Source organism: Homo sapiens, chromosome 1 (genome assembly GCF_000001405.40).
Source record: "Homo sapiens chromosome 1, GRCh38.p14 Primary Assembly".
Classification (NCBI taxonomy): domain Eukaryota; kingdom Metazoa; phylum Chordata; class Mammalia; order Primates; family Hominidae; genus Homo; species Homo sapiens.
In genome coordinates this window covers 100,854,180-101,142,537 of record NC_000001.11, presented here as the reverse complement: position 1 = coordinate 101,142,537, position 288,358 = coordinate 100,854,180, and the positions used below count along the sequence as shown (strand labels likewise).

The following is a 288,358-nucleotide window of genomic DNA, read 5'->3' as shown; positions in this document are numbered from 1 at the left end:
CAGTCCTTCAGCCACATGGAACTGGATTCTGTTAACAACTGAATGAGCAAGGAAGTGATTTTCTTCTAGAGCCAACAGGAAGGAACCCATACCAGACTTCTGGCCTGTAGAACTGTGAGATAAGACATCCGCATTATTTTAAGCCACTAAATTTGTGATAATTTTTATTTATTTATTTATTTTAGAGACAGGGTCTGGCTGTGTCACCCAGGCTGGAGTGCAGTAGCACAATGATAGCTTACTGCAGCTTCAAACTCCTGGGCTCAAGTGAAGTTTCTGTCTCAGCCTCCTGAGAAGCTAGGACTACAGGTGTACACCTCCACATCTGGCTAATTTTTTAATTTTTTTGTAGAAACAGGGTCTTGCTATTGTTACTCAGGCTGCAACTCGAATTCCTGGCCTCAAGTGATCCTAGATTACAGGTGTGAGCCACTGAATCCGGCCTGTGAATTTTTTTTTTTTTTCCTTTTGAGATAGAGGCTCACTCCATCACCCAGGATGGAGTGCAGTGGTGCAATCTTGGCTCACTGCAACCTCTACTTCCCAGGTTCAAGCAATTCTCAAGCCTCAGCTTCCCGTGTAGCTGGGATTACAGGTGTGTACCACCACGCCCGGCTAATTTTTGTACTTTTAGTAGAGAAAGGGTTTTGCCATGTTGTGAACTCCGGACCTCAAGTGATTGACCCACCTCAGCCTCCCAAAGTGCTGGGATTACAGGCATGAGACCCTGCACCTGACCCAGTTCATGATAATTATTTTACAGCAGAAATAGAAAAGCTAACATTTTATGTTACTCAAATTTGATATAAAAAATGATTCTAACGAACTGTGGAAAACACACAAAAATGTAATTTAAAACTAGTTATTTTAAATTAAATATTAATTTTCTGTTGCTATTAAGCATGACTCTAATTTACTTTAATTAGCTTGTGGGACCATGGGGAGCTTTTAACCATCATGAAATAGATTTCTCTTGTCTCATGGAAGATAGTCATACAGTGCAGGCATGTGCTCTTCCCCAGACTGTTTGATTAACTAAAGTTAACTAAATTTAGCCAAACAAATATCCAAATGTTTGCAAAATAGGATGTAATTAAAAGGATTCATTAGCATGGGGATCCTTACGGTATTGAACAACTACAAAATGCACAAGCTTAGGTAACAACACTAATAAGTTGCTGTTCTTGTTCAAAATGGTGATATGACTAGGAACATCAAACACACGGGGACACGAAGCAAAGTTGAGGAAAATTTTTTAAAAAAATAATATATATGATGCTATGGTCTGAATGTCTGTATCCCTTCAAAATTCATATGTTGAAACCTAACCATCTAGGGGATGGTATTAAGAGGCGGGGCCTTAGAGGAGACTCACCCTTATGAATGGGATTAGTACCCCTATAAAGGGCTTGAGGCAGCCTGTTTACTCCCTCTGTCTCCTCTGCCATGTGAGGACACAACAACAAGTTGTCATCCGTAAAGCCCTCACCAGACACTGAATCTGCTGGTGCCTTGATTTTGAACTTCACAGTTTTCAGAACCATGAGCAATAAATTTCTTTTGTTTATAAATTACCCTGTTTAAGGCATTTTGTTATAGTAGTCTAAATAGACTAAGACACATGGGAAATGTTATTTTAAAAGCCATGCTTGGGCATTTCAGAGGACTGTAATTTTTTACTTTAAGTATTGCCATTTCCTATTATCTTCCTCACTAGCATCTCACACACATATGGGGTATGCCTTATAAAATGAACTCTATAATCATTTCCATTATTGACTGATAAAATATAACAAATATGATTTTAAAAAAATTGACTATCATTCCGAGATTAAGCTTAGAAATGATGTCTTTCTATAGAGGAGTTTCTTGTAATAACATTTGTTGAAACTAAATTTGAACTATAACAGTCCTTAAGTTTCATAATATCCAGCATCTGATTACAATTCCCATGTTTAAAACAGTTGACATTCCAAAGAGAATTCTGTCCATTTTTTATAAATATCCTACCATGGATTAGATCTCTGCTTATGTTTATTATCTGATCATCGTTTCCATGATGATTTGTCAAAGCATGGCCCCACAAGACAGCTATGCCTAGCTCTTTCTTGCTTGTTCTCAGATGAAGATGAACCATGAAGAACCATGAATAAATTGTATAATTAGTAAGGCCATCTTTCCTGCCTCCAGATTGCTCTGTCCCCTTCCAGGGACCCAGGGCTTCTAACTGTCCTCCTCCATCAAAACAGGAAAGAGTTTGATAACATCATTTTTAGCTAAAATGAAGTCTGGTATTTGCTTTCAGAAGGTCCTTATCTCTAATTGTGGAATGAGAGGATTTATCTACAAAGTAAGGTTTTTTTCCTTTTAGGCAAACAGAGTTAGTGGGAGGGAAATGTGGGGTTACATGCTAACCCTGAAGACAAAACTGTTCAGTTATATTAGTGTGCTGTGTGTTGGAGAAGGGGAAAGTTGTGGTGAGAGATGTCTGTGTGAAGAGGAATGATCATAAAGAACACCAGGCTACATAAGGATCTCTTCTTATTCCATATCTTCTCTTATCTTAAGCCTAATGTCTCTCCTATCATTCTTTGGCTCAACAGTCTCAAATTTTGGAGCTCCAGAGTCCATTTGACTTGATCCTCTTCCCTCACTGCATTTTTTTTTTTAACTTTTTAAATAGAGACTGGGTTTCACCATGTTTCCTAGGCTGGTCTTAAACTCCTAGACCCAAAGGATCAGTCCACTTCAGCCTCCTGAAGTGCTGGGATTATAGGCGTGAGCCACCAAGCCCGGCCCCTCACTGCATTTTGCATAACATTTTCAAAGATTAGCAATTAAGAGCATTGGCTTTATGGTAAAATTTGAATCCTAACTTCTACTAGTAAGCTGTATGACCTGGAGTAAGTTATTTAACTTTGCTATGCTTTGGTTTACTCATATGTAAAATGAGGAAAATCATAATACATGCGAAGCTCATTAGATAGCGACTGGCATTTAGCAAGTGGTAAATATTAACCATTCTTTGTATTAAACTCCAGCTAAATTAATCTTCTCTTCCTCCTCCAGGTTCCCAAAGTGCTTCTAGAAACCCTATTAGGGAGGTTATCAGAATGTGCCTAATAGTTCTACTCTTGTTTTTCTTAGCCTGAGTTCCCTAGGAAACAGACCCTGAGGCATGGATTAAATGATTAAACTTTGTATGGAAGGTGCAATCCCAGGGCAGTGAGAGTGAGGGAAAAGGAAGTGAGTTTGGGAAGGATGAGAAGGAATAGAAGGTTATCATGCTAGCTACTGCTTCAAAATAAGCCACAGAGAGACTGAATCGCTTGCTATGCATATTGCTCAGCCACTCTGGAAAACTGTGGTTGGAAGGAAGAGAGGAGAGAGAACTATTATTTGTTTCCCTTCTTTGGCTCAAATTGATCCCACAGGGAGTTAATTTTCCTGTACTTCCAGATGTAATATCTGGCTGATCAGGAAGCCAAAAACCATGCCCTGTGGTGAAATGTTTCATCTGAACCCATAAATGGCAGAAGCAGCCAGAGACTCTGGGCATATGGCTGGCTACCTGGTTGCACAGTGGCAACCACCGTGGAGGGCTGATATTCTTGGAGAAGTAATTAGTTGGCTCCATTCAGCAGAACTACATGAGTAATAGAGAAAGTGTACCGCAGAGGCCTCCAAGGAGAAGCTAATGGCCTGAGAGGCAGGCAGGGCAAGGCCACTGGGATCCAAGGAGATGTATAAGTTATGTCTGATATGATATTTTCTATTTTTTAAAGATTATAAGTTGTTTTAGGACAGGACTATTTCTTTTCACCTTTGATTCCTCTGTAGCTATAATGATGCATGCCCTACCTTAGGTGAGATGTTAGGCAGAAGTGGGTGATGTGCAGCAACCCAGCCAGAGGCTGAGCAGCGGTTAGGGACAAGATCCAGTCCCCTGGAATAAAACAGACGGCTAACAATCCGGAAAATTGGACTGGGGATCAAAATAGGGTTTCACACAGGGAACTGAAATTAAAAAAAAAATAGTTATAAAAAATAAGCCAAGGTAAAATTCTTCATAGCTGGACAGTACGAACACGGCAGGGATTTTACCAATGGATGAAACTATTAATAGTATTTTTATTAATAGTGATGACAACTTATAGCTAATATTTATCAGGTATGCTAGCCATTTCTTTAAATTACATTATGTATTTTTCTCCAAACTTCTCTTAGATATTTTTATTATTTTCATTTTTACAAGTGAGGAAATCAAAAGTCCAGAAAGTTAAACAACTTGCCCATGGCCACACAGCTAATGAATAAAGAGGCTAGCACCTAACCCCAGAAAAGTCTATTTCCAGCGCATGCATCTCCAACTACTACTGAAAGTGTTACATGAAATAAGGCTTACAAAATCCTTAGCAATCACTTCTTGGGCTTTTGGCTAAGATCAAGTGCAAAATTCTTTTCAGAGTTCCATCCATACAGTAAGTACTCAATGAATTTTATCAATTCTCATTGTTAGTAACAGTAACATTGTAATAGAACTAGTGCTATTAACTGTAGCAATAGTAGTTGTAGTAGCAGCAACACAGGTATATGGAACTTAGGGTCAATGAGTAAGACCTGTTGAATGTCTTGGTTCGTAGAAGAGGACTGAGGAAAGGGAAACTGTATTGGGGAAGACTGATCCAGGTGTTATGGGGGGAGTCCAGATAGAGGAACATATAATGCAGAACCTTGCCCTTTTAACAAATGTAATTGAGCACTAACATAGAATAGAGGTTAAAAACATGGACTTTAGAATTACAAACGCCTATGTTCTGTTATTTATTAGCAATGAGACCTTGGGGGAAATTACTCAACACTTGTGAGCTTTAAGTAACTCACAACTGTACCTAGCATAGTGTCCCACATACAGTAATCATTCCTTAAATGCTTGTAGAATTAACATACTGCTTCATTTCCATACTTTTCCACCCCTCTGCAAAACAAAACAAAACGCTATCCTCAGTACCCAGTTGCTGAGTAAATGTAAATACCTAGGCAAATTCATCCCACTGAGTGTAGCTACTTTTTCAACCAATATAATTTGTCACCCATATCAACCTAACATTTCAGCAGCTTCCTGATCTGTACTAAAAAGCTGTCTTGCACAACTAAAGAAAAATGTGTGATTTGCTATTTCTGGCATCCTGATTCTATGTGGCTACAGTGAGTATTCTTGTGGTCTTCGCTGATCTGAAGCAATTTTAATTTGACGAGGAGGAGGCCATTTCTAAGAGAGTGCCTATTTTTTCCCCAAAGCAGGTCAATTTAAAAGGACAAAGTTCTCATTTTAACTTTGGTGCAATATGCATGAAAATAAACAGATATTAAAAGGAACAGGTCATCTCTTTCATTGGCAAATTTCACTGTAATATTGAATTCTATTTGTGGGGGCACAAAGAAAATAATGGTTTAATTTACAATTGAGAGAGAGAGGGAGGGAGGGGGAGACAGAGAGAGAGAGAGAAAGACCATTACTGCCACCTCTCGCTCACTTCTTCAGAACTGAGAAAATGTTGAAGAAAGTTGGCATTTGCTTGCCAAAGTTTCACACAGACAGTCTGACTTTTGTTTTTACTTCCATGACCTTTAATGGCTTTCAGTGCAGTCAGACCAACTCTGCATATATATTGACACTATGAAAACCACACAGATAAGCAGTTTTGGGTTTTCATGCTTTATTTACTTTGGAGCTTAACAATCATACACATATTTCCCTGTTAGAGGTCCCAAAAGCTTTGTTCTGATCTTGAGTTGCTTTTGTCTGTTATTCAGCGTTTGGATTGCTTTATAATTACTCTATGAATGTATGTATTTTAAACATTTTTTTTTTCTAGGAATAGTTCTATTTTGTTATTGGGTGCACTGTATTTATGTTTCCATTAACAGAAGTATGAAGAGTCCAGTTCAAGCTGAGAAACTCACACTCCACTGCCATACATCTGGGGAGATGCAAACAGACAAGGAAGGAAGGAATTTCTGCAATCACTAGAGGGACAGGTTTTGCAGCAGATCACCCTCACATCTACAGATGCTCTCTATTTCTTTTCACCCAGAGGCTTCAAATTGCCCGTTGACATCTCTGATTTTGCCAAGAGATCACGTGCTTCAGTTAGTTCCCATTCCCTTGTATCATTTAGGACAGAGTAAATTCTTCCAGAACACTAAAGAAATGAAAGTTTTGAAAAATTCGATTTTTTTTTAATGTTTTTAATTGTAGGAAAAGGTACATAAAATTTACCATTTTAACCATTTTTATGTGTACAATTCAACAGCGTTACATACATTCATGTCGTTGTGCAAATATCACCAGTATTCATCTCCAAAACCTTTGTTATCATCCCAAATAGAAACTTTGTATTCAGTAAAAAATAGCTCCTTGTTATCCCTTCCCCACACCTCCTGGAAGCCACTATTCTACTTTCTGTTTCTATGAATTTGACTATTCCAGGTACCTCAGATAAGAGGAATCACATTTGTCCTTTGTGTCTGGCTTATTTCACTTAGCATAATGTCCTCAAGGTTCATCCATGTTGTAGTAGGTATCAGAATTTTAATTTTTTGAAAGCCAAAAATATTGCATTGTATGTATGTATATACCACATTTTGCTGATTCATTTATCCATTGATTGTTCTTTGGGTCATTTCCATTTTTGGCTATTGTGAATGATACTCTTATAAACATTGGTGTACAAATATCTGTTCAGTCTTTACTTTTAATTTTTTTGTGTATAGACATACAAGTGGAATCGCTGAATAGTATGAGAATTCCATGTTAAATTTTTTGATGAATCGCCATTTTGCATTCCACAATGGCAGCACCATTTTACATTTCCAATGGCAGTGCACAAGAGTTCCTATGTCTCCACATCCTTGTCAACACTTGTTATTTTCTTTGTTTTTTAGTAGCCTTCCTAATAGATGTGAAATGCTATTTCATTGCTATATTTTAATTATTAATAAATCAAATTTCTGGCCTAAATTTCCAGATGTTCTTAAAAAAGATTTGGAAGTTACTACAGACAGTTTTATAGTAAATAAAGAATATTTTATAAGATTCTTAATGTGGTGCCATCTTATTTGAGGAAGTGAATAGTTAAACAACTATTAGCTAAATAGCTAAAGAGCCATGCAGGATACACAAATAAGGGAAATAGTCTTAAAGACATACTTTATTGAAATGCACACAACACACAATCCTAATTGGATTAGGTATTTAGAAAACGAAGACAATAGAATCTTTTCCATGTTTCTACATGGGCACTTGATAGCCAGGTACCAAGCTATGGGAAACAGGGGTTGGGGGGTAGCTCAGGGGAAAGGGAATTATACTGCACATCCAGGTGGCCATGTTCAGTTTGCAACTGAGTTTAGAAAACGGGAGAATGCTGAGGCTGAGGGAGACATTTTGGAGTCATTAGCCTATGGTGATGCCATTGGCCTGGAATTGTCAACTCTGTGCAGGCTGAGAAGGGACTCCAAAGGGCAAAATAGGATGCACAATAGTTGAGGGTAGACAGAGGAAAAGGGACAAGGAACAATTATAGAATTAAGAGAAGTGGTTCCCTGGAATCCAGGGAAAGAAAGATTTTAAAAACCAACTTGTCAAAACTGCAGACAGATTGGATAAATAAATAATGAAAACTGCCTACTGGATGTGGCACCTAAGCAGCCATGGGTAACATTCATAGAGCACTTTCAGTTGAGGGGTGGCAGGAGCCTGTAGGAGTGGGAAGAAAGTGGAGAAAGTGAACAGACCTCAGTCTTTCAAGAGGTTTAAGAATGAATAGAAGGAGAAATTCAGGATGGTGAGAAAAGCACTGTTTGTTTTGCAAACTGCAAAAGACTGGAGCTTGTTTATAGGCTAGAGGGAAGGAGCTGAAAGAGAGGAAGAAGCTAAAGACACAGGAAAGAAAAGAGGCAGCTGATAGCTGTAGGTCTTGGAGAAGGTGGGAGGGAATGAAAGCCGGAGCACAGGTGGCTGGATTAGCCTTAGCTAGGAAGTAGGAGTGTGAAACTCTCCTTCTGGAACAGGGAAAGCAGGCAAGGTCACAGCATGCAGAGATGTTTATAGAAGTATCTAGAAGTAGGGGAAGGGCAGGAAGTTAAGAGCACCCATGCTTGATATAACCTTTGTGAAATCGGAAATAAAGTCATCTATTAGGAAAAGGTTATGTTTCAGAAAATCAATATGGTTGAATAGTGCAGTATACATTGAATGAGCTAACTGTTAAAAGTAGAACACTAATATAATTGTCCAGGCATGAAGTTATATGAGACTTAATGGAGTGATTAGAAATGAGGTTGGAGAAAGAGAGGTGGACATCATGCTTTTTTCTCATATTCTTCTGAAAGTCAGAAGCAGTACTTCCGATAAACAAATCCCAATAGACAATATCCATGCAATGGGAATTGCCACATGACATCAGTATTTAAAGCTGTCTAAAATTAGGCCAGCCGCAGTGGCTCACGCCTGTAATCCCAGCACTTAGGGAGGCCCAAACAGGCAAATCACCTGAGGCCAGGAGTTCGAGACCAGCCTGGGCAACATGGTGAAACCCTGTCTCTACTAAAAACACAAAAAGTAGCCAGATGTGATGGTACATGCCTGTAATCGCAGCTACTTGGGAGGCTGAAGCATGAGAATCGCTTGAACCCAGTAGGCAGAGGCTGCAGTGAGCAGAGATAGAGCCACTGCACTCCAGCCTGGGCAACAGAGCAAGACTCTGTCTCAAAAAACAAACAAAAAAAAGCAAAAAATAAAAATAAAAAAAAAATAATGAACTAGAACGAAGCATATTTGGAGAAATAAGACTCTCTAAAGACCAAGTTGTGAAATTGCAAAGAGATTAATGTATACTTTTCCTACCTATTTCAGTCTCTGGATTATCTAAGTGCCTACACACACACACACACACACATACATACACACACACACACACGCCATTTTTATGTGTGTACAAATATACAGGGGATATACAAATTAATTTGGGTGGAAGTAGGGTAAAGGCAAAAGGAGCCTGACCAAAAACCCCATATAAACCAGAAATGCAGATCACAATTATGAATAATTCACTTCTTTATTATGGCAAAATATACATTACATACAATTTACCATTTTAACCATTTTATTTATTGTTTGTTTGTTTGTTTTTGTCCTGTTTGCAGTTTCATACATGATCATCAAACTGCTGCTAGGATGCACACACCTATTACTGCAAATTCACAACCTAGGAAAGACTTTTCCTGGGAATTTACTTTAGGTCAGGGTTGGGCTGCCTGGTACAAGGCTGCACCCACAACTGAGCAGGTTCAACAACACAGGAGCCTTTCCCAAGACCATCATTTTAACCACTTTTAAGTGTAAAATTCAGTAGGATTAAGTATGTCACATTTGTGTTCATGCATCACCACTATCCATCACTAGACAGTTCTCGTCTTCCCAAACTGAAACTCTACCCATTAAACAACTCCCCGTTACCGACACTCCCACCCCCTGGTAATTGCCATTCTATTTTTTGTTTCTATAAATGTGGTTATTCTAGGTACTTTATGTAAGTGAAATCATACAATATTTGTCCTTCTGTGTTTGATTTATTTCACTTAGCATACTGTCTTCACTATACCTGGTAAGGCTCTTTTGATTAGGGAAAATTTGCACAGAAAAAAATACTGAATTCTTTTCCAAAAATTTCCAAAAATACAGAACAATATATTTGTTCATTCATTCATTCATGCATTCAACAAGTATTTATTGAGCCCATATTGTGCCAGGCTCTTCTTCTAATAAGCCATTGGCAGGAGATAATAAAGGAATCATACTAATCTCCTTACTAGATCACAGTTATTCTTCAATCAACATAACTCAAATTATCTGTCTCAGATTACTAATGCCACCAGTGGCTCACTTCCTGGATCTTCTTACATTGGCATATCATCGGCTGAAGAGAACAGTGGCAGAGTATCAAAAGAATCAAGCCGGTTTCTATCATGATAACTCCTGTGCATGGAATTTTTGCTGCTGTCCCTTCTTTCCAGAAATACTGACACTCAGCTAGCACTAAAAATCACAGAGGGAGAACTGGCCTATATGTTATACCCTTGTTAATATCTGACTTAACCGCATGTTAATCTGCTTTATCCTGTACAGGTGCACTGGACATGAACCATGCTTCTTCCAGCCAAAATATCAAAAAATTCACAGAAAAATCTGAGTGTTCAGTTTTTCTTGAAAAGGTAGAAAATCTGGTATTCCTGGGCCCATGTTCTCATGTGTCGAGAAATGACTAGGGCCAAGGAATAGCTGTCTCCTGTAAACAAGGTTTTCACCACAGTTCTCATTACTTCATATATATATATATATGTGTGTGTGTGTGTGTGTGTGTGTGTGTGTGTGTATTTCATATATATAGTTCATATATATGCTTATATATATAAATACATATATACGCTTATATAAAAATACATATATACTTCATATATATACACATATGTGTATATATATGAATATATAATTTTAAACATCCAGTTCTATATATACATAACTGGATTTTCATTTGTCCATTCGCTCATGTTAAGTATCTACTATGATAAATCATTGTGTTAAGCATTATGGATTGTTAAACACTGTGACTGTACAATTAGCTCCAGGCACTTTGGGGGAAGAACAGAGCAGAAAACAGACATAGCTGACCTTGGTCAGAAAAACTACCCTGGCTGTAAGGTCATTCTTCCTTAACATAGTGGTAAGCAGTTCAGTCTGCAATATTAGGCAATATCTGGTTGAGCACTGATTTCTAAGGTGGGGTAGAAATACTAAGAGCAGAAAGATAGAATGTAATGATTCCTGCAAAATCCTCTCATATGGAATAGGCCTCCCAGATAAGGGCTATACAGTTTCAGTTTCTAGAGAGAGAAGGCTGGCAGGTAAAGATAGGAGAGCTCTGAAAAAATGAAGGAGTTGTTATTGGTGGTGGTGGTGGTGTTGAGGGGGGTATGGTAAGACACTCACTGGTGGGTCTGAAATCACTGCTGCAATTGCTTCCTTTGTCAGGATTAAGCCAAGGCACTGAGCAGGGCTGAGCCTGCAAACTGAAGTCCCTCAGTTCTACGCCTGAGCAAGGTAAGAAACTGGGTATAACTGATGCAGTAGACTTGTGTGTGAACTACTGTGTTATAGAGGAGAGAGTAGCCCCTGACCTGGGGGAGTCAAGAGGTTTTTCAGAAGTGGCATTTTACCCAGATCTTCAAAGAAAGTCCAAGTTTCACATATGGAAGTGGGGATAGACGAGCAACCATCTAACAAATGTATATTAAGTGTCAACTAAAAACAATATGCTAGGCATATAAAGATGAATAAATTAGAGATCTTACTTTCAAGCAGCATAAAGTCTAGTGGGGAGAAACATATTAAGCTCATTAGAATGAGTAGAAATTAATGAAATTAATGTTGAATGAAGTGGCAACATGAAAACAAGAGCAATGAATTCTTCTGGGAGGAGTAAGAGGAGGTTTTATAGAGAAGCGGAGTTTAAGGTGGGTGCTGACCGATATGGAGGAGTTCACCAGGCAGATTGTAAGAGCATTCCAAGCTGATGATAGCATATGACAGGGCATTGACCCTTGAAAATGATTTCAGAGAACTGGCAACGATTCATCACTGCTGAAGCTTAAGGTAAGAAATAGGACGCTACGGAGATAACGCTGCAGAAGGATAAGGGCTGAAGAACCTCTGTAAGTTGAAAAGAATGCCAAGTAGCCTGCAGTGACTGGAATGCAAGATGCATGGGGAAAAAAATGGTTATTGCTGAGGTTATGCAGATAGTATAGAACCGCTTAAAACCAACGTGTACTGTGGATCTGTTTTTAACTTTTTAACAGGTATAGTCCCCTCAAGAATAGATAATTCCTATGGATCCACTCCCCAGAAACCTATGGAGTATCTCAAATATCTTAACGCCCATACATTGCTCTCCTGGGAGTTCTCAGGTCTCAGCTAAGAACCGTTGCTTTACAGCAGTGCTTTTGGAGCTTTTATGTAGTGACCTAAATAAAAATAGTAATATTTGTATAATATGCTGGGTTACCGACAGAAGCTGCTTCAGGTCGGAGGCAATTAACTGGGGTTCTAGCTGCTTTCTCCCACCCAGGTGCCTCAGAGGCTAAAGTGATTAAATATCATGTCACTCTTGTAACCTATTTTGTTTTCACTCTTCTGAAGGTTCTTAAGAAGAAGAGTGAAACTATCAGTGCCACTTTTAAAAGGACGATTCCATCATCAATGTAAAGAGTAGACAGGAGGCAATCAGATGAGTTAGAAGCTTTCCTAGAAGTGACTTCAAAGGCTTGTCATGTGTCATTAGTGGTGAGGATAAAAAAGAGGGTATTCTAGAGCTTTTTAAGGCTAGAATCAAAAGATCTGATGACAGTGGTAGCTTCCAAATTTCTATATACTAGGAATTTAAGGGCTTCAGTTGGGTTAGAAAAAGGACTTTGGTTTATAGCAGCAAAATTCACAATTGCAAATACATGAAATCAGTCTAAAAGCCCATCAAATGAGTGGATAAAGAAAATGTGACACACACACACAAACACACACACACACACACACACACACACACACACACACCATGGAATGCTACTCAGCCATAAAAAGGAATGAAATAATGGCATTTGCAGCAACCTGGATGGAATTGGAGATCATCATTCTAAGTGAAGTAACTCACGATTGGAAAACCAAACACCAAACATCATATGTTCTCAATTATAAGTGGGAGCTAAGCTATGAGGATACAAAGATGTAAGAATGATATAATGGACTTTGGGGACTGAGGGGGAAGGGTGGGAGGGGATGAGGGATAAAAGAATACACATTGGGTACAGTGTACACTGCTCAAGTGATAGGTGTACTAAAATCTCAGAAATCACCACTAAAGAACTTTTCCATGCAACCAAACACCACCCGTTCCCCAAAAACTATGGAAATAAAAAAAGTTTTTTTAAAGAAAAGAAAAAGGACTTTGGGAATTTGGAGGACCATCAAATATGTTAATGTAGATTGTCCACTGCACAAGTGAAGTTTTATTGGTGTATGCAAAATAACTGTCAAAGTAATTTACCTGAAGAGGTGCTGTTTTAAAAACTCAAATGTAAGCATGAATCAGTGAAGACTTCTTTCAGCTTAGATGCTGCAGGAGGTTTTAGCCCAATAAAAGGTGACTTGATAAGCAATATTACTGTTTAAAGTGTTGCCACAAACTTAATGAAAAGTCTAATAAATAGATTTTCATCTCAGATATCTGATGTCTTGTATATTTTTATAAGCACTGGCTAATGAACATAGGGCTTTTTCTCCCCTCATCATCACATTTTAGTTTTATCTGATGAAAAAGGTGTGGTTCATGATCCACAATAACCACTAAGCTGCCTGAGAAGGAGCAGCACAGTGTGTGAAATTCTTTTAAGTATGCAGTAATGAGTATAAATCAAGTAGACTATGTCCAGTGCTCTTGTACCTGATCCTGTGAACATCAGTGATCTAATTAAAAATGTGTTCACCAAGTCCTTCTTCTGCATTATTTTTGTCAGCATGGAGGTGGCATAGACATAATTTTATTTTTTCTAAATAAAACTGTTGAGGGGATTTCCTTCCTGCTTCTTTCCCTCTTTAAACTCTCTGAAACAGACTTTTAAAGGTTTCTTTTTTTCATAAATGATTACATTAATACTCTGAATTTTAAACTGATTTTTTTCTCTCTCTCCTGGAATCAAACCATGATCAGATTTTCTTGAACTCTGGCAGTTGAGAATTCAGGTAATCCTCAAAGAAGCAGACTGCAGCTTAGGAAGGGGCGGCTGACCACACTGGTCTATGACCTGGGTGCTTTGCTGTTATCTGTTACAGACAGCTGCTCTGTTTCATACAAAGTTCATTTGAAGACTATGAAAAACATTGAAGTCAGATGCATGAGAAGGCAAAGCTGAGCGTGTCAACAAAGAGAATGAGCTTGATCTAGTGCATAGCTCACAGGGAGTTAAAAAACAAGGCAGGGAAATAGAGTGGTTTCAGAGAGATTCCCACCCCACTTTACAGCAGGAAGGAAGCCCAACCCTCAGAGACTCAGGGAGGAAAGCAACGCTAGATGGATTCTCCTGCATAAAGTGCCCCCACACAGAGTCATGTGAATTTGCATAGATGCACAATGCATGCAGCACTTCCTCCTCTTCTAAAACCTGTTGTGAAGATGTGTTTCTACACCAGGCTTACTGTGGCTATTCTTTATGTGATTCAAGAATCAGAGAAGGTTCCCCAAACAAAAAATAGTGTGACTTTGTGCTTCCCCAGCCAGATAGATATGCAAACAGTTGTAATCGCAGTCTCCAGAAGCCCAAGTCTTGTCAAAAAGGGGTTCTGAAAAATCTATAATCTTTAATATTAACATAATTGTTAACCCACCCCAGGATTTTTCAAATTTTTCAATATTATGCCATGGTAGAAAACAACTTTGTATTAAATGTATCAAAACTTCTAGTACTAAAATAATCTCATCCATGTCTCAGGATGCGATTCATTTCCATCAGAAACCCTTGAGATTGCTAATAAATATAAATTTCCCATACGGATTCCTTTAGAAGCAGTGGGATATTAGACCTACATTCATAAACAGTGAGGATGTAACTAAACATGATACAAACTGGACTGGGCACAGTGGCTCACACCTGTAATCCCAGCACTTTGTGAGGCTGAGGCATGCGGATCACGAGGTCAGGAGTTCGAGACAAGCCTGGCCAGCATAGTGAAACCTCATCTCTACTAAAAATACAAAAATTAGCCAGGTGTGGTGGCACGCGCCTGTAGTCCCAGCTACTCTGGAGGCTGAGGCAGGAGAATCGCTTGAACCTGGGAGGCGGTGGTTGCAGTGAGCTAAGACCATGCCATTGCACTCCAGCCTGGGTGAAAGAGGAAAAAAAAACAGATGACACAAATTGTCAGTGTATCATAACCAAATCATAATTTCATTGCAATGGAAACTCAAGCTTGATTTCCATCCCCGCCCCCCCCCATTTTCTGGCCCTGTTTACAGCATGGCCCAAAAGCAGATCAGACATTATAAACAGTAATACAAATAATGATTTGATTTTTTTGAAGGAGAGGTAAGATTTAATTTCCTTCAGTTGTGCATCTTTAAATTCTTCATATTAGAGCTTTATTTATTAAAATATTGAAAACAATATTAGAAATGTAATTTTTATTATGAAAATAAAGACCTAGAAGTATAGGATGCGATCTATACAATTCCAGTGGTACCTTTTCCCTGAGTAAAAATGTACATTTCACTCCAAAAATGAGTATTCTACTTTTGTTTTGATATAACAAATATGATAATAAATTAAACTTGATTAAAATTATGATACGTTAGGTAACTCCACAGTATATTACTGTGAAGAGGGTTAAGAAAAAGATGACCCAGAGGGAATCTGAAATCTTTTTGTTGTTGTTGTTGAGACAGAGTCTCGCTCTGTTACCTGGGCTGGAGTGCAGTGGTACAATCTCAGCTCACTGCAACCTCTGCCTCCTGGGTTCAAGCGATTCTCTTGCCTCAGCCTCCCGAGTAGCTGGGACTACAGGTGTGTGCCACTACACCCAGCTAAATTTTTGTATTTTTAGTAGAGACGGGGTTTCACCATGTTGGTTGGCCAGGATGGTCTCGATCTCCTGACCTCGTGATCTGCCCGCCTCGGCCTCCCAAAGTACTGGGATTACAGACGTGAGCCACCGCGCTGGGCCGGGAATCTGAAATCTTAATGTAGACTGGGATAATTCTAATATTTATAATTTACAAATAAGCTCAAAACTTCCATTTCAACCAACTTTGTCGATCTTCTTTCTCAATGTGGCCAAATCTATAGTTAAATATAAATACAAGTATATGTTAAACTTCAATAGAAACTTTAAAAACTAGGCTAATATGCATATTTTACCAGTATATTTGGGAAATAAGTTGTTTTGATTGAATGAATTGTCTAGTTTAGCAAGGATAAGAACACTCTTCTTTTGTTGTTTTGACCTACATAGTGAAAAACCTAGCTAAAATATATTCATTTACTATCTTCCCTTCATAGGAAGAATATGACAACCATAAATAAGAAAATTATCCTGGATCTTAAATTGCTGAGGCTTTTGCTTTTCTCATTCCTTAATTTATTCATTTATTCACATATTTACTGAGCACCTACTATGTGCCAGGCACTATTCTGATACAAGCTCTATTTAATATTATTATACATGCCATAGAAGACAATATAAACCATGGAGCTCAATGTGTAAAAATTCAAAGTTATACCTTGGAAACATCTCTTAAAAATCCTTTGTGGGCTGGGTATGGTGGGTCATGCCTGTAATCCCAGCATTTTTGCGAGGCTGAGTCAGGAAGATGGCTTGAGGCCAGGAGTTTGAGACCAGCCTGGGCAACATGGTGAGACCCCATCTCTACAAAAAATTTAAAAAGTAGCCAGGTGTGGTGGTACATGCCTGTAGTTCCAGCTACTCAGGAGACTGAGACAGGAGGTTTGCTTGAGCCTGGGAAGTCAAGGCTGCAGTGAGCTGTGTTTGTACCATTGTGCTCCAGCCTGGGCAACAGAGTGAGACCTTGTCTCAAAAAAAAAAAAATCCCATCAGCTTGTGTTTGGTGGTAATATGGCTATTTTGCCTTAAACTTTGCAATGTCTTTCCTCCGAATGCTCTTAAAACAAACTCTGTTTAATTGAAGATTCTGGTTAATTACAGTTTTGCTGCAGTGCAAGATAATTTTGTAAAGCAATTGCTACAACATTATTGGAATCAGAGATTATTTACTTCTGCATGACTGACAGAAATCCACTATGCAATCAGCAGTCTTTCTTCACCGTCTGCATGAAAAGGCCATCTTTGAATAGAAAAGACAGGCAGTGTGACATAGAAAGGGTACAGCTTCAGAAGTCAGACAAACCTGGCCATTTAACTGTGGGGTAAGTTCTTAAAGCTCTTTTAGCCTTAGTGCCCTTACCTGAAAAATGGAATAATGTCCAACCTTAAAGTTATTCTGATGATTTGAAAAGATAAATGTTGTTCATTCACTCTGCAAATATTCACCAACTGCTTTATCCTGAGGGTAATAGGCAATCACTGTAGGTCTTAAACAGGAGTAGTAACGTAATTGAACTTTGGAAATATCACCCTGGCTGCAGTATGGCGAATGAATGAGGGTGAGGTAAGATTGAAGGGAAACCAGTTAGGACCTGTTATTGTTAGGACCTGTTACAGTTAGGACCTGTTATTGCTCAGAGACAAGTGTAGCTTTCACGTAAAAGTAGAGGCAGTGAGGATGAAGAGAAGTAAATGGATTTGAGAAATTTTAAAAGTCACGTCAAGAGGAGAGGGTAAAAGGTTGGATGCGGATGGTAAGATGGAAGGTATAATGAATATCTCGGTTTCTTGCTTGGTTGTTTGTGGATGGTGGTGCCATAACTAGGAGAGGGAAAATAGGAAAAGGTCTTGTGGCAAAGATGACAAATTCTGTTCTACACAGGTTGTTTTTGAGGTGCTTGTGGGACCCCCCCACCCAAGAAGTACTATGCAACATGCAACCCATGACTAGAAATACAGGTCTGGAGATAACTCAGGGGAACATGACAGAGTAGAAGCTAAGCATTGGGGGCTATTACTGTGCAGACTTCCCAGTTGGTTAAGAACACCTCTGCTCCTTCCACTGGTCTGGGAACATCCCCAGCTCAGTGAACATGAGCAAGTTATTATAGTGTAGTATAAGCAATTCATTATTTGGAATTGTTTTGCAACTATTAGCACTACCTGAAAAACCTGTCTGCGTTCTGGCTCAGCCCCTTAGTTTTCTCAATGCTACTGAAAAAAGAGTCTCTCTATTGTCTCGTTTCTAGTAGTCTGTTTATTAGTTCTCCACTACAGTTTCTTAGAAGTTCAAATTTTTTGCAAATCACAACCACAATGAGATACCATCTCACACCAGTTAGAATGGTGATCATTAAAAAGTCAGGAAACAACAGGTGCTGGAGAGGATGTGGAGAAATAGGAACACTTTTACACTGTTGGTGGGACTGTAAACTAGTTCAACCATTGTGGAAGTCAGTGTGGCGATTCCTCAGGGATCTAGAACTAGAAGTACCATTTGACCCAGCAATCCCATTACTGGGTATATATCCAAAGGATTATAAAACATGCTACTATAAAGACACATGCACACGTATGTTTATTGTGGCACTATTCACAATAGTAAAGACTTGGAACCAACCCAAATGTCCATCAATGATAGACTGGATTAAGAAAATGTGGCACATATACACCATGGAATACTATGCAGCCGTAAAAAAGGATGAGTTCATGCCCTTTGTTGGGACATGGATGAAGCTGGAAACCATCATTCTGAGCAAACTATTGCAAGGACAAAAAACCAAATACCAAACTCCGCATGTTCTCACTCATAGGTGGGAATTGAACAAAGAGAACACATGGACACAAGAAGGGAAACATCACACACCGGGGCCTGTTGTGGGGTGGGGGGAGGGGGGAGGGATAGCATTAGGAGATATACTTAAAGTAAATGACGAGTTAATGGGTGCAGCACACCAGCATGGCACATGTATACATATGTAACAAACCTGCACGTTGTGCACATGTACCCTAAAACTTAAAGTATAATAAAAAAAAGTTCAAAATTTTTAATCTGTTTTCAGGATAGGATTAAAGTGTATGTTCTTCCTCATTTAGGTTTTTCCATACAGCTGTTGAGAGTAACATGTTGGAGTCAAAGTAATGAAGTATAGCTATACTTCATAACTGGGGTTGGGGGGGCGCATTTGAGTTAGAGAAGATACAATTAGCCCCAAGACGGAACACATCTAATGCATTCAGGACCTATGTGGAGTGATGCTCCAGTGAGGAGATGCTGAGATGACGCTGGGGAGGCAAGAGGGAAATGTGCAAAAACTCAGAGGTAAGAACATCACTTATTCAAGGAATTGAAGTTTCAGTAAATAAGAGGGTAAACGAGTGAGTCTGGTGTGTGGTATTTGTTGAGGGAGGTTGAGATCTTGGAGGGCCTTATAAGCCACATAAGGAAGAATGGACTTCATGACAGCAGCTGCAAATTATTGAAGAGTTTTACATGAGGGAGATTTGCAGTTTAGAAAAATCACTTTGCCACAAGGAGAATGAACTGGATGAGGCCAGAGTGGCTGCGGTCAGGAGGCTATTACAAAATTTCAGGTGAGATGCAATGGTGGCCTAATTTATGTTAGAGAGACAGGGAGAAAGAAAAGTGGATACACTCAAGAGATACTGAATAGGCATCATTTGCAGAGCGGTGAATATCTGGATGTGGGGAATGAAGGAGAAGAGAAAGGTAAAGCATCACTGTTATCCATGTTTTCGGGTGTGGGCGACATATGGTGTCAGGGTTCTACTCTGTCCCCTCCTTGATAATAATGGTCCCTGTGTCGTCTCACTTTTAGGGAAATAACACCAAGAGACGCAAACCTTGTTCAATGTAAGTTCCCTATTGCTTCTGCCAAAGTATAAAGCATAGATTCATAATTTTGTTAAAGTTATCAGAAAGTACATTCCTTTTAGCACAAACTGTAATATTCTATAAATTGAGTTACCATGTAGAGAAAAATACCTGTGATCGCCAATTCTGAGATTTGATTCTTGAAACCCTGAGCATTTTGAATTTCTCACACGCTGACCACTAGTATGAGCCACTCTTTCTGTTTAACAGGTATTTAAAAACGACTGTGGCTTACCACAGCCCTCAAAGGGTTTTTTTTCTATTATTACACCAAAGACTTTCCTCTGGTATGTTCAGAGCTACTTTTTAAAATGTAATATATTTTTTAATCCAGTTACCCTGAAGTGCTTGCTTTTAGTTTGTTAGTAATTCTGCTTCAGACAGGATGTACTTCATTTGAAAAGAAAAAGATAGTAAAGGAACATTCAAGAGTTTCTCTGAAACCATTTTAAGAAGCAATAAAGCTTCATTACTTTTTTCCTAAAAACACAGAATTGTTTTTAGTAAATACTATAAAGAAAATGTGCATAATTTTAAGAAAACAGTATTTTAGGATGTATTTGGTAATAACTGATTGTATTTGAAATTTTTTGTAGAGGAAGGAAAATAAGAGAATTGTATGTGAGTCTTTTGTTTGCCAATTTAGTTGTGGGAGACAGACAATGAAAATTCATTACAGTTAAATGTGCTGCTTATTTATCGTAGGAGGAATGATGATAGTGATGTTGAAAACAGAAAAAGGAAGTTTTTCTACAGCTTTACCTATGTATGTCATGCTTTCCAGTTTTTATTCAATTGTTTTTATAATGAAAATAGTATATGTTCCGTGCTCTCATTTAACTGATAGAAGTGGTTGATAGATAATAGATTAGCTGGGCCATTATTAATGTTTTTGTTACTTTAAGCACTTTTTTTGTGACTACTTTAAATGTGGCTTTGTTTTGTTTTTTCACTTTGGGAATACAAAGCAAAAACTTCAGCACATTTTACTTACACTGATAGCAAATATTTTGCTTTCAGAATCTTACTACATTTTATATTTAATGAGTTACACTGGAGTAGAAAATGTTACATTTGTTAAACATAACCCATAATTATCCCAAATTTTAAATATTAATACATCAAAGCTCTTTCTTTTTGTGGAAATGAAACCCTTCTAAGTGTACAGTGGATAGAACCAGGTTTACATCTATTATGTTACTTACATTTTCCATATCACTTGGCATTGTCTCCAGACAGTCTTACATGAGATAATTCCATGCGCCCTTAGAATATTTTTTATAAAGAAATACTGATACTCAAGATGATTTTCCTCATTTTAGCCCTAGCCTCTAGAGGATATGTTAAAGTGATTTATATTAATAACCATCCTTTTTTTAGATAGAAGACTTTATAACCTTTGATTTCTGTAATACACAAGGAGAGCCCTGCTATCTATCTACTTGTTAGGGAGACAACAGATGGGATTCTTTGCACTGAAAAGAAGGCTTAACTAGGTGACCTTTCCTAGGATTCATCAATAACAAGGAGATCATAAGGTCTTCATGTATTATTTTATTTATTCTTTTAACCTTCCTCTGCAGTAGAGGAGCAAGTACTTACTATATACTTAATCTCATCTTATAGCTAAAGAAAAGAGCTATAACTTCTTCCAAATCACCTAACTATTCCCTATAGATCTGGATCCTAAATCTTAGTTTTCTGACTTTCTTTTCTTACAGAATAACCATAGTAGCTTATAATCAGCTTCCTGCACACTTTTTTTTCTCAGTAATTATACTAGTTCTATAATATTCTGACAGAGGTATGAAGATGAGCTAATCTGACTTTAGATGACTCATCAAAGCAAGCCAATGGAAAAATGTAAAAAATAAATTTTAATCTTCAACTTAAAATCTGCTTGGTTAACCATGCAAGTAAAGGATTTAACACATTTATTTGGGATCACTGGTTTAAATCTTCATGACAGTTAACACCATATATTCTTTTGGTAAGACAACCTTACATTTTGAAGTTCCTTACCATGATGTAAAATTGAAACATGTAAAAATACGTTTCTAAGATCAAAAGAGTGATAGGGACATCAAAACGCATTGCAAGATAATGGTTCAATGTCATTTTGGCATATTTTTATAAATACAAACTATTTGAAAAACTGTAAGTTCTCTGTTATCTAATGTTTTATCTTTCAAAACTTACCATCATAATAACAAAGGAGCAGTGCTATTCTAAGTAGAACTTTATTTGTTAGGAGTTAGTTGTTTTTCTCTCCCAAGAGATATATCTAGAACAGGGTCTAGTACACAGCCAGGGCCCAGCAAATATTTGCTGGAGGAATAATAAAAGAATACATGAGTCTCAAGTTCTGGAGAGAAGTCTGGAATGCAAAATAGGTTTGAGGATCACAGCTAAAAAGAAGGATTCTTGACAAATGGAAGAAGAGTGTGTAGAATGAGAAGTACTCAAGAATGCATATAGATAAGAGATACGAACTTGGAAGAAGGATATATCACATCATCTGTAAGTAGAGTTCAATAAGGCAATTAGTACAAAAGAAATATATAAAAATCAGTGATTCTCAGACACAAAATTAGTTTGAAAATGTGAAATAAAATGTGTCATTGATAATAGCATACATATATAAAAAATTTCAGAAACATATTCAGGACTTACTGGAAAAAACTACAAATCTCCACTAAAAGACATAAAAGAAGATTTGGATAATGGAGAGCTAACCTCAAATTAGATGATAAATTTTGAAATCAAGGTTTCAATGGCCCATTACACATCTTATTAGAATAGCCAGAACCCAAACACTGACACCACCAATGCTGGCAAGAATGTGGAGTAACAGGAACTCTCATTCATACAAAATGGCACAGCCACTTTGGAAGACAGTTTGGCAATTTCTTACAAAATTAAACATACTCCTAACCATACAATCCAGCAATCGTGGTCCTCAAATGAATGAATTGAAAACTTATGTCCACACAAAAACCCACACACAAATATTTACAACAGCTTTATTAATAATTGCCAAGGCTTGCAAGCAACCAAGATGTCCTTCATTAGGTTAATAGATAAATAAATTGTGGTACATCCAGACCATGGAATATTTCAGTATTAAAAAGAAATGAGTGATCAAGGAAAGGAAATAGAGGAAACTTAAATGCATATTACCAAGTGAAAGAAGTCAGTCTGAAAAGATTCCTCAGTGTCTGATTCCAACTATGTGATATTCTAGAAAAGGCAAAACTGTGGAGACAGTAAAAAGATCAGTAGCTGCCAGGGATTCGAGGTCAGGGAGAAATGAATAGGCAGAGCACAGATAATTTTAGGGCTGTTAAACTGTTTCGTGTGATAAGACAATGCCGGATACATGTCATTTTACATTTGTCCAAATCCACAGAATGTACAGCACCAAAAGTGAGCCCTAACATAACATAAACAATAAATACCTGGTGATAATGATGTGTCAGTGTAGGTTCATTGATTGTAAGAAATGTGTCACTGTGGTGCTGGCTCTTGATAATGGAGGAAACCGTACATGTGCAGGGCAGGGGATATATAGGAAATCTCTGTACCTTCTGCTCAGTTTTGCTATGAACCTAAAGCTACTCTAAAAAATAAAGTCTGTGTAAAAAAAATAAAAAGCCTTAACAAGGAACTTGAATAAGAGATTATAATATTTATCTTGTATAATAAACATAGAAGAATTTCCAGGAAAATTCTGAAGAGGAAGAGTTCTGGGAGTGAAGAATTGATCAGGGAAACTGGCCCTACAAAATGTCAAAGTATGATATAAACCTACCTTGCATAAAATGGTATGGTGTTGGAATATGGTGTTGGAATAGGGAGAGGCAGATGGAACTCTGGGCTAGAAAAGAATGTCTAGAGAAAGATTCAAGTGAATATAAGAACATATAATATTATTAAAAGAGACATTTCAAATAAGTAGGTCAAAACAGGTTAATCATTTAGACAGTGGGGTGATAGAATAGTCAGCTGGTAAAAAAAAACAACTGAAAGCTCATTCCTACCTGATTTCTTCAACTAATTGTAAATGGACCAAGGATTCTTTATACAGTGTGATTAAATAGACATAACATAATACTTAGCATTTTAAGGTATACAGTTTACTGTGTTGTATAATCATCACAACCAGAAACTTTTCATCATCCCAAAGAGAAACTCCATACCGAATAAGCAGTCACTCCCCTCCCAACAGCCCCTGGCAATGACTTATCTGCTTTCTGTCTGTATGGATTTACCTACTCTGTATATGTCATATAAATGGAATCACATAATATGTGCCTTATATATTTTTGTATACATATTATACAAATGTATAAATGTATGTGTGTATACATGTGGGAAGAGGGAAAGCTAGCTAATGTTTTACGGAATAGTCACTGTATTCTTTGTATTGTTATAACAGAGACTCATCACTTGTGTGTTTTGTTTGCCTTTTTTCACTTAGCATAACGTTTTCAGTGTTCACCCATGTTACAGTACGTATCAGTACCTCATTCCTTTTTGTGGCTGAATAATATTCTTTTATACAAAGATACCGCATTTTGTTTATTGATCATCAGTTAATGAATCAAAGATCTTTCAAAATGCACTATTACAAGAACTAGAAAAAAAATTGAATATTTTTTATAATCGGAGTAGATAAGATCTTTGAGGCATGAAATTTACATCTGTGAAATAAAACATGTAAATGAGGCACATTCTATGAAAGGGTGGAGGGAAGTTATATTCTTCAAAAATATTAATGTTTTGAAAGACAAAATGGTAGAAAAGCTATAGATTACAAGAGACTAAAGAAACATGACAATTAAATACAATTTTATGACCTTAGGCTGGAATCTGTGCTGGAGAGGAAAAAGTGCTATAAAGAACATTATTGGATCAATTGACAAAACTGGAATACAGACCGAGTGCAGTGGCTCATGCCTGTAATCCCAGCCCTTTGAGAGGCCAAGGCAGGAGGATCTCTTGAGTCCAGGAGTTCAAGACTAACTAGGCAACGTAGTGAGACCTAGTCTTTACAAAATAAAAAAATTGGAATACAAATGGTAGATTAAAGTATTACATGAAGATCAAATTTACAGAAGCATATAACTGCCATGTTCGTGTAAGAGAACATCCCAATTTCTAAGAATATATGCATTCAAGAATATAAGGGCTAGAGGCTACTTACCTTCAAATAAAATTTATATATATATATAACATATAGAAAGAGAAAAGGAATGCTGCCAAGAGTTGTGCTAGATGCTTTACATATTTTATCTGATTTAATCCTCACAACAATCCTTTAAAGATTTATAAATGAAGAAGCTGAAGTAAAGTGAATATAAGTACCTTGCCCAAAGCCACATTTGATTATCTGACTCTAAAATCCATGCTCCTTTTCCTACAACAGCCAAATTGCGTCTCAATAAAATGTAGAAATAAAATATTTTAATAAAATATGTATCTTATAAGAAAATTTAATTCTAACACTAAGAAATATAGTATATTCAGATAAATACTATTTAATTTTAACTGTAATATACATGGAAAACTAATCTCTATTATGCAGTTCTTCCGTGGCTGCCCATGTTTCTGCTTGCATTTCACCACAGCTCTTTCCAGTAATCTGCCCTCCAGCCCAATGTATCAAATAAAGATCTAAAAGCAACATAAAATCACTTTTACATCAGTAAAGGGCTCTCAACTGGGGAGAAAAATAAATTATCCTACCTTGCATGTGTATGCAAAGATTACATATTTGGACTCCTCATTCTTCCATAAGAGCAAATTCAAGTTTCATTACTTTATTGTCAAGCTTCTGAACATTTACATAAATGATAGGTTTGTTATCACTTATTACTGGATTCAGGAGATTATATGCAAAATGTGCAAAGACCTGATTAAAAAGTCTTTGATCTTTTAATCAAAAGGGTAAGCAGTATTAATTCATTTGGCAAGTATAATATATATACCAATTGTAGCACTACTTTGCATTTGAGATTACCACAGTAAAATAATTACTCTTCATTAATGAAGGCTCGTTGCTATGTAATTCCACTGTGGCTCTAGGCAATAAAATCCTTTCTAAAGAATTAAGTTATATTTGGTGAGAAGTTATTTTGTAAAATAATCATATTCTTTATAAATAAAATAAATTTTACCATCATGGTGTTTGATTGTATAAAGCTCATAGACAGAAATGTCATTGAGAACTATATAATATAAAAATAGAATAACCTTTACATGGAATAACACATGAGCTTCAAATTCAAAGCCCCCTATATCTCTGTTAGTACTCATTTTGTGATGTCAAAAAAAAACCCTCTCAAATCCTTTTCTTGTCCCAATTTATAATGAAGATAGATACATACATAAATAATTATAACAAAAGCAGGATGCACATTAATGTTGTCACAAAAGAAGTGACAGGCTTATTATTCCTAGAAGGATCCTGGAAGACTTCATGAAAAAGGTATTATCTTAATTAATCTTTGACAAATGGGCAAGAAATCAGGAAGTAGAGGAGGAAGGGAAAGCGGAGAAATAGGATATAAAAGGCATAGAGTCCTGACTGCCAGTCTAAATGGTGAGTTTTTTTCTGCAATAAATAGGAAGCTATAGGATTTTGAGCAAAAAAAAAAAAAAAAATGTGATCACATGAAGATTACTCTCTGAGGGAAGCTAGGCATAGAGGCACATGCCTGTAATCCCAGCTATTCAAAAGGCTGAGGCGGGAGGATCATGCAAGCCCAGGAGTTTAAGACCAGCTTGGGCAACATGTTAAGACCCTTGTCTAAGCGTGCTGTGAAGGAGTCCTAAGATTAGGGGAAAACCATGGGATGGAAAATCAGTGAAGTTACTTGAATGATTGTTTGTCTATCTGTCCCCTCAGTGAATCATCATGGGCTTCTCCAGGCCAGGTGACATGTTTCCCACAACTTTATATCCCCCAAATCACACATATTTCACAAATACCACTGGATGCATAAATAAAAGAGAATAAGCTCTTGTATTATGCTAACAGTGGTGGAGAGGAAAAGAAATAAAAGAGAAATACTACTATTGAGGAGGTAGCATTGTAAAGAGATGTTAGCTGGTTGGATATAGCTGCTGAGGAAGACAAAGGAATAAAAATGCTGTGCAATTTATCACAATAAAACCAAACACCGCATATTCTCACTCATAGGTGGGAATTGAACAATGAGATCACATGGACACAGGAAGGGGAATATCACACTCTGGGGACTGTGGTGGGGTGGGGGGAGGGGGGAGGGATAGCATTGGGAGATATACCTAATGCTAGATGACGAGTTAGTGGGTGCAGCGCACCAGCATGGCACATGTATACATATGTAACTAACCTGCACAATGTGCACATGTACCCTAGAACTTAAAGTATAATAAAAAAAAAAAAAGAAAAAAAAAATTTATGGAGCACTTACTTTGTGCCAGAAGTTTGGTAGGTGCTAAATATCAAAAGATGAATTAATATCTGACCCTATCAAACAGCTAGGGGTGTCACAGAGTGGATAGAACAAAACCAAGAGATAGGTGGCAAAACTGGATACACTCAGGGACATGGAATGTGAAACAGCTGATTTCCAGATTTTTGGCTTGAACTACTAGGCTGAGAGTGGTGCCACCAAATGAAGACCCAATTTGGGAAATGCAGAGCCTGAAGCGTCTGTGGCACACCCAAGGGAACATTTCTAATAGAGAAATTCATGCTCATGACTTAGGGAAAATTTTAATGCTCATTTTCAAGTTACATACATCAAAGGATAGTGATACTATTAACTAAATATATAATACAGTTTAGAGATATGCAACAGTTTAGAATGAAAATTATAACTTGGGGTTTTGTTTGTTGAGTGTGATTAGCTAGTGGAATAACCACGCAGAGATGTGCATAAAGAATTTAGAAGTATAGTACTATGCAGCCTTTTAAAGAATTAGGTGTCTTCATATGCGTTGATTAGGAAAGATATTCATGATTTTCTTTAAAGGAAAAAATAAGTTGTAAAACAATGTTTAGTATGACCCAACTTTTGTAACAAAATATACATGTATATACATATATGTAAATACAAATATATAAATGTATGTGTGTATACATATAGGAAGAAGGAAAGATAGCTAATTTTGTACTGGATAGTTTACTGTACTCTTTATATTGTTACAACAGACATTCATTACTTTTGTGTGTTTTTTTCTTGATAACAATGGTATTTATTTTTATTTTTATTTATTTTATTTTTTTAAATTATACTTTAAGTTCCAGGGCACATGTGCACAATGTGTTGGTTGGTTACATATGTATACATGTGCCATGTTGGTGTGCTACACCCATTAACTTGTCATTTACATTAGTTATTTCTCTTAATGCTATCCCTCCCCACCCCCCACCCCACAACAGGCCCTGGTGTGTGATGTTCCCTGCCCTGTGTCCAAGTGTTCTCATTGTTCAATTCCCACCTATGAGTGAGAACATGCGGTGTTTGGTTTTCTGTTCTTGCAATAGTTTGCTCAAAATGATGGTTTCCAGCTTCATCCATGTCCCTACAAAGGACATGAACTCATCCTTTTTAGGGCTGCATAGTATTCCATGGTGTATATGTGCCACATTTTCTTAATCCAGTCCATCACTGATGGACATTTGGGTTGGTTCCAAGTCTTTGCTATTGTGAATAGTGCCACAATAAACATACGTGTGCATGTGTCTTTATAGTAGCATGATTTATAATTCTTTGGGTATATACCCAGTAATGGTATCCCTAGGTCAAATGGTATTTCTAGTTCTAGATCCTTGAGGAATCGCTACACTGTCTTCCACAATGGTTGAACTAGTTTACACTCCCACCAACAGTGCAAAAGTGTTCCTATTTCTCTACATCCTCTCCAGCACCTGTTGTTTCCTGACTTTTTATGATTGCCATTCTAACTTGTGTGAGATGATATCTCATTGTGGTTGTGATTTGCATTTCTCTGATGACCAGTGATGATGAGCATTTGTTCATGTGTCTGGTGGCTGCATAAATGTCTTCTTTTGAGAAGTGTCTGTTCATATCCTTCGCCCACTTTTTGATGGGGTTATTTGATTTTTTTTTCTTGTAAATTTGTTTAAGTTCTTTGTAGATTCTGGATATTAGCCCTTTGTCAGATGGGTAGGTTGCAAAAATTTTCTCCCATTCTGTAGGTTGGCTGTTCACTCTGATGGTAGTTTCTTTTGCTGTGCAGAAGGTCTTTAGTTTAATTAGATCCCATTTGTCAATTTTGGCTTTTGTTGCCATTGCTTTTGGTGTTTTAGTCATGAAGTCCTTGCCCATGCCTATGTCCTGAATGGTATTGCCAAGGTTTTCTTCTAGGGTTTTTATGGTTTTAGGTCTGACATTGAAGTCTTTAATCCATCTCAAATTAATTTTTGTATAAGGTGTAAGGAAGGGATGCAATTTCAGCTTTCTACATATAGCTAACCAGTTTTCCCAGCACCGTTTATTAAATAGGGAATCCTTTCCCCATTTCTTGTTTTTGTCAGGTTTGTCAAAGATCAGATAGTTGTAGATGTGTGGTGTTATTTCTGAGGCCTCTGTTCTGTTCCATTGGTCTATAGCTCTGCTTTGGTACCAGTACCATGCTGTTTTGGTTACTCTAGCCTTTTAGTATAGTTTGAAGTCAGGTAGCATGAAGCCTCCAGCTTTGTTCTTTTTGCTTAGGATTGTCTTGGCAATGTGAGCTCTTTTTTGGTTCCATATGAACTTTAAAGTAGTTTTTTTCCAATTCTGTGAAGAAAGTCATTGGTAAATACATATATGTATGAATATATGATATACATATATGTAAATACAAATATATAAATGTATGTGTGTATACATATGGGAAGAAGGAAAGACAGCTAATTTGTTACTGGATAGTTCACTGTACTCTTTGTATTGTTACAACAGACATTCATTACTTTTGTGTTTTTAAGTTCATTTTAGCATTTAAAAAAAAAAGCTGTGGAAGAAAATAAGTGAGAGAGGAAAGAAAAGGTCCAAAGACATTCAGCACAAATCTAAGAGTTAGAGTGGAAAAGAGGACTGAAAGATATTTGCGAGTTAACAACAGTAAAGAGAAGAGTGCATAGATAGTTGGTGTTGAAGACTTTAAAAAAGACTGATAAAATGATTACCTGAAAGTGGCCAATGAGGTTGGGAGATGGGCAAGCTTTGATTAAGCAGTTTGTTGAGAGCAGGGCCAGATTGCATTTGCTGAAGCATGAAATTAAAATGAGGCCACAGAAGCAGCAGTGCAGTTAGTTACCAAGGAAAGAGTTTGAGGCAAAGGGAAACAGAGCACACTTGTAATCTAAGTCTGGAGAGCTAGTGTTCTGATAAAGATTAAAAATGCAGAAGGAAAAGGGTGTAACTGTGCTGCTTCATCAGATATATTTAAATTTATTTTAAAAAGGAATCAATACTGTATGCACATTTATATTTGATTTCAAAAACAAATGTGCTTTTGCCAACAGTTACATTTGATTACAAAGAATTACATTTGGGGGCTCTTACAACTAATTTTTAATTCCCAACTTTGCCATTTTCAGACAAAAACAGGAACCGGAAAGAAGTGGCTGGGCAGGCTGTCTGTGGTGTGACGCACGCTGCTGGCCCAGACAGCTGTAGTAGATGTTGTCTTGGTTCTCATGAAATGCAGTCTTCTAACGTTGGATCAAACACCCTTGATTGTTCAAAGTGACCGAAAGTGTTAGAATAAACCACAACAACTAAATCCGTTGGCAGTAGTGTAACTCCACCCAAAGGTGGGTTCTAACATACTACAAGTGAACACTATAGTTACATGTATTGTACACCTCTTTGGTACAGAAGTTAGACTATTTTTATGCAAGTTGTTTGCACACACACACACAAGAGAAAAATGTGTCATTTTAACATATATCTGATTATGCATTTAGGGATAATGCAAGACAATGTTTAGTTGTTAAACAGTTTCCTTCCTCATTATCCATCAGAAACATATCAACAGTGGCATGTGGTTAGAAAATGTTTGTTAACATTAAATTGTGATTGTTAACATTAGCCTAAAAAGGGCAAAACTATGGGATATCCTTCCTAGGAGAGATGGCAGAGCAGGAAGGCAGAAAATACATTGTAAACCTGCACGTGACTTTAGATTATCTGTGAAACTACATTTAGATTATTTGTCATTATACATAATGCTAGCAGAAGGCTGACTATATTTAACACAAAGTTACCCTATCAAAATACCTTCCCAAAATAGATCAACCTTACTTTGCCATGTTGAATTACAAGACTATAGAAATTACAAGCTGTTGCCATAGCCCTTTTGGTATTCATGGAACTATAAGAAAATGTATCCCCAAAATAAACTGTCTAAATTTCATAATGGGCATCTTCTATGGTAGTCTTACCTTTGGTTGGAGTTTAGAGTATGTAACAGTATAAAGAAATAAGGTTGGAAAAGATAGGATAGGGCGGGTTACGGAGAGCCTCGGATGAAGTATTTAATATTCTTGGTTTGTCAGGCACTCGGTGTTACCTTTATGACTGCATTTCCCTTTGCTTTGTTACTATTGGGCCAGTGTTCAATTGACATATTTATTTTATTATCCTGTAATTATCACTCATGGAACTATCTTTCCTTCCCAGATTATAAGCAATTGGAAGAGCAGGGGAAACTTCTTTATTCTGAAATATTTTATTCTAGAGCCTAGCATAGTGATTGGTGATCAGAAAGAGCTCAATAAAGGCCAAAAGAAATAAATGAAAGGAAGAAGGCATGCATGTGTGGACTCATGTGGTATGTGTATACTAGGCTATGAAAAGCGGCATTAAAACAAAGAGATGTTTTCAGATAAAATTGTCAGGGTGGTACTCTGGACTCTCTCCCGTGACTCTTTTATTTCTCTCGTGAAATTAGGCTGATATTTATCATGGCACTGCCTTATACATCTCTCCCTACCTTTAGGCCTGACCCCTCAAAGCAGTGTGGGACATAAGAACCAACACTGAAGCATAGTCTGGGGGGTCAAAGGCTGGCTCAGAATGTAGTCACTTGAGATAAAATGGCAAGAAGAAGACGGAATAAACTGTGTGTAAGGAGGAACACTGAGGCTCACAGGTGAATGGACCAAATCCACGGTGAGGTGTTTCCGAGGCAAGTTCTAGGCTAGAAATGGGAGCAGAAGGCAGAGTTTGTAGTCTAGGTATGCAATGAGGAAATAATAATTGGGGAAAACAAGGGAGAAGAGGTTTTAGAATCTGGGATTGATAAGGGCTACTTTCCTGAAGTTCCTCCATTTTGAGTGCAGCTTGGGTAAAAGGCAGGACACAGTCAGGGTACAAAGGCACTCCCTCAGCTTGACTTCTGGAGTTTTCTACAGTCTCATCTTTGTCTACATGCTCTATTCAATGATGCATGCTTCATTCATTTATTAAACAATCATGTTTCATTGCCTATGGTGAACCAGGCACTAAATGCATGTGTTAAGGGGAGAAAACACAACTGTAAACGAGCAACAGTCCCAGCACTCAAGAAGCTTCCAGTCCAAAAGGAAAAACAGACATATAAACAAATAATGAGTATGGAAGCGATCTAGGGAAGTATGTACAGGTGCTATGGGAGCTCAGAGGAAATCTTTGCTTGAGTCTACTTGGGAAGGTGGTGGTTGATATGGGAAGGTCTTCAGGGAAAATTCAGTAAAACTGAAACTGGAAGTTTGGAGTAGAAGTTTACCAAGCAAACAAGAAGGACAGCAGTGATTGAAGCAGGTAGAAAGATTAACTAAACAGCAACATATTAAAAGCTAAGTTACATGAAAATGGAGGATATATTCAGAATTTAGGTAGCCCAGATAAAATGGGAATAAGTCGTGAGATATATGGCTGACACTGCAATTAATGGCCTACACTTGATATCCTATGGTGAGGCAGGGTGAGGGTAGAAGGCCATACAGATTTGTCCCCTTTTGTGAAGCCTAGCAGGCATCTTTCACCAGTGGGTCCTTTTCACCTGCACCTTTGTGCATCAGCACCTAACTCTTTTGCAAGATAGGTGATCCTACATTATATGAGCAGACCACCAGATGGTTACAAGTTTCTGATACCCAGGATGGCCCGGGAAAGAGAACAGAAGCCCCATATTCCTGATGTAGCTTCCCCCATCTCCAGCCAATCAGCACCAAAAGCCCAAGAAGCTATTAGCTACAAATTCCTGCCTGGAGGTTGGGGGACAGGGACTTCTCCAGGATCCCACATATGCAACAAGTGTCAAGTTTTAGCTTATATTAATAGTAACATTTTCCTCATTTTAATAGTAAAAAAGACAGCCCTAGGTGGAGATTTTATTTGCTAATGTTACATGTGATACCTGTTAAAGCATGTAGATACTGAGTACATGTGCCAGCTGCAGGTCTACCTTTACATACTTGACCTCACCAGTATTTTATGAATATGTATGTACCACTCCCATAAAAGAAATTCCTCCTAAGGCACTAACTGCTGTCTCTCCCTTGGAGTAACCCATTCTGCCTCTCAAAGTGCACTTTTGCTTTGCAATAAACTTCTTTGCTTACTCTTACTTTGGACTCATTCTCAAATTATTTTGTGAAGCAAAAACAAGAACCTGAACTGGCTTACTGGCAACAATGGGACCTACTAAAATTAAACTAAACTGCAAGATAAGTTGGGTGGTGAGAAATACAGATACCATGAATTTGAACCAAGATATTAGCAAAAGGGAAGGGAGGAAGGCACACATTCAAAAAGCAAGATGGAGGAAGAATTGACAGAATGTAGTGGTATGACAGCATGTGTAGGGTAAGATATGGAATGATCATCTATGAATCCTGAGTTTCTGGATTATGTGACTAGATTGGATAGTGGTGCATTTATCAATATTGGGAAAACAGGAGAAGTAGCAGGTGTGGAAGAGATGAGTTCAGTTTTATACATATTGAGCTTGAGCTCAACCTCAGAACGCCCCAAACTGAATGCATTGATGTAGGAAACCATGTGAAGAGGCTAGTTAGGTAATTGAAAATACGGCGGGGTCATGACCTGAATGCAACACTCTTCTCTAGTTCTGCAAAGAATGTGGAATGCACTCTTACCTTTTGATTCCGACAAGGCTGTTTCACACATGACTTATTCACAAAGGTTCATCATATATTAATATTTCACTCTTCAATGCCAATACTCACTTTTATTTCTTGTTTAATGCCTAATTCAACATAAGAGTTTTGGCTAAAGGAAGAGTAAAGTCCCTTCTAATGTTGTGATATGTATGCTTGAGTAAAACCTATGCCATTAACAAAATTCAAAATTATTTTTAAAAGACGAAAACATATGTTTCTGCTTCTTGCTATGTAAAAGACACTTAGCCAGTTTCTTCTTGGGGAATTAACTGTGTAGTCTTAAAGTGAGAACTAAGACTTGGGCAGCCCAGCACATGAGTGAGGTGAGTCAGATGGTTGCTCATGGCACTTCGTAGGTATGAGTGATGCCAGGACTGGAGGACGGTGGCAGCAGTGGTGGTGGCACCCTGATCAGACCATCCAGCGTGGATGCAATAACTCCCAGCTGCTTCATGCTTTTTGGCTCTGGTGACCTTTTGGTTCCTGCCTATTTACAAGCCTCCCATGCCCCAGTCTCCTCTAAGTTCTGTGACCCTGAAGCCTTCTCTAGAAATTCCCTTCACTTCAGTTAGCCAATTAGTTTCTGCCACTTTTGATAAGAAACCTGGCTGAACATCAGAATAAATTAAGTCATTCAATCAATAAGAAAATACTATTTATTTCCTAAGTAAATCTACAATTGAAATAAAGTAATGATTACTACTAAACCCATGGAACATAGCCCATAATCAGAAAAGACCTTAACAGTGAGTTAGTTCTTTTTAAAAGATGATTTTATTCGCTTATCTTTAATTCACTGCAAGACACATTGCTTCCTGTCTGGTTTATACTCTCTACAGTGAGTCAGGCATAGGTAGGATGTTTCTAGTAAAACCTGTTAAGCTGATTAAGGAGTAATTTCAATAGCATTTTTTATTTTGTTTTAAATTATAAAAGATTTATTTTTCTGCAGGTCAATATCTGAATAGGAAAGGGATATCACTCTTATAAATTTAGTGTGTGTTAGAACATGTGACCTATGAGTGAGAACAGCATGTTCTCACCCATAGGTGGGAACTGAGCAATGAGAACACATGGACACAGGAAGGGGAACATCACACACCAGGGCCTGTGGTGGGGTGGGGGGAGTGGGGAGGGATAGCATTAGGAAATATACCTAATGTTAAATGACGAGTTAATGGGTGCAGCACACCAACATGTCACATATGTAACAAACCTGCACATTGTGCACATGTACCTTAAAACTTAAAGTATAATAAAAAAAAAATTTTTAGTGTATGTTTTTTTCACCCTACTGCACTTGCTCAGGCCTCTAGAACAAGGCTGAATATAAGTGGTGATAGTGATTATCCTTGCCTTCCTCCAGATATTAAAGATAAAGCTTTTGGCATATCTCCAGTAGGTATTATATTTGCTAATTGTTTCTTTGTAGAGACCCTTATCAGATTAATGAAGTTCCTTTATATTCCTAGTTACAATTTTTCGGTTTATCAAAAAAGGATGTTATATTTTATCAAATGCTTTTTCTGCATCATTGAGATAATAAAATGTTTCCCTCGTAATTTTCTCTTCTCATAATGTCCTTGAATTTGGGTGACAAGGTTATGCTGGTCTTCTGAAACAGAAAGAAAGTTGCTTACTTTCTATTTTATGGAAGAGTTTGTGTTAGAACAGATCCTAATCTATCAGAATAGATTCTAACAGAAGAGATTCATCTTTTCCTTAAATTTTTGATGCAATTCACTGGTAAAGTTATCTGGACCTGGACTTTTCTTTGTGGAAAGGATTTTGAACATGAATTCATTTTCTGTAACAGTTATTAGAATGGTTACTATTCAGTTTTTTGTCTTTTTTCTTTGCCTTTAGTATAGTATGTTTTCCTAGGAACTTGTCCATTTGAAATTTTCATCTAAATTTTCAAATTTATTGACAAAGTTGTTTATGATAATATAATAAAAATATACTCTTATTATCTCTTTCAAGTCTGCATTTGTTATTTGTGTTTTTTCTCTTATTTTCTTGGTCAGTCTAGTCAGTGGCTTATCAATTTTGCCAATTATTCCAAAGAACCACCTTTGGGGAGTAACTGCTAATGGCATAGGGCTTGTTTTTGGATTGATAAAAATATTCCGAAATTAAATAGTGATGATGGTTGTATAACTCTGTAAATATACTAAAAACCACTGAATTGTACATGTTAAAAGGATGAATTTTATGTATGTGACTAAAACTGTTATTTAAATATGTATCTATCAACAATGTAACGCGATCTGTGTAACCTACATAGGTAGCAGTGAAGTTTATAATACTTGATTACATCAAGTCTTCCAGTAACATTGCTTGTCTTTATTTTTGTACATTATAATGTTCTTTACATCATATAGTTCAAACAAATTAACCATATCGATAATATCGCTGCGTAGGCTAGAATAATTAATATGACTTCTTTAAAACCTTTAAATTTTGAATAATAACTGTTAATAGTCTCCAGAGAATACTGCTGCATGTTCTATCCATAGAGAGCAAACTGATCTAAGGAAAGTAGGTCACAGAACACAATCCCATTCAAACTTGGCACTAGATAACCCAATGTTTCTTTCTTCACATAATCATGATGTCCTAATCAGTCTGTGGTTCTGACCTTTGAGGCAGTGGGTAGTCTATTATTACTTAGTGGCTGCTAAATCCAGAGTCAACATTTTGGAAGCTAAAGAATGCCCGTCTTCTTTCAAAATTTTTTGGCTTGCTAAAAGCTGAGCCCAGCTAAAAGCTCTTGCCAGCATTCAGTTACTTCATGCATATAAACTAAACAACAAGCGGGATACAATTAGCAGAGAATGAAAAAATAGAGAGAATATATTTATTTGCTAACATACTAAAAACACATTAAATGTACTAAACATATTTAGAGAGAAATTATGTTGTGAAGATTGTTACAGTCTTTAGAAAGTATAGATCAGATGTTCCTGTTTCTCAAAATAGGTTATTCTTTCATTTTTTTCTATAGATACTAAACCAAAAAATTTTAAATCAAATTAGAAAACAGCAAATTTTAAAAATTCAAGTGACAGAATATCTGTACTATTTACAGGCTGTCAATAAGACACATTCCTTACTTCTCAGAGGTATATAACCCATTAAAACATTGGCTATGATTTTTAATTTAATAACTTTTGAAAAAGTGTGTTCTTTTTCTTGTACACATAATGTTAAGCATAGTTTTCTCTATATAGAGAGCAATTATTCTTTTATATTAGCAATATATAAAGAATCCAAGCTATTATTTAATAGATTATCAGTTTTTCTAGGATTTTCTCACCTTTCTATCAATCACATTCAAAGTTTCTTTCATAACAAATTCTAGAAATAAAACAAATACTAGAAACAAAAAACTTCTAGAAATATGCCAAGAGACACACTAGAGGTACATATAAGAACCTTTGTTAATGCCGGGCATGGTGGCTCACGCCGGTAACCCTAGCACTTTGGGAGGCCAAGGCAGGCAGGTCACCTGAGGTCGGGAGTTAAGACCAGCCTGGCCAACATGGTGAAACCCCATCTCTACTAAAAATACAAAAAAAAAAAAAAAATTAGCCAGGTGTGGTGGCACTCTCCTGTAATCCTACCTACTCAGGAGGCTGAGGCACAAGAATCGCTTGAACCCAGAAGGCGGAGGTTGCAGTGAACCAAGATCGCGCCACTGCACTCCCGCCTGGGCGATAGAGTGAGACACTGTCTCAAAAACAAACAAACGAAAAAAAACGTTTGTTAAGAAAGGTGATTTGAAGTCTTGAGAATTAATTTAACTCTAAACTAGTGTAATTGCACTTTTACTGAAGAATAGATAGCTTTTATATAAAGATTCATTTGATATAGAAATAAATTGCCTCTTTGGAAAACTAGATACACACCTCTAAAATGGTCCTCTAAGACTACAGGGTTCTTAGCAATTTAACACCCTCTGTCCATGAGAATGAAAAAAATTAAGCACAAATTAGTTGATTTGTAGGTGCATATCCACAAATGGAAACCAAAATGGCAAATGCAGTTTTACATTCAGTAATCCAACCGCTTTAAATAACCTTTCTGTAAGAGGTTAAAATACTGTGAGGAAATATGTGTGAAAAAAATAGCTTATTAAATATTAATTCTTGAACCTTACAGTATCTGTACCTTCAAGCATTCAGTGATACATAAAAAACTTTAAAATAATACCCGGAAGAAAATCCATGTGACATATAACAAAGGACTTATATATCTGTTTTATAAAGAATTACTACAAATTAGTAAGGAAGCATAAACAAATCCAGTAGTATCAATGGGTTTTGTACATGAAAGGGCAATTCTCCAAAGAAATACAAGTACATAATAAATATATAAAATTGTGCTAAACTTCACCAGCTAAGAAATAGAAATTAAAATAAATATAAATTTTTTCTAATCAGATTAGAAAAATTAAAAATATTGAAAACAACAACTGTTGGATATGTGCTGGGTCTGGGGAAACGAACTCTATTATACTGTTGGTAGAAGTACAAATCTACACAAACTTTTGGAGGATAATTTAGTTTTTTCTGTTCAAATATGAAAAGTATACATCCTATTACCTACGAATCTCACTTCTAAGAATTCATCATGTAGGCACAGCTACATGAGAATGTAAAAGTAAAATAGAAGATGTTCATTACAGCATTATTAGTAACTGCAAAATATTAGGGGCAACTTAAATATCTATTGATAAGTGAATGTGAAATGAATTAAGATATAGACATAAACTGGAACACTATTGTAGCTATTAGATAGAGTTTCTGATATACTGGCAATGTTCTTCTTAACCTGAGTAATGGATGTATGGATGTTCACTATATAGCTACATATATCATTGTACATATGTTTTTACATGCTTCTGAATTTTCAAAAGAAATTAGAAAAGAATAAGGTGATGTCTATATGTATTAATCAAGTAAGAAGTACGTGATATGAAAAAACACAATAGAAGATCATTATGAGTGGCAAATCCCAATTTTATGAGAAAAAGCATCCTGTGTATGCATATATATAAACACATAGCTATGCTTACATGGCATATAAAAAACTAGGGGGAATATGAAGCAAACCTCTGGAAAATGGGATTATAAGGATACTTATCAGAGGAATAGAGTAGCATTGGAGAGATTTATACTCTTTATAAAATATGTTTTTTGTCATATATAGAAGACTAAAGAAGATATATATATATGTGTGTGTGTGTAATATATATATATATATATATATATAACTTCTGTGTGTATATTTCAATTATCCAAAAAAGCCTGCCACTTAAGCAAGCAAAATAAATTTAAAGAGACTAAATTTTAACACTTATCCAGCAATAGAAAGTCAGCTATGCAGTTAATTGACAACAAGCAGGTATCTATTGAGCACATAATAATGAATTGTCTGATGTACTTGGTGGAGCATAGCTTACAGGAAAGTTTAACACACTCTGGTTATACCTATGTTTCTTGCATCACAATTAGAGAAATAAAACTATTTTATCAACTCCAGTAGATCCATTTTTATATTATATTTTAGATAATAAATCTGAATACAACAAAAAATCATGATACATTGAAAATTTTCCCCAAATAATAATATAAGCAGAAACTTACCCAGTGCTAATTAAGTTCCAGGCCTGACTTTAAATGCATGATATGTATTAATATATTACAACCAATTATTGTAATCATTCCTGTTTTACAGATGAAGAAAATGAGACACAGAGAGGTTAAGTAACTTGACAAAGTTCACACAGCTTGCAAGTGATGGGGTCAAGATTCAAACTTAGGCATTCTGATTCTAATATTTCCACCATGCCTTATTGTTTCTCAAATAACTCCAAGTAAAACCTAATATTCGTTATTAAACGATGTTATAACATTAAAATGTGTTTTGTTTTTACCTTCAAAAGGCACATAAAAACATTTTTGTAAAACATAGAACACAGTAAAATGTAAAATATGTTTATTGCAAAACTTTAGTTATTGCTTCCCTTTCCATAACACAAAGATTTTTGTTTTGATACTACAGTGGATTACAGTGAATGTTACACATGTCAAAACAAAGTTCTTTTCTTGAAGGAAATAGTATATAAGTTTGAGAAATTGATCATAATTAACTGTTTCTTGTTTACTTAAGTAGACTAATATGAATTGAGCCTACAGTAATGTTTATACATTCCAATGCAAAAGAACTGCAGACAAAGCTAAATCTTGAATAATTTCTTAAGACTTATTCTGCATTAGTAGATAAAACTTTGAGAGTAAATGAGACTATGCAATCATTTTTTTCGAGTAAATTAAAATTCAGTTTAGAAGATGGAGGACATTTCTTAAAATTCTAGAGAATAACAATAACATTGTGTAAAAGAAAGTATTAGAATAAATGTAATAAGTTATATGAAATATATAAAGAACAGTTCAGAGGTAGAAACTGTTGGGATATGAAATAATTACAGGAATTTTTATGCCTAATATGGAACTTGGACCTAATATGGAACTTGGAACAAGAGAAGGAATGAATTGAGGAGGCATAAAAGAGAGTACTTTACTCTTTTAAAAAAACAAAACATATAATATTATTTTACTTACACTCTTAGGACTGCTGAAAAATTATTATTATTATTGAGGTATATTTTGAAAAAATATCTTACACTATTCAGCAGGAAGGTCTTTTTAAGCTAATCATGTTATAATGTTTGAAAAAACTGTTTTTTCTTTAATTCAAGCCAATTAAATAACAAGAATCCCTTTCTTTGCAATTCTTTTATGCACTATTTACCCAGCACTGTTTCTCTAACTTTACTTACACTTATTTGTCAAAGCAAATGTATAGATCAGTTGATTTCTAGTTATTATACATGTGTTTCACCAATAAGAAGTAAAGAGGTTATTGACTAATCAAAGTCAATCTAGTAACATTCAGACCTTCTAACTTGCATTTCAAAGCTTCACCATACTCAGAATATTATGGCATGAGAATATGAAAGTGCAAACTCTAAGAATTAGGATCCTTAAATGAATAGTGGGATGTAGAAAAGAGAGAAGAGTCTACCGTGAGCTGCATCTTCCAACTCCTTAAAATACAAATGTTTATACCAGGAAAACTCATGTGAATAAAATGCTTCATGCTGTCAAAGGGAAAAAGGAAGTTGCGCAAGAATTGACTATTAAGGAAAGTTTCAAGGTAGAAGCAAATTTAATGATAGAATGGCTCAGAAGTGGTTTAAGAATATTTTATTTAAAAAAAGTAAAGCAACTAGTTTTATTATCCTTAATAAACTCCCTAGGCCTTATCTATGTCTACCCAGAAATTTTCTATAAATACTTAAGTTTATAGAGATTGTCAGAAGAACTCCCACTCTTCCCAGTACATAAGGGAGAAAGGGTAGATGTATGTCGGTCATACTGTGGGGAGGAGAGGGCAGGACGGGGGTGGCAGGTAGGTATTTGTGCCAAGAGACTGAGAACTTGTCCCAAAATAAATGCCTGGAAAAGATCCAAACTTTCAGTCATCAACATTCAGTGCCTTTGCCACACAAGCAAAAAGGAATAAAATACACAAGAAAAGCAGACAAATTAAAAAAGAGAATCCATCAGAGACCCACCAAAAATTGTTTATTTTTAAAGTTGGTTGAAGAAGATGTCAAGGTCAGCTCATTACATATACCAATTATCCTTTTGATGATCTCAGGCTACAGCAAAAGCAATATAGAGCAATAACCTTAAACGCTCATATAGGAAGTGGAGGAAAATATTGTTTATTAAGGTTGTTCATATTTGGGATCCTCAAGAAACTGAATAATACTGAAATTTGAGTGCACTGGGGCATGAAAGCAAATGCAAACCGCATATTAAAAATTTCAGCTTGAACTAACTAGAGCATGCAAAGCAGCCATTGGGATTTTTTGCATGTGGATTTTTCAGTCAGGCTTTATTATTTTAGTCAATGAATAGACTGCTTGATTTTTTACAGGATCGAAATGATATATTATTTGTTATCTATGTCCAACAGTATCAGTAACAATTAAAAGGATTGTTTCCTTGAACTCAGAGAGTGTTTTAAGTCATATATATTCCTTGTCTATTCTTCCTTTCAAAATCTCCTCCCTCCCAGATGTGGAAGTAAACATTACCTTATTGAATAAACAATAACATCTTCTTGATTCTCATGCTCTTCTCTCAGTTTCACAGATTTAAGTGTGAAAAGGACAGCCTGTAGTCTACAATGGGGATGGAAAATATTAGTGATCAAACTTGGTGAATAAAATGTTAAATAATATACTTTATGATGGATGAGGCTTTAAAAGATTGGTGAAGAATATGACACAAATCATAAAAAAACTGGAAACCAGGAAACTAGTTCACTGTCCAGTTGTGTTACCTTGTACAGATGACACTTTCTGGGCCTCAGTCTTGTCATTTAAGAACCTGCTTTAAGGGTGGTTGTGAATAACTAGATGAGGTTAATATCTTGAAACAAATACAGAACTGTATACAAAAGGCTGACATTGACTCTGTATTCTAATTTATTATTCATTAGTTAGCATGCAAAACAGTTTCTTATGAAGAGCATTAGATTCAGAATCTGAATGGAAACTTCTCTGGCCCTTATTTTCTTTATCTATAAATAAGGGATAATGCCACATACGGTTTTTTTTTAGTAGAATGCTACTGGTAGAAGCCAGTTATTTGTGGCAAGCAACAGGTTTACAGGGATTTTCCTGGGAATTTCAGATTCAATGTCTGTATTAGTTAAGATTAGGTTTTGCAGCAAATAACAGAAAACCCTCCAAAATGATAAATTAAAGAACATGGAAGTTTATTTTTTCTCATAGGGATGTCTCGGAAGTGGTTCATGGCTGGCATGATGCTCCATGTTGTCAGGAACTCAGACTCCATTCATCTTGGTATTCTTTCCTGAAGGCTTCAACCTCACAGTCTCAACATGGCAGCATTACATTCCAGAGGAGCAGAACAGGGAAAGGGTCAGAAGACAAGAGAGGAGAGGAACATACCTCGCTCTCCTGCTATTTTCTGTGCCTGGCTGCAAGCTAGAAATGCCGTGTCCGTTGCAAATGGCCACACATCTGAGGCCCTACCACCATGGGAACAGCCACTGGGAGATAACTAGCAGGTTTTACCATTTGTCATTTAATTATTTTAAAGTTAGAAACTTTTTCTTTTTGAATGTCTGAAAGAGAATGGCCTGAGAAATATTTTGGAAAAGTTAAATGAAGCTGCTTTGTGACTGTTTATCACTGTGTTTTTAATTTTGAAAAAGTAAGCTCCAAGACTTCCAGTTTCCAATTTCACATGTAAGGAGCTGGGAATTTGCCACTCTGTTCTAACAAGTAAAAGCTGAGCTAACTGAAAAATCAACAACTCTTCTTGAGTCCATAAGAGAAGTGAGGTCACAGGGCAAACCGTTGCCCCCAAAATTAGCAAGATGGACAGGCAGATATAGAGAATCACAATATACTGGAGCAGAAACCTCCATGGGAGCCACTGCTGGGGTAGGAAAACCTAAACTGTAATTGGTGAATTGCTGGAGGCTATGTGTACACAAGTCTGAGAGATAAAAACTCTGGAAGACCTAGTCACAAGGGGGCCACCATGCTTTTGTAAGTTTTACCATCAGCAGCATGACCAGATTATCAGACTAACTATTGAAGAAAACTACATTGTGCTTCTGGCAGTAGGAAGGAAAGAAAAATCATTTTGATATATGCCAGAGCGCTCTGTTCTTAACAAGGTCTGCTCTTAGGAGAAACTGTTTAACCAAAGCCTAACCTGCTGGGGTTTTATCAGAGCCTAACTCACCTAAGGGAATTGAAATAAACAACTCCAGCCTATTCTAGCTGTCCTATTCCACTTAGAAAGGGAAGGCCTAAGAAACAATTGTGATGTTCAGAGTCCAGAGGAATAGGCTTGCTAAAAGATGGAGACCTAATCATAGGACTATAGAAAGTTTCCCCTCTTCCAACACCTTATCACCATATTAGTAAAGGCCTATTTACAGCACTTCCTTTCACCCAGTACACCATGTTCAGCTATCAAGAAAAAATTACAAGGCATACTGTTTCAGCCCATTTTGTATTGCCATAACAGAATACCTGAGACTAGGTAATTTACAATGAATAGGTATTTATTCAGCTTGTGGTTTTAGGGGCCGGGCAGTCCAAGGTTGATGGGCAAATCTAACAAAGGACTTCTTGCTGTGTCAGCCCATGGAAGAATGGCAGAAATGCAAAAAAGCATGCAGGAGTGGGAAGGGGGCCAACCTCATCCTTTTATCAGAAACCCACTCCTGCGATAACAGCATTAAGTCATTCATGAGGGGAGAGCCCTCATGAACTAATCACTTCTTAAAAATCTGAAATCTCAACACTGTTGCAGTGGGGATTGTCTTTGTTTTGTGTTGCCATGAAGGAATACCTGAGACTGGGTGCTTTAAAAGGAAAAGACGTTGATTTAGCTCATGGTTCTGTAGGCTGAGAAGTTTAAGGGCTTGGCCGTGACTCTGGTGAGGACTTTCATGCTGTATCACAACATGGCAGAGAAGGTCAAAGGGGAAATGAACGTGTACAAAAAGAAGGAAACCTGAGGGTCGTCCTGGCTTTATAACAACCCACTCTCTCAGGAACTAAATCCATTCCCATGAGAACAGCACCATATCGTTTGTGAGAAATCCATCTCCATAACCCAACTACCTCCCGCTAAGCCCTACTTCCCAGTATTATCACACTCGGGGTCAAATTTCAACATAAGTTTTGGTGGGGACAAACAAACCATATCTAAGTCACAGCAATGATTAAGTTTCCAACACATGAACCTTGGGAAACATATTCAAACCATAGCATATACTAAAAGGCAAAAGCAAAGTTTGAAGAGAAAGCAAGCATCAGAGCTTGGATGCTGCCACTCTGTTCTAACAAGTAAAGAGCCAGACATGGCAGGGATGTTAGAATTATCAGACAAATAATTTAAAACAACTGTGATTCACACCAAGGCCTGTTTGGGGAGTTGGAGGCTAGGGGAAGGATAGCATTAGGAGAAATACGTAACGTAGATGACGGGTTGATGGGTGCAGCAAACCACCATGGCACGTGTATACCTATGTAACAAACCTGCACGTTCTGCACATGTATCCCAGAACTTAAAGTATAAAGAAAAGAAGAAAAAAAACTGTGATTAAGATGCTAAGGGCTCTAAGGGATAAATGACACATGCAAGAGCAGATGGGCAATGTAAACAGAGAGACGGAAATTCAAAGAAATAGCCAAAAAGAAATGCTATAGATAAAAAATACTTTAAGAGAAATTAAGAATACCTTTGATAAGTTTATTAGTAGATTGGACATGGCTGAGGCAAGAATCTCTGGACTTGAGGATATATATCAAGAGAAACTTCCAAAACTGGAAAGAGAAGAAAACAGACTGAAAAAAATTAAAGCAGAACAAAATATCTAAGAGCTGTGGAACAATTACAAAGATAGAAGATATGTATAATAAAAAATACAAGAAGAAGAAGAAAGAAGAGACAAACTACTATATACTGAATGTTTATATCTCCCCCAAATTCATATGTTGAAAGTTAATTGCCAATGTGATGGTATATGGAGGTGGAGCTTTGGGGAGGTGATTAGGTCATAAGGATAAAGCCCTCATTAATGGTATTAGTGTCCTTACAAAGGAGATCCCAGGTAGCTCTCTTGCCCCTTCCTTCATGTGAGGACGCAGCAAACAGAAGGTTGTTAATGAACCAGGAAGTGGTCCCTCCTCAGATACCAGATCTACCCATGCCTTCATTATGGATATTTTAGACTCCAGAACTGTGAGAAACAAATGTCATTTAAAAGCCGCCCAGGCTATGGTACTCTTTTCTAGCAACCTGAATGAACTAAGACATAAATTGGTACCTGGAAGTGGGGTGCTGCTGTAATTAATACCTAAAAACATGGAAGCAACTTTTGAACTGGGGAATGGGTTGAGGCTGGAAAAGCTTGGAATGCATGCTAGAAAAAGCCTACATTGCTGAGAACAGAACTTTAAAGGTGATTCTTGTAAGGTCCTGGAAAAAAAAAAAAAAGAGAGAGTGGTAGAGAAAGCCTCAATCTTCTTAGAGCATGCTTAAGAAATTCTGAACAGAATATTGGTAGGAATACAGACTGTGAAGGTCATTCTGATAAGGTGTCAGAAGGAAATGAGGAAGATGCTTTTGGAAACTGGAGGAGAGACTAACCTTGTTAGAAAGTGGTTAAAAAAAAGTTGGCTGAATTGTGTTTGTGTTCTAGTGTTTTGTGGAAAGTAGAACTTGTGACCAATAAAATTGGATATATTCAGCTGAGAAAATTTCTAAGCAAAGTCTTAAAGGTGCAGCTTGGCTTCTCTTTAGTGCTCTTAGTAAAATTTAAGAAATAAAGAAATGACTGACTTAAAGACAGAATTATTAAGTGAAAAGGAAGCAGAACTCAAAGATTTGGAAAATTCTCAGCATATCCCTACCGTAAAAACAGAGAAATCATGGTCAGAAGAAAACACTAAGGGTGTAGCCCGGCAACTATTTGAAAAGGATGTTAGTATTGATCAGCCATCTCAATAGAAGCCAGAAGCTATTCCCTAAGATGATGGAATAATAACAGTTCAGATGTTATCAGGACTTTACCTCCCATCACAGACCCAGAGTGCAAGGGTCTAGGTCAGAATAGTTTCAAAAGGGTGGGGCCACGTTTCCAGTCCAGATGGGCCAGGATACCCCTGTCCAGTGGCTCAGGGGTGGGGCCCACACAGAGACCTGTGAAAAGGGGTGCACCCAGCAAAGCCAGGGGGGCCTTGCTACCTCCACCTATATTTCAAAGGCAGGACTTCTCAGCAGAGCCATGGGCACAGGACTCCAACCAGGATAGCCAAGAGGCCCAGGAAGAGAGCAGCAGCATGGGTAGGGCCGTGGCAAAAGGTTCCCACTAGGGCAATGCCCAGTGGAGACAAGGGGGTGAGGCTGCCTCCGTGACATCAGACCAGCAGAGCCACCAGTGTATGATTCCAGCCTGGGGAAGGTGCAAGCCTGGAACCCCATTGAGCCAGAATTGCTGCCTACAAGAGTCACAAACATACAACTCTCACCCATGAGAGATGTGGATTTGGGACCACAAAAATAGTAGGTCTGGAAGGCAAAGCATTGAGCCATAAAGGATTATTCTCAAGCTTTAATGTTTCATGTTGCCTGCCCCATTAGGTTTTACATTTACCTTAGACCTGTCACTTCTTTTTTCTTTTCTATTTGTCCCTTTTAGAATGACAATGTCCATCCTATGCCTGTCTCAACATTGTATATAATGCACAGGACATGTTTGATTTCACAGGTTCTTCATAGCTGGAGAGCAATTTACCTCAAGATAAATTATACCTCAAGTGTCACCAATACTTGACCTATTTAAATGACTTAAATTCCAGCATTGACTTAAAGTTAATGCTGGAATGAGTTAAAACTTTAGGGCTATCGGGATGGAATGGGGACATTTTGCATATGAGAAAAACGTAAACTTTAAGGGACCAGGGATAGAATGCTATAAATTGCATGTTTGTGTCCCCCCAAAATTTTTATGTTGAAACTGAATCCCTAGTGTGGTGGTATTTGGAGTTGGAGGTTTGGGGAGGTAATTACATCATGAGGGTGGAGCCCTCATGAATCAGATTAGTCCTTTATGAAAAAGACCCCAGAGAACTCCCTCACTCCTTTTGCCATGTGAGAGCACAGTCAAGAGACAGCCAAATACGAACCAAGAAGCAAGCCCTCACCAGACTCCAAATCTGCTAACTTCTTGATCTTAGGCTTCCCAGCCATCAGAACTACGGGAGAAAAATGTTTGTTTTATATATAGGCCAACTAGTCTATGGTGTTCTGTTAGACCAGCTTGAATGGACTAAAACTCAGACAGAACAAATATTCAAAATGGTAATGACCGAAAATGTCTCAAAATGAATGCCAGACACCAAAGTTCAGATCCAGAAAGCTCAGAGAACGTCAAGCAGGATAAATGCTAGAATAGCTACACATACACATATCATTTTCAAATTACAGAAAGTCAAAGATAAAGAAAAAATTACTGAAAGAAGCCGGTGGGGGGGAGGGGGAGAAAATATGTTACATATAGAGCAGTAGAGATAAAAATTACATTTGACTTCTCCTCAGAAACCACGCAGCAAGAAGAGAGTGGAGTGAAATAGTTAAGGTGGTAGAGAAAAAACCACCAACCAAGAATTCTATGTCTTGCAAAATTTTCCTTCACATATGCATCATTATAAATTTGTCCAAACTCATAGCGGGTATGATGCGAAGTGTGAACATTAAACTATAGACTTTGGGTGACTACCATGTGTCAATGTCAATTCATCAGTTGTAGTAAATCTAACACTCTGATGAGGGATGTTGATAATGGGGAAAGCCATGTATTCGGAGAGGCAGAGCGTATATGGAAAATATCTGTACCTTCTGCTCACTTTCGCTATAAATCTAAAACTGTTCCATAAGAATAAAGTCTTTAAAAAGGCTTTAAAATGTACCACTCTCTGGAAGAGAAAGATAGACTTCTACAAGATTTTAAAGTCATATTTGAAAATAAAAATATTTGGTATAAATTGTGCACTGTGCTATAACAAAAAATTCATGAGATATTACTTTTTTCCTGCTATAAAATCAAGAAATTAAGCATTAGATTAAAAAATAAAATCCTTAGCCTGTGTCATGTAAACCTTGACAAAATTGATAAGATCTAACAACTTAAAAATTTTAAAACCTCTGTTATTTTTGTCATTACAGGCATACTTCATTTTATTGTGTTTCAGAGATACTGTGATTTTTATAAATTGAAGGTTTTTGGCAATCCTGTGTTAAGCAAGTTCATTGGCATCATTTTTCCAACAGCACGTGCTTACTTCTTATCTCTGAATCATATTTTGGTAAAGTTTGCAATATTTCTAATTTTTTATTATTATATCTGTTATGATGCTATGTGATCAGTGATCTTTCATGTTACTATTGTAATTAGTCTGGGGGCACCATGAATCGTGCCTATATACTACAGTGAACTTAACCCATAAATGTGTGTGCTCCGACTGACTGACCGAAACGACTGTTTCCCTGTCTCTCACCCTGTCTTTGGACCTCCCTTTTCCCTGAGACACAGCAATTTTGAAACTAGGCCAACTAATAACCCTACAATGGCCTCTGGGTGTTCAAATGAAAGGAAGAGTCACATCTCTTGTCTCTTACTTTAAATTAAAAGCAAGAAATAATTAATCTAGTGAGATATTCATGTCAAAAGCCAAAATAGTCAAAAGCCAGGCCCCTTGAGCCAAACAGCTAAATTGTGAATGCAAAAAGTTATTAAAGGAAATTAAAAGTGCTACTCCAGTGAATGCATGAATGATAAGATAGCAAAATAGCCTTATTGCTGATATGAAGAAAGTTTTATTGGACTGGATAGAAGATCAAACCAGCCACAACATTCTTTTAGGCCAAAACCTAATCCAGAGCAAGTTCATAACTCAATTCTATTCCATGAAGGCTGAGAGAGGTGAGGAAGCAGTAGAAGAGCTTGCAGCTAGCAGAGCTTGGTTCATGAGATCAAGAAACTGTCTTCATAACATAAAAGCTCAAGGTGAAGCAGCAAGTACTGATGTAGAAGCTGCAGCAAGTTATCCAGAAGATCTAGGTAAGACTATAAATGAAGGTGGCTACACTAAACAACAAATTTTCAGCACAGATAAAACAATCTTATATTGGAAGAAGATGCCATCTAGGACTTTCATAGCTAGAGAGAAGAAGTCAATGGCTGGCTTCAAACCTTTAAAAGAGGGCTGACTCTCGTGAGAGGCAAATGGAGCTGGTGACCTAAGTTGAAGGCAACGCTAATTTACCATTGTGAAAACCCTAGGGCCCTTAAGAATTATGCGAAGTCTACTCTGCCTGTGCTCTATAAATAAAACAACAAAGCCTGCATGACAGCACATCTGTCTATAGCATGGTTTACTGAATATTTTTAGCCCACTGTTGAGAACTGCTGGTCAGAAAAAAAGATTCCTTTTAAAATATGACTGCTCATTGATAATGCTCCTACTAACCCAGGAGCTCTGATGGAGATGTACAAGGAAGTTAGTGTTGTTTTCATGTCTGCTAACACAACATCCATTCTGCATCCTGTGGATCAAGAAGTAATTTTGACTTTTGAGTCTTATTATTTAAGAAATACATTTCGTAAGGCTATAGCTGCCATAGATAGTGATTCATCTGATGGATCTGGGCAAAGTAAATTGAAAACCTTCTGGAAAGGACTCACCATTCTAGGTGCCATTAAGATCATTCGTGATTCATGGGAGGAGGTCAGAATATCCACATTGATATGTGTTTGGAAGAGGTTGATTCCAACCCTCATGAATGACTTTGAGGGGTTCAAGGCTTCAGTGGAGGAAGTAACTATAGATATGGTAGAAATAGCAAGAGAATAAGAATATGAAGTGAAGCCTGAATATGGGACTGAATTGTTGCAATCTCATTATAAAACTTGGATGAGCAGTTGCTTCTTATGAATGGGCAAAGAAAGTCATTTCTTGAGATGAAATCTAATCCTGGTGAAGATGCTGTGAACATTGTTGAAATGACAAAGGATTTGGAATATTATATAAACTTAGTTCAAAAAGCAGTGACAAGATTTGAGAGAACTGACTCAAATTTTGAAAGAAGTTCTACTGTGGGTAAAATGGTATCAAAAAAACACTGCATACTACAGAGAAATCTTTTGTGAAAGAAGTCAACTGATACGGTAAACTTCATTGTCTTATTTTAAGAAATTGCCGCAGCCACCCCAGTCTTGACCACTCTGATCAGTCAGCAACCATCAGTATGAAGACAAGACCCCCATCAGCAAAAAGATTCACTCACTGAAGGCTCAGATGACCGTTAGCAATTTTTAGCAATAAAGTATTTTTAATTAAGTTACGTGCTTTTTTAGACAATGCTATTGCACATGTAATAGGCTATAGTATAGTGTAAACATAACTTTTGTATGTACTGAGAAACCAAGAAATATGTGTGACTTGCTTTATGGCAATATTCACTTTATTGCACTTGTCTGGAACCAAATCCACAATATCTTCAAGGTATGTCTGTATATAATTATTATTCCTATATTTCTGAATTTCTAAATTGCTTAGTTCTGTCTTCACAATTGACCTAAACATACGTAATAAAACTCAAAATAATGTAACCATTAATAATGATATTATGAACATTCCCATAATATATAAAGGAACCACTAAGAGGAGGAAGCGTGGCATTGTGGAAAGAGCACAGGCTTTGTAAAGAAAGTTCTGGGATGAATACCACCATTTACTAGTTCATTCATTCATAGCACCTATTGCCATTATATGTATCTGTTTCATGCAGCATGGGTTAGGCATGGAATTTATAATCTATTTAGGGATACAGATATGAAACCTACAATTATATAAATAACTTAATTACAAATTTAAATTTGTAAGTAACTTAAAGTAGGAGTATAGGGTACTGTAAACATCTAAAAGTAGGCTCCAGCAATTAAACAGAATAAGGTAGATTTATATTTGCTAGTCTTGAAAATCTTTTGCACTTAAAAGTTTAAATACACTATTAAAAAACTGCAAAATAGTATGTGCAGTATGATTCAATTTCACTTAAATAATTACATCAAAATTTCCAACAATATTATTATATTAAATTCATAGAAAAAATTGTAGTAATACATTGAATTATTAACAGAAGTTATCTCTGGTATTCCTGTTAAATATATTTATAATGACCTAATTGTTTACACTGAGCATATATTACTTTCATGCTCAAAAAATAAATAAAAATGTAGTTTTGAAATAAAATCTAGGAACATACAACTGCAACATCAGTCTGGCCCCTGAACATCTAGAAATGCCCAGCAAAAGCTTTTATTAAACTGGTAAAAAAGAAATACATTAACAAAGAAATCTAATATTCTTCAAAAAAACAAAGAATGTTTTAAGATATTTTGTCAATAAATTATTTCTTGTATAGTACAAATTCAAGATTTGGTATCCATCATTAAGGATAATTATATTTTTCCATATAGAAAAGAGAGAGAATACATCCTATCTGTTAGTTTTCAGAAACATTGAAAGAATTAAAAATGATTTAGGCTCTCACAAAATAAAAATACATTCAGTATTTATCATGAACAAACTCTGTACTGTGCTATTGGGAAAATTTTGCTAAGAAAGAGTTTATTAACTCGACAAATATGAATTGGGTACCTACTATGTACCAGGTCTTGGGGGTTCAGATGCAATGCTCTGGGGATTCAAAAATGAAAAGGACATAGTCCCTGCCTTCAAAATACTTTTGATTTAGTAATACAGACAGAGACATAAATAATTTTCTAAATATATTACTGAAAAAACTCAAATAACCATAGAAAATTTTTAGATCTAGACAAATCTAAAGCGCTTGCACATACACATTCTTCCATGGAGTTGTCACAGAGCCATACACTTTACAATCACAGAAACCAAAGAGCTTGCATAGCTTCCCAAGAAAACAGAATGAGCTTGAATGGCAAAACCATCAAAACAGAGAAAAGCCTATTTAGGCTATGGAACAAGAAAAAGGAGAAAGATACATTTTGCTCAAATGACTGTCATAAAGTTTGGTAGCTCTTTTGAAAATAGTCACTTTCCCGGCTTTATGTAATAATCCTGAATACTGAAACAGTTTAGCTGCTGACAATATAAACCATTCTAAGAAAAGTTCATCTTATATCTCAGAATAGTTCTGCTTTTCTCTTTTTGTCAGTTTTTCTAGTGGTGACTGTGGTAACAAAAAAAGCCCTAGATCCATAGTGATAAGATAAAGTGGTTATTTTTCTTTCTTGGCAGTCAACATGAGCATTTACATTAAGAGTCCACTAATAAGCATTTTCATTAGCAGTGTAATGCAACTCCTTTGTAATGGTGTTTGGGAACAGAACTAGCTCTCACTGAGACATTCACCAATTCATCTGAACAACATTTTTCTCTCACCTACAATATACCAAACAATTATTGGGCACTGGTGGTAAGAAATTAGGAAGGCATAGTCCAGGCCCTTGAATTTACACAGAAGCCTGTTGTATAGGCAACAAATTTCCTATAATCTGGCATTTTATGGTTGGTTAATGTTATTAATCATATTTCATTGATCATATAAACTTCATTTCTTAATCATTTAATAAATATGTATGTTCTTTTTTTTCTTTTTTGAGATGGAGTCTTTCTCTGTCACCCAGGCTGAAGTACAGTGGCATGATCTCAGCTCACTGCAACCTCCGCCTCCCAGGTTCAAGCAATTCTCCTGCCTCAGCTTCCCAAGTAGTTGGGACTATAGGTGTGCACCATCACACCTGACTAATTTTTGTATTTTTTAGTAGAGATGGTATTTTGCAATGTTGGTCAGGCTGGTCTTGAACTCCTGACCTCAAGGGATCTGCCCACCTCAGCCTCCCAAAGTGCTGGGATTACAGGCTTGAGCCACTGTACCAAGCCTCTATGTTCTTTGAAATACCCAGAACTATGCCACAGAAAAGTGTGTAAAAACAGACATAGCCTCTCTTCTTAAAGATCATGTAGTTTAGCTGGAATAGAAGGAGGCAGAAATAGTCGGTTTCCTAAATATTTTCCATTCTTCTTTCTTCCCCTCTAAAAAACTAATTCTTGTCTAGGGAGCAATATGTCCAGCCCAGAAAATAAACGATGATTAGTCTAAGCCCATGGTTCCCAAACTGTGTGCCCAGCCCTCAAGGGTGCTAAAGTAAACTCACTGGGGGAGCTATAATATATTCAAATTTTCAAGGGAAATAGGGACTTAACTTCTGGCAGATAGCATGCCCACTATTAGCTTGGGGTGATTCACAGTTTCCACATTAGACCATGCTACATTTCTTTAGAATATTATGTCATTGATGTCATTGCAAAGCTGGGTTTTCAGTGGTTGCTGTGATGAAAAGCAAGCACTGTCTGGCAAGACATAGGGTGGCACCATCCAATCTGAGTCCAAGGTTTGAGAAGTTGTAGAGTGCCCAACAGGTATATATAGCCCAGTAGTAACTGTGGTTATCTAAGAATGAACAAGGTATTACTTCTCTTTCAATTTATGTGTCATAGTTCAAATGCTTATTGAATTGTATATGAAACTTTTATGTATTTCTTTTGGTACCACGAAAAAAATTAAGAACCCAAGGGAGCTGTGCACCAAGAAAGTCTGTGAAACTTTGGTCAAAGCCAATCATGTCAATCCTGTTTCCTGCTTCCCCAGCTTTTTTAAATCTAGGAGTAACTATATGCTCAATTATGGCCTAAGTAGAAATCTGCTGCATACAGATTTCATAAGGGTCTATCTGCCATAGATGGTGATTCATCTGATGGAATCACTCAGTGGGGCAGGGGAGGAGGGTCTGAAAGAACATTTGCTTTCCTGATAAGAGAGCAATGGCAAAGACTATTACTTGTCTTTCAATAGTCCAATTCCTTTAGAATCCTCGAAGTTTCAGCTAAAGGCCACATATTCCAGCCTCCTTTCCTACTACCTGGGACAAACTGATTAAGCTCTGGCCAAAGGTACATGAGCAGAGATGATACACGGAAATTCCGGGTCATATTCTTAAAAGGAATGGGCATGCCTCTACTTCTTTTCCCTTTTTAAATAAAGCCCATTTAAATAATTAGCCTTAAATACACATAGCAAGTATCAGCAGAACTGAGATAAGCACGTCAGATTGCCTTATTTCTAATCCACTGCTCTTTTTATATACCACACTCATTCAGGTCTTGGAACTAGCTGCACTGTAATTTTATATTCAATATGCTAATATGATAAGTTCTCTTTGATATGATGGCATATTGTTGATTCAAAATGATAATGTGAGAAATTGACATTGTTATGATGATAGACCATAGTGTTTTTGTTAAGAATCAAGATTTAGTTAGTGGGTCATTTGAGTTTGTTAACCTGTATAGCTAAGAACTAACTCGTGATAGGTTTCTTCTTCAAGATGCAGGTCATGTGAGACTTGGACAGTTCTCTGACTAGGAATTGCAGAAAGGTAGAGCATTAGCCATCACTCTGTGAATGAGGGTTTCTATTAGGGTAAGAATATGAAAAACATTGCTTTTTATGCTATAAGATGCAGGGAGTTCTTGTTTTACTTTACATTAAACAGCTCAAATAAACATGACATACACAGACATAAAAACAAATGAACACTTAAGGACAGACACAAATAATAAGATTATAAAATAGCAAAAGATTTTATAAATAGATTAGCAAGGACTGAAAAATCATATCTGAGATAGTTTACTTGGTAACTAAGTTGTTGGGAATTTTGTAAGAAAAACAGTTAAAGGAATTTTAAAACATAATACATTTTTATTTCTTTAAAAACGTATGACAAAATTTCTTCTGCCATCGGCCATGCTCAGATTTATACATTATAAAATGATTTAATTCCCTAAAGTACAAAAAAGAATGGCTGAATCTCCAAAGAGTTGATAAAGACTGAAGATGTTTATAAGGCATGCTTATGTATACTATTTCAAGCCATCTACAGGACTTGAGACAGGAATGTTTAGTGTTTGCAAAGCCATAGTCACTGAGCCAGACTTTGTGGTGATCCAGAGATCCTTTCATTTCACAGAACTGTCCTTGACGGCTTCTCCCAATAAAGATTTACAACCTTATCTCTTGGCTGTGGCAGTATGAGAGGATCTTCTTTCAGTACATATACTAAAGCTTCATTGGAGTAGCCACGCTTAGGAAGTACCTAGGAAAAAAAATAAAGGAAGATGATGATCACTAACATTTTCTAGGAGTTACATTTTTAATATTATTTCCTATTAAAATTAGGTCTCTTATGTCATGTGGATGACTACTTCATGTAACTAATTTTTTTTAAACACAAGGTTGAAAGCGAATGTATGGTGAATTTATCTAACAGCTAACTGAAAAAACAGGGACATCCTGCGTATAACTGTATAAGGTAACATACGAAGAAAATACAAATGAGATTCAATGAACTCGATGTAGCAGAAAAACAAATGTGTGTTTAAAACAGACACTTTAAGGGAAAAGTACCTAGTATCATTTGTTTACATCATAATAATATTAGTGATTCCCTTCTGAAAATGGCTTTGTATAAGTACATTAATTCTCTTAAGTGTGAAGCAATCCCACTGGAATGAAAAGAAGTTCTGACTGAAGAATTGAAGAGAAATTCAATAACTGGACTAAATATCAAAGGTACTAAGAAGCTGGAGATCTGATCTACTGAATCCTACCACTAATTTTCTGCTCTGTCTTCTATCCCCATTCTCCTTCCAAACCTGTGAATAGACCTAGACATACTAACGCTTCCTACATTTTTTTTTTTTTTGAGTCTCACTCTGTTGCCCAGGCTGGAGTGCAGTGGTGCTATCTCAGCTCACTGCAACCTCTGCCTCCCAGGCTCAAGTGATTTTCCTGCCTCAGCCTCCCAATTTGCTGGGATTACAGGCACGTGCCACCATGCCTGGCTAATTTTTGTATTTTTAGTGGACACAGGGTTTCCCCAGGTTGGCCAGGCTGGTCTCAAACTCTTGATCTCAGGTGATCTGCCCACTTCGGCCTCCCAAAGGGCCGGGATTACAGGCATGAGCCACCATGCCTGGCCATACTAACACTTCTTACATTTTAAAAGAGAGAGAGGACTCCAGAAAATTAGCCTCATTCATTAATTCCAAAAATTGTTGTTTTGTAGCATGTAGTTTGCTGCTTGGTTTTGGTGCCTTTCTTTATGCTGCTAAAGTGTCATGTACTCTGTGGCATTCAGCATTCAGTGTTTGTCAAGTGACATATAAGATGAATTCATAAATAAAAACCCCTGATCAAAGATTAAAGAAATAAAATAAGAATAGCAAAAAAGACTTCTTTCTTTGTAAACATTCACCCATATTATTAATAATAATATAATTGTTAATCCATAATAAGCACCCAGGGAAACTACAATTGGTATAAAGAATAAGATAATTATATAAACAACTATAAAATATGACAGAATATAGGAAGTGAGAAAGTGTTACAAGAATTAATGAGAAATGGGATGGAGGGCTCACTGACTAAAAAGTACTACTCTTCTAGCTGGCTAGGTCAACTCTATCACCATCCTTTTCCTCAAATTCATCAGGGCTTCCAAGCACTCTGTTTCTCCAATTTCTCCCTCTTTTTATTTATCCTCGCCCCTTACTTTAGTTCCAGTACATCTTCAAGCCTATGGGTCATCAATCTCTCTTTTGCTAATATCTCAATTTCCTGTGTCCCATTATTCATGTCACACAGCATCTGGCTTTCCACAGTGGCCTTCTCTCAGTTCTTCTCTCAGTTCCTTGTTCACTCCCACCTCAGGGCCTTTGTATATGTTGTTCCCTCTGCCTAGGACACTCTTTCATGTCCTTGCATTCCCTTAATCCGCTCCCACTTAACTTAGCTGGACTCTTCATTCTTCAGATCTCTGTGTAAACCTCACATCAGGGAAGACATTCTTGACCCCCAGCCTAAGGTGTAGCCTTCTAAACGCCATGCACAGACCCTTGGAAAATGCGTGAAACTTGAAATTAGTTATCAATGCCACTTTTGTGTTGTATTATAACCTCCATTAGAGTGGGTAATAATTCTGTCCTAGTTATTGCTAAATCCCCATCATTAGTTTATCACTTGATATACATTAGGCATTTGATAAATATCTGTTCCATAAATGAAACAATGAAAGGAGAGGGAGACCCCACACATTCAGCTGGGATGATCAAGGAAGGATTTATGGAGGAGGAGGAGGCCTGTGAGACAGGCTTTGGGCAATGTACACAGTAGTGATAAGCAGTGGGGATAATTGGTGCTGAGGCCTGGAGACAAGTGAGTCAGTGGATGCTCAGGGAAGAGTGGAAGGTTCATTTTGGCTATAAAGGATGGACCATTAAGGCGAGTAACGGAAAAGATTGGGCTGGAAAACAAGGTAAGCATAATATGGGGAAGGCAGGCCTGTTTTGGAAATCAATACTTAACTTTGTAGTTGATGCAGAGACAATAAAGGAATACAGTTCATAGGCTAAGCAAAAGAGGAAAGAGAATGTATATAGAAAACTTATTCTTGAACTCACAGTGATACTACAGACAAGAAAAAATGGCAAAAGCCTAAAATGGACTGCTGACTGCATGAAATAAACAGAAAAGAAGTGATAGAAAGAATTACATGTTTAAGATGGATTGTATAAAGAGTAAAATATTTAACTAAAATATCTGGGGGGAGGCAGGAAAAGAGATAAACCAGCATGCCTCTTGAGGTTCCTGTGAGAGTAACTAGAAAGAATGGAATAATCTAGATGTATATATGGTGAGAGGAAGGAAATAATCAGTTTATTTTGTAACACTATTGAGCTAGATTTTTAACGTTTTATCTAGAATATAGTAATATTGGGGTAAACACTGTAAATCAGTGGCTGAAGATCAATGCAGAATTTCTGCTCTAATGAGATATTATATTTACATTTCTGGTAATTTCCGTTACCAGAAGCATGTCTGTTCACATGCTTGTATACTATAAAAGTATGTTTAAAAAAAAAGACTGCTTCAAGCCATGAATAAACAGTGTGTGTTTTCCTGGAGAAATAATTGTATAAAAAATTTGAGGCAATAATCACCAACCCACTTAACCCCCTCCTCCAACTTAAAAGTATTTTTATATTAAAACAAACAGAAATGTATTATGGAAGAGAATACAAGATTCACATGGATTTTTAGATAACACTCTCAAATTCCAAGAGATTTTGTATTTGGCAAACTGCTTTAGGGTCTACCTTCCTTGCCTCAATCTCCTACCCTTCAGTTCAAGTTTATTTTGCTAAGTAAATTATCTAAATAGCCTGTCCACATCTATATTGCTAGCAAGTGGCAGAGCAAAACTTTTAAATCAGATCTCTCTAGAGCCTGTACTCTAAACCACTATAGTAGACACTATCCAATAATTTAATGGTCTTTTAATTTTAGTTAATATTATATTTAGCTTTACTTACCAAGTAAATGACAACATAAGGCCAAATGCAGGCAGCAGGTATTTTTCAATAATGAATTAGCAGGGGCTCCAAGAATACAACAAGAGAAAGTGATTTTTCACAGTGCTTGAGAGGCTGAAGATGGGATTATCGCAGAGAGAAAAAGGTTAGAGTGGTGTTTCCTTAGTCCACTACTCACAAATTAGATGGTTATGTTACATATTCTTTTAAGACACAAGCCATCCTCCAAACTTACAAAAAACAGAAAGTCTACATCATTTTCCTGTTCAAAACCTTGAAAGCACAGTTTAGAAAGTCCTTCACAATCTGGCTCTAAACTACCCTCCAGCAACTAATCCCCATAGAATCTCAGCTCCAAATACCTCAGACTATTAATTAATTAATTAGCTAATACAATTAAAAGTCTTCCTGAAAAGGCAACCTTAACATAAAGACTTCAGGATAAGAAAGAGTTGTACAGATTAAAGGAATGAAACAGGGTTGGGAGGAAGAGAATTCCATGCAAGAACATGCAGAAACAACATCTCATAGGTAGAAAGAGCGAGGCCACTGACAAAAGTTCATTCAGGGAAGATGGCAGAGATGAAGCTGAAAAGGCAGGCAGGCAGAAGCCAGAAAGAGGACTTTGCAAGGCCCATGCTCCAGTGGGCCTTCCTTTTAGGGAAATGGAAAATCAACAAAAGATTTTAAGAAAGGAGTGGCATGCTCAGATCAGATCTGTGATTAAGAAAGTTTACTCTAGATACCCCTTGGAAATCATATTAACACACATTGTGTACCGCCACTACTACTTCCAGATGTATGCCCTCCACTGACTTTTACAGGTAAATGTGGAAACTGATTACGGGGTTTACCTAAGAAAACTAGTTTTGCACTCTCAGATTTCAAAATACAGTAATGAAAAACACAAAGCCTTTCCTCTTAAAATCTTGGAGTGCATGTTAGGGTATTCTTTAAACTTTGGTAACCATAAGAAGCAAATTACTTTGGAGTACTCCATTTCAAAAATGTTGTATAATACATGAAATGTGATATTACAGCATTACTGATCCACTTTATGATGTTTTAAAAAATGTACTTATTTAAATACAGAAATATGATCAATGAATACAGCATTATATAATCACCAAGAGAACTTACTAGAGTTTTCATAATGGTCTCTTGGCTCTTCTTCTGCTGATATTGGCACCAAAGAAATTAGGTTATAACTATTGTTTCTTTTTGTGGCTGAAGAGACATTTCCAAGTACAGAATGAATGGAGTTCATTCAGAAGCCTTGCAAATGGGCTGTGGCCCCTTTTTTTATGTATAATAGGCCCAGCAAGGATATTTAGGACAAAACCAAGTTTTATTTTTAACCAGTTGGCAAGGTCTTCACATTTTAAAGGAGCTCCACACGCTAGATTTACTTAGGCTTATCTGTTCTTTCATCACAATTTCTATAGAAGAATATTAAGGATGCCAGAGAGTTGCCCACTTAGGGAAGGCAGATAGTTTTTTTAAAATAACAAGATAAATCATATGTTGCTTAAAACCTAAATTACAGAGGACATAGGAATTTCCAGTAGACTAAACTTGTCACAGTGACATGAAACAATAATATTTGAGGAAAAAAAAAAAAGAAAAAAAGAGCTTAGTGGAGAAGCAAGTCACTGGGAAAGGGAAAAAGCTTAAAAGTCACGCATATTTAAAGAAAACTAATGTTTTGTCATTGTTTCAGCCACATCTGAGTACATTAGAATTTAACGTACTTAAAAAAATTTTTAAAGGCAAAACATACAACAGTTGGGAGACAAAGTGGTTGTAACCCACTTCCTCCACACCCTCTTGATACTTAACATTGATACTTTGTGTGGTCTTTGGCTTATGCAGTATCCTGTCTCATTATGACTGGACTATTAAGAATCAAGTAACTGTCCCTGGGCGTGGTGGCGGGTGCCTGCAGTTCCAGCTACTCGGGAGGCTGGGGCTGGAGAATCCCTTGAGCTCAGGGGCTCGAATCTAGTCTGGACAACATAGTGAGACCCCCCGTCTCTAGAAAACAAACAAACAACAACCAAAAACACCCAAACACAAACACACAAAAGAATCCAGAATCAAATAATGGTCATCAACAATACAATATCCAACGGTAGTTCCTTTTTTTTTTTAAACGCACAGAACAACCTTTTGAAGGTGCCAAATTTAAAGATGGTAAAGTAACAGAGAAGTAAACTGTAACCTAATTGCTATGGCTTCAGAATAACCCAGTCAAAAGACTTTCAACATGAAAGGAAAGGAATTTAAATTAGTTGCCCTTGAGTTCAATATTTAAAGGTTCTGTATTTTTTTTCCTACTTTAGCAAGGGAACAAATATAGTCCTAGATTGGTCCAGGGGTGTATCTCCCCTTCTCAAAGTAATTTGCAGGTTGGACTACAAAGGAGATATAGTAACCCAATGAAAACAGTAGAAGCAAGACAGGTTCTTGGCATCTGCTTATGCTGCCGCCTGTATTTCTGCCCATGTTGGCTCAGGCCAAACAGTGCAGCATCCAGTGGACGGCTGAGGGACCTGTGTCCTCCACACTTCGCTCACCAGCAGGGAGTCATTATTACTCCTTCACATTGGGTACTTTTGAAGCACTTGATAGAAGCTCTTCTTAATGGAAATACTGAGGATTAAAGAACAATTCTGAGACTCAATCATTCTGAAGGGAAAAAAACACAATTGTCTAAGTCAGGGGAAACCATCTCTGACAGATGTTCTGCTAAAAGAGAAGACAGCTCCTCTTTTCTACATGATTCTCGAGGGCTAAAGGCTGCAGAGAGATACTGCTAATTAATTCCTCCATGTTTTCATGAAGGAAATATTTATCAAACATATCTAGAGCCATATTTTATAAGTAGTGTTTAGTTACTGTGTGTATATTCTAAGCATTTTATTATATAATAATATATACTGTGGAAGTAATAGTATTTACCTCACTGGGTTGTGGAGAGTATCTAACTCAGTGAGTTGTGAGATAATAAACATAAAGTGCTCATAAGCCATAATCCTGGTGCACTGCAATTGCTCAGTAGATGGTCATTCATGTTATTGGTGTTATGGAAGCTGCTAATGTAAAGCTTTATTTCTGGGTCCAGAAAGAAGTTGCCTTTACTGGAGATATCAAAGGCTAAATAGTAACACTGACGTTTAACAGGATCTGGAAAAAAAGAGAAATTTTTGACTCAAAGGGATTTATAAGGTTTCGAACCACCCTAAAACTTAAGATTTCTGGTATGCTGTGGAATTCCTGAAGTTTGTGAGAGACTTGCACTTTCAGGAATTTAGGCTTTGATGTTGAATTAGGAAATTTGAATCCTGGCTCCATTACTTATTCTTTGTATACTTTAGCTCTCTTATGTGTAAAATGAGGCTAATAATTCTACCTACACGTCAGAGTTTTTGAGAGAACAATATATGTAAATACTTAAAACAGTGCTTGGTACTTAGCTAGACATATCTCAAATCACTACCATCATGATCACCAAATGGCAGAATTGACAAATGGGATTTGTGTCTTGCTGCCTCAGATTATCTTTGATTTTCCATACTCTTTGATGTCTAAAATAATTTTGATTCCTATTATTCTATAGCTAAATATTCTAACATGAGGCAATTACTACCCTTTCTGTTTCTAAATTGGAAGGATATCTTACAACACAATATTGCAAGGAAAATAACCACACATTGGTAGGTTCAAAGAAAAGAAGAGGAGAAACCATTAGGAAATGAAGGCACCTTGTCCATCTTAGGGGATGCTCACTCCTATCCTTCATTTTGCTTCTATCAGCTCTCAGTTTTCCCTCCTTCTCCATTGCGCCTCCAGTCTTAGTCTACATGACATTTAAGCCAAAAGTCATTCATAACATTTGTTTGTTTGTTTGTTTGTTCTTGAGAGACTCCTGGTGGCTTAGTTTGCCCTCTAATAGATTGCTATGGTAACACTTGTTTCCGTTTGTCTACCACTCTCCCTGCATCCTCTTAACTCCAAATTCTGATTTAAAAAAAAAAAAAAAGGAACCACCTGTTTCCTGAGCACAGAATTAGATTATTGAATCAAGCTGGCTTACACAGATCCTTCGAATTTGAGTCTTAAGTGGAGGTGCCTTGGGGTGCTCTGGGTCAAAGAGTTCATGAGTTCTCAATGCTCGAGTCCTCAGAATTGTCCTGGTTTCTAACCTCCTGAAGCTTGCTTGTTCAGTGATACCTTTCTGTGAGCTACTCTAATAATTCTCGTGTTTAAGATGGTCTCTGTTGCATACGCACCTTTCTGCTTTTTGCAACCAAAAAAGAAAAAAAACCTATGTGGCTGTGTGGCTGAGTTCCCTTGGGGGAATTTAATCAGCCATCAGCTTTGGTCAACTAGGGGCTTACACAAGACAAATTAATCTGGAGGAGATGTTAAGGGTGGTAAGTAATTTGATATATCCATAACAGGGGAAAATGGTAGTTATAAGAAAAGAATCAGACTTGTGTCTACATCTACTACAGTCTTAGCAGAATATAACAAACCCCATTTAATTAAATTCCATTTAAGTCAATAGGCATTACAATTAGGCATTCACTAGATAAGCACTTGGGGGATATTTAGACGGATAAGGCTAAAATTTTGCTCTCAAGTAATGGCTAGTCTGGGGGAAGACTACATGTACACATATAAGTATAATACAAGGCAAAATATGCTGACTACTGTGATAAGATCAAATAAAAACACTTTGGGAGGCCGAAGCGGGCGGATCACGAGGTTAGGAGATTGAGACCATCCTGGCTAACACGGTGAAACCCCGTCTCTACTAAAAATACAAAAAATTAGCCAGGCGTGGTGGCGGGCGCCTGTAGTCCCAGCTACTCGGGAGGCTGAGGCAGGAGAATGGCGTGAACCCGGGAGGCGGAGCTTGCAGTGAGCCGAGATGGTGCCACTGCACTCCAGCCTGGGCAACAGAGCGAGACTCTGTCTCAAAAAAATAAATAAATAAATAAATAAATAAATAAATAAATAAATAAAAACATAGAGGAAAGAACAATTAATTTGGGTTATAGCATTAGCCAAACAGGTCAGCCTGCTGAAAGATTCAAATAGCATGTTGCAAGCCACCAATACAAAGGAGAGAAGAAGCCCTTTTAAAGAGCTGTGGCATTTTGAGATCTTGAGTAACATACAAATGGAAAAAGACTCCTCAGGTTTGTAGGCACTTGAGAAATATTGCTTTCTCACTTCTTACCTCATTTAAGTACAGGTCTAAGTAAAGGTCTGTAGAGGCAAAAATCCTTTCTTACCAATAAGTGAGTCCTTCCCTAACCCTAGTCTTGGGCTGGTAGGAAGTATCCCTATTCAGTGTCCCATTTCCTCACCAAGAGTGTTTTCCATTCCTGAGTTAGTTCAACAAGGGTAAAATCTGGATTAATGGCCCCCACGTCTTTGAAGTCAAGAAATGTACATTATTTTTTCCCAGATCTTAAATCTGGTGACTCAGCACAAATTCTAGCCTTGCATGTATCCCTCAACCAGACCGAGTATCCATTGCATGAACAATGACCCACGGACACCAGTGTAACCCCTGCCTCCTCACCTCCTGCACTGGCCCTGCAGAACTGAGATTCTGCCTTTTACGTAGCCTTTTTGCCTGAGAACAAGTTAGCCTAATTCTTGGCAGTCTTCTCTCTGGTTATGGCAGTGGAGTCTCTACCATGTGTTTTAAACCCTAGTTCAACAAGCAATTCTGTTAGAACCCGACTAATATCCTCCTTACAATGGAGCAGGTGTTGGCAAACTTCTTTAAAGAGCCAGATAGTGTATATTCTAGGCTTTGAGGGCCAGAAGGTTTCTGTCACAAGTATTCTGGCATTTTAAGTCCTAAAGCAGCCATAGACCACATTTAAATGAATGGGTGGAGCAGTAGTCTAATAAAACTTCACTTATAAAAAGAGGCAATGATTTGGCCCTTGAGTATAGTTTGAAGACCCCCTGCTTTTCAGCATCACTGTTCATGCATTCAGAATTCCTTATTCCCATGACCCATCTGTTTGCGAGAAAGCTCACCTTAATCTTTCCCAATCCTCCTTTATTTGCAAAGGTGTAGGCTTGCCCATCTCAGTTACAATATTCAAGACGTCCATGTACCTTACTTCAGTTCCTGGTATACTCCAGAGCCCACATGAACATTTATGCATACCCTATCATTCCATCTAGAGCCAAAGTAAAAAAAGAGAAGCGAGAAGTAGTGGTATGTATATAGTTATTAGCAGTTTGAGGGAAAAGAAAACAAAACAAAACCAAACAAAAACAGAAAATAGCCTAAAAGAAGTAACTGTTGCTTCTGGAACAAGAGAAAAGGAGAAAAGTTATAAGACAACAATCTGTTATATTCTGCAGGGAGCAGAGATACCTTGGCCAAAAGTAAAGAAAATTGTTTGGGTAACTCTCTAGACAATGGGAAGAAAACTGAGGCTCATAAAAGTTAAATGAGAGTTCCACATAGGCCTGTTAAGGAATTCCTGCTAATTATATTCATCTTGAAGCAAAGGTAGAAGATGTATCGCAATATCCCAAATTGGAAATCTAAATATATTTTCTGAATAAAGTTGTTAAATAGAGCGATTTTTTAAAATGTAGTAGTAGGTTTAATAGGAATCTGTAAGTGGCACAAAACACAATAATAACTGCTATTTAGTTAAGTGACAGTGTAGTGGACATTTTTTTCTGATTTTACCATCTAACATTCACTCCCCTTTCTTTTGGTAACACTATCAACAATTTTCTTTGGACAACCGTGCTTCCTGTGCCTTCGGTCCCCCTGCTTTGGATTGAGCTGAAACTATCCGATTTCAGGGACAGGCATGTGATCTAGGTTTGGATAATCAAAATATTGAACCCCCCTGGATCTACAGTTGTTTTAGGAACAGAAACATGCAAGTTTGTCTCATCAAAGTGAGGCCAAGACTTCTATAGGTATTTCAGGGAGAGTTGCTCTTTTTTATGTTATATTAGAAAATGGCAAGATGTAAGTTTAGAGTTGCTAAAGGATGACATTAGGAAATAACTCCTTTGACAGTTAAAGCAAGTATTAAGAAAAATAGGCTGTAGAAATGCAGATACCAAGTCCTGAGAATACTGTTTGAACCCTTAATATTTTAGTAATGAGTTAATTTTTTTAGCCAATTTTCTTTTATAATTCCTTTCCTCCTTCCATTATTCTTTCCTTCCATCCCTCCCTTCTTTCCTTCCCTTTTATCCCTGCAACTGAGAGTTGTAAAAGAAAGTAAAATAATACAGCTTATTTTATGTAAGTATATATAGCTTTCCTTTAACTCACAAAACAATCCTATGGGTGGGTATAATTACTCGGTCAACTGAGGAATTGCATAGTATGCCGCTGGTCATGCTATGCATAGTATGCAATTCCTCAGTTGACTTCAAAGTTATGATTCAACCTCAGGCCAGTATGACTCAAAGCAGGTGATCCTCACTATACCTCCTGCCCTCAGGTAAAAAGTCTTCTAAGGGAACTAAGCTTTTAGGTCTCAACAATTCAAATCTGCTTCTAATTTAGGGGCCATCTCTATACTAGGGGCCTAATGTGATGATAATAGATCAACTTTGGCCAGTGATGTGAAAATAAATGTACTTTTGAAAATGCAGTGACTCCTTGACAGGTGCCCTTTAGAATACTGGTGAATGGCTGTTGTAGAAAAGTCATTTCTGAAAGCTATTTTTATGAGGCAAACTGCATTTTCCACTTTTATCCCACACCTAATGTCAGGGATATGTTCTAAGAGAATACTTTTATTCTCATTCATTCTGCAACAAACATTTAGAGATATTTAGAGCTTACCAGGCATTGGAGAAATGTACTGGGCTGCCTAGAACAACAATTTGGACCAACGTTTGCATGTTCCCATCCCAGAAACACTTGTAGGTCCAGGGTGGTTCAATATTTTGATTGTCCAAACCTGGATCATCTACCTATCCCTGGAATCAGGGATGGTTTCAGTTCAATCCGAAGGACAGGAAGGCCATCTTAGATTGATAAGCCATCTTATGTTCCCAGTATCTGTCTGAAATAATTATATCCTGAGAGCTCTCGTAGTGTGAAGCTTTCTTCTACATGTAAAATTTCACAGGGAACCATGTTTTTCAAACAAAGGCATAAGAACCTGAAAGACAGTACAGAATAGTGATTAACAGGGCTGGCACTGGAGTTCAAGTCTCATCTCTTCTCAGCTGCATGACCTTGAGAGAGTTATTTAACGTCTCTGCGCTTCATTTTCCTTGTCTGTAAAAAAGGAATGATAATAATAGTACCGTTATTGTTAGTTGCCCATCCTCCCCTAAGTTTCTCAACTAAATGAACTACTGACTTGCTATCTAGTTTTTAATTTGAATATTAATAGATTATATTCACTTATATTGTGAATAAGTGAACGTTTCACTTATTTCTCTTATCTCTGTCACAATCTTTTACACACACACATGCAAATATGCTACATAAATTAGCTCTAAAAATGAGCAACTTGTAATACATGCCCAGCACTGTAATGTAAGTGAAATGATATTTTATTAGGGAGCAACCAATGATTTTTATCATATAAAATAAACAAGGAAATTTATCAAGATAGTTTTCATCATAAAATATATTTTTAAATATCTTTCTTCCCAAATTTTCTATTAAATTTGACCTAGCCATATGACTTACATAAATTATATTAGCAAAACTGAAGCCAATTATCTGAAATCATTTAAAGTATGGCTATTTCAGAACAATAATATGAGTATCATTTAAACAATGTTATAGTGTGTACACACATATCTGTCTTTCTATGTACCTTAGGGGTGGGAGGACAGACTGAGGCAATAGGAAAATCTCTCAAGTTAGTTTAGAAGTCAGAGAAATTTCCCTTTACCCTTTTCATCAGAATAAATTAGAACAGATCATTGGAATCTGTTTCAAACAAATAACAACTTTCCTAGTGTTTTTGGAATGCAAAGACTAAAATGTCTAAATTGTCACACAGAAAACCATACAACTCAGATTCCTAACACAGTTTTATGAATGAAGAGCTGAATCACTTTGTTATGTACAAAGGACTAGATAAATGCCACAGAAATGCTATAATCCTGGGGATTAATTCTTTTATTACTATTTAACTAAGTTGTCCTAGTGATTTACCAGTTCAAATGTGATATTAAATGCTATATTGTATGTTGCTCCATACTTGATTTTAAATGAATCAAATGCTTAATTACAGTATTTGGAATTTTTTGTTATTTTTAAAGGATTTTTAAAGTTTTTATGTACTTGATAGTAAGCTGAACACTTACGTTAGCTTCAGTTACACGATTGTAAGATTTTTTATTGTACAATTATTCTTTTAGAATTGAAATTTATACCAACTTTTGCATGTCTCCTTCCCTTAAACAATTGTAGGTCCAGGGAAGGAGGGTTCAATATTTTTATTGTCCAAACCTAGATCACATACACACCCCTGAAATCAGAGTACAGACAGCTGATGTTCAGTGTAGACAGCTGTCTAAACAATAAGAACTCTATGTATCAGGACAGGTGCTGTTATTATCCTCCAAATCTACAATACAAGTGTTGATTTATAAAAGATTTGGAGGGATAAGGCTTAAACATTAAAACAACAAGCAAATATCCCAGTAAAACAAAGCTGCAAATTTCAATCTATTCCTTACACAAGAGTCAACTATTCAATGAAAAATTTCAAGAAAAGTATAGGGGTTTTCCACTGCTTTGAAAGTATTTTGATAACACATAATAATATCCAACTTTGGAAATTTATCACAGCTATCTAAGAAGCTCAAGGTACCACTTCAAAGAATTATCAAGAATCACCTAGCATATTTCCAAAACCTGAAAAATCAACTTAGTTTACAAATTGTTAGACTATGAGTTTCTTCAAGACATGGACCACCTTTCTCCTCATGGTTTGCTGCTACCTTGCACAAATTAGGCACTGAGTATATGAAGGAGCATGGCAGACTGAAGTCCTACACCTACCAGAAGAAAGGCCACACACCCTTGTAGTCACATAGCTCCATCCTATTGGCCAAAAATCAATGGCCAGATGATCAAAAGCAGTGGTTCCCAACTGGGGATGATTTTACCCCCCAGGGATATTTGGCAATGTCTAGAGTCATTTTTGGATGTCAGAGATGTGCAGGGATGCTGTCATCTAGTAGGTAGAGGCCAGGGATACTGCCAAACATCCTACAGCACACAGGACAGCCCGCACAACAAAGAATTATCTGGCTGGAAATGTCAGCAGAGCTGAGGTTCAGAAACGCTGATCTAAGAGTTAATTGAATATTTGGCTGGGCACAGTGGCTTACGCCCGTAATCCCAGCACTTTGGTAGGCCAAGGCAGGTGGATCACTTGAGGTTAGCAGTTTGAGACCAGACTGGCCAACATGGTAAAACCCCATCTCTATTAAAAATACAAAAATTAGCTAGGCATGGTGGTACATGCCTGTAGTCCCACCTACTCAGGATGCTGAGGCATGAGAATCACTTGAACACAGGAGGCAGAGGTTGCAGTGAGCCGAGATCATGCCACTGCACTCCAGCCTGGGCGACAGAGTGGGACTCCATCTCAAAAATAAATAAATAAATAAAATAAAATAAAAATAAAATAAAAGTTAATTGAATATTCATGACGGCATCAGACAGTCATCCATAGCGGAACACGCTAAAATATACCTTGTTTAAGTTAAAAAAATTTCATTGCAAGATTCAGTACTCATCTTCCAAAACAGAAAAGCTGCTGGAATGAAAATGTGGAAGTAGAATGAAAAGCCTTCCATTTTCTCTCAACGAACACAATTTTTCATACATCTTCATGTTTATCACCACATGTGATATATTCAGGAACTGTGGAAGAACAGAAGTGATAATGATATGCTGATACATAAGGAGTCTCATGTCACCTAGAAAGTAGACTGACATTTGTTAATGAGACATTTAAAGAGGTCAAATATGGAAGGGCTAGATTTGTATTCAATATCTGGCATAAGAACAGTGAAACAGGAAAGGTAAAGGTAATAATGGTAAAGCAGGTAGTTAACATCTTTTATGTCCTCTCAGTCTGCCAGATACAATGCTACAACACCTTATGTGTATACTCATTTAAATGGTAAGATCTATCAATCTCAGAAGTTAAGTGTTTCAGAAAGAATATGATTTGATCATTTCTATAAAAATTGTACTATAACTTCCATTTTACAAGTCTCACTCCTCCACTAGACTGGGACCTTCTGGAACCTGCCCTCCAGAAGGTCCCAGTCTAGTGGAGTGGGACTCGTAAAACAGACTGAAAAAGTAGAAGTCCTAATGATGTCTTATTTATCATTAGGACTCATTCATCATTAGGACTCGTACTATACCACCAAATAGGCTTTTCATTAGAGATTAAGAGAATAAGAGTAACACTGTGCAACAAAACAAAAATCTAGGGGAAACCATCTAAAGTCCTCCAAATTCTAAGGAGAAGAGAGGTTATCATAAGTCTAGTCTGTGAGTTCTTCCATGAGCAAGATACTTCATTATCTCTGTATTCACAGTTACTAGTGAAGAGTCTAACACAGAGTAGACACTTAATAAGAATATTTTAAATTGAACTTGAGACTGTAAATATTTTCAAGTGTTTCCAAGAAAGGGAAATGTGATCCTCTCCTTTACATGGATCTTGACTCAGCAAATACAGTTACTTCTTTTTCTCATGTGTACTTGTTTACAACTCTTATGTGGTTCCTGCCATTTACTGTTCAGCTCTGATAACAACAATGAATGGCACTCAGACAAGGTCAAAGGGAGGCAACATTTTGCTTGAGCGATTTCTTCATTCAGCTATATATGTCAGTGTGGATGCAGAGTGGGTTACATAAGTAATGACAAATACTCCTTTCTTAATTCTAACACAGAGATCTACAGCTGCCCCATTAGATTGCTGCCTTATCTGGGGAGCTATCCTGTGGTGCTGCAGTGGATACTGTGGAAAAAGGAGGAAGCAAAGAAGTGGAAACAAGACAGATGTGCCAAGGCAGAAACTACACTCTAATTTTGAGTATATTATTTAGATACCACCATCAATCTATCCTCCTGATGTTTTATCAACGAAGACAAGACTTACATCTCTTCCCTTTTTTAGCCACTCAAAAAAGATCTCACTAAACTTCAAACTCAAGCATATTGGCATAATAACAGCAACTATTAAGAATTTGCTTCCTATTTTTTGACTTAGAAAAGATGTTTTCTTCATTATCTCCATGAACTAATATTTATGAAGTACTCTCATGTATTGTACATGCATATCTATCATATACTACTCTGAGAAAGTTAGAGAAGTTCCTGCCCTGTGGGGGTTTTTGTGTGTATTGTAGGGAATGAAGGAGAGTTAAAAAAAAAAAAAGGCCATATTCTCTCCCTCTCAAATGTCTTAATCAAAAATATTATAACCGGGCACAGTGGCAAGCGCCTGTAGTCCCAGCTACTTGGGAGGCTGAGGCTGGAGGATCGTTTGAGCCCAGGAGTTCAAGGCCAGCCTGGGCATCAGAGTGAGACCCTGTCTCTAAAATATTATATATACATCATATAGTCATATATATATATATATATAACTGTAACTTGACAATATCATAGATCTGACCAGACCAAATGATAAATATATACCTCAGAATATGGAGTGGGTGAGTAAACATAAAATATCACTTTCACAGTTCTTTTAACACAAATGATTTATAAATTTATTGATTCTAAGATGACAAAAAAAGTGTCCCTTAGATAAGCTCTGGTCACCTAGGGTCAGTTTCCAACAACAGATTCCTTCTCAGTATACTACCCAATGGTGAGAAGACCCCAAAGTGGACAGCCGGAGAGCTGCAACACATGCAAAACACTTGCAACCCTTCTTGTTTTCTTATTTTTCCTGTTTTCATTGGCAGAATTTTTTCCTTGCTCAAAGCAGAGCTGCAAATGAAAGCAGCTGCCCAAAGTGGAGGAAGTTCAAAGACCAGAGAAGAAAGAGAAAGGAGGTGGGGGTCAAATGAGGAAAACAACGGAAGACAACATGAAGACTATTGGCAACTCTGTCTTGTATGAAAGTCTAAAGCAGAAAACACACTTGTGGACAGATGGACTGATGGCAGCTTTCGGCAAAGCGATGTACCAATAGGCTTTCAAGTGACTTAACAACTGAGTGTTATATTTTTAAACAGACTTGAAAACTTATAACAATCCCAAAGCAAGAAATATTTCTAAATATTTTCCTCTGAACTTTTCTGATGGTCACTTTTTTTGGTTCCTGTCATATATTCATTCATGTTTCTGAATCATGCTACAGATGAAAATCTATTTAAAGTTATTGCATGAGTTTCCTTGGCTTTCACTACTTAAAGATTATCAGGAAAATACAGGTGTAGTTATTTTGGAATCTGGCTTCAATAGGTACATTTAGAAGAATTTGTATATATTTAGCATTTATTTTTTAACTACAAGGTTTAGTGCTTCATTAGATATTAAAATTTAATCTTGAAATTCTTATAAAAGGATTATAGTTAAAATATTCATTGCAATTAATTATTTTATTTTTATGCAGAAATTAAAGAAGTAAAATAAATACAACTTATGGGACATTTCAGAATACATTTTTAAAATGTTTTAAAAATATATAAATACCCTACTGTATTTTAGGATTTTTAGAAATATTTTATGCAAAATTAATTTACTTATATTTTAATGCTAACATATAAATTCTAGAATGTTGCAATTCCAAAACTGAAAAATTCACCGGAGTGCACAGATTCTGGAAGACAACTTGTTTGAATATATTTTTGCAAGTTCAAGTATCTAAACTTTTAGACAAAAACTTTTCTATTGCCCTAGCTTCTTTAAAAAATATATTTACAAGCGAGAATAACTGCAAAATGGGACCTAAAAATGTTTGCTCTATGTAGAAATTTCATAAACGTTAACTGTAGAGCGGTAAACACTTTTTACAGACTGACCGCTAACTCCAGAAGCCTTTTCTTTCAGTCAACACTTTCCCACCGTGAGAACCATTTCTCATTAACAACTAAATTGTTTTCCAATGCTGTGCTATAAGGGGTTTCCTTAGAAACCATTTGGTAAAAGACTGTGGCTTTCTTCCACAGAAATCTCAAGCAGTGAAAAGGCAGATTTTCTGGCATAAATCAAACCCAATTTCTAGGGTTCACTAAACCCTTTCTCCTCAAAATAATGTTTTGTGACTTGATCTTAGCAGTTAATAGAACACGCAGGAGAGCTGGTGTGAACCAGTTTTAAATGAATTTTATTCCATCCCTTTTGTCATTCAATTGAAATCACTTTGAGGGCTTGTTATACCTTGATAAAGGTTTAACTGCACAACTAATGGACAAGATAATACTCTTTACTATGTGGCAAAATGTATAATTTTTTTCCCACCAAATGTGCTCTGTGAATTAATCTTTGTATTATTAGGACAATGTTATCTGTTCTGATTTCAGAGTTGTTCTTGCTTATAAATATACTATTTAAAATAAGTTGTGGCAACACAAGTTTCTGTGCTAAAAACATAAATATTTCATCTGGCTAATATATATATACATCTACCAATAGCATTGTAGAAAATTTCTAGATGCAAGTAGATTCATACGAAATACACAAAAAGAAGCATGTGTACCAACAATTATGTCTCTAGTGTATATGTGACAGAGTACTTTAAATGAAAATCCAAAATTATTACTGGAATGGAATAATACATTTCCACATCTCTGTGCCTTCTGTATACATTGTTCCCTTTACAAGCAATGTGCTCCTGCCTCCTAAATTTTACTCCTGCCTTAGACATTGTTCAATCATCCCCTCATTCACTCATCCATTTATTCATTCCATACATTTTTACTGGGCACTGATTATTTGCTGGATTCTATGCTAGATGCTGGAGTGAACAAGATAATGCCCTTTCCCCATTTTCCCGTGGAGCTAATGGTCAAAAGTGATTCCTTCCCCCTTCTCTGACTTCCTCGGACAAAGATAATCATTTCATTCTTGGTCCTACCATCATTCATCCATTAAACAAGTATCTAATGAGCAACTACTATATAGTAGGCACTTGCCATATCATCTTGCAATTATTTATTTACGAATCTGTTTTGAGGAAAAAGCCTTTCTATATCTTTGTATTTTGAGGACCTAATACAATTCTGGAATATAATAAATGCAAAGTAAATGTTTATTGAATAAATAATTGAAGTAAATGAAACTATTCTAGCTAATAGACTAGATTTTCTCTTATTTGAAAATTATCAATAATATACCATAAGTTTACAAAAATATCAGCTCTGCTTCACTAAAAACTTGCACTGAACATTTTAGAGATGTGAAAGATGGAAAACCTGAGAAATAGTCAAGCTGTTCTAAGACTTTTTGACAACTAGAGCTTCTGCCATATTACCAGGCAAGTCTTTTCCAAGATTGAATTAATATGCTTATAGGATGATCCATCTAAGTTTGAAAAATAATTTAAAGTAGAAATTAGTCTTCATAACCCATTTATGCCTGAGGTTGCAATTTTTTGAATTTTTGCATAAAATTCATATATGTAACCTGCAAAAATTTAAGGAACAAGAATTTGAAGAGAAAAAGTTTTTATTGTGTTTCACATAATGTTATGTGGCAATCAAAAAATGGAACACCGGGCATAAATGGCTTGGTTAAGGCCAGTATTGTGACAATTTGGTTTGAGGGCATTTTAGTTAAGAAATGCAATCCTCACCTACAGAATGGGAGAACATTTTTGCAATCTATCCATCTGACAAACATCTAATATCCAGAGTTTACAAGCATCTTAAACAAATTTACAAGAAAAAACAATCCCGTTAAAAAGTGGGCAAAGGACATGAACAGACACTTCTCAAAAGAAGATATTCATGTGGCCAATGAACATATGAAAAACAGCTTAACATCACTGATCATTAGAGAAATGCAAATCAAAACCACAATGAGATACCATCTCATGCCAGTCAGAATGGCGATTATTAAAACGTCAAGAAACAACAGATGCTGGCGAGCATGTGGAGAAATAGGAATACTTTTACACTGCTGGTGGGAGTGTAAATTAGTTCAACCGTTGTGGAAGACAGTGTGGCAACTCCTCAAAGATCTAGAAGCAGAAATACCATTAGACCCAGCAATCCCATTACTGGGTATACACCTAAAGGAATATAAATCATTCTATTATAAAGATACATGCACACATATGTTTATTGCAGCACCATTCACAATAGCAAAGACATGGAATCAACCCAAATGCCCATCAGTGACTGATAGACTAGATACAGAAAATGTAATATTCCATGTATCCACCATGGAATATTATGCAGCCATAAAAAGGAATGAGATCACCTCCTTTGCAGGACATGGATGGAAGTATAAGCCATTATACTCAGCAAACTAATGCAGGAGCAGAAAACCAAACACTGCATATTTTCACTTATAAGTGGGAGATGAACGATGAGAACACATAGAAACATTGAAGGGAACAGCACACACTGGAGCCTGTTCAGGGGGTGGAGGGAGGGAGAGCATCAGTAAAAATAGCTAATATATGCTGGGCTTAATACCTGGGCAATGGGATGATCTGTGCAGGAAACCACCATAGCACATATTTACCTATGTAACAAACCTGCACATCCTGTATATGTACCCCAGAGCTCAAAATAAAAATTGAAGAAAAAAAATGCAACTTTCTACTTCTAAAGGCATCTCCCTGGGACTGAATGCCCAAAATATCTTCTGTAGACTGTAAACCTGACAAGATCTGCCATCCTACCCCCACCTCTCTAATCTCATTTCCTGCCACTCTCTCCCTTCTCATCCTGCTCCTACCAAACTAACCTCCTTGCTATTCCTTGAATATGCCCAGCAATTCTGCCTCAGGATATTGGCACTTGCTGTTACCTCATCTGCTCTTCCTCAGATACCTTCAAGGCTCACTCCCTCACTCCTTCAATTCCTTCAGGTCTCTGCTCAAATCACCTTTTCAGAGAGGCCTTCCTTGACACCATATCTCAAGCAGCATACCTGCCCCATCCACTGTGGATCACTCCCTAACCTTCTCAGGCTGCTTTAATTTTTCATAGCATGTATCACCATCTGACATACTATTTACTTTTGGGTTTTTTGTCTGTCTGCCCTATTAGAATTTAAATTCTAAAAGGCTAGAGATTTTTGTAAATTCTACTAGCCATTTTGTAAACTCTACAGGGCTAATATTTTGACAATATTCCTAGTGATTAGAAATGTTTCTTAAACATAGAAAGTACCCCATAAATATTTATTGAGTGAATGAATTTGATCAATTTATCTGTAACTGTATACTCAGTATGAATTGTCTCTATTGTGGTATATTAACAGCTAAGGACTAATATGGTAATAGAAACCCCCTGAACTTATACATTCAGAATTTACTTTTTTGAATATCTGATATGCCCTTTGTTACTGACTTAGAAGCCCAAATTTACTTAGTAAAACTGTAGTTTTGTCTCCCCAAATCATCTTGCCTCAAAATCATTGCATTAGAAAAGGCAGTTCTGTGAACACCAACAGATTTAAACATTTAAAAGCCTATATGAAACATATAGCCTATATGTGAACATTTAAAAGCCTATATGAAAATGGGGATGGTAGAGGGGACATGATCCTTCCCATAGATAGTTTTATTCTAGTGGAGAGCCTCAAAGTGAAAGTACTGTTTCCTCTGTAGAGAAATTCTTGTGAGAAAGTCTTAAGCATAGCTAATTAGTTCTGAGTGGAAAAAAAGCGCTCTAAGTTAGGAAACTCATTTCATTGACTATTTAAGGGAACTTTTTATAAAATCAGTTATGGAAATAAATCTGTGGTTGTAATATGTTTATTTTATTTTATTTAAATAAATAAAATTTATTTAAACATTTTGTAATATGTTTATTGATGTTTAGTTAAAGTCATCAAATGCAAGACCAATTATAAAGTTGTGAAGAAAAAGAATATCAAAAGTTTCTAAAACATTTTAATTTAAAAATATCAATTGCACAAATGTTCTAAATAAATGCTTCTACTATCCTTTTTTTTTTTTTTAAACAAAGACAGGGTCTCACTATGTTGTACAAGTTGGTATTGAACTCCTGGGGTCAAGTGAGCCTCCCACCTCACCCTCCCAAAGTGCTGGGATTACAGGCATGAGCCACTGCACCCGGCCCACTCATCTTTCTTTCCCTATTTCTGACAATTATTTGATGCATCTCAGACTTGCCTGTGAAATATTGATATATTAAGTTAGAAATAACCAATCACCTGCTTTGGATTTATATCAGGTATTCTCTTATACTAGATTATCATAGAAACGTAATAAAAGGAACCAAGGGCTTACTTAAATTTATGATAAAAATAAATTTGAGAATAATTTATTAATTAATCCATTTTCCTAGTTAAGTTGCTCTTCCTTGCTATATCCAGTTATTATCTTAGTTCTACAATCTGATTTTTCCAAAATTTGTTCATAGCATTTAACTTTCTCCCTCATATTCATGTACACACACGTGCATGCCCATCTGCACATGTGTACACACACAGAAAAGGGATCCTGGTCAAACCCACTTACCAGCTTTATCTATGACATCATATAAACCTTTCACCCCAGCCATCTGGCTGCCGTTCCAAGTCCTTAATTTTTTTTGAGCACCAAGAAGTTTTAATTTGCAACCTGCTATTGCTTTTAGTTTTAAACTGGCTTGGCATTCTCAGTACTAACTAATACATTTTGGGAATCAGCTGTCATATGAATGTCTTTTGACCTTCAAAATATTAAGAAGGTAGCTGGGTGCAGTGATGTGCGCCTGTAGTCCTAGCTACTCAGGGGGTTGAAGTGGGAGGATAACTTGAACTCAGGAGTTCAAGGCTGGCCTGGGCAACATAATGAGACCCCATCCCACCTCCCCGTCCCCACCAAAAAATTGAGAAGACTGCCAAACTTGGATTAGGTTAAGCAGCAGATATGTCGACACTTCAGAAACAAGGGCTAGAGGCCCGAAGCAGGCTAGTGTTAGGATGACTAACTCATCCTGTTTCACCTGGGATTCTCCCAGTTTTAGCACTGAAATTCCCAAGTTCCAGGAATCCCGAGTCCTGGGCAAAAGGAGACAGTTACCTCGTGAGTGAGAGGTGGAAGAAAACTGAAATGATAGCATCCTGATATTTTGGAGTAGTCCAATGAGCTACTTTGAAAAGAATGGTAAGTGTAGATGTGGTTTTGAGAAGAGTCAGGGCCAGTTAATTTAGCTGGTGAGGCAGGATGGCAATGACTGTAGACAGACATCAGGAACTGGAGCCCAGGAATCTGGACTGGGTTAATGTAGCCTTGGTAAGGAGCAACGTGATACAAAGCCTATGGTGGGAAAGACAGTCCAGGTTCCATTTACTTGATAGTACAGCTGGCAGTGAAATTCTCTCTGACCTGGTGGGAATGAGTTTGCTGATGAAGAGCTTCAGGTTGTATGTGTGAAATACAGTGGAAGATAGACACAGATAAAAGTAAACTCAAAGGAGCTGAAGGTTACATAGCTAAGAAGAGGCAGTGCTAAATTTTAAGCCCAGATCTTTCTGACCCAAAGTGTGTTGCTCAGGCAACCTTTAAATAAAAGGTTATGATATAAATTCTATTCATAGAAATCCTCTATCTAGTAGTAGTTTTGTCAATGTCATTTCCCATTTCCTAGATTATTAAATTCTTAGAGGGTAAAGACTATTCCATATTTATTTTTGTATTTTTAATTAGAAAAATACTCGGAAGACAATAAGCTTTTGATATATGTTGTTGAATTAAAGAAAATTAAATAAGACCTGCACATTCCTACCTCTTTGCCTTTACTCTTATTAGGTGTTTCTGCTTGCACCATAGAATGTCCTTCTTCAAATTCTGTTCAACCTTAAAGCCCAGCTTGAGTTCTAGAATCTTTAGGTCATAGAGATCTCTCCCTTGTCTGAAATCGGCCTCAGCATTGTATCTTTTAATGTATTTAAATCTTATTATTTTGAAGGGTATTACTAGTGGCTTTATATCCATCACTATTATGCTTACAGCAGACAGTCAATCAACACTGATACTTGAAATCAAAAGCAGAAGTCTGTCAATAAATCTGTTCTCTTAATCAACAATTCAAAGCAGGAATGAACATTCAAAACAGGAAAAGGATTCTAAACCTCCTATCAGCAGCCAGACATGACTATAGTCTAGGTGCTGCTATTAAGTGTGCAAAAGAATTCCATTTGTCCTTATTTTATTTTATTTTTATTTTGTGAGATGGAGTCTTGCTCTGTCACCCAGGCTGGAGTGCAGTGGTATGATCTCGGCTCACTGCAACCTCCACCTCCCAGGTTCAAGTGACTCTCCTGCTTCAGCCTCCTGAGTAGCTGGGATTACAGGCACACACCACTACGCCTGGCTAATTTTTGTATTTTTAGTAGAGATGGGATTTCATCATGTTGGTCAGGCTGGTCTCAAACTCCTGACCTTGTGACCTGCCCGCCTCAGCTTCCCAAAGTGCTGGGATTACAGGTGTGAGCCACCACGCCCGACCCCATTCGTTCTTTATAAGGGACTAAGTAGCACCACATCTGAAACTTAGAGACTGTTGCCATGTTGATAAAGTTATCTTTAAAAAAAACACTTGTTTATGAAAAGGGATTCTCAGCATTTTTATAAGAGAAAAAATTAAGATATAGTTGCTATCAAAGCTGTTAAAACTGGAATACTTGCAATAAAAACTAATAAAAGCCCAGTTACTTTGGGGGGCTATATTGCAGCAAACCAAGTTGTGAAAATCAAGTTTACATATTCATTATTTATAAGTGACAGACTGAGGGAACAAATGAAACAACAAACAAGTGAGAACTATACCACTTATTAAGTACAAAAGTGAAATGAAATATACACTTTCTACTTTTGAATCAAAATTTTTGCTTAACTTATTTTTGTTTTGTAATCATTAACACCTCTATTTTTTTTCTTCTTTTTTTTTTTTTTTTTTTTTGGGGAGTGCAGTAACGCGATCTCCACTCACTGCAAGCTCCGCCTCCCAGGTTCACCCCATTCTCCTGCCTCAGCCTCTCGAGTAACTGGGAGTACAGGCATGCGCCACCACACCTGGCTATTTTTTGTACTTTTAGTAGAGACAGGGTTTCACCGTGTTAGCGAGGATGGTCTCGATCTCCTGACCTTGTGATCTGCCTGCCTCGATTTCCCAAAGTGCTGGGATTACAGGCGTGACCCACCGTGCCCGGCCCCAATCATTAAGACCTCTAAACTGCAAAAGGGATTTCCTTTTCTTTAACCCAAATCTCTACTAAACTCAATTTTTTTTTCCACTAGGCTGGGGAAACAGTATATAACTGAGTACTGACTTGGATTTTGTCAGAATCAGATAGCTGAAGTAAGAGACACATTAACAGCACGTTTCCTCATTCCTGTTTTCAGTGCTGAACAACAATTTCTATTACAGCCCAAGATTATACTAGTGTGTGACACAGAATGATCCTGCTTTTAAAACAACAATGGTAAAGTCAGAGCAGAATTAGTGTAAAGTGAATGAAACATAAGTGACAGGGCGTCTCTGCACAAGCCCCTCCCAAGGCCCAGAGAGAAACACCAGCATTATATTTAGTGATCATACACTTTTGTACAATTTGTAACAGTAAGATATATTAACTGCAATCAATTAATACCAGCGTCTCTTTTCATTATGTCTTTTCCATTACTTCTCCTCATGGTAGGTATGTTGGAGTGGCTACATGAATGTTAATATCCACCTGGCTGGGCATGGTGGCTCATGCCTGTAATCCCAGTGCTTTGGGAGGCCTAGGCAGGAGGACTGCTTGAGGCCAGGAGTTTGAGACCAGTCGAGGCAACATAGTGTTACCCCTTCTCTACAAGAAAATTTAAAAAATTAACCAGGTGTAGCGGCACACATCTGTAGTCCTAGCTACTTGAGAGACTGGGGCAGGATGATTGCTTGAACCGAGGGATTTGGGGTTACATTAAGCTATTATTGAGCTACTGCACTCTGGTCTGGATGACAGAGTGAGACCCCATTTCTAAGATAAAAAAAAAAAACAACAACAAAGATCCAGCTAAATGGAGATTGAGTTAGGTATATATTTAGCTTGGATTTAATGGGATAGGCTTATGAGGCCTGCAGAGTCTTGTATATGGTTATATTATAACTAGCCAAGAAAATTCAAGACTGGCTTCTAGCAATACTTCTATCACCCTGAGTACTGACTCATCTAGAATCATGACACAAAGATGCAGGGCCAGAGGTGGTCATGGTATATGAACAGGTCCTTTGGTGTCGGGCACTGAAAGTATGTGGTTAAGTCAAGAAAAAATGAGAGAAGTTTTCTCAAATTTGACAACAAAATCTGAAAATTTTGGAAGACATAATTAATAACATGTTTATGACTTATAAGTGAAAAAGCCATCTTCTACCAATAATAACAAAATAAGACTTCTGATTCCACACATGAAATATTACCTGCTGTTATCATCTGAATGTTCATGTTTCCCCCAAATTAATATGTTGAAACCTCATCATCCATGTTATGGTATTAGAAAGTGGGTCTTTGGTAGGTAGATTAAATCATGAAGGCTCTGCCCTCATGAATGGAACTAGTGTCCTTATAAAAGAAGTCCCGGAGAGTTGCCTCATGCCTTCCACTATGTAAGGACACAGTGAGAAGGCACCATCTATGAATTAGAAAGCAGACCTCACCAGACACCAAATCTGCTAGCACTTTGATTGTGAACTTCCCAGCCTTCAGAACTGTAGAAATACATTTGTGTTGTTTATAAACCAATCAGTTCATGGCATTTTGTTATAGCAGCCCAAACAGACTAAGACATCTGCCATGGGCATTGCACTTTCACTGTAAACAGCTAGTAAACCAGAAAAAAAATACGTAAATCAAGTTTTCAGATATATCCAAGAATCTCAATGACTCCAAGCAGAAGAAACAATGAAAACCACTCTAAGGCAAATCATAATCAAATTGCTGAAAATCAGTGATAAAGAGAACATCTTAAATGCCCAGAGGAAAAAAGACACATTATATTCAGGGGGACAAAGACAAAACCGACAGCCAATTTCTTATCAGAAGCCATGCAGACCAGAAGATAATGAAAAGACCTCTTTAAAGTGCTGAAAGGAAACAGAACAAAATAAAACTGTCAACCTACAATTCTGACCCAGTAAAAATATCTTTCAAATACATAGGGAAAACATTGACTTTTTCAGATGAATTCTTTCAAGAGAATTTATCACCAGCAGTCCAGCACACACGTTCACATGAACACACACACAAATACACATGCACGGGTACACATGTGCACGTGCACGCACACACACCCACCCAACTGTAAAAAGAAGTTCTGCAGCCAAAGAAGAATGATACCAGATAGAAATATGGACCTACAGCAAACAATGACAAGCAACAGAAATGGTAAATATGTGAATATATATAAAAAATATTTTTCTCATTTTTAATTTCTTAAAAAGATATTTATGTCTGTTTAAAGCAAATAATAATGTATTATGAGGTTGATACTACATATATAGCCTTAAAATGTGTGACATAATAAGAGCATAAAGGATAGGAGGAGTATTATAATTTAAATGTCGACTATGACAAGTTAAAGATATGTACTAAAAATAAATCAGCAACTAAAAAAAATCGTCAAATAGTAGAAATTAAATACCCAATTAATAAGTTTTTTAAAAGAGAAAAAAGGGAAAGACCAGATGAGATAAATATAAAACAAATAGATGGTAGACATAAAACAAATGGTATCAATAATTATATTAATTCTAAATGCTCTAGACACTATAATTTTAAAGTATGTCAGACTGGATTTCTGAAAAAGCAGGATCCAACTATATGCTGTTTACAAGGAATCCACCTTAAATATAGAGACAGAGATTGGTTAAAAAGAAAAGAATATAAAAAGATATACCTTGTAAATATTACTCAAAAGAAAGGCAGAGTAGCTATATTATTATCAGCTAAAATAGACTTCAGAACAAGAGATATAGTAGATATAGAGAGACATTTCACAATGATAAAGAAGTCAATTAATCAAGAAAATATAACAATCTTAAAGTACATGCATCTAATAACAGAGCTGAAAAATACATAAAGCTAAAACTAACAGAACTTGAAAGAAAAATATATAAACCTACAGTTATAGTTCGATATTCTAACACTTCTCTCTAGTAAATGAAAAAAAATCATTAAGCATGTAGATGACCTAAACAACACTATCAATCAACTTGGCCTAATTGACATATATAGAACACTCTAACTAATACAGAATATCCATTCTTTTCAAGTGCCAATGGAACATTCACCAAGAAAAAACAGATTTTGGGTCACAAAAGAAGTCTCAATGAATTTTTTAAAAGTAAATCAAATAGATTATTTCTCTTACCAAAATTGCATTAAACTAAAAATTAATAACAGAAAGATATCTGAAAAAATCTCTAAATATTTAGAAACTTAAAAAAACCCTTCTAAACAATCATGGGCTGTAGAAGAAATCATAAATAATTTAAAATATATTTCAAAAATAGCCAGGCATGGTGGCATGCACCTGTAGTCTCAGCTACTCAGGAGGCTGATGGGGGAGGATCACCGGAGCCTTTGAAGGTTGATGCCACAGTGAGCCATAATTGCAACAGTGCACTCCAGCATGGGTATCAGAGTGAGACTCTGTCTCAAAAAATTTTTTTTGAATCAAATGAAAATGAAAACATCAAAACCTCATTAACCATAGCTAAAGCAGTTCTTAGGGGGAAATTTATAGCATTTAATAATTATATTAAAAAAGAAGAAAGTTCTAAAATTAATGACTTAAGCATATACCTGAAGAAATGAGAAAAAGAAGAACAAATGAAACCTAAAATAAGCAGAAGGAAGGATATGACAAAATTTATGGTATAGTTCAATGCATAGAAAATGAACAAACAAGACAAGATATCTTCTTTCAGCCCAACTTTGAAAAGATTAATCAAATTAATAAATTTTGTGATAGACTGAACTGGTCATATAGTTGTTTTGATTTCTCTGTCACTCACAGCAATCACCAACTCCAATCTTTGCAATGTCTTTCTCATCTGTTCAATGTTTTCCCTTAACAAAATCACTTCACCACCTGACTTTTGTATTACCTCCCAAAGAGAGATCACTCTCCATCTAACTTGTTTCCTTACCTCTAGACTCACCTTCCTAAAAATCCTTCATATATAAATTGGCTCATTTATTTATCCAAAAGTATTATGCAGCACCTACTATGTACCAAGTAATGAACTCTTCACTGAGGTGAATACAACATGGTTCCTGCTATCGAAGATCTATCGAACGTCTCAGTCCAGTGAAAGAGATTGGCATTTACATAAATAAATGTAATTCAACAAAATCAGTATATTACACCTAACATATGTGAGTGTGTGTAGTAGTAGTAGTAGTAATAGTAGTAGTAGTCCGTTCTCATACTGCTATAAAGAAATACCTGAGACTGGGTAATTTATAATAGAAAGAGACTTGACTCACAGTTCCACATGGCTAGGAAGTCCTCAGCAAACTTAGAATCATGGCAGAATGCAAAGAGGCAGCAAGGACCTTCTTCACATAGTGGCAGGAGACAGAAGAGCATGAGCAGGGGAAATACCAGATGCTTTAAAACCATCAGATCTCATAAGAACTCACTCACTATCACAAAAAGAGCATAGGAGAAACCACTCCCATGATCCAATCACCTCCCACCAGGTCTCTCCCTAGATAAGTGGGGATTATGAGGATTACAATTCAAGATGAGATTTGGGTGGGGACACAAAGCCTAACCATATCAGAAGGTTAAATGGTTTCAGGGTCTCAACACTGCCCTTTGTAGAAACTGGGAGCATAGTTAAGTGCACTGACTGAAAGGAAGAATACCTGGGTTCAAATCCCAGGGCCATCACTTACTAGGTGAGGGTTCTTGGGTGACTTCACCTCTGAATGTTTATTTTTTCATCTGTAAAATGGTGAATTTAAGAATTAATAAGTTAATACATAAAATGTATGTAAACTGTTTAGAGCAGAGCTTGGCATATAGAATCCACTATATAATTATTCTTGGCTCTGGGTAACCTACTGCTCTGAACTGTCATTTCTTGATCTGAAAAAGGACACAAATTGATAACCTCTATGGTCCCTCACAACTGTAAATGCCAATGTTTTGAATCTTAATATTATAAAATCAAGCCATATAGTATCTCAAGAAACATATTCTAGTATATTGAAGTTTTATTTAAATCTATTGTTATTTAACAAAGCCTAACCATGTGAGAACAGCCTATTTTCTCCAGCTGAGAAGGCAGTGTTTAATTACATTCTAGTGATTTAAAGTAAGTTGAACAAATCTGTAAAATAAAAAGTTGGAAAGAAAGGTTTTAAATATAAATGTATAATCTGAATATATTGTCTCCATGGATGTATATTTATTCATTGATTTGCATAAACAAATAAAACTAAATCAAGACCCACAGAAACAAAGCCATTTCAATACCAGGAAACTTCACTTATTTAAGCTGTATTTACCCTCATGAAGACTCCCACAAAGGGTGATATCATGCTGAATTTAACCATGCTAAGGAAGAGCATCAAGTTGCATTTTAACATTCAAAGCTTTGAAATACACATGCCATCACAGAAATACACATTTTGTAATTGACTAGGATTTAATCACTTGCACACTTTTATTAAAAGAACTATTTTTTAGTAGGCTTACTCTGAAAGAGTGTGAAATTATAGGTTCTAACTACACTAGACTAAATTCCTTGGTGGGCCTAAAACATTTTCTGTAAGAAAATTATCAAATACACTTTGGATTCCAACATGTTGGCTACAGTCAATTTTAATTATAAGCTTTTCAGATTTGCTTTTGAAAAAAATGGATCTCTTGGATAAATATGTAACTGACATCTACAACTTAAAATCAGACAAACACTCAAGTGGATACTATTTTAAATAATATATGATTAATAATAGTCATTTGTTTCTTGAACTGTTACTGGAACTGCTGAATGCAGTCTGTCCCCTTATTTCAGAGAAACAGGTATGCTGTCTCCTATCCAACTAACCCCCTCACAATTATACCTGATAACCTTCCCTCTGTCACCCACTTTTGCCTAAAAATATGCTTAGGTTACATAACTATATAATATCTGTGTCTATATATCTATTTCTGAATCTCTATTTCTGTATAATTTATCATGTGTCCAAAATGGAATGTTTTTTTCTCCCCACCTCACTCCTTTCTCTCCTTATTTCTAATCTGAGTTAATGGCATCTCTACTCCTAATCATCCTATGTATGAGCTGTTCTTCATTCCTTTCTCACTTTCATCTTGACTTAATCAGCCACTAAACTCGGACGGCATTTTCCTCCTTAGTAACCCTTGGATTTAATCCTTTCTCACCACTTCCACTGCCTTAGGTTAGAATCTCCATATTCATCTCTTGCATGGATTTTATTCTTACCTGATTATAGTAATTTTTTACCTGATCTCTGTGTTCAACACAGTACTTTTCTTTCATATTATTCTGCACAGTTCACAAAGATTATTGTTCTTGTCATAACTGTTGCATCATATTGTAATTTTTGGTTTACATGTTTTGTCTTCCCTTCTGGATTTGGAGTCATTCACTACATTTGTCATTCACTACATGCTCAAATGAATAAGCATGATGTTCACTATTTTCTTTAAAATAAAGATCTACTAAATTTGCTAAAATAAATTACACTTTCCTGGAGAATCAAACTGATGAAGAAAATTAGACCATTGAATCTAGCTATATTTTTCTTATTACTATTATATTTATTGTGACTCAGTTCTTTCCAAAACAGATGTTTTTTGTTCAATTTCTGTTTTTCTCTAGAGACAAGGTCTTGCTCTGTTGCCCAGGCTGGAGTGCAGTGGTATACTCATAGCTCACTGCAGTCTTGAACTCCTGGGTTCAAGTGATCCTCCATCTCAGCCTCCTAAAACTACAGGCATGTGCTATCACACCCGGCTAATCCAGTAAAGGTGTTCTTAACCTGGGATCCATAAAGACTTCTAAGAGATGTATGAACTTTCTAATATTTTATAGGAAACTTTTTGTATTATTTTTGTGGTGAACGACCATAGTTTTCACCATATTCTCAAAGAGGTCTGGGTTGCCTATGTGCTTAAAGCGCACTATGGTGGGTTTGTATCCCAGCTCCACTACTTACTGACTGTCGTACCTTTGGCAAGTTCTTTTACCACTCAGTGTCTTACACAACTTTCTCATCTTTCAATTGGGGGATAATAAGAGTAATGGCCTCATAAGGTTTTTGCGAATATTTAACATGTATGTAAAGTCTTTAGCATACGGGCTAAGTGGCTATGTGGCTCTTGCTAGAAAAATGCCTATAATATTTTTTAAAATACAGAATTTAAAATTACTGTTACTGAAAACATAGGATTTAAAGGTAAAAAGATAGGTCAAAGTTGGAAATTTAGGTTTAGAAGTTAACATAGAAGCAGTGATTAAAATCACTAGATTGGGAGTGGTCCCAGTGGGAGAAAGAATGAAGAGAAGGGCAAAGGGTTTTGGATTAATCCCACAGTAAAGTGAAAAAGGAGGGAAAAGAGCTCATGAAGATCTTAGTGGACTCTTAAAATTTAATGAAAGAATTTTATTATGAAAGATACGAGGCCTGTGTAGTTCCAACACTTTGGAAGACTGAGGCAGGAGGGTTGTTTGAGGCAAGGAGTTCAAGACAAGCTGGCCAACATAGCGAGACCCTGTCTCTAAAATAAGTAAAAATAAATTTTAAAAGGTACAATTAAGTCTTCCTTAAAACAAGGAAAATGAGGAATATGAAGGGACTATGAATTTTGTACTAGTTTTCTAGTAACAAATTACCACAAACTGGGTGGCTTAAAACAACAGAAAATTATTCTCTCACAATTCCAGGGGACAGAAGCCTGAAATCAAGGTGTCTGCAGGGTCATGCTCCTTCCAAAGGCTCTGGGGAAGAATCCTTCCTTGCCTCTTGTTTCCAGTGGCCTCAGGCAGTCCCTGGTATTCCATGGCTTAGAGCTGTGGCATCACTCCAGTCTCGTCTTCCTTCTTCACATAGCCATTTTCCCTCTGTGTGTCTCTATGTCCAAATTTCCCTCTTCTTTTTATGATACCAGTCATTGGATTTAGTGCCCACTCTAATCTAGCATGACCTCATCTTAATTGGATTACATCTACAAAGACCCTGTTTCCAAATAAGGTCACATTCATAGATTCCTGATGGACATGGATTTTGGGGGAACAGTTTTCAACCAAGTACAAAAAACTTCAGCTGCTTCAGAGTTCAGATAAAGTTATGAAGAATAGCTCAGAGATCTCTACACAGGATAATTAGGTGTAGAGTTGCCATTAATTGAGACTGGAAATAGGGAGAGAAGGGAGTTGAGGTGGGGATTTAAAAAACCATTTCATTTGGACATGCTGAATTTAAGATGGGATTGGGACATCAATATAGGGATGCATAGTAGTTGAAAATGTTGATTAGGAGTTCAGATAAAAGACTGGCCGGGCGTGGTGGCTCATACCTGTAATCCCAGCACTTTGGGAGGCTGAGGCGGGCGGATCACGAGGTCAGGAAATCGAGACCATCCTGGCTAACACGGTGAAACCCCATCTCTACTAAAAATACAAAAAATTAGACGGGTGTGGTGTTGGGCACCTGTAGTCCCAGCTACTCGGGAGGCTGAGGCAGGAGAATGGCGTGAACCCGGGAGGCAGAGCTTGCAGTGAGCCAAGATCGCACCACCGCACTCCAGCCTGGGCGAAAGAGTGAGGCTCCGTCTCAAAAAAAAAAAAAAAAAAAAAAAAAAGACTGAGGTAAATATTCTGAGGTAAAAGATATACTATGAACATAGTTGAAGAAGTGAAACGGAAGAATTATATAGACAGTGCATGATGAATAAAATGATAAAAGGATTTGTAATCAGAGTTCTCCAGGAGAACAGAACAAATGTAGTTGGTCCTCCGTATTGGTGGGTTCCACATCTGCTGATTCAAAAAACTATGGATTGAAAATATTTGAAATATTGTATCTGTAGTGAACATGTACAAGCTTTTTTTCTCTTGTCATTATTGCCTAAATAATATGGTATATTTACATAGTATTTACATTGTCTTGGTTATTATAAGTAATCTAGAGATGATTTATACAGGAGGATGTGCATAGGTTATATGCAAATACTATGCCATTTATATCAGGGACTTGAGCTTCCTTGGCTTTTGGTATCGTAGGGAGGACATAAAACCAATCCCTCATAAATACTAGGGCATAATTGTATCTGATCTGTATCTGTACATGTATACGTATATGAGAGTGTGTATTTTTTTAAAGAGATTTATTTAAAGGAATTGGCTTGTGTGGCTGTAGGGGCTGACAGTTTGAAACCTGTAGGGCAAGAAGTCTGAAATTTTTAAGGTGGGCTGATCAGCAGGCTGGAAACCCAGAAACTCAAGCAGGAGTTAATGCTGCAGTTTTGAGACAAAATTTCTTCTTCCCTAGGAATTCTCAGTTTTTGCTCTTAAACCCTTCCAACTGAGTGCATACAACCTACTGCATTATCTCTTTTAAAGTCAACTGATTGTAGACGTTAACCTTATCTACAAAATACTTTTCACAGCAGCATCTAGATTAGTGTTTGATTAAATAACCAAATACTACAGCCTAGACAAGTTGACACATAAGACTAACTTTCACAGGAGTAAAGAACAAATCTAACAATTAACAGGAAAACAAAGGTATAGAAATACAGATGCTCCTCAATTTATGATGGGATTCTGTCCCAATAAACCCATCATAAATTGAAATTGTCTTGAGTTGAAAATGTATTTAATACACCTAACCTACTGAACATCATAGCTTAGCCTACCCTACCTTAAATGTGCTCAGAACACTTAAATGAGCTGTCAGTTGAGCAAAATCATCTAACACAAAGTTTATTTTATGTGTTGAATAGCTCATGTAATTTACTGAATACTGTACTGAAAGTGAAAAGAAGGGATACTCAAAGCACACCTTTTCTAAACATGTATCACTCACCATCATAAAGTTAAAAATCATAAGCTGAACTGTTGTAAGTCAGGGACTGTCTGTACTGACAAGTAGTAGTCAGAGGGGCAGAGAACTTGAAGAAAGGGATCAGAGAAGCCAAAAGGCAGAGATCATCAAGATGATCAACCGTGTCAAGCCCTATTAAGAGGTCACATAAGTTAAGAGCCTAAATTTCTTCGTGGAATTTGACACTTAGTTAATTGTGACCTAGCATGATCTGCTTCAGTATAGTTTAGAGAAGGAAGCAGGATAGCAATGAGCTGATAAATGAAAGGGAGTTGAGGGAGTAAGGACATTATTGCAATACATTTGTAGAAACAATAATTGAAATGTTCTAAAAACCATTTTCCCTTCCTTCTACCACCAAATTATTTGGGTCTTCCCCCAGGGCTAAAACCACTCCCTGAGGGGATAACCCAGCAACAGGTGCAGTCACGGCTGTTCAGATGCCAAGCATTATGGAAATTAGTTTCATGTCACAGATGACAAATTAGACATTATTAGTAATACTTTAAGATATATTAGAGAATCCCTAGAAATTTTTTTTAATTTTTTTGTATAAAGACATGGAAATATATTCATTATCAAATAATATTACTTTAAAAAGTTAGCTGTCATCTATATTCTTTTCTGGTATCAGGAAAGATTGCAACTATCTGTGACATACCCAGTTTTGTTAAGTGGTCATACTTAAAGTCTGGCTGATTAAAAACAAACACACTTCATATAGAGTACACTTAGGACAAATGGGTGCATAGGATTATTTCATCATGATTAAATAGAACTTAAATTGGTTGTTTATCAAGGTAAATATTCATTTGTCTCTAATGCAGTCAAGAAGAACTATTACTTGGAATAAAAATGCCATCTAAAATACTTAACTTTCACAATTGGTAGAAAGTTTTTTGACACATAATCTTAATATCTATTCAGTAAGAATAATCTTATGTATGTTTCTTCTTAACTAAAAATATATACACAAATTATTTGGGCCTCCCTAAGGCCAAAACTATTATCTGAGAGGCTTCTTCTAGCATTCATGAGAAAGTCCATCGGCTCTATAAATTAAAATTTACAAAATATTTCTTTTGTTAAGAGTGACCTTTCTGAGCCTCTCCTGGCTATGAAAGGTCACTCTTAACCTCAGACTTACAGCTATTGTTATCAGTCCTCCACATTAAACAGCTGTTGTGTTTGGATGAAAGCACTGAGTCTAATTTCTACCAAAAAGAACTGATCATTTCTGAGCCTTTTTCTATTTGTAATCAGTCAAAAATTGCTGAGTGTACATTACATGCAAAATACCATGCTAAACATGGTGGAAAGAGGACCGCATGAGTGGTGGCAACCAAAATGCAATGATAAAATACAATCCTCCTTACAAAGATTATGATTAATCTGTTTGGTTCCTTTCACTTGAATGCAGCCAGGCCTAAAATGTAGTTGGCATTGAAGATAAAGATAAAAGTAAGACAATAATCAAGTCCTCTGACTTTCAAGGATTTACATCTAACTTTAATCTATTTATTGATCTGATTCAAGGAAATAGAAACTTAGCATATTAAAGTTGAAGGACCCATAGATAGGCAAAATAACACAGTGGTTAAAAGCTTTGGAACCAGATAGAGTCAGGGTCAAATCCCAGAATTAACACTCTGAATTTTAGTTTCCTCATTAATAAGATAGGCAATATCACACACACACACACACACACACACACACACACACACACACCCCAATTGTGAAAACTTAAAACATCTAGTGTGGTTCCTAGTATATGGAAGATAATCAATAAAATATAGTGGTTATTATTATTAGAACATATATAGTCCAAACCTCTCATCTACTAGATGGTAACATTTGAGTCTCCAAAAGCATGTCTAAGGCGAGTGGCAGACAAGTTAGGAATAAATTCAGAATGCTTTAACTGGGGCAGGCTTCACTCTGAGAACTAAGCATTTCCTCAAAGTGTGCTGGTGCGCATTTCATATATTCCACATTAGTCTAAACATTCAAAACATTTATTTAATTCTTAATACTTTACCTAAAATAACAATAAGCCACACTTTACTTCTTTCAAGATCTGCACAAATACCAATATTTGGTCTCAGAGTCAGCAACTATTTAATATCATAATTCTTTCCACTGCTTTTCATTAGAACATGGTTTTCTTTAAAAAGCTAGACTTCATAGAAAAATACACCTGTTTCAGTATACTTTCAACTGTCTTTAAGTCTACCTTCCCATTTGTCCTTTGTTTTTCTGCTTTTCTCTTCCACTACTCTTTATCATAATATAGAAACACAGTATATTCCTCCGCTATTGAGGAATGTATTGCACTGATTTACCTTCACTATTCCCCTTGGCTCATCTCTATTTTCAGTACTGATGGATCACATCGGTACAAGTGTAGCTGAACTACTGATATATGGGCCAGCTTTTGAATTTCAGGGCACCCAAAGGAAAATGATGAGGTGCAGAGATTACTTGGAGGCCTGGGTCTGGCAGTGGAAGAGATATCTGAAGGGGCAGTCAAGTAGTCCAGGCCCTTAGGCCTTACTGGAATGATCTATCCTTCAGACCCTACTGTATTTCAGCCTGTAAATCCTAAACTGCTTTTCTATCCCCTTCTCACTGATCTCTGAAATATGGGGTACTCTGGACAGAGCTTAAATTTTGAAATCGGTTGAACTAGGTTCAAAAACTGAGTGTCAGACACTTACTAGCTTTGTGTCTGTGATCAAGCTGCTTAACCTTTCTAAACCTCAATAGACTCAACAGTAAAAGGGAGCTTAAACCTATTTACCAGAGTTATTATTATGGTTAACTGAGATAATGAACATAAAACATCTAATTGATAGTACGCTCCTCTCATGATCCTAATTTTGACTTGACAGTTTGATGCTGATCTCCTGTATCCTTTATTTTTATTACTCAGTTATAGGCATTTAATTTATGATGAAGGTAAATTGAAGAGAACATGATTTATTGATTTTATTTTTAGACAAGCAGCTTTCCATTTGGAAATTATTTTTTACCCTATCACATAACATGCCATTTTAAAAAATAATGCAATATGTATAATGGTATCCAGAGGTACTAGTTAACTAAAGTGCTAAGCAAGATCTTTGCTCTAGATTAGTCCTAGGAATATTTTGATTGTAAGTTATGTGAATACCAAGTTTTTGTTTTATTTTGCTTAATAAATTTACACAGTGAAATGCACAGATTTATTTTATTATTTTATTTTAGATTCAGGGGGTACATGTGCTTGTTTGTTACATGGTATATTGCATACTAGTGAAGATTGGGCTTCTAACATGCCCATTACTCAAATGGTGAACACTGTACCCGATAGGTAATTTTTCAACACTTGTCCCCCTCCAACCTCCCCCTTTTGGAGTCCCCAGTGTCTATTACTTCCATCTTTATGTCCATGTGTATCCATTGTTTAGCTCCCACTTATAAGTAAGAACATGCAGTATTTGTTTTTCTGTTTCTGAGTTAGTTTACTTAGGATTATGGCATCCAGCTCTACATTGCTGCAAAGGACATAATTTCATTCTTTTTTGTGGCTGCAGAAATGCAATCTTAAGTGCAAAACTGGATAGGTTTTGACAAGTGGATACACACATATAACCAATAACCAATCAAGATTATCACTCTGGGGCTTGGCACAGTGGCCAGCCTGTAATCCCAACACTTTGGCAGGCTGAGGCAGGAGGATCACTTGAGCCCAGGAGTTTGTGACCAGCCTGGGCAATATAGTGAGATCTCATCTCTACAAAAAAATTTTCATAAAAAGATTAGCCAGGTGTGGTGGCTTGTACCTGTAGTCCCAGGTACCCAGGAGGCTGAGATGAGAGGATTGCTTGAACCTGGGTCGAGGCTGTAGTGAGCCAGGATTGTACCACTACACTCCAGCCTGGGTGACAGAGTGAGACCCTGTCTTGGGAAAAAAAAAGGGGGGTATCATCCTGGAAATTTCCCTAGAGCACCTTTCCAATCAAGCCTCACCCCTGTAGGCAACCACTTACTCCATCAGCATAGGTTAGTTTTGCCTTTCACATTATAAAATTTCACATAAACAGGATCAAACAGTATTTATTCCCTTGCATCTGGCTTCTTTTGATCAATATAATCTTTCTGATATTCAGTCATCTTTCAGATTGTATCAGTTGATCATTTTTAAATCGCTTATAGTATTCTGTCACATGATTGTATCGCACATATATTTTTAATCCATTCTCCTTCTGATTGGTATTTCCATTGCTTTCAGTTTGAGGCTATTACGAATAAAACTGCTACAAACGCTCTTGTGCAAGTCTTTTTGTGAGCACATGTATTCACTTCTCTGAATAAATACTAGGAGTCAAATGAGTTAGGCCACAGAGTATACGACAATTAACTGCTAAACAGGTTTCCAAAGTCCTTTCACCATTTTACACTATGCCAGTTATGTATGAGAATTAATTTTAGCCTTGTTATATTAATTTGCATTTTTCTAATAACTAATGATGCTGCACACCTTCTTCCTGTGATTACATACATGAATATATCTTCTCTGGTGAAGTGTCATTCAAGTCATTTTAAAAACCGGGTTGTCGTATTTTTAAGCAGTCGAATTTATTTATTTGGATGTAAGTCCTTTGTCAGATACACATATTTTGAATATTTTATCTCAATCTCTGGCTTGACTTTTTTCTTGCAATATATTTTGGTAAGCATCTTTTAATTTTAATGAAGCCCTATTTATCAATTTTTTTCTTTTAGGGTTAGTGCTTTTTGCCCTCTGTAATAAATTGTTTTTAAATTTGTTCTTTAGCTTAAAAAAGTAATAGTTAATGAATAAGAATGTATTTCTACTAAAATAAAAATTCAGTAAGATATTTTGTGAATAAATTTTAGATCAAACATGTATTATACCTTAAAGTTTGCACTATTTCATTGTTTTAAAGTTTTAAACACAAAGATTCAAAGTGGTCACAAAGAATAGCAGAATTAAAGTAATTTAATTTCTATTTCTTTGCCTTTACAATAACTGTGCTATTGTTTATTTTGAATCTATTACTTAAACAAAGGATTATGTAGAATTATCACATGGGTTAGAGAGTCGAACTAAATCTGAAGAAAACTCAAACTATTTCTAACCATTATAAATCCTAAACCAGAGTTTGGTGAACTTTTTCTGTAAAAGGCCAGATAGCAAATATTTTAGGCTTTGCAAGCATTATGGTCTCTGTACAACTACTCAGCTCAGTTGCTATGGTGTGAAAGCAGCCACAGACAACACATAACTGAATGAGCATGACTGTGTTCTAACAAAACTCCATTTATGGACACTGATATTTGAATTTCATAACAATTTTTACATCACTAAGTACTGTCGTTTTTATTTTTTTAAATCATTAAAAAATATAAAAGGCCGCGCTTGGTGGCTAACGCCTGTAATCCCAGCACTTTGGGAGGCCGAGGCGGGCAGATCACGAGGTCAGGAGATCAAGACCATCCTGGCTAACACGGTGAAACCGTCTCTAATAAAAATACAAAAAACTTAGCCGGGCGTGGTGGCAGGCGCCTGTCGTACCAGCTACTGGGGAGGCTGAGGCAGAAGAATGGCGTGAACCCGGGAGGCGGAGCTTGCAGTGAGTGGAGATCGCGCCACTGCACTCCAGATATATATACCATTCTTAGCTCATGGGTTGTACAAAAACAGGCAGTAGGCAGATCTGGCCCAGGGGTTATAGTTTGCTGTCCCATGGCCTAGAGAAAGTTGTTTCTGTCAGTGTTTCTTGTTGTCCCCTTTTGTGAGACAGGTTTATTTCTAGTTCACCCCAAACGTGCTGGTAAAGCCATTTGGGTACAGATCTCTTTACAACAGAGGTATCATTAGATTCTTCGGTAGGCTTTAGACTTTGTCACCTCCCTCAATGTGCAAATTGAGCTCAGGGTAAAGAAAGAGGATTTTGCACAAATCCCTGGAAAAGGCAGCTTGAGTCCTACCTTATCTCTCTGGGTTTCTGTATTCATTTTGCTTTTGACCTGTGAATTTCTTAAATTTCTTCTCAGCTCAGTTACATATTTCTTCCAGCATCTGTGGCCATTTTCAGTAGCAGAATTATACAGGGTATTTTGCCATCCTGCTAGAAACAGTGACCCTCCAATCACAAGTGATTTTTACTCACATTACTTAAATCACTGTGTTTGTCCACCCTCTTTTCTTACCTTACATAATTTTTCAAAGTTTTGGAGGTTAATGTCTTAGAGAGACTTTTCAATTCCTTCCCAGGAATTATACTTTACACTCGGGCTTTCTTAATAAGAAAGTGTCACTATTGGTACAATGAGTTTAACTGGGCTACTTAGGATACCTATAATGCAAGCAGAAACTTTAATCAAGATTTAATTAGTTTAATTGTAAATGAAACCTAGACATACTTGTCTATTATAAATAATAGATTTTAAATTTATTAAATCAGTAATATCAAATAATAGGAAATAACACTTAATGGATAAAGATTACTCTATTGAATCTGTTTGATGTAGGCAGAATTTCACAGACCATCAGCTTTATAAGGATCATTCAGTTTTATTTTCTTAACTGTCCACACTAACACAATTTCTGAAACATTCACCAAATAAAATATGTGTAATCTACTTTAGAGATAGTTGCAAATTCTGATAAATTCTTCCTGTATGAATAACCTCTAGCAGACTTTTCCAAATGGAAATTAATGCTGTCAACTCAATTTTATAGTGCCATTCAGACTTCTAATCTGTACATGAATTCCAAATTCTTTGGACTTTTCTTAATGATCATATGATTAAAACAGATAAATGAACAAGAATTCTGGACTACCAATATAATTTAGGTTTTGCAATTTTAGTTTTGATGGTCAGATATGTTTTTTATTTTAGGTGATCAAGGCTGTTATTGTAAAGAAGGTACTGTAATCCCAGCACTTTGGGAGGCTGAGGTGGGCGGATCACTTGAGGTCAAGAGTTTGAGACAAGCCTGGCCAACATGGTGAAACTCCGTCTCTACTAAAAGTACAAAAATACAGGCATATTCCTGTAATCCCAGCTCCTCAGGAGGCTGAGGCAGGAGAATCGCTTCAACCCAGAAGGCAGAGGTTGCAGTGAGCAGAGATTGTGCCACTTCACTCTAGCCTGGGTGGCAGAGCTAGACTCCATCTCAAAAAAACAAAACAAAACAAAAAAAAGCATGTAGCTGGCCTTTGTCCCTGGTCCCCAGGAGAGAGACTGTAAGTTCTTGAAATTTCTCCATGATCAGAGTGTCTTCATTATTTATGGTGGGCTAATGATAGTTTAACCTAATGTGATGACTCAAGATGGGGGCTGGACATTCCAGAAAGGGCAACCATGTAATTAGAAGGTTGGTACTTTCAGCCATGTGATACCAGCCTGACCTGCAGGGAGGGAAGAAGTATGGAGGTTGAGTTCCACTGCATGGTTATGAGTCAGTCAATCATACTTACATAATAAAACCCCAATAAAAACTCCAAACACCAAGGTTCAGGTAAGCTCCCCTGGTTAGCAATTGTCACACAACAATCTACCAGAAGATGATGAATTTTAACTCCATGGAGAGAGGACATGGAACCCTCATATTTGGGCCATCCCAGACCTCATAAGTGTTTCTTCTTTTGGCTGGTTCTGATATGTACTCTTTTTGATATAATAAAAGTTTTATCATAATTATAGTGCTTTCCTGTATTCTGTAAGTCTAATAATTCTTGTTAATGATTGAAACTGAAGGGTTTGTAGCTATCCTCATGTATTTGTAAACAGCTGATCAGAAGTGAGAGTAGCCCTGGAAGCCCCCAAGCTTGTGGCTGGTGTCTGAAATGAGGGCAGTCTTGTGGAGAACTATGCCCTTCACCTGTGAAGTTTAGCTTACCTCTGGGTAATTCAGGTCAGAATTGTATTGCAAAGGCTTTATCATATTATTATCACTTGTAGTTACATTTACCCTGAGGTACTTTCTCATATCTCTAAGTTCATATAGGAGTTGGGGCCATTTTAAAAGGGTGAACCTATTTTGCATTATACAATGAAAAAGAAACCACTGTAATTGCAGGTACTATTGATTATTTTTGAAGTAAATTAAATACAGACATTATTCATCGAACAAACTTTTATTAAATATGTTCCACAGTTACATTCTACTTGTCAGGATACAAAGATAAAGCACATAATTCCTGCTGTCAGAAAGCTTATAGTTTAGGAAACACTCAGAGAAACCATTATAGTTGAATTAGTCAGTGCTATAAAAGAAATACGAAATAGGATGAATAGCAATGTCAGATGAGTGGATGGGGAAGAAAAGCAGAGGCTTGGAAGTAGTGACATCAGGCTTCAAGAATGAGAACTGCACAGGAGGAAAAGGTCAGAGGGGGGAAAGTGGGTAGCATGGAAGGTAGACAGTAGAGTGTTCCCTGAGACCTGATATAAAGTTGACTAGCACACAGGAGAGGCAAAAGTTGTGGTTTCACAGAAACACTGGGGCCAGATCATAAATTGACTTAAATACACTGTGTACATATACTTAAATACATTTTATCTTGAATGTAATGGGAAGCACTGAAATGTTTCAAGCAGAGGAATAAAATAAAGATGTGTTTCAGAAAAAGAAATCATTTTGGGAGCAGTGATGAAGATGAAGATTAAATGTCAGATGAGACCGGAATCAGTCTTAGGAAGTGATGAAGCAATTCTGGAGGAAAGAAATAAGGTCTTGGAATTACAATAGGAAGAGGAAAAGGGAAATCAGAAAGAAAAGCATATACAGTGGGGAAAGGGGAGTTGAGTTTTGCACACACAGTATTGAGGTGCTGTGGAAAATGCAGTTGAATATATGGGATGGCAGCTCAGGAAAGAAATCCCAAGTAAAAAAACATATGAAACTCATAACTTTAGCTGGGCATTACGTGGCTCACGCCTGTAATCCCAGCATATTGAGAGACTGAGGCAGGGAAATCACTTGAGGCCAGGAGTTTGAGACCAGCCTGGGTAACATAGTGAGAACCCATCTCTGCCAAAAAAATAAAAGGTAGCCTAGTATGGTGGCATGAACCTGCAGTCCCAGCTACTGGGGAGGCAGGAGAATCACTTTGGCTCATGAGTTTGAGGCTGCAGTGAGCTGATCATACTACTGCATTCTGGCCCAGGTAACAAAGTGAGACTCTGTCTCAGAAAAAAAGGAAGGAAGGAAGGAAGGGAGGGAGGGAAGAAGGGAGGAAGGGAGGGAGGGAGGAAGGGAGGGAGGGAAAGGAATGAAAGAAGGAAGGAGAAAGAGAGAGAGAGAGAGGGAGGGAGGGAGGGAAAGAAAGAAAGAGAACGGAAGGAAGAAAGGGAGGGAGGGAGGAAGGAAGGAAGGAGAGAAAGAAAGAGGGAGAGAAAGAGAGACAAAGAAAAAAGTAATAATTTTAGAAGTGATTTTGGAGCCATGGGAGTAAATAAGATCACCAAGTAGAAATTTTGTAGAGTGAGGGAAGAATAAGATCTAGAATGGAATGCTGAGAATACCAGTAGTTGAGGAGTAGACTAACTTAGAACAGATAGAAAGAAATTCAAGAGAAAATGGTGTCAGACAAACCATGGAAGGATTGGTCAGCAGAATCAAAACATGCAGAGATCCAGTAGCAGACTGTCACTATTTTAATAATATGTAGATCATTAGAGTTCATGGCAAAAACAGTTTCACTGTAGTAGGGGTAGAAGTCAGATAAAATGAATTAAGAAAACAGCAGAGATGATGAAGAATTTGAGATGATCTCTGAACATTTCTTCAAAACACTTGTGATGAAAAGGAAAAGTATTGAGAAATAGTTAGAAATGGGCAATGATTAGAGGGCAGTTGTTTTGATTATTTTTAAGATGGGAGTATTCTAATATGCTGAAGGGTAAAAGTCAGTGGGGAAGGAGTAGCTGAAATTATGGAAGAGGATAACAGGTCTCTGTGAAAGTGGGAGAAGAAATTCAGAAAAGGGGTAGAGGGATCTGTGTTTGGCAAGATGAGGAATACTGTATTCTGAGTGAAAATAAAACAAAACAATGGTGGGAAGGGTGTTAGAAAGAGAACACTTAAATTAAAACTGGAAGATGAAATTCACTGACAACGGAAATACTATTGAGCCTGCTAATCTTTGAAAATGATACAAACCAAGTAACAATTTATATACATTCTCTACAGAGGAATATCATGCATAAATAAACCAAAGAGTAAGAAAGAGTTCCATGCTGTGTTTCCTTTTAACTATTGAAATGAATATGCAGGTTACGAAAAGTTTCATAAAAAGTCCATGAAAATGGAATAAATTCATCCTGTAACTAAAATTTTACAATACAACTGATATGGTTTGGCTCTCTGTCCCTACCCAAATCTCATGTTGAATTGTGATCCCCAGTATTGGAGGTGGGGCCTGGTAGGAGATAATTGGATCATGGGGGTGGTTTCTAATGCTTTAGCACCATTCCTCTAGTGCTGTCTTGTGATAGAGTTCTCACAAGATCTGGTGTTTTTTAAAAGTGTATAGCACATCCCCCTTCTACCCCCTCTCTCCTGCTCTGGCCATGTGAAGAATGTGACGGCTTCCCCTTTGCCTTATGCCATGACTGTGTGCTTCCTGAGGCCTCCCCAGAAGCAGAAGCCTGTACAGTCTGCAGAACTGTGAGCTGATTAAAACTCTTCTCTTAATAAATTATGCAGGTTCTGGTATGTCTTCATAGCAATGTGAGAATGGGCTAATACAGAGAATTAGTACCAGGAGTGGGGCACTGCTATAAAGATAGCTGAAAATGTGGAAGTAACTTTGAAGCTGTGTAACAGGCAGAGGCTGGAACAGTTTGGAGGGCTCAGAAGAAGATAGGAAGATGAGGGAAAGTTTGGAACTTCCTAGAGACTTGTTGAATGGTTCTGACCAAGATGCTTATAGTGATATGGACAGTGAAGTCCAGGCTGAGGTAGTCTCAGACAGAGATGAGGAACTTATTGAGGACTGGAGTAAAGGTCACTCTTGATATGCTTTAGCAAAGAGACTGGTGGTATTGTGCCCCTGCTCTAGGGATCTGTGGAACTTTGAACTTGAGAGAGATGATTTGGGTATCTTGTGGAAGAAATTCCTAAGCAGCAAAGCATTCAAGGTGTGGCCTGGCTTCTTCTAAAAGCTTATGCTCATTTGCATAAACAAAGAAATGACCTGAAACTGGAACTTATATTTAAAAGGGAAGCAGAGCATAAAAGTTCAGAAAATTTGCAGCCTGGCCATGTGGTAGAAAAAAAAATTCATTTTCTGGGGAGGAATTCAAGCCAGCTGCAGAAATTTGCATAAGGTAAGCTGAATGTTAATAACCAAGACAATGGGGAAAATGCCTCCAAGCCATTTCAGAGACCTTCTCAGCAGCCTCTTCCATCACAGGCCTGGAGGCCTAGGAGGGAAAAATGGTTTCGTGGGCCAGGCCTAGGGACCCACTGATCTGTGCAGCCTCAGGACATGGCACCCTCTGTCTCAGTGGCTTCAGTTCCAGCTGTGGCTAAAAGGGCCCCAGATATGTCTAAGGCCACTGATCCAGAGAGTACAAGCCACAAGCCTTGGCGGCTTCCACATGGTGTTAAGCCAACAGGTGTGCAGAGGGCAAGAGTTGAGGCTTAGGAGCCTCCACCTAGATTTCAGAGGATGTACGTAAACATCCGAAAGTCCAGGTAGAAGTCGGCTGTAGGGGCACAGCCCTATGGAGAACCTTTACTAGTGTACTGCAGAGTGGATATGTGGGGTTGGAGCCCCCAAACAGAGTTGCCACTGGGGCACTGCCTAGTGGAGCTGTGAGAAGAGGGTCCTCCAGACCCCAGGATGGTAGATCCACTGACAGCTTGCACTGGGTGCCTGCAAAAGCCTCAGGCACTCAACACCAGCCTGTGAAAGCAGCTGTGAGGGCTGTAACCTGCAGGGCCACAGGGGCACAGCTGCCCAATCCCTTGGGAGCCCATTCCTTGCATCAGTGTGGCCTGGATTTGAGACATGGAATCAAATGCTATTTTGGAGCTTTAAGATTTAATGACTGCCCTGAAGGGTTTTGGACTTGCATGGGGCCTGTAGCCCCTCATTTTGGTCAATTTCTCTGTTTTGGAATGAGAGAATTGTACCCCCATTGTATCTTGGAAGTAACTAAGTTGTTTTTGATCTTACAGGCTCATAGGTGGAAGGGACTTGCTTTGTCTTGGATGAGACTTTGAACTTGGACTTTTCAGTTAATGCTGGAATGAGTTAAGACTTTGGGGGACTATTGGGAAGCCAGATTGTTTTGAAATGTGAGAAGGACATGAGTTTTGGGAAGAGCCAGGGTAGAATGATACGACTTGGCTCTGTGCCCCTACTGAAATCTCATGTTGCGTTGTGATCCCCATTATTGGAGGTGGGGTCTGGTGGGAGGTGACTGAATCATGGGGGGTGGTTTCTAATGGTTTAGCACCATTCCCCTAGTGCTGTTGCATAATAGAGTTCTCACAAGATCTGGTTGTTTAAAAGTGTGTGGCACCTCCCCACTCCCCTCACCTGTTCTGGCCACCTGAAGGCCATGCCTGCTTCCTTTTTGCCTTCCACCATGATTTTAAGTTTCCTGAGGCCTCCCCAGAAGCAAAAGCCTGTACAGCCTGCAGAACCATGAGCCAATTAAACCTCTGTTCTTAATAAATTAGCCAGTCTCAGGTATGTTTTTATAGCAGTATGAAAACTAATAAAAGAACCTTGACAATTTCCATAATGAAAAAAGCAAAGCCACTCTGAAAGGGCAGCATCAAGTAGCTGGCTAGAATTCTCACAAGGTTAGTGACTCATTCCTACATACCAACCCCATAGGGCACTTGCGTCAAAGTTATGCCTCTGCAAATTATAATACAAATTAGTACAAGTGATGAATCTTCAAGGTTGCTTGCAAGCTAGGAAATTAAATCCAGAATGTCAAGTGCCTACTCTACTTCATTCAAAAGAAATATTATCACTATGTTCTAGTACTGTGACAGTCACAAAAAGGAAGAGACATTGTCTCTATCTCTCAGAAGTACAAAGTCCATTGGTGAATCCACAAATAATTAATTACTCTAAGACAGCATGTGTTATTAGACATAGGAATGGAAACAAAAAAGACATCACATTATGTCTGGGAGCATAAGAAAGATTTCCTGGAGCAAGGAATGTCTAAGATGACTCTTGAAAATAAATAGAAATCTACCTGGAAGATGGTCATGGGAGTTCTCTAGAGAGTGAAACAGCATGTGCAAAATGGTGATGGCAAGAAAAACCCTACTTCTGGAAGTGAGTTCAGCATGGCAGGAGTAAAAGGTATACAATAGGAGAATGGAGAAAGGACTGGAAAGATAGGCAAAATCTAAATAGTAAGGGTCTGTATATTATTCTAAGGAATTTGAACTTTTATATAAGATATCATAAAAGGATTAAAAAGTTTAAGATTATATGATAAATCTTTTTAGAGAAAACACAATTGCAGTGTAAAGATGGTCTAGGGCAATACTTGAGATAGGGAGACTAGTTAGCAGGCTACTCTATAGTGTAGGTGAAAAAGGACACAGGCCAGAATTAAAGCTTGAGCAGTGGGCATGGAGAATACTGGAATGATTCAAGAGATAAGCAAGAGACAAAATTGACAAGACAGAGCAATTACCTGAGAACACTCAGGGTGATTCTAGAATCTCTGATTTGAGTAACTAGATGCATCCTGTGTGATTAAAGCATTAGATCATAGATCTTGGAGCAAGTGTTATATTAGTGCCACTGTAGTTCCAGCCAACAAACTAACTTGAAACAAATTTTTTGAATGGGGCTCATGTAGTGGCTGAAATATTTTTACGTTATTGTTAGTAAAACTGTGGTTATTCAGGAGTACCAGAAAAGAATAAACGAGATCCTAATTATAAACATTAAAACTTAAAGTACAGACTGTAATAAAGGGATGGGCCTAAGAGGACAGAGAGCTGGTCAAACACACCTACACTTAATGGGATGAGGCTGAATTCTTCCAGGCCCTCAGAAACAGCAACTAGACTGTAGCTTAAATGGTATTTTTAACGGAAAGAACGAATGTGAAAAGGTTAGTCCAGAAAACAGAGTTCAGCAAGGGCACTTACAGGGCTCAAAAGAATTCCATTAACTAGGACACTATGTAGAAGAAAGATATTTTCTGCATCTTCCAAGCATCTAGGTAATTAGACCCACTTACCTGTTATGATTTTATGTTCATCAAGTAACCTGCAAACTGGCATCTGAAAGAAGGGATGTCCTAATTAGAAATACACATTACTGGCCCGGTGCGGTGGCTCATACCTGTAATCCTAGCACTTTGGGAAGCAGAGGCAAGCAGATCACAAGGTCAGGAGTTCAAGACCAGCCTGGCCAGCATGGTGAAACTCCGTCTCTACTAAAAATACAAAAAAATTAGCCAGGCATGGTGGTGTGCACCTGTAATCCCAGCTACTCAGGAGGCTGAGGCAGGAGAATTGCTTGAACCCGAGTAGCTGAGATTGCTTCACTGCACTCCAGCCTGGGCGAAAGAGCTAAACTCCATCTCAAAAAAAAAAAATAAATAAGAAATACATATTACTCACCTCTTCCTAGACCCTAATAGAAGTGGATAAAATGGCAGCCAGACTTTTGTATACCAGAAACAGATAAACATAGCTAGTGTTAGTCCATTGCTAAGCAACTGGTATTGTGGGTATCCTAAGAAAAATCCAGTTAGCGTGTTTGTAAGGATGAAGGTCAACTGCAATGCTGCAATGCTGTCCTATCGGCAACATGTCTGGGCTTCCTGGACAACATTACACCGATTTAGTCTTTCTAAACCATGACATAAACAAACTTTGGTTATCTTGTGATAAGTCATCTAAACCATCAAGAATCCAGAAATAGCTTCCATGTGTTACCTAGATATTATAAACAATAAGGTCAGATCAAGCTATTAGAACAGTATCCAGTTTAATTAATCTTTTTCCTCCTTTTCTGCCTTACTGCTTGCACTTCTATTATAGCATGTATCACTGTACATATTGTGATATCCCTATAGGGCACAGGTGTGCTGTGTTCTTCATTTGAATATAATCCCTAGATGGTACAAATAGTGATTTATGCTTCTTTTTATCCCTGAGAATAAAGAGCACATAGCCTTATGCATGAGACATAGTAAGCATTTGTTGGACTGAACAAGACACAATTAAGGTCAACTAGGTATCATACGACTTCAAGTTAGTTGTGCAAGGAATTAAGCTAAATCTCTTCATGTGATGACCACTGAAGAATGTGCAAAAATCTGTCAAAATGTGATGCTCCAAAAATAAATAACTCTAGCTCTCAAAAGGCTTTTTGGGAAGGGAGTGCAAAAGTATTTCAAATGATTTTCAAAAGTGAGTAATAATCTCAACTCTCTTTGCCTATTTATTTGTCTATCTGGTTGCAAAAGAAAAATCCCATAGCTCATTCCAGTTTTGTTGAAATTTCACCATTAAATGGAATTTACATTTATAGTCATCAAATATTATGACAGCTCTAGAAAGACTAAATGAGAGGTTTTTAAGGATCCATTTCTACATAGTTTTAAACATTATTACACTGAATGTAGAATACTGTTAATTTAAATTTGAACTTACTTTTATTTTCTTGACACTTGATATAAACTTCTAAAAGTAAGAAGTAGGATCCAGTTTGCATCATCCTCTGGCTTTAATCAATCCCTTTCCTCCCCTCCCCCATTTAATTATGTTCATGGTCATCCCCACTGATTTATATAATTAACACATCTCAACTTCTTTTGACACTGAGTATACGCAAGACTTACTATCACCTCATGTACAGATCACTGCAATAGTTTATCATGTCATTTTCCTTGTTTCTAGCCTCTCCTTTCTCAGTTCATTAGCATACCTTGACTTGCCTGCTTTTGTTAAGTAGCACTTTCATCAAGACATACTACGAATATTCATTTAACATCTATTATGAGCAGAACACCATACAGGAGTTACAGAGAATATAAAGATAAAACATTGGCCTTGCCCTTAAAATCCATAGTCTTAAGAAAAACATATAATAGCAATAGACTATTAAAGAAAATCAAAATAAGAAAAAAATTTGCAGTTATGTGAGGTGGGAAAACACTATAGATGAGAGGTTTCTGAACTAGAATTTTAAGGATAATTCCTATGAGATAAAGTAGGGAAGTATTCCAGGTAGAGGCAACACACTGAGCAATGGATGGCCATGAAATTTGAGATAAATTAACCAGAAGCAAGATAAAAGCAGGTGAGATCACATAATTAAAAAAACTGAAGACCACAAACATGGGCAAGAATCTCAGCCTGAGCTGTCTAATGAAGACCACCAAGCAGGAACACAGCAGGTGATCAACCATAGTTCGAGAAATAGGCAACTGGCCACTGAGCCACCACATACAGCTGGGCAGCTGTATGTCATCTATGTGAACGGTACCTCTTGAAGTTGTGCCTACACCTGTTCAAAAGTGCTCAATGACCCTGGCAATTTCAGATAGGTGAGTGTCTTCCTTTGTGGGAGCCTAGCTTTGTAAAAGGGAACCCAATCATGGGTAGATGGGGCCAAGGCAAGAACTTAAGTCTCTCAGAGGAATGAAATCAGTAGCAAGTTCAACCTCTTGAAATAACAAGGCAGAGATGCAGGTCCTGATGACTAGGAAGAAGGCAAGGAACTCTATTACTGAGATGGCAGGGAGGCCAGGCAGGAGCACAGATAATAGGAAAGTAAATGACATCTAAGTGATGCAAATATCAAAATTAGTGTGATACTAAGTAATTTCTACATAGGATTTCTTATAGCTTCTCTGTCTAAGAAAATGACTGGCCTCAGTCTCAGATTACCATGCCCTGAACACCTTCAACCTACTGATGGGTTTAATCGGTCACAGGACAAAGTTATTAGGAACTAAACATCACACCTTATTCAAGAAAAAATTTATCTTTAAAATTACTAACACCACTTTCTGTTTCCTTTCATGTGCAAATAACATTGCAGCTACATTATAATTTTTAAAAGGTTTGAGCTTTAGCCTGGATGTCCATGTTTTCTTAGTACTAAATATTCTAATTACAAATTCACTTTTTGTTTGGTGTCAGGAGGGATGGATGATGGTCCTAAACTGCAATTTTACCTAGAACACACAGAAATTCTGTAAAACCAGCTAGCTAGAGAATATTTTTGGTAGTAATACTAGCTAATGTTAATTGTGCACTATATTGCAGGCCTTTAGATATACAGTTTACTTATCCCATTTAATCTTCACAAAACCCTAAAGGTAATAATATTTATAATGATTGCTAACATTTATTGAACACTTACAAAGTGCAAAAACACTGTTCAAAGACACTGTTTATGTGTAGTATTACTTCATTTAATCATCATGATGATCCTATAAGTGCCTTTATTATATGTATTTTACAGGCAATATAACTAAGGGTTCAAGAACTTTCCTAAGGTCACATTGCTAGTAAGAGAAGCCAAAATTCAAATCCTGTAGTCTGACTCTAAAGCCCATGACATTAAAGTCCAGGCTTTTAACCACGCTATTCACTGCTTCTGCAATTGGTATGCATGGAGAAAACAATATTTTTGATACCACTAATACTACTACTAATATTTTGATATGATAGGATTTCATCAGGTTTTATTTAATAAACACCAGAAGAGAGGCAATAGCCAGAAGCAAAGATAAGATTAAAATAGAATCTATATGAGTTTGAGTCTGAATCTCAATAAGCCTTTATCAGAAAATGTAATGAGCTCTGATAGTAAGGTGTAAAAATTGCTGAAGAAAAAAAACCAATGCTACTCAAAGTATACAATAGAAAATATTACTGCAAAACAAGCAAAAGACCCTAATAACATAAAGCAAAATGTAAGGAAATAAGATTAGGGTGAATCATATTCTGTGACTACCTAGGATTTAGAAATGCAAACAAAAATCACTCTGAGAAAATTAAATCTGTGAAAATTCTGCAACTTGATATAGATATCGGTTTAATTTTGGTTGAAAAAGTTTCTAGTTATGAAAAACATCACTGTACTTACAGTGAAGTACAGTTATGTGAAGAATAACTCAAGGTCTACAGTTTATTAGTATAAAAAATTTAGTAACTTAACGTTTTTTAAAAAAAATTTATATTGGTTATGCTAATTTCCAGGTTTAAGGAATTACTGTATTGCTTGCAATTTTATATCGAAATCTATTAAAGGAGGAAGGGTAGAAAAGGAGGAGGAGGGGAAAGATACTTCTTATTGGGTTTTGAGTCATGAAACAAAGCAAAGGTCCACAAGTGTAAATAACTTACATTGACTGATTACCGGTCTAGTGTTTTTTCCATTCTAACCAAAAAGGAAGCTACTGAATCCTACAATGTGACTTAGAAATCATCTAACTAAAAGCATTCATGTTACTGATAGCAAAAAATGGTCCAAACCCACATAGTTATTGGCAGCAGAGGCATAATGAGAAGTGGGTGTCCTGACAACAGGTATTCTCTCCAGGCAAAACATATATATATATTTTTTTTTTAAAGTATATTTTAATTATTTTAAAATAACTTTAGCACTTAGTATGTTTCAGGCACTAAGTGCTTTCAATACATTAAAACATATTTCACACATATTTATTAGTGAATCTATTAAGGCCCCTTTAAAGGAAGTATCTTATTCACAAATGGATTTACTCAACTACAAGTATAGATTCCACATTTAAATATTGCTGTGGTGGGAGAAAGAAATATTTTTGTCTTCAAAAATAAATAAATTGACTTTGAAGAGGTTTTAATTAATACTGACTTTAAAAGCACTTTCGTCCAATACAAAAAGTGATATTGATTTTATTCATACTGAATAAAGAAAATAACTGAAAAATTAAATAACTGAAAATTTAAAATAACTGAAAAAAATTACATATGAGGCAATTGACACCACCACAGAGCTGCAAATTAAAACCACAACGATATCTCACTACACACCCACTAAAATTAAAAGGTATCACAATACCAAGTGTTGACAAGGATACAGAGCAACTGTAACTTGCATCTATTGCTGGTGGGAATGTAAATTGTACAAACACTTTGGAAAACTGTTTAGCACAATTTGTTAAAGTGAAAACATATATCCTATAACCCAGCAATTCCAATTCCTAGGTAATATAACCCAACAGAAATGAATACTTAAATGTCTAACAAAAGACAGATACAACAATGTTCATAGCAGATTTATTCATATTGGCCCCAAACTGAAACATCCATCAAAAATAAAGAAGATGAATAGTAGTACATTCATATAACAGAATTCTATTCAGCAAAGAATGAACTACTACTACACAGAACATGGATGAGTAAAGCAGAGCCAAGGAAGCCAGACGCGAAAGGGTACATTTTACATGATTCCGTGTATAAGAATAGCCAAAACTAACTTACAGTCAAATAGTGGTTCGGTTACCTTGGAGAGGTGGGGCGGAGGCGGGGGGGCATTTACTGGGAGAGGATAAAAGGGAACCCTCTGGGATGCCAGAAATGTTCCACATCTTTATCAGAATGATGGGTACATGGTTATACACATACGTAAAAATTGTATACTTAAAATTTGGTGGACTTTGCTTTATGTAATCTATATCCCATTTCTGTGAGATTCATCCAGGTTGTTTCATGTAGCAGTAATTCATTCTTTTTGATTGCTGTATAGCATTGTATTATATGAATGTATCACATAACACAATGATTCTTTTTATTGTTGTTGGGCATCTAAAAAGCTTTTTTAAAAAAAGAATTCAGTTCCCAAATGAACATTTTCTCTGCTCACTAGCAGATTTTGTTTACTAAACTACTAAGAAGCAAAGTCCATTCACTTTTTTTTTTGAGACAGGGTTTCACTCTGTCACCCAGGTTAGAGTGCGGTGATGTGATCATAGCTCATTGCAGCCTCAAATTCCTGGGCTCAAGCAATCCTCCTGCCTCAGCCTCCTGAGCAGCTGGGACTACAGGTGCATGCCACCATGCCCAGCTAACTTTTTTATTTTTATTTTTAGTAGAGACGAAATCTTGGTATGTTGGCCAGGCTGGTCTCAAACTCCTGGGCTCAAGTGATTCTCCCTCCTCAGCCTCTGAAAGTGCTAGGATTATACAGCTGTAAACCACCACATTTGGCTCCATTTCCTTTAAGTTCTACTTTAAGTTTTAACAAATTGCCAGACAACATTTCTTTGGTGCCAACCAAGTCTATAGTGTTGAACTCAATGACAGAATAATTGAAATGAAGAGCTTCTCTCAGAAAGAATACCTCAGAGAATAATATTAAAATAATAATGCTTGCTTAAGATGACTTTTGTCAATCAGTAAACTATTTAGTGGATTGGTCTATAATTACTGAATTATGTAAATGATTCATATAACTTTTGTGAATGGGGAAAAGAATAAGAACCAATCTAGGTGGACTTGACTTTCATATTATAATCTGACAGACACTGTAGATAATTCTAAAATTAATTTCAAACTCTATATCAATATTTGTCAATGTTTTCTGAGTCTTTACTAGTTGTCTGAAAGTATGCTAAACCCTTTATATGTATTTTTTCATTTATCCTCACAATAATCCCATGAAAGATGTTACTATTATCTCTATTTTATAGAATAGGTAACTGAGGTTTAAAAAGGGAATGCAAGGAATACACTACTGAGTGAAAGGCCTAGACTAAACACGGTCTGAATGACATCAAAATGTGAGTTCTCAATCATTATAAAAAATCCCCTCTGTTCAGTTCTTCTCCTCCAGAAATTTATTTATAACTTATTACCATGTGTAGATGTATACTCATTCATTCAATATATATTTACTGAGCATCAAACACTGTTCTAGCTGTTTGTTTCACATTAGAGCATAACACAGACAAAAAAATCCTGCCTTTGTGGTGCTTATACTCTAATAGGATGTGGACAAAAAACATCATAATAAATAAGTAAACTAGACAGTTGTGTTACAAAGTGAGCAATGCTACAGGGGCAAATAAGCGGATAAAGTGATTAGAAATGTTGGTTGTAGTTTACATAAAATAGCCCTCACTGAGGAAGTGAATTCTGAACAATGACTTCAAGGAAGTGGAGCCAGAGCCACACAGCTATCTGTAGGGGCCAGGGGTACGGAGACGAGGAGGTGAGGCTGGAGAACTAGGGGAGTGGTGTAGATAGTGGGGGTATGTGTGTGTGGCTAATATACAGCCTGGTAGTTCGCTTTTATGAATTTTGGCTTTTGAATGAAAGGGAAACCACTCCCCTTCTCCCACCAAATCTTGGCTAGTTTAGCTATGTTTCCCTAAAAAACCTTAAAGGGACACTGTAAGTTTTTGTTTTTGTTTTTGTTTTTTATTTGAGACGGAGTCTCGCTTTGTTGCCCAGGCTGGAGTGCAGTGGCACGATCTTGGCTCACTGCAAGCTCCGCCTCCCAGGTTCAGGCCATTCTCCTGCCTCAGCCTCCCAAGTAGCTGGGACTACAGGTGCCCGCCACCACGCCCGGCTAATTTTTTTGTATTTTTAGTAGAGACGGGGTTTCACCGTGTTAGCCAGGATGGTCTGGATCTCCTGACCTCGTGATCCACCCGCCTCAGCCTCCCAAAGTGCTGGGATTACAGGCGTAAGCCACCGTGCCTGGCCTGTAGTTTTTTTAAATGCAAAAAGAGTGAATTATGTATCCCTGATTCTACCTTTTTAGCAATAGACTTTGGAGGAAGGACCTGCCATATACGAAAATGGGTTAGAAACAAACAGAAAGTTTACACATACATGCACATACACACAGGCACTTAAGGGAACATTCTGGGAGCTCCTTTACACAAAAACGCAGGGCTCTAGGTGACTTCTTTACGACAGTCCATATTGTTACTGATTCAATCTATTAAGCTAGGATGAATGACAATAAAAATTTCCACACTTTACACAGAAAATAGCTCTAGATTTGTTTTTTATGCATTTTTACATCATATGATTAACATATAATGTATGGATGAGTACTTAAAATCACTGGGTTTATAAAAAGTGACTTTTTCTCTAAGTAAACAAGTGTACAATAAAGTAACTTCAAATCTTTTAACCTTAGTAAATACAGGTCCTTATCCTAAAGCAATGTTATCTTTAATTATCACTTATTTGTGAATTGTTAGAAAATAATGACTTCAATCAATTAAGAGTCTGAGCTCTACAAATATTAACCAAGATTTCCTCTAACAAAGGCAATTTCTGGGAACATGTAGGTTAAAAGGCCAGCTTCATAGTAAAATAATATTCTTCATTCACAGTAAGGTCAGATGGAGTTTAGTCAGTCACCCTGATGTCTTCTTTTCAATACACAAACTGCTTAAACAGGACAATTGAAGGATGACTTCTCTTAAATGTAAGGTAATTATAATTTGTCCGTAAGGTAATGCAGTGACTCAACTATGTTATTACTTCAGAATAAAAGTAGCATATGATGTGTCTATGACAATGAAATGGAAAAGCCATCAGTATTAATTTCTTATGACTATCTGCATCTCTCTCACATTTTATGACTACTGACTGTAGGTCTCAAATATAAGGAAGAATTTGCCAGTAAAAATGAGTTACTGGCAAAGGTTATAAAAACATCTTAAAGATCCTTCATAAAAGCATAAATGTTCACCCTCAGGGATGACTTGGCATCATCTGACCTGAAAGCAAGAATACAAAGTAGAAAACTCTTCAGGTCTAATCTATCCATGTTATTCTTGAAGCCAAAAAAGGCTAAAAATCTTTCTTTTTTTCTTTTGTCCTATAATCACCTTTCTCTTTAACCATCACTCTCTCTTCTGCTAGACATGAGACTACAAATTTGCTGACATAAAAGAATTTGTCCTCTAACTGCTTTCATTATCATTATAAAACTATAATATTTGTTAAAAACTAATTTGAAATCGTTTTACAGCAAAATTTTCAAAATCCAGCCTAAATTAGGTGAAGCAATGATATCATTTAATCAGCTATATGCCTAGGTATGTTTTGTTAATCTATTACCTAGGTGAGGAGTTTATGTTTCAAGCAAAATGTAATATGTGTATTGATGGCTGCAACTTCCCTGGAAATGCATCAACAAATAAGATGGGTTGACATCTGGGTAAAAGGATAAATAAGTGATAAAGCAAAAACAGCAAAATGTTAAAACTTTAGAACCTTGGAGGTGGCTATATGGGTGTTGACTGTGACACTGTTTCAACTTTTCTATATGTTTGAAATTTTTCACAATAAATTGTTGGGGAAAATGTAATCACATTTGAAACCTGTTTTAAATGGCAAGGGAAAAATGTCCAAATCCCACAGAATTCTGCAAAATCCAATAGGCAAGATTTTTGCAGCTTATGTTTGTTGAGCTGAGGAGGAAAAACAAAAAAGATTACCATAATCCCTTTATCTGTCTACCTCCAGAAAAGTACAAAAAATTTACACTCTTATTGAGAAATAACGGCAGGTGAAAGGTTTGTTTGTTAAGAATTCTCCGTGGTAAAACTAAGTTCCTCTGGCTACATTTTGAAGCTTAAAAACAAATTATTACTGTTATTTCAGGCAATGTTTCACTTCCTTGATTACCCAGAATAACTTTATTTTCAATATAGATATATTTCCTGAAAGGAGATAAACCACACCTTCTTCAGATTACTTAATCATCCTTTTTGGCAGTGTCCTTGCACTGTGAATCTACCTGAAATTATTATTTTTTTAAATCTGAAAACAAAAAACATAAATGATCAACACATTGGAAAATGTGTTTACCTACTCAATAGCATGCATATGAACTATATGTTTTGTGTGTTGCAAGCCTTTCAATACAAATGACCTTCTAAAGTGGCATGAGACAGGCATATTTATATTTGATATTCCATTAATGATTTTTTTGGTAGTTTTTTAAAACATACCACCCTCTGTATTAATAAAGATGGAAAAATACGTAGCTCAGCTACTAGTGGATAATAATGATTTATTCAACAAACATTTATTTAATACCTATTATGTGCAAGGGATAGTGCTAAACCTAAGATGAGCATACAAATAAGATGCAGTCCCTGAATTAACTAAATCAATAGTTTGGTAAAGAAGAAATACAAATGAACAAATATAAAATCTCATAAATTGGTTAGTAAGTATATGTAGAGTAATACTGTAATGAAGAGGAGAAACCTAAATTAGCTTAGGGGGGTGAGGGTCTCTGGGAAGGCTTCCTGAACTTGGTCTTAAAGAATGGGTATTAGTGATCTAGGCAGGAGAGAATGGGAGACAATATTCTATGATGAGGCAGCAGCGTAGAGGAACAAAGCAGCATGTTGTGGGCAGAGAACTACAAGCAATTCAGTATTGCTGGAGAGAAAGCGAGAAAGCTCATGGTATGGAGTGGAGAGAGATGATGCTAAAAAGGTAGGCAGTGGCCACACCACGAATGATCTTGTGGGGTATGTTAACAAACCTGGACTTTCTCTTGGCCTCAGAAGGATCTAGAAGGGGTGTAATATTTTCAGATTGTTAACTATAACTCTCTGACCCCCTTGAGTGAAGGAGACATTATTATCAGCTACAAGAGTGACAAAATGAGGACCTGAGAATCAAGATGGTGATAGACGGTATGGTTTCTATTGAGATATACAGGCAGACATGACAGACGATGTGGGGGTGACTCCCAAGTGTCTGGCTGGGGTTAATCTGTTGATGACAATACTCTCCTCACCCACCCCCACCCCCGACCCATCCAAGTAGATAATATGGAAAGAAAAGCAAAATGGAAAGGGAAGGTGATGGATTCAACCTTGGATGTGTTGAATATGCTTCCGGGTTATCTAGGTGAAGATTTCCAGCAGAACGTTAACATGAAGCCAAGAGGGAGGAAGTCTGGATAGGAGGCTGAAATTTGAATCTACAAAATATTAGCGATACTAGGAATTCTGAGTGAACAGCCAGTTTTTGTGAGGTTTTGTTTGTTTTACTTAAGCCATTCTAATAGGTGGGTTGTGGTAGCTCATTGTGATTTAAATGTTTATTTTCCTAATGTCTAATGATGTTTAGGATCTTTTTTTGTTTGTTTAAGATCTTTTAAAATAATTATTTGCTATTTGTGTATCTTCTTTGGTGTCTATTCAAATCTTTTGCCCATTTTTAAACAACGAACTGTTTTATTATTGCTTTCTGAGTGCTCCTTATATATTCTCCATACAAGTCCTTCATCAGATACATGCTTTGTAAATATTTTCAGTATGTGGCTTCAAGTCTTTTGAAGAGCATAAATTTTTACTTTGTTGAAGTCCAATTTATCAATTTTTTTCATCACGCTTTTGGTTTAAGAAATATTTGCCTAAATAAGGTCACGAATATTTCCTCCTATGTTTTCTTCTGGTATAGGTTTAGGTTTTCCATTTACATCTACGATCCATTTTGAGTTTTTTGGGGTGTGTATGTGGTGTGAGGAATAGATCAACGTAATGAGAGGGGATAAAACACAGCCACGAAGAGTTTATAGATAGGAAGTGCAAAAAGGTGGATGGAACCTGGGAATGAAAAAAAGCCAAGGTTCAAGGAAGCGGAGTTGGGCATTGTCGGGGAGGCAACAGGAAAATTCTGAGTAACCAACACTGCCTGCTAAGAAAAGCAATGACAGCTGTCTTTTTTAACTTGGATGAGGTCACCTTGGGAAGAGCATTTTCAGTCAAAACAAATCTTCCCTATTTCTAATTACATGTAACCAACAGCTTTATAAGAATTCCCCCGGCAGAAACACTTGAGAGGTCTGAAATCCCTGAGCACTATTAAAGGTCACTTCTTTAGGTACAGGAAGGTCTGGGATTCCTGACACTGAGGGTGACTGAAACATCCTTGGGGCACTCCAGGCATAAGGTCTTGGGGACAAACCCAAGGAGTCATTGCCTTGTTGGGAAATCAGAAGCACACTCACTGCTGGGTTTGCCAATCTCACGCTTCACCAGGAAGACACCTAGTTGAACTACAGGAGGATGAGAAGACTGGAATTAAAATCTGTGCACTCGGCCAAATCCGGGGACAAATCAGGAAAATCCTTCCCAGCCCTCCCTGTTTCTGGAGAGGAGGAGTAGGGCGCAGGGCCCCTCCCGACTCTCTTCCACGTGGCTCCTCTCGAGCGAAGAGCTACTGCACTTACCCAGGCTTAGGAAGCGGGTGTTTAAGCCATGGGTTAGAGGGCTCGTGAGCACGCCCGATCCTTTCCCTGAGGCTATGAAACGGTGGCTCCACGGACTCCTCTCGGCCGACTGACCTTTCGCCGCCCTGCCCCAGCAGCCGGCGGGTTTCTTCAGTGGAGCCGGGCTCTGGTCTCCGCAGCCCAGTAGCCCGCTAGCCCGGCCCCCTCCCGCTAGTCGTAAAGTGCAGTAAAGGCACCAGCATTTTGCGGCACCGTAGGTGAGGCCGGCGGCGTGGGCCTTTTCTCTGCACGGAGCCGGCGCTTTTGCAGTTGCTTCTGCGGAAAGGTGGTAGTTAAGAATTTGTAAAGGCCAGAGAACTACCTACGATTCTCTCAGCGGGTAATTGGCTGCTCCTAGGTTTGTGTAACAAGAGGCAAAACTGGTAGGGTTGTTTAAAACCTCTTATCCCAGTTCTTAAGCGTGACATAAGGTTCCCAAACCCCTCCTTGTGACTTGCCTCTTCTCTTGTGCTACTTTGGTTGTCATCGTGTTCATCACTAGATTTTAGATGTCCTCGGTGTTACTGACGGTTTTTCTGTCCACTTCGTCTTGCAGTCTCTCTTCTCCTCAAGTTTGAAATGCTTTATCTCATCGGGTTGGGCCTGGGAGATGCCAAGGACATCACAGTCAAGGGCCTGGAAGTTGTTAGACGCTGCAGTCGAGTGTATCTGGAAGCCTACACCTCAGTCCTAACTGTAGGGAAGGAAGCCTTGGTAGGTGCTGAGCGTTCCCCAGCCTCCTGGGAAGAAAGCTATCTAACATCTGATTTTCATACACTAAGCTGAACAGAATTTTCAGGTCTGCTTGTTTAAACCCTTTGAAACGCATCCCTTGTTCATTAATGATCTGAGGAGCAGAAGAATGGAAATTTTACACCAACCAAGTGACTTGGAAAATGAAAGGGTGCTTTGTCCTATTTTACAAGTCTAATTTTGTGGCTTTCTCCAGTAAATAGGAAAGCTATTTTATACTCCTGGGGGATAGTTATCAAAACCCCTTATTTCATGAGGTAGTCAAGAAACCCTTTCTGAGTTGAGTGCTAATGAGGAGCTGACACAGCCTTAATGAGTTGGTTATATATATTCAAAAACCAAGCTGAAAGCTTCCCCCTTTGAAGTGTGTCCATAGGGAATGGCGATTGCCTTTTTGTATCCTATCCAGAGAGATCTTATCTTAAATAGACTATCTCCCAATAAGGCTTATACTGATACACTTGTATATATTGAGTGAGCCTGGACTTAATATATAAAAATGTATGAGTATACACTTACATGAGTATACACTAAGTAACCAAAGTATTTGTTAGTATATTATACATTTATAGTTGGCCCTCATAAGGGCCCAGTAAATTTGGGGGAAGGGTCAACTTCAGGTTCATTGTCAAACTCTAAGTAGAATGTAAATCAAAGGATTAATACATATGTTATGGGAGGAGGGAGCAGATTTATTGTCATGTCTTCCAAACAAAAAATAGACTTAAAATTTTTAGGCCTCAGATTACTTTAAAATCTTATAGAAGGAATTAAGAACTGCTACTTGAATTGGCCATGCATTTAAATAAAAGTTGTGTGTAAAGACCAACTTTGATATATACATATATGTGGAGAGAGAGAGAAAATAAGTCTTGCTCTGTTGCCCAGGCTGGGGTGCAATGGTATGATCATGGCTCACTGCAGCCTCAGCCTCCTGGGCTCAAGTATCCTCCCACCTCAACCTCTCGAGTAGCTGAGACTACAGGTGGGTGCCATCATGCCCAGCTAATTTTTTGTATTTTTTGTAGAGACAGGGTTTTGCCACATTGCCCAGGCTGGTCACAAGTTCCTGGACTCTAGTGATCTGCCCACCTCGGCCTCCTAAAGTGCTGGGATTGTATAGGCACAAGCAACCACACCCAGCCTAAGGCCAGCTTTGATTTAAAAAACATTTTTTTTTCTCATTTTTTCACTCTTAGGATAGAACCAAAATATCTAAGCTCGAAATGATGGAAATGTGCGTCTCTAATCAGTGATTAAGGAAAAGTAAAAGGAACTTAACACCTTCAAGAAAAGACAGACAAATAACAAAACAGCAGTTTGATAGAATGAGATATCAGGGGATGGCATAGAGGAAAGTTTGGTTATAGTTTTATCTTTGTTACATGTTAATGTGACCTTGGACAAGTCCTTTAACTTTAGTGTCTTTTTTAAATGGGGTAAAAAACATCTACTTTAGGTGTTCAGCATAATTCTTAGCATAGGTTCTTAACTATGGTATATGGCACAAAACTGTTCAGAAATAGAAATTGTCAATGTTCACATTTCCAAACTTCTCTGAACCTCAGTTTCTTCATTTGTCAAGTGGCAATTACCAGTTGGAGGGTTATGTAGTGTTTTATTGAGATGATGTATATGAAAGTGCTTTGTAAATTTTCAGTGCTAGCTAAATGTTAATTTTGGCTGCTGTTATTTTGTAAAGTATTTTTTTCCAAAGACAAAACTTCTGGAGTTACTACTTACAGAGTCAAGACCTGAAGCTGGACCCAGCCTTACCTACAGTAAATTATGTGTACTTTGTTAAGGTGCTGGAATATCTGTTTCTTCACAGTAATAAGTACTGACATTTATAGAACAGTTACAGAACAGTTACTGTGCACTGTTTTAAATGCTTTACATGTAGATTAGGATTATTATTCTAATTACTGTTCATTTTGCAGGGATAGAGAAGTTAACAAACTTGCCTAAGTTCATGCAGATAGTGAATGATAGAGCCAGGAGATGAACCAAAGCAGTCCTGAGTTGAAGTCTGCCACTCTTTTTATTATTATTATTATTTATTATGTTTTTTTATTTTGAGACGGAGTCTTGCTATGTTGCCTAGGCTGGAATGCAGTGGTGCGATCTCGGCCCCCTGCAACCTCTGCCTCTCGGGTTCAAGCAATTCTTCTGTCACAGCCTTCTGAGTAGCTGGGATTACAGGCGTGTGCCATTGCGCCCGGCTAATTTTTGTATTTTTAGTAGGATGAGATTTCACCATGTTGGCCAGGCTGGTCTCGAACTCCTGACCTCAGGTGATCCACCTGCCTCGGCCTCCAAAGTGCTGTGATTACAGGTGAGAGCCACTGCGCCCGGCCGAGGTCTACCACTCTTGACCTCTACACTGTACTGTGTCTCTGTATTCTTAAGGATAGATAATAGCTACACAAAGTTTAACTTCACAGAACACCTACAGAGAAGGTAGGATTCAAGCAAAATGGTCAATGCTGGATCCTGCCCTGCTTAATAATTTGTTCATGTACTCATTTGTTTGACAGATATTATTGAGTACCAGATACCGTTGCACTACAGCAATCCTTATAAATTTTAATAACTCACTCAAAGTTCTCAGTATGTAAGAAACCGTATTATTTATCTATGCATCCAGTTTTACTCCATTTGAATTACTTATTACTTCTCAGGAAATCAGTTTTAAGATTCATGATCCTTCATTCTGTACTGGCTGACGAGATGAAAAAAAAGAAAAGGATTCATGATCTTGCATAATAGCCCGTAACCACTATCAGATGACTACTAGCTTACTAGCTCACTCTCTACTGGATTTGTTCTCTAGAGTTGAGCTGCAGGGAATTAAATCACAAAGCAGTTTGTTTGCAAACTTCCTACATATTTAGAATTCAGTTACTGCTCCTGCAACTCTGCCTTTTTAGCAGAAACTAAGGAATATAGTTTTAAATTAGTATCTTCTGCATTTATGTAGGAATGTTCACTGGTTCTGTAAACAGCTAATTTTCTATTGTTTCTCATTGGTGCTGCCTTTTTTTTCTAGCTGAGTTGCCATATGTTTAACCATTGAAAATTTAATAAAAGCTAAACCACCATGTTTGTTTAAACTTATTGTTTAATATATTTATTCTGTATTACATCATGTTTCTGAAGTAGGGCTCATGTGTACATATTCCGCATTCATCCTACAGTGTTCTATTTGGCCTTTAGAACCAAATTTAGAAATAAATTTAAAATGCAAAAAGCCTCAGATGTTAAGAGTTCCGCCTCCTTTGGGATATTAAGACAGCCCCAAATACAGAGTTTAATTGCAACATGACATAAAGTACTGGCTTACTGATGAGTTGTATTGAATGATCTGCATTTGGGTGGTTGCCAACATATGCACCAGTCCCAAACAAAGAGTGTGTGTGTGTGTGTGTGTGTGTGTGTGTGTGTGTGTGTGTTAGAATGGTCACCTGCTGTCTCTTTATCTTGATATTGGACTTATATCTGTAGGAAGAGTTTTATGGAAGAAAATTGGTTGTTGCTGATAGAGAAGAAGTGGAACAAGAAGCAGATAATATTTTAAAGGATGCTGATATCAGTGATGTTGCATTCCTTGTGGTTGGTGATCCATTTGGGTAAGTCAAGGCAGATATTTTGAGTTTTTAACTCATTTACTTTTTTTTAATCAGTAAGAATTATTCTATTGCATTTAACACTTTTACCTGCCAGGTCCTGATAAGGAACTCTGGTTACTTAAGCGCTATCTAAAATGTCATAGTTTAAACTTTCATGATCTTTGAGATTAGTGAAGAAAAGCTAGTTGGTAAATATATCATCATATGTATCACTACATTATCAAGTGTCAACTCTAAAGTTTGTATCATTGCTTCTGCTGTTTTAGAAGGTCATGTAGGGCAACAAATGCCTTAACTGCTATATCATTATTAAATAGTTCATTACATTATCAAAAGTCATGCCTGCCATTTTCTGCTGATAATTTCAGGCATCTTCGACTTCTTTTGTCCTAGGTTTTTTTTCCTTTTGTAATCATCTACTATTTGGCAATACTGCCGTCACTTTGCTTGCCTTGAATTTATCATTTATCAAGTCTCTGATTTCAGTTTCTTATATCCATTGGGAACCCTGTTCTTTGTCATTACCACGAAGATGGGCATCTACTGCCTAGTCAAGCATCATCAATCTCTAATGTCAAGCCAAACAGAAGAGTTCTTTGTCTACAGCTGGTTACCTAAGATTTATATCACAGATTTAAGGAACATAAGGACCATGTAAGACCTTGGAGGGGACTAGGAATTTAATTTAAATACAGTGGTAAACTTTTGCAGGATTCAAAGCAGGAAAAAGTCAAAATCTGATTAGCATTAAAAGGTCACTTTAAGTGCTTAGGTAAATGGATTTTAGGGAGGCAAGAACGTTTTTGGTGGAAAAGAGAAAAAGATGGGAACATATTTAGAAGAAGAATGCCAAGATGAATGTGGTGGATAAGGAAAAGGAAAGGAGTAAATCTGATTCCCAGGATTCTAGCTTTACAAATGAGTGGTTGGTAGTGTCACTTGAAAACTGGTAGAGAACAGGATTTGGAGAAACAAGAATTGGTTCTGGAAATATGTTTACTTTGAGATGTCAAGTAGGCAGTTAGCTGCTGCTAGAGCTTGGGATGGGAGGTCATCCTAGATAAATGGCTTTTGAAGTCATCAGTATGTTTATGGTGTTTAAAGCTGGAGGAATGGATAGAATCAGCTTAGGAGAGAAGAGTGGGAAAAGAGGACCTAGGATGGCCCTAGGAAACCTTGGAATTTCATCGTGTACCTGGAGCCAGAGGAGGAGGGAGAAAAAGCAAGAGAGTATGTTGTCACAGAAGCCAGGAAAAGAGACTATTCAAAAAGGAAAGACTGAATACCTTCAATATAATACTGAAAGTTTGACTGTAAGATGAGGACAGAAATATGTGTATGAATTTAAAGACATGATGTTTGGAGTTGATTAGTGGTGGTTTTATGGAGGAGCTGGAACTTGCGCTGGGTCTGGATAGGGTTCAACAGATGGAGATTATAGGGTGGGCCAGGAGAAAGGTAGAAGGAAGAATGCTCATATAAATGAAAAAACTGAGGCACAGAGAAAGTACCTTGATGTAATTAATTGCTCCCATGCTCAAAAACCTTCAGTGACTTCTCATGGCCTTAAATCTTGAAGTCTTTCTTTTTTCTCTAGCTACTCTTTAACCGCTATGCTAAAACCAAATGGTACAACTTTCCATTTCATAAGTGTTTTGTAATATTCTTCCCCTATTTCTTTGCTCAAGCTTTTTCCTTAAAAGAGTTCTTCTCAGTTCCTAATTATACCTAATTGTACTATAAAATTAGTATACAGCTCAGATGCTACCTCTTTCATTCCTGTTTTATTCCGGAGTGCCTTTTTTTTTTCCATTTTAGACTTCTTTAATTTGCCCTTTCTTAGTGATTCATCGTATATAGCCTTGTATTTGAATTCAGATTTAAGGAATATTTACTGTACTGCAGTTATTTTTTATTTACCGGCAGATTATAGTTAGGATATGATAGTTGGAAATGGCATGATGGGGAATGTGTAATTTTAATTGGAATATGAGTGGATTAAATGGAGGAGAAATCAGGTAAGGAATATAGAATGCAGCAAGGCACTGAAATTCTTAGATATGAGCAAAAAATATCCCTTATTTAATTTTAAGACCCCTTCTTATTTAAATAAAATATATAAAAAGAAGATTGTTTAAGATGCTGAATCTTAAATTCTTTTTTTCAGTACTTTTAAAATGGTAAAATGACACATGACAAAATGTGTCATTTTAACCATTTTAGTGTACAGTTCAGTGGCATACTAAGTACATTCACATTGTTGTGCAACTATCAGCACTGTCCATCTCCAGCAATATGAAGTTCTTGAAGACAATTTAAAGTCATAGTTAAGTAAGTTCATGTAGTCTCATCTTTGTTCTTTTACCCAGGTTATTGAAAGGAATATGGAAATAGATCACACAAAGAAAGTAAATGAGTCTAAAAATATATACTAAATCAATAGAACTTAATCACTGTGAGAGTTGACAGTCTCAAACATTCTATCCCTAAATCTCTGCATAAGAAGTCTTTATTAAACACACTGTTTCTAATGATGGTTCTGTTTTATTATTCCATTCTGTATTTCAATATGCTCTGTAACTATATTATTATAATGAATACAAAATTTTTATCCCTATGTTGTATGCCTTTTCCTTAGTGGCATCCATATACAGATAATATGTCCTGATGTAGGCTGACTGCTTCCATTCCATGTAATGAATGTGAACAGTGCTTGATACCTAATAACTATAAAATCAATGGCAGCATTATTATTAGTCTATTTTTCTTCAATATAAATAAAGCTGTCACATGTAAATTTATGTATATGATACCTTCCTGCCTCCCACTTCTTTATCCCCATGTTTTAGGTTGTTTCCTTATGGTAGATCCTCCAAAATAGGTTTTTAGGAATAAAATATCAAAAGGTGTGGACATGGACATTTTGTAGAATAAAGCATATTGTCAATTATTTTTCAAAAGGATAGTGCCAAGTGTTAGTGCTTCCATAGTTCATGAAAACGTCATTTGCGCTATATCATTGCAAACATTACTAAATTTCTGGCCCACCAGCCACACTTATGTCAAAAACGGAGACACTATAAAATTTAAAACAAACATACCAGCCGGCGCAGTGGCTCATGCTTGTAATCCCAGCAACTTTGGGAGGCTGAGGCGGGTGGATTGCCCGAGCCCAGGAGTTTGAAACCAGCCTGGGCAATGTGGCGAAACCCCATCTCTACTAAAAATACAAAAAAGTAGCCAGACGTGGTGGCAGGCACCTGTAATCCCAGCTACTCAGGAGGCTGAGGCAGGAGAATTGATTGAACCCGGGAGGCGGAGGTTGCATGAGCCAAGATCGTGCCACTGCACTCCAGCCTGGGCAATGGAGCAAGACTCTGTCTCAAAAAAAAAAAAAAAAAATCAAATTTTGTATATTCAAATTGGTCACCTTTGTGTACTTTATTTTATTGATTCCATTAATCAAAACATTTTTGGATCTCCTTTCTTGAAATTGCCTTTAGAACAATTTCAAGTAACAAGCATGTTATTACAGACAGATTTATTACTATTTCTGAGCATACATACATATACACATATATGATTTTAGATAGAGCCATATACCTAGAAATAGTAAATTTGTTTGTGTGTATATGTATGTGTCTACTCATTTTAAATAAACTTGTGATAGAGATGTAATTTTGAGCCAGTTTTTCATTTGCTTAAATAACTCACCAAGTAACTAATTTAGTTTTCTTTACTCTTAATGTTAAGTAGTGAGATTCTGTTGAAGGTGATATTAAAAACAATTCTTTATAATTGACATTCATGTTATTTTTTAAAAGCTTATTTGAAATCAAATTAATGATTATTTTTCATACCAGTTTTATTTTATGTATGTGATTAAAAACAGGCTTCCCTGGTGGGCATTTGTTAATTTGTTAATATATATCTGACTGCTCCATGGGGTGAAAGCCCTTTATCTTCCTACTTGGTATGCATTGACCAGTCCACAGGTTCTACTTGTTTGCATGTGGTTTCTCAGACATGCTAATGTTGCTTTACCCAGTAGGGCCTGGAATTTTTATCAGGAGGGAAAAAGGCCTTTAAAATGAAGTTCTAAATTGATAAGCGGTTACATTTCACTGTGTCCATGTTTATATTTATCTATAGTCTCTCTTTACTCCAATCTACCTACTTACAATCTTGAGATTTTATCTTAAAAATGGAAAGGCAACAGGTCAAATATGCACACATACGTACATACGCATACACACATCCTAATTACACACAGTAACCAAATAAAAACAGTTAAAATGACTGCTGGACAGATATAAAATCCAATATTATAGGAGATAGGACTCTCATATAAAGACTGAGTGACAAGCTGTGAAAATTTATGTACAGGCATACCTCGTTTTATTGTGTTTTGCTTTATTTCATTTCACATACATTGCATTTTTTAAAAATTGAAGGTTTGTGGCAACTTTGCATTGAGCAATCCTATTGGTGCCATTTTTTTCTGACAGCATGTTCTCACTTCCTGTCTCTGTGTTACATTTTGGTAATTATTGTGATATTTCAAGCTTTTTCATTATTACATCTGTTAATGATGATTTGTGATCAGTGATCTTTGATGTTACTGTTGTACTTTGGGTTGCCACAAACCAAGCGCATATAAAATGGCGAACTTAATTGATAAATGTTGTGTGTGTTCTGACTGCTCCCCACCAACCAGCCATTCCCCCAACTCTCTCTCTCTTCTTGGGCCTCCCTTTTACCAGAGACCCAACAATATTGAAGTTAGGTCAATTAATAACCCTACAATGGCCTCAAAGTGTTTAAGTGAAAGAGTCACATGTCTCTCACTTTGAATCAAAAGCTAGAAATGAGGAAGGCATATAGAAAGCCAAGAGGCTGGGTGTGGTGGCTCACACCTGTAATCCCAGCACTTTGGGAGGCTGAGGTGGGCAGATCACCTCCAGTCAGGAGTTCAAGACCAGCCTGGCCAACATGATGAAACCCCGTCTCTACCAAAAAATACAAAAATTAGCTGGGCGTGGTGGCGGGTGCCTGTAATCCCAGCTACCCGAGAGGCTGAGGGAGGGACAATTGCTTGAACCCAGGAGGTGGAGGTTGCAGTGAGCCAAGATCATGCTACTGCACTCCAGCCTGGGTGATATAGTGAGATTCCGTGTCAAAAAAAAAAAAAAAGAAAGAAAGAAAAGGAAAGCCAAGATAAGCTGGAAACTAGGCCTTTTTCATCAAACAGCCAAGTTATGTATGCAAAGGAAAAGTTCTTTTTTTTGAGAAGGAGTCTCATTCTGTTGCCCAGGCTGGAGTGCAGTGGCACAATCTCAGCTCACTGCAAGCTCCGCCTCCCGGGTTCACGCCATTCTCCTGCCTCACCCTCCCGAGTAGCTGGGACTACAGGCGCCTGCCACCACGCCCAGCTAACTTTTTGTATTTTTAGTAGAGACGGGGTTTCACCGTGTTGGTCAGGATGGTCCCGATCTCCTGACCTCGTGATCTGTCTGCCTCAGCCTCCCAAAGTGCTGGGATTACAGATGTGAGCCACTGCACCTGGCTGGAAAAGTTCTTAATGGAAATTAAAAGTGCTACTCTTACGAATGCTCTAATGATAAGGTAGTAAAACAGACTTATTGCTGATAGGGAGAACGTTTTAGTGTTCTGTATAGAAGATCAAACCTGCCACAATATTCCCTTAAGCTAAAGTCTAATCCAGGGCAAGGCTCGAACTCTCTTCAAGTCTATGAAGGCTGACAGGGGTGAGGAAGCTGCAGAAAAATTGTTCCAAGCTAGCCGAGGTTGGTTCATGAGGTTTAAGGAAAAAAGTTGTCTCTATAACATAAATGTATGAGCTGTGGAAACAAGTTATCCAGAAGGTCTAGCTAAGGTAACTGATGAATCACTACACAGTAGATTTTCAGTGTGGATGAAACAGCCTTCTATTGGAAGAGGATGCCTTGTAGGACTTTAATTGCTAGAGAGGAGAAGTGAATGCCGGACTTAAAAGGACTGGCTAACTCTTGGTAGGGCTAATGCAGCTGGTGACTCTAGATTGAAGCCAGTGCTCATATATATAGCCTTATGAAAATCCTAGGTCCTGTAAGAATTATGCTAAATCTATTCTCCCTGTGCGCTGTAAGTGGAACAAGAAAAGCTGAATGACAGCACATCTGTTTACAGCATGGTTCACTGAATATTTTAAACCCACCCTTGAGACCTGCTGCTCAAAAACATAGATTTCTTTCAAAACATTATTGCCATTGACAATGCACTTGGTCACCCAAGAGCTCAGGCAGTGTACAAGAAGATTACTATTGTTTTTATGCCTGCTAACCCAACACCTATTCTACAGCCCATGGATCAAGGAGTAATTTTGACTTTCAAGTCTTTCTATCTAAGAAATATATTTTGTGAGGCTGTAGCTGCCCTAGATAGTGATTTCTCTGATGAGTCTGGGCAAAGTAAATTGAAAACCTTCTGGAAAGGATTCACCATTCTAGATGTCATTTAAAATATTCATGATTCATGAGAAGAGGTGAAAATACCCACATTAATGGGAGTTTGGGAGGGGTCGATTCCAACCCTCCTGAATGACTTTGAGGGCTTCAAGACTTCACTGCAGGAAGTAACTGTAGATATGGTAGAAATACCAAGAGAACTAGAATTAGAAGTGGAGCCTGAAGATATGAAGGAATTACTTCAATCTTAGGATAAAACTTGAACAGATGAAGAGTTGCTTCTTATGGACAGGCAAAGAAAGTGGTTTCATGAGATGAAATCTATTCTTGATGAAGATGCTGTGAACATTGTTGAGATGACAACAAAGGATTTAGAATATCATATAAACTTAGTTGATAGATTACTAGCAGGGTTTGAGAAGATTGGCTCCAGTTTTGAAAGAGGTTCCACTGTGGGTAAAATGGTATCACACAATGTTGCATGCTACAGAGAAATCTTTCATGAAAGGAAAAGTCAATCAATGCAGCAAATTTCATTGTTTTATTTTAAGAAATTGCCACAGCCACCCCCATCTTTAGCAACCACCACCCTGATCAGTTAGCAGCCATCAACATGGAGCCAAGACCATCCACTAGCAAAAAGATTAAACTCACTGAAGGCTCAGATGATTGTTGGCATTTTGTAGCAATAAAGTGTTTTTAAACTAAGGTATGCACATTTTCTCGACATAATGCTGTTACACACTTAACAGACTACAGTATAGTATAAACATAACTTTTATATGCACTAAGAAACCAAAAAAATTAATGTGGCTGGCTATATTTTGATATTCACATTATTGTGGTTATCTTGACCCAAACTTGCAATATCTTCATGGTATACGTGTATATTCTGCCTTATATTTTAAATACAAAGACAAAGTCTTCAAAATAGAGCAGTGATTCTAGTTATGCCCTAATTTAGAATTTTAGAGCAGTAATTTTAAGAATTTAAAAGGGCTCTGAGACCAAAGAGCTTAAGAATTGCTGCTCAAGAGTTAAGTTGCTGAGCTTATATTTCATAGATGTCTTTTTCACGTATTTACAGGACAGTGGGCAAGTAAAGGTCCCTTTCTTAAGTAGCTGCCAAGGCTGCTTTAGGAGTGTTACAGTAGCAACTCAGCATTTTGAAGGGCATGTTTAGTCTTGCATTTTCTTGCTAAAAAGCTCAGATGAAAGCCTTATGCAGGTGTGTGGAAGAATTTGAAGAAAGGCAGTGCTCCTGCCTCTTTAATTGACATGAACTCAGGAAATATAGCTTTACTGTCTTAAAAGTGTTGTTTGCTTTAATCCAATCTAATCTTTTCTCACTACAGGGCCACAACACACAGTGATCTTGTTCTAAGAGCAACAAAGCTGGGAATTCCTTATAGAGTTATTCACAATGCCTCCATAATGAATGCTGTAGGCTGCTGTGGTTTACAGGTAATGCAACAAAGGAGGTTTTTCAGTGGAATTAAATAAAAATGTTTTATTTTTCCACAAATTGAAAATACATTTAATTGTATTTTATGAATCATAAAACATACTACTATTTGATACTAGGCTGCTTAGTATATACATAGACTGAATTTTTTAACACTAATTTTTTTATGCTAGGTTTTCCCCCTTATTGGAATCGAATGTTTAGATTTAGCTAGAAAATGATTTTAACCTTAAATCCAACTTGTACTTACATAAAAAGGAAAATATAAACTAATCCAAATGACATACTCAGCATTGTCGAGGCCCATGATTTTTCATATAGTATTGTTTTGTGTGCTGTCAAGAGCATTGTGATGCTGCATTTCTTAATAGAATCAGTATAAAAGCTAAAAGCCAGTGATATGGGCTTTTAAACCAGGTTTGCAGTTATTGATGTGTAAAGTTAGTTATTTTTGTGTCCAACAGTCTTGGTTCTGAGGGGTTAGAGTGCCCCACAATTGTTTCCAAGATTTACTTCTTAGCTACTATCATTTATATCTTTATCATTTATATCTTAGCTACTATCATTTTCCAAGCTTGGTGTTTGTATTCTGATGTTCACACATGGATAATCCATGACAACTATGACTGCTGCTTGGCTAACAGTGGTTTTAAGACATCATCAATTGTTAAGACACATTCCTATTTTCAGATATATCATAATAGGAAAACAACATGCATCTTAGAAGCTGTGAAATAAGTATTTCCCAGTGTGTCTTCCTGAAACACATAATTTAAAAATAGATATTTTCAAGAAGATACATTAGCATCAGGCACCAATGCTATGTCTGTAGCTTTAGAGGACTATATTTTCTGTATGACTTGGAGAGAATAGTTCAATTTAATTGACTAATACTGGCTTTTTATGTCAAAATGTTGCCTGTGTTTATGAAGAACTAGAGAAAAAGTATAAATGATTGACCTGACCTGACAGTATTCACCACTTGCTCTTAGTTGTTATGTTTAAATTAGCATGGAATTTTGCTATCTTTTTTGTCCAAAATGCATACTTTTTAAAAAACCTTGCCCATTCAAGTCTTTTTTTCCCATTTTGAAACCCTTCTGAACATTTCTGTGTTGGAGTAAGTCAAATGCTGTTCATAGAACTATAAAATGTTAGCACTACAAAGAATGCTATAGGGATGGAGAAAATGATGCCAAAATATGTTCCCAAGGTCATTCAGGTAGGTAGATGGAGCTAAAACTCTTGATCCCTAGTCCAGTATTCTTCCCTTCTGGGGGTGTCCAAGGGAGAGAGTACAGTCATGGGTTCTTAGTTTCTGTTGCTGGTTCGGCCAGTAAAGCCCCTTCCTCATCCCTCTTTTCTGCTTATCACTAGAGACAGAAACTAAAAACCATGGCTTCAGGCTGCTAAAAGCCTAAAACAAAACAAAACAGAAAAACAACAACAAAATAAGGCAGACTGGACAAGCTTGTGACAATGCTGCCTTTTAAGAACTGATGACGGATGGCTGGGCGTGGTAGCTCACGCCTGTAATCCCAGCACTTTGGGAGGCCGAGGCAGGTGGATCACCTGAAGTCAGAAATTCAAGAACAGCCTGGCCAACATGGTGAAACCCCGTCTCTACTAAAAATACAAGAATTAGCTGGGCGTGGTGGCAGGGACCTGTAATCCCAGCTACTGGGGAGGCTGAGGCAGGAGAATCACCCTAATCCACAAGGCGGAGGTTGCAGTGAGCTGAGATCGCGCCATTGCACTCCAGCCTGGGTGACAAGAGTGAAAACTCCATCTCAAAAAAAAAAAAAAAAAAAAAGAATTGATAATTGCTAGAAGAAAGAAAAAAAGGAGAGAAATTATCATTTGATAAATAAAGATATGTAAACCTTAAGCTAATAGGACATACATTTTTACCATATTTCATATAATTTTGTGTCTTGTAAAGAAAGTTAACTAGCCCTTTCTCCATATTTTGCTCTAAATTAAGCTATTTTTAATTAATTTTTTTGCTTCTTTATTAAGCATAAAAATAGAACACATCCCATATAAATCTGTTTTATAGACTGGTTAAAACTAAACCTGGGTGACCCTGTCCTTCTGATCCTCCACACTGATAGACAGGTAAAGTGTAATTGTTCTCGTGTCTAAATTGGGTGAAGGTATTTGAGTGGGAATTTACGGTGAGAATTAGCAGTCTTTATGTAAGCACCTACAGTCATATCCACATATATTATTTTTCAAAAAACTTTCTCACAATTGTGTATGGGATTTCTCTAAACAGCCACACACCATTTTCCCCCCAGCTTAGTTTTATTATCTAATCTGGATATGAAATGGCTATTTGTGTGAAAAACAGGAGGTGCCTTTTAAGGTTCTGTCTTATATAGTGATCACATTTCTATGAAGATATACTTCTTATACCACTGAAATTATTCATATCAGAAGAGGTAATTGTTGATTCATTTTTGTACAGTTTTTTAACATAAAAAGCATTAAAAATCATATGCATGACACACTTAAATTTTAAAATAAATGTATAGATATCCTGCATAATGCAAGTACTTTGACAAAGTCTTCTTCCTTATAATAGCTGGCCTTTTTCTCTTTACTTTTTGGACTAGCGCTTATGGAAGAAAAAATAACCTAAATCTGTGGTTCTCAGACTTAGTATTTATTAGAATCACCTAGAGGGCTTGTAAGACAGGTTGCTGGGCTTCATATTCAGACTTTCTGATATAGTAGATCTGGGATGGGGTCTGAGAATTTGTATTTGTAACAAAGTCTCAGGTGATACTGAAGCTATTGCTACAGGTACCATACTTTGAGAATTACCAACCTAGACAAATTAAAAACTTAGAAAGTGAAAGAACTGTGTTGTCTTTTTTTTGGCATGGCAGGATTGGAAGAGTAGGTTTTTAATTCCCAGTATACACTTGTTAAATGTAGGATGTTGAGAGGTTATCTTGCCATGCTCTCTTGCTCAATTTTTTAAAAGGGAGATAAGAACCACTGTGAAAAGGCATTCTGTCATCTCCATGAAAGAGCTTTCCATGAGTTCAAAAACAGCCATCAAGTTATTGAACAGAGTAGATTAAAGAGTAGCAGTATGAAATTTCTAACCTAGAAATAGACAGACTTTTCAGCTATCAATTTATCAACCCCCTTTGAACTATTCTGTTGTTTTTGTTATTTTCTAAAGAAACAACATGCAGAGTTCAGAATCAACCACTGAGTATTGTTCATTACCTTTGTAGTTTATTAGCCAACAGAAAATTTTTGTTTATCACTATGATGGTAAAAATTGTTGTATAACTATCTAACACTCCTTCATACACACAGACATTCACACACACAGCCAGTTGATACACACTATCTTACAGACTTGCCATAAAATAAAATTCTCTACCACAAACTCCATATTCCTGATGAAAATTTTCCTTGTAAAATAAAAAGTGTATTAGAGGCTTCCAAGTTAGACATCTTTAAAGAGAATAGTGATCCATTCATTCAACAAATACTGTTAACCTACTTATTTTTCTAAGTGCCTTTGGATACAGTGATAAACTTGACCAATAGGGTCCTTGCTCTCAAAGAGATTCTATTTTAGTGGGCAGAAGAGACAACATCAATAAAATGATAAATATTAGATAATGGTAAGCATAAGAAATTCAAGTAGACTGGTATTTAGAGAGTGACTAAGTCACTACTGAGGTCGGGAAGGTATCTCTAAGAAGGTGACATTTGAGATTCGATATGAATCAAGAAGGAACTAGCATATTCCATACAGAGGAAACAGTGCAAAGGCCCTGAAGTGAGAATGAGCTTGGCTTGTTAAAGGAACCAAGGAAGGGCTTGTTGGACCATAGCAGGCAAGGGAAAGAGTGACCTGAGGTTGGATAGGTGGATAGGGCTGTATCACTAGGCTCTCATTCAACATTAGGAGTTTAGATGTTATCCTAAGTGACATAAATTGACATTGAAGGGTTTTAAGCAGTATAAATACTTGATCTGATAAATTTTTTAAAACATAAGCTTTGGCCAATATGTGGAGATTGAATTACTGCCAGGCAAGATTGGAATTGAGGAAATTCTCTAAATTACAGTCATTTAGAGGAAAGATGATGGTGGCTTGTACTGTATGGAGTAGGGCATAAGAGAAGATTTAGAAAGTGAACTTGTAAGAGCATTTTCTATTAAGAGAATTGAGATTTGGGGAGATGTAGAGAGCCATTTCTGCCTTACTGATAGTCCTAGGAAAGGAATTGGGGTCTTTATGCTAATGGGTCCTTTTCCACCATCTCCACTACCACAGTTATTATGGTTTGTACCCCCAAAGACTTGTCTATAGGCCTGGATTCTTCTATTACTACTGCTCGATTGGCTTCCTACTTTGATTGGTTCTGTTAAACTTGTTATTGCTAGAGCAGTTGCCTCCTGTCACTAAGAGCCCTGTGCCAGTCTTTCTGTGCTTTCAGGACCATAGATTAATCATAGAATTGATTATGTGGAAGAGTATGATTAGGTTTATCTTACTCCTAGACTCTTGAGGGTATGGATGTTGCCTTGAAGTCTCTACTAATGTCTTGGGAAGAGTTAAAGTCATGGGGTAGGTATTAAATACATGTATGTTAAATGAAAGAAGCCAGACATAGAAGATCATGTATTATTTGATTCTGTTTACATGAAGTGTCCCCAAAAGGCAAATCTGTAGAGACAGAAAGTAATTAATGGTTGTTTGGGGCTGGGCATTACAGGGATTGACTGTGAATGGACATAAGGGGTCTTAGTTGGGTGATGAAAAATGTTCTAAAACTAAGTATGGCAGTGGTTGCACAGCGTGGTAATTTACTAAAAAGCATTGAATCATATGCTTGGAAGAGTTATTGTTATGTGATGATAATGCAGTAAAGTGGTTAAAAAAATGAATTATACGAAGTTAGCTAGATAGGCAAGAGGGCAGAAGGCATTCCTAACAGAGAGAGAAGTGTAGTTAAAAGAGAGAGTCTTGGAAGCACTTTAGGGAATCTGTAAGGTATTGCAGTAACACACACACACATACAAATATGTGCATACATAAATACCAAAGAAACCTTGGCTGTCTAGGGAGTCAGTTAACACGAGGCTTAGAATATATCTATGTTGAATAAGAATAGACTACATATTGGGTAGAATTGGTAGAGGAAAAATATAATGGAAAAGATTTAGAATTGAACTTCAACTTAAAAGCCCTTGTTTTACTTCTTGCCTAGGCAGTAACTAAGGCGTCATCTTCTCTGGATCTCAGATTACTTTACTGTAAGGGTATGTGGTGAGGATTGGGAGGGAGACTGGATGAGAATGTTGGTTTTCAAACCACACCATGATGTATGAAGATGCTTTAGGGATTCTGCAGACAATGAAGTAATGACATAACACTAAATAACAGAGATTTAGATCCTCAGGGAGCCCAATCATTATCTTTAACTCTATTGATGTTTTACTTAAGAGTAGTTCATTTAGAAAAAAAGAACTAAATGTACACTAAGTGCCAGTAAGATGTATGAAAATTACTAAACTAGATAAGGTCTAATATAGATTTGGAAGCCAAAAAGCCAGCCTCTTTTCCAACATTTAGCAAAGATTATCTTGACTGAGATACTTTAGGTACTCAAATTTTCATTCAATAAATTTTAGGATTTTTCACATTAAAATAATAGTTATAAACACATATACTTTAAAATCATGTTTTTAAATTCCTAACATATTTCTAACACTTGTATTTGTTTAACATTTTGCAGATTTTTCTAATGAAAGAAAAGCCTATTTGTATGTCTAAAGCCAGGCATGTTGGTTGTGTTTAGATGTCCTGGTAATGAAAATTTGCTTAATAAATTGAGGATCACTCTTAATAAATCCGAGATTTTTCTCAATACACAGAAGATAGGAGAATAAAGCACTTTTCTTTGTTTTTTTTTTTTGGTTTTTGTTTTTGTTTCTGTTTTTTTGTTTTTTTCGGGGGGGACGGAGTCTTGCTCTGTCGCCCAGGCTGGAGTGCAATGGCGCGATCTCAGCTCACTGCAAGCTCCACCTCCCGGGTTCATGCCATTCTCCTGCCTCAGCCTCCCGAGTAGCTGGGACTACAGGCGCCCACCACCACACCCAGCAAATTTTTTTCATATTTTTAGTAGAGACGGGGTTTCACTGTGTTAGCCAGGATGGTCTCAATCTCCTGACCTCGTGATCTGCCTGCCTAGGCCTCCCAAAGTGCTGGGATTACAGGCATGAGCCACCGCGCCCGGCCAAAGTCCTTTTCTTGAATTCTTGAGTTTAACATTTCTGCAGAAGCAGTTAGCTTAGACATACAGAATCAGAATTGCTTCCATTTAGCATTGTTCCTGCTTTAGAAGAACCATTTTCCTTGATAATAAATGATTTCTATGCTCACAGAAAATTAGGAAGATATATTGAGTATAAAAAGAAAATAAAAAAGCATCCATAGTACCACCACCTAGAGATATCCACAGTTACCAATTTTGGCACATTTCAGTCTTTTTATTCAACACTTAGTATGTGTATATTTACTTGATCTTATAGGCCAAACAAATATTAGAAAAAATTACAAATTCTGAAATACTTCTTTGTATAGAATTTTATTATCTTTCTTAATCATTTGTGTGATAGAATATATTAGTTCTCTTGTAGAAATTTGGTGACTGAAATGGTTTTAAAACATTTTAAAAGGCAGATAAATGAGACAGTTCCATGAAACCAGGTAGCAATGATTTCAGATAAAAACTGCATTATCAGTTGTGGCTGACTTCAGAGAAAAGGTTGTATAATTTCCTATCATTGTGAAATGTTTCCACTTTCTCTTGCTATTGCATGAGTGACCTTGAGTATTGCCATATGTTCATCTGTTTATATAATGCATTTCTAGTTTGGAAAAATGTATATTACTTTCAGAAAGTAACAACTCATTTCCTCTCTTTTTTTTAATACCACAACATTCATTGTGATAGTCAGCATTGTCGACCTTGTAGTGATTCTTATCGTTACTTTTCAGAAGCATTAATTGGTTTCATTGTTGTCCAGGGACTAATGTAGTCATGAAAAACCCTAGCTTAATACAAAGAACACCTAGTTTTAGTGTTCTTTGTATTAAGCTAGATTTTATCATCTAGAGTTCTATATCCTTCCGTGGTCTTAGAAGAAAATAATCTAAGCTCTTTCTATTCTTTTAGTCACTTAGGAACAGTTTTTGACTACCTGCTAAGTCATGAGCATATTTAATTTTTTTTCTTCCTTTCTGTTTCCACTTATTACTGGTTCTAATCATTATTTTTTTAAATAGCCACCTTACCATCATTTTTTTCCTACTTCATAGTTTTCTTTTTAAATCGTAAATATAATTGTGCCATTCTTCTATTAAAACAATTTTGGTAAATTAATCCCCATCCTATATAGAATGTTCAGTTACTTGTATGTTGTATTAGTCCATTCTCATGCTTCTAATAAAGACATACCCAAGACTGGGAAATTGACTTTGAGGTCAATTGTGACTCAATTTTGAGGTCAAATTGACTTTGAGGTCAATAAACTGTGGAGTTTAATTGAATCACAGTTCAGCATGGCTGGGGAGGCCTCAGAACACTTACAATTATGTCTGTAGGGGAAGCAAACACATCCTTCTTCACATGACAGCAGCAAAGAGATGCGCAGAGTAAACGGGGGAAATCCCTTTATGAAACCATCAGATCTTGTGAGAACTCACTATCACGAGAACAGCATGGAGGTAACTGCTCCCCCCCTCACCTCCCCCACTACCGGGTCCCTCCCACAACATGTGGGGATTATAGGAACTACAATTCAAGATGAGATTTGGTTGGGGACACAGCCAAGCCATGTTATATATGTTTATGACTTTATCATATTATAAACTCTTTGATTTACTCATTTTCCTATCTGCCATTGCATTCTATCACAGTGCCATGCATATAATGAATATGTCACAAGTACTTGCTGAGTTGAATTTCTTATTTATTTTTTCCCCCAACCCCCTGCCTTCCACCCTGGAGTTCGATCTTGTCTTTGAAATTATATGCTGTAAATTGTCATTTTAAAATTTAATTTACAAGTGGCTCTCATTTATGTGTGAGAATAAATCTTGTAGCTCTTCTGTCTACGTAGTCATTCAACTTTATGTACCTAGTGTGTGGCCATGTGCATACTCTTCCTTAGTGTCATCAAAAATCAATGTTACATCAATGGCATGCAAATTGTATGTGGGGATAAAAACAACAACAAACAAAACCCATCCCCAAGAACAGTATTCTGTATAGAAGAGAAAACTAGTCACTCTTGATTATGTGGTTTTGTGGTACAGTTTTTGACAGTTTTGCTGGCTTGGCTTTCTTTCACTTCACAGATTTAACTGATTTAATTTAGGATATAAATACATGATACTTGCAGGGCTTAATAGAGTTCTTAGCAAGTTTAATTTTTCTTAACAGATTTTTTTAGCTTTAATACCACAGAAAATATTTTTATTTGTTATACAAAATAACAAAAGCATTGAAATCTAAAATGGAGTTTTACAAAGCATCTATGCTTCTAAAAGGAAAGAAATATTGATGGCTATGAGATGAGTTAGGAGACTGTTAAGGTTATTCAGGCAAGTGATATTGAGGGCTCAAACCATGGTTGTAGGGAAAGAAATGAGTAGTCAGCTACATAAAATATACAGCAGAATTTACAGGAATTGGCACTAAATAAGATGTCAGGAATTAGATATATGTTTAGAGAGAAGTCAGGCACAGTTAGCTATTTCTGGGTAATGGCTTAATGCCATTTTAAATATTGCCCAAGACTTCCCGCCTCTGTTACTTTGTTCATAGTATCTCATTCTTTCCCCATGTTCGGCTTCTCCAGTCTTAAATCTTAACTGTCTTTCAAGGTCTAGCTTACGCCTTGTATTTTCAGAAGATGCCTTCAGATGCCCTCTTAGTGGGGGAAATGCTGAATCCTTATAATGCTTAGAGTCTATAGCATATTTAATAATAATTACTACTACCTACTATTGTCTTTCTTGAGCATCTTCTAACTAGATTGTGCCTTATGCCTAATGAGTGGATGTTTTGAGTTTTTTTGGGTTTTGTCCTAGATAAAACATAATCCAATATAAGTTAGGTAAACTGCTTTCTCTATAGGTTACTCCAGGTTAAAATTTAAAAAGGCCTGTGTTTACCTACTGTTTCTTACAAAACAGCTGTTTTTTTAGTCTTTAAATTTAGATTTGCAGCAATAATGTTTTGGAGGAAAAATGATCACAGCACAAAGGCTTATATGAATATTATAGGATGGTTCAATACTTAGGCTTCTGCAATCTCAGTTCTCATCACTGTGTGACTTTGCTCTAGTATAGTTCACTGGTAAGCCCTTCGATTGTGAAACACAAAGAACTGGTTCTTTTGTTCTTTGAGGTATTGACATATGGTGAAATTGTTTGCATAATGTTCCAGGATTCACTGAAGAAGTTTGCACCACAGCTACAGGAGTGGTTACAGTTTATAAATCAGGGTCCTGGAGAGCAGTGCTTGTGTGAGGTTTTCTTTAATCTCTCAAATTAGACAATTCAAAGACACTGCTACACAAAATGCTTTAGTGTTTATATGTGACTTGCATCTCAATTCTTTCTTAAGTGGTCTGTCACTTTCTTTTTGAATGAAGAACTTATTTCCTTCCATGACTGTATTCCCATGACTCTTAAAGTATTTAAGACTCATTTAAAGTATGTATTATTGCATATATAATTTTTTTAACAGTTTTACCTTGAAGCTTTTTTATGGAATAATACTAATATTTCATAGTTTGATCTGAGATGTGAAAAATCCTTTTTAGAATGTAAACAGTTGAACTTGTCAGAATGAAATCATAAATGTAGTTTCAAGTATTTAGTAATATTTTTGAGCTTACTCCAATAAGGAAAGCAGTTGGATTAAAGCAGGACACAGCATTTTAGAACATCTTCATTATTAAAACATTATCATTATTATATCATCAAATTCCTAACACTAAGACTTTTCCATGTGCAAGGCACTACTAGGCACTCTGCATACTTTGTGTCATTTAACCCTTAAAAACCACATTTTTATGTTTACAGTTATTATACCCATTTTGTAGAAGGGTTCCTCCCAAGGATTGGGAATGTTACTTGACTTGTCCATGATTAATCATAGTAAGAACCAGTGCCATGACTGCAGAGCCTTTCTCTGCTGTATGAGACATGAGCAAGACTGCACAATCCATGAGAGCCAGAGCTGTGTTTTGCCTGTCATTTTAAACCTGTGACTAGCATAATACCTGGTACATAGTAGATGATCTGTAATAAGTATTTGTTGGCTAAGTTTGCCTCTCATCACCCAATAATAATAACAAAACCCCTCAGCAGGGCCAGGACCGATCCTGGTAGCTTGGCACAGAGTGAACATATTCCTGGCATTCCACATTGGAACTAGAAATACATTGTCACAGGGAAACCTGTCACATGTGGCAGGAAGTTTCATGACTCAATACTTGGAGTTACATGGGTCTTTGTACACTGACCTGTGAATTTGATTGCTACTGAATAGCATAACTTCTATGAGATAATATGTTTTTAGGCAGCTTTCAAATGGACTTTGGGAGTAAACCTTGTTGGTAGGTAAGATGTAGGCTGTGGCCTATGAAGAACATGATGAACCTTCCCTTTAGAACTCAAAGTCACCATTATGAGTGTTGATTATAGTTTATAGGACCTCATTATGTAAAAACTGAGAAACGTTGAGCTGCTGCTCTAGGGAATTAGGGATGAAACACCTGAATGCCCCACCTTCTCTGTTTCCTTCCTGCTTGTCTTCCCCTCATATCTTGCTGAGCCTCTGAAACTGATTTGAAAAGCCTTAGGCTACTGGAAGCAGAGGATGACTAATCCTTGCTCCAGACCAGGTTCTGCATTTTTAATTGAAGAACCCAAGGCTGAGAAAAGTGACTTCCTGAAGTCACATGGCTATTTCAGGCACACGGTTAATTTGTGGCAGAGGACTAGATGTGAGTCTAGTGCTTACCAGTTCTATTATAAATTATTTCAAGTACTATTTAAATTGAATAATTAAATCTTTATACAACTTTAGTATTCTGTTTTATATTGTCTTTGAAAATAAATGTCCTTTGCTCAGTGCTGAGATAAGAACTAATATTAACCTATTGTTTCACAGTTTGAATAACTTTTTACATGTAATATGATCCTCACAACCCTAGGAGTAGGAAAAACAGAATTTTATCACTATTCCTATTTTAGATATAAAATCTTACAGTAATATCACACAGCCAACAAGTTGCAGAGCCAGAATTCAAAAGTAGATTTTCTCACATAAGATTTGAAATTGGACTCACTTAAGTGAGCTAGTTCAGCCAGTCTGGATCAGAGAAGCCAGCTTCTTGGTTGTAGTGATGGTGAACCTGGGTGGGCCACTTGTGGGTTAAAGAGAAGGTTTGGAAAAAGGCCCTCATCCCTGAACTCTATAGTGAGGGAACAAATACAATCTTGCCAAATTAAGGGACTATAGGTTTGGAACAATGACAGGAGTGAGCATATGCTTTGTTTTCTTGAGATAGTGTGATGGAAGGGAGCATTCCCTCAGGCTAGATTTAAGTGTTTATTTTTATATTAGTTAGCTATGTGACTAGCTAAGTCAGTTGCTCTTTCTAAGCCTTGATGGTCTCATCTGTAAAATGAGAACAATATTAACCTTGTGAACCCCGCTCTGATTGCTCAGAACTCTTTTTTTTTTCTCCTGGGTTCTTTGCATTTCAGTATTTTTAGCAACTATATAGCTAAATTATGAAATTGTTACACATGTTCCTATACAGAATGCAGAAATACTAGAAACTTATTACTGAAACTTACTTACTACTAGCATCAGAAAGACACCAGCTACCATGAACCAAAGAGAAGTTCCTGTTACCTTTTTTGGTGACAGATTTGATCCCCAACCCATTTCGAGTTGGATATTCACTTTTTATTTTGGTTGTAAAATGATTAAATTCTCTCCTTATCTATGAAATAGTAGTTAATTGTTCCATCATTAATTAATGTTTTTTTTTCTAGTTATATAAGTTTGGAGAGACAGTTTCTATTGTTTTTTGGACAGACACTTGGAGACCAGAAAGCTTCTTTGACAAAGTGAAGAAGAACAGACAAAATGGCATGCACACATTATGTTTACTAGGTAAGGGTTTTGGAATTTCCTTGAAGTAACAATATGGAACTATCATACTGTTCTCATTTTGATTTTGTGTTAAGGTCTGTGGATAATTAGCTAGAGGTAAGAAAAGACACAGTCTAGCCATTCTATGCAGACCACACTCTTTCCCATGCTCTTAGAGAGACACGCATCTTCTGCTTCAAGTACCACATGGCTATTTCTGCATACACACCATAGTTACACTGCTCCCTCTTATGCCCTGCCCTAGTAGATCCTCTCCAGTATTCCATATCTTACTCATTTGTCCATCAAGGATTTACTGCAATCCAATAGACATGCACTGAGCAAGCCTTACCAAGGACCATCCTGCATCTTCCTAGGGAGGTTCTTTGAATACTGCAGTATTGATGCTATCAGATTCACAATGATAGATCTGAAAGAGACTCTGGAGATCATCTTATTGAGGCCTGTTTTACAGATGAAGTTGAGGCCCAGAATATTGAATTATTTCCCCAATGTCACCTAGTCAATTGTTGGCAGAACTGGTAGAATCAGATAGCCTTTTAATAATAGCTCATTTCACTGTACCTTCTTCCCCAAATCCTATTTCCTTTTTAGTGTGGAAAGAGCTGGGATCACTGTCTTTGTTTTCCAAGATAATAGTACTGAGTTTCAGAAAGCCATGGTGTTTTCTTTCTAGCAGAGGCACTGAAATTTTACCGATTCACATTTGCTAATCAGCCCCTATTCTAGTAGCATATGTTGTAGAAAGAAATACTGGTATCAAAGACTTAATCTGTGACTAAACAGAACACAGCTAACTGACATTTTTGATGACTTTGCAATGATACTTCTACTTGGAATCAGAAGACAAAATCCCAGTGCTACTACTTACTAGTTAGAGAGTACTGTAAACATTCCTTAGCCTTCATATTTATCAAATAGGAATAATTCCTCCTACTTCATGGAGTTATATAGAGCAGTACTTCTCAGACTATTTGTGGTAAAGAACCATGGTTGGGTTGTTTAAAACATATGTTTGATTTTTAAATTTTCGGTCTTTTATGTCAGTGTCAAGTTACTATAAATTTTGTACATATTCTTACTCCTGTAGTTACTTCATCATTTACTGGCAACACAAAGCTCACATACTGGCATTGGTCCTGAGATCATACTTTGAATTGTACTGTGTTACTGAAACTGTGTGTGAAGTCACTCACCAAAATGTCTATCACATAGCACAAGATCAGGGCAGAGAATAAGCCCATGATTTTGGCCTCTGTATATTAAATACAGATATTCAGAATATAAGACAAGATTTCTGTTTGCCACTTTTTTTTTTTCAAGACAGAGTCTCAATCTGTTGCCCAGGCTGGAGTGCAGTGGTGCAGTCTCGGCTCACTGCAACCTCTGCCTCCTGGATTCAGGCAATTCTCCTGCCTTGGCTCCCTGGGTAGTTAGGACTACAGGTTCATGCCACCACGCCCGGCTAATTTTTTGTATTTTTTTTAGTAGAGATGGGGTTTCACCATGTTAGCCAGGGTGGTCTCCATCTCCTGACCTCATGATCCACCCGCCTCGGCCTCCTAAAGTGCTGGGATTACAAGCGTGAGCCACTGCACTCGGCCTTTTATTTTATTTTTATTTTTTTGAGACGGAGCCTTGCTCTTGTTGCCCAGGCTGGATTGCAGTGGCGTGATCTTGGCTCACTGCAACCTCCACCTCCCAGGTTCAAGCGATTCTCCTGCCTCAGACTTCCGAGTAACTGGGATTACAGGTGCCTGACACCACACCCGGCTAATTTTTGTATTTTTAGTAAAGATGGGGTTTCGCCATATTGGCCAAACTGGTCTCGAACTCCTGACCTTAAGATCTGCCCGCCTCTGCCCCCCAAAGTGCTGGGATTACAGGTATGAGCTACTGCACCTGGCCAATTTGCCAAAAATTTTTAAGCTATTTGCATAATATAGCCAATCTCTATTATTTAACAATATTTAATTTTAAGCAACAAAATAAATTTTTTGTTTGTTTGTTTGTTTAAGAGACAAGGTCTCGCTCTGTCTCCCAGGCTGGAGTGCAGTGTCACAATCTCAGCATACTGCAGTCTCAACCTCCCATGCCCAAGTGATCCTCCCACCTCAGCCTTCTAGGTAGCTGGAACCACAGGCATACGCCACCACACCTAGCCAATTTTTGTATGTTTTGTAAAGATGGAGTTTCGCCATGTTGCCCAGGCTGGTCTCGAATTTCTGGGCTCCAGCGATCCACCTACCTTGGCCCCCCAAAGTGCTGGGCTTAGATGAGTGAACCACGGTGCCTGGCTGTATGTCTTAATAGAAAAGATTATAATACATTTTTACTAATGATTGGCATTTCTTAGGATAGAAATTAATATCTACAGCAGGGATTAGCAAACAAGTACCCATGGATCACATCTGGCCTAATGTTTTGTAAATAAGGCTTTATTGGAACATGGCCGTGCACCTTCATTTATATATTATCTATGGCTACTTTCATGCCACAACAGCAGTGATGAGTAGCTGTGACAGAGACCATATGGTCCTCAAAACCTAAAATATTTGCTGCCTGCCCCCTTTCAGAAGTTTGCTGGCTCCTGATCTTGAGTGAAATTTTATTTAATCTCATGTGCTGCACCCTGAATCCCTTCAGTGATGTGTTATAACCTTACACTACTTTCTTCATAGTCTTACCAGCCATATGAATTACCTTATTAACTTGATTTCTTCACTGCTTCATAAGAGCAGAGACTTTATCTTGCTCATTATTCTCTTCCTAATGTCTAGAAGTCTAGCACAGTGTAGGCACTAAATAAATATTTATGGAAGTTAATGGAAGTTTTATTTAGTCTATATTCTCAGACTTGGTCTTATGACCCATTGGCACAGAAAATCTTTAACTCTTGCTAGTTCAGTCAATTGCAGCCAGAATACACTCCTTTTAATTCCTTTTTTTTTTTTTTTTTAAGATAAGGTTTACCCTGTCATCCAGGCTGGAGTGCAGTAGTGCAGTCTCGGCTCACTGCAACCTCTGCCTACCAGGTTCAAGCAATTCTCCTGCCTCAGCCTCCTGAGGCTGGGATTACAGAAGTCTGCTACCATGCTTGTTTAATTTTTGTGTTTTTAGTAGAGATGGGGTTTTGCCATGTTAACCAGGCTGGTCTCAAACCCCTGGCCTCAAGTGATCTGCCCGTCTCAACCTCCCAAAGTGCTGGGATGATGGGCTTGAGCCACTGCACCCGGCCCCCCTTTTATTCTTGGCATCTAATTAATTATAGATCTAGATTAGGCCATAAACGCTTCTCTAACACATTTTCTTTGGTCTTATGCCAATATTTGCAATCAGCTAGTATGATGTTTTCTTATTTTAGTTTATTGCCAGTGTGATTTAGTGCTTCATTCATCATTAATTATCTTTATAATTTTGTCTTTGAATTTTCCTTGTAAAAAGAGACTGGTCTTACTTTTTTTATAGTCCTTACTAACAAGGACACTGTAAGACTTGTGAGTTGGTGTGGACTATGCCATCAGATATATCCATCTTGTTATCCCAAAGTTAGATCCAGTTAAGGCCAGCTGTGGGTAGAAGGTCAAAGTAGATGACGGGCGAAGGATAATTTTTAAAAGGACTTTTGCTAAAGAAGTAGATGTATCTGAGGGATGAAAAATGGGGATTCATTGGAGCTCAGATACTAGAATATATGTTTTATAACAGTACTGAAAGGTTCTAAAACAGAACAGGGAAGGAAGAATCTGAGAGGCAGGCTACCTGATAACCTCCCCATATATCCATTAAAAATGACAGGAAAGGCCGGGTGCGGTGGCTCACGCCTGTAATCCCAGCACTTTGGGAGGCTGAGGCGGGTGGATCACGAGGTCAGAAGATCGAGACCATCTTGACTAACACGGTGAAACCCCATCTCTACTAAAAATACAAAAAATTAGCCGGGCGTGGTGGCAGGTGCCTGTAATCTCAGCTACTCGGGAGGCTGAGACAAGAGAATGGTGTGAACCCAGGAGGCGGAGCTTGCATTGAGCTGAGATTGCACCACTGCACTCCAGCCTGGACCACAGAGCGAGACTCCTTCTCAAAAGCAAAAAAAAAAGATAGGAAGGAGAGGAAGCAGCACTTATCTTTTCAGAAGCTTTGGAAAGGCAGATAGAAGATCAGTGTACAGGTATTTATTGAGTGCTTACCCTATGCCCCATGTAGAGTTAGTTTCTTTTGGAATACTAAGGAAGTGTAGACGTGGGTCCTGCTCTCAAAGCTTTGAAATCTAGTTTGGAACTAATGTGTTGTGCACGTGAAAGTTTAAAGAACAAAAATTCTATTGTATGGAGAGGCAGGAAGGACAAACTAGAAATGTGGCTCTTGAGTTGTCCTTCTAAGAGCTGCCCCTTTTCTTAGCTTTCCTGGGAAAAGACAAACAAGGTTAAACAATGTATCTTCCTTGCTCCATTAACAAAAGCAGGAAGGAACAGAGTGTGAAGTATAGGATGTCATGATTTCAAATCCTCAAACCATAGTTCTCATCGTTTTATCATCTGGCATTCTCATTATTTAAATTAGTATGTATTTATTCAATGCCTGCTGTGGGTTAAGTTCCATAGGGATTAGTGAGGATAAACCATGGCAGGAAAACACAGAGAATTTAAAATTTACTTAGAAAGACAAGACCAATATATATGATATAATTAGAGGTTAATAAAAGATAGCATTAATTGTGTAGATCTTTCCAAGAACAAAAAGCATTTGAGGAGAAGTCAACAAAGACTTTATGAAGGAGTTAGGACTTACGTTGCCCAGAGAGTGGATAGTTTAATATGGGCTGGTGACTGAGTGGTAGGAGAGTCACTTGAGTAAATTTATTCAGTAGACATTTATGGAGTGTCTTCTGGGTACTTCACATTATGCTAGGTCCTGGTACTAAGATGAATCAGAGAACCTTACATTCTAGCAAGTAGAAATAGAGAGGAATAATTATGGACTGTGTGAAGACAAGGGAAAAGTAATGCGGGGTCTGGCTTGAGACGAAGTCACGAATGCACTCCTTGATTAAAAAGGATTTGCGTCTAAAAATTCTCCTCAACCCTCTTCCTTTTAAAAATCAGATTCTATAGAGCATATTTGAAAAGTAAAGACAACTGAAAATATGAAAAATCTCATCACAACATTTCAGAAGCTCAGAGTGAATGAATTAATAAACGGGTTAAAATTTTTAAAATCTTAGAAACGTAATTTAAAGGAAATCTGAAAGTTGACTAACACCATTGATTATAGGGAGGCCACATTCTTAATAACAGGCATTCGTTTTTTTCTCCATAATGTGACAGACAAGTAGAAATATTAAATAAATAATGATATTTCAAACCTGAAAAAGGCTTTCAATGCTGGTTCCAAGAACATTTAAAAATATGTATTTAATATTAACTCTGCTATAATTTCCAAGCAAACTCTTTGATATCCTTTATAAGAAACACTTCTATAATCACTTAGGAAATCTGCATAAGTCTATTAAAGACTCCTCAGTTGCACTATGTTTATTTTTGCAAAAACAAACTTTGGCTGAACCATTTGTTTTCAGCATGTAAAGCAGGAAGCAGCTGTTGCTGTTGCTGTTGTATACTGAGTTCCTTTGAGGATGTAGAGTGATTCTGCTTTTTTACCTTTTACCAAATAGTTCAGTTGAGCATGAGTGATTAAAAAGTATACCGAATCAAATATTTGTGATGCTTGGACTGTCAAGCTTCTAGAGAGCAGAGTTTATATCTGGTCAGGTCCCTGTGGTATCCCAGTCTCTGACGCAGCGTCTGACACACAGTCCATGCTCAAATCCCTGTTAAAAGCATGAATACTTAGAATTAAAGTATTTATTCAAAATTATGGCATGTGTTAACATTCGTCAGAAAGCAAAAGACTTTTTTAAATGTGGAAAAGATTTTTTTCTACTTACATTACATCTATCAAAGGGCTTTCAGATGGGTCTGTGCAGTTACTAGCTGGTAGAAATGAAAACAAAGATTGTGATTAGCTGTTAGTAGTGTATATGCCAATGTTTATCTAATTCTTTCCCTTGTCTTCTTTTCCAAAAGGAAATTAGATGTTAGCAGGATGGTCTCAGGGCCAAGTTCATGTTTGTTTTCTAACTAGTGGCACAACCACAAGCTTCCATTCTTCTCTATGTTACTGTAAGAAAGTGGCTAATTAAAATGTGAGGGAAGAGTGTTTCCCCAAAATTTAGGTGACTCTTAACTGAGGTTTACACATAGGGTTTTGGATAAAGCTTTTAATTAAATTAAAAGAACTATTTTTACTTCCTACAGACATCAAAGTAAAGGAGCAGTCTTTGGAAAATCTAATCAAGTAAGTTATTATTCTGAGAATGCATACATGTGTTTTATTTCCTTGAACAATTCAATACATTCTACTTAAATGACCTGAGTTCTAAAGATGGTTGAAAATGAGCTCTCATTAACAGTGTGAACATTAAGCATTTTTATTCTTACGAAATGATAAGCAGTATAATAGAGTAGAAATAGCAATATATTTTGTGGATTCAACACTGAGAACAGTGGTTGGCATCTAACAGACACTCAGTGTTTGTGGAATGAATTAATGCGTTGGGATTCTGAAAACATGGGTGTGAGGCCGGGTGCGGTTGTTCATGCCTGTAGTCCCAGCACTTTGGGAGGCTGAGGCAGGTGGATTGTTTGAGGCCAGGAGTTCAAAACCAGCCTGGCCAACATGGTGAAACCACGTCTCTACTAAAAATGGAAAAATTAGCTGGGTGTGGTGGCACGTGCCTTTAATCTCAGCTACTTGGGAGGTTGAGGCACGAGAATCGCTTGAATCTGGGAGGCAGAGGTTGCAGTGAGCTGAGATCACGCCACTGCACTCCAGCCTGGGTAACAGAGTGAGAAAAAAAAAAAAAAGGCATGGGTTTGAGTCCTGAGTCTGCCTCTAGTTGAGTGCTCTTGGGCAAGTTACTTCCATCTCTGAGCCTTATTTTCTTCAGATGTATAATGATAGTACTAATCCTTTTTTACTTAGAGAGGCAGTGTCTAATACAGTACCCCCTACCCACTTGTGACTAAGGAGCATTTGAAATGTGGCTAATGTGACTGAGGAACTGAATTTTTCATTTAATTTTAATTAATTAAAAAATGATACTCTGTTATTGGAAAACTTTTAAGTATGTTTGGAACAGCTTTAGTATATAAATCAACTGTTAAAACCATAAATTTTATGAAAGTTAAATACAGATCAACTATTTCCAATGAAAATTTAATATCCAAATTAAGGTGTGCTGTAAGAACATATCAGATTTCAAAGACTTAATATAAAAACAATCTCTTTAATAATTTTTATATGAGTAGGTGTTAAATTACAACATTTTGGATTAATTAAAATATTAAAATTTTTGCCTTTTTTGGCTGGGCGTGGTGGCTCATGCCTGTAATCCCAGTACTTTGGGAGGCCGAGGCAGGTGGATCACGAGGTCAGCAGTTCGAGACCAGCCTGGCCAAGATGGTGAAACCCCGTCTGTACTAAAAATACAAAAAAAATTAGCCAGGCATGGTGGCAGGCACCTGTAATCCCAGCTACTCGGGAGGCTGAGGCAGAGAATTGCTTGAACCCAGGAGGCAGAGGTTGCAGTGAACCAATATCACGCCACTGTACTGCAGCCTGGGCAACAGAGTGAGACTGTCTTAAAAAAAAAAATTGCCTTTTTACAAACTTTTTTGTTAATATGGCTACTAGAAAACTTGATTCTATATATGGCTTCATTTATATTTCTATTGGATAGCACTGACAGAATTTTTTTGAGAGTCAGTAAAATAATCTATTTGAACTGTGTTGTAAGCCACAATAGCTATATATATATATATATATATATATATATATATATATATTTATATTTTCGACAGAGTCTTGCTCTGTCGCCCAGGCTGGAGTGCAGTGGTGTCATCTCAGCTCGCTGCAACCTCCGTCTCCCGGGTTCAATTGATTCTCCTGTCTCAGTCTTCTGAGTAGCTGGGATTACAGGCGTGCGCCACCAAGCCACGCTAATTTTTTTTATTTTTAGTAGAGACGGAGTTTCACCATGTTGGTCAGGCTGGTCTCAAACTCCTGACTTTGTGATCCACCCGCCTCTGCCTCCCAAAGTGCTGGGATTACAGGCATGAGCCACCACGCCTGGCCTGCAATGGCTATATTTTTGTTAATATGATAGTTCGGCAAGCCTGATAGGCTTTTGAGGCATACAGAAATAAACGTATGCCATCACCTGAGATTTTTAAGCATCCAAGATGCTTTAGTTTACTTTTCTTAGAGGAAACAGTGAAAAGAATATGTGGTTTAAAAATGGTCATAAAAAGGACACTAAATAACCTGATTAAGCTAGAGTATAGACCAAATTGCCACTTACTTTGAATTGTTTTTACCAAAGGTATCACTTTGAATAAAGATAACTTTCATTTAGACATCTATCTTTATGTGTTCCTGCCATCATTTCAGTGAGATCAGAGGAAAGTTAAATTAGAACAATGAAAAAGCTTAAGAAATGAACAATCATCATGCTTTTGTGTATGCTTAAAGTGAGTACATGTAAAAAAACATCAAACAGAATGTAGACTGTGGTACTTGAGTATACCTGGGAGAGCTAATTGCATTAATAACATATTATGTAGTTTCATGGCTAAGAACAGTGGCATCTAGTTTTCTGCCTATAGGGGAAGGAAGATCTATGAACCTCCACGGTATATGAGTGTAAACCAAGCAGCCCAGCAGCTTCTGGAGATTGTTCAAAATCAAAGAATACGAGGAGAAGAACCAGGTACTCAAGACACTAGAAGGGCTCTCATATTATTCCTCTGTTACTACATTTAGATGTGTATATGACTTAATATCTCATACCACTATGGAAGCAAGAGTCAGTATTTTTGTATTGTACTATTTCTTGTCATTTTTGTCCAACTTTAACTTAAATCCCATAGGCTTCAAGTTGTAGTGAAAGAAAAAAAAATTGGCATTCTTTTATAGTATAATTAACACCATTCCAGAAAGTGAGGATTTTTCACAAATTAAACATAAGTCACATTTGATATAAATATATTACTGTATAAATATTTTTGTAAAATATATCTATTATGTTATCCCTAATCAATGGTGAGATCTATCCTGCAAAAATATACTTATCGTTCTTTTATTCTCCCTCCTTTCATTCTTAATATTGAGACTAGGAATAGTTTTCTTCAGGGTAAATATAAGAGAAAATTTGTTCTTATATTCCTAATATGTAGACACAGTGTGTGGTATATAATAGAAATGTTTATTGTCAATAAATCTTTATGGGAGGTTCTTTTTTTTTTTTTTGAGAGAGGGTCTCACTTTGTCACGCAGGCTGGAGTGCAGAGGCACTATCTCAGCTCATTGCAGCCTCCACCTCCTGGGCTCAAGTGATCCTCCCACCTTAGCTGAACTACAAGTGCATGCCACCATGCCCAGCTAATTTCTTTGTGTGTTTTTGGTAGAGACAGGGTTTCACCATGTTGCCCAGGCTTTTCTCGAATTCCTTGGCTCAAGCAATCCTCCCACCTCAGCCTCCCAAAGCCTCCCAAAGTGTTGGGATTACAGGTGTGAACCACCACGCCTGGCCCACTGTGAGACTTTTTTTTTTTTTTTGAGATGGGGTCTTGCTTTGTTGCCCAAGTTAGAGTGCAGTGGTGCAATCATGGCTCACTGCAACCTCTGCCTCCCGGGCTCAAGCCACCCTCTCACCTTAGCCACTTGAGTAGCTGGGACTACAGGTGCATGCCACCACACCCAGCTAATTTTTTTGTATTTTTGGTGGAGATGGGGTTTCACCATGTTGCCCAGCTGGTCTCAAACTCCTGAGCTCAAGCGATCCGCCTGCCTCAGCCTCCCAAAATGCTGGGATTACAGGTGCGAGTCACCGCACCCAGTCAAGAGATTCTTGAGTGATTGTTGCTTATTTTATTCTCATTGGTAGGCCATGTTAAAGTCGTGAAACAAATAGTCTGCAAGGATGTTCTATATCCATAACTTTGTACAGAAGTTTCCTGCATTCCTGTTTGTCCTTGGATAAACCATTTGCCCCCTTTTGATCATTGTTCAATCAAGACCCCTTTCCCAACTAAACAATACAACCATTAAAGGGTCAGCTCTTTAGCTGTAGCACCAGAGTGAATAATACTAAAGCTAAGGCTGGCTGTTTTTAACTGAAAAACATAAATAGTGCCAAATGCTCATTATTTGTTAAGGAATCTATAGTCTACTAGTCTCATATCTACTATCTTAGCTCTCATTACCATGATTTAAAAGAGGGAGTATTACATTTTAAAAAATGAGAAAACTGAAGTTTATCACACAGCTAATTGGATGGCAAGGCAGAAACTCAAATCTGTGAATTTATTTCATAATCTCATGGTTTCTTCAGTATATCTAGGTCAATATGAACATTATCTCAAGCAAGTTATTAAAAACCTGTGTGTAATAAACATTGTTTACTCAGAACTTATTTAAAAACGAATGCTGTGCAATTGTAGAGTGTAAGTATAGCTTGTCAAGTCCTAAAAGCTTAGTGTAAGCCTTTGTAATTCTGAAAGGGTAAAGTTTGGAAGTACTCTTTTATATTAGGTAATACAAATGATTTAGAAAATCCCTTGGATGAATTAATGGATAACTGGTCCATAAGTGGCAAAAGAGATTTAAGATATTTGGGGCTTCTTGAAATGTACTTGTGGTACTAATGTTTGTTTGACTGTTGGATGGATGATGCATTTGCTGAATTGAATAGCAGTATCTTTTTTTTTTAATAGCAGTTACCGAGGAGACACTTTGTGTTGGCTTAGCCAGGGTTGGAGCCGACGACCAGAAAATTGCAGCAGGCACTTTAAGGCAAATGTGCACTGTGGACTTGGGAGAACCATTGCATTCCTTGATCATCACAGGAGGCAGCATACATCCAATGGAGATGGAGATGCTAAGTCTGTTTTCCATACCAGAAAATAGCTCAGAATCTCAAAGCATCAATGGACTTTGAACATAGATATTTACCATTGTCTGATGTAAATTTCAGCCATATATGGATTGATATGGTTTGGATGTATCCCCACCCAAGTCTCATCTTGAATTTTAATCCTCATAATTCCCAGGTGTTGTGGTAGGTAATTGAATCATGGGGGCAGTTTCCCTCATGCTATTCTCATGATAGTGAGCTTTCATGAGATCTGATGGTTTTATAAGTGCCTGGCATTTCCCCTACTGGCTCTCATTCTCACTCTTGCCGCCCTGTGAAGAGGTGCCTTCCACCGTGATTGTTAAGTTTCCTGAGGCCTTCCCAGCCATGTGGAACTGTGAGTCGAAAATTAAACCTCTTTTATAATTACCCAGTCTCGGGTATTTCTTCATAGCAGTGTGAGAATGGATTAATACCTGGATGCATGCATGTTTGTGTAACAAACAGGTCTTTTGGCTTATCTAGTAAGTATAAAACAAGTGACCAAAAAGAAGTTGACTCAACAATGCTTGGTTTCTTGTGGCAGTGAGTTTTTTCCCTATGATATCATCAGTTGTTGCTGCTATTTTGGCAAATTTTCAGGATGTACACATAAAGCAGACCAGGCTGGAAAGCTTGTGGATAGACATCCACTGACAGAATCATTTAAGAGCAGTTTTTATTTATGAAACCAATTTATACAAGGTGGTTGTTAACAGAATATAACTTAGAGGTAACTGGAATTTGAATCACTTGAATCTGTTTTAAAGGGTAAAAAATGTTATGAGTGCCAAGAAAAGCAAATAAAAGATTAGTAAATGTTCACAAAATATGTTTATAATTTTCTTCTTTTTAAAAAAGTTAGCTGTCCCTACTGCATGAGGAGTTGTCCTGACAGCAGCTGGTATTAGTGTATATAAACAAAGGTAGAAAGATTACATTTCCATCCAGCAGTCTGACTTAAAGCTCAGCTGAGCACATGCCACAAAATGACATTCTTCTGAATTCACTGTCTTGGTTAGCTGACATCCTAATTACGTGGCTCATACTCTGCTGTATTTTGGAGGTTATAAGATTGTTTAATTATAAATGTTCAGCCAGCCTTGTACAGTTGCTGTTTGGTTTTAAATAGCATCTTTCACATCCAAGCAGACAAATGGAAAACTTGCTGACTACAAAATAAAATTTTTAAAAATGTAAGTTTTAAGGCAACAATGGATTAGTCAAGATATGCCATATAACTTAATTCAGTTAATATGCCATTGTATATGTGCGAGTAGTCACACTCTTCTTACTAGTATTAAATAACACTCCATTTATTATATTTCATTTCAAAGAGTTTCAGTTCTGAATAGAAATAGCTTTCTTATATCCTAGTTCAGTTGGTTCAACTCTAAGTATTTCCATGGCCTAACCAATTTTTCTGAGCTCTTTACTTAGTAAATTCATTGAAATTTGAACAGATTTCCCTATTCCCTGGGATCATCAATTAGCTAAAGATTATTTGACTTATTTTACTTCATTTGAGATAAGAAATATTTATATATATATGAAACATCTCTTTTTTCTTTATTATTTTTTATTTATTTATTTATTTATTTTTGAGACACAGTCTCACTCTGTAGCCCAGGCTAGAGTGTAGTGGTGCAATCTTGGCTCACTGCAACCTCTGCCTCCCAGGTTCAAGCGATTATCCTGCCTCAGCCTCCCGAGTAGCTGGGATTACAGTCATGTGGCGGCACCACACCTGGCTATTTTGTGTGTGTGTGTGTAGAGATGGGGTTTCGCCATGTTGGCCAGGCTGGTCTTGAACTCCTGACCTCAAGTGATCCACCCACCTTGGCCTCCCAAAGTGCTGGGATTACAGGCATGAGCCACTATGCCTGGCCTCATTTTCAATCTGTTAGACACAGAAGGGGAGAGAGCCAAGTACATTTAAATACCAGTTGTATATTATTTTCTTCTCATATGTTAAACTAAACATTTAAGAACTATATAATGAAGGACTTCTGGTTTTGGTAATGGTGTAATAGCTTGTAATGTACAAACCCTCCCAATTATAAACTGTGGACAAAATATAATAAACAATGGTCTAAAAACTCTAGGGAGTCACTGAAACCAGCTGTGAACTATATATGGTTTTTCCCCTTCGGTCTTTCCCAGACTGTGTGGTAAGGCGTGGCTAGAACTCAAGAGAAAGTTGCAATCTTACTGGCTTGAGGTGTTAGGATGGAATTAAAGGCCGCTAGAAGAACTGAAAATTAAAGCAGCAGATCCTAGAAATGAAGGTGTCAGAAATGGAGGAGGCTTCCTGTCTGCATATGATCTCTCCTTAAATCCTTAGCTAACTCTCAAACCGTGCATGCCCCGGGAAGACTCCAAGGACCTTGGTGGAAAGCCACAGTTGGAAGGCTCAAGAAGCTGAACAGAGACGGCTGTTTTCTATTGCAATAGAAGACACAGTTTCAAGTTTGAATTCTGACAAGTTAGAAGGGCTTGATAGAACCTTGAGCTTCCCAAACCCCAGAATGGCCATGTATTAGTAAAGGCTGTGCACAAGACTAAAGATTTATGCTAAAACTAAGGATGAAACCTTTAACATAATATAAAATCAAGGTGATTAGCCAATACTTTAAATGAGATCAAAGCTTAGCACTCTTCAGAGTATGATAAAATGAATCTGTATAACATATAAACAATGACTGGAATACAATAAAATGCTATAGGGTATCCAGAGAAATAAGGAAATACAGTTTATAGCTTATGGTTTAAAAAAAAAAAAAAGAGCAGACAACAGAAAAAAAAATCCGAACATAAACTAGATGATGGTGGAATTGGCAGACAAGGATTTTTAAAGCAGTTTTTAGAACTATGTTCATGGACAAAAAGGTAGGGTGGTTGTAATGAATGAATATAGATATATATTCTCACCCAAAATGTGGTAACATTAAAAGAAAATGGTTGGGTTTAACCGTAGCATAGAGATGACACATGAAAGAAATTGTCCAATCTGAGGAAAAGAGAAGAAAAGATTAGAAGGAAGACAACAGAAAGCCTCAATGCCATTTGGGGAAATATCAAGCTATTTAACATATGTAACTGGATTTCCAGAAGAATAGAAGGAAAATAGGGCAGAAGAAAATATAAGTAACTTACAGGCCAGAATTACCTCAAATTTGGTAAAGCTATCAACTCACAGATCCAATAAACTGAGTGAACCCCAAGTGGAATAAATAAAGAAAATCATAACTAACGTAACAGGTAAAACTGATGAAAACCAAGGATAAAAGAAAAAAGCTACCAAGGGTGGTAGTAGGGAACCTACCAAATTTTTATTTGAAATTAAACTTAACCAGGTTCCTCTGTCTGCTAAATCTGGCAATTCTGTTCTGTATGTAACTTAACCTCAATTTAAATGAAATTGTAAAATGAACACTGCACTACTCAGCAGGGAAAGGATGAACAATAGTGTTTTCAGTCTGTTCTCTGAAATCCAATGTTAGTTAAAATAGAAATACCTGAAGGCTGCATACATTTGATTATTTAATAGTGTTTAGCTCTTTAATACTATAAAGTTCTTTAAAATTATCATGTAGTGAAACACTATTCCATAATCTAGATACAGAACGGTTTCATCACCCACAAGATCTCCCACTGTCCCTTTATATTCATCCCTCTAGTTCATTCCTCTTTATTGCTAAGTAGTGTTCTCTCATATGGATAGACTACAGTTTATCCATTCACTATTTGAGAGATAATTGGTTTGTTTCCACTTTTTAGCGATTGTGTATAAAGTTGTTAAAACATTAACATAACAGGTTTTTGCCTGATATTTTATCCAGAGGGATTGCTGGATCACATGGTTAAGTGTGCACCTAATTTTATAAGAAACTGCCAAAATGATTTCCAAAGTGCCTGTACATTTTGCATTCTCACCAGCATTGTATGGGTTCCCATTGCTCTGTATCTTTGCCACCACTTCATGTTGGCAGTATTTTGAACTATTCTGATAGGTGTGTAGTGGTGTCTTTTTTTTTTTTTTTAGACAAGAGTTTTGCTTTTGTTGCCCAAGCAGGAGTGCAATGGCACAATCTCGGCTCACCACAACCTCTGCCTCCTGGGTTCAAGCTATTCTCATGTCTCAGCCTCCCGAGTAGCTGGGATTACAGGCATGCACCACCACGCCCAGCCAATTTTGTATTTTTAGAAGAGGCGGGGTTTCTCCGTGTTGGTCAGGCTGGTCCCGAACTCCCAACCTCAGGTGATCTGCCTGCCTTGGCCTCCCAAAGTGCTGGGATTACAGGCATGAGCCACTGTGCCTGGCCGCAGTGGTGTCTTTGTTGTGGTTTTAATTTGTATTTCCCAATACCTAATGATGTGGATCATCTTTTCATGTGCTTATTCACCATTCTTATATCCTATTTGATGAAGCATCAGTTCATGTCTTTTGCCTACTTTTAAATTGGATTGTTTCCATATGGTGAAATTTTGAGTGTTTATTACATATTCTGGATAAAACCTTTTGTAAGATATATGACCTGCAAATATTTTCTTCCCATTTGTAGCTTGTCCTTTCATTCCCTTAACCATTTTTGATAAAGCAAACGTTTTAAATTTTGATTAAATCCAGTTTATGTTTTCTTACATAGATTATGCTTCTGTTGCCATGTCTAAGATCCCATCACAAATTCAACAGACTCAATATTTGTATGAAGTGAGTTTTAGATCCACACTCATTTTTTTTTTTCATGTAAATGTTTAGTTACAACATCTTGATAAGAAGACTGTTCTTCCATTGAATTGTTTCTGCACCATTGTAAAAATCATTAAGCCCTATTTATGTAGGTTTCTTTCTGAACTCTTGCTGTTCTATTGATCTGTGCATCTCTCCCTTCTATGATACTATGCTGTCTTAATTACTTTAGCTTTATGGTAAGTCTTAAAAACAGGTGGTGTGGTTCCTTTAACATTCTTTTTTCAAAGTTGTTTTAGCTATTCTAGTTCCTTTGCCTTTCCATATAAACGTTAGAATGAGCTTGTTGACATATACAAAAGAGGTTGTGAGATTTGGATTGGAATTGTTTGAGATGGTGTGGATATTTTGGGGTTTATTCTGTTTTGGGTTTGCCCAGCTTCTTGACTCTAGGTGTACATCACCAAACTTGGGAAGTTTACAGCCATTATTTCTTCAGATCTTCCTTCAGCACTATATACTTTATCCTCTCCTTGAGAAATTCTGATAAATACAAATGTTAGACATTTCTTACTGTCCAACAGGTTCCCGAGCTTTGTTCATTGTTGTTGTTATTTCAGTCTGTTTTCTCTGTTGCCTAGAGCTGATAATTTTTATCCATCTATGAATTCATTGACTCTTTTCTCTGTCTTCTCCATTCTGCTGTTAAGTCCATCTGTATGTTTTTAAAATTTTGGTTACTGGTCTAAAATTTCCATTTGGTTCTTTTTATGTCTTCTGTTTTTTATTTTAACATTTGTTTCAAGATTATTTGTGATTTCTTTGTCATGTATTTTTCTGTAGGTGTTTGAGCATTTCATATAGCATTTTTGTATTGCTCGCTTGAGCATTTTAAATATCTGCTTTAAGGTCTTTGTTAGATAATTCTAAGATTGATATCTCAGCTTTACCATCTATTGATTTTCTGTAAGTTGAAATTTTTTGCAGCACTTTATCAAGTAATTTTGGATTATAGCTTGGACATTTTGAATATTATGTTGTGAGTTGCTGGGTCTTGTTCAGATTTAATGGAGAATATCAATCTTTTTGTTTGAGCAGGCAACCAACCTGTTAGCTTCAGGATGCAATTATCAGATTGCTCTTTATGGGCCACAGTTCCAGTGTAAGTTCGGTTTTCAAAGACTGCAGTTCTCTTTGGATCTATTTCAAGTTTGTGGCACACAATTTGGGACTTACGAAGTCGTCTGTTGGATAGTTTAGTTCTCAAGATTCTCAAGGCTAAATAGAATCAGATCCAAGCATTAGTGATTTGAGGATGATCCTTGGGGTTCATAAACAACTTTATGAGATTGCTTTCGTGGTTTCCTCCCACTCCATAATCTCTCCACTTCCTGGTTCCCTGGGCTCCCCTTCTTGGTTGAGCCTCTGGCCAGAAAATTGGGCATCTAGTTACTCTACTCTGATACTATTTCATACTTTCATGGCTGGGCCTGCATTCTGCTCCATGTGGTGGGGGTACAGAGAGAAAAAAGCAACAGGGTTGCTGTACCCTTTTAAAACCATAACTCTACCAAACAGAAATATTCCCCTCCCCCAAAGTTTTAGTTCCTATGGGCTTACATAGCTGTTGGCCACCACCATAGGATTGCCTGGCCAAAGCTTTTGGAAGCCAGTGGGAAGTCTTCCCTCCAACTAATGTAACTACAAATGTAGTAACTTTGCCTTCTTCTGAGGTCTGTAGAAACCAATATGACCTGTGTACAAATTATTGCTCACGGGGAAAGTAGTATGATGCACATACAGGACAATAAACCCTGTAAATCTGAACATTATGATCTAACTTATTGTCTAGGGTGGAAGACAGCGACGGCTAATCAGATGGACCTTATTTTATTTGTAATTTTACAAGTCACAATGACATACTCAAAAGTCCAAGCCAAATGGCCAAGCCAAGCCTTAATTGCTATCTAAGTGCTCCTGCTTATATGTGAATCTGAATATCTTGTTTACTTAAAAAATACCACATTTAAACAATGCCATTTGGTGGCTACATTCAGGAAATAATTTTTATAAGGTCTTTGTATTATTTTGCTTTATTCTTTAGTTTTAGCAGTTGCTCTTTCACAAAAAGAGTACTATTCACTTTAACAATTCATACAGAATCACTTTTCAAAGAGGAGTTAAAGTTTACATTAAAAAGCAAAATTCATCCATTTCTTCAATAAACTGATTGCCTTGCCTACACTGTGCCAGACTATGCATTTCTTACTGTCAACATTAGCAGATAAATTTGAATTGTGAATTTAAATGTTGGTAGCATGTGCTAAGCCTGAATTTCATGGTAGTTTTTTTTGTTTTGTTTTGTTTTGTTTTTTTTTTTTTTTGCCTCAAAGTAGAACTGGATGAGCTGATAATGTTTTAATGAACTAGAATCCCATTAAAATGCTGTTTCTTTTTTTTGGAAAGAATGAAAAAAAGTAGTAAATTGCTGTCATTCTGTCTATATCTATTGAACCTGTTTGCTCCTCCTTGTCTCTGCTGTTTTTTTGCTCTAGACTAATGAAAAGTTTGGTGCCATATCAAGGGTTTGATTTAAGGAGGGAATGAAATGCATTTAAGTTTCGAAAGTTGTTCAGAAGAGTTTACACTTGATAAGCATTAGGGAGCCACTCAAGATTCCTGAGCTAGAGGACTGCAAGTGGAAACTGGGAAAGCAAGACCAGTTTAACATGGGGTGGCTTCTGCGGTTAGGAAAGCCAAAACTCTACATAAGATTGGCCGGTGCAGTATTGTACCAAACAACTTCCTAACCCAGTGTGTAAACAGAAGAGGCTGCTCTGTAGGAGTGTTGACAGGCCACTGTAGAATTAGGCCAGAGGCTAATTACAGAGAAGACAGGATAGGTAGGGAGTCTCAATCTAGCAGGTATGCAGAGGGGCCAGCTCCCGGCATTCAGGAAGCCAGGACAGGACAAATGCTTCAAAAGCACCTGGACAAAAGTTGGATTCAACAAAAATTCCTTGTACTCCAGGCCAAAGCCAAAATTGTTTGGGTGGGGGCTGAAATGGAGGTGGCTAGAGTTGGGCAAGGAAAGTGATTCTGCTTGCAGTCATCAGTGAAATCCTGGAATAGGGCAGTGGGAATGGAAAAGAAAGTAAAAGATTTCAAAGGAAGAAAGACGTTTTATGATAAGGGATTCAGGAAATGGAGGTGACAGGGCATTGCTTAGTTTTCTAAGAATTCTATGAAGAATTCCGACAAATTGGTAGTTGAGAATTGAATGGGAAAGATTTGTTTTCTTCAATTTTGAATTTGATATGCTGGTAGTTCTGCCATGAATGTGACGAGAAGCCACTGATGGCCTTGAAGCAACTTCTACGAAATAGGGAGGAGTGAAGCTATACTACTAGGAGCTATGGAAATGGTTAGAAAGGAGGTAGAAGCAGCAAATGTAGACCACATACAAGGAATCTGACAGCAGACATGCTGAGGATAAAGCCTTGAAGTATGGCAGAGATTGATGATAGTAAAGAAGCTGCTTTGGTAAGAATACCTTTGAGAAGGAAGGTGACATGAGTGGTGCATGGGATACTGTGGAAGAAGTTATTTTAAAAAAGAATTGCATCTAATCAGAGGGAAAAATTTGGAAGGATAATGGAGGCTCACATCAGATGTTTTGGTCTTCACGTCATATAAGACAAAGTCATCCATAGAAACTGAGATGAGAGAACAACTTGGGAGTGATGGAAATATCTGGAAGTAAATACTTCGAGACATGTTTATGAGGTCAGATGCTGACTAAGAGCCACAATGAGGCTGTTCACAATGTAAAGATACTTCCAACCTCCTAGCATCTCTTCTCTCCTAGTAAGTTCTGCTGTTTCTTGGCTCTGAGAATCATTCTTTGCCTTTCATTCCTTAAGTCCTCTAGTATCTATTCCAATACCTGTAAGATTCACAGTGTTTGTTTCAGTTCGTCAAACTGATAAGACACAATTCAGGTAGAGATTTTTAAATAGAAATTTTATTGAAAGAATTTTGATACAGTTCATGATTCTTTTTAAATACATATGAAGTTTAACAAAATATATACATGAATGTGTTCAAGTAGAAAATGTGAAATATACATTATAGATTTGTTGTATTGCACTTGGGCAAATCATAATTGCTCACTTCAGCATATTCAAACCGAATCACAACATAGTCTTTGAAAGTTGACATTATAACTTAGCCTTGTACTCAAACATTTTAAGAAATGTTTTGATGCCTTAATCTTCACCAAAGGAATCAAACCCAAATACTAACTTGGCCATATGTTTAAATACCACTAAAGGCAGGGAGGTAAAGTGTTGTAGGGTGCTTAAAATATACTAAGAAGGGATTTGGCAATTTTCCATTCACAGTATTTCCAATATAAAAGACTCATCCTATTTATCAAACTCACAAAAGTTGGGGGAAAATATCACTTGGGAAAAAATTTCACTGAATTGCTATCAAAGGAAGCAATGAAGTTACTTGACAAACTATTGACAGGATGTCTAGTTCAAAATAGAATCTTCATTGAGGCTAACTGTAGCACAGTATGTGATACATAAACAAAATTCAAATATTAAAATTCTAAATAAAAAAATTTTCCCCGCTAGTATAAAGTAGAAGTTCTATAGTGGAAATAACAATGAAAACAGATGAAAAATCAGTGAAGAAATAGAGGGAGGTACTACTAAAATTTTGTGTTTGAGAGGAAAAAGAGAAAGGTAAAAAATAATTCTGGGAATATTTAAATCAGTAATTGAATACATGTAGTGATGTCTTTAAAGCACCTTCAAGAAAGACCTCTTTCATTTTGGATGACAATACATTAGGATAAATGAAATATGTGAATATGGCAATTTTCCATAAAAACAAAGGAGACTATGGAGACTGTCTGGTTCCTGATTTGGCCATACAAAATATAGAAAATTCAAGTGACCCAGGTTCCACAGTCCCAATTCTGTCAAATTCCGATCCAACAATTTGTAAAATGGATAACATCTGTATACTTCCACTGTATATGAAAAAGAATGAGCAGCTCATAGGGCTACTTAAAAAAAAAAATGGCCAAGGTGAATATATAGTCATTTATTTGTGCAAAAATGCCAAAGAAATGCTGAGATGTCTTCTGTAAAAAACAGTAAATTACTGGTTTTACCTATCCCTAACCCTTATTTTTGACACAACTATCTAAAATGTTCACTAGTTAACCAAACATTTACTCAGCATGTGAATCCATGCTAAGTTTGAGGATAAAAGGATGCAGAAGAGAAAGATATTCTTTATTACAAGCTTTCCAACATCATGATCAAAATTACAAATAATTTTCAAGGCTGTTGTAAGAAGTCAACATTAAATGTTAAGTTTAAGCATAGATTACTACTATTTATGAAACAGATTTCTTCCTTTTGAAAGGTGTGTATAAAATGTGATGTAAATCAAATCTACTTATCCTTCTCCTGCAGTGCAAAATTACTTGTACTTTTGGGGAAGATAATTCCCTAATAAACTAAATTAAGGTCTCTTGGATAGAAATTCAGTTTCTCTCTTCATACAGCCACAAAGGGTACTATCTTTTCATTCAGTCCCTTAAGCAGCTTACTCTTCAATGCCAACAAAACTTTATTTTTTAAATAGTCTTAAAAGTGCTTAAGGGAGTTCTGGTTCCTCTTTTTAGCCTGCACAGTTTAAGATCAATGGTAAAGGTAGGAAATAATCATAAGGGCACTGGAAGAAGGAATGAGTCTAAATAATGTATAATGACTGTTCCGCCATACCAATTTTGTCATGGTGATTATTCACTAATTTTATAGGAGAGTGTATTGAGATCTGCTACAGCTTCTTGGATCTTTGAAGCACTGCTGAATTACATACACAAAGCAGAGCAGATGTCAGCACCTGATTAATCAGTACTCTACTACTGGCTAGATTCCCCAGGCAAGTCACTTAAATTATCTCCAAACAGCTTCCTCATCTGTAAAATAAGGATAAAAATTCCTTCCTCACAGAGATGTTATGAGAATTAGAGGAGATTTGAAAATGCTCCGTCAATCATAAAATCATGCAAAATTATTCCTTTGTAGAAATTTGAGGATTAAATGTAATAACATGAAGGCCACACTAACCGCCTGGCACATAAATACTTAATAAAAGTTATTCCCCATTCTCACTTTCTGTGTAATTTGCAGTTAGGAAATATAAATCAAAGACACCCTTGTCAGACTCACATCCATTTGGCTTTAACTAGAACTGTCCTTCCCTGCTCCTTTTCTTTTTTTTTTTTTTTTTTTTTTGGATACATAATCTTTCACTGTATTTGAGGCTATCTTGAGTCTCTGGTTGAGATCTGGGTCACTAAGGCTTCTGGGGGATCATGTCTTCAACAAGCCTTCCAATGAATGTCCAAAGAAAAACATATAATTTCCTTTTATTTTTTTTTTTACCAAAGTTCTTATGAATTGGAAAATAATTTGTTTCAAAGACGGTGATGAAAGGAAAAAAAAAGTTTAACTTTCCAAAGGTAATGCTTTCATGAAGAGTTAGAAATAGCAGTTTTAGTAATTAGTTGTAGGAATTCTGGTTAAGACTTCAACATTTTACCTTACTTAAAAGATTTGCTTTATGCAACATTTAATGCCCAGTTTTGCATGGCTCTAAAAATCTTTAAAATGCAAAAGCTTTTCCAGTGACTGGAAGCCAACACGACAAGAATGAAATGGTATGACCTGTGAATTAGCCTGGTTTATAAAAAAATACCAGTTCAGAGACCATAAACAAAATAAAGAAACTAAGCAATCCTTAAATTGGATTTAGCCTTGGGCAATTAGCAGAAAAATTCACTCATAAAAGGATCCATTTTACAGATATTGTTTTTTAAAATGTCAGGAACTGGTTTTATAAGAGTAAAAAAGTTAAAATTAATTGCATCTTCCATAAAGAATATGATGGAAATAATTATATACGAAAAATGAGACAATAAAAGTCCATTTATAAAGTGCCTTAATGTACCAAAAAAGGAGGTCAGATGTCCTTTATTTACAAATCATATTTAATCCCATTTACAGAAAGGCAAATATTACACTGGAGAGGCAGCATAATAGAGTATAAAGAACTCTCAACTTCGAGTCAGAAGATCTGAATCTTTTTGGCTTTGCCACTAATTTTCTCTGTGACTTTGAGCAAATGAGAGTTTTTCTGGGCTTCGGTTTTCTCATCTGTAAAATGAGAGGTAGAACTACACTGCTTCTAAAGCCAGTCCTTGCTTAGATGTAAAATTCTGTGTTAAGCAATGTAAATATGGTTCTTAAGTTTTGGAATTACATAACAGGGTTCTACCATATTAATAATCTCTGTAAAAACTGATTATTCCATAATAGGTAGGTAAAAACATTATAGAACTGTGATCAAATACATTTTGAGTTCATGATTTGGCTGCTGTACAAAGGTGCAAAAAAGGCATAGCATTTTGGTTACTGATATACACGTGTAGGTTTTCAGGAATGCTGACAAATTCCAGATATAAGGGAAATGACAGCACAAGGAACACTGACCTACAGATAAACTAGATACTGTCCTTCACAAAGATGCATGGGGAGTTAGCAAACTGAGGAAGCTGTGGATATGTTAAGCCCTTCATCTTGAGGAATATAATCTATGTTTAAAAAACCAAAGCTAGTGGCTGAGCACGGTGGCTCACACCTGTAGTCTCAGCACTTTGGGAGGCCGAGGCAGGAGGATGACCTGAGGTCAGGAGTCCAAGACCACCCTGGCCAACGTGGTGAAACCCTGTCTCTGCTAAAAACACAAAAATTAGCCGGGCGTGGTGGCGTGCACCTGTAATTCCAGTTACTCAGGGAGCTGAGACAGGAGAATCACTTGAACCCGGGAGGTGGAGGTTGCAGTGAGCTGAGACTGCGCCACTACACTCCAGCCTGGGCGACAAGAGTGAAATTCCATCTAATACAAACAAACAAAAAAAACAAAAAAACAAAACCAAAGATAGTATAGCTATATTTCTGTTTGGGAAGGTTTACCAGGCAAGGTAAACTGTCCCTGAGCAATACAAATTTGTTGTCCAGAGAATATTTTGGCTTTTAAAATATTGGCAAAGTTACACTCAGATACGAGTTTTGTTTGGTTTTTTTAAGAGTTAGCTCAATATCAGGGACATTGTAAATTAATTTTATAACAATAATCTGGTAGTATTTCTCATTGGAATTATCTACTTTAGTAATATACATGTGCCAAGAACACTAATAAGACAAAATATTTCCTAAGAGTGACAAAAAGTTGCTTTTTCTCACTAATTTTTTACTGCTGCACACATAGGTATACTGGCATTTAATTAAAGCATAAATGTTAATGCCAACTTGCTAAATGATATGCGCTGGCAATGTAATGTAACAAATGCAAATTCACATCAGTCTAACACTGTATAAACATACTCATGCATTTGTGTACTGATAGTACAGTCAAATAAAATGATTCATATTTTGACAAAAACTAAACTTGGAATGGAGGGCTCTGTGAAAGGCAGACTTGGGTCTTCAAATATCTCCGTATGTGAAATATCAGTATTTATACATAATCAGTTTTTAAAGGCACACATCCAAAAGCTCCCTTCATCTAGATCTGTCATTTTCTCTATCTAATATGCCAAAACCCACAGAATATCCCAGAGTTCTCTCAGACTTGGTGGTGGTTGCAAACTTCTAATGACTACTTATATTTGTAGAAAAACCAGTACCATTATCAGGACACTTCCTTTTGAACTTTCCTGCTTAAAAGACCTCAACAGTTGTTTTAAGCACATACTACTGCAGTAAATCATAGATTTCAAACCACCTGGCAGTAAGCAAACATGTTTAGAAAATGCCACTTTGCCTGCGGAAAAGAGACTATTGATAGAGTTCACGGCAATCTGCAGCAGTTTAGAAAAGAATGAAGAAAGTGGTCTAGTTCTCCTAATAGAGAGTAGTTTATAGTTGTAGGTCAGAAATAGGGGAAAAGACACTCTAAAACTTAGAATCAACAGGGATTTCTGCCACATCACTAAAAAGTACTTATTGATCTACATTCTTAATAATTGTTTCCATCCTGCAGGGTTTTTTCTCCCACATTTACAATTTTTTTAAGTTAAAAGGGAATATGTATTGTAAAATGAAGTATAAGGGAAAATCAGATCATTTTCTCTTCATAAAACACAGAGAATACTTAAGTAGAGTGCTCAAGCACTTATCTCGAATTGCAATTTTATTTTTCAAATACGTAAGAACCTAGAAAATCAACTCAGCACTTACTTCCTAGATACCTGTGTTAGGAAAAGTTCTACATCACCACATTTCCTCTGTACCTTTAATAATTCAAACTCAATAAAATGCTGCTTTAGGATTCCTGAAAGCAATTGTATTTGTGCAAAGCCTAAACAGGAAAACAAAGTGGATGACTTGGCATTTGAAGAATGAAAAAGCCAAACAGCACTGTCACAACCATTTCTGCCTTCAGTCTCCAATGCCTTTTTCTTTCATTATAAAATCCATAGAAATGGCAAGGAAAGATATAGGAAAGTTTATCACAGATACAGTAGCTATTACAGAAATTTGGAATTCAGCAGATGTTTTAAGTCAAAATTTTCTGTGTAACAGATGAATTTGCAAAGTTTTGAAAACACAGTCCACAAAGTAATTTAAAATGTGATAATTAAATTTGTTTTAAAAAGCAAATTAACACCTTTTATTTTCTGTGAAGATAAAACAATAAAAGAAAAATGTTCATATATCCAAACCTATGCTGGAAGTACACAAAAAGACAATTTGTATACATTACTGGCAATAGTCTTGTTTTGTACAGGATATTTTACAGAATATCCATTGTTAAAAAAAAAAAAAAAAAAAAAAAAAAACATAGCCGGGCGTGGTGGCTCACACCTGTAATCCCAGCACTTTGGGAGGCTGAGGTGGACGGATCACGAGGTCAAGAGATCAAGACCATCCTGGCCAACATGGTGAAACCCCATCTCTACTAAAAATGCAAAAATTAGCTGGGCATGGTGGCACACGCCCATAGTCGCAGCTACTCAGAAGGCTGAGGCAGGAGAATAGCTTGAACCCGGGAAGCAGAGGTTGCAGTGAGCTGAGATTATGCCACTGCACTCCAGCCTGGCTACAGAGCGAGACTCCATCTCAAAAAATAAAAAATAAAAACAAAAATAAAACATACATGACTCTTGATGGTACATTTCTATGCTGGCAAATACATTTTTGGATACAAAGGCACTTTGAAAACCCAATATGGTTTGGTTCATAAGTTTGCAAGGTACAAACAATTTAACAAACATGATTATACTGAAGAACGTCAACAATTATGACATTACGTATAGCACAGATTTCCAATTTCTTTCTTTTTTTAAAAAAAAGTAATACTGGTTTTGTGGGAATGAAAGCAGTGATTTCCAGCAGCTGCAGTGAAGACATTCCAGAAGACTGGAGGCCCACAACTGAAATTCTTACTGGCTGGGATGAGAGGATGGTGGTGTGGGCATTCAACATGAAAACAAACAAACAGAAAACAAAAACAAAAAAAGAAAGACAAAAGGACAAATTAACATCCTAAGCTAAAAACCTCAGAAGTCAAAAAGATTTGGAGGAAAGAGCACAAAAGAAAAGACCAAAAGTCCAGGAGATATCCTCTTAAATCTGATCCCTTAGCTGTGAACTCCCCACAAAGCATGAACGGCTGACTCTACCCCGTCTACTTAGTGCTCGGGAGTTGTAGTGATAATTTCTCTCTTTTAAAAAGCTGGGTACAATGTTTTGGATCGTACAGTACCAGAAAAATTTGGTCCATAAAAGGTGCATAATTTCTTTCCATTCACTACATGGCTGCAAAGTCAATCTGTACGTAGAGCTGTCTCACTCCAGCCTGAAAAGTAAGAAAAAAAAAAGTTAGAAAATCTAACAAGCTAATAACACCCTACACATTTCAGGAAAGTATTTTTTTTCTTTTACAAATCTCACTTTTTTAAAAAAAGAAAAGAATCATTTCAGAAACAAATATATTCATAAGCTACAAAAAATAATCTCCATTTACCACTACAAAAAAACAAACAAAAAAAAAAGAGCCATGTTAACAGTCACACACCCTATCCAGATATCCAGGTGATACTTAGAAAAATGCAGTTCACCTTCTACAGTTACTCTGTTAGAGGACACCATGATGCTTGACTGGTTGGCTCCTAGTTGAAATTGATACATCAACCCTGTCTAAATCCTCCTGTGATAAATGATTAGTAAACAATTTAGCAAGTATAACCATCTATTGGAATTATTTTGCACTCCAAGTTCTCTCTTCTGTTTTGGATATGAACTTGCTACTCAAGGATACTGCTCTCTAAATTCTCCCCAATATCTTCTGTATTATCAATTTACTTCCTCTCAACTAGATCACTTCTATTAGCATACAAACACACTGTAGCTGTTTCTATCTTTGAAAAAACCTCATGAGAAATTATCTTTTGGGTACAATGTACACTATTCAGGTGATAGTTGCACTAAAAGCCCAAACTTCACTACTACGCAATATATCCTAGTAACAAAACTGCACTTGTACCCCCTAAAGCTATTTAAAACAACAACAAAAAGCAACAAAAATCTTTACTTAACCCTACATCCCCTTCTGGGCTCCCCATCTCCGCTCTTCTTTACAGCAAAAAGCCTCAAAAGAGTTATCCATATTTGCTGTCTAAAATCCTTTTTCTCACTTCTCTCTTGAACTCATTTCAACCAATCTTTTGCTTCCCAACACTTCCCCCAAACTGTGTCCAGGTCACTTCCACATTGCTTACATTAATATCCAATTCTCAGGCCTCTTCTTCCTACTTCACCTATCAGCAATAATACAGATGGTCACTCCTGCCTATAGATATATATATTTTCCCTTTTGGCTTCCAGAGAATATTCACTGGCTGCCCTTTTACCTCACTTATCAGTCTTTCTCAGTCTTCTCTGCTAGTTCTTCCTCCTCTCTGAAAACTGAAATCGCCAAAGGCTAAAGAAAAAAATAAAGCTTGGTACAAGAGCTGGTAAATACCTCAGCACTCCCAGTAAACTTATCACCTTGCGATGTATTATACAACTTATTCACGGTGTTTATTGTTTATTATTGACCTCTCACTATAATATAATGTCTCCGAGATAAAGGATTTGGTCTTCTTCTTTACATTGCTGACTCCTAGAACCTCAAGTGAGAGCCAGCACACAGTAAGTGATCAATAAGTATTTGTTGAATTAACTAAAATTCTACTAATTTCCTTCTTTCAACCCAAAATGATCTATTTTTAATTAAAGGAACCCATTAGTCACAATAAGCCCTTTCTTCTCAGTACCACAGAATAAAAGGTAAATTGGAATATTTAATAGGAAAAAAATCAGAGTGAGGAAAAAATCTATTAGCACTACCTTCTTACAGTAATTTCTGGACTCCTCAAAGCACTGTTTCCTAGCTTGGCTTTTTTTCTAGAATTCAGGTAGGAGGGCTCTGTACAATACTGAGTGCTTGAAAGGATTCAGGAACTACTCGAATGGATAAAAGGCTTGCAGGCTCTAGAAGCTTGTCAGCAAAAGAAATATATTTTAATTTTGCTGGTGCTTCTCCTTTTTTTTCTTTTTTTTTTTCCTGTGGAAAGTTAAAGCCTCTGTTATTCAAATTTAAGAAAAATATATTTAATAGCATCCTCTCCTCAGTTAAGATGATGTGGCAGAAAAAAAGACAGAATTCAGTATCTGTATGTTCTTGAGTTACAAATTAAAATCAAACTTAATTTTTTCTCATTTTAAAAGCATTGATAAACACCAGCCCTACTAATCTCACACAATTGTTACATATTCATCCAATATTTGACAGATATTCAATAAATCCTTGCTATATACCAGGTACTTATAAAAGGCTATTACAAACAAATTATTAAGATTGATTACAATTATATGATCTGACATTATCCAGATGACACCTGAAATGACTGTACTTAGGAACTCTTTAAAAATTCTTATATATCAAACCATAAGAGGAAACAAATATTGTTCAAATAAATTGTCTTAATTTCTTTTATTTTTCAACAACATTGTTAGTGAAAGCAAAATGGGCAAAACTTGGGCTCTTTTTATTGTCTCTGTCATTTTCCTTACTCCTAGCCCTAAACAGAGAAGATGGTAATAAAAAATGAAGTAGCCCAAGGCAATAACAAAGAAAGGAAAAACAAAGAGGCTAGGTAAATTTTCTTTGCATAATCATGAGTTAATTACTCAAGCTGATATCCTTCCCCTGAGGGCTTACAGCTTTCCACAAAAGCTCAGTCTAACAGAAAAAAAAAAGAAAAAAAAGTCATTTTGCTTTATCCATCTGGCCCGATGAGGACAGCTTCAAGTTTTACAGATTCTCATTTTCCTCTTCCAGTTTCCTTTAAAGTAAAGAGAAAAGTGGAAGAATCCTATGGTAAGTCACCTACTCTCTGAATGCAAACTAAGTTTTCTACAGTTTATTCACATCACAAAGACATGACAGACACTCCAACAGATGAAAACACTACTCAGATCCATCATAAATTCTACCCCTAGAATGGGACCAGGAGCCAGAGGCTGGCTGACAGGTCCTTAAAATGTGAAAACCATATAGTACTCACTGCATATCCTGAGAATAATGTACAAACCATACTCCAGTCAACATTTTTATAAATGGGAAAGGCACCTATTTTGAACACTTTCATGCTCCTAAGAAAATAAATGTTAACCTGGTGCTATAGGCTTAGAATATCTTCAATACATATTTATTGTTGTAGAAAGGATAACAAATCGGAAGTAAAAAATTTAGGGAAATAAACGGGAATATGACTATAGAAAATTATTTCGACTGTACATATATTCATCCTTATCCCTTTAAAATGAAGTCTTGAAAAACTGCCTTACTCTTCCTTGTGAAACCTAAATCATTTCAGAGTTAGCAAAATAATGAGTAACTGTGACTAAATTACAAGTCAATAACAGTAACTTGAGTGTGGGTTTTTTTGTCTGTAAATTGTCTTTTGAGGCTCATTTAATATGTTAGGTACTGATCACAGTACTTGGCACATGATGAGCTCTCAATAAATACTAGCTGCTGGTGCTGTTATTATTTCCACCACTATTCATCAACCAGTGAACACTTAAATCATATGGATTACTTAAAAACAATAAACCTAGGGATCTGTTGGCCTCACAACCTGTGGTTGTTCTCTCCAACCTCCAAAGGAGGTCAGATTCTGGCGGACTTCAAATACAAATGATGAAGAAAGATAATGGGAAGATGGATAAGGAAAAACTGCAGAGCAGGCAACCAAAATCAATACTTAGGAAACATTAAAGCCCTTGACCAAAAGCTTAGAGAAAAAAAAAGGAAAGGTGGAAAAATAGTAATCCACTTTCTCCTACTCTGTACCCCCTCCCTCAAGAAGACAGAGCAAAGTTAGATAAAGCCACAGGAAGGGATTATGATCCTAGGAGAGTTTACGGAGGCAGAAAGTATCTGAAACTTGGAGCACTCTTACTTGGGCTTGTGAGGAGGCTTTTTGGTTTCTTCCTGAGTATCAGTGTTAACTTCTATTTTGAGGACAGAGAATAGAGCACAAAAAGCTGAAGCAGGAAGTTGGGGGCTTAGGACTTATCAGGCACAAGTGAGAAAGGCAAAAGAGTAGAAAAGATGGAAGAAATAAAGGTAGAAGTTCTATCAAGGAGTAAATATGTATTAGGAGAGACCATCTTTTGTGTTTTGTGGAACTGATAATGGTAATAAACCCCAAGCGTATTATAGACTTTTCTTCAAACATATTTCTACATGTTTCTTTAACATGTTTTCTTCAAACATTATTTCTAACAAAAAAGGTATATTAAAATTTTTAGGATTACAGTTATGATTGTGAAGTGTGCTATTTAAAAAAATTAACAAATACTATTGGCCAATTTAAAACATAAGATGTTAATTGCCTTCCTAATCTAGTATCCCATTTTTTTTTTTTTGCTGTTTGTACACTAAACACAAAAGGTAAACTCTCCATTTTATCAATTCCCAAATGATAACTCATTAAAAAAAAAATTAGTGCAAGGGGAAAAAGAGGGAGAAGACTTTTTGTATGTCAACAGAAAACCTGGTACTTTAAAAACTGTATTGTCACTTAATCCCAAAGCAATCTGAGTACTGAAGTGGCTTTTAGCAATCCACTTGCATTAGTTTATATTCACGTACAGCAAGCCAACTTCTTTAGCAGTTAAAGATTAATTGGTAACTCTGGAAAATGAAATTAAAAAGGATATTGCCTAAGATATAGTCACAAAACTATAGTTTTATTAACCAAATAGAAAGTTATAATTCTCCAACTTTTAGATATTGGTCTTCTCAGTTTAAAGTTATCCTCATAAAAGTTTTAACAAAACAATTTTTAACCAAAAACTATCACTTACATTGTAATTTAAGACTGGCTATAAGAAAGATACCTAAAAATGTAATAAATCAAAAGCTATAACTTATTATTGAAAAAAATCCTTCTTTTGGTATTTTGGAACTAAGGCCACCAGTATTTTGAATCTGTCTGTAAGAAATACACCTGAAGCATCTATGTGATCGAAAAGGGAGCAATTTGAGTTTTCTTATTTTTGATAAGTAAAATTTATAAGATGTAATTTAAGATCAAAATTTTTTTTAAATTTAAATTTCATTTCATAAAATAAAAATGCTCCTGCAAGCCTTGGCATATACTAATTGCATAAGGACCATGCATTACTAGGGTATATGCAGAAAAGGAAAATAAATTCATGAAAATTTCAATCTGCATAAGTCAGAACTAAAGCAGTGATCACAAAACAATTTTAAAATCATTAAATGTAGGAATGAAAGTCATTAGTAGGGTGACTCCCCTCTCCCCTAGGAAAAATGTGTTGAGCCACCTTCACTGCAAGTCTCAAAGAATCCCTGGTCTCTGCAAGGAATGAAATAAAGTAGACTTGACCTTAGGTGATAAAAAGGCTTAAAATATTTTTTCAGGGCTTAAAATATTCAAAGCTCAAATGCAGTTTCCAAAACCAAAGAAGCAGCTGAATAAACTTTCAATTTCAGCCATTTTAAAAGCCAAAATTTCTAAAGTTACCGGAAGAACCTCCTTCCACTTACTTGAATGAAAACTTCAAGAGTTCCTAAGCCCGGACACAGCTGCTTGCACATTTCTAAAACTAGAAATTGCATTCCTTTTCAGAGGGCAAATTGTGAGTAAATGCCAAAGTCTTAGGAGAATATGGAGTGTCCTAGAATTCAACAGAAGCTCACACTATAAGGGTAAAAGGACATTGCATATCTAGGAGAAAATTCAAGGTAAAGGAGGGAAAAATAATCTGGAAATGTCAGTGAAAAGAAACATTACTGCTAGCCTGGTTATCTTGTTGTCCCTGAAACATGTAGAAGGTGTAAGAAGGATTCAGACACATTGTGAAGGTCTTGCATGCTTCATTATGAATGTCATGATATAGACTTACAGTGTCTGTTAAGAAAGACACCTGGTTGTTAAAATTCTGAAATAAATAAGTGGTACCAGCATATTGTTTGTAGTAGTGTATGTCTTGATTACACATAAGATTAGCACTGGAGTAAATCCTAATTATACGTAAGATTATTTCATTAATTTACTCCCAAAGGGACCTAATGACACATTTCTCTTTATCAGAAAGACAGATTTTAGATCTCATTAAGATCTTTTTGAGCTTGTGGTTAAAAAAGACCAATGGGAACCCAACGATATTTTTCCATACTTAGCATATATAAAGATGGCTTTAATCAAATACAGTTTTTAAAATCTGTTTATATAACAAATTCATTATACACATATACATCTTCTAAGCACTGGGAATGCAAAATCATGACAGCTGGTAGGAACTTGCACACAAGTTGTACAATGTGATATGTATGACATAGGATAAAGTAATTCTGCTTTGTGGGACACTTAAGGCTTCAGAGAGAAAGTAACAATTGCATTGGATATTTTAGTTAGAGTAGGATTTTTGTCCCTCACAGAAAAGTAAACAGTCTGGTGGGTTTGGAGTATAAAGTACGTGGCAATGAAAAGCAGGAGACAGACTTTAAAAGTCTGTTGGTTCATGCTAAAAAGTCTGGGCTTTACCTGGATGGCAATGAGGCGCCACCAAGGTTTTTATTTTTCAACTTTTTACTTTGGAAAAAAACATTTTTTTTTTTTTTTGAGACAGAGTCTCACTCTGTCACCCAGGCTGGGGTGCAATGGCATGCTCTCAGCTCACTGCAACCTCTGCCTCCTGGGTTCAAGCGATTCTCCTGCCTCAACCTCCCGAGTGACTGGGATTACAGGCATGCACCACCATACCCAGCTAATTTTTGTATTTTTAGTAGAGATGGGGTTTCACCATGTTGGTGAGGCTGATCTTAAACTCCTGACCTCAGGTGATCTGCCTGCCTTGGCTTCCCAAAGCACTGGGATTACAGGTGTGAGCCACCATGCCTGGCCTATTTTGAAAAAATTTGAAGTCAAAATAATAGTACAATAAATACCTGTGAACCCTTCAGCTATATTTACCAATTGTTAATATTTTACCATGTTTGCTTCATCTCTCTACATATGTATTTATATGTAATTTTTTTTATTTTTGCCAAAACATTTGAAAATTAAACATCTGGATACTTTGCCATTAAATCCTTCAACATGAATCTCCTAAGAATTAAGAACAGTCTTCTATACCACAATACCATTATCACATCCAAGAAATTTAACCACCCATACAATTAAATGAACTACTACAGTCCATAATCAAATTTCTTTGATTATCCAATACTTTCCTTTGTGGTTGCTTTTTTTCCCCAGTCCAAGATTCAATCAAGTACCACACATTGCATTTAATTGTGAAGTTTCCTCTAATCTAGAATTATCCCCTACCTTTTTCTCCTTTCATGACATTGACACTTTTTAAAAGAATCCAAGTTAACAGCCTTGTGGAGGCTCTCACAAGCTGTACTTGTCTGGATGTTTGCTCATGGTTAGATTCAAGTGAAACGTTTTTGGTAGGAGTACCACATAGGTCATGTTCTGTATTCCCCATGGTATCAAATCAGGAGGAATATAATGTCAGTTTCAACCACAGATTTTTAACACATGGAACCTGTTTCTTCATTAGATCTATGTGTTAGATCAGGGGTCCCTAACCCCTGGGCCACGGGCCAGTACTGGTCCATGGTCTGTTAGGAACAAGGCCACTCACAGCGGTGAGTGGCGGGTGAACTGTGGCATTAGATTCTCATAGGAACTGCACATGTGAGGGATCTAGGCTGTGTGCTCTTTATGAGAATCTAATACCTAATGATCTGAGGTGGAACAGTTTCATCCCAAAACCATCCCTCCCACCACCACCTCCAACCCCTGTTCACGGAAAAACTGTCTTCCACAAAGCCGGTCCCTGGTGCCAAAATGGTTGGGGACTGCTGTGTTAGATGATTCTGACAGTGGTATCAATGTCTAGGGTTTTTTGCCAAATGTTTCCAACAAACTAGACTGAGAACAGAATTTATATTCTCTCTGCCTCTTTCTTAGATGTTACTGACATGACCTTCTTATTCTCCCAATATATACACAATACATACCATAGTAATCAGTCTTTAATAGTCAGTTACATAGCTATGTTAACTCATGATGGCATGAGCCTTAACTGAAATAACTTGGTTGTAGACCATGCACTGACTAATTCATGATTCCAAATGCACTATTAAGAAAAACTCAACAGCATATAAAGGTATTAAATCACTCAGTAGGTGACCATAGTTTTGCTGTCACACAAAAAAGTTAACAGTCTGCTTTTAGCTAAAGCCACTTATTCTTATTCCAAACACTGTTTTAGAATTCTTGGCTTCAAATAGTACCTAACATATCTTATAAGAAATGTGCAGTAAAGGATAATATACTTTTTCTTGAAGGAACTCAAATAAGTACAATGATGAGCATATAGGAACTATCTTTCTATTCCTGAAGAATATTAACTAAAACAGGTATTTCCCAAACTTGACTCTGTCTGTGTTCGGAAAAAAAAAAATGTGGTTTTCTTTTTTCTTTGAGACCGAGTCTTGCTCTGTCGCCCAGGCTGGAGTGCAGTGGCCGTGATCTTGGCTCACTGCAAGCTCCGCCTCCTGGGTTCATGCCATTCTCCTGCCTCAGCCTCCCAAGTAGCTGGAACCACAGTCGCCTGTCACCACACCCGGCTAATTTTTTCTATTTTTAGTAGAGAGACGGGGTCTCACTGTATTAGCCAGGATGGTCTTGATCTCCTGACCTCGTGATCCACCTGACTCAGCCTCCCAAAGCACTGGGATTACAGGTGTGAGCCACCGCACCCAGCCAAAAATGTGGTTTTATGCTTACCTTATAGTTCAGTAGTATATATATTTATTATGTTAAATGGCAATTTTTTTTTTTTGAGACAGGGTCTTGCTCTGTGGCCCAGGCTGGAGTGCAACTGGATCATAACCCACTGCAGCCTCAAACTCTTGGGCTCCAGCAACCCTCCTGCCTCAGCCTCCCAAGCAGCTGGGACTATAGGCGCATGTCACCATGCCCAGCTGATTTTATGTTTTGTAGAGACGGGGTCTCACTATGTTGCCCACACTGATCTAGAAATCCTAGCCTCAAGCCATCCTCTCACATTGGCCTTGTAAATATTTTTAAAACTACTAGTTATAAAAAATGTTAAGGCCCTTAAAAGAAGTTAGTAAAAAAGACATACCTGAGTAAAAATATTATGTGTTTGGCTTAAAATCCACCTAGCATCAGCATCAGGTGCTACTATTAATTTCAAGGTCCCAACATAAACGTCAGAACATAAAGTCCAGAAGTGCTGTTCCTGTAAACTGTAAACTCCTTGCAACTGCTGTACCTGAAATATAAAGGAGAGATATTAACATCATAATCAAGTTAAGCACTCCCTTTTACTTAAGTTATTATGCAACATATCAGTAAACATGGATTCTATCGTCCATTTTAAAAAAAGGAAAGGAGGATGTTTGAATAAATAAATAAATAAATACTCTTGAGTACTAATTATGTGCCAGGTGCCATGACAAGTATTTGGGAAATATAAACAAACATGTATCAAAATTTGTAGGACACACCTGAGAGTGTGCCCCACAGGGAAATTTACAGTAACAATCACTTTATAAAGTCCAACACTTATTTATGACTTGGAAAAAAACTATTAGAAGGACACTTCCTTAACTTAATATAGGCTAACTACCAAAAATGTACAGAAAATACGGATGAAACATTAGATGTATTCCCTGAAGATCAGGAAAAAGACAGATACCCAAATCACTGCTATTGTTCTGCATCCCCATATTGATCTGGAGGAGCTGAAATAAGATCAACAACCAAAAGTTAAAAGAAAAAAGCTCAATGTGAAAAGATCTTTATAACAATTACAGCAGTTTACAAAGAAAGAGGGAGCTTCTCTGTGAGGGTGTTAACTACCTATCTCCAGAAATGGTCAAGAAGCTGTAATACCAACTTGATGGCATAGAGGAGATTTTGCAACAGACAGAAGGCTGGGCCAAATGCACAATAAGATCTTTTTCAGTTCTGAGATTCTGATTTTTACATAATCTACCTGGGAAGTTAAGAAAATGTTGATCTTATATCTATCAAAAATATTTATGTTTTGTCAGAATTTGATGAATGTAGTCATTATTTTCTATAAACTCCAAGACAGTTGATAGGAAACTGAGATAGTATCTACCGTGCCTTCTTTAAAAACTGCTTTTATTGGGGAAAAAGATCAAGGTGTACTTTTTCTTCCTCTTTTTGGACTCTGACAACATAGCTGTTTTAGCCAGATATCCCTCCACTCTTTCTACATGGCATCCTCATGGATGAGGCCTTAAGCTGAGCTCCACTGTTAATGAAATAACCTGGTTGAAAAGATTTCTCCTACTTCCATATGTGGCAGTACAAGTACATGACTGCAGTTATCTTAAAACACAAAGTAAAGAATAATTCCTGTAGAAACTGGCTTAATTTTACAAATTAAAAAATGGGAGGACAGTGTAGTTACAGATGAAAAGGGCAGTGTGATACAGTAGAAAGAAGATGACCTTTAGAGTCAGAGTGACGTGGATTAGAATCCTGATTCAGCCGCTAGCATTTGGACCTAAGGTGAGCCTCAATTTTACCTAGGGAAAGGAAGACGATACTCACCCTGTAGTTTATTGTGAAGAAGAGAAACTCTCCCTCTCTCTATATATATACATACACATATATAGGTTATATAACATATGTTATATATACATATACATATGTATATGTATATATAACATATATACATACATGTATATAACATATATAGGTTACATAAGTTATATAACATATATGTTATAGGTTATATAACATATATTGTGTATATATACATATACATATATATATATAAAACAATTAGTAACAATTATGCTGATTGATGCTACCTTAAAATAATAACCACAAATCTTGAATGGGCAATATGTAATTTCCCTGTATCAAAAGATTATTTTATACCTTCTCCTTTTTCCTCTAGCCTTCTGATCTCTCTGCATGATTACACTGCCTGGTACATTATAGAGAAAACAGAAGTAAAAAGAAAATCCCTTATCCTTTACCATTAAATCTACCAGTGACCTCTCATCTATGTCAGCATTTCTGCATTCCCTCAGAGGATCTAGTACCCCTGCTACTATCAACAGTTAATCCTTCCATTGTGCTTTGGGTTCTAGCCTTTCTCATCTACTCATGATGTCATTCCTTTAATAATGTCCTTTAGTACTATAACAATTTCTTCCTCTCAGACTGTTACCATCAGTTAATGCACATGTTCTAGAACTATGCTGTGCAATTCAAAAGTCACTAGACATATGTGACTATTTAAATGAATGGAAATTAAGTTAAAAAGAATCAGTTACACTAGCCACATGTGGTTTGTGGCTTCCATATTGGACAGTGCAGATCATAGAACATTTCCATTATTGGGGAAAGTTCTGCGGGATAATGCTGTTCTAAACATCCTACTTTAAAAACAAAAAATACCCTCTTTCCTGATAGTACATCCATATCCGCTATCAACTCATTTCTCTGCCCCCTTTAACAACACTTCTTAAAGGAGTTGTCACTTCTCCATTCATTTTCTCCTTAATCCACTCAAATCATGCTCCCCTCTCCAACACTCCAATGAAATTGCTCTTAACAAGGTCAGTAATGGCATCCAGAATGCCAGTCAATGATCACTTCTTGTTTTTACCCTCCTTGACCCCACAGAAATATTCAACACAGTTAATTACTTCCTCCTTCTTCAACTCTGTGATCCTACACTCTTCTGGTTTTCCAGCACACCACTAACCACTACCTTTCCTGGCTTTCTCACCTATGCTCCAAATTTAGAGTTGAAAGCAGAGCTAAAAGAGTAGAACTAGAACTTCTCCGGAGGTAATAAATACAATCTTGATGTTTTAGATGTTATTCATATATTGATGACTTATAACTCTTTCTGGTCCTAATCTGTACCCAAAACTCAAGATTTTCATATCCAACTACTTAAGTAACATTTCTCCTAGAAGTATAGTAGCCATTTCCATTTTAACATATCCAGAATAGAACTCTTCATTTGGGGAGATTTTCCATCCTCAAACCTGTACCAACAAGGCCTCAGTCTCAGTAAGTGGCATTACCATCTACCAAGTAATAAGCCAACACTTTCTCTCCCCTCTGCTAATATAATCCACTCCCAAAAACATATCCCAAATGTGAAGAAGAATATTTATCTTCACCGTTACAACTGTAATCTAAACCACCATTGTTTTTCATTTAGAGGACAATAACTTCATAACTGGTTTTCTTTGCTTTCATCCTCGCTAGAATATGTTCTCTTCATAGAAAACACAATAATCTCTTAAAAACATAGGATTTATGACACTTCTATTGCCTAAAAGCTTTCCAATGCTTCCCACTGAGTTAGAATTAAATCTAAATCTATGACCCAAAACCCTAAGTGATCTTGCTCCTGCCATTCTCTCCAGGCTTTCAAGCCATTCTTCCCTTTATTTAATATGCTCCAGCCACAATGGCCTTTTTTATTCTGTTCTTCAAACACAAATTAAATCCAGCCATAGCACTTTTACATTAGCAATTTCCCTTGCCTGGAACATTCTTCTCCAGTATTTTCATATGGCTAGCTCTTTCTTGTCTTCAAGGTTTCAATTTCCTTGAATATAACTTCCTTAGTGAATCTAAGGTAGCCATCCATGACTATCACATCACTTTGTTTTATTTCTACTATATTCTCATTGATATTTTCTTATTTATCTACTTACTGTTTAGTTACTGTATTTCCCCACTGGACTGTAAGTCCCATGAAACAGAGGCACTGTCTGTCTTGTTTACCATCACCTCCCCAGTACTTTAGAAGAGTATCTGGTAGAGTGGGAGCTCAAAAACTCTATGTTGAATGAATATCTCTGCTATAGATATTCTATATTTTTAAAAACTGCTCAATTTCTAGATCAGAACAATTTCTACCACATTTTCTTTAGTAAAGTTCAATATTTTCCGACAATTTTATTCTGGTTTGTATAAATGACATTTCATGGTCAGCATTCAATCTTGGAAGAAACAGTCAATTATACACACATGTTACCCATATTTGTGAAAGCTGAAAATCAAGAGATTGAAAACAGCATAAAATCCAATGGTTTGGAGTATTTGAAACTCACCCTCTGATAGCACTGAGGCAGACTATTTTCTAATAGGGGAGGAGTTCTCTGCATTAATATTCCAACAGATTCTCTTAAAAGAGGAATAACACTAAGGAAAAGGAAGACAACAATTTATTAAAGTCACATTCTGCTAATCCCATCCAGCAAGAAAGTAATAATATGCCTCCCTACGGTAGAATATAATAGGACTTACGGGAATAATATGAGAAAAAACAATCAACCAGTCATTGTTTTAGATTTTCCACGTGATCAGTAAATTATCTGAAGTAAAAATAAAAGAGCTAGAGAAAATGTATTAATGTATGAAAGAGTAAAGCTATAAAACTGAAATAATATCATATCATCTAAACCCAGCACATTTTCAACTGTTAGTTAAAATATGACTCCACGTGGTCAGAACCTTCCAAAGTAATCATAGTAGCACTGATAAGGAAAATACAAAAAAATGAATACATCAGCCTATTTGTCCAATATCAGTCATATTTCATTACTTAAAAAATATAGAAGCCTGGCGATAACCACAGATGCAGTGAAATGAACTCAGCTCCTCTAGGGATGGTGCCCAAAAGTCTGCATGTGTTGATGTAACTAGTCCTCAATTAGTATTTGAAACTACTGCTTTAGGCTATTTGGATGATTAAATGTACACAAAACAGGCCGGGCGCGGTGGCTCATGCCTGTAATCCCAGCACTTTGGGAAGCCAAGGCGGGTGGATCACAAGGTCAGGATATCGAGACCATCCTGGCTAACACGGTGAAACCCCGTCTCCACTAAAAATACAAAAAAAAAAAAATCAGCCGGGCATGGTGGCGGGCGCCTGTAGTCCCAGCTACTGGGGAGGCTGAGGCAGGAGAATGGCATGAACCTGGGAGGCGGAGCTTGCAGTGAGCCGAGATCGCACCACTGCACTCTAGCCTGGGTGACAGAGCGAGACTCTCCGTCTAAAAAAAAAAAAAAAAAAAAAAAACACACAAAACAATTAATAGTAGAATGGTGAGGGTGACTCTAATGCAATGCCTTTCTAATCTAGCACATATCCAATTCACCTTAGAGTTTTATTTTGTTTTCACTTCTGATATATTGAATCAGAATCTTTGAGGGAATGTCCAAAAAGCTCTCCATGTGATTCCAATGATTCAGACTGGTAATGTACTGTTCTACTGCTTGAAGTAGATTGAGAGGGGAGGTCAGAAATAGCTTCACTACACTTAATAGCTTAAATCAGTGCTCACTTTTAAACTTACAGAATTTCAAAATTTTCAAAGTAAAACTTCAGATAATAGCTGTAGGTGAAGAAGATAAAAAGAACATCCATCTTTCAAGGAAGAGCTCATAAGAAGAGTAGAAGCAAGTATACTTTCAGGACTGGTGTTATTTTGACAGATGGAAAGGAAAGAGAGGTACCAAGAAAGACCCAAAAGAATAGAGACAATGCTTATCTGGCTCACTATTATATTCTCAAGGTCTAGCAAAGTGCTGGTCATAAAGTGGGCCCAATTGTTGGTTAAACGAATGACAGAAAGATAATCAAATGTTTCAGACTCTGCCCTGAAGAAGGGCACAGGGCACAGGAAAGAAATGAGGAGACTGTTTTCATACTTTAAGTGCATAGTGATAAGAATTTGGACAAGGAGGGTAACCATAGGAACAAAGACAAATAGGAAAATTAAGCAAATAGAAATAACTGGTGTCTAACTGGATCTAATGAAAGACACAGTGAGAGCAATGTTAAGGACAAACAGATTACTAAAAAATATGGAGAAGATGGCAGTGATGAGGATAGAAAGCTAAATGTGGACAGGAGTTTCAGTCACATTCAAGTAAAAATATTATTTAGTCAATAGTGATTTAAGAACCAAGAAAAATTAGATGTCACCCTTAATTCCTTTTTCTCCCTTAAATCACCAAGTTCTCGTGATTTAATATCCTAAATATTTCTTGACTCAGTTCCTTCCCCTTCATTGTACTATGCATGTCCACAATAATATCCGTATCTTTTACGTGGATTATTATAATAGCTTCCTAAGTGGTCCCTTCAGCTCTAGTCTTATTTCCTCAAGTCCACGTAACAGGCAGCTTCAGTGATGGCTCCCAATGACCCTGCCCTATGTAGTATTCATGCCCTATGTAAAGTTTCAGGACTTAGTGACTTGCTGCTAATGAACAGAGTATGACAAAGTGATGAGACATCACTGCCAAGATTAAGTAAAAAGACTCTGGCCTCTGTCTTGTATACCCTCCTCGTTTGCTTTCACTTGCTCTCTCATAGCTGCTGTGTTGTGAGCTGTGCTATAGTGAGGAACATGTGGCAAGAAATTGAAGGATACTTCTTGAGAAATACTAGACAGACCCTCAGTTCAACAGCCCAAAAGGAACATAATCCTGTCAGTAACCACTTGAGTGAGCTCAGAAGTAGATTCTCCCCCAAATGAACCTTGGAATAACTGCAGCCCCGGCTGCTACCTTGATTACTGCCTTGTGAGAGATCCTGAGCCAGGCAACATAGTTAGCTATGCCCAGGTTCCTAAACCACAGAACGTATAAGATAATAATGTGTATTATTTTAGCTACTAGGTTTTTGGGTACTTCATTATGTATCCACAGATAACTAATACAACCATATTTTATAGAGACGTTAGACTAATCTACATAAAATAGGTATGTGACCCTATCCCTTTACCACTAAGAAATGTGTCAAAAGCTCCCCACTGCCTAGGGAATTAAGTGCTGGCTCTTTAACACAGTATATTTTTGGATCTGGCCCCTCTACCTTCACCTCCTATTAATCCTTGCTTCATATTTTAAACTCTCCAAATATAACATACTTGTACTTTACCTTATGCTGTTTATTACTTTCATGGTTTTGCTCAAACTATAACTTCTGCTTAGAATGTCCCTAAGCTGCCCTATAGTCTTACACTCCTTCTTTAAAATTTCAAGTGTCACCTCTTTTAGGGTATATTTCCTGATCCCAAACTGTCTTCTACACTGTATGAAGTGTCTTCTCTGTGTTCCTATGAAAAAAATCTGTGCTACCTATACTATTACTACATTGCGTGATAATTACCAGATTGTGTTTCCCCCTCCCTCTAACCAGAAAGCTGCTTTAAGGTAGGAATTATCTTATTTATGTTTGTAAACCCAGCATCTCAGATGGTGTTTGGCAAATAAATGTTTATGGAACAGAATTTGTAGCTGAATCTGTTAAACATAATTAATTCATAAATTTTAAAAGTATATCTAAGGCTAGGGATCAATACTAAATCTTAAATAATATATGGAATCATTAGCAGTTAAGAAAAGAAAGTAAAGTAAAGAAAGTAAAGTCACAGTAAGTAAAACATCTGGAAAAAGGGGAAACATTTCCAGCAACAGTAAATGCCTCAATGAAGAAAAACAGAAACAGAAAAAGGCCATTAGATTAAACAATGCAAATACTGGCCGGGTGCGGTGGCTCACGCCTGTAATCCCAGCACTTTGGGAGGCCAAGGCGGGTGGATCATGAGGTCAGGGGATCGAGACCATCCTGGCTAACACGGTGAAATCCCGTCTCCACTAAAAATATAAAAAATTAGCTGGGCGTGATGGCCGGCGCCTGTGGTCCCAGCTACTCAGGAGGCTGAGGCAGGAGAATGGCGTGAACCCGGGAGGTGGAGCTTGCAGTGAGCCGAGATAGGGCCACTGCACTCCAGCCTGGGTGACAGAGCGAGACTCCATCTCAAAAAAAAAAGAAAACAACAACAACGCAAATATTGTTTGAGGCCATCCACTGTAACATTTCAGGAACAGTAAAAGCCAGGTTGGAGAAAGAGAAAAAAAATGAGTAGAAAACAACTGCAAATGGACTTAAGGATTTTGACAGTGAAGAATATTGGTTATTCATTCATCTAAACTAAAGAGTGGGATCTGTTTCTACCTACTGTGTTGCTATTAAATAGCTGAAGACTTCCTGTGTTTACAAAAAAGGCAAAGAAAAAAATGATGGCATATTAATTAGGTACAATTCAACCATCATTTTTCTTTACTCTCTCCATCCTCATTTCTCAGGAAAAAAAAAGAATCCATCACAGAATGTTTTCATATATTAAACTTAAAATTTTTATCTTTTCCTAACTGTACTCAGAAAATGGGCACAAAAATTGTTCTCCTTGAATTATGTTTGAGAATTAGAAAAAAGGTTTTTTTCCTACCTACCTCGTAAGTTTAGTTATTTTAATAATTTCTTCTCCAATCTCAATCTAGGGAACTATTAACAATGTTTAGATATCTGACGTGAAAATTACACTCATGGAAACCATGACACTTGGGTTCTGATTCTGCCATTAAATAGCTTTAAGCAAATCACATAGTCTTCCAGAGCATCAGTTTTCTCATCTATAAAATGAAGGAGTAGACTAAACATCCAGGCAATTTCTTTCATCTTTTATATATTTTCCATTCAATAAGAAAAAGTGGTTAAACTATAAAGAATACTAGAGAGAGAATATATTTGGAAATGAAAGAAAATATAAATTGTTTTTATATACTAAGGGGAAAAAAGCAGTGTCACCAAATGACACATAGATATACTTGGCAAAATGATTTATTCTATCATGATAGAAAATCCAGCAAATGAATTTTATTAAGCAATCAATATTAAGCGATTATTAAGGATCTACTACTATATATCTGGCATCAGATTTTCTGGAACCAGGTGGGACCTTACTCTCGAGTTGTGGCAATGGTGACCTAGAGCACCAAAGTAACTTGTTTAAGGACACAGCTATTAAGCAGGAGAACTAGAACAGATCAGGTCGTTAGACTCCAAGTTCAGTTTTGAAAAGTTCAAGTCAACAAACATCTGTTATATGCCAACCATGTAGCAAGCATGTGCTAGACACTGGAAATACAAAAATAAATAATATAGAATATTTCATCTCAGAGAAATTCATAACTTTATTTTTAATAAGCCTGCAGAGAAGGCAATGGAAATCAGTCATCAAACTTATTTAGGGCCAACCATTTAGAAGAAGGCACATATGAATTTAAAGCAACTACATATTATGCTTGTATCCATTTTCATTTTCCATGAACTTTTGGTAAATGGTTTTCTTAATTGGTATGTTGATAACTTCTTTTTAAACATACCTTTAAAAGTAAAGGGGAAGAGAAAAAGGAATAGAAGAGGCACTGACTCAACTGCAACAGAAGGCATACAGTATGAGAAATAACATTACTTAAGCAATAGGTGTGAATAACTTTTGTGAACAACTTTTAAAAATTTATTGTTTTAGAATATTCAGGTTTAGTCTAGTTGTTTCCCCCAAGGAGCTAAACACAGTAACAGATGGTGAATCCCATCTATAATAATCCTTGAGGAGATCAGCCTTAAAACATTAAAGACATTCCCTTAGACAGTCCAACAGTCTCTTAATAAGTCACCTAGAAAAAACATCTACAGATTTATCCAAATCTTTGTTCAAATTTTTATGTGTGTATTCCATGTGTGTTGCCTTCCAAAGTCTGCTACTCCCTGCCACCACCTTTTTAAAAAATAACCTAGTACTTCCTTTTTTCCTCCTAAAATTCGCTTTCACATGAGGCCCTTAGTTTGAGGACTCTAGAATTAGTAAAGAAGTTACATGATCACAAATAATATCATATTAGAATTAAAAGGAAATTTAGAGATCACTCATTTTAACACCATTCAAGAACAATATGTAGATAAACATTTTAATAAAATGTTAGAAATAAACATATATTTTAAAATTAACTAAATTATAAGACATCATCACTGATATAAGGAAATAAAATTATAGTGCATTTTTATCTCTTTTTTTCATTAGGATCAATTGTGGTTTTTATTGATTTGCTTATACTGAAATTTGGAATGGTTGTCTTTTTAGGTAGAATTTTAATAAAATCTTTACACTCAACAGCAGCAAGCATTTCACCAAAGCAAATGGATATGTCACACTAACTTTCTCCAATAGCAATTTAAAAATAATGCAAGAATTTCAGCTGTAGGAGCAATAACTAGGTCATAAAACTATGGTAGAGAATAAAGGTACTTGCTAAATCACACGGTGATACACAATTTAGAACAAGGCCAATTTCTATAATAATTTAAAGAGTCATAAAAATGTAAAAGAAACCTTTAGAAACTCTAGTTTTTGCCTTTTAAAATTGTGTTTAGCTCAGGAGTTTGTGTCCATATTTTTCTGATTAACTATTGTAATAGAGAAGCATAAACCAGATTTTAGCTTGGATCTATCTAGCCATAATGAAAGGAAATGTAGAAAACGACAAGCTTAGCAAATTCCTGACTGAGCTAAGACTTAGAGCTACATCCAAACCCAAAAAGTAAGCATTTGGAAACAATTAGAGGTTCACTTCTGGTTGACTAACCCAATTCTAGCATTCACAATGAAGCACCATTTCCCTATCATAAATAAAAAGAGATGAGTCATTAGGTATGAGTTTACCAGTAAAACAGGGCAATGATTTTATTCTTCAAAAGCTGAAGGTAAATCACAGTTATAATCTTACAATCATAAACATAATATTAATTTGAAAGCTTTACCCTTAAATGCTAACAGATTAAATAAGCAGTAGTTACTTATTACTCTTTACTGCCAGTAATTTTTTACAAGTAAAAATATATTCAAATCTTACTTCAGAAGCAGCTTTTAGTGAAAGAGCCTCACTACTTCAACAGTAAATAAAATTATCTACCAGTAATTATAAACAAACCAAACAAAAAAGGGTATGCATTACGAAAACTTCTGAAGAACAGTCTACTGACAATCACAATGTTTAACAATAAAAAATTTCAGTTAAAATTATTACTTAGATCTGAGAATAAATGTCAAGTAATATTAATTAAAACAAGATTACAGATTCATCTTGATGAATCAGCTTATGAGCTAAGTTTTCCTATATATTGTAGGGGTTCTTACAATCTACAAACACAAAGAAAGAAAATTATAGTTTTAAAAATAAATTTTAAAAATAAATTTGGCTTATGTTGTATATCATATTTTCAGGGGACAAAAAAGCCAAAGAAAACTGGCCCATAATGGTAACGCAATTCACATTTAAATTAAATATTCAGTCACATTTGCATAAATATAATTAATTCATAGTGATGGATAATTACCTATTAATCCAGAATTTCATAAGCCTTCTATAGAATAGATAACCAAAAATCTTATCACCTGGGATTGTGCTTTACTTTATAATTATACTGTGTTTCTGAAACCTCTGGCTCAAATCAATGCATATTTATAGAGAACATGCTTTACCAATAATGGGGATATTAAGATGTCCTAAGGTACCCCTAGAACTTAGAGCCAAAGTCATGAAAAAGTCATCCTTTTCCATAAGCTTCTGGAACTTAGTTATAACACCTAATGCATCTGGTCTTTGGACCAAAAACACCAGTGTATAATGTCAAATTTGTAAATAATTAGTAATGTCATTGTTTAGATAGCACTTAATAGTTTTTAAAATGCTTTCATAAATTTTTTTTAATTTAATCCTCACAACAACCTTAAGTAACCTTTAAGAAAATGTTAAAATCACTCCCTCATTTTACTGATGAGAAAACTAACTTGGAGAGGTTAAAATAACTTGTTCTTTGTTATACATAGGTAAGAGTTAGTGGCAGAGTTGGGTGTGACATTGCCAAGACAAAAGCTCTGCACACACTGCAGTATCTCATCACAGTTATGTTCTCTAGAGTGAAGAGAATAAGAATGAAATGCCATATTCATTTTATTCCCCCAGCACAATGCTTAGAACATAATAACCACTTAACACGTCTGCTGAAGAATGTATTATATACTTAGAAATTCCAAATGGCAGATTACTGACATCTAAACCAGCCCTTGTTTGACGTGACTTTCAACCCTTCACAATAACAGCTAAATAGCATAACAGTGAAGAGCCTCCCAATTCAGTCATATCTAAAAAAGAACCTCTAATAAACAGAAAGCAAAGTATCTTATCCTCCATTCAAACATACATTGGAAAGAATTATACTTAGGAACAATCAGCATTCTCAATTCTCAATGTGCAATTTATCTTAATAGAATCTCTTCTCTTCATTTTTATGAATAAGAAACTAAAATCACACCAGCAATATAAGTAAAAATTAAATCTTAAAATGGGAAGAGACTAAAGTCAATACAGTATTGGGCAAAAAGCTCCAGAAAATATACACGGCTTTGAGAGAAGATCAGACAGGAATAAATTCATATTATTCATATTAAATATGGTAACATTTGTATTGAAATGCTAATGAGACCTGGAGGAACTGCCCCACTCCATCTGAAAGCAGCGGTTAGGTAAGGATGGACACAGGCAGGAGAACAAGCTCTTTAGGCAAATCTGCATTTTAAAAAGCACAGAAGTCAAGAAACAGGACCTTGTTTAGAAAAACCAGATGAGACAACAAGAAGTACTTGTTAAGACTATCAAAATTGAATGAATTACCATTCAGGTAGCTTCAGAAATGACAAGTATTAGCCCAGAACAAAAAGGTCAGCAAGAAAAATCCAAAAGGAATAGGACCAAAATGCTAATTAATCTCTGGTTTCAACTAGCTATCAGGAATCTGAGTTAAACTATGTCTACCTAGTTGTATTTGTCTGCCTTCATACTGCTATAAAAAACTACCTGGGACTACGTAATTTATGAAAAGAAGAGGTTTAATTGACTCACAGTTCCACAGGCTTAACAGGAAGCATGAGTAGGAGGCCTCAGGAAATTTACAGTCATGGCAGAAGGTGAAGAAGACAGGACCTTCTTCACATGGTGACAGGAGAGAAAGAGACAGTGAAGGAGGAAGTGCCACACACTTTTAAATCATCAGATCTCATGAGAACTCACTATCACAAGAACAGCAAGGGGGAAATCTACACCCATGATCCAATCACCTTCCACCAGGTCCTTCCTCCAATGCTACATGAGGTTTGAGTAGGGACACAAATCCAAACCATATCACTAGTACAAGTTAAAAATGGTATACTTATATTTGATCCAATCTACATAGTGTTCAAACCCTATCATTTCCTCACAATATGGTAATAGAGCTTTGACTCTTAATGGCCGAGTATGTTGCTGTGAAAAAATTCAGCATCTAGGAGGGACACTGCAGAAAAGGAGAAAAGGGCATCTTTGAAAGTACAGTTAATCTTTTGTCCTCTTAAATGATGCAGGTAGAACCTATCCAGGATTTGGTTTAGGAACTGGCCCATCAGGTAGCCAAGAACTAGTCATTCCAAAGTAACTAGGGAAGATATAGATGAACTATATCTCTTTGTTTTTTTTCTTGCCTTTTTTCTCTCTGTCTTTCCCCATTTGGTGATGAATGAGTAAGAGTCAATTACATGAAACAACATGTCACGGTAGTAAGAGAAGACTACCTTTAAGTGGATGGTGTCTGCTTCCCAATAGCCTTCCTTTAAGAAAGGCAGGCAAGAATTAGCACTTTTACTGAAAGTGTGGCAGGCGCTGTTCAAGACTTTATATACACATCTTAACCCATTTAAGTCACACACAACAAATTATGAGGTAGGTATTATCATTGTCCCCATTTTAAAGATGAAAAATTGAGTCACAGAGAAGCTAAGTGACTTGTCCAAGCTCACACAGCTAAAAAGTTAAAACAGCATTTGAACCCAGGCACTCTGGCTATATAGTGAATTTGTGCGTGTGTGTATGTATGTGTGTGACTTAAAATAGCACAAATTAATTATCTTGCAGTTCTGGAGGTCAGAAGTCCAAAATACGTTCCATTGGGCTAAAATCAAGGTGTCACATGCTCTAGAAAGAATCTGTTTCCTTGACTTTCGTGACATCTAGAGGTCACCTGCATTCCTTGGCCCCGGCCTCTTCCTCCATCTTCAAAGCCAGCAGCATAGCCTCTTCAGATTTGTCTTTGACTCTGACTCTTCTGCCTTCCACTTCCATCTTTTAAGATCCCTTTTTTATTATATTGGGCCCACTTGGATAATACAGAATAATCTCCCATCTCAAAATCTTTAACTTAATTACATCTGAAAAGTCTCTTTTGTGAAGTAAGGTAATATATTCACAGGTTTCAGGGATTAGGACTTGGCCATCTTTGGGGCCATTCTTCTGCCCAGCCATTCTTCTTACCCTAGCCAGGTGGGTAAGGAGGGAGAAATCAGGAGGTTGTTGGCAGGACCTCACTGGCCAGAGGAGGGTCTGAGTTAGGTCCTCCAGGTGGGAAGACTTTTCACAACATGGAGAGGATTGCAGGCAGGCTGAGCAGCACGAACAAAGGCACAGCAGTTACCACGAGCCTGGCATGAGCACACTGGGCAGTAGGGAGACAGTGCTAACTGAAGAAAAGAGGTGCACCTTGGAGCATTATGGGAAGTAATGCTGTGGAAAAGTTGGGTTCCATTCTTCTTCAACTACGAGACTTGGAGGGTAGTGCCTCCTTTTTCACAAGCAACATGTTAGTATAATTTGTGGATCTTCTTTGCTGAAAATTAGGAATGGATTAACTAAGATTCTATAACAAAGCTTTTTTTTCTGATTAGCATTTTTCTGTCTTTTCTGATTCCTTTAACCTGATTCCCTTTTTCGCTGTTATTTGTTGTTATTGCTTTGCTTTTTCTAAATGAGTTCTAGCTTTGTAGTAGACAAAGGGGTACTTTGTGTCAGTACCCTGACATACCCCTCCCCTGCTTCGCACCCCTTTTCCTTCTAACTGCCAGCATTTCACCTAACATCTTTCTCTAACCCCAAAGCTTGCTTTGCATATCTGCCAAGTGGAAAAAATCTGATTCACACTCCCTCACTTTTCAGCAGCTGTCTTCCAACGACTGAGGAGTTGGTCTATAAATCCCATTTCCCTTCTTCCCCTCCAGTGGGATAACTCTGAAACATGACTCCTACGCTGGCTCCCCGAGTTACTCAGCAACTTAAGCTCCTGTTGCCTATAGTGGTAACTTAATTGACACTGAACCCGATGCTGGCTCCTTCCCTTCCCTGTCTCACTTCTCCACTCCTCTACAGGTGTTTGTTAGGATCACCTCCCAGATAAACTACTTGCACTTGAATCCATGTCACAGGGGGACATGAATCATGTCTCTAGGGCAACCCAAACTAAAATAGGATTTCATCAACATAGTGAGTGCTTTTAACTAGTCGGGGTTAAAGTTATAAAAGTGACTTTGTGGGCTCTTTCAGAGAACTTTGCCTACAGTAAAGTCCTGATTTTAGGAGAAGCTGATTTTTAAAGTGTATAAAAGGACCAGCCCACAGAAAAAAATGCAAAAGCTCAGGAAAACATCAACAGTAAAAATAACCCCAGTGGACCTTGGCAAGAGGCAGTGATAGAAAACAATGTGAAAGTTTTCTGCCATCATAGAGCTGACTGGTACAGTCAAATGACATGACCAAAAACAAATCTCTGACACCCAATTTCCATTCTGGGCCCAAACTCCATGCTGACTTCCAAAGTTACATGTTTAAGTAAACCTAAATTGTGAAATAAAAACAAAGAAAAAGAACTCTTATTTAACTGATTACCTAAAATACAAAATTTTAAATAACACTGTGAGAATATATTTTTTATTGAATATCTCAAAGTAAGTTAATTGCTACTTACACTGGATGCTAACCATATTAAAATATTTAGTTGCTGAGGTATGACTGGAATTCATGTTTCCAAAGGATTAATTAAGCAAAACAACAGATTAATTTAAGGGCAGGCTATACCCAGTGGTGGAGAGTTTGAAATTAACATACAGATTAAGAGTGACCATTAAAACTAAAGAACCACTGCAGCTCCCAGCGTGATCGACGCAGAAGACGGGTGATTCCTGCATTTCCAACTGAAGTACCTGGTTCATCTCACAGGGCCTGGTTGGACAGTGGGTGCACCCTGCAGAGAGCGAGCTGAAGCAGGGTGGGGCATCACCTCACCCAGGAAGTGCAAGGGGTTGGGGGATTTCCCTTTCCTAGCCAAGGGAAGCCATGACAGACTGTACCTGGGAAAAGGGGACACTCCCACCTACATACTGCACTTTTCCCATGGTCTGAGCAACCGGCAGACCAGGAGATTCTCTCTCATGCCTGGCTTAGTGGGTCCCATACCCACAGAGCCTTGCTCACTGCTAGTGCAGCAGTCTGAGATCGACCTGCAATGCTGCAGCCTGGCTGGGGGAGGGGCATCTGTATTGCTGAGGCTTGAGTAGGTAAACAAAACAGCCAGGAAGCTCAAACTGGGAGGGGCCCACCGCAGCTCAGTAAGGCCTACTGTCTCTACAGACTCCACCTCTGTGGGCAAGGCATAGCTGAACAAAAGGCAGCAGAAACTTCTGCAGACTTAAACGTCCCTGTCTGATAGCTCTGAAGAGAGCAGTGGTTCTCCTAGCATGGTGTTTTGAGCACTGAGAACGGACAGACTGCCTCCTCAAGTGGGTTCCTGACCCCCATGAAGCCTAACTGGGAGACACCTCCCAGTAGGGGCTGACAGACACCTCACACAGGCGGGTGCCCCTCTGGGATGAAGCTTCCAGAGGAAGGATCAGGCAGCAATATTTGCTGTTCTGCAGCCTCCGCTGGTGATACCCAGAAAAACAGGGTCTGGAGTGGACCTACAGCAAACTCCAACAGACCTGAAGCTGAGGGACCTGACTGTTACAAGGAAAGCTAACAAACAGAAAGGCATAGCATCAACCTCAACAAAAAAAGACATCTACACCAAAACCCCATCATAGACCAAAGGTAGATAAAACCACAAGATGGGGAGAAACCAGAGCAGAAAAGCTGAAAATTCTAAAAACCAGAGCGCCTCTTCTCCTCCAAAGGATCGCAGCTCCTCACCAGCAACAGAACAAAGCTGGACTTAGACGAGTTGACAGAAGTAGGCTTCAGAAGATCAGTAATAACAAACTTCTCCAAGCTAAAGGAGCATGTTCTAACCCATCACGAGGAAGTTAAAAACCTTGAAAAAAGGTTAGATGAATGACTAACTAAACAGTGTAGAGAAGACCTTAAATGACCTAAGGGAGCTTAAAACCATGGCATGAGAACTTCATGACGCATGCACAAGCTTCAATAGCCAATTTGATCAAGTGGAAGAAGGGTATCAGTGATTAAAGATCAAATTAATGAAATAAAGCAAGAAGACAAGTTTAGAGAAAAAAGTAAAAAGTAACAAAGCCTCCAAGAAATACAGGACTACGTGAAAAGACTAAATCTACGTTTGACTAGTATACCTGAAAGTGACAGGAAGAATGGAACAAAGTTGGAAAACACTCTTCAGGATATTATCCAGGAGAACGTCCCCAACCTAGCAAGGCAGGCCAACATACAAATTCAGGAAATATAAAGAACACCACAAAGATAGTCCTCGACAAGACCAACCCCAAGACACACAATTGTCAGATTCGCCAAGGTTGAAATGCAGGAAAAAAATGTTAAGGGCAGCCAGAGAGAAAGGTCGGGTTACCCACAAAGAGAAGCCCATCAGACAAACAGTGGATCTCTCAGCAGAAACCCTAAAAGCCAGAAGAGAGTGGGGGCCAATATTTAAATTTCTTAAAGAAAAGAATTTTCAACCCAGAATTTCATATCCAGCCAAACTAAGCTTCATAAGCGAAGGAGAAATAAAATCTTTTACAGACAAGCAAATGTGGAGAGATTCTGTGGGCCTGCCTTACAAGAGTTCCTGAAGGAAACACTAAACATGGAAAGGAACAACCAGCACCAGCCACTGCAAAAACATGCCAAATTGTAAAGACCATCGATGCTATGAAGAAACTGCATCAATTAATGGGCAAAATAACCAGCTAACATCATAATGACAGGATCAAATTCACACATAACAATATTAACCTTAAATGTAAATGGGTTAAATGCCCCAATTAAAAGACACAGACTGGCAAACTGGATAAAGAGTCAAGACCCATCAGTGTGCTGTATTCAGGAGACCCATCTCACATGCAGAGACACATATCGGCTCAAAGTAAAGGGATGGAGGAAGATCTACCAAGCAAACGGCAAGCAAAAAAAGAGCAGGGATTGCAATCCTAGTCTCTGATAAAACAGACTTTAAAACAACAAAGATCAAAAGAGACAAAAGAAGGCCATTACATAATGGTAAAGGGATCAATTCAACAAGAAGAGCTAACTATCCTAAATATATATGGACCCAACAGAGGAGCACCCAGATTCATAAAGCAAGTCCTTAGAGACCTACAAAGAGACTTAGACTCCAACACAATAATAATGGGAGACTTTAACACCCCACTCTCAATATCAGAACAAGACAGAGGGTTAACAAGGATGTCCAGGACTTGAACTCAACTCTGCACTAAGCGAAATTAACAGACATCTACAGAACTCTCCACCCCAAATCAACAGAATATACATTCTTCTCAGCACCACATCACACTTATTCTAAAATTGACCACATAATTGGAAGTAAAGCACTCCTCAGCAAATGTAAAAGAACAGAAATCACAACAAACTCTCAGATCACAGTGCAATCAAATTAGAACTCAGGATTAAGAAACTCACTCAAAACCACACAAGTACATGGAAACTGAACAACCTGTTCCTGAATGACTACTGGGTAAATAATGAAATGAAGGCAGAAATAAAGATGTTCTTAGAAACCAATGAAAACAACGACACAATGTACCAGAATCTCTGGGACACATTTAAAGCAGTGTGCAGTGGGAAAATTATAGCACTAAAGGCTCACAAGAGAAATCTGGAAAGATCTAAAATCAATACCCTAATATCACAATTAAAATAACTAGAAAACCAAGAGCAAACAAATACAAAAGCTAGCAGAAGGCAAGAAATTCCTCTATGCAAATAAACTAGAAAATCTAGAAGAAATGGATAAATTCCTTGACACATACACCCTCCCAAGACTAAACGAGGAAGAAGTTGAATCTCTGAATAGACCAGTAACAAGCTCTGAAATTGAGGCAATAATTAACAGCCTACCAACCAAAAAAAGTCCAGGACCAGACAGATTCACAGCTGAATTCTACCAGAGGTACAAAGAAGAGCTGGTACCATTCCTTCTGAAACTATTCCAATCAATAGAAAAAGAGGGCATCCTCCCTAACTCATTTTATGAGGCCAGCATCATGCAGATACCAAAGCCCGGCAGAGACACTACAAAAAAAAGAAAATTTTGGAACAATATCTTTAATGAACATCGATGCAAAAATCCTCAATAAAATACTGGCAAACCAAATCCAGCAGCACATCAAAAAGCTTATCCACCATGATCAAGTGGGCTTCATCTCTGGGATGCAAGGCTGGTTCAACATATGCAAATCAATAAACGTAATCCATCACATAAACTGAACCAACTACAAAAACCACATGATTATCTCAAAAGATGCAGAAAAGGCCTTTGACAAAATTCAACAGGACTTAATGCTTAAAAACTCTCAAACTAGGGATTGATGGAATCTATCTCAAAATAATAAAAGCTATTTATCACAAACCCACAGCCAATATCATACTAAATGGGCAAAAACTGGAAGCATTTCCTTTGAAAACCGGCACAAGACAAGGATACCCCCTCTCACCACTCCTGTTCAACATAGTGTTGGAAGTTCTGGCCAGGGCAATCAGGCAAGAGAAAGAAAGAAACGGTATTCAATTAGGAAAAGAGGAAGTCAAATTGTCCCTGTTTGCAGATGACATGAATGTATATTTAGAAAACTCCCATCATCTCAGCCCAAAATCTCCTTAAGCTGATAAGCAACTTCAGCAAAGTCTCAGGATACAAAATCAATGTGCAAAAATCACAAGCATTCCTATACACCGATAACAGACAAAGAGAGAGCCAAATCATGAGTGAACTTCCATTCACAATTGCTTCAAAGAGAATAAAATACCTAGGAATCCAACTTACAGGGGATGTGAAGGACCTCTTCAAGGAGAACTACAAACCACTGCTCAATGAAATAAGAGGACACAAATGAATAGAAGAACATTTCATGCTTGTGGATAGGAAGAATCAATATCATGAAAATGGCCATACTGCCCAAGGTAATTTATAGATTCAATACCATTCCCATCAAGCTACCAAGGACTGTCTTCACAGAATTGGAAAAAACTACTTGAAAGTCCATATGGAACCAAAAAAGAGCCCGCATTGCCAAGACAATCCTAAGCAAAAAGAACAAAGCTGGAGGCATCACGTTACCTGACTTCAAACTATACTATGAGGCTACAGTAACCAAAATAGCATGCTACTGGTACCAAAACAGAGATATAGACCAATGGAACAGAACAGAGGCCCCAGAAATAATACCACACATCTACAACCATCTGATCTTTGACAAACCTGAAAAAAACAAGAAATGGGGAAAGGATTCCCTATTTAATAAATGGTGCTGGGAAAACTGGCTAGCCATATGTAGAAAGCTGAAACTGGATCCTTTCCTTACACCTTATACAAAAATTAATTCAAGATGGATTAAAGACTTAAATGTTAGACCTAAAACCATAAAACCCCTAGAAGAAAACCTAGGCAATACCATTCAGGACATAAGCATGGGCAAGGACTTCATGACTAAAACACCAAAAGCAATGGCAACAAAAGCCAAAAGAGACAAATGAGATCTAATTAAACTAAAGAGCTTCTGCACAGCAAAAGAAACTACCGTCAGAGTGAACAGGCAACCTACAGAATGGGAGAAAATTTTTGCAATCTACCCATCTGACAAAGGGCTAATATCCAGAATCTACAAAGAACTTAAAACAAATTTACAAGAAAAAAACAACCCCATCAAAAAGTGGGAGAAGGATATGAACAGACATTTCTCAAAAGAAGACATTTATGCAGCCAACGGACACATGAAAAAATGCTCATCATCACTGGCCATCAGAGAAATGCAAATCACAACCACAATGAGATACCATCTCATGCCAGTTAGAATGGCGATCATTAAAAAGTCAGGAAACAACAGATGTTGGAGAGGTTGTGGAGAAATAGGAACGCTTTTACACTGTTGGTGGGAGTGTAAATTAGTTCAACCATTGTGGAAGACTGTGGCGATTCCTCAAGGATCTAGAACTAGAAATACCACTTGACCCAGTGATCCCACAAAGGATTATAAATCATGCTACTATAAAGACACATGCACACGTATGTTTATTGTGGCACTATTCACAATAGCAGACTTGGAACCAACCCAAATGTCCATCAATGATAGACTGTATTAAGAAATTGTGGCACATATACACCGGGGAGTAGGGGGTGGGGGGAGGGATAGCATTAGGAGAAATACCTAATGTAAATGAGGAGTTGATGGGTGCAGCAAACCAACATGGCACATGCATACCTATTTAACAAACCTGCAAATTGTGCACATGTACCCTAGAACTTAAAGTATAACAAAATAAAAAATAAATAAATAAAAAAACTAAAGAACCAAAAGGAGCCAATTTTTTTTTCTTTTTGCAGCTAGTAAGTTAAAAAATCTCAATATGCTTTTCACGTTTTTGACTTACTTTTCTTTGAAGGGCTAAATATGTGGATGATTCCAAAGTCAAAAATATTTTAAAAACATATTCTGTCTGGGTATGGTGTCTCACACCTATAATCCCAGCACTTTGGGAGACTGAGGAGGGTGGATTTCTTGAGTCCAGGAGTTTGAGACCAGCCTGGACAACATGGCAAAACCCCATCTCTACAAAAATTAGCCAGGCGTGGTGGTGTGCACCTGTAGTCCTAGCTACTTGGGAGGCTGAAGTAGGAGGATGGCTTGAGGCCAGGAGGCAGATGCTGCAGAGACTGTGCCACTGCCCTCACTCTAGCCTGGGTGACAGAGCCAGACCCTGTCTCGAAAAAATATATAAATAAAATAAAATGAAAATTCAAAGTCTCACTTCTAATCCCTTTCCTCTGCCGAAAAGGTAACTATATTTGCTTTTGATTTATTCTTCCAGTGTTTCTTTTCAAAATTATATGAAAACATTTAGATTATATGCATGTCTCTTCTTCTTATATAAAAGGTAGCAGTGCTTTTATATAGTTTATGCTATAAACCTATATATCATGTGCTACATATTAAGTGCTATCTTGTTTTCTTAATAATATTCTTGAAAATCATACCACATTACCACATAAAGATCATCTTTATTCTCCTTTTTAAGGTTGCACAGAACTGCTTTACTGATGATGTAATATTACAAAATACATATTTGGTCTTTGACCCATTTCCTGATATACAGCTCTTAAAATCCTTGGACTCTCTAAAGTGATGTCTTTCTAATGAGTTGACTGATGGCTGGCAGCCTGTAGGTAGCTTCAGGATGTGGGCTGGTCATGCAGAAAGATCAAGGCATGATTAGAAAGATCCAGATAGGGAGAGCGGCTGAAGGTTAAGTTGATCACCAATGGCCAATTAATCAATCATGCCTATGTAATGAAGCCTCCATAAAAACCCAAAAGGACAGGGTTTGGGAAGCTTCCAGATAGCTGAAGACATGAAGTTTCCTGGAGTGTGGCTCACCTAGAAATGACATGGAAGCTCTATCCTTCCCCCATACCTCACCCCATGCATCTCTTCCTCTGTATCCTTTGTTATGTCCTTTATAATACGCTAGTAAACATGCTTCCCTGAGTTCTGTGAGCTGCTTTAGTAAATTAATCGAATCCAAGGAGGGGGTTGTGGGATCCCCAGTTTATAGCCGGTCAGTCAGAAGCACAGGCAAACTAACCTGGGGTTTGCAAATGGCATCAGAAGTGGGATCCCTCAACCTGTGAGATCTCACACTGTCTCCAGGCAGTGTCAGAATTGAACTGAATTAGAGGATACTCAGCTACTGTCTGCTGGAGAACTGATTGTGTGAAAATAAGTAATTCAAAATCTAAGCTGTTGGAACTTCAAAACATTTTGAGCCTTAAAGGAATGTGATTATAGGACCTCAGTCACGTAACAGGGAACTGTAACCACTGTTTCTCTGATTAGATTTGCCTTCTCTCTTACCCACATAGTTTTATAAAATGTTGTAAATGATTAAAGGGCACCTAGGCAGCCCCATTCTCTCTTCACTGTAGATTAACTGCCCTTTTACTTTTTTCATACACAGACTATCATGTCTAAGATGAAATGTTAAAAACACTCTTTTAAATTGAAAAGGAAATGAAAGCAAGCTGTAACTCATTAGATTGTTATAACTCATAAACCAGCCTTGCATAGAAAATGCTATAACCCTAATACATTTGTTTTCTGCCTGTATAAGCAAGAACTTAACTTTTAATTTGGGAGCACAGACTCCATTTCTCTGGAGTTTGTGTTTCCCAGATGGCCATTCTCAGCTTTTCACTTGAATAAAGCTAGACTCTGATTCTTTCGATTATTTCAGGTTAACACTTGCTTGGTGTCTGGGGAAAAAACCCCACACATTTCACAGAAGTCTACTGTGTTGATTGTTGCTGGGTGAGAGAACAGAAAAAGCACTTTGAGTGTTTTTTCCATAGAGATGGCCATTTGTGTTCTTTCCAATCTTTTGCTATTACAAATAAAGGCACAAAGAATGACTTTACAGATATGTTCTTTTATATTTTTTGCAAATTTGCCTTTGGGATATATTCCCAAAAGTGTGATTGCTTAATTAAAGGTATATGCATATTTAATTTTGCTAGACATTGCCCAATTCCTCTGAGTTAATACTATTCTCATTCCTATCAGCAAAGTATGAGAGTACCTATTTTACCCATAGCCTTGCCAAAAGATTATGCAAACCTTTGGACATTTATCTACTGATGGGTAAGAAGTGGTGTCTCAATGCAGTTTTAATTTCTATTTCTTCCTTATACGTTGAGCTAAACTACTCTTCTAAAAGTTGTTTGTGCTTCCTGCCAGAGGATGCCGTCAAGGAGGCATTGTTAAAATCTCTCTTCCCACTGCCGTCACGTCGCAGTCAGTTTTCTAAAGAGCCCGAATGGCTGTGGAAGCTCTTCATTTTCATTGGAGGGTTGGCTTTGAAACAAAGCTGAGGAAGATCTGAGGAGCCATTCCGAGCAATGGGGAACACTCACAGAGTGTGTGGTAATGGGAGATCCAAACACCAGGCACTCCAGGGGCCTTGGGTTTGTCACGTATGCCACTCCAGGGGCTTTGGGTTTGTCACGTATGCCACTGTGGAGGAGGTAGATGCAGTCATGAATGCAAAGCTACACAAGGTGGATGGAAGAGTTGTGGAACCAAAGAGAGCTGTCTCAAGAGAAGACTCTCAGAGACCAGTGCCCACTTAACTGTGAAAAAGATATTTGTTGCTGGCATTAAAGAGTATACTGAAGAACATCACCTAAGAGATTATTTTAAACAGTATGGAAAAACTGAAGTGATTGAAATCATGACTGACCAAGGCAATGGCAAGAAAAAAGGCTTTGCCTTTGTAAGCATGACTGTGGATAAGACTGTCATTCTGAAATACCATACTGTGAATGGCCACAATTGTGAAATTAGGGAAGCTGTGTCAAATCAAGAGATGCCTAGTGCTTCATCTAGCCGAAAAGGGTGAAGTGCTTCTGGAAACTTTGGTGGTGGTTGTGGAGGTGGTTTTGGTGGGAATGGCAATTTTGGTTGTGGTGGAAACTTTAGTGGTCATGGTGGCTTTGGTGGTAGCTCTGGTGGTGGTGGATATGGTGGCAGTGGGATGGTTAAAATGGATTTTGTAATAATGGAAGCAAATTTGGAGGTGCTGAAAGCTACAATGATCTTGGCAATTACAACAGTCTTCAAATTCTGAACCCATGAAGGAAGGAAACTTTGGTGGCAGAAGATCTGGCCCCTATGGTGGTGGAGGCAAATTCTTTTCTAAACTATGAAACCAAGGTGGCTGTGGCAGTTCCAATAGCTGCAGAAGCTATGGCAGTAGCAGATTTTAATTACTGCTAGGAAATAAAGTTTAGCAGGAGAGAAGAGCCAGAGAAGTGACAGGGAAACTACAGGTTACAACGGATTTGTGAATTCAGCCAAGCACAGTGGTGGCAGGGCCTAGCTGCTACAAAGAAGACATGTTTTAGACAGTATTTGTGTATATGGGCAAAAAACATGAAAACTATATTTGTGATTAATTATGTAACAATTAATAACAGGTTATCTTAGTTTATGTTCTGTGGAAAGTGTAAAACAGTCCACTGAAGGGTTTTAATATAAGATTTTATTTTTTGCATCCATGCTGTTGATTGCTAAATGTTATAGTCCGATCATGACACTGAATGTGTCTTTAAAAATAAATTAATTAATCACATTAAATTTGTATTTCTTTTCCTGTAACTTAAATAAACTTATACTTTTACCCAGTTTTCTATCAGGAAGTTAGTCTCTTAATTAAATTACATTTTTATTTTTAGAAGCTCTCTTTATATTAGAAATGTTAGTCCTTCATGATCTAAGTGGCCAATACTTACTCTAATTTATTGTGTCTTGTGACTTTCCTTATGATGCTTTCTTCTTATGCCAAAATTCTTCTTTTTAAAAATGTAGCTTAATTCATTAATCTTTTCTCTTACTGATTTTCTAGTTTTGAGCCACAGCTACCCCTTAATATTCTCATGCTACCGTAAATATTTCAGCCATGCCTTCTTTTAATACTAGCATGGTTTCATGTTTTACTTTTAAAACACTAACCCATTTGAAATGTTTCCGGGTATATAGTATAACATAGAGCTCTAAATTTATCTTTTTCCAAATGGCTATCCAGTTTTTAGGGAAGCCATCTTTTTTCCACTGATTTGAGGTGCTGTCTTTATCATTAGTAAGCCACTATATATATATAAACCCATCTCTGGACCTCCTAATCTGCTCCATTAGTCTTCTTGCTCTTTCAGGTATCTCATTATGTTCATTACAAAGGCTTTATATTTTACATCTTCTTTTCCAGGATTTACTTGGCTATTCCTCCTGTTTGTTTTTTCCTTATAAACTTTAAAATCAATTTTTACTACTTCCTCCTCAGAATAAAAGGACCTACTGGTATTTTTATTTGAATATTTTAAAACTTTTATAAATAAACACAAAAAGCATTGACATGTTGCTGTTTTTTTTTTTTTTAGACGGAGTCTCACTCTGTTGCCCAGGCTGGAGTGCAGTGGCACGATCTCAGCTCACTGCAAGCTCCACCTCCTGGGTTCATGCCATTCTCCTGCCTCAGCCTCTCAAGTAGCTGGGACTACAGGTGCCCACCACCATGCCCAGCTAATTTTTTGTATTTTTTTTTTTTTTTTTAAGTAGAGACAGGGTTTCACTGTGTTAGCCAGGTTGGTCTCGATCTCCTGACCTCGTGATCTGCCCACCCTGGCCTCCCAAAGTGCTGGGATTACAGGCGAGAGCCACCGCGCCCGGCCAGCTGATTCTTCAAAAATGTCATAGTTGACAAAAAAGGCTCTGTTCGAGTCGACTTCTGTGTTTTTTAAAGGGTTTAAATTCCTTGTGTAAATTTTACTCATTTAACCTCTACGTTATCTTTGTTGTTGCTACTGAAGAGGTGTCTTCTCTTTAATTACATCATTCAGTTGGAATTTGTTTATATATATAAAGAACATTGATTTTTGCATATCAATCTTATATCTGTAACTTTGCTAAATTGTCTGTCATAGTTTTCCCATCAACTTTCACGGGCTTTACAGACATATAATTATACACTTGGCATTAAAAAAACCATTGCTCCAATTTCTAAGTCTCAAATACTTTCTCTTGTTTAATGTTACTGGCTAATGATCACTAATACTATGTTAAATAGCAGAGGCAACAGAGAGAATCCTTGTCTAGTTCCCTATTTTGGTAGTAATGCCTCTAGTGTTACACCTTAAGAAAGGGATTTAGACTTTAGGGCTGTGATGCATGTAATTTATCATGTTAAGGAATTATCTATTGATTTACACATGGCCATAAACATGGGAACAACAGACTCTGCAGACTACTAGAGAGAGGAGGGAGTGGGGGATGGGCTGAAAAACTACCTATTGGGTACTATACTCTCTCTACCTGGGTGCAATATACCCATGTAACAATCCTGCACATGTACCCCTTCTATCTAAAATAAAAGCTGAAATTGAGAGACAGAGACATTATTCCAGGTAAGCCTGATTTAATCAGATGCAAAGCCCTTAACAGATAGACTGGAGCTCTCCCTGAGATCAGATGCTCTCTTGCTGACCTTGGAAAGGTAAGCTGCTATGTGTTACACAGCTATAATGAAACAAATTCTGCCAACAGCCATATAAGCTTGCAAGATGGTCCTGAGCCTCAGATGAAACTATGGCCCCAACCAACACTTCAGTTGCAGTCCTGTGAGACCCTGAACAGAGGAGACAACTAAGCTGTGCCCAGACTCTTGATCACAGAAACTGTGAGATAATAAATGAGCATTGTTTTAAGCTGGAAAAATTGTGGCAATGTGTTATGCAGCAACAGAAAACTAATACACATGGCAATTCTTCAGTCTAGTAAAAAGAAACAAGTAAGTTTAACGAAGTGTGATAGATGTTAGAAATGCTTAGGGGACAAAATAAAAAAACAGTTAATTCTATATAGTAGTTTACAACAGGCTTCACAAAGGAGATGCCCCTTGAGATGAATTTTATAAGAGGTATTCAAAAGGTAGACATTAGCTACCTATCAAAATCCCAGTGACATTTTTTTCTAGAAATAGAAAAATCTATCTTAAAATTCCTATGGGATCTCAAGAAACCCATAATAGTCAAAACAATCTTGAAAAAGAACAAGGTTGCAGGTCTCACACTTCCTAATTTCAAGTTACTACAAAGCAATAAAAACAGTGTGGCACTGACATAAAAACAGACATATAGACCACTGGGATAGAACAGACAGCCCAGAAATAAACTCTGACATACATGGTTAAATGGTTTTCAACATAGATGCCAAGGCAATTCAATGGGGAAAGGACAGACTTCTCAATAACTGGTGATGGGAAAACTGGATTTTTACATGCAAAAGAAGGAAGCTGGACCCTTACCTCACACCATATATAAAAATTAACTCAGAATAAAATGTAAGACCTAAAACTATAAAACTCTTAGAAGAAAACATAGGAGAAAGCTTCATGACATTGGTTTGGTTGATTTCTCAGATATGACACCAAAAGCTTAGGAAACAAAAGAAAAAACATGAAAATTAAGGCAAATCATGGAAAAAGAGAAAATATCTGCATATTATACATCTGATAAAGAGTTAATATCCAGAATATATAAAGAACACCCACAATTCAACAACAACAAACAATTTAAAAATGGACAAAGTATTTGAATAGACATTTTCCCAAAGATATACAAAATGGCCAATAAGTACAAGAAAAAATGTTCAACATCAGTAATCATTAGGGAAATGCAAATCAAAACAATAAGACCACTTGATACGCATTACGTTAATGGGTTTTCTGGTAGATAAAAACAGAAACAAAAAACAAAAATAAAAACAAAAACAAAACAAAACAGAAAATAACAAGTTTTGGAAAGCATGTGGAGAAATTACAACCCTTCTGCATTGTAGGTGAAAATGTAAACTGGTGTGGCAGCTATGGAAAAGAGCATGGCAGTTTCTCAAAAAATTAAAAACAGAATTACCATATGATCCAGCAATTCCACTTCCAAGTAAATACTCAGATGTTTAAATAAATAATTCAAAACCTCCCACAGATGTTTTGAATTATTGACACAAATTTGCAATTGAGCAGTTTCTTACATGGGTACATAGTATGTCTGCAGGTAGTAATAGCAGATTTTTATTTACTTTTAACATTGATTTATTTCTTAGGAATACTGAGAAGGTAAATAAATAATAAGAACATGTAAAATGCTAAGCAAAAATGAAGAGCTACACAGGCATTCCTACATGCATAGATATAGATATAGATACAGATAATCTATGTGTATGAGTATGAGTAAATATACTAAATCTATGTGTATAAGTAAATATTCAGAAGTGGAATCATTCAGTCTTAAAAAGAAAGGGTATTCTGACATATACTACAAAGTGAATGAAACTTGAGGACATTATTGTAAGTGAAATAAACTAGTCACAAAAGGCCAAATATTGTATGACTCTACTTTTATAAGGTACCACTTATATATTTCACAACTTCATAGAGACAGAAAAAATAGTGGTTGCTAGGGGCTGAGGTGCAGGGTGAATTGGGAGTTATTGCTTAATGGTTACAGAATTTCAGTTCTGCAACATGAAAAGAGTTCTGTGGATGGATGGCAGTGATGGCAGCACAACAATGTGACTGTACTTAATGCCACTGAACTGTATACTTAACAGTGATTAAGATGGTAAATTTTATATTATGCTTATCACAATTATTTTGAAAAGGTAGACATTAGTAGGCAAGATTTTCTAAGGAAAAGATACTTGATGAGCAGAGATACAGAGGTATAAGCTAACTTAACATGCTCTAAAAAGTGCAAACAATTTGGTACCACTGAGACTTAGGGCAGGAGTCTTCAAATTAAGAGTACATATAGGAGTGTGTACTACATTTCACAATTCTGGTGACATTAATCACAAAAAAATACCCTTGGGGATACCCATATACTTTCTGAAAGATGTTTAGAATAGTTATAAGAGAATAAAATATCAGATCCTCCACTTCCATAGGTACTCATTCCAAAACTGACCAGACACCAGACTGAGACAATTGGTCTAGTAAATTAGTAAGTTCTCTATTGCTCCCCTCCCATTTCACAATTACCACTTCAGCCGCTTGACAAAAGAAAAGCATGTAATTCACCCATAGAAAATACTACTATGGTAAACTGTGCCAGAGTTTGAAAATCACTGGAGTAGAAAAAAAAAAAAGAAAAATGAAAAGAAGACAATTTAAAATATTGGTATCTGGTAAGCCTTTAATAAAACCCTTTGTCTCTGCTCATAAACCTGAGGTATAGTTTTATGGCTTCTCTGTTTTATGTAATTCCTATTAAGGGCAAAGAGTGGTATTAGGAACAAGGTATTCTGGCCCATATATTAGGAACGTTCTGAGTTCAGACATATTGTAAAGTGGGATGACTAAAGTAATGATAGGTTTAGTAATAATCCCTCTTCTATTGTCCCCCAGATACTGACAAAGAATATGTCACTCCTGAGAGAAGTCCCAAGAAACCTTTGTCAAACAATAGTAAAAACCCGTATCTCTTTAATGTCATTTATTTACACAATATACAGACCTTAAAATAAAGCTATTAATTTTTTTTAGAGGAAAGCTGGGAGTATTGGTTAAAAAACAGTAAACAGCTTGAACAATTCCAAGCCATCATCAAAGTTGGCTTTAAAAACCTCATATAAAGTATTGTCACTCACTATGATAGTTAAGAAATCACATTTGATAGTGATTATTCCAGTGCATAGGTGATAGCCAAAAATAAGTTAGTCACCAAGTCTATCACTATAGCTCCATTCCCTATTCCAAAACCACTCTGCTTCATAAAATGCATAAAATGGCAGAAGACACACTTCACCAGATTGTAGCAAAAATCGTAAAAAGAACTAGTTTTGGTTTCTGAAAAGTTTAAACTGACTTGCATAAAGCACTGGATGTAACTATTAGAAACATACTAGAATTCATGCCTATAAAAAGTACTATGTGAGGAACCCAGGTTTTGATGCAGTCAAAAGACGGTTGTCATTTGTGTAACTGAAAAATGAAGCAAGACTTTCTCTGACAGAAAGAACTTTCTCTGAAAGTATGATTTGACTGATTGGGTTGACAATGAAGGCTAGTTCTGACAATTAGGTTATATAGAGGGTATTTCTAAAAATAAATGAGCTAAATTTGTAGTGGGAAGGCTTTGATTAGCATATATTAAACACAAATAGTTTGAAGCTTCAAATATGAGCTAAAAATAGAAAATCATGGCACTGAATTTTTTTTTCTTTTTGTGGGACAGAGTCTTGGTCTGTCACCCAGGCTGGAGTGCAGTGGCAGTGGCGTGATCACGACTCACTGCAGCCTCGACTTCCCAAGCTCAAGCGATCTTCCCACAGATGTTCTGAATTATTGACAAAAACTTGCAATTGAGCAGTTTCTTACATGGGTACATAGTATGTCTGTAGGTAGTAATAGCAGATTTTTATTTGCTTTTAACATTGATTTATTTCTCAGCAATACTGAGAAGGTAAACAAATTACAAGAACATGTAAAATGCTAAGCAAAAATGAAGAGCTACACAAGCATTCCTACATACATTTATATATATAAATATATATATATATAGGTATTGATATAGATACAGATAATCTATGTGTATCCTCACTAGATGTGTTCTGCTTCTTCCATTTACACAAAGAGATAGTTTAAATAGTTTCTTAGGAAAATATTATATTTCCACACCTTAAGAAGATGTAACCTCTGACTTCCTTATTCTTTTTACCATAATATGAAAATATCTAAGCAGTTTATCTGGATAATAGAGCAAAGAAAAGATGAGAGTCCTATATTCTTATAGTTCATAACCTAAATGGCCCCTTATTGCCTTCTCTAAGTGTGCAATATTTAATTTCTACTTTCTAGTAATCTCTGTTCTCAGGTCCTGATAACTTCCTGTCTCTATATCCTTGAAGTAGGCCATATTCTGAGAATTCTTATTTTCCATTATTAGCCTTGGCTTTTAACATGCTAAAGGTATCATGTGTAAACACTCCATGAAGTGGTACTTATTTGTACAACCATGAAAATTAGAATAAAGTCAAAAATCCACACTTGAGAAAACAGAGGGGTCCAGAAACTTGAGTGTCACAAAGCCAGAACTACAAGTCAAGCCTGCTGAATCTCAATCTAGGTCACCAAAATTCCACAAATATTACTGTGCACCAAGCACAATGATATGATACAGAGCTGAACAAGACTCAGTCCTATGCTCATGTACTGGTATGTACACGTATGTATATAGAGATACACTATGCCACCATTTATGAAAACAATAACTTGACAAATTTAAAGGTAAAAACAAACAGTTTAGAAATGGAAGAAAAGGCTTCATGGAAGAAACAGTATTAGAACTGAACCTTAAAGAATTGTTAGGACATGCCTCCAGCAAAGACTTGGAACCAACCCAAAGGTCCAACAATGATAGACTGGATTAAGAAAATGTGGTACATATACACCATGGAATACTATGCAGCCATAAAAAAGGATGAGTTCATGTCCTTTGTAGGGACATGGATGAAGCTGGAAACCACCATTCTCAACAAACTATCGCAAGGACAAAAAACCAAACACCGCATGTTCTCACTCATAGGTGGGGACTGAACAATGAGAACACTTGGACACAGGAAGGGGAACATCACACACTGGGGCCTGTAGTAGAGTGGGGGGAGTGGGGAGGGATAGCATTAGGAGATATACCTAATGTAAATGACAAGTTAATGGGTGCAGCACACCAACATGGCACATGTACACATATGTAACAAACCTGCATGTTGTGCACATGTACCCTAGAACTTAAAGTATAATAAAAAAAATTAAAAAAAAAATTGTTAGGACAATGATGGGAATCATGAGGAAGAAAGGCATCAAGATAAGAATACTATGAGCAAAGGTACAGGGGCAGCAAAGTATAGAGAGTATCTTCCATAAATAACAAGTGATAAAGCTAAAAAAAATTGTGGTGGCCAGGCACGGTGGCTCACACCTGTAATCCCAGCACTTTGGGAGGCTGAGGCAGGCAGATCACGAGGTCAGGAGATCAAGACCATCCTGGCCAACATGGTGAAACCCCATCTCTACTAAAAATACAAAAATTAGCTGGGTGTGATGGTGCACGCCTGTAATCCCAGCTACTCGGGAGGCTGAGGCAGGAGAATCCCCTGAACCAGGGAGGCAGAGCTTGCAGTGAGCCGAGATTGCGCCACAGCACTCTAGCCTGGCGACAGAGCGAGACTCCGTCTCAAAAAAAAAAAAAAAAGAAAAAAGAAAAAGAGTGGTATAATATATACAAACTGCTATGGAAAATAACTGGCTGGAAGGGAGGTTGGGGCAGATGACAGAGCTCTTTAACCATAAGATTTATTCTGTAAACAGAGGTAAGACATCAACAATTTTAGAAGAGGGGGCCCTTGATTAAATTACCATCTATACTGTACCTTGTTCATTTTTATAGTCTAGCTCTGTATTGTTTTTATTTGTGTATAGGTTTCTCTCTCTCATATTACTTGGTGAGATCTTTGTATTCCACTTCTCTAGAACACTCTAACACACTCCCAGTAAGTTTCCTTAAATGAACCTACACAAACCAAGCAATCCCATATCAAACAATGATAAGGCATAAATAAAAAGGAAAAAGTGTTGGCTTGATTTTTAATCACAGACCTACACATATATACCATCATTAGATTTTAAATTACTAACGTATATATCTAGTTATATTATACCACTCACATTTCTATTTTTCATGCTTTGTAATAGAAATATCAGTTGCAAACCACAAAGAGGCCATATTAAGCAGTTTCCTATTTATTTATTTATTTTTGAGACAGAGTCTTGCTCTGTCACGCAGGCTGAAGTGCAGTGGCGCAATCTCGGCTCACTGCAACCTCCACCTCCCAGGTTCAAGCGATTCTCCTGCCTCAGCCTCCCAAGTAGCTGGGATTACAGATGTGTGCCACCACACCTGGCTAATTTTTGTATTTTTAGTAGAGATGGGGTTTCACCATGTTGGCCAGGTTGGTCTCAAACTCGTGACCTCAGGTGATCTACCCGCCTCGGCCTCCCAAAGTGCTGGGATTACAGGCATGAGCAACCGTGCCCAGCCATTAAGCAGTTTTTTATGGGACTAACCGTTCTAAAACTTTTGTGGAAAAGGAATAACACTCTGATTTTTAAATTTCTCCCTTCATTTTAGCTTTTATACTCCAATAAAGTCAATGATGAAACATACAACATTTCTTAGAAAAACTACAGTTCAAATATAGCAACAACAAAAATGGTAGGGTTAGATTAAAAGCAGAAATAGCACACTCTGGTGTTTGTACACAGCTCTTCTTATTTGACTTTTTGAGGAGTTTTTGGCTTTAGGGTAAAGGAAAAAATAATACAGTATGTTTGATGTTTAAAAGAAACCAAATACATTTCAACAATGAATTCCTGAATAACTCTGATTGGAAGATGGTATCTCAGAACACTTTAACTCCAATTTACAAATCCAGTTTACAAATAGACTCCTAATTTACAAATTGGTAGTATTTTAAGGTATTTTTAAGTTGGCTGTTTAAAAATCACCGATTTCCCACAAGAAACAATGCAAAAAGCAGTTAGGTTTTACAGTGAATATTTTAATAAGAGCACAGTACTAAACTCTGGTACTAAATTCTGGTAACTGAACAGTAAAAATTAAAAAAAAATACTCAGTGAGTTTCAAATAAGAGCATGGAAAATAAAATCCAGTAAGCAATCCTAGTAACCAAAAACCCTGCTCCCTCTTCATTGGCCAGGAGATAACCTTATCTCTAATACTAGCAGTTACAACCTTTTGGAGGCATTGACAGTTAAGGCATATTTACGAATTGTGCATGTGTGTGTTTATGTGTGTAGTAATGTAATGGCAGAGAGAGGAAATGAGTGGAGATTTTGCTTAAGTCAGGAATTTTTAAAATATACTTAATGGCAGTTTATTGGTAGTTGTACTGAATTAATACCTGATACTGTATCCTCAGATCCTAAGAAAGTGTTGAGGACAAAGCAGATGTTTCAATAAAAACTACCGAATTTTTGCTGAATGATATTCTTACATAATTAGGTTCTTAAGTTCAAAATTCTGTTTACCATTACTATGCTCACTGTGTTCTTTCCAGTATTATAAAACCCTCTGCCAGCCTTTAACTAGGGTTCCTCATCTGAACCAATGAACACAGAAAATGATTTTAGCGACTATTTCTCAATTGCCCCAAGGATAATACATAACTGTAATTTTCTAGATACATAGGTAAGAAGTTAATAATTCCATACAAATTGAGGCTTTATAGTATTAGGGTGTTCTTTCCCAATTGAGAAAGGCTGTTAGACTAATCAGTTTTTATAAATGTTCTTACTATGATGGTTTTATGCATGATTAAAGAATACAATAACTATGCAATAATGTTCCCATATGTTCAATTTTACAATATGGGCACATATACAAGCAGCAAGTTAAAATCTTGGTAAACTGTTTATCTTAGTCCCCAAAAGTAATAGTTCACAAATTATAACCACTTGAAAGGCAAACCACAAAGGAAATTGTTAGGGAACACCCAAAAACAATTTTGAAAAAAGTAAAATCTCCAGAATTTGTCATATGGTAACTTTCTACATATTAAAAAAAAAAATGCTTACTTTTTGCTTAATACAGGCCACAAATTTATTCTATTCAACTCTTTCTATTTAAATATGAAATCAACAAGATTTATCAAAATCAGTACAGGGTCTAAATCCTATATTCATGAACAATGATGATTTCTTATAATTTAGAATTTCAAGTTTATAATTTTGTTTCCATTAGTATACATTCTATTTTATACAGACCATTATTTATCATTTCTAAAGTCTGTACCTCAGTTTGCCTCTAAAAATTTGTTTCCTCTAAAATTAAGCTGCTATTTTAAAATTTTAGACCTAACAAAAAGACTTGTTTTTGGTTAAAAAGCTTTTCTTTGTACTTACAAATGATTTTGTGGTATGTATATATATATGTATATAAAAGTACAAAGCACCACAAGATGGTAACTGGTGAGTTGCAGAAAATTGATTTTTTTAAAAAAATCTAGCAAGGCTTCAGAAATATCACACCAGTAACAAAGTATATTTCTATATCCTGCTTAGTTTTATAATTATCCATCATGCATAGGTAACCCTTTCATTTAAGTGAATAAAAAAAAATCAAGCTACAGATCTATGTAAATTGCCTCGTCTCTAAACTGCAGTGAGATTCAAAGCTACAACTAATTGTTCAGATTTCTGCATTCTAAGTTATGAATTCATCTTCTATCCCAACTCACCTTAGGGAAAAAAGGAGCAGAACTACTCTGAAAGCTCTTATAGGAATCATATTTTCAGAAAATAAAAAATCACACTCTTACATTATATTCATTCTCCTGTTTTTCATTGCAAAACAAAATTCATCACAATACAACTCAGTTTTACCCCAAAATTTATTATCACCCTTTGTCTGTGTAGAAAATGTTGAAAAAAAAAAACCTGTCTTTTTCTAAGAAATAACTTTCACTGTGGAAGTGAAAATGGAACGCTGGGCAAGCTAGAAGGGATAGACATATATTTCCATGGCACGTTTTCAACTGAGCAGCAGTAGACCCAGAGAATTTAAAAGAAGTGCCACTATTTCTCTTGCTATTGATGAACTGCAAATACTGAATATATAAAAATTAATGGTAGGGAAAAATACTTCTTTATACTCTATTTAGTTGATTTTTTAAGAGTTTTCACTATTTCCTAAAATCAGGCAAATTTTTACCAATTTGAAAAACATCTCAGAGTGATCTCCTTGCAAATAGTTCTTTATCAGGTGTACATTTAAATAAATTCAGTTTGTTTTCTTTTTTAAATGAAAAAAATGCTGAACTAGAATTTCTTTATTTTGTACTTTGGAGCTACTTTTTAACTGACTTTCATTAAAAAACTTATGCTTTTTTAAAGTCTAAGTCAAAAATGTTACCATAGAGAAATTAGGCAAGAGATGTAATTTTAAAATTACACTACCCAGAGAGAGCCAATTAACATTCTGGGAAATATATTCTCTATATATATGAATGCTAATTGGGATCTGGTGTGTACAGGCACGCACACACACACACACACACACTCTCTATATATAGTTTCTCCCTCATACATGTAAAGATAAATGCGTAGTTTAGACACAGACCTTTTACAAGAATTTTTCTTATGTGTTGCTCTGTACCTTGTTGTCATTTATTACCATTGAATCTAAGCCTTTGCTGACAACTTAGTCATCCAAAACTTAATATTGACTTAAAATAATGACTATACTATTACCTTTCATCTGAAACCTGTGAATGCTCTCTGATGCTGACCAAGCTTAATAATCTACATATAGTAGAAGTTCAATAATTTTTTTAAAAATGTGCCTAAAAATGATTGTAAAGAAATACTGCTAACAGTGGTTATGTGACCTCTGCGTGTTGTGATCCTAGTTTTTCTTTACTTCATATGCTTTCCACTATTTTCAAAATTTTCTACCATGATCATATTTTATAATCAGAAAACTATTAAAAATTTTCTTACAAAGAATATGTCATATGCATAATACAAACAAAAATATTATGAAAAATAAAATAAAATAATCTCAGAATAAAAGAAAAAATCCAAAAGAAAACCCACAAAAATATTAACATGGGTCTCTTATGGTAATTTTTCCTTATCTTTTTCTATATTTTACCAAGTTTCTTTGTCAACATAATTATTCCCATAATTAAAAAAACTACTTTTAAATATGCAATTTCATTAAATCCTCAGCCTCTTCTCTAAATAGCCACATAGCATGTTCATGCTCTACCTGAAAACTGACCAATGGAGGGCACTGTCTTCCCTAGAGCACTATTAAGAAGCGCCGTTTTCTCTCCTACACTCCAGTACTGTTGGGGCTTGTGGTGAGGCAGATGTCCTTCTTGCTTGTCACTACCACTATTTATCACAGTTCCTACTACTTCTTCCCTACAGCACAGTTTCCTTAAGGCCCGTGCCATTAGATCATTACACCCTCTACCCATCTTGATTACCAGGGTTACAATTCCTGATTGCCCCCCTTCAGTCACTGAAAAATTTGGTAATGGGCTTATTATCTTTCCACCTCTACTCTTTTCATTATTCTTGATTTAAATTATCCATGTGGGCAATCCACCCATCATCAGGTCTCTATATGCTAAGCTTATCTTCTGCCCCTATAATCACACCTTAAGCCTTAAGATCTCAATTCCAAGCATCTCATAATCTGAACAACCCTTTCTATTTCTGGATCAATTCCCCTAATACCTCCATTCTTAATACTTCTTCCCAAACAGGGAAGATAGGCTCAGTGGATTAGATTGACCCTATCTTAGGCCACTAAGTGGATTAGACCACTGAACCTAACACTTTTTTTTAAAGCATGCATCAATTACCTTTATATCTTAATTTCTCACCACTCTAATCCCTGCCTTGCCCCTTTCTCACTGTCAGTACTCACCTGACAAAACCCCAAACCTGTTAAATCTAACTCTCTGTCTATTCCATACCTCTTACCAAGTAGCTGAACAAGACTGAAGAAAAACACAACTATTCTGGTTGTTTGCACTTTAAATTCATGACCACAAACCTCAAAGTGGGCCCTCTGTGCTGCCAGGCAATCACACTGCTCCCCTTTACAGCAAAAGGCTTTGAAAAGGAGTTGACTTAGTTGCTATCTCCATTTCCTCCCCTCCCATTCTCTCTCGAAGCTACTCTGTCTGATCAGGCTTTCATTCTCATCACTCTTCTTAGTCCCAGCAGCATTTAGCAGAGTTGATTAGTCCTTCCTGTTTAACAGGTTTCTTTACAAGGCTTCTAAAACAACATATGGTTGTATCTTTCTTCCCACCTCGCTGGTCATTCCACTTTACTCTTCTTGGTTGCACCTGCCTCCTGACCAACCCCAGGGCTCAGTTCTCAGGCCTCCCCTCCTCTATCAATACTCGGTCTCAGAATAAACTGTCTATTAAATATGGCTTTAAACAACATATATAATCTGATGACACCCAAATTTCTATCTTCCACCCCAACCTGCTCCCTGAACTCTAGAGATGCAGATATATAAACATGTATCTACCACTCTCTGCCCTGCTCATTGCGCTCCAGTTACACTGCCCTTCTTGTCATCCTTGTATCTGGCATGCTCCTGCCTCAGTGTGTTTATACTTGAAGTTCCCTCACCAGGGATATTCTTCCTCTGAACAGTCCCATATTCCTCTCCTCCACCATTTAGTCTCTGCTCCAATATTACCCTATGCAGAAGACTTTCCAAGCCCTTCTAAAATAGCATCTTAGCCTACTCTATGGCATTTGTCACCAACTGACAGTCCATTATCTATTTGCATGTTCGTTTGCTTTATTGACTGTCTCCCTATTAAAATGTAAGCTCCATGAGGGTAGGCTATTTGCCTGGCACAGAGTGGGTACTAAAACATTTGTTGAATTTTAAGATACATGAAACTTTTCTGTTACCTTCAAAGGGTGGGCTTATGAGAACCTTTTAATAGGTAAGTTATACATTTCAGTAATGTTTAAAATTTTCACAATAAGAATGTTAATATAGTTTAGATATGTGTGCCTGCCCAAAACTCATGCTGAATTGTAATCCCCAGTGCTGGAGGTGGGGCCTGGTGGGAGGTGTTTGGATCATGGGGACAGATCCCTCATGGCTTGGTGCTGTCTTCACAATAGTGACTTATTTCCAGATTTAGTCATTGTTTTTTCTCTCTCTCTCTTTCACCACGCTACATGCCTGCTCTGCCTTCACCTTCCACCATGACTGTAAGATTCCTGAGGCCTCCCCAGGAGCTAAGCAGATGCCAGCACTATGCTTTCTGTAAAGCCTACGGAACTGTGAGCCAATAAAACCTCTCTTCTTTATAGACTACCCAGTCTCAGGTATATCTTTATAGCAATGCAAAGTATTACTTTGGTTATCAGAAAAACAAGAGCAAATAATAAAAATATCAAAGCTTAACAATAACAAAAAGAAATCCAATCATATGACCTGAAACTATGTATCTATGTAAGTTACAGAGAAGTTTATAAGTAGGTCAGTAGGACCTAGACAAGGATGACAAATAAGTTTTACCTTGGAAGCCTACTGTAGTTGACTGGTTGTGGTTGCTTGAAGCACTATATTGAAAGGGCCCCTGACGCTAAATCAGTTTTAGCAGGCAGGAGTACCATACTGAGGGATATCTTCCAGGAAAACAGAAGGGGTGGGAATTGTGGCATTCATGCTAGATGAATTCCAATGCCAGATGAATACCAACCACTCCATGACTTTAAATCCAGGTGTGGACTATTTTCAACCCTTTCTGTTCAGTTGATTGCTCCCAAGAATGCCTATTTGTACACTCTTTGTCTATTTGAACTCTCCATATCAATGTCTGAGAGATCTCAAACTTATATCCAAAACAGAATTTTTTATCTACAGTCCTCTTTAAAAATAAAAACATTACCTTTCTCCCAGTCCCCTCTCTTTTAGTAATGACACCTCATTCACTCAGTTGCCCAGATTAAAAACTCTAGAAACTATCCTTAATTCCCCTCTTTCACTCAACCCTGACCCACACATTTATATTCTCAAGCAAATCTTGTTAGCTGTACCCCAAAGCATTTTCTAACTTTTCTGTGTCTCTCCATTTCTAAGGTTAGTACCTAAGACCAAGCCACCATGGCCTCTCACCTGGTCCACTTTAAATAATAGCCTTCTAGCTGGTCTGCCTGTTCTCACTTGTGCCCCCTTATAATCTATTATCCACACAGCAGCCAAAATCATTTTTTAAAACAAATATCCTTATTGTGTCCCATTGCACTTGGAATAAAATCCAAACTCCTAACCCTAGGTAGTCTTCCCCAGCCTATTTCTCCAACTTTATCTCAAACCACTCTCCTCTTACTCCCTATGCTTCAGCCATGCTGGCCTCCTTTCAGTATCAAAGCTGCTTTTACCACAAGGCTTTTCTACCAACTGATACCTAGACTAGAATGTTCTTCCTCTGACAAGCTTTTCTTACGACAATAAGATCTCAGGTTAAAGGCCTCTTCTTCAGAAGTCTTCCAGATCTACTCAATTTAAAGTGGCAACTCAGTCACTATCATATAATCCTATCTTAAATCCACACAATACAAATAACTATTTGGCATTTGAGCCGTCTAATTTATTAATTTGTTTATTGTCTCACTCTCCTATTATAGGATCAAGACAGTGAAGATCTTATCTACGATTAAGTAGGTGAGAGGGCCTGCTTAATAAATATTTGGTGAAGATGATTTGTGCAGTTTTCTTCATGTGTGTTATATTCAGTAAAACAAGTTTTCTTTGTGTGTCTGTGTATGTTTACTTATTTATACTAGAGGAATAAATGAATGAGAACAGAACTAAGTAAGAATTCCCAATTTGGAATTAAAGTAATTCTCTGAGGTTGAAAAAAAAAACCCACAAATTTATTTTGATTCAAATTCAAAGTGTACCAATTTTTTTTTTCTTTTTTTTTTTTGGCCAGGGAGATTTAGGTGCTGACTTTAAAACAATGAAAAAACAATTTGCCCTAATGGAGCTTGAGGGCAATAACAAATAGGCTATGGTAAGTAAATGCCATGAAAAGGGTACTACAGTAGAAGGTGCTATACATGCAATCAACCCAGCCTGGGAGGTAGAGAATCAGGAAATGCTTCCCAAAGAAATGCCATTTAAACTGAATCTGATCTGAAGGATGAGTAATTGTGATACATACACATATGCTGGTGGGAAGGGGTGGGGGGTGTGGCAAGAAAGACATGAAGTATAAGAGTATTTTGAATAGAGGAAATATGAGCAAAGCCCAGAATCCAGAGAGCTGATAACATACTCAGGGAACTAAAACTAACTTACTGTGGCTGAAGAGCAAAGTATGAATTGAGAAGTACTGAGAGAGACCAAAGAGGTCAACAAGGTTAATATATCATGAAGCCTGCTAAGGAGTTCAGACCCTATCCTAAGGGTAAGAGTCATTAAAATATTTAAATACTTTTATATGTAATATAATCCTTATTAACAAAAGATAATTTTAGCCAATGTGATGTGTTTAGAGGGAGACAGAAAGGTCAACCTGGAGATTGTTACAGTTTTCCAGGTAAGACATAATTATAGCCAGAATTAGAATAGTAAGAGTGGAGACAAAAGTGAATATTAAGATCCTAGTCTAAGAAGAATTAGAAGCAGTTAAGTGAACACTAAAAGCACAAATAAACAGGTATAGTTGTAACAGTGAATAAATTACCAAAAGTCAGATTTCACAGAATATGGGACATCTAAGCTGAAATTTCAACAAGGTACAGTAAGATTTCCAAAGAAGAAGAAAAGGCATTTCAAACTTTACGAAATCCTTTTATTTTCCTTTTTATATAGAGACAGGATCTCACTCTGTCACCCAGGCTGGAATGCAGTGGCACCATCATAGCTATCTGCAGCCTCAAACTCCTGGGTTCAAGAGATCCTCCGGCCTCAGCATCCCAAGTAGCTGCAACTATAGGTACACAACCACCATGCCCAGCTAATTTTTAAATTTTTTGTAGAAACATGGTTTCACCATGTTGCCCAGGCTGGTCTTATACTCCTGGCCTCAAACAATCCTCCTGTCTCAGCCTCCCAAAATGCTGGAATTATAGTTGTAAAGCACTGTGCTGAGCTTATAACAGACTTTTATATAGCAGAGTTATTTCCCTGTTCAAATAATTTGAAAAAATTAAAAAATAATCTGTATGTTTAAAATGTATATCCTATTTTTTTAGGCAGAAACTTTAAAAAAAAATCTCCATTTATGACTCATCTTACATTATGATTTCATCATACTTTATTAAATCTATTCTAGGCTGGGCGCGGTGGCTCACGCCTGTAATCCCAGCACTTTGGGAGGCCGAGGCGGGCGGATCACGAGGTCAGGAGATCGAGACCATCCTGGCTAACACGGTGAAACCCCGTCTCTACTAAAAATACAAAAAATTAGCCGGGCGAGGTGGCGGGCGCCTGTAGTCCCAGCTACTCGGGAGGCTGAGGCAGGAGAATGGCGTGAACCCCAGGGGGCGGAGCCTGCAGTGAGCCGAGATTGCGCCACTGCACTCCAGCCTGGGCGACAGCGAGACTCCGTCTCAAAAAAAAAAAAAAAAAAAAAAAAAAAAAAATCTATTCTAACAAACTACAAGCTATAAAAATCTTGAGTCTGGCCTCTAGCAGATCTTAGTTATCATTACAAAAAAGTTCCTGACAGTAAAATCACAATGAAAAAATAAAAACAGTCCAGTCAAGACATATACAGTGTATATGTAAATTTTTAAATAACTTTAAAATGGAACATAATGTCTTATCATTATGATAAAAATTAGACCAATAATAAAATGTATCTCAGGATGAGTTAAACTTAAAAGATAACAACTGTACAATCTAATTCAGCAAATATTTATTGAGAATTTATACACCTACACACATTTATCTTTCCATATACATTGTCCCTGTAGTAGGAAATAGAAAGATAAAGAGCTACGAGGCAGATGCTTCCTCAAGAATTTTGTAAGCCAGATGGGAAGACGGACATAATTCATTTCAGGTAGCATTTTTACAAGACTTCTACAATGATAATGTGACTTTATGAATAAAAATGGTTCTAGCAGAGGAGTCTTTGATATTCCTTTGCATTTAATAATGTAAGATGCAGATGTCAAAGGATTAATACACTAACTATAGTGAATATATTTTATATTTCCATTATTTTACTCTATAGATGTAATGTTGCATTCAAGAAAATTACTATTGATTTGAATTATGACCAAAAATTTAACTGCCAAATATCAAAAAGAAACATCAAACTCTAGGTAACAAATACATGGCAAACACAGAAAACATATAAAAATGAAAAGGGTATCTGGCCGGGTGCGGTGGCTCATGCCTGTAATCCCAGCGCTTTCAGAGGCTGAGGCAGGTGGATCACCTGAGGTCAAGAGTTTGAGACCAGCCTGGCCAACATGGTAAAACCCCATCTCTATTAAAAATACAAAAATTAGCTGGGCACTAACGTACAGCTGGTTGCAGTTGTCTGTAATCCCAGCTACTTGAGAGGCTGACGCAGGAGAATTGCTTCAACCCAGGAGGCAGAGATGGCTATGAGCCGAGACAGTGCCACAGCACTCCAGCCTGGGTGACAGAGCGAGACTCTGTCTCAAAAAAAAAAAAAAAAAAAAAGCAAGCAAAGGAAAACCAACATAATTATTTGTATTTTAGACCTATAATTTAAGTAACATATTTCTCTCTCAGTCTCACTTTAATACTTGAAAGTAACAATAACACTTACCTTACAACTATAAGAATGGCTATAAGAATTGAACAGATAGGATCTGCTATCATCAGACCAAAATTTTGCATCATGATGGCAGAAGCAATTACACCAATACTTCCAAGTGTATCTGCTAGGATATGTAAAAATACACCTAGAAATAAACCATAATAAAAATCAAAACAGTCTTTTGGTTAATTTAAAATACGAATATATCCTAGAGCTATACTCTTAATTTTATATATAAAAAACTAGATATCAACTTCAAAAATAAGTAAGCATGTATATTCACCATTTAGTAACCATGTAATAGTACATTTATGAATTAAAATCACTTTTTCTGTTTCAAATCAACAGGGGTTGAAATATCTGACTGGTAATTTATACCTTTTCTTAATGATATAAATGAAGTAGAGAAGCAAGTTGATTTTAAAAATTGTTTGTGAACATTCACCTCTGGCTAACAGGAGTCCAAAAGTCAGTAATTTGTTATGGGATGGAAATTGCATTAGGCTAAAAGAACTGGTCAAGAAAACATTTTTAACTATAGATATACGTACATACAGAGCCCTCTGCTGGTGATTACAATTATTACCATTTGGGACTACAATTTCCCATAAACCATAATTTCACTTATCCTGTTACACTTATTAATTATCCTAAAAGCTCTATCTAAACTGGTTACATACTACACTCAGAGGTGACGTGAAAGCAGGCACTGATTTGAATATTTTTAAATAAATATAAAATACATGTTGAACTTTTAATAATTAAATATTAAATTGGTAGGATACTGATGTTATACTGATATTCTAAAAACTTAGACATAATAACATTTAGTAAGTCAAAGTTGCCCAGAAAACCATTTAAAATGTCAAGAAGTAAGATTTATGTACAATACTTTCTGAAAAAACTCAACTGAGACAAATTATTCAACGTTTAGATCTTTAATACAAAATTTCTATACCACAAACATTCTTTTAAACTTCAATCATGTCTTGCTAAAAATAGAACATTATTCAATACCATCATCTGCCCTATCTGAAAAGAAATAGTTAATGCATAAAAAGCATGTATGTAGTTGAGAAATACTTGATTTTTCTTTTTTAGTATTCACTGCACAATAAAGGGTGAACTGTAATTATTTTTAGGTATATAAATACAAACAAACTCAAGAAATGTTCTAATAACTTAAAAATTGACTGCTAATGAGTCAAATCAAATCTTGTGTTCTGGAAAATTATACTTCATTTTATCTGCCACTGATGGAAATTTATATCAAATATTATATTAAATATAAATCATCCCTCACTACCTACATATAACTTTTCGTTTATATACAGTTTAACTCTATTATTATAACTGTTCTTCAAAAAGAACAGTCCTTTAAGAACAACTTTCTTAAAAATATTTCCAAAAGAAATAAATTTTGTCAGACATACTTATAGAATAAATATTCGGTTCCTATCACGTATTTCAAATAGCAGTGAATTAAATAGGTTAATAATGTTGGGGCCACTTTAACTTTTAAAACTACAACTGGAAAAAAAATACACATCAAAGCAGATTGAAGGTCCCTAACTACAAACTCTTATATATGATACATGCTTTTAAGCCTTTATATTCTTTAATCAGTGTTTTGGTAGAATAAAAAATGAAAATAACTCTAAACATGAAAAGAAAAAGAAAATAATGATTTGTAAGAAAATAATGATTTGTTCTTGATTTTCCTTAGACTGGAAAGTCCCTGGCTACCATTTATTTGCTAACCTGAAAACTGGTTTTATTAGTAAGTGTCATTAAAACTACCTAAAGCCTTCTTACTACATAAACTGTTTAAGAAAAAAATCACTAAGAAAGAAACATAAACTAGGATGTTTAACTTATACAAAGTTAAAAGCCTTAGAAGATGTGGTAGGATACTGATAACCTAACCCCCCAAAACCTTAGTAAGCCAGGAGTCAAGATGTAGCATATAATTGAAAAACATAATTAATTCAAGTTTTTCATGTATGAGTATCTATCTACCTGGTCATTTTACAAGAAGTTTTTAATGCCAGGTAGTTTTCTCTGTTCTTCAGCTATTTACTGGGCTCTTCAGCCACCATAAATTGATAAATATTCAGAAAATATAAATTTATTTTCACAATAACTTATATAAAAGAGAATTAGAAAGGCAAATCTAACTTCCTTTCCTCCAACTTGTGATGACTTTCAAAATTAAATTCTTATTATCAAGGCTAATTTATAGTACTTGATATAGATGCATCATATATGCATGATTATATGTTATTTCAGCAAATGTTATTCTAAAACAATTCCATATCTTTTGTAAATGGAAAACCTGTGATTGGAAGACACATTTAAGCCTTCTGAAAATAAATTTCTCAGTATGAAGGAATATATTCACAGTGAAAAAATAAAAAACGAGAGTTATATAAAGAAATAGTGAAGACAAATAGGTGCAGTTGAGATTGGATCAGAAGCCATTCAGAAAGTCAGACTGAAGTCAAAAGTTAATAAAGGCAAGTAGATAGCTGGGAATTAGGAAACCCTGACAATAAAGTCTAAATGGAAACTCAGAGCCAGAGATTGATTAATAACCTACCGCCCCACCCACAAAAACAAAACAAAACAAAAAAAAATTACTATAATTCATAGACAGGATTTTCTCTGGCATGTAAAACTTTGTAATATACAATTTTACACATGTATTAGCTATTGATGGCCTACAAATATTATGGAGTTCTCACTTTGCATTAAATCTTTAGCTCTAAATTTTCCCACAACATAAAAACATATTAAATATTATTCTTGGAAAAACTACATAATAATCCTGTAAAAGCAAACATACTCCTACAGACAGTCCTCGACTTAAAATGATCAACTTATGACTTTGGCTTCATGATGGTGTGAAAGCAGTATGCATTCAGTAGAAACTATACTTCAAATTTTGAATTTTGATCTTTTCCTGGGCTGGCAATAATGTGCTATGATCATCTCTCATGATGCTGGGCAGCAACAGCAGGCGGCAGCTCCCAGTCAGCCAAGCAATCACAAGGGTAAACAACTGATACTGTACTCTACAGTGGACTGTATTAAATAAATTACATGAGATATTCAACACTTTATTATAAAATAGGCTTTGTGTTAGATGATTTTGCCCAACTGTAGGCTAATGCAAGTGTTCTGAGCACATTTAAGGTAGGCAAGGCAAAACTATGATGTTCGGTAGGTTAGGTGTATTAAATGCATTTTCAACCTACAGTATCTTCAATTTACCACGGGTTTATTAGGACACAACCCCACAGTAAATCAAGAAGCATCTATACAATGTTTATAGTCACAGGCATGGGTATTACTTATATTCAAGCAGAATAGTTTCCGAATCTTTTTGAGATACGAGTCTCATATGTTCCCCAGGGTGGTCTCAAACTCTTGGGCGCAAGCAAGCAATTCTCCTGAGTAGCTGGGATTGTGGGGACATGCCAAGTGCACCCAGCTCTATATTTTGCTTTTATTATCAAATCAGAGAAAACAGTCAAGTGACAATTAAAAGAATGTCTGCTAATATATCTAATAGTATATAAAAAACAATCACTAGAAAGGCTAACACTAAACACAAACACTATGTTTTATATTTTTCTTAAAGGAAAACTTCAGACAACTAAAACTTCAAAACTATAAAAGCAGTTTCAAAAAACTAAGAAACATAAAAATTGCTTGTCATACCTTGTAAAATCTGTCTGCTGGGTCCTGTTGTTTCTTTTAAGGACGGGCCATCTGTAGAGAATTAAGTTATTTTAAAACATGTTTTCAATTCCTCATTCAAGTTTTTACAATTCAGAGTCCTTTTCATTCAAATGCATCATCAAGAATGCATGGCTATATAGCCATATCAAACTTACAAATTTATTTTTTAAATTTAATAAAATAATTGAGTGGAGGTAAATTTAGTGGCAGTAGTTTTAAAATTCATCAAAAGTATGGAGTATTTCAGAAATTATTGTATTAAAAAGATTAAAAGCACAGGAAATTAAAGACATTGTGAAAATCTTCCAGTATTCATAAAATATCTTTTAATACTCTTACAATTGGAAAATTCAGAGAAACCCAAATGTACTGCTTGAAGTTATGAGGTCCAAGAAATGAAGCCAGGATAGAAAGATAACTTGACTATGGTAAACAGTAGTTTTCAACAGCTTCTAGATTAATGTGGCAAACTCTTGATACAGAAGAGATAAAAATAATTTTTTTCATTTTGCTTTTATGATGACAAAATGCTATAATTTCTATCTCTAAACATCTTGAAAATTACTATTCAGCTTTAACATTAAAACAGAAAATATAGGAAAACAAGGCAAAAGATGAGCAATATTTGTTTAAACAGATCATCAGGAAGACTGACAAGCTTTCTGATCACAACTAACAATGTACCTACTATCATCATTTGTTCATGGCCCACAGCACCAAAAAGGTCAAGGTACCCTTATCAGTACAGCTTTGATAGAGCATTATAACAATGTTCTGCAATAATGTAACAAAGAAATATAAAAGCATAACACCATATAATATTTCCTATCTAGATATTGTACTGCTGTATGGGAATGAAGAAGTAGCTACCCTGAAAAATCCAGCTGATAGCCAAAAGTGTAAGAGATATGCAGTTTTTCAACATTATTTTGGGATGCATGTGAGCAAAAAAGTTGGAAAAGCAAGGTTTTAAAGCATACCAGTGTAACTGTTATAAAAATACAGGATATTTTAGAGACTGACACAGGCAACAGGCAAAAATAGACAAGAAGGATTACATCAAATTAAAAAGCTTCTGCAAGGCAAAGGAACCAAATAACAAAATGAAAAGGCAACTTACAGAATGACAGAAAATATTTGCAAACTATGTATCTGATAAAATATATACAGAACTCACAATCAACAGCAAAGGTAAATAAATAACCTGATTTTAAAATGGTCAAAGAGTTACAGAACGACAAACATTGCATGTTCTCACTTATTTGTGGAGTACAAAAATTCAAAACAATTAAACTCATGGAAGCAGAGAGTAGAAGGATGGTTACCAGAGGCTGGGAAGGGTAGTGTGGTGCTGCAGGAGTGAGGATGGTTAATGGGTACAAAAAAAAAAAAAAAAAAAAAAGAATGAATGAATAAGATTTACTATTTGATAGCACAACAGGGTGACTACAGTCAATATTAATTGTACCTTTCAAAATAACTAAAAGAGTGTAACTGGATTGTTTGTAATACAAAGGATAAATGCCTGAGGAGAAGGATACCTCATCTCCATGATGTGATTATTTCACACTGCATGCCTGTATCAAAACATCTCATGTACCCCATAACAATATACACCTACTGGTTGGGCACAGTGGCTCACACCTGTAATCTCAGCAGTTCGGGAGGCCAAGGCAGGTGGATCACGATGTCAGGAGATTGAGACCATCCTGGCTAACACGGTGAAACCTCGTCTCTACTAAAAATACAAAAAGTTAGCTGGGTGTGGTGGCACACGCCTGTAATCCAGCTACTCGGGAGGCTGAGGCAGGAGATTCACTTGAACCCGGGAGGCAGAGGTTGCAGTGAGCCGATATCGCACCACTGAACTCCAGCCTGGGTGACAGAGCGAGACTCCATCTCAAAAATAAATAAATAAATAAATAATAAGAATATACAGCTACTATGTACCCACAAAAATTAAAAATAAAAAAATTTATTAAAAAAATAAAAAAGTAATAAATGGCCGAAGGAATAAAATAGACATTTCTCCAAAGAAGACATACAAATAGCCAACAGGTACATTAAAAGATGCTCAACATCACTAATCATCAGGGAAATGCAAATCAGAATCACAATAAGATATCATATCATACCTGTTAGGATGTCTATTACCAAAAAAGCAAAAGACAGTAAGTGTTGGGAAAGCTGTAGAGAAAAGGAAACCCTTGTATACTACTGGTGGCAATGTAAACTGGTGCAGACACTATGGAAAACAGTATGGAGGGTCCTCAAAAAAACAATAATGGAACTACCGTATGATCAGCAAACTGGGTATATATCCATGAGAATTGAAATCAAGAGCTCAAAGAGATATCTGCACTTCCGTATTCACTACAGCATTATTCACAATAGCCAAGACATGGAAGCAAGCTAAATGTCCATCAACAGATGAATGGATAAAGCAATGTGGTATATACATACAACGGAATATCATTCAGCCTTAAAGAAAGAAAGAAATCCTTCTAATTTTGACACATGAATGATCCTGAAGGACATTATGCTAAGTGAAATAAGCCAGACACAGAAGGACAAATACTACATTTATATCACTTATATAAGGAATCTAAAATAGTCAAACTCATAGCAACAGAGAATAGAATAGTGGTTGCCAGTGGTTGGAGGAAGTTGGAAAAGGGGAAATATTAGTCAAAGGGTACAAAGTTTCAGTTGTGCAAAATAAATAGGTCCTAGGGATTTGTATGGCATAGTGCCCATAGCTAATACTGTATTGTATACTTAAAAATCTGCCAAGAGTGTAGATCTTATGTTAAGTGCTCTTACTGCAAAAGTAGAAAGAAAGAAAGAAAGGAAGAAAGAAAGAAAGAAAGAAAGAAAGAAAGAAAGAAAGAAAGAAAGAAAGAAAGAAAGAAAAGAAAGAAAAGAAAAGAAAAAAGAAAAGAAGTGAGGAAGGGAGGGAGGGAAAGAAAGAAGAAAAGAAAAGAAAAAAGAAAAGAAAGAATTGAGAGTAGGAGGAAACTTTCAGTGGGAACGGATATGTTTATTGGAGAAATCATAGTGATGGTTTCATGGGTGCATACTTACCTCAAACTCATCAAGTTGTATACATTAAATATTTATCTGTTTTCATATGTCAATCATATCTCAATAGAGTAGTTAGAAATTTTTTTTTTTTTAGACAGAGTCTAGCTCTATTGTCCAGGCTGGAGTGCAGTAGCGTGATCTCAGCTAACTGCAACCTCCGCCTCCTGGGTTCAAGCTATTTTCTTGCCTCATGGAAAAATTTCAAAGACTGAAAAATGAAGGGCTTAGAAGGCTCACTCTTCAAGGTCCCTTTCATATTTTCAATTCTAAAGCTTTAGGATTCTGTCTATGTTGCAAATACAAGATAATACTTAAGCATACACTCTACTGAGAGTAATCAAATTGTGTCACCCAAGCAGCTTCTATTAAGCTATACTTTATAAACTATGTAAAATATAATTCAAAATAAAATATTAAGTTGATAAACACCTCATAACTTAGTACCCAATGCTACATAAGTTAGCATCCAAAGATTTCTAAAAAAAACATAGAGGTAAACATCAGGTGACAGACATCAAAAATTATAATACAAATGTGAAAAATTGAAAACCTCCACCATATTTTTATAAGCCAATATAGCACAAAAGGCCTCGTGATGCTTAAAAAATTATGATTTTCATTTCCTAAAATGCAATTGTTCCTCATTCACTAGTACTCATTTAAAATAGTGGCATTTGAGGGGAGGGAAAGGGGGACGGTTAATGAGTACAAAAAAATAGTTGAATGAATAAGACCTAGTATTTGCTAGCACAACAGAGTGACTATTGTCAATTTGTAATTTCATTGTACATTTTAAAATAACCAAGAGTATAATTGGATTGTTTATAACACAGGATAAATGCTTGAGGGAATGGAAACCCCATTTACCCTTACGTGATTACTATGTATTACATGCCTATACCAAAATGTCTCATGTAACCCATAAATATATACACCTACTATGTACCCACAAAAATTAAAAATTAAAAATAAATACATAAAAAAGTGGCATTTTATTATGATATACCCTCTGGAAAAAAGCGAACATCCACTGCCTTATACTGAGTTAATTTCATGCTATACAAAAAATAAACTAGCCCTGGGAACCATTTAGACTGATTCATTAGAAAAGAAGTTGATTTGGTATCTTTTTAATAAACTATTTCAACTAGGAAAAGTAATCCACAAAACTCTTGTTTATTTGGAGGCTGTCCATTTGTCTCTAGGCTGTACTCACCATGAGAATGAAAGTGTCCATGTCCATGAGCATGATCATGGCTATGTGCAGCACCATGTTTCACTTCATGGCTATGGCAATGATCGACATGGCCATGTGCCTGATCTAGAGCACCATTAAAGAGGGAATGACTGTGTCCGTGGCCTAGAAAACAAAGTGTTAGGACAGAAGGTATGTAAAAATATATTATATAAATGGTTACAATTATACTGACACTAGCGCAAAGAATCAGCTCTAAACTCAGATCAATTCAATAAACATTTACTTGTAAAAAGTGTTACACATTTGTTAAAACAATCCTGAGTTTCTGCTATGGAGTACCAGAAGGTAATGAAAGCATAGAGGAAAGTGATAGACCTTACTGGAAATGAAAATAAGTACTGACTGGAAGTATACAGATATCTCCAAAGAGGTCAGATAATGATATTCATTCATTTGAGAAATATTTATTGGTAACATTTTCTATTATAGGAATCATTCTAGGCACGGGAGATGAGGCAGTAAACAACAAAGACAAAATTCATGCCCAAAATTTTTCAAAGTACTATTACACACACTAACAAAGATTAACAAGACATATGCAAATGCTCACATTAAGGCAGACACAAGAAAGCTGCTGCATTTGGTAACAGAATCAGTAAAATTACATTAAAGCAGGTAGAAAAAGCTAAATGCAAAAGAATGCAGAATCCTTTCTCCACAGCATACCTAAAAATGACTAAACCACCGAGCAACATCTTATACAGGCTATTCTAAAGGACAGAAAAAGAGTGGATGCTATCCAAGTCAAAAATATCACTTTTACAAAAATTCTAAATACCAGTAAATTAAATCCAGCACTGCACTATATGAAAAAATCATGACTATGAGGATCTCCAAGACATATTTACATAGTACATTTCATAAACACACACACTTTTTTTTTTTTTTAGACAGAGTCTTGCTCTGTCACCCAGGTTGGAGTGCAGTGGCATGATCTCGGCTCGCTGCAACCTCCACCTCCCGGGCTCAAGCGACTCTCCCATCTCAACCTCCTGAGTGGCTAAGACTACAGGAATGCGCCATCATGCCTGTTTTTTTTGTTTTTTTTTTGAGATGGAGTCTCACTCTGTCACCCAGCATACCTGGCTAATTTTGTATTTTTTTGTAGAGATGGGGTTTCGCCATATCGCCCAGGCTGGTGTCAACCTCCTGGATTCAAGTGATCCATCTGCCTTGGCCTCCCAGAGTGCTGGAATTATAGGTGTAAGCCACTGTGCCCAGCCCACACAAAACTTTCTGATAAGTAGATTTGTTTTGTGGTTTTCTGATATTTGTCTATTTTATATAAATGATATCACACTAAACAGATAAGCTACTGAGGTCTGGTGGGATCCATGATACAAGCACAGCTCTGAGAAGGCACTGAGATGGAGGGGCATAAAGAAGTGAAAGGGATAGTTCAGGAAGATATTCACATAGTCTGTTGACATCAGAAATCAGTATAGTTTAACTTAATTCTCTCAAGTAAATAATTATGACAGAAACCTAGTAGAAAATGAAGAAACAAAGTGTCCTAACCATCATACCAGAGCCATGAGAATGTCCATGACCTCCATGTTTGAAAACAAATATTCCTATTAGGTTTACCACAAACCCAAGAATGGAAACAAGAAGCAGTCTCTCATGGTGGACATCTGGAGGGGCTAATGCTCTCTAGAAAACACATAATACAAACAAATAGCATAGATATTATTTCTGATTGATCAACTAACAAAATCATAAGACAACATTAAACACTTTCAGTTATTTTTGGAATTAAAAACACTAAAAAAAATCTCCCAAAACAGTTGATAGAAATAAAACCAGAGCTCACATACTGTAGAAAAAGTAACAATTACTATTTTAAAATAAATACAAATATTTAAAAGCATAAATATTTGGTCCAAAACTTGTTCTTATGTGGTATCTTGAAATACTGCCTTTCATGGCTCACACTTGTAATCTCAGCACTTTGGGAGGCTGAGGCAGGCGGATCACTTGAGGTCAGGAATTCAAGACCAGCCTGACCAACATGGTGAAACCCCGTTTCTACTAAAAATAAAAAAAAATTAGCTGGGCATGGTGGTGGGCTCCTGTAATCCAAGCTACTCAGGAGGCTGAGGAAGGAGAATCGCTTACACCAGGAGGCGCAAGTTGCAGTAAGCCGAGATCGCGCCACTGCACTCCAGCTTGGGCAACAGAGTGAGACTCTGTCTCAAAAACTAAATAAATAAAAAATTAAAAAAAATACTGCATTTCATTTTAAGTTCACTAATCTTTAAGTCTTCTTCCTTTTTAAAAAATACGCCAAATGTTAAAGATTGACTGGTTCTAATTTCTTTAGAAATATTTCCCTACTGACCTCACTATCCAGATTGTGCCTCTACATTTCATAGTATTAACACTTCATCTATAACTTGTAAAGCACTATCATTTAATTGTTTTCAATTCCAAGAAGATTCATATATATTTAATTTTTCAACTATTTTGTAAGCTCCTCTTGTACGCACATATCTAATCTAAGATTGTCCACAATATTTAATAATAGTTGAAAAAAACTTACATATATCTTTAATTAATAAACATTTTCATTACAGAAATGTAATTTACTGACTTTAATAATTATCTACTATACCTCAACTCCTTCTGAGAAAATAAAAAAAGCAGTGAAGATCAAAAATAGGCCATTGACAAAGCCAGCCAGAACTTCCGCTCTAACATACCTAAAGAGGAACAAAGTAAATAACTGAATTATTATGTTATTTCTTAAAAATTAAATCGTAAAATTACATACATTCAGAGATTCCAAACCATATTACATGGTTATAAGTGGCCAGCGAAGCCCTAGTGTTTATAGTACAGTGCATTTTATTTTATATATAGTAGAAATGAGGAAACGAATTAGTACGAATTGTTCAAAAGCAGAATGCCACAAAACAGATTTTTACAAGCCAATCCAAAGATCTTCTTAGAGTAAGTAGTTTTAGAAAGACCTTTCACAGAAATTTAAATCTCAAGTTGCTAGTGGAGAAGGAAAAACAGAACCAGACAAGTGGACAAAGAAAGAAGGATTAACGGCTAAAAAGTAGAAGAAAGGGTCTGGAAAAGGGGGTTTTTTAAACTTATTAATTTCTCTTTTTCTAAGAACTCCTTATGCTTTCTGCTTTGTACTTTTTAGCTTTCAAACCTTTGGAAAGCAGAGCTTCGATCTGAAGGAAAATAAAATTATTTCTGACTTATGCCAGAGACAACTTGAGATTTATATTTCTAACACTTTTTCTAAGATTAATAAATCTAGCATAAACTTTCAATTACCTATTTTTAGAATCAATTTTAGCTTCACATAATTCTAATTAAACTATTTTTAAAATACCTGTCTTTTGTTCCATTGAGTTCTGAAGCTTTCTGCTTCCTACCTGTGTGAAGCATTGGGGAAAGATTTTATTTTTCTGTATCGTATATTTGGCTTAGTTAAAGTCATCAGAAACAACTTTAACTTAGCATTTTTACATGTTCAAACATCATTCAAAGGGTGCTAACAGCAATTAACCACTCTGGTCCTTAAACAATATAATGAGAGCATCAAAACTCGTGCTTTTCCTAGGTTTCTATGTTAACTTCTAGGTAATAACGATTTTTACTGTAAAAATATTTTTAAAGAGAATTCTTGAAAATGTACTCTATCAAGTTATGTTGGAGTTTGTCCTGTCAAGTGCATTCCAACATAGTATGTATTTCTATGCCAGAAATAATGCATATTTCTATCTTCTAACACATCCAAATAACGTATTACTTGTCAAAACATATTTTTTTTTCCTGGAGAAAAGTTCATTAAATTCAAATAATTTGCAACCAGCATTCCACAGCCTACACTTAGGAATTTATCTAATAAATCAGCAGGGTTACTATCCAAAAGTAAAAAGTATTTTCTTTTAATCTACCCTTGTAGTCCCATAACTAATGCTTGACTGAAAACCTTTTGTGCTTGACTTCTACCAGATTTCAAGATCAAAGGCAAGAATGTTTTTCAGGCATCTTTTTGTTTCTAATTCCTAGCTTAGTAGGTGTGCTATCTAAGTTCAGATAAAATGTTGGAGTGATTTAATTAGCTTGAGTTTAAGATATATTTGTTAAACTTGGTTGTGGGCTCAAAACAAAAACACATGAAAACTAAACACATTTGCCTTTACAAATATCTGTGTTTACTTAACAGATTGAGTAGGTCTTAGAATTAGAACATGTAATTCATGAATGTGCTGTTGCCTAATTAAGTATGGCTAGTGTTTAGATTCTTGAGCCAGGAAGAAAAATAGAAAAGATTTAAGTATAGGTACATATGTATATACGCATGTATGTATGTATCTATCTACCTACTGGATGTATATTACTTTTAAGCTGTCTTTGCTCTTTAAAAAATAAGAGTGTGGCAAGACACAAAGATGACTTTTATATAAAGAAATACTTAAAAGTCCTTGCTTGCTCTCATATTCCCCAACTCTTTCTTCTATTGCAGAGTCAGTCAGCTACAGCAGTCATCCTGAATTGGGGTGGGAGGTTATGAGAATTCAACCCTATGCTTAACATGAATTAATCAGTGTCATTTTGATTCACTGACACCAGTAGTTTACAAATGAAGCTACTTATTACTATACCAATTATTCATAGTGTTAAATATTGTACCAGCTTTTATTCTTTAATCTTTCCCAAAAGAAAACACACACACACACACACACACACACACATAAAGAGAGGAGAGGATTAAATTAAAGGTGGAAAGAATATTATTCTCTTACATCAACTAGCTAAAGCTGAACATTAAAATCTGCTATGGTACTGAAGGTATTCAAAGCTATTTCTAAAAACCATTTTAGAGCAGGAGACAATACATTCTAAATTGGAAACAATAGAAAATCTAAGCGTTAAAGAACTGAGAATTTTCAATAGTCAGCTACTGTTTATTCAGAAAGATTGTAGAATAAGCTATTCTAATTAGATTTCTGATATATAATATAAATAAATTACTAATTTTCCAACAAAAATTATAACTTTGGATATAATCTTTCTTTAATAATCTAAAATATACTTAAGAATCTTTTAGTAGCTACTGTTTAAATTATTTGCATATCACCAATATCATGCCATAAAAAGCGTTCTTATCTGAGCTGTCAAGCTGTTTGAATTTATAGATATATAGGATCTACTGCTCTATACTATAAAATGTACAATGAGTATTTTTTGGCTCACTTTTTATAATTTCAAAAATAACCATATCCCTTGCTTATAACTAAAATCAGCAAGTTCTGCCACAGAACTCCACATCTCCTTTTTGGCAACTGTCACAATATATAGCTATTATTGTATTTTTACAGAACTGTTTGCCCAAGAGACAAGTTCCGGCAAGGCAGGAGGCATGTTTTTACATCATTAGATCATTTTTACATCATTAGAACTAGAAAAGTATTTGACTCATATGGACCCTCAATAAATATCTAAACAGAACAAGAGCATGTGAAAGAAAGAGTGTGTGCCTGCTAAAGAAAGAAGCCAAGCCAGGGAGAAAGGGGGAGCAGTTAAGGACAGAGAGTAAAAGACATAACAAGAGGCCTAAGAGACAGTACATGAAAGAAGATGGCTGTAAAAAGGACAGGGAGAGAGTGAGAGAAACTGCACCGGAAAGGGAGAGCTCAGGGAAGGAGAATCAGTGAAGGAAGGAAAGAGAGACTTGGAAAGGGAGACAAAAAAGAAATAGAGCTAAAGAAGTTAAGAGAAGAGGAGGAGGAGAGATTGAGCCTGACAGATAAAGGGTTAAAAGGTAAAGGAAAAGAGCAGGAGAAAACAAAGAATAAGACAGGAAAGGTATAGGGGGACAGAAGAAGGAAGAGAGAGGAAAAAAGAGCATGAGCACAAGCCCAAGCGACAAGAAGCAAAGACAAGAGAAGGAAAAGGGAGTTCAGGAGAAGATAAGAGAGAGTAAGAGGCTGAGGAAGGGAACAAGAGTGAGAGACAGAAAATATGAGAGACAGATGAAGAAGGAAGAGAATGTAAAAGAGCACTCACAGGGGAAATGAAGAGAAGAGGAGGAAAAGGACAGAGGGGAAGAATTAGTAAGAAAGCAGAAGAGAGAGGGAATAGGAAAGACAAAGGGGTGGGGAAGAGAAAGAAACAGAGTATGCATCCTGAGCTCTGCTTACACATATATATAGCTATACTGCAAAATATTCTATGAACTCAAAAAAGGAAACACTCAGGCAGTGTAATCAAATAATGAAAAATCCACTGCTTCCTCCAATCAGAGGTGGCAGAAATCAAATTATGCCTCTAAGATGATCCAATGTAGTCCCTTCAGCATACAGATGCTCTACAAATATTTGATTAATTGTCCAACTCGGCAAGCATATAAGAACTGTTACATAAAAGCAGAGCTAAAGAACATAATATAAAACCATATTAGAAAATGATTTTAAATAAATCAACAGCAAAGTATCCATTCAAAAAGAAAAAAGCAAAAGCAAAAAAAAATCCTATTTTCATATACTAAAACTTTCTTCTTCAAAAAAAAGTTGAGAAATTCCTCTATATGGTAACAATCTCAACAAATTACTGTAGATTCCAATTATATACTATTCAAAAACTCATCCATGAAGTCATGAAAGTGGTTACCCTTGGGGAGGTAGGAACTCGAAGAGGCCTGAGTGGGGGCTTCAAAGATTCAAAAGTTACACCTGTGTTCAATTGGTAACAAGTCACTGAGCTTAAGATTAGTGTTTTTTTGTGTATATCTTATACTTCAATAAAAAGATTTTTTTTCTTAAAGTCTTACCCATAGGAGAAAGCATCATTATCTCTCCATTTTGAAATAACAGAAGCTGCCAGTCCAGCCAAAATGGCAGTGCTATCGAAAAACATGTGAAAAGAGTCGGAAATCAAGCCTAAGCTGGAAAAGAACAAACACATTGACAAATTATAATAAAAACCAAACAGTAGGCATCTTTCTCTGAAAGTCTAAGATTCAGCCTTTGTTCATCAGGAATTAACCATCTAAAACAACAATTTAAATATGCTATATAGATAGCTTTGAGGATAAGTTTTAAATATCTAAAAAGTAAACCCTCGTACCTCCTGCACAAGGAAAAGCCCAGCTGCTGCGAGAGAGGTAGAAACAAAAACCATCTGCTGCTGGGTGAGGGGTAGGAATGTGACCACTCCTTGGTCACTTGCAAAGGTCAGCTGCCACTGAAAGAGAGGTAGGAAAAAAAAAGCCATCTACTACTGGGACGAGGCTGATACCTGCTTGCACCCAGGATCTTACAAAGCAAAGGTCTGCTTTTGTTGAGTATCCTGCTCCACCCTTTTGATACCAGGCTGAGGACAGTGGGGACAGGCTGGGAGAGAGGGAGAGCGGCAAGATCATTAATACTCACCCTGACACTGAGGTGCACAGGCTTGCCTGACTAGGGATACAACAAGAGAACCTAGTCCCACCCTCCCCACCAAGTCTTGAATAAAGTATAAGGAACAGCAAACTACCAGTGAGAGCACAAAGAGATATGTGCAGAACTTGCTAAAAGCTGAGAGTGGAGCAAGAACCCTGAAAAAATCCTGCAGTACTCCAAATCCAATACTAATCACAAAGTAGTAGGAACCACTGAAAAATTCAAAGACTGTGATTTGTGGAAATCAGCAATAACAAAACACAAAACCCAGCTCAACCCCAGTTTGACTACTGAGCAAATAGTTTCGAAAGTCCCATACTAACGGCCAAACAGAAAAATAGGTGTGCCCATTTCTGGACATATACAGTCTCTATTATTCTTTTAAACAGAATGTCCAGCACTCAATGACAAAATCAAGAAAGAAAAAAAGAGAGACTCATTGTTAAGAGCTACAACAGTCAACAGAACCAGAAATGGCCCCAATGTTGGAACTATTAGATAGGACTTTAACAACAAATACAATTAATATGTCAAAGGATGTGGTATAAAGTCAGAGAAAATTCATTAACAAATGAATAATTTCTGCAGATAAAAACTATAAAAGAATATAATGGAAATGATAATTTTTTAAAAATTACAATATGGAGGAATAACAGTCATGGGCTTCTGAGCAGACTGGACACAGAGAGAAAGAATCAGTTAGGTCAAAAGAAGTTAAACAAAGTGCAACACAAAGAGAAAAGAGAGTGGAAACAAACAGACAAACAAAAAAAGCAGAGCATCCCAAACCTGTCTGGACGTATCAAACATACTAAAATACATGTATTTAGAGTCTCAGGAACAGAAAAGAAAAAAAGAAAGGGATAGGAAAAGTATTTAAAGAGAAAATGTTTCAGAGTTTTCTGAAATTCATAAAAGAAAATAAATCACAGATCCAAGAAGCTTAATGAACCCAAGCGAGGAAAAAACCCTCCACACGTCACAAACCACTAAACATCAAAGAGAAATAAAAAAATCTTTGAAAACCAGAGGGGAAGAAAGAGAAAAATTAAATTAAAAAAATAAAGATAAAATTTATAGCATGTTTTTCTTCAGAAACTATTCAAGCCAGAATGCAATGGAGCAACACCTTTAAAGTATTGAAAGAGAAAAAAAATACTGTCAACAACCTAAGGTATGACAATAATAGCACACAGAATGGAATAAGAAAATCAAAGTGTATTATTGTAAGGTTCTTATCAGATACATGAAATGACATATTATTTGTGATAATTTAAAGATTAATATTATACATACTAAAGCACCCACTAAGAAAAGCCACCAAAAGAAGGGAAGGAAATCCTCTACCAACACAAAGCAGACGTTCTGCTACCACTGAGAATGGAGAAGGAAAGTTGTCTCCATCCAGGACCATAAACATACACACAGTAGAGTTTGGCTATTACAGGAGAAGGAGTAAAAATGTTGACAAAATCATACCCCTGAGGTTGAGGCTTACAGAATCTACCAAAGACAGAGGCTTTGGGTTAAAGTTAACAAATACCCCTCTGCCTTCACCATAAACTGGGTACTGAGTAACAAGCAACAGCAGTCTATAGCTTGGGCAGGAGTAAGCGCATGAAGAAAAGAGCTTCTGTGGCACAGGCACCATACAGAGATTACTAAAAGCACAAAGTCCAACCAACTAGTGGTCTGACAGACAAGGCATACCTATTTCCGATCATAAATACTATTACCTCAGTATCTACTGTTTTTTACTCATAATGTCCAATATTTGATAAAAAAAATTTCAAAATACACAAAGAGCCAAAAAAAAAAAGAAGTCACTGTGGAGAAAGCAGTTAACAGAACCAGACCAAGATATTGACCCAGATACTGGAGCTATCATAAACTCTAATTAATATGTTAAAGGATCTATGGAAAAAGTGGACAAAAAAATATGAACCAGTGGGGAATTTGGTAGAGAAGTGGGAAATATAAAAAACAATCAAATGGAAATACTAGAAACAAAAAACAAGTTATCAGCGATAAAGAATTCTTCCAATTGGCTTATCACAGACTGGACACAGCTGAGGAAAGAAATCCGTGAACTTGAAGAGAAGTCAATAAAAATGTTCTGAAAGCAATCATCAGTTCAGTCTTTAAAAACAAGCTTCTGAAGTCAGAGTACCTGGGTTCAAATCCCAGCTCCAAATTTACTAGTTCCGTGACCAGTAAGTTACTTAACTTCTTTGTGCCTCAATTTAGCCATCACTTCAATAGAGTATAGTATAAAAGTGTCATAATTGTTATAATAATTGAGTTAATATATATGAAACATTTACCACAATGCTTGTCACATTAAAACCACATTAATATTCCTATTGCTAATTATTAATAAATCACATTATTAATTATTAACTATTATTAATGCTTATAATACCTGGTGTTCCCAAGCACAACCCATACCTCTTAATATTTGGCTAGATGCTAGAGTTTTCATCAGTTGGAAGTGCTACAAACTAAAAGTCAAAAACATTCTTCACACATACAGAAAAAGCATGGTTTTAAATTTTTCTCATAATTTGGAATAATTATATAATTAGAAACTAAGTCAAAGCACATCATTTACCAACAAGAAAAAGCACAATAATTTATAAACCTCTGCCAAATCATTACAAAAGATTTTAGAAAATGTCTTAAACTTTTATCATGAACCTTATTTATTCCACTGAAATATAGATATATTAGAAAGTTTAAGTGCAGATAGTACTTTAACCATCTCATCTGACATCTAACTCAAAGCAGAATGAGAATTGGTGAATAAATGATAAAGCAGAATAATAAAACTGATACATGAGGACAAGGTAAGGGGCATATTATTCATGCAATTCTCTTAGATTTAATATTTTAAGATTTGTCCTTGTATAGTTAGATTACCGAAAATTACACACTTGAACCATAACATCTATGTAACATGGAAAATAATGATTTAACTTTATTTTGAAGTATGAAAGACTCATGTGAAGAATTTCTCTATACTGTGATAAAACCATTAATAAAGACATTGTCTATGATTTTGTTTTCGATCCCCCAAGAAAAGATTAATATGGCAAAATACTGTTAAAATTTGATTTCAGAAAACTGTCTTTCTACTCTGATAAAATGATAGAGTTGTGTTCACTTTATGGAATTTTATAACTAAATTTAAAAGTCAATTTTGGGAGCTAAATTAGACTATATATTTAATAGATTAATTTTTTCCTCCCTAGGTATGGTTTCTAAATGTTTTTATTTCTTAATGTGTTTTATTAGTATATATAGCTTTTATTTTAAATTACTGTAATCAGTTTTAGAAGGCAGGGCATTCATTGTAAATAAATATAAACAAACATTTACTGATTTATTGATCTATATTTTACTATCTATTTCACTATTATTTAGTAAAACACTGTCATGGGTTGAATTGTGTTCCTGCGCCCAAATTCATATGTTGAAGTCCTAACCTCTAGTACCTGAGAACGTGACTTTATTAGAAATGGACTCATTGCAGATATAATTAGTTAATATTAGGTCATTAAGGTGAGCCCTCATCCAGTGTCCTTATAAAAAAGAGAAATTTGGAAGAAGATACATAGATCACAATGCGAAGATAAGGCAGAGATCAGGTGATGCTCCTACAAGCCAAAGACTGTCCAAGATTACTAGAAAACCAACTGAAGCTACAGAAAGATCATGGAACAGATTCTTCCTCAGAGCTCTCAGAAGAAATCAACCCTGATGACACTTTGATCTCTGACTTCTAATCTCCAGAACTGTGAGACAATAAATTTCTGTGGTTTAAGCCACCTAGTTTGTGGTGTTTTATTACACCAGACTAGCAAACTAACACACACTCCTTTTTTTCAACAAATTTACTTTATATGCACCCAACATAAACCAAATATTGCCATAATGCAAAAAATAAAAATAAAAATAAAAATTCCTTTTGCACAGAATAGCAGTCAGGTTCCTTTTAAAGAGGTGTGGATATAGCACGGCAATTTTAATACTCATCAAAATGAAATTTTATTTAAATTTTAAGTAAATTTAATTAGCATTAAAATGTTATTTTTAGTACTTAATAAAATGTGACTACCTGAAAAACTACTCCCTCTTCTGAGATGGAAGAACATTATGTTCTCTTAAAACACTGCAATATGAGATCTTTTCCCTTAAACTTGATATCATGATTTAAAAATTACCTAGCTGCAAATACACAAACTCATGGGAAAAACAGTCTACTTTTAGCTCTCTGCTGACCTATCACATGTAAAAATATTGCTTATGAGGAAGGTCAATTTTACTGCTCATATTCAATCTTAGCAAATGTTTCTGATTATGAATTATATTTAAACTATAAATTTAAACTATAAATTTCCTTAAAAAATAAAGGTAGCATAGAGAATACCTAAGGTTACATGACTGAAACACCAAAGGTAACTTCAGTAAACCATGATAAAGTAAAGCTGGTTGTGAAAATCCACTTACTTGTCGTAGACTCCTCTTTAAGCACTGCTAGTTTCTCTAAAATGTATTTGTAAACTCTTTTAAATGACTACCTTCTAAAGACATTTTAACATGGAAAACCAGCCGGGTGCAGTGGCTCGTGCCTATAATCCCAGCACTTCCGGAGGCTGAGGTGGGTGGATCACCTGAGGTCAGAAGTTCAAGACCAGCCTGGTCAACATAGAGAAACTCCCATCTACTAAAAATACAAAAATTAGCCAGGCGTGGCTGTACTCCCAGCTACTTGGGAGGCTGAGGCAGGAGGATTGCTTGAACTCAGGGGGCAGAGGTTGCAGTAAGCCAAGATCGCGCCACTGCATTCCAGCTTGGGCAACACAGTAAGACTCCGTCTTAAAAAAAAGAAAAAGAAAACTTCTACGTGTATAAAGGAGAAACCTGAATACATAAATACAGAAGCAAAAACAGCACAAATGTCAATAGAATATATGGCAAAAGAAACTTTTGAAAAGAATTTTATTTAGGGTCTATTGGAGGCAAAAACAAAGGAAGGGAGAAAGAGAACCTATAAATTAAGAGCAACTTAAGAGACATATAAGCTAAATACTATGTATGGATCTTGTTTGATTTCTAATCTGTAAAACCAAATGTAAAAAGAATTTATGAGACAATGAGGGACTCCTGAATACTCGTTAGCTGGATATTAATGAGTCATTAATTTTCATGGGTGATAATGGTTTTGGGTTATGTTAAGGGGGGGTGGATTTTATCTTTTAGAGAAGCATAATGAAATAGTTATGGAAGAAATTACATCTTGTGTCTGCTTTAAAACAATCCAATGGTGGGACAGGGACAACAGATGAAATAAGATAGACCATGTATTGATAAATGTTAAGGCTCAGTGATGGGTACATGAGGTCCATTAAATGCTCTACTTTTACATATGTTTAAAATACCCAGTGATAAAAAATTGTTTAAAAGGTCTATTGGTAACTAAGCTAACGGTATATTTATATTGTTTGTTAAACGTGTTCAAAATTGAAAATAAGGAATCATCATAATTCAGAAATCCCTTACCAGGTACTTTCCATGATGTGGAAAGTCAGGGAAAAACACTGTCAATTTATTATCAGGAAATTAGAAAATTCTTAGAATCCTGACATTAGCAAAGTCAATAAACTAAATGAGTTACAGTGAAATAACCCAGAACTCCACTACATTCCATTATATAGTCCCTTACTTTAAAAAAAATTCTAAGCAAAATGGAATATTTATCTATGTTTTTAAGGTGGGAAATAAAATTATAGGAAAGCAAAAGCCATCACCATAAGCTGGTAAGTAATGCTGCCTTTTGAGAAGGAAAAAGTTGATTTTAAAAGACTAAGATATATGAAAATTTTAATAGAAAAACATGTGATTGATAGAAGTATTTTTCTTCACTAAGGAATTACTTTACAAACATCTGCTGTGAAATATCACACTGAAGTAGAACCAAATAAATGTCTGGTATTGTCTTAAACATTTCTTCAACAAATATTTACTTTGTTAACACAAAGACATTAACCTTTAGAGTTACCTGAGTGTCTTCTATGTCTAAGGGAAAAATGGTTGCAACAGCTTTGGTAAGAAATACTACTGAAATTAAATCTGTTAAAAATGAAGTAAAAATGTAAGAACATAAAAACACAGAAACTATATTGAGATACTAGAAAAAACCAGTGTGATGTTTTTTGGACATCAAACTTGGACAATAGGTGCTGTAGGCTCTGCTGCTCACTTGGGAAGTAAAAAACTCTAGGCCTCAATTTTCCAACTATAGAAGATGACAGGTTAGTTTGTCTCTCTCTCTCTCTCTCTCAAGTCCCACTTCCAAAACCTACACTATCCACATATTCTCTTTCTTCCTTAGTAAAAAATCCTTGACTTTCCGCAGAATACATGGCTGAGTGGAATAAAGACTACATTTGCAACTAGGCATGACCATGTGATAAAATTTTAGTGAAAGCATTGTGTGTTAGCATCCAGGTAAATCTTAAAAAAAAAAAAAATGTGCACACCTTTTACCTCTTTTTATCTGCATTCCAGACATTATGCTGCCAGGGATGACTGAAACACTAGCACCCATCTTGGAAATGAAGTTTTATCTTGTGTAAGCAACCATTATTTTAGGTTTTTGTTTTGTTTTGAAACAGAGTATTACTCTGTTGCCCAGGCTGTGGGGCGGTGGCTCAATCTCGGCTCACTGCAACCTCTGCCTCCCAGGTTCAAGGGATGCTGGTGTCTCAGCCTCCATGTAGCTGAGATTACAGGTGTGCAGAGTTTTTCTGTAACTTGAAAACAAACTTAACCGTAGATGATACAAAACCACATTGTTACACTATGTTACCTTGAGATTAGTCAGTTACTCAACAATAAATTAGTAAATGAAAAATAAAATACTAGAAGGAAGGGAAAAATCACATAGAATTTCTACCATTTTCCTCCCAATTTCTAAGAGTGAGAGAATGGAATTTAATGTTTTGTCATTGCTGTTTTTCCTTAACGGGGTAGTTACCATTTTTAGTATAGGTAGTGTAATTCCATACATTAATTATTCCCTCATTCTTTCATTTAGCAAATATGTATTAAGCATCCACTATGTGCTATGTACTGAAGTGCCTGCATAAGATAGAAAAGATCCCTACATTAATACAGTTTACGTTCTAGTGGGAAGGTGAAAGGTAGCAGATATTTATTGAGGGGAAAAACACACAACAACTACCTATTGTTCCACTGAAGAGACCTACTCATCATCTAAAATATAAATCAACTATAATTAAGTTCTTCCTTTAAAATGAAGGCTCTGAAAAAGAACCAGAACAATTTAACATTTGTTAAAATTAGATCAACTGCTTCTATGAACCTTTATTTGTGAAGTGAGTGTTTTATTCACGTTTCAGTCCTCTATAGGAAAAAAATTCTTGGTTATTTCATGTTCTCAACAAGTTGAAATTTATTTTTACAGAATGAAATTCAACAAGGAATTGACTAATACACAAAATGAGTTTTGGAAGAAATTTAATCAAGGAACTGAAAAGCTAATATAACCTACAGGAACACAGATAATCTTCTGGTCATATAAAGAAATTATTGATCAGTCAACAAAAGGAACTAAAAATTTTGGTGTCTAAATAAAACACAGAAAGCCAGATTATTAAAAGGCCAGAGAAATGCCTAAATCTGCCCAAATATCAATGACAAGAGATCTGTATTAAAAATTAATATTTAAGAATAATTGGTTGTAGATCTGGAGATTAACATAAATAGGCATGAGATGACGGATACGTGCTAAATGAACTAAGTACAACATGCACTGGAGCTAGATTTCAAATCTAGCTAGAAGACATAACACAATGAAAAACAGTATATAAGCTGCACTAGTAAAGAAAAGCAAGTCCCCTAAGGGTAAAAGAACAAGTCGACTACAACTAATGTTTTTGTTATGCACTGATGCATACTGACTTAAAAAATAATGGTTCTGGTAATCTCCCCAACAGATCTCTACAGATCAAAAGAGTTACTATATACTTAACTTTCCATGAAAGGTGGTTTAGGAACTTCAAGTGTGAATCTCTTGAATGAGATATTTCACAGAGTGACTTATGTAATGGAAAGCCATAGTGAAACACTGCAATAGAAACTATCTGTAGCAAAATATGCATATATAAGCTATGATACACTCTTGATACAAAATATGCATATACAAGCTATGATACACTCTTGATACAAAATATGCATATATAAGCTATGATACACTCCTGATACAATCAGCACATATCCCAAAATTAATTTGGCATAATTTAGGAAGAGAAAAATGTAAAATATACTGTAAATATTATATATTTATGATAAAGTATGATTATTCAAGTACAAGTGCTTTCAACATCTACAGTATATTAAAGTGTGTTAATACTATGGGATTAAAAAATTAATCTATGATGGGGTATCCTTCAAATTAACACATCTGATTCCCAAAGGATTCAAAATGGTTATTACATATATTAAGATTTCATTGTGCCAATATGCCTTTATACCCAACTGTTGACTAAACCAATAACCTTCATAATCTGCTGGTTATTGAGTATTTTTTATAGAACTGAATTGACGGTTGAATTGAAAGAAGCCCAAGCATTATATAAAAGTATACATGTCACAAAACCTGGTGATATTACCTGTCAATGTTTGATCTCAACAGAAGATCAAGGACAGCGATTTTCTCTGAAAATGGGTCTTAAACAACAGAGACTAAGTCTATTTAATAAATAGAAAACAGGTTCTTAATCTAGAGTCCAAGATTTAGTACAGGGAACCCAACAACATCCTGAAGCTTTATGTACAATTCTGAGTATTGGCTTTCATCAGATTTTTGAAGGAGTATGGGATCTAAAGACAGAATTAGTACACCTAGGAGTGTGACAGTCTTGTTAGCAGAACAACTTCATAAGACCTTAAGTTACTCAACAGCAAATACCTGAATAATAGTAACTTCACTGCCACAGAGTTACACACTAGATTTTCCTCCTCCTAAGGATGTTTCAAAAAAAACAAAAACCCTCAAAGGTGCCACCAAAACCCAAGAAATGTTGTTTCTAGAAACTATATGGGATTTTTACATCGCAGTTAAGACTACAGGAAAATCATGAGACAGTTTCGGCATTAAAGAGAGAAGAGAATGACACATATTCCTCCCGATATCACTTTATAAAACCTCCCATTCCAAGCCCCAATAACAAACTAAGTAGAACATCTCAGATATACTCTCTCAGAATCTTAAGGGTGAAATCCAAATGCCACTCCCCCCCGAGAGAGGCAGCAAACAAGTTTCTCCCAATTCCAACAAAGTGGGTAAACCTAAGGCCTACAATTAGAAATGAAAGATTCTGCCCATCTGCTAAAATAAGGAGGGGCTTGTCAGTCTTGTCTGATGGAACTGGAGGGGAGCGTGACAAGAGAGGTTGCACAGGATAGGCCCAGATCTTACTCAAGAACTGTAGCCCTACCAGATTGGTGTGGGTATGAGAAAGCAACTCAGCAGCAGAGGTAGGTAACAAAGGTAGGACCTGAACCTCCTAGTGAGGAGCTACGTGGCATTAAGCAAACAGTGCTTCGTCTCCCTCACACCCAGCTTCCGCCCAAACCATTTTCCCCTTTGGTTACCAGTTGCTCCAGATGCCGTAGAGTAGTTCCACAAAAGCGAAAGAGAGGTTCAGGCACAGGAAGAAAAACAGGTTCCGGGAAGTCTTGTCGGACAGTATAGACCTGGGAATGATACACGTGGAAAAGAGCCGGGAGAGTTAAGGAGGTGCCGGGACCCCGAGGCTGGGTACCCTCTTCAAGACCCTCCCAGTTCACATGCTCCTTTCTTCACAGCTAGGGGTTGACGGGGAGTTTTTGACTCTCCCTCACTGGACCTCGGGCCATCCTGAGGTCTGGGCCTTCTCCCTTTCTGCCGGACACCCCCTCCCCGCAAACACAGCACCCCGCACCTAAACCAGCCCGAGATCTTGCCGAACAAATTGAACTTGGGTGGTTTGTATTCATCGTCTTTGATGGACAGGGGCAACATCTTCTCTGCCCGGCGAAGGGCCGGGTCTACTCCCCTCTAGAAGTGGCTCCGTGGGGTGATGGCAGTGACAGTAGTGACGCCTCAAACGGGAATCCCCAGCGCTTGTCCGGGGCCGCGCGCCGCTGCGAGACACAGACAGACACAGACACACACCCGGGAATTCGCTTACTTCCGGCCCGGGCCGCGCAACGCGTCCTGGGACAGGAAAGGAGGGAGGCCGGTCGCGGGCGGGGCCTGCGCGGCGGAGGGCGTGGCTTGCGGCGGGGGCGGGATGAGAAAGGTGCTGGAGCTGTTGGAGGGACGCCAGGAGGTGGCAACTACCAGGGGGTGTGAGGGGCTGACCTGGGATGGAATCCTGCCACCCGGACTCAGGAAGAAAATCCTGAGGTGGCGACCTGCAGACTGGGCTGGGAGATGGAGAGCCCGCTCACGCCCACCCGACCGCCTACCACCAGTGTTCCCGGATGCATGGGCTCCAGCGCCTGCCCTTTCGCCATTTCCTCCCAACTGGCATTAAATCCTGGTGTGGTAGATATCAGTGATTAAGAGTCTAGGCAGCCACGTGTTCTATTGCCGCCAGTCCGCAGGAAACGCAAGTGATCGTTTTGCTGCGTTAACTCTATGGGCGCCCAAATCTTAGGAATCCATTCCACGCCACCCCGAAAACAGCGCTTGACCCTTCTGGACTGCCACGCAGGAGGCGATCAATGTTTTTCTTTCTTTATTTTTTTAAGAGACAAGGTCTCGCCCTGTCACCTAGGCTGGAGCACAATGAGGCTCACTACAGCCTGGAACTCCCGGACGCAAGTGATCCTCCTCAGCCTCCGGAGTAGCTGAGACCTCAGGCGTGCGCCACCATGCCTGGCATCAATCAATGTCTTTCAAAATAAAGGCTGTTAAACGTAGTATAGGAAAGAAGCTTTTTAATGGTAGGTTCTACCAGACGTGTTTGTTTGATTTTTAGGTTTGGTTAATGCATTGTTTCCCGTACAATCTCAACCCGCGGAAACCCCGAAACTCTAGAATTCGTGCCGGTCTCTTTCGCTTCCAGGTCATCCCCGGGGCAACGGCCGCCGCTCTAATTCTTGTCAGAACCTCCAGGCCAGTTTCAGCAACGTGCAGGCAGAAGCTGGCCCCTCGGTGGGATGCGAGGGCGTGTGGAGCGCGGGGAGGAGAGCCCCACAGGCCTTTCCTGGGCACCCGCGGTGGATGGGAAGGCTCCTTCGGGCGCCTTTCAGGGAAGTTGTTTGGCTGAGGGAAGGTGGTCCGTCACGTGAATGTTTAAAAGTTGTTACCTTGGAGAAGAAATGGAGGAAAGGATTGGCTTTCGGAGGTGGGCTGGAAACTACAAAACCGAGCTTCCTGGGAATGCCTTTTAGGCCGACAGGAAGTGGAGCGTCACCGAAAGGGAGGGGCGGCCACTCGGGGACTGTCCCTTGCTCCAGGCGCTCACTTTGCGGGCGGCACTTTTTCCAGGTTGTTAATCCAGCTAATGGAGAAGGATAGATGCACGCTACTTGGTTTAGAAAAAAAAACAAAAATGAGCAAACGAGACGCCCCTTCCGTTTTATGATAACTAAGCTGCAGGGAAATAAATCGGCTGGCCCTACTGCAATCTACTGCACTCGAGGTAAGGAGACACAGCAAAATGCTCCAGTATTAGTATTTTTCTTTTTGTAGTGAGGATATATGCATGTTTTGCTCTCGTTCTGAGAACTTTGTGTGTGTGTATGGAGTATTCGGTGGTTTTATTTTTGAAAATATGTACTTATTCTACAATTTTGAAAAATGTTAATTAAAACTGCTGTGTAAAAACAGCTAGGTTTCAGAAGTAAGTTCTGGGAAGAGTATTTTGTATTTGCCTTTGTTAGCGTATATTTCATTCTTTTAATTTAAGTGTAGAAATATTTAAAATTAGTAGCATTTACTCTTTTTTTGGAAGGAAGTTTTTGTATTAGCAGTAGACCTTGAATTTTACTCTACTGCACTGCTGAGGAAAAATTAATTGGGTGCAAACTAGATAGTTTAAAGATAAATAATTCTATGGTAATTGGATTTTTCTCCAAAACGCCCTTATTCAATATGATTTAACTTGGGAGAAGGCGGGAGAAGTAATAGAAATAATTAAATTTCAGCAACTGATTTCCAGCATAATCCTAACTCATCAAGGTCAGCTGCATTTTGAACTTTTTTGTATTCTGCCTTTGAAAATAAGTCCTATATTTTATACTGTATTGCTACAAATCAGAAATCGCTTAAGTGGTTTATGGAGAAACCTACATTACCTCTTTTCAAATAGTTTTGAAATGGGTACGAGAAATTGAAGTTTAATTTCAGTTACATCAGTTTCCAGAGACTCCCAAATTCCCCCACTCCCCATCCCCCAAGATATATGATAGGTATTCCCATGAGGACCTTCTCCTTTCAAAAAGTGATGGTGATGTCTTCACATCTTTCAGTCTTAAAGAGCATAATGACCAAATTTAAAACTAAAGGCATTTTATTTGCAATATAAAAGTGTAGGTGGACACTATTTAAATCAGGAAAAGTTCTATGAGTGAAAAACGTCAGGCTGTGCCTCACTTCTTTTGTCATTGTCAAATAATGTTTGTCCCATATATGTTAACCTATCTTTGTTGTCATATCAAATTTGTTTCTTTCATTCATTCAACAGTCATTTAATGAATGTCTTCTATGTGCCAGGCTCTGTGCTGGGTGCTGGGGATACAAAGCCAGATAAATAAAAAGTTCCTTCCCTGGAGGAATTTTATGGAAAAGAGTAGTTATGAAGAAAGGGGGGGGTTGTGACAGGCAAATCAGTCTCGTCTTTTAGAACTCTGTGATGTTTAAAATTTACACAAGGGATGCCCTTGGAGCAGTGTGAAGGGACAGCTGTCACTCAGTAAGTCTTTCCATAAATACTAAGCCATTCCTTTTGCCCTTTCAATATGTCGTATTGGAAAATCAAAAATGATTCTTCAACTCTGTTCAAATGGTATCTTGCAAGTCACCAATCAGAATTCTTAATTCCTTTGTATGTTACAAGATTAAATCGGTTTATAAGATCATAAAATACATATACTATTGAACATTTTTAAACTAAAAAATGGATTTCTACCCTGAACTTTTAAATATGTTTTTATATCTCTCCTACCAACTAATTGCATTAGGTTAGCTATGCAGACTCTATGGGTGGAAAAACCCCAGCTGCTCAGACGTGTGACTGAGGATTCTGAGAAATGAAAGCAGAGAGAATTAAGGGGCAGAAGCTCATTTCAGTCATGGTTTCAGCTCCTTTTGGGCAATGGTCAGCAAGGAATAGGAAAGATGCTATCTGTCATTCCTCAGTAATCAACCCTGGCATTTATCTGCAACCCTGTTTGACCCTTTTAGATGCTTCAAATTGAGCGCCCTGGGAACTGCTGGTTAAAAAAGGAGTTGTAAAGGTACATAAGAATACAAATTCATATAAATCTAGAAACTGGATACAAGTGCAAATTGCTGACATGTTCAAATGTTTTGCTCCATGGCATACATCCTCTGGTTTCAAATGTGTAACATTAGATAGTTGGGATCGTGTGCATTTATTTTGCTTCTGGATCCTTATATTAGGGTTCTCTGGAGGGACAGAACTAGGATAGTTCTGGTAGGATAGATGCGTATATGAAAATGAGTTTATTAAAAAGAACTGACTCAAACAATCACAATGTGAAGTCCTACAATAGGCCATCTGCAAGTTGAGGAGCAACAAAGCCAGTAGTGGCTCAATCAGAGTCCCAAAACCTCAAAGGTAGGGAAGCCGACACTGCCGCCTTCAGTCTGTGGCCAAAGACCTGAGAGCCCCTGACAAACCACTGGTGTAAGTCTAAGAGTCTAACAGTCAAAGAACTTGGAGCCTGATGTTCGAGGGCAAGAAGCATCCAGTACAGGAGAAAGATGAAGCCCAAATACTCAGCAAGTCAGCTTCTCCCACCTTCTGCCTGCTTTTCGTAGCCAGGCTGGCAGCCAATTGGATGGTGCCCACCCACATTGTGAGTGGGTCTTCCTGAGAGTGGGTCTTCCTGTCCTAGTCCACTGACTCAAATGTTAATCTCTGCTGGCAACACCCAGAAACACCCAAATACACCTAGAAACAATACTTTGCATCTTTTAATTCAATCAAGTTGACAATATTAACCTTCACAAGTCCATCCCTTGTCAACTTGAACCCATACACATTTCTTGAAATCATACCTAATCTCCAAATAAATGAAACTGCCTTTGCAAAAATTATAACTGAGGAAATTATGACAGTGAAAGATATCAGACCTAACCAACTCCGTCTTGCTTCTAACCTCTAAACGTCCATTCCTGAATGTAAGCCAAACTAGCCTTGGGAAGGAATTTAGTTTATAGTTTAAATAATAGCCCTTCCCAAAAGCTAAACTGTTGTTGTAAAATGATTGAAAGGCCACCAGGCACCAAGTTAGGATGAGAGGGGCTGGAATTCTAAATATTACCAGCCATTATTCCAGAGGTCATAAGATTTGCAACTTTTCCAGTTACTCTTGAAGATAACATCACTATTGTGAAACTAAGATTGGCCTTTTGAGATGTCTTTTCAGGTTTTTGCATTTCTGATAACTGGATGGCCCCACCTGGACCTGCCAACCAGTTCTGTGGCCCCCACCCTGGAGCTGAGTCAGCATAAAAGGACAGTTTTGACTCCCTAAGATTTCATCCACAAGCCAACCAATCAGCACTCCCAACTCACTGGCCCCTTACCCAACAGATTATCCTTAAAAACTCTGATCCCTGAGTTTTCCAGGAGGCTGATTTGAGTAACACTAAAACTCTGGTCTCCCGCACAACCAGCTCTGCATAGATTACTCTTTCTTTTTTGCAATTCCCCTGTCTTGATAAATTCGTTCGGTCTAGGTAGCAGGCAAGGTGAACCCATTGCATGCTTACATAAAAACAATAATACGGTCATAATTATGCCTAACAATACAGCTATCCTTTATACAACCAGAAGCATACTAATCCTTAACCTAAATGCCATTACATAAAGTTAACAACACTTAAATGCTGATATGATGTCAATAAATGTCACAGGATACAGGAAAAAGAGGGGAAATATAGATATATTCTTTATTCTTAGTACAAGTGTATACATGCATAAACATATTCTTAACAAAATAAGGAGGAAAACTCATGACAATTACAGTCCTAATTTCTGCAACTGCTTATGTGGTCATAGCTGGTATTGATCACTACCTTCTTCTACTACCCATTCTGTATTCCCTTTGCTTTCAGCAAGCACCTCAGCAGGTCATAGTTTTTTACCTGGTGAAGTAAATTGGTACTGCAGAGAGTAGGGCATTGGTATAAAAATATCCAAAAATATGGAAGAGACTTTGGAACTGGGTAATGGGTAGAGGATGGAAAAGTTTGGAGAGCTCAGAAGACAGGAAGATGTAGGAAAGTTTGGAACTTCCTAGAGACTTGTTGAATGGTTTTGACCAAAATGCTGATAGTGATATGGACAATGAAGTCCAGGCTGATGTGGTCTCAGATGGAGATGAGGAACTTATTGGGAACTGCAGCAAAGGTCACTCTTGCTATACTTTAGCAAAGAGGCTGGTGGCATTTTGCTCCTGCCCTAGAGATCTGTGGAACTTTGAACCTGAGAGAGATGATCTGAATTTGGAACTTGTGTTTAAAAGGGAAGCAGAGCATAAAAGTCAGGAAAATTTGCAGCCTGACTATATGGTAGAAAAGAAAAACCCATTTTCTGGGGTGGAATTCAAACCAGCTGCAGGAATTTGCATAAGTAACAAGGAGCCTAATGTTAATCACCAAGACAAAGGGGAAAATATCTCCAGGGCATGTCAGAGACCTTCACAGCAGCTTCTCCCATCACAGGCCCAGAGGTGTAGGAGGGAAAAATGGTTTCATGGGCTGGGCCCAGGACCCTACTCCTACTCTGTGCAGCCTTGGGACTTGGTGCCCTGCATCTCAGCCATGGCTAAAAGGGGCCAACATACAGCTCAGGACATTGTTTCAGAGGATGCAAGCCCCAAGCCTTGGCAGCTTATACATGGTGTTGAGCCTATGGGTGCACAGAAGTCAAGAATTAAGGTTTAGGAACCTCTGTCTACATTTCAGAGGATGTATGGAAATGCCTGGATGTCCAGGCAGAAGTTTGCTGCAGGGGTGGAGCCCTCATGGAGAACCTCTGCTAGGGCAGTGTGGAAGGGAGAAGTGGGGTTGGAGTCCCCACACAAAGTTGCCACTGGAGCATTGCCTAGTGGAGCTGTAAGAACAGGGCCACCATCTTCCAGACCCCAGAATGGTAAATCCACAGACAGCTTGTACTGTGCGCCTGGAAAAGCCACAGACACTCAAACGCCAGCCTATGAAAGCAGCCAGGAGGGGGACTGTACCCTGAAAAGCCACAGGAGTACAGCTTCCCAAGACTCTGAGAGCCCACCTCTTGCATCAACATGTTCTAGATGTGAGACACAGAGTCAAAGGAGATTATTTAAGAACCTTAAGATTTAATGACCGCCCCACTGGATTTCGGACTTGCATGGGGCCTGTGGCCCCTTTTTTTTGGCCTATTTCTCCCATTTGGAATGGGAGCATTTTTCCAATGCCTATATCCCCACTATATCTTTGAAGGAACTAACTTGCTTTTGATTTTACAGGCTCCTAAGCAGAAGGGACTTGCCTTGCCTTGGAAGAGACTTTGGACTTGGGCTTTTGGGTTAATGCTGGAATGAGTTAAGACTTTGGGGGACTGTTGGGAAGGCATGATTGTGTTTTGAAATGAAATTTAGGAGGGGCCGGGGTAGAATGATATGGTTTGGCTGTGTCCCCACCCAAATCTCATTTTGAATTGTAATCCCCATAATCCCCACTTGTTGTGGGATGGACCCAGTGGGAGGTGATTAGATCATGGGGACAGTTTCTCCCATGCTGTTCTTGTGATAGTGAGTGAGTTCTCACAAGATCTGATGGTTATAAAAGTGGCAGTTTTTCCTGTGCTTACTCACTCTCTCCTGCCCCCTTGTAAAGAAGGTGCCTGCTTCATCTTCCGTGATGGTCATAAGAGGCCTCCCTAGCCATGTGGAACTATGAGTCAATTAAACCTCTTTCCTTTATAAATTACCCAGTCTGGGGTATTTCTTTATAGCAGTGTGAAAACAGACTAATACAACCCTCAATAGAAAGATGAAAACCAAAATATAGCACCAACCTCACTGGAAGTCATTAATCATCTACCTCATTGCCTAAATATAATTTTTAGAAGACAGAATAACAAATTTTAATTTCTAAAGTAACTCAAGGCTTATGGACAATGGCATTGAAAGCACCATTTTTTGTTTTGTTTTTAAATTTCCTGCTGACTGACAGAAACATCACAGAAAATTCTTTGATTTATCTTAATAGTGACAAGTGAGCCTGCTTCTGTCAATTACTGAAGCTATAAGGAGATTTTTTAAAAATTAAACTTCAACACAATGAGGTAAGTACCAATATTTTTTGGCTTTTGTTTAACTGTTGTAAAATACGTATAACACAAAATTTATCACCTTAACGGGTTTTAAGTATATAGTTCAGTAGTGTTAACTGTTTTCACATTGTTGTGCGGCCGATCTCTGGAACTTTTTCATCTTGCAAAACTGAAACTTTATACCCACTGAACAACAACTGTCCATTTCTTCCTACTCCCAGCCCCTGGCAACTGCCATTCTTTCTGTTTCTATAAATTTGACTTTCCTAGGTACCTCATAATAAATGGAATCATACAGTATTTGTCTTTTTGTGACTGCTTATTTCAATTAACATAATGTCTTCAAGATTCATCTATGTTGTGGCATGTATCAGAATTCCCTAATTTGTAAAAACAGAATAATAATACTCTTTTGTACCTGTGTATCATATTTTCTAAATGTATTATCCATTCATCTGTCAATTGACCTTTAGGTTGCTTCTGCCTTTTGACTCTTGTAAATAAGGCCACAATGAACATGGGTGAAGTACCAGTACTTTTGTCTGGGAAAAATTATCTCCTATAGAGTTGGTTTTATTTCCTTGGAAACACTAGTTCTTACTTAAGCCAAAATCTTAGAAAATACTGAGAGACCTCTCTTAGGTCCATTGAAATAGTATTCCAGGTTACAGAATGAAGTCAGTATGTATAGAGTTGAATATTCTTGTAGACCAGAACAAAGCTGGATATAGAGACTATTCAGAAGACATAGAAAATACAATGTGGCGGGCAGGGCGCGGTGGCTCACGCCTGTAATTCCAACACTTGGGAGGCCAAAGCGGGCGGATCACAAGGTCAGGAGATCGAGACCATCCTGGCTAATACGGTGAAACCCCGTCTCTACTAAAAATACAAAAAAATTTGCCGGGTGTGATGGCGGACGCCTGTAGTCCCAGCTACTCGGGAGGCTGAGGCAGGAGAATGACCCGGGGAGGCGGAGCTTGCAGTGAGCCGGATCGCGCCACTTATCTCCAGCCTGGGCGACAGAGTGAGACTCTGTCTCAAAAAAAAAAGAAAAAAAGAAAATACAATGTAGCTCAAGTGAGAGAGTCGAGAGTTTGATTTAGACTTGCCACTCTTTCTGTGGCTCAGGAAAAATCTTTTAATACTGTATTCTCAATCTCAAATGTCTTCTCTGCAAAATGGGATGGATACACTTTATTTCCTTTCTTTCTAAAGATTTGAAACATTGTCAGTTTGAGGTAATCTATAACATGAAGCAGGGAGAGCTCTGACAACTTTCATTAGTAATGCTCAGCTCTGTGAGGGCAGAAATTGGTTCTTCTTGCTCACTACCATCCCTTAGTACTTAGTGCTGGGCACGTGGTAAATACCTATAAATATTTGCTGGATATTTTTACCTTCCCCTAATAAAGTAAGAAAGCTCACATGAAGTGGGATTGCTTCCATCTTAGATTCAATACTTAAAAATATTTTTAAGCCATAATTCATCTGTATGAAATCCATTTCTCTTACAGAAGTGATTTTGGAAAGTGAGTTAATGGCTGAAAACCAATATTGGATAAAAGAGAAAGGGTTCTATAGAACAGAACAGGGATCTGTTGCCTGACAAAACAGATTCAAATGAAAATCTCTGGTATCCTGGAATGGTAAATGTACAATATTTGCAGAGGTACTTGGTTTCTTTTTGACCCATTTCTAGAACTAATTTTGCATGGCACTGTACTGAGCTAAAAATGCTTTTCTATTTCTAGGCTTTCCTCTTAGGATGCGTTGACTCCTTGGATCCTATGAGTCATGGATATGTTCCTCTTAGGAATAAGGCCTCTCTCACTCCTGCCCTAATATATGTCCATGGAATTGGTCATCTCCAAACATCATCATCATTATCATTATCATCATCAATAGCTACAATTAATTCACTATTCCAAGAGATAGGTGCAAAGCTAGAAAGAACTTTTATCTAGCATAATTCAGACCTGCGCAGTTTGAAAGTAGAAAGGACCTCATTGTCTACCTCAGGAGCAGATAGCTGGATTGAAGGAAGCAAGTGGTGCTTGAAAACGACTTTATGCATAATATTTATGTTATTTCCCTGTAAATAAGTGATAACAAAGCAAACTCTAGTTAATTGATAATAGCTGCCTGAAGCATTGTTGAGAAGGAATAAGATCCTTTGTATAGGAAAGGGGAAGAGGAAAACTAGAAAATGCTAGAACTGATGAGCAGCTTTTGCAATGCATAAGAGCTTAGGATTGAGGAGGGAAATAGAAACACAGGTACTTAATGCCTGATATCCCATTTTCAGTGCTGCCCTTGTTCATTCTAGCCTGATTTACCTGTTAAGAAATGGCTCATTCAACCTGTCCGCCAGATGGAAGACGTGATGTTTAATGTAATCAGCACAGAGATGCTTTCCTCACAGCTTGCAGTGCTAAATGACCTATTGCAGCAACATCATTCTATTTAAATGTGATACTGAAGTTTGTGTAGCTACTTCTCAATATTTTAGCAATTGTTTCAGAACTGTAGTCTAAAAAGGGCAGGACTAGGCCTTCTAAATAACAAGGTTTAAATTGGCTATCAATGATCATATATATGCGTAGCCATTCTATTGTCAATAGAAAAGATGGATCACTTCCACCCTAATAACTAGTCCGTAACACAGTTGATCCAGATTGTAGTCATCTAAATGATCCATTCATATCACTGTAATTGGCCATAAACATAAGATCACAAGATGAATCTCTGACACTACATGGACTCTTTTATTATTATAAGTCTATTCCTATTCCTGCCTTTACTGCTATATTTATTATTAACACAAACTAATTTAAATTATTTTGTTTTAGATTTGTGAAAAAAGTAACAGGAATTAAGAAGAACCTCGTAAGAATAGAAGAGCTACTTAGGAAAAAGGGAGGGGAAATCATTTTGGAAGGAGAGCATAGAATTGGTAGAAAATGAGAAAAGCTGTATGGCATTTCTAAAACAACAATGAAAAGAATGACTTTCCTGAATGTGGGTAAAAACCTTACATCAAAAACTCTTCCCCGAATCTTGTATAGCACCTGGAAAAGACTTGTGAAGAAAAATGACCTTTCATGTACCATTTCTGGCATTTTGTATTTTGCAATGCAATAAATTCTAGTTTATGCTGCTTATAATTTTAATGGAAGAAGCTTACCATGGGCAATACTGAATTGAGTTGTGTAGTGTTCTGACTTAGTTTTCTCTTTCTGCCAATTGTCATGAAGTCTGTAGTTTTTGTCACTTTCTGAACCCAAACTAAATTTTCTTTTCTCAACCAAGTAAGAGGTTTTTTGTCTGTTTAAATCATGTATGCTGCGTGCCGGATTAAATAATATAGCTTCCGGTTATCATGACCTGCTAAACTTCCTTGGGGAAATTCACAAGGATGATATTATCCATCAAATGATGCTTTCCCCCCAAGGCAAATCAGCTCATTCACCAAGAGCTTTCATAGAAACAGGGATGTTCAAATATATTTTAATGCAGAATATCTTTGAAAAGATGTGAAAAAAAATCAGAGATCTGAGACATCTTTTGTTTATCAAGTGGCTTGGCCACAGAACTGCATGTAGAAAGGGGGCCTGTGTGGTCTGTGTTTGAGGTCACATTTCATGACATGCTCTTCTAGTCACCAGATGGGTGATGACCCAGCTCTTCTATGTAGGGAACAGTTGCTTTGGTACTGTCTAGTCTTAATTGGGCCTTAATTTACATTTAATCTGCATTTATTCTGTTAATGTTTCAGGCATTCATTGACATTTAGGACAATTTAGACATAAATTCCCTCATTTAATTCAACTATAGTGATGTGAGCACTGAGTCAAAAAATGGGCCAGACACTGTTCTGGATTATAAAGAAGGACAGAAACTTCCCTCAAGATACGTTAAGACTGAAAAAAACAGCAAAAGAACAGTCGATAGTTGAAATACCTGAAAACAAGGACTAGAAACACAGTAATCAGAGTTCACTGGAATACTCAGGGTGGAGAGTGGTGAGGGAAACATTTATAGGAGATGTGATATTTGAAAGAGATTTGAGGGGCAGGGAGTAAGAGTTTGTCAGATAGAAGGGTTTTGGAAGTAGAGAAAATAGCATGTACCAATACATGGAGTCGTGGATCGGCTCACTGTATGTAGGTACCATTGAGGGGAAATGTCTTTTTGGAATTTGGCACCACATGCGCCTTTGCCTTAGTTTAAACAGTGTTGGTTATCTGCATGCCATAAACCTGGTCAGAAACTGGTCATTGGTTGTAGAGCCGTCTCTTCCAATTTTCTTTTTGCATCTTCTTACGTGCATCAGCTCAGGTTCTGCATTGGCCTCTGTATTCAACCTTGGAATGATTTTATCTCTTGGCAGCTGAGGCCCCTTTTCTGAGCATCTACATTCTATATTCATCAGTTTATAGGCAAGTAAATATTCTAGAAGATGAGCCAGAGGAGAAACAATCTGGACAGTATGAGGCAAATCTCGTAGTGAAATGGCAGAATAGTTATCGTTCTGCTGCCATCTGTGGCAGCAAAATAAAAATGACAGCTTCTCATTGTACAACACCACGTTGCTCATTGCTTTTCTACCTTATGAGTCAGAGAACATAATCTTTGTTCATGCTGTGCACTGGCATGTTTGTTTTCAGCTTCTCTCTGGATAATTATTGCTTTCCAGTCTGAAGGAACTAGCCTTGAGGAAAGAATCCTTCAACGGTGTTTCTTCTAGGGAACTTTGATAGATTATGTAGTAAGTAACTCTATAGCAGATCTTTGGAAATTCAAATTGCCTGGTCCATTTAAAGACATCCATGACAGAATTTGTACTGTTATTTAATATACTATATATTATTTACTTTCTTATTCTATGTCCACATTTAAGAAAATTACTTGTAATTTCAAATAATGCTCTTTGAAAAGCTACTTCAGTTCTCAGATATTTAAATATTACTGACATAATGACCCAGCAATTCTACTCTTAGGTAAGCACCTAAGAGGACTGAAACCATAGGTTCACATAAAAACTTGTACATGAATGTTCATAGCAGCATTATTCATAATGGCCAATATGTGGAAACAATTCAAACGTCCATTAACTGATGAATGAAGAAAATGTGGTCTATCCATAGAATGGAATGTTACTTGGCAACAAAAAAAATGAGGTACTGATATATACCTCATGATATATACAGCATGGATGAACCTCAAAAACATTATGCTAAGTGAAAAAAGCCAGATACAATGGTCATATATTGTATGATTCCATTCATATGAAATATCCAGAATAGGCAAATCCACTGAGACAGAAAATAAATTAGTGGTTTCCTGGAGCTGGGATGGAGGTCAGGGGTTAAGGGAAGTGAAAATAGGGATTGGCTGCTAATGGGTCTGGGGTTTCTTTCTGAGGTGTTGAAAATGTTTTAAAATTAAATTGTGGTGATGGTTGCAAAACTCTGTGATTATATTAAAAGCTACTGAACTGTATACTTTAAATGGGTAAATTTTATTGTATGTAATCTCTCCTTAAAGATACTAAAAAACTCCAACATAACAAGTATAATTTTTTATATTATCTTGCAGGTTAGTGACAGTCTTCCTTATTAATTTTTTGACACATCCTTGCAGAATTTACCCTAGCATAGTGGAAAGAGTTGTGGACTGTGCCATCAGAAGGTTTAGAGTCTTCTCTTGGTTCTGCTGCTGATTAGCCACATGCAGCTGCATGACCTTAGGCAAGTTCCTTATCCCCGGACCTTGAGTTGTTTATCTGTGAAACAAGGAAACTGGCTAAGGAGGACCCTGAAGTCTCTTTCAGCTCTCTGAGTTTCTGTGTTTGTGCAATAAGTCATATAATTATGTAATTATTGGGGCAGTATTTTTTAGTTGGTTTGTTGTGTTTTTTGTTTTTTGTTTTTTTATGAGATGAGAGTCTCACTCTGTTCCCCAGGCAGGAGTGCAGTGATGCAATCACAGCTCACTGCAGCAGCCTCAACGTCTTGGCTCCAGCTATCCTCCTGCCTCAGCCTCCTAAGTAGCTGGGACTATAGGCATGCACCACTACAGATGGCTGATTTTTTAATTTATTTGTAGGAATGGGGTCTCATGACATTGCCCAGGCTGGTCTCAAGTTCTGGGGCTCAGGCAGAATCCTGCTTTTGCCCCCGTAAGTGCTGGGATTACAGATTTGAGCCATCATGCTGGGCCTCCCGGGGCAGTTTTAGAGACAGGGCTTTGCCCTTTATTGTTTGAGTATAACTAATGGCAGTAGGATTTTCAGAAGCCACCTCTCTAGTAGTCCTCATCATGATGTTTAAGTGTGTTTTATTAGGCAACCTATATGTAGATCAGGGTTTCTCAACCTTGGCATTATTGCCGTGTTAGGTCAGATAATTCTTTGCCATGGGGGGCTGTCCTGTGCATCGCAGGATATTTAGCAGCATCCCTAACATCTACCCACTAGATAGCAATAGTATCTCCCCTCTAGTTGTGACAATCAGAGATATCTCCAGACTTTGCCAACTGTCCCTTGGAAGACAAAATCATCTCTAGTTGAAAACCCTTGGTGTCCCCAGCAGTGGTCCCCAAGCTTTCTGGCACCAGGGACCTGTTTTGTGGAAGACAATTTTTCCATGGATGGGTGGTGGGGGATGGTTTTGGGATAAAACTGTTCCACCTCAGATCATCAAGCATTAAATTCTCATAAGGAGCATGCAGCCTAGATCCCTCACATGCACAGTTCACAATAGGGTTTGCACGCTTGTGAGAATCTAATGCCACAGCTGATCTGACAGGAGGTGGAGCTCAGGTGGTAATGCTTGCTTACCCATTGCTCACCTCCTGCTGTGCAGCCCAGTTCCTAACAGGCTGCAGACCAGTACTGATGTGTAGCCTGGGGATTGGGGACCTCTGGTGTAGAAGACGCTAAGTAACAATGTATCAAAATAACTAAAAGGATGTGTTCTCTACCTATAAAGAACTAATGAATTAATGTGCAGAAAATATCATTGGGGGAAATCTTGGATTTTTTTCGTTCATGAGGAGAAGAGGAAGGATTTTTGTTTTGTTGGCATTTACTGTATTTATCAAAGTTATATTTACTGCAGTCATGGGGATGGGTGAAGGACAGAAGGGGAATAGACTAAGAGCTGTCAGATCCTTTTTGGAATGAGGCAGGGTGTCAGCAAATATATAAAGACATAACTTAAAAAATGAAAAACCAAAACCTAAAAGGGAAAGTTTAGGAAATGAGGGCAAGAGAACTGAGGTGCTTATGTTTACTTCTTAGTTCTTCCCAAGTACGACATAGGTCATCCAGATGTGTTTTTTCTCATATCTCTCATTCAAAGCTCAAAGCTGCAAATTAGATGATAGGTTCTTTCTCTAAAAGAAGAACAGAAGAACGCCAAAAACTGTGAAATCCTTCTAGCCATAAAGTCATCATTATTCTCCAAATTGTACTGAAGCTGTTTCTAATGGGCCTACAATGGAGTTCTAGACCTCAGCTATTGTCAAAGTACAGTGTGCCACTTGCACTACAGTCTATAAAGTCCTTGCTTTTCGTACTTTACTATGCAAACTAAAATTTACATAATTTTATTGGGTTGCATTATTTAATAAATACCTCATGAAATATTTACACTATGTTTCTAAAGACATAAATTATTCATATCTCCTGAAACCTTTCTGATACAGGTAAAATTGGGGGATTAGGAGCTATCTGAAAGGAAATGTCTGTGATGGATACAGGGGATAAACTCCTACTTAAAAGAATACATGAGAAGGAAGCAGTCACTCATGAGTGTCTTCAACGGTGTATATTTATAGTAAGCTATAGTAATTAATCTTATTACTTTTTCTAGATTAAAACTGCTAGATAGCAAGTTATTAGTGTCTAGAGATCAGAAACACTTCTATGTAAGTTTTAAAATGTGCTATTCCTACTCAGCTGCAGAAAATGAATATAAAGATCTTAATCATGGTATACTATAATGCAGTTAGTCAAAGTGATTGTTTATTCTCAGTACTTATAACCAGTCATTTTTATGTAGAACTGAAAATATGTGTTATGGGACCTACTTTTCCTTCAATATTAAAAGGATTTTCAAGGACTTTGAACCAAGATTGTTAATTCGTAATGATTTGTCCTTGACCACATTAACATTACATGTTTTAGTAAGAGGGTAGATAAAATGAAAACATGGTACACTAAAGCTTTAAGTTATTATCCTTGTAAAATAATCATGGAAAAGCTGAGGTTACCTTGAAAATAATTTATTTGTTTATACCTTAAGAGTGAGGCCGTGATAGAAGCAGAAACACAAAATTGCTCTTTTTAATAGAACAAGCTGCAGAGAAAGTCCAGGAGAGATACCCTTGAAATCACTCTCAAAAGCTTACTCTAAAGGTGACATTACTTTTCAAATCTGGACTGTTGAAAAGTGAGAGCTGCTGAATGACAATGATCTTCTCCTTGTCTTTGTGAACAAACTCTTCCTTTGCTTGCACATGCCTGAGCATACTGTCCTATCATGGAGAGTATGCTCTTGTCCTTCTTTGCAATTCTCTAAACTTAAACTTCAAAGGAAAATGTTAAAGACGGGGTATATATGATCTCTCTATGTCCTTGAACTATAGAGAGGAAACTTTCTACCATTACAAAACACACACCACAACATGAAACAAGCTTACAGGAATATGATGGTTACTAACCCAACCACTGCCAAGTCTCCTCAGTGAAAAACAAAATGTTGAGTAGATATCATTAGGAAAGTAAAATGAGATTTAGTTTGGAACAGAATATTCCAAAACTATTCTATTCTATTCCAAACTAAATTTAGACTACAGTCTTAGGATTGCCTATGGAATGATGGCCTAGCTTCAATTGCCTGACTTTAGCCACAAGACATGAAATCAAGAGCTTAAATATTACTATGTAAGTATACATACAGTTCACTTTTCCAAGAAGAGGGGGAGTACCAAAAATAAAATGTACAGAGGCAGTGTTATACCAAGAAGAAGAGTGACAGTAGCTCTTTGCAGTTAGTATACTTCAGCTGTGGTTAGCAGTGAAAAGTCTTATCCAGCTGTATTACATCTGTCAGTATTAAGCAATAGATGAGAGTAACTGTTTATCATAGCCAAGAAGAGAAATTGTACCAGAAGTGGGGATGAGAAGGGATAGACTATGGGTTAATTAAGGTCACCAAGAATAACATCTCATCTATTCTTTCTCAGAGATCTATTTTTTTCCTAAAGGTGTTTTAAATATGTTGTTTAGAAACTCCTGATTGGTTTTTGTTTCCAGTCTTTCTTTTCATAAGTAAATTTCTTTGAATAGTTCATTTTCCTCACTTCTGGCTTTGCACTTGAATAGAGTAGTAAAATAGATCCATGATGTGCTGAAATGGCTATGAAGACTCAGTTGCCAAAGTACAAAACAAGGACCATACCTAAAATGCTTCTGGTGGCCTGTGGAAGAGTAAGTAGCCTGGAATCAGAAGCAGAAATAGCAGAAGATTGAAAAACAGAAATAATTGAATGCCAACAGTACTACAGCAGGAGTCAGCAAGCATGGAAATGAAATGTTATTGGAATCCAGGGAATAAGAGTTTTAGGCATCTATAAAACTGTCTGAGATTTAACCTTTTCTCATATAAGCAAGGGATTTGATTACACAAAATTTTTTGACAGTGGATAGCTAGACTGTACTTATCAATTTGTTCACTACTGTTCTATGGCTATCTCTGGAAGACCCTTTAGGTACAATAAGGAAGATGGGAGAGTACATAGCTGATAATAATACCTTGTGATTTGTACTGTGAGAGATCGAGTTGTGGAAGCTGTAGGGCTGTGCCTCAGTTCAACCTGGATGTAAAGCCAGGCAATACACCCCCAAGCCCATGAACAACCTAGGCTCTCGGGGCAGATTTTCCTGTTGGAAATCCTAGCACTATTACTGAAATTACTTGGTAATCTTGGGAAGGGCATGTAATCTCTGTAAGCATCTAAACTATTAAATGGGAATAATAATAATAAATAATAAATTAGATCCAAGAACTCTCCAATGGCTTCTCATCTGGCGTATAGTAAAATCCAGACTCTAATGAGGGTCAGAGGTCCCACATAATCTGGCCCTTGCTTATTCTGATTTATTCTTTTTATAAACAGATTCTCTTCATACCCGCTACCCCAGATTATCTTTTGAATTTGTTTATTGTGTTATCTGTTTCTCCCTATCATCTCCTCTGCTACTAACAGCAGACACCTTTTGTATCTCATTAATTGCTGTATCCACAGAACCTGGAACAGTGGTGGCACAAAGTAAGTGCTCAGGAACTATCTGTTGAATGAGTAAGTACATACTGTGGTATATGAAGCACATAGTACAGGGCTGGTAAGTAATACACCTACCATAATTGTTTGCTGCCTCATGTATTATGGCTCTGTATGATTTTGTTTGGGAAAAAGTCTGCTACTACAGAAGTGTAGATTCGAAATTAATATATTACTAAGGGAAATAAAATCCCAGTTGAAAAATAATCTCAGTTCTGGAGATATAGTGATAAAATGATGGCAAATTTTTAAATGCTTAATTTTTCCAATTTTGTGTGTATAACATCTTTTGTCTGCAACTGCGTAACAAGCAGGGCAAGAAGGAAGGGAATATTAAACTGGTTTTTTAAAATCTCTTAGGCCAAATTACCTTATTGAGGAGGAAGGGAGAACTGAATTTGAATCAACTAAAATAAGATTGATATCTTTCCTCATTGGAAAAAAACATGAAAACACAGGGACTCGTAAGAATGCTAACATTTGTATGTTGTTTCCATTTCTACTCCAGGTGTTGCCACATCTGCAAACTTCCTGGGAGAGTAATGGGGATTCGAGTGCTTCGATTATCTTTGGTGGTCATCCTCGTATTATTACTGGTAGCTGGTGCTTTGACTGCCTTACTTCCCAGTGTTAAAGAAGACAAGATGCTCATGTTGCGTAGGGAAATAAAATCCCAGGGCAAGTCCACCATGGACTCCTTTACTCTCATAATGCAGACGTACAACAGAACAGATCTCTTATTGAAACTTTTAAATCATTATCAGGCTGTACCAAATCTGCACAAAGTGATTGTGGTATGGAACAATATTGGAGAGAAGGCACCAGATGAATTATGGAATTCTCTAGGGCCCCACCCTATCCCTGTGATCTTCAAACAACAGACAGCAAACAGGATGAGAAATCGACTCCAGGTCTTTCCTGAACTGGAAACCAATGGTGAGTTGCAGTGTAGTTCTCAGCCTGGAAAGGCTGCCGCTGTCCAGAGCTGGGACAGACATGTGAATTTCTGGCCTTCTGCTTAACCGTCTGGAGAAAAATGAAGGAAGTTAGTCCTAAGAAAGCACTTTGGAAAGCTTGAGGGACAATTTCCAAGATGTCAAGAAGTGGTTTCCTGGCGAAGAGGTTAATATTGTAATAAAGGATATGCTATAATTACATATGATTGCATTACAGTTGATAGTAAGATGCCATTTAGCTTATGCTTAATATATTTTTTTGCCACTCCTCTTTTCCTCCCATTCCTGACAGTTTCATGAGGTTGCAATTTGCTTAAAAGAATCTTGGCTTTATTCATTTATAGGCCCAATAGTTTCTAGGATGATGGATAATAACTGCTTGATTATTTTCCCTTCAGGCAGTTATACAATCAGTTATGATACCAAAAAAATTATTTTCTACTGGACAAATCTCCCCAAGAATACATTGCTTATTTATTGTTGGGTCAGAAAATACTTCATTTGAATGATCTATATAGACACTATTGTATTTTACTACTTTTGTTTTCATTTCCGAACTATTCAACTTAAATTTTTGTCCTTTCATTTTAGCAGTGTTGATGGTAGATGATGACACACTCATCAGCACCCCAGACCTTGTTTTTGCTTTCTCAGTTTGGCAGGTAATGTTGCTGTCTCTTTTATGAAACCGTCTTTATAAGATCTTGACTAGTACTTAACCACGGCAACATGGTTAATATAGAAGTTACCTAAAATATTTTAGATAATATTTATCTAAAAGATGGATGAATTTGTTATAGGCTAATCAAGATTTTCTGAGCTTAGTTCAGCCATCCTGAAAGTTATAGTATCTTTTATCTAGATTTAATTTATATTTTGGTGTATTGGGGAAAAGAGCTAGAACTGCCTTCCAGAGAACAATGGGGAAATGATGTGGTCCAGCAAAAACTAGAATGAGGAGATGTTTTGCCTAGACCACAGACATGTGTCTCAAATGATAAGCCTATTTCTATGTTAATAATGTGTATAACTTTTTGTAAAAGGAAGTATTTATTACCTCCACAAAATTTAATCCTGGTTCTGAGAGCATTGTTTAGAAATTTTGCAGTAATAATTTTACATGTACCATTGTGGTAGGAGGGTTTTGTTTTATTTTGTTTTGTTTTTTCCTAAATCATAGCTTGAATAAGCAGGCATAAATTGGTCAGTATCCTATAAAAGCCGCTCTCTCCTATTGAATATGTGTTAGTAATAGCTAACTTTTACAAGTTGCACTGCCATTACCTGAAACCGGAACTGCATGGAAGTACTTCGAAGCCGTGTCAAATAATTAAACACTGTGCTACCCAGTAAATGATCGAATTTATGCCATGGTAACTTTTAAAATTAGCTTCTTGGGATATAACAGCATTCGATATTAATGGTAAGTGATCACAATACTCAGCAGATATCAGCATTTTTAAAACTTCAGTTTTTAATTTCATGCCTAGTGTGCTGACCAACGAAATTTTTCCATATCAACAATTTTTTTTTCCAGTCCTTGGAATGAAATGAAATACATGAAAGCTTCTTGGACAAAAAGTTCTAATGTGATAATTCAACTGTGAGATTTCTATTGATGCTTAAAAATCCATTTGCCCAAAATGTAAAAATGGAGGCAGAATATGGGGACTGTGGTTAATTGGAACCATCTGAGTAAACTATAAATTAAAGATATATAAATATGATTTCAGGTTTTATTTTTAAAAATATCAAAAACAATTTCAGTCCATTGACCAACTTAAATTCAGTCCAACCCAAACCCTGCATAGCATAATGATCTGAGGTTTGTGTATAAGCAAGCAAGATTCGAGTAGACATTCATCTGTGTCTTTGTATTTGCCCATTACCTCCACTTTTAGTGTTTTCCCTTTTCCCTCTCTAGCCAATTGTGAAATTTCTTTCATTCTCCTAGATTGTATAAATAGCGCATCTTCTCTGAAACCTCCCAGCCTTTATCCCCCATCCCCTGACCTTCCCCTTTGCCTCCCAGCAACACAGTTGTCATTCTACCCTCAATGTGCCCATTGAATTTACCCAGCTGCACTTAAAACAACTTTCTCACAGTATTGTATTTCCTTGTTTGCATATCCATATTATACCCCTCTACCCTCTCTAGACTATAAGTGCTTTGAAATAGCATTTAACTCAGCCTCGTGTGTGTGTGTGTGTGTGTGTGTGTGTGTCCCTAGTTCTGCATCTGTTCAATAAATGAATGAAACTCAAATTATTTATGAGTGAATGAAACTTTCAACCCTATAAATTCTTACCTCTTTCCCATGCTTCAGTGTTTTTCTTTTGTTTGCTGATTGTTGTTTTATTTTTAGTCATGCTCATCTACCATCTATCCTTTCATCAAAGATTCTGATGCATCTCTCTCACATATACATAATATAAACATTTATGTTATATAGATAAGTATAAACATTTATTTATATTATCTCATTTTTTAAAAAAAGAAACACCCAAGCTGAAATGGGATAAATATAACATTGTTTAAAATCAACAGTAATTTTTATGAACATCGAAATCAACATGAAAAAGAGACAATCACACATGTAGGTCCATAATTTTATATACTCCTAAGAGATTAGAACAAATTTTCAAAACGATCCCATTATCTCTTATTTCCTACAACAAATAGCATTCAGGCAGTCAACTTTTCTCGCAGCACATTTTGAAGGATTGGACTCTTTGGTGACTGGAATTTGTTAATGTCAGATAATGTTTGAATTAGGAGAACATTTGTAAGGGTAGAATATTTGTTTTCAGAGATGTTTGGGTTGTGATGCCATTTGACCTGTAAACATATCAGAACACAGATTTATGAAGTTACCTGGAGCTAGATAAAACTGAAATGTAGAAACCAGGAATAAGGAAGAGTTGACAAATCAGTTTCATTCTCTCTGTAATAAATCATTGCCTTTTTCACTATGTCTTCTCTAAAAATATGTGACATTTTATTGTTCTTTTTCCCTCTTTTCAGCAATTTCCTGATCAAATTGTAGGATTTGTTCCTAGAAAGCACGTCTCTACTTCATCAGGTATCTACAGTTATGGAAGTTTTGAAATGCAAGCACCAGGGTCTGGAAATGGTGACCAGTACTCTATGGTGCTGATTGGAGCCTCATTCTTCAATAGCAAATATCTTGAATTATTTCAGAGGCAACCTGCAGCTGTCCATGCTTTGATAGATGATACTCAAAACTGTGATGATATTGCCATGAATTTTATCATTGCCAAGCATATTGGCAAGACTTCAGGGATATTTGTGAAGCCTGTAAACATGGACAATTTGGAAAAAGAAACCAACAGTGGCTATTCTGGAATGTGGCATCGAGCTGAGCACGCTCTGCAGAGGTCTTATTGTATAAATAAGCTTGTTAATATCTATGATAGCATGCCCTTAAGATACTCCAACATTATGATTTCCCAGTTTGGTTTTCCATATGCCAACTACAAAAGAAAAATATAAAAGTAAAACAAACAAAAACAAACCTGAAAACTGCTTGGCATTTGAGTAGCTTCTCCATGCTATGTATTTTTTTAAGCAACATCATGAATTTTATCTACTCCAGAAGTCTCTACAATAGAAAAAAAAGTGCAGTGCTTCTAGGATATAAAATTCACATTACTTTTGAAAGCCAAGAAGTTGGTCTTATCCAGTTAGGTCTTCTTATGAAGAGTTTTCATCCAGGGATATAACTCCTTGGTCAGTGATTTTATTGTTTACATCCTGAGACTGTTCTACAGTTTCTTTGACTCCTGGCATTTGCCTTAAGGACCTATAGCAAGCTGTTTCTAGGATCAGAAACTCAAGAGAGGCATTTCTCTGCTTTTTCACTAAAGGTCAGTTGTTTTAATTTGAAACCTGAAATGCCTCTTTAGCAAAAGCCTGTGGTATGGGGTAAAGCCATGTAAGAAGAGAATAGTCTCAGTCACATATGAAGAGGAAAATTTGCAGCTGCCAGTGCTTTCCTTGTGGCCCTGCCAACCAGCTCTTCCAGGACGAACTCAGTCCAGCATGGTTTTGATGTAACCATCCATGCTTTTATTTTTGTTAAGTCTTTTGTGACTGGGACAGTTAATTTTAGTAGCTGAAGAACGTCTAGTTGTTTGCTTGATATTTGTGAACATTTACTGCATGGATCACAAAACAATATACCCTGTATTTCTTACACGCCACTTATATGCAGCAAGGAGTAAATGTGTTACTAGATTCGGGTAGTGCATTTTGTCACTGAATCTGACCTTGAGAATGTACATTAATTCTTATATTTTACATAATGTATGTGTTGTTTAAGAAATGTATAAAAAACCTGAAAAAAATGAGTAAGAACTGGCAGAAGTTAAAACCCTTTGTATCAAAAGATCTTTATTGGTAGAGCACTGGTTATCTTCTGGATACTAAAAAGTTGTATTACAAAGCCAAACACTTGCATTCACAACTTTAAAAAAAGATCCAAGGAACTATTCATAATGATGAAATTTCAACTACATACAAGGAGGAGAAAATAAGAACCCAGTCATAACAGAGGAATTCTATAGGAGTCTGCATCAATTCATTCTTAAGGTTGCCTACTCTCTGTTATGTGAATTAGCGTCTGTGTTTCACCCATTGTCTGTGTTTAGTCCTTGTTCACCACTAAGGCAAGGAATTCTTAACTAGGCCTCTGTTTACCAACTTCTCTTTCTCCTCCTTTCCCTCTTATTCCTCCTTCTCCTCTTCCTTCTTATATAATGCTAGTATATTCTCAAAATTGCAAAGCTGTGAGAATATTAAAATAATCATGGCTAATGTTCCAATAATGAGGTCTTTGTGCATTTAGTTCCGCATATGATGGTTTTTTTTTTACATTAAAGAGTATATGTGTCTTAATGCAGTCAGATTGTAAAAAACAAAAACAAAGAAACTAAGAATCTTACTAAAAATCGATAATGTCAGTTATCTGTTTTGTCCAATATTGGTAGTACTTTTTTGCCTCTTATGATTCCTCTAGCAGATAAATAAAAGAAACTTTTGCCATCCATGTGTTCTGTGTTAACTAAGCAGACTCATGTTTTTGTGATTGGTGTTCTTACACATTTCTAGATATGATACTCTAATATGTTGCTGAGAATAAGGTAGAGACATTAGCCACATTACCCATGAAAAAATATTCCCAAATTTTATTTCCCATCTTGTGTCTTTAAACTTGTCTTAAGCATCACATAAGTTAATCATATCATGGTTTCAGATATTATAGAGCAAATAATATGAAACCAAAGTGCAGTTCAGTCTACATTACAAAGACTCTTGCATTGTAGATAGACTCCTATTAAAGCTGTCTTTCCCTGAACGCCTCTTATTCTTGCCTCAAATGATCTGGAGAAGAGATGCTCAGGCTTAAAACTTTGTAAGAGAAGCAATGCAACGTAGCGGGTCAATTGTGCACACTTTGCCATTAGAATACTTGGGCTCAAATCCTTGCTAGACCTCATTTTCTCTTTACTCAGTTTCCTTATCTGCAAAATAAGGATAATATCTGCCTGGAGTTTGTTTTAAGGAATAAAAGAGATAACTTGCATAAATACAGCACAGTGCCTTGCCCATTTTAGATGTTCAGTAAATGAAAGCTGTTGGGATGACAGTGTTATTGATAATAAGGACAGAATTAATCCTTCCACTCACCACCTAGGTGTTAGGAAGCCCCTGCATCCACCAGGTGAGACATTCAGGAAATTATTTGCATTTAACTATGGGTAAGGAACCATGGCAGTTTCATCTCCTATTCATTATTTATTTCAAATACTGTTTTTCCTTTCTTTTTTTTTGAGACGGAGTCTCGCTCTGTCAAATACTATTTTTCTTATGATTAAAGCAGTATATATTCATTCCGGCAATTTTGGCATATTCAGAAAAGTATAAAGAAGTAATTAAAAGCCCACTACCCCAATTAACAATGGCATTTTTGTATGTGTTCCTGCAGACTTTTCTAGGCATATATTTTACTAGCATGATTTATCTGGTATTTTATTATATGAATAAACCATAATTTATGCACTCAATCATACTACCATTTTATTTTATACTTTTTTACCATTATAAAAACATTTGGATAAGTATCTTTGCCTTGAAAAGATATCTTTGAGCATATCTATAATTATTTCTTTAAAATCAAGTCCAACAAAGTTCAATACCTGGGTCTATCTAGTAGTGTGTGTGCTTTTAGGGTTTTGCTACATACTGCTAAATGCTTCCAGAGGTGTTGACATGGCTAGCCTATTCATACCACATCTGAGAGCACCTGTTTCCTGTCAGTTTCCCAAAATTGAGTATTATTTAACAGGTTCTTTCATATATTTTTTCTACATATAAAATACTCAAATAGTGCTGGATTTGAAAGGCTGCTCATTCATAGAACTCTGTGTTGAGAAGACTGAAAAGGCAGGCAATCAACTATCAAAAAAACTGGAGGGCAATATAAGCTTCAGGAAGCATTTGACAGCTTCTAAAAACTTTACTCCAAGGTTTAGAGTATAAACAATGAAAATTTCCTGGTACCAGCAATAAACCGTTTGGAAGCAACAGAAATGGCCACATTTGTTTCCTCTGGGAAGACCTAAGGCTTTGAACCTGAGGCCAGGAAGGGATATCTGTGTGTGCTAGAATACATGCACTTGAGGGGGTAGGAGGGACAGGGAGTGGAATGTGGGAGAGGGAGTGGAGGATATTGCTGTGATGGAGGATGAGTATGAAGGTACTGAATCTCAAAGGTTGCCACAATGACTTAAATGGTGAGATTATATCATCCTCTATCCCATGCCAGCTTTTATCGTTTATTGTTCCACTAAGTTGCTTTCAACTTTGTTCACTTTCTCCCTTCCCTCCTTCTTCCCCTCCCTCATTCTTCTTTCCTCCACTCCTTGAAAGCCTTCTTAATATACAACTCAAATATATAGCTACCATAGATGAAAAAAAGACCATTTGGTACCCTAGAAACATGCACTGAGTCCTGGGTTGACTTAATTTCATCTGAAGAATAGGGATGAAAATACCTGCCCCAAGATTCACAGGCCATAACGTGTAAAGAGAACTTTGCAATAGCAGGAAAATTAAAGAATATTGTAAAAGCCATCACTGATAAACAGCAGCTTGGCCAACAGTTAAAAAGAAAGCTTGGTTGTGAAGTAGTAACTGTGTCAGAATTATACCTTAGAGTATAAAAAGAAGCGAGAGTAAGTATGCAAGTACTGAAAGCAATTTAAGGGGCCCACTTTAGCTCTAGCTCAGAAGGAATATGTAAATGAAGTATTTATTTAATCTAGAGAGGCCTCAAGTCTCTTTTCTTTTTCATATGTCAATATTTCTTTTATCTAAAAGGAAAAAGAATCAAATTCTTGATTGGAATATTTTCAGTAGTTTAAAAATATATATATCTGAAGCAATCAGTCTTACTTTATAGCCGTAGGTCCTAACCTGGACTGATTTTGCCCCCGAGGGGACATCTGGCAATGTCTGGAGACATTTTTGGTTGTTACAATGGAGGGCTTGCTACTGGCGTCTAGTGAGTCGAGGCCAGAGATGCTGCTAAGCATCCCACAATGCACAAGACAGGCCCTCACCACAAAGAACTAAGTGTCCCAAAATGTCAGTAGTGCTAAAGTTGAGAAAAAATATATTTGGCATTATATTATGGAATATTTCATCAGTCTTGTATCATATCACACTACTTATCACAATGAAAGTTGCATTTTTAAAGTTTTATCCTGTATAACAATGCCTATTGGAACAGAACATTAAGGGAAAATGTGCTTGTATTTCTGATAAAACATCTGATGCATGATGCTATGACCCTCAACCTCATCAAAGAGCCAGAAATTTCCCTGGTTAAGGTTTATTTTTGATTCATTTTCTTTTTCTCATCCACATACCTCTTTCTATTTTCACATATTGAAGAAATAGAGAATGGAGCTTGATTTTCTGGGAGGGAACATATGAATGAATATATATATTTCTGAAGCACCACAGAGAAATATTATATAATATGCTGTGTGTTTTAATAATGTCTCAGAGAAAGTCGGCATGGTTGAGTTAAAATAAGCTAAATATAAATTCTCAGGTAAGCATACTTATGTGTGAGTATGTGTGTCCAAATATTTTTGGTTTAAACAATAAATAATATACAGCTAGTGAAGACAATTTATATAGAAAAGAATCTTGCGATGGGAGAATCAGGGAACTTTCTTTCTAGTATCAGCTAGGTGACTAAGTTAATTAAATTTATCTGGGTCTCAATTTCCACATATACAAAAGAGAATGACAAACTAAATGGTCAGGAAATTTATTTCCCGTTTCAAAATTCCATAACCCTAAACGTGAGTATTGAATTAATAGGTTTTAAAGTAGCTATATTATACTTCCCAGCAAGAAAAAATTATCCCGTAGAGTTTAGCTCTGTTGGAACCTCCCCTACATCCTAATCCTATCTCCCCAGAAACACTGTCTCCAAGTGAATTCTAACTTAATAAACATCACTAGTTGTTTGCTGCGTTTTAGGGCCAAAATACGTGATGATGATGTCATCACGCAGTGGTAAACACCGACTGGAAGAGGTTGTGATTTCACAGATATTTTACTTCTTAACAAAGCTATTTAATGGATACCACTGGCCATTATGAAGAACTCGAAGACAGTTACAGCAGGCTAACAAACCACTTGACTCAAATTGAGCTATGAATCAGAAATGATCATATACAGCAGCTAATTTTTTAAACCCAGAATGCAAATACGAATTGTAAAAACAATTAAATTATTTGATTTCATTTACACTGGTGAAACATGATTTTTATGGAATTTACTGTCTGACCAGCAGATGTCAGTGCAACCTAATTAACTAACATTTTTAGTAGTTTAAATACCTGCCAGTAAACTAAGTGAAGTAGTCTTAAAATAGCAAAGTCAAAAACCTACTGTCAATGTTTTTGATTAAGAATATCTAAGTAGAGCTATAGAAAATATCAATCCTTCAAAAGTTAAATTAAATGGGTCCTTGCCTAGGTAAATCATATTACATAAGTTATGACACCTTGTTATCATAATTTCTGTGACAATAGCATTTCTCAGTGACATATAGAAGACATGACCTTAATTAAATACAAAATGCTAATCTGTGGCGAAGTGTTAGACTAGCACGTTATTTTAAAAACTCACATATCATAGACACTTGAGTCAAATGTAACTTAATTGTCTCTGAGTGGTGTATACAAAGCCTTGGAAGAACCCATTAATTCCCAATGAACACTAAACATTAGTAATGTGATACCATTTGTTTTCTACAATGCAGCCTTTTGCATTCAGCAAAAATTGTAACTGTAATGACAATAACAGCAGCACCTATTATGTGCTGAACATTCAGCTTATATTATCCCATATAATCTTTGTAACAACCCTGCCATGTAGAGGCCTGTGTCACCCACACCTTGAGGATAAAGTAACTAACATTCAAAGAGGTTAGGTAATTTTTCTAATAAAAGTTACACAGCAGCCAAAATGACAAACTTCAGATAGTTCCAAGGCTGTACTCTTCCCTTTATGCAATATTCCATTCCTTTAAAAATGCTATTTTATGACCTTTTATTGAAAAGGCCTCTCATCATTTATCACACTTAATGCTAAAACTATATTTTATACAAAATATTTCTACAACAATGATATGGCACACAACGAGAAGTAGACTAAGAATAAATGAAGGAGTATGTGTACAATTACTTTTGAAAAGCAAAAGCCATAATTTCTTATAAAGTAAAACATGCCCTCACCATATAGTAGCAATCCCATGCCTAGGTATTTACCTAAGACGTATTAAATATATGTCCACACAAAGACCTATACTCAAATATTTATCAAAACTTTGTTCATAATCATCAAAATTTGAAAACAACCCAAATTTCCATCAGCTAGTTAGAGGATAAACATATTGTGGTTTATCCATACAGTAGCATGCTGCTCAGCAATAAAAAGAAACAAACTACCTTTACATGCAACAGCATAGCTGAACCTCCAAAGCATTAAGCCAAGTGAAGGCAGACAGACACAGAAAGCCATATACCATATGCTTCCATGTATATGACATTCTGGAAAAGGCGATACTCTAGGGACAGAAAACAGATCGGTGATTGCCAGGGCCTGGAGGTAGAAGTGGGGGGTTGGGTATGAAAGGGCATGAGGAAATCTCCAGGGATGATAGATATATTCTAGATCTGATTGTGGTGAATGGTGATAAGACTATATACATTTATCAAAACTCATAGAATTGTACACTTAAAATTGGTGAATTTTACTTTATGTAAATCTTACTTCAACAAATCAGACTTTTTTAAAAAGTGAAAGACATTAGACATATAGAAAGTATTAGTGACGTCACCATTAATAAAATTTCTGAAGAGTTGAGCCAAACAATAAGAGATAGAAGAAAAGTTAACAAACAACCCGAATCTTTGCCTAGTCTGGGAATGTAGGAGAACAGAAACCAGGGCTCTGGTATTAGCTTGCCAACCTGCTTGTGTGATCTTGAGTGAGGCATTACTTCTCTCCAAGTCTCAGTTAACTTACTATTAAATAAATTGCAGTAAACATTTAAATTCTTTAAACTTCTTGAACTCTTCAAGCTAGAAAAACAAACCCCAAAAAGTATAAGGTTCACTGTTCCAAAAATTCTCCCCCTTGCTGATCATTAAAGAAAAGCCCAAGTATGACATGTAATTGCTTTGGTAGAGAAATGGGGTTCACAGTATTCACTATTAGCACTCACCATTCCTTCAGAGAGGGTAATTATTCTATGTGGCCAGCAGGTGTCATTCACTCATTTATGAAACCTGATAATTCTCATATCCAAATGCTTTTTTAAATGAATGTTGGCTTAATATTTTCATTTGTAGCGATTATGAACATTGTTTCTCTCGGTAAATGCTTACAGGAAGGAAGATATCCTAAAAATTCAACCTAGTCCTCCATTTTTTTCTCAGTCCTCATCAGGTATGCTAATTAAATCTATATATCAAGATGAAAAAAACATCTTTTACTCCGTGATGTTTAATGTTTCAAAGATTTTTAGGAAACAAAGCAATGGCTTTATGAACATTACTTACCCAGTCTTGGCACACTCAGTCCTTTAACAACATTCTCGTCATTCTGTGTCACTCCCTGCCTGAAGCCTTCCCCTGGCAACTCCGATACCACAAAACTTTGTTATCCTAAGTAAAGCAACTTCCACACTGTCTTATAACTATTTATGTATAAATCTACTTCTCATCTCTTTTGACTACTCTTCAAACCATAAATTCATAGGTTATACCAGTGCTGTGTACCCAAGCATGCAGCATAGCATCTTGTGCTCAATAAATGTTGGTTGATGGTGAACAAAAATGTAAATGAATATTTGAAACAATTTTACCATCTCAAAACAGATGGTGTTTCTATGACCAGGTGAAAAGTAAAAGGACTAAGGGATGGTGAGATCAATTGAAAAACACATAGAGACACATGCCTATTTTCCCTGGAAAAGCATATGGGATAACTGTGACTTATAGATAGAAGAGTAAGGGCAGCAGCATATAGAATCCAAAAATTTGAGATAATAGGGCAGATACATAGCTTACGGAATGAACTAGCAGGAAGTCTTAACCTTTTTGTGCCAAAGACATTTGAGGATGCCTATCAACCCTTTCTCCAAATAATGTTTTTAAAAACATAAAACACATACGATTACAAAGAAAACTAATTGAATTTAAATATAGTTATCAAAATATTTAAAACTATTTATAAGATCTAGCAGCAGACTTAAAATAACTTATAATTTCATAAAAGTGAAGAGTGTAAATGATATTTTGAGAAATCTGCGACAACTGTAACATGATATGAAAAAATATTTTTGACAGTCACAGGTACTGCTGATCTTCTGTAGTTTTTGCCTAAATTCACAATTGGTGAAAATGCTAGATTTCAGTCGAGTGAAATTGAAGTTGTAATTTTTTTCTGAAATTACATAGATCCCTTAAATTCTATTTGTGAACCACTTGAGGTGGATCTATGAACCCAAGGTTAAGGGTTAAGAACCCCTGGGCTGAATACAGGTTAGGATGGTGGGAAACAAGGAGTTATGAAGGGTGAGGGAACAAAAGGATTTTTCTTCTACAGACAGAGTTTATCTCTCTCTCTCTCTCTCTCTCTCTCTCTCTCTCTCTCTCTCTCTCTCTCTCTCTTTCTCTCTCTGTCTCTCATTCTCAAACTCACAATATTGGCCAGGTGTGGTGGCTCATGCCTACAATCCCAGCACTTTGGGAGGCTGAGGCAGGAGGATCACTTGAGCCCAGGAGTTCAAGACCAGCCTGGGAAACATAGTAAGACCTTATCTCTAAAATAATAAAATAAAATAAAAATGGAACAATAAAGCTCACAATATTCACTTCCCCACCTCTCATTTTTTCTTTACCTCATTACAATAGGGATTATATCCCTATCACTCCCTAAAATCATCCTTTTCCAAGTCTTGCCTGATATCTAGGCATTACACAGTCTGGTGGGTATGGCTTGGTTCTTACCTTATTTGATTTCTCTTTGGCTTTTTCACTGTTAACTACTCTCTTTTCAAATGTCTTTCCTCCCTTTGACTTCACTTTTTCTTTTTCTCCTTTCTCTTTGTAGGCTCCTTTTTAGCCTCCTATCCTGTCTTCTCTTCTTCTGATGGTGGATATGTCCCTGGAGTTCTACCTCTATTTTGCTTCTCTTCTCACTCTGCACACTTTCAATGAAATGCTTTATCAATCTAGTCTATGTCTCTAGCCCAAGCCTCTTTCCTGAATCTAGATCTCTATATTCAACTCTCTATGAGATACTCTTCTGATATGTACCAAGTATCCCTCAAACTCAACGTATCCAAAATTAAACTCATCCTCTTCCCCTCCCTGGTTCTTTGTTTTCATTTCCTACTTTGGTGAATGACATTACAATCCAAAACCTGCCCGACTCAAAAGTCTAGATGTTATTTTTTACTTCATCTTCTCTCACACCACCAAACATAAAATCAATGGCCAAGTTTTAAAGATTATTCATCTTTAAGATAGCTCAAGCTTGTCCCTTTTTCCCAGCTCTACTATTACTGCCTTGGATATTCTAATAGCTACCGGCAATCGTTGTTTCTAATTTGTCAAGTATTATGCCAAGTATTTTACACATGCTGTCTTATTTAATTCTCATATTATCCCCTGAGGTAAGAATCATACCTATAATTACAAATGAGGAAACAGAAGCCAAAGAGGGGTAAGAACTTGTCCAAAGTCATAGGGATTCTAAATGGCAGAGCCTGGATGGGAACCTCAGTCTGTTGGACTGCAAAGCTACATGCTTCCTTGTTGCTCTCAGGATCTCTGGTGTTCCTCACCTACACTCTACTCATCACGCTACCACTAAAATTCTTCTCGGAGGCAAGTCTGATCACCTTACTGTGCTGCTTGTGATTTTTCAGTGTTCTTGAGAATCTTCACCATAGTGCTCACACTCCTATCCTGGCCTTTATTTGGTCAGGCCTAATGAGCTCAGACCTCCCAACCTCTCCAGCCTCCCCTCTAACAACCATACAGCTTGTGCTCCACACCCAGGTGCTTCCCACCCCACCCACACACCTCAGTTTCCCACTCTGCTGTATTCATTTGCAAGGGCTACCCTAAAAAGGACCACAGACTGGGTGGCTTAAACAACAGACATTTATTTTCTCACAGTTCTGGAGGCTGGAAGTCTAAGATCAAGGCGTCAGCAGGGGCAGTTTCTTCTGAGAGCTATGAGGGAAGATCCGTTCCAGTCCTCTCCCCTTGGCTTATAGATGGCTGCCTTCTTGTTGTGCCTTACATGGTCTTCCCTTTGTGTGTACAACCCTGATGTCTCTCTGAGTATCCACATTTCTTCTTCTTATAATAAAGACATCAGTCAGATTAGATTAGAGCTCAACCTAACAGCCTCATTTTAAGTTAATTACCTCTTTAAAGGCCCCATCTCCAAATACAGTAATATTCTGAGGTACTGGGAGTTAGAGCTTCAACATATGAACTTGGGAGGGGACACAATTCAGACTCTAGCACCCACTAACCCAGCTAACTCTCACTCACCCCTCTGGATGCATTTGCTCATGTCACCCTCCCTAGGAAGTCTCTGAAGCCCTAGATCTGAGTTAAGCTTCCCTCTATTGTAGCACTTCGTATTCTATATTGTAATTTCCTTTTTACTTCTCCAAAACCTCCATTGGATCTAACTCCTTGAGGGCAGGAGCCGTGTCTTATTATTTATTTTTCTAGCCACAGCCCCCAAACCCCAAAGCTGAATCACATAGGTGTTTAATCAGCTAATTAATCAGACAAAAATATATTGGTTCATATTTTCCAGATCCTTGTTTTGGTCAGGCACTTTTCAGGAAATTAATGTTAAAGTGGCAAAAGGCAAACAAGTCCAAATAAAGCCCCTCCTCTCATGGAGTAAATATTTTCACAGGAGGACAATAAGTTGGTGAAAATACGTGATATAATCTCTGGCCCCGATAAAGAAAATAGAGTAATGTGATGGAGAGTAGCTATAGGAGACTTCTTTCACTGGTGGTTCAGGAAAAGCTGGAGGAGGATGTGAGGTGTGGTTTGAATGATGAGTTGTTAAGGCATGCTCTGTGGGAAGAGAATTTCAGGCAGAGAGAACATCAGGGGCAAAGGCCCCAATATAGGAATAAACTTGGCAAGTTTGGGGGATGACAAGAATGCCAGAGGACTGCAGAGCAGTAACTGAAGGTGAGAGTAGAAGGAAATAATGCCAGAATCTTGAGCTGTGGACTAAGTACAAAGGAAGCCTCTGAAATGTTTTCACCGGGGATGGGATATGACGATTCATATGCTTAATAAGATCACTCTGGATGCTGTATAGGATGTAGATTTTAGAAGGGCAAGAGTGGGACAGGGGGACAAATTAAGAGATTGCTGGCACTAATTCAGAGAAGTGGTTCTCAACTGGGAGTGATTTCGACCCCCCCAAGCCCCATAAGGGACATTTGGCCACGTCTGGAGAGATTTTTGGTGTTCATAACTGTGTAGTGGGAATGTGACTAGCATCTGGTGGGTAGAGAGAAGGGCTGCTGCTGAACAGCCTACAGTGCACAGGACAGCCCTCAGAACAAAGAATCACTTGGTCAAAATGTCAATAATGCCAAGACTGAGAAACCCTGATCTAGAGAGAAATAATGGTAGTTGGGACCATGGTGGTAGTAATGAAGTTTGTCAGAAGTAGTTAGACTTAAGGTATGTTTGGAGTTAGCCAGTAAGACATACAAGACTTGTTGAACAGATTAGATGTGGGCTCCTGGGTTTTTCGCTGAAGACATGGGGTAGATGTTGGTAATATTTACTGAAATGAGGAAGACTGGAGATCAATCATTAAAGCATAGATGATATTAAGAGCCCTCAGAGTTGGTCGAATCATTTAGGGGGATAGCATAAATAGAGAAGGAGAGAGGGCTGGGCAGAGCCTGGGACACTCCAGAATTGAAGTTCTAGTGAACAGAAGAAGCCCGTACATGAGTACAGAAGTGCGGTGCCTGGGAAGGCCCGAGAGGATATGTTCCAGGTGCAGGGGAGGGTGGCCAAAGGGGCAGGAACTCTGTTTTCCTGAAAAAGGAGGGAAGACAAAGTTCATAAACAAGGATGTAGGAAGGCAAGTGGATTTTGTGATGAGAAAGAGGGCATTTTGCATGTTGACATTTATTGTCTATGACGAAAGTCTGAGTATGAGTATCAGTTGAGTGTGAGTGTGTGTGTATGTGGGAGGTATGGGGATTTGAGAGAAGAGAACATTGTGAAATAGCTCTCTTGGAAAGGAGGAAAATGAAGTTACCAGGGCAATGAGATAGAATAATCTGGGACTATTTTGAGTCATTTGAGATTTGTAGTTACAAATTTAAAGTGAGTCCAGTCAGCACAATTTCTGGATTCATAATTTATCAACAACCTTTATTGAATGAATAAAATATCATAATAATAGTAATATTAACATCTACCATGTTGAGTATTTACAATGTAGCATGCATCATGCTTTATGCAATGTTCTTATTTAATATTCTCAAACAAATCTTATGAAATAGGTATTATTACCTTATTTAACTGACTTAAAAAACTAAGAATTAGAGAGGTTAAATAATTTGTTCAAGGCCACAAAGTAAAAAGGTCAGGATTCAAACCTGGGTCAGTCAGTTATAAAGCTTATATTCTTAACTATTAATAATATATCCTACTCAGGCTACCATTAATAAAAACCACTGCCCTGACCGGGGCTTTGTAATTACCCTAGTCTTCAGAAAGCCAAAGATACTAGTAACTCTAGGAGTAGTGGTGGGAATAAATGAAGATAGTGCTAAAAAAAGAAAAAAAACCTAAGTTTCATTAAAAATGCATGTAATTAATTGCTACAATTTACTGCTTTATGATTCTTCTCTTGCAAGATTCTCCTTGAGGCTTACTTAAATCCAGTTTTATCTGTTTACTGAAATGGGCTAGGGAAGGGCAAGTGGAGTTGGAACAAGGTACTGGAGAAGGAACAAGGTACACAGTGTGATTTGCCCTTAGCCTCCAACCCCCGGTGGGACAGTCTTGAGTTCTGATAAAGGATTAAAATTACTTGCACAGAGAAAACATTCTGCTTCTCCTTCAATCCCCTTTAGTTGAAATGGAGATGTGAGGGCTGAGAAGAGGTTATCTAAGACCTCAAGAGAGTATCTGAAGACAATGGAGATTTTCCTTTGTAATTTGACTCCTGCAATGCATTTAGCTCACTACACATTCTTGGCAGCAATGTGATTCATGACATGATGCGGAGTTACAGACTAAATGCAAAACATAATAGGTCCTTTTAGTCAGAACATCTGATATGGTTTGGATTTGTTTCCCCACCCAAATCTCATGTCGAATTGGAGGATGGGCCTGGTGGGAGGTGATTGGCTCTTGGGGGCAGATTTCCCCCTTACTACTCTCATGATAGTAAGTGAGTTCTCATAAGATCTGATGGTTTAAAAGTGTGTGACACTTCCCTCTCCTCTCTCCCCCTACACCATCATGGGAAGAAGGTACTTGCTTCTTTGCTTTCTGCCATGATTGTAAGTTTCTTGAGAACCTCCCGGTCCTGCTTCCTGTTAAGCCTGTGGAACTGTGAGTCAATTAAACCTCTTTTCTTCATAAAATACCTAGTCTCCAGTAGTTCTTTATAGCAGTGAAACTAATACAATGTCTAAAACAAAGTTCTCTGTGCTCCATTGAGTTTCCCTCATTTTAAATAGTTGTCAGCCATAGTCTTTACTTCCCTCTTCACAACAATTTTAAAAGTTTAGAAACTTCTTGGGTCTTTTTTTTTCCTTTTTTTTTTTTTTGCAGGGATGGTGGATGAGGAAGGGATGAGGACAGAACCAGAACCAGAAAATTTCTAGTTTTGATGAATTTGCATATAGCGTTATTGATATAGTTGCATATCACATCAAAAGTCAGATTTAGTTTGTATCTCTTTGTTTCAGTAATATTTACCTATCACTTGCCATTAATCACTGTGTTATTAAAAAGCTGTTTTTTAAAAAAACAACATTTAACTTTCTTGATATATTTATTTCAATACTTATCAAAAATCAATTAAAGCTCACCAGTTTAGATCTATGTATTTTGTTTTGAGCAATGTATATAATTTAACCATGTATTTTCTCACCTTATTTGTCATGATGAAAAATATATTGACTAGGATGGGGTACCCTACTTGACACTGGATGTGTTGAGATCTCTCTTTTTCATGCATTAGGTTAAGCTCCTATGAATCTGGGTCTTCGTTTCTAGGAAAGAGGTTAAATAATCTTTTAGCATTCCACAAGCACTTATTAAGCACCTACTTCCTAGCACTGTGTTAGGTGCTCAAGATACAGAGAAGGACAAGAAGTGGCCAGTGTTCTCAAGGAATGGAAGGAAACAAGCACTCAAGTGTTACACAGAGTAAAATAGTTCCATCTGAAAGGTAGAATGGAGCAAAAGGAGAAAATACATGGCCTACAGAATAATTTGGCCATTCTCTTCTAAGATGATGTTGCCTACCCTCTCTCACTGTGAACTTTCATGTCCAACAGGATTTTCAGAGAGGCTATCAGCTGATAGCATCTGCCACCAGGGAATCAGGATCAGGAGTCAGATGAACTTGGGTTCAAAATCCATAGCTATCACTTACTAGGATGTGACCTTGGCAAGTTCTGTAACTTCACTAAGCCCAACATTCTTCATCCTCAAAGTACAGCTTACTGCAAGGGAGGCAGTATTGTATATTGGTTAAGAGGTAAAGCTCTGCAGCCAGACTGCCTGAGTTTAGCCAGGTGACCTTGGACAAGTGATTTAGTCTCTCTATTCCTCAGTTTCCTCATTTATAAAATGGGGACAATAGTTTTATCTATTTCATTGGTTTGGGCATGGATTAAGTGATGAAAGTGCATAAAATAGTGCCTGGCACGTTGTAACTAGTCAATAAATGCCAACTATTCCTATTGCTGTTATTATTGTTTGTTATTGTTATAGCTTTCTCATTGAGCTGTTGAAAATTAAAATAAAATGTTTGAAAAGTAGCTAGCACAGTGTCTAACACCTAGTAATCGCTTACTAAAGGCAGCAAATGAAACTAAATGAATCTAGCATTCTTGAGTTTCTCTCACCAAACTCCTGACCCTGGCCTTAATAGAGGGCACTTCTAAGAAGATAAGATGGACATATTACAATTCTTCTCATGGCTCTCCAATGGCTTTTTGTTTCACTCAAAAGCCAAAGTTCTTAGGGTGACCTACATGTCCCTAAGTGATCTGGTCTCATCTTCTCTCCTGACCCCATGACCTGCCACTGTGTGCCTCACTTATCTTCCTCTGCCACATCAGCTCTGGACTGTTCTTTAAACATTTCAGGCATACACCTTTCTCCAGTCTTGGCTGTTCTCTCTGCCTGGAATGCGTATCTTCCCTCAGATTACATATCAAAGCATAAAGGACTTAGCAAAAGCAGTTTTTAGAGAAAAATAGCCTTAAATGTTTGTGTTAAGAAAGAATGAGTAAGTTGTGCATGCAACTTCAAAAGTCTGCAAAAGGGCCGGGCGCGGTGGCTTACGCCTGTAATCCCAGCACTTTGGGAGGCTGAGGCGGGTGGACCACAAGGTCAGGAGATCAAGACCATCCTGGCTAACACAGTGAAACCCCATCTGTACTAAAAGTACAAAAAATTAGCCGGGCGTGGTGGTGGGTGCCTGTAGTCCCAGCGACTCAGGAGGCTGAGGCAGGAGAATGGTATGAACCTGGGAGGTGGAGCTTGCAGTGAGCCAAGATCACACCACTGCACTCCAACCTAGGCAACAGAGCGAGACTTCATCTCAAAAAAAAAAAAAAGGAACAAGACAAAATAAATTGTAAGGAAGAATATGATAAAGTTAAGAGCAAAATTCATGGTCTCAAAAACAGAAGTACAATAAATAGAATCTATAATGTTAAAAGTTGGTTCTTTGAAAAGACTTAAAATAGACAGAACAGGTTGGGTTCAGTGGCTCACACCTATAATCCAGCCCTTTGGGAGTCCAAGTCAGGAGGATTGATTGAGCCCAGGAGTTCAAGACCAGTCTGGGCAACATAGTGAGACCCCGTCTTTACCAAAAATAAAAAAAATTAGCCAGACATGGTGGGGTGTGCCTGTAGTCCCAGCTACTAAGGAGGCTGAGGTGGAAGGATGACTTGAGCCCAGGAAGTCAAGGCTACAGTAGGCCTTGATTCTGCCACTGCACTCCAGCTTGGGTGACAGAGTGAGACCCTATCTCAATAGTAATAATAATAATAATAAGATAGTCACAACTAACTCAGTTGAAACTATTCCAAAAAAGTGAGGAAGGACTCCTCTATAATTCATTCTACAAACCAGCATCAATCTGATACCAAAACCTGGCAAAGAAACAACAAAAAAAGAAAACTACAAGCCAATATCCCTGATGAACATAGATGCAAATATCCTCAGCAAAATACTAGCAAACCAATCCAACAGCTCGTTAAATAGTTAATTCACCATGATCAAGTAGGCTTCATTCCTGAGATACAAGGTTGCTTCAACAAATGCAAATCAATCAATGTGATTCACCACATAAACAGAATTAAATCCAACCATATGATCATCTCAATAGACATGGAAAAAACTTTTGATAAAATCCAACATTTCTTCATGATGAAAACCTTCAACAAACTAGGCATTGAAGGAATATAACTCAAAATAATAAGAGCCATTTATGACAACCCACAGCCAACATCATACCAAATGGGCAAAAACTGAAAGGATTTCCTTTTAAGAAATGGAATAAGACAAGGATGACCACTCTCGCCCCTCCTGTTCAACACAGTATTGGAATGGACAGCCAGAACAATCAGGCAAAAGAAAGAAACAAAAGGCATATAAGTAGAAAAAGAAAAAGTCAAACTATATCTCTTCAAGGACTATATGATTCTATACCTAGAAAACCCTAAAGACTCCACCAAAAGACTCCTGGAAATAATAAACATTTTCAGTAAAGTTTCAGGATATAAAATCAATGTACAAAAACCAGTAGCATTTCTATACACCAAAAACATTCAAGCTAAGAACCAAATGGAGGATGCAATCCCCAGTTACAATAGTGACAGAAAAAAAATAAAATACCTAGGAATACATTCAACCAAGGAGATAGAAGATCTCTACATCAGAATTACAAAACACTGCTAGAAGAAATCATACATGACACAAATGGAAAAACATTTCATGCTTATGGATTGGAAGAATCAATATCATTAAAATGGACATACTACCCAAAGCAATTTACAGATTCAATGCTATTCCTATCAAACTGCAAACATTATTTTTCACAGAACTAGAAAAAACTATTCTAAAATTCCTGTGGAACCAAAAAAGAGCCTAAATAGCCAAAGCAATCCTAAGCAAAAAGAACAAAGTGGAAGGCATCACATTACCTGACTTCAAACTATACCATAAGGCTATAGTAACCAAAACAGCACGGTACTGGTACAAAAATAGACACATAGACCAAGGAAACAGAGCAGAGAACGCAGAAATAAAGCTGCACACCTACAGCCATTTGATCTTTGACAAAGTTGGCAGAAATAAGCAATGGGGAAAGGACTCCTTATTCAGTAAATGGTGCTGGGGTAGCTAGCTAGCCATATCCTGAAGAATGAAACTGGACCCCTACCTGTCACCATATACAAAAATAAATTTGAGATGGATGAAAGATTTAAATGTAAGACCTCAAGCCATAATACTCTTTGAAGAGGCCGATTGTGGTGGCTCATGCTTGCAATCCCAGAACTTTGGGAGGCCAAGGAAGGTGGATCACTTGAGTCCAGGAGTTCGAGACCAGCCTGAGCAACATGGTGAAACCCCATCTCTACAAAAAATACAAAAATTAACCAGACATGGTGTTGCACGCCTGTAGTCCCAGCTACTAGAGAGACTAAGGTGGGAGGATTGCTTGAGTCCAGGAAGTTGAGGCTGCAGTGAGCCATGATCACGCCATGTACTCCAGTCTGAGCAACAGAGTGAGACCCTATCTCAAAAAAAAAAAAAAAAGAAAAGAAAAGAAAAGAAAAGAAAAAAAATCCTAGAAGAAAACCTAAGAAACACCATTCTAGACATCAGCTTTGGGAAATAATTTATGACTAAATCCTCAAAAACAATTGCAAGACAAAAATTGACAAGTGGGACCTAATTAAACTAAAGAGCTTCTGCATAGCAAAAGAAACCATCAACAAGAGTAAACAACCAAACTACACAATGGGAGAAAATATTTACAGCCTGTACATCTAAAAAAGGGCTAATATCCAGAATCTATAAGGAACTTAACAAGCAAAAAACAAATAATCCCATTTAAAAATGTGCAAAAGACACAAACAGACATTTCTTAAAAGAAGACATACACATGGCCAACAAACATATGAAAAAACATTCCACATTACTAATAGTCAGAGAAATGCAAATCAAAACCACAATGAGATACCATCTCACACCAGTTAGAATGGCTATTTTAGCAAGTCAAAAAATAACAGATTCTGGTGAGGCTGTGGAGAAAAGGGAATGCTTATAGACTGTTAGTGGGAATGTAAATTAGCTCAGCCACTGTGGAAAGCAGTTTGGAGATTTCTCAAAGAACTTAAGACAGAACTACCATTCAATCCAGCAATCCCATTACTGGGTATATACTCAAAGGAAAATGAAGCTACCAAAAAGACACATGTACGTGTGTGTTCATCACAGCACTATTCACCATAGCAAAGACATGGAATCAGCCTAGGTGCCCGTCAATGGTGGATTGGATAAAGAAAATGTGGTACATATACACCATGGAATACTACACAGCCATAAGAAATAATGAAATCATGTCCTTTGCAGCAACATGGATGCAGCTGGAGGCCATTATCCTTAGCAAATTAATGCAAGAACAGAAACCAAATACCACGTGCTATCACTTATAAGTGGGAGCTAAACACGGGATACTCAGGGACATAAAGATGGCAACAATAGAAACTGGGGACTATTAGAGAGTGGGGAGAGGTGGAGAAAGGAAAGAGTTGAAAAGCTAACTATTGAGTACTATGCTCAGTTGCTGGGTGATGGGGTCATTCATACCCACACTACAGCATCACACAATTTATCCAGGTAACAAATCTGCATGTGTATCCCCTGAATCGAAAATAAAAGTTGAAAAATAAAATAAAATAGAAAAACCACTAGCAATATTAAAAAAGAAAATGAGATATGGCACAAATAAATAATTTTAGCAATGAAAAAGGAAAATAACTTCATATCCAGCAAGATTTTTAAAATTTAAAATAATACTTTGGTTAATTTTATGCCAATAAATTTGAAAGTTTAAAAAAATATATAGGCTAGGCACAATGGCTCATGCCTGTAATCCCAACACTTTCAGAGCCCGAGGAGGGAGAATTGCTTGAGCCTAGGAGTCGGATACTGGCCTGGGCAACACAGGGAGACCTTGTCTCTACCAAAATTTTTTTTAAAAATTAGCCGAGCATGATGGCATGTGCCTGTGACCCCAGCTAATTGAGAGACTAAGGTGGGAGGATCATGACACTGAACTTAAGCTTGGGCAACAGAGCAGGACCCTGTCCCCCCCCAAAAAA

The 288,358-nt window shown here is 36.9% G+C and overlaps 3 protein-coding genes, 1 long non-coding RNA gene, 1 other non-coding gene and 1 pseudogene across 32 annotated transcripts, besides 17 other annotated features; 3 read left to right on the top strand and 3 right to left on the bottom strand.

Moving 5' to 3' along the window:
- Positions 1-9,198: 9,198 nt before the first annotated feature.
- LOC124900440 (small Cajal body-specific RNA 16) lies at positions 9,199-9,385 on the bottom strand. The gene has a single exon (XR_007067397.1).
- Positions 14,395-14,444: an enhancer, noted in NCBI's record as "active region_1393". NCBI's record gives its function as "activates an Ori minimal core promoter by ATAC-STARR-seq in GM12878 lymphoblastoid cells {active_cell/tissue: GM12878}" and the evidence as "EXISTENCE:reporter gene assay evidence [ECO:0000049][PMID:35858748]".
- Positions 14,863-14,962: an enhancer, noted in NCBI's record as "active region_1392". NCBI's record gives its function as "activates an Ori minimal core promoter by ATAC-STARR-seq in GM12878 lymphoblastoid cells {active_cell/tissue: GM12878}" and the evidence as "EXISTENCE:reporter gene assay evidence [ECO:0000049][PMID:35858748]".
- Positions 19,758-19,807: a silencer, noted in NCBI's record as "silent region_1124". NCBI's record gives its function as "represses an Ori minimal core promoter by ATAC-STARR-seq in GM12878 lymphoblastoid cells {active_cell/tissue: GM12878}" and the evidence as "EXISTENCE:reporter gene assay evidence [ECO:0000049][PMID:35858748]".
- Positions 52,591-52,885: a silencer, noted in NCBI's record as "tiled region #5182; HepG2 Repressive non-DNase unmatched - State 24:Quies". NCBI's record gives its function as "represses a minimal TATA promoter and a strong SV40 promoter by Sharpr-MPRA in HepG2 cells {active_cell/tissue: HepG2}" and the evidence as "EXISTENCE:reporter gene assay evidence [ECO:0000049][PMID:27701403]".
- DPH5-DT (DPH5 divergent transcript) lies at positions 55,159-116,692 on the bottom strand. The gene is made up of 5 exons (NR_109849.1): positions 116,477-116,692; positions 66,822-67,143; positions 65,030-65,175; positions 58,964-59,077; positions 55,159-55,686 (listed from the first exon to the last, which is right to left on the bottom strand). It is a non-coding gene; the product is annotated as a DPH5 divergent transcript (long non-coding RNA).
- Positions 60,794-60,873: a silencer, noted in NCBI's record as "silent region_1123". NCBI's record gives its function as "represses an Ori minimal core promoter by ATAC-STARR-seq in GM12878 lymphoblastoid cells {active_cell/tissue: GM12878}" and the evidence as "EXISTENCE:reporter gene assay evidence [ECO:0000049][PMID:35858748]".
- Positions 88,405-88,905: an enhancer, noted in NCBI's record as "H3K4me1 hESC enhancer chr1:101519189-101519689 (GRCh37/hg19 assembly coordinates)". NCBI's record gives its function as "activates a minimal SCP1, AML or CMV promoter by ChIP-STARR-seq in naive H9 embryonic stem cells {active_cell/tissue: H9 hESC(naive)}" and the evidence as "EXISTENCE:reporter gene assay evidence [ECO:0000049][PMID:30033119]".
- Positions 114,972-115,031: a silencer, noted in NCBI's record as "silent region_1122". NCBI's record gives its function as "represses an Ori minimal core promoter by ATAC-STARR-seq in GM12878 lymphoblastoid cells {active_cell/tissue: GM12878}" and the evidence as "EXISTENCE:reporter gene assay evidence [ECO:0000049][PMID:35858748]".
- Positions 116,025-117,224: an enhancer, noted in NCBI's record as "CDK7 strongly-dependent group 2 enhancer chr1:101490870-101492069 (GRCh37/hg19 assembly coordinates)". NCBI's record gives its function as "activates an origin of replication core promoter dependent on BRD2, BRD4, P300/CBP, MED14 and CDK7 cofactors, with strong dependence on CDK7, by STARR-seq in HCT116 cells {active_cell/tissue: HCT116}" and the evidence as "EXISTENCE:reporter gene assay evidence [ECO:0000049][PMID:35650434]".
- DPH5 (diphthamide biosynthesis 5) lies at positions 116,754-152,915 on the top strand. Of its 9 annotated transcripts, none has more exons than NM_001077395.2 (8): positions 116,754-116,855; positions 117,072-117,229; positions 120,773-120,897; positions 128,720-128,828; positions 140,951-141,071; positions 147,389-147,428; positions 149,798-149,901; positions 151,910-152,915. In NM_001077395.2, the coding sequence occupies exons 2-8, from the start codon at positions 117,095-117,097 to the stop codon at positions 152,128-152,130; spliced, it is 855 nt and encodes a 284-aa protein (NP_001070863.1). In that variant the 5' UTR covers positions 116,754-116,855; positions 117,072-117,094; the 3' UTR covers positions 152,131-152,915. The 9 variants fall into 9 exon arrangements, with proteins under 9 accessions (NP_001070863.1, NP_057042.2, XP_047278469.1 ...); NM_015958.3 differs by having other exon boundaries at positions 151,907-152,915; XM_047422513.1 differs by having other exon boundaries at positions 116,754-116,873.
- Positions 116,823-116,932: an enhancer, noted in NCBI's record as "active region_1391". NCBI's record gives its function as "activates an Ori minimal core promoter by ATAC-STARR-seq in GM12878 lymphoblastoid cells {active_cell/tissue: GM12878}" and the evidence as "EXISTENCE:reporter gene assay evidence [ECO:0000049][PMID:35858748]".
- On the bottom strand, positions 146,460-246,448 carry SLC30A7 (solute carrier family 30 member 7). 5 transcript variants are annotated; one of them, XR_246237.4, is made up of 13 exons: positions 246,196-246,448; positions 245,867-245,968; positions 235,573-235,686; positions 231,388-231,475; positions 230,300-230,426; positions 228,732-228,875; positions 224,411-224,461; positions 220,697-220,832; positions 180,620-180,710; positions 176,620-176,769; positions 167,636-167,728; positions 147,019-147,064; positions 146,460-146,901 (listed from the first exon to the last, which is right to left on the bottom strand). XR_246237.4 is itself a non-coding variant. In XM_017000400.3 (12 exons), exons 1-11 carry the CDS (start codon positions 246,273-246,275, stop codon positions 167,681-167,683), a joined length of 1,131 nt encoding a protein of 376 aa, XP_016855889.1. In that variant the 5' UTR covers positions 246,276-246,448; the 3' UTR covers positions 146,460-147,064; positions 167,636-167,680. The 5 variants fall into 5 exon arrangements, 4 of the variants coding, with proteins under 4 accessions (XP_016855889.1, NP_001138356.1, NP_598003.2 ...); XM_017000400.3 differs by having other exon boundaries at positions 146,460-147,064; NM_001144884.2 differs by lacking the exons at positions 146,460-146,901; positions 147,019-147,064 and adding an exon at positions 160,781-167,319.
- Positions 192,713-192,762: an enhancer, noted in NCBI's record as "active region_1390". NCBI's record gives its function as "activates an Ori minimal core promoter by ATAC-STARR-seq in GM12878 lymphoblastoid cells {active_cell/tissue: GM12878}" and the evidence as "EXISTENCE:reporter gene assay evidence [ECO:0000049][PMID:35858748]".
- On the top strand, positions 200,484-201,713 carry HNRNPA1P68 (heterogeneous nuclear ribonucleoprotein A1 pseudogene 68; annotated as a pseudogene).
- Positions 245,944-246,103: an enhancer, noted in NCBI's record as "active region_1389". NCBI's record gives its function as "activates an Ori minimal core promoter by ATAC-STARR-seq in GM12878 lymphoblastoid cells {active_cell/tissue: GM12878}" and the evidence as "EXISTENCE:reporter gene assay evidence [ECO:0000049][PMID:35858748]".
- Positions 246,154-246,403: an enhancer, noted in NCBI's record as "active region_1388". NCBI's record gives its function as "activates an Ori minimal core promoter by ATAC-STARR-seq in GM12878 lymphoblastoid cells {active_cell/tissue: GM12878}" and the evidence as "EXISTENCE:reporter gene assay evidence [ECO:0000049][PMID:35858748]".
- Positions 246,918-247,640: an enhancer, noted in NCBI's record as "H3K27ac hESC enhancer chr1:101360454-101361176 (GRCh37/hg19 assembly coordinates)". NCBI's record gives its function as "activates a minimal SCP1, AML or CMV promoter by ChIP-STARR-seq in primed H9 embryonic stem cells {active_cell/tissue: H9 hESC(primed)}" and the evidence as "EXISTENCE:reporter gene assay evidence [ECO:0000049][PMID:30033119]".
- Positions 246,954-247,023: an enhancer, noted in NCBI's record as "active region_1387". NCBI's record gives its function as "activates an Ori minimal core promoter by ATAC-STARR-seq in GM12878 lymphoblastoid cells {active_cell/tissue: GM12878}" and the evidence as "EXISTENCE:reporter gene assay evidence [ECO:0000049][PMID:35858748]".
- Positions 247,359-270,166, top strand: EXTL2 (exostosin like glycosyltransferase 2). Of its 16 annotated transcripts, none has more exons than XM_047449405.1 (7): positions 247,367-247,608; positions 247,752-247,905; positions 253,710-253,785; positions 264,091-264,114; positions 264,635-265,062; positions 265,674-265,744; positions 268,108-270,147. In XM_047449405.1, the coding sequence occupies exons 3-7, from the start codon at positions 253,781-253,783 to the stop codon at positions 268,594-268,596; spliced, it is 1,017 nt and encodes a 338-aa protein (XP_047305361.1). In that variant the 5' UTR covers positions 247,367-247,608; positions 247,752-247,905; positions 253,710-253,780; the 3' UTR covers positions 268,597-270,147. The 16 variants fall into 16 exon arrangements, 15 of the variants coding, with proteins under 15 accessions (XP_047305361.1, XP_047305362.1, XP_047305365.1 ...); XM_047449406.1 differs by having other exon boundaries at positions 253,674-253,785; XM_011540995.3 differs by lacking the exon at positions 247,367-247,608 and adding an exon at positions 249,669-249,721 and having other exon boundaries at positions 247,696-247,905.
- Positions 247,641-248,364: an enhancer, noted in NCBI's record as "H3K27ac hESC enhancer chr1:101359730-101360453 (GRCh37/hg19 assembly coordinates)". NCBI's record gives its function as "activates a minimal SCP1, AML or CMV promoter by ChIP-STARR-seq in primed H9 embryonic stem cells {active_cell/tissue: H9 hESC(primed)}" and the evidence as "EXISTENCE:reporter gene assay evidence [ECO:0000049][PMID:30033119]".
- Positions 252,378-252,578: a silencer, noted in NCBI's record as "peak338 fragment used in MPRA reporter construct". NCBI's record gives its function as "represses an SCP1 promoter by STARR-seq MPRAs in K562 erythroleukemia cells {active_cell/tissue: K562}" and the evidence as "EXISTENCE:reporter gene assay evidence [ECO:0000049][PMID:32103011]".
- Positions 258,231-258,525: a silencer, noted in NCBI's record as "tiled region #5467; HepG2 Repressive non-DNase unmatched - State 8:EnhW". NCBI's record gives its function as "represses a minimal TATA promoter and a strong SV40 promoter by Sharpr-MPRA in HepG2 cells {active_cell/tissue: HepG2}" and the evidence as "EXISTENCE:reporter gene assay evidence [ECO:0000049][PMID:27701403]".
- Positions 270,167-288,358: the final 18,192 nt, after the last annotated feature.

Bases quoted from the DNA above. Each gene is read 5' to 3' on its own strand.
- EXTL2 (XM_047449405.1), top strand. The intron at 265,063-265,673 runs GTGAGTTGCAGT...CTTTCATTTTAG, and splicing joins TCCTGAACTGGAAACCAATG to CAGTGTTGATGGTAGATGAT. The intron at 265,745-268,107 runs GTAATGTTGCTG...CCCTCTTTTCAG, and splicing joins TTGCTTTCTCAGTTTGGCAG to CAATTTCCTGATCAAATTGT.
- DPH5 (NM_015958.3), top strand. From the start codon at position 117,095: ATGCTTTATCTCATCGGGTTGGGCCTGGGAGATGCCAAGGACATCACA. The intron at 120,898-128,719 runs GTAAGTCAAGGC...TTCTCACTACAG, and splicing joins GTGGTTGGTGATCCATTTGG to GGCCACAACACACAGTGATC. The intron at 147,429-149,797 runs GTAAGTTATTAT...TTCTGCCTATAG, and splicing joins TCTTTGGAAAATCTAATCAA to GGGAAGGAAGATCTATGAAC.
- SLC30A7 (XM_017000400.3), bottom strand. From the start codon at position 246,275: ATGTTGCCCCTGTCCATCAAAGACGATGAATACAAACCACCCAAGTTC. The intron at 245,969-246,195 runs GTGCGGGGTGCT...TATCATTCCCAG, and splicing joins AAGATCTCGGGCTGGTTTAG to GTCTATACTGTCCGACAAGA. The intron at 180,711-220,696 runs GTAAGTGTTATT...CCTTTTCCTTAG, and splicing joins GCCATTCTTATAGTTGTAAG to TGTTATTCCTCTTTTAAGAG.